Source organism: Papio anubis, chromosome 8, assembly GCF_008728515.1.
Source record: "Papio anubis isolate 15944 chromosome 8, Panubis1.0, whole genome shotgun sequence".
Lineage (NCBI taxonomy): Eukaryota > Metazoa > Chordata > Mammalia > Primates > Cercopithecidae > Papio > Papio anubis.
In genome coordinates, this window is record NC_044983.1 from 40,802,635 (window position 1) to 41,089,534 (window position 286,900).

A 286,900-nucleotide genomic window follows, 5' to 3' on the forward strand; every position below is an offset into this window, starting at 1 on the left:
TGGAGAATCACACGGCCAGGCAGAGAGTAATGCAGGTTCTGTCTGAACACACTTGGCATGCATTTGACAGCAAGATAAAGAAAGAGTGAAATCCTGTCTCGAGGGGCTCATCGTTTCATCGTTCTGTAATCATTATAGAATCAAGTACTCTAAAGCTCAGAAAGGAAAGACAGCCCTTAGTTTACAAGACCCAAGAGCCCTTATCTGGAAAATGTACTGAAAACACAAACATTCTGGAAAGCAGTTGGGCAAGAACTATTAACAATATTTATATCTGCTTACTTTTTGAAGCAGCCATTTCACCTCTAGGAACTTCTCTGAAACTCTTGACGTGTACAAGGATGTTTACTGCAGATACACGTAAAAGGATGTTTATTGCAGCACTTTTGCAGTAGCCAAAATTGGAAACAACCATAAACAGGGAAATGGTTAATTAAGAAGTGATACATCAATCCAATGGAATATGATCCTGCTGTTAAAAAGAATAACATCTGATGCAGAGATATTTTCTTTTATGCTTTCTTTATGTTTTGTTTTTTGTTTTGAGACAGGGTCTTGCTCTGTCACCCAGGCTAGAGTGCGGTGGCACAATCACAGCTCACTGCAGCATCAACCTCCCAGGCTCAGGCAATCCTCCCACCTCAACCTCCTGAGCAGCTGGGACTGCAGGGGCATGCCACCGCACCAGGCTAATTTTTGTAGAGACAGGGTCTCGATATGTTGTCCAGGGTGGTCTCAAATTTCTGAGCTCAAGCGATCCACCCCCCTTGGCCTCCCAAAGTGTTGGAATTACAGGTGTGAGTCACAGTGCTCAGCCCAGATATGGTTTCAAGATATAGTACTAAGTGAAAAAAATTTCAGAAGAGTTTATCTCTGTGAATGGCTTTGTCAGAGTTTCACTTTCTATAAAATGATTCTCTATTGCTCTGGTTCCCTTCTCCCCAAAATACATTGTCTCGCACTTTAAAAAGTATCAAAATGGGAAAGATATGTATAATAAAACTTCTATGTCAGGATCCGGTGAGATTTATCAGGCCCCTAGCACAGATCAGGCATCAAGCGATGCTCACTAAATCTTAGCTCTGCGATATCAGTAAACATCTATGTGCAATGATACCTTCTTGATCTTGTTGCATAAAACTGCAGAATCTCAGGGAGAAGGACCAGGAGAAAACAGCTTCTTAAGCAGCTTTTCCACCCTTTGACTATCCCTACATGGCAATTTCAAGTTTTCTGTCTAAGGAAATTGGGACTGGTTTCTTACAGCAGCAGTCCCTTAGCTTTTTGGCACCAGGGACCGGTTTCGTGGGAGACAATTTTTCCACGGACCTGGGGTTGGGGTGGGAGTGAGGGGGAACGGTTGTGGGATGAAATTATTCCACCTCAGATCATCAGGCATTAGTTAGATTCCCATAGGGAGCACACAACCTAGATCCCTCATATGTGCAGTTTACAATAGGGTTCCTGCTCCTAGGAGAATCTGAGGCCGCCACTGATCTGACAGGAGGCGGAGCTCAGGCAGCCTAGTGGAGCTATGAGAAGAGGCCACCATCCTTCAGACCCCAGAATGGTAGATTCACTGACAACTTGCACCATGCACCTGTAGAAGCCACAGACACGCCACAAACACTCAATGCCTGCTTGTGAAAGCAGCCGGCAGTCGGAGGGGGTGGGCTGTACCCTGCAAAGCCACAGGGGCAGAGCTGCCCAAGGCCATGCATCAGCACATTTTGGATGTGAGACATGGAGTCAAAGGATATTATTTTGGAGCTTTAAGATTTAATGACTGCCCTGCTGGATTTTGGACTTGCGTGAGACCCGTGGCCCCTTGGTTTTGGCCAATTTCTCCCATTTGGAATGGGAAAATTTGCCCAATGCCTGTACCTCTGTATCTAGGAAGTAACTAACTTGCTTTTGACTTTACAGGCTCATAGGCAGAAGGGACTTGCCTAATCTCAGATGAGACTTTGGACTGGAACTTTGGGTTAATACTGGAATGAATTAAGACTCTGAGGGACTGTTGGGAAGACATGATTGGTTTTGAAATGTGAAGGGGCCATGAGATTTGGGAGGGGGCAGGGGCAGAATGATATAGTTAGGTTTTGTGTACCCACCCAAATCTCTTCTTGAATTGTAATCCTCAGGTGTTGAGGGAGAGACCTGGTGGGAGGTGATTGGATCATGGGGGCAGTTTCCCCATACTGTTCCCATGATAGTGAGGGAGTTCTCATGAGATCTGATTGTTTTATAAGTGACAGTTTCCTCTGGGCTTTTCTCTATCTTTCCTGCTGCCTTGTGAAGAAAGTGCCTGCGCTGGGCGTGGTGGCTCATAGTGTAATCCCAGCACTTTGGGAGGCTGAGGCGAGTGGATCACAAGGTCAGGAGCTCGAGACCAGCCTGGCCAACATGGTGAAACTCTGTCTCTACTAAAAATACAAAAATTAGCTGGGCACAGTAATGGGCGCCTATAATTCCAGCTACTCAGGAGGCTGAGGCAGGAGAATTGCTTGAACCCAGGAGGCGGAGGCTGTAGTGAGCTGAGATCTCGCCACTGCACTCCAGCCTGGGTGACAGAGTGAGAGTCCGTCTCGAAAAAAAAAAAAAAAAAAAAACTGCCTCCACCAGTATGTTTCCTGAGGCCTCCCCAGCTATGTGGAACTGTGAATCAATTAAACCTCCTTCATTTATAAATTACTGTCTCAGGTACATCTTACACTTTATAGCAGTGTGAAAATGGACTAATACAGGTGGTAATGCTCACTTGCCCACCACTCACCTCCTGGTGTACAGCCTGGTTCCTAACAGGCCACAGACAGGGACATGTCTTCGGTCCAGGGTTTGGAGACCCCTGTCTTGGAGTATTGATACTACCATTCGTCGTTCTGGCCATTTTTGCCAAGCAGCTGTTCAGTGCATATCAATTGCTGGTGACGTAGAAAGATAGATGTTTTCCAGGAAGCACTGATCTTTACCTTAGAGTCCAACGTTACTGCTCTTTTTACAGAGAGCTTTGATTTTCACGAACATTTTCCATAATGCAATTTGACTTTAATTGGGTGGGTATGCCTCTTTTTAAGAGACCGAAATAACTGGGCGCAGTGGCTCATGCCTGTAATCCCAGCGCTTTGGGAGGCCAAGGTGGGTGGATCATGAAGTCAGGAGTTCAAGACCAGCCTGGCCAACATGGTGAAACCCTGTCTCTACTGAAAATACAAAAAGTGGCCAGGTGTGGTGGCATGCACCTGTAGTCCCAGCCATTCGGGAGGCTGAAGCAGGAGAATCACTTGAACCCAGGAGGCGGAGGTTATAGTGAGCTGAGATCATGCCACTGTACTCCAGTCTGGCAACAGAGACTCTGCCTAAAAAGCAAACAAACAAACAAACAAACAAACAAAAAAAAAGAGACCCAAATATCCCCTCCAAATTTGAATCACAAAACAGATAAGCAAAGGTGCAAATTTTACAATTGCAAAAGGACTCTAATTTACTGGAAGTTCTTTCAAGAATTCTTTTACACTGGTTCATTTGAAAAGGGATTCACTTTACAAAAATTTGACAATACAACTCTTATTCAACATTTCTTACATAGAACAGGATTTTTTTTTATTGGGCTGGGCATGGTAGCTCACACCTGTAATCCCAGCACTTTGGGAAACCAAGACAGGAGGATTACTTGAGCCCAGGAGTTTGAGACCAGCCTGAGCAACACAGGGAGACGCCATCTCTCCAAAAAAATTGAAAAATTGGCCAGGCATGATGGCCCATGCCTGTGGTCCCAGTTTCTTGGGAGGCCGAGATGGGAGGGTTGCATAAGCCTGGGAGGTCAAGGCTGCGGTTGGCTAGTGCCACTGAACTCCAGCCTGGGCGACAGAGCAGGCCCCTGTTTCAAAAAAAAAAAAAAAAAAAAGACAAAATATCCTTATAATTTATATATGTGTGTGTGTGTATATGTGTGTGTGTGTGTATATTATTTTTCTATTAACTGGGACTATCTAAGACTAACAAGACCAACAAATTATAAGACTTTTGATTGTACCACGGGAAACCTGACGGCCTTTCTGAGTCTTAGGATGACATGAGAAACCACAAAGCTCTACTAGAAGGCCATGCATTCAAAAAAGCCCTGGAGAGAAATGCAGAGGCTAGTGCAGATCTCAGGGTTGCACTTAACGTCCCTGTGGTCAGGGACAAGTTGCTTCACTGCTCTTCCATTTCCTCATTTGCAATCATGGAAGAAGGATTTTACTCATTGAATTATTTTGAGTATTAAAGAAAACATGTATTATTCTCCAGATGTTAAGACATTATGGGATGGGCACGGTGGCTCACACCTGTCATCCTGGCACTTTAGGAGGTGGAGGTAGGAGGATCACTTGAGCTCAGGAGTTCAAGACTAGCTTGAGCAACACAGTGAGACCTCATCTTCACTAAAAATAAATAAATAAAAAAAATACGCTGGGCGTGGTGGTGTAACTGCCCAATGAATTCTTCTTGCCCGCTGCCCAGATGGAGCCAATTTATCAAGGCAGGGGAATTGCAGTGGAGAAAGAGTTTAATTCACACAGAGCTGGCTGAATGAAAAACTGGAGTTTTTTTTTTTTTTTTTCCTCAAATCAGTCTCCTAGAGCATTTGGGGGCTAGGGTTTTTAAAAGGTAGTTTGAGGAAAGGGGTTGGGGTGACTAGGTAATAAGTGCTTGCTGCTGGTTGGTTGGGAATGCAATCACAGGGGTGTGGGAAATGGTCCTTCTGGGCACTGAGTCACTTCCGGGTGGGGCCACAGGAGCAGTTGGTGGATCCACGTGGAGCCATCCGTATTAGACATGCAAAAAAACCTGAAAAGACATCTCAAAAGGCCAATCATTGGTTCTACAGTAGTGATGTTATCTGCAGGAGTAATTGGGGGAAGTTGCATATTTTGTGACCTTCAGAATAATGGCTGGCAATCATTTACATCTATACCCTAGGAGAATTCAGGATCCTCTATCCTCCTAGCCTGGTGCTCTCTCATTAGTATTATAAAGGCAGTTGAGTTTGGGGAAGGGCTACTATCGTTTAAACTATAAACTAAATGTCTCCCAAAGTTATCTTGTCCTAAGCCCAGGAATAATTAAGGGCAGCCAGAAGGCCAAAGACAGGGTGGGGGATGGTGGTGAGGGGGCTTGGCAAGATCAGATCTTTCCCACTGCCATCATTTTCTCACTGATATGCTTTTTGTAATGGTGGTTTCAGTGGTGTGTGTCTGTAATTCCAGCTAGGAGGCTGAGGCAGGAGGATTGCTAGAACCTGGAAGATCAAGGCTGCAGGGAGCTATGATCACACCACTGTACTCCAGCCTGGGCTGGTTTGTCTCACAAACAAACAAACAAAAAACATATTATGAAGTTACAGTAATTAAAATAGTTCCTAGAGAAACAAATGAAGAGCTGTGTGCAGTGGCTCACGCCTGTTATCCCAGTACGTTGGGAGACCAAGGTGGGCGGATCACTTGAGGTCAGGAACTTAAGACCAGCCTGGCCAACATGGTGAAACCCCACCTCTACTGTTAGAAATACCAAAATTGTTAGAAATAGATAATCAGTGCCACGAAGAAAAGTCAGCACAGAGACAAAAGATATCTCAGCAAGGCCATCTTTACTTTCTGCAGAAAGGGTGCTCAATCGCAGATGGAAAAATGGTGAGAGCACCCTTGAACAAAGGAAAAGCAGACACATTTATTCCTTACGCATTTGGGTCATCCTTACTGCTGTATTCTGCATCCATTGGGTGGAGCAGGACATGACAATCTTAAACTGACACCCAATTTGCTAATACCCTAAAACTTTCCTAAATAGGTAAGTGCAGGGAAGAACAAAGAAGTTGCTTACGAAAGGTTTAAGGAAGCAATAACATTTCCAAATAAGGAAGGAGCATAGGCTGTGAGCTGGAACGTGCCTGTGAGCATGTCCAACAGTTACATAGGATAGGGCTTAACACACGGTTATTAGCACAAAGCCAGGAGGCTTGAAGAAAGTTAGTCTTTAAATGAAACTATTATTTCTAACACTTATGATTTATTCTTTAATAAGAAGGAAAACTTTGAAGAGGAAACTTTTTATTTTCTACATCTACTAAAAATACAAAAATTAGCCAGGCATGGTGGCAGATACCTCTAATCCCAGCTACTACAGAGGCTAAGACAGGAGAATCGCTTGAACCTGGGGCAGAGGTTGCAGTGAGCTGAGATTGAGCCACTGCACTCCAACCCGGGTAATAGAGCAAGACTCTGTCTCAAAAAAAAAAAAAAAAAAAAAAAGAAAAGAAAAGAAACAAATGGAGAGATTGTTAGCAGTGACAAATCCATACGGGTTTGCAGCAACCACATTTCTTGCCTCCTCAGAGGAAAGAACTCATCCAAGGGGCATAAGGCAGAGTGAGAGACTGAGGCAAGTTTTAGACCAGGAAGGAAAGGAAGTACACTTGAAGAGGGCCAAGTAGGTGACTTGAGAGATCCAAGTGCACCATTTGAGCTTTGACTTGGGGTCTTATACATGCACCGTGGCCTGCCAGCACTTAGGAGGGGCCACATGCGCAGTGTGTTTACTGCAGTTGTGTGCATGGTCATGTGGGGCATTCTTCCCTTACCAGTCGAACATTCCTAGAGGAAGGTCATATACCAGTTAAACTCCAGCATTTTGCCTCTTGGTGTGCATGCTTGAGCCCACTCGCCCAACTCCTGAGATCTTAATGTGAAGCTGCCGATCACCAGCTTCAGGTGTTTCTAGCCATTGGGAGACTGCCTTTTCCTGGCACCAGTTGTGACCAATGACTATTTCAGCAAGATGGTCACCTGATATTCCTGGAGTGGTTGTGGTGGGGCCGGGAGGTGGTTTGGGGGAGGTGCTCTCCTGCCCTGCTCATGTCTGCCAAATTACCTACTCTAACAAAATGAGTGCAGTTGCCTGTCAAGCTCACTGCAGCCTCGACCTCCCAGGCTCAAGGAAACCTCTCACCTCAGCCTCCTAATGACACAGGAGCTAGAAATAAATTATTTAGGCATTTAGTCAGAGTAAGAGAGTCCTTGGCAAGGTTTCCCTTTTAATAAAAAGCAGTCCCCAAATCATTTCTTTTCAAACAAAGAGCAGCCTGTAAAATAAAGCTGCAGACATAGATAAGCAAGTGAATGCTGGCTGCTGCGCCAATAGGAAAAGGCTGCCTGGAGGCCAGGCACGTTCAACATGGAGGCTCCATCTTCCCTTTTCTTTGTCCCTACATATGCAGTAAAAAAGCAGGCAACATGGCACTGGACAGGTAGAGACCCCATCTACATAATAAAAGATTAGGGTGGGATGGCCAGCTTCTTTGCACTGTGCAAACAGCACACCTGGTCCGACCAATCTCTTGTGCCGTATGTAAATCAGACACCACCTCCTCAAGCTCCTCAATAAATCCCCATGTGTTCCACCACAAAACAGGATGACCCACTCAGGAGTCCCTCTCTCTCTGCAGGAGAGACAGCTATTCTCTTTCTTTTGCCTATTAAACCTCTGCTCTTAAACTCATTCCTGCGTATGTCTGCATCCTCTATTTCCTTGGTGTAAGGCAATGAACCTCAGGTATTACCCCAGATAAGCAACACCACCTCACTAATAGCTGGGACTACAGCTGCGTGCCACCACACCCAGGTAATTTTTTAAAGTTTTGGTAAAGACCAAGTCTCACTACGTTGATGAGGCTGGTCTTGAACTCCTGCGCTCAAGCAATCCTCCTGCCTTGGCCTCCCAATGTGCTGGGATTACAGGCATGAGCCACCGCACCCAGCCAAGACAGATTTTTAAATAAATGTCTGGAATAATAAGCTAGTCTGCTGGGGAAAAGAAATAGTGCTGAATCCCTTCCTCATTCCTCATACAAAACGAAATTCCAAATGAATCATTACACCTTAAAAAGTACAAAGGGGTCATTCCTCTACAAACCATAAATTCTCATCCAATGGATTTTATTTAACCCTATATATTGTGACTTACTTTCCAATCTGACCCTGGTATAACGTGACAAAGAAGAAAGTTAAAATATTTTAACCCAAAACATGTATATTTGCCATGTTTTGAAATGGCCCTGCAAAGCTGTCCTTTATGGGGGAAAATTTGTATCTGTAAAGAATCTCTATTAACAAAGCTAGATCTTTTTCTTCCAGGCCCTCCCAATTCTGAAGAGATTAACTAAGAGTCTAGCACTTTTTAAACATCTGAATAGGAAACATTCATCATCTATTGTCTCTAAGGGCAGCCATTATAAGACTTCAAAAGAACCTTGGTCTCCACAATCTTTTATTTTAACCTGAACATTTCCTTTCTATCATCGCAGGTCTTTAGACAAATTCAACCAATTTTCAACCAGAAAATGTTTCAATTTACCTATAGCCTGAAAGCCCCTGCTTTCAGTTGTCTTGTCTTTCTGGACCAAACCAATGTATTTCTTAAATGTATTTGATTGATGATGAATACATTTGACATCAATCAAATGTTTGATTTGATCATCAATCAAAGAGTCTGACTCTTCATCGACACTCTGAAGTTAATATGAAGTCAAGCAGCTTCAGCTTTTGCAGCTTCATGAAAAGAGCAGCTTTTGTTCTTAGTGATTTCAAGTCAGAAGGGTTGGAAAAAAATTGGAATGTTAGTTTGGAGAGTCATAACCAGATATTGGAGGAAACTAGAATTGGGGATCCAGTCCAGTTTGCCGGTAAATAACAAAACTTCAAAGACAATGAACAGAACTAGAATCTAATCACGGGTGTGTTTGAAATGCCTGTTCCCTGGTGTCGTAAAGAAATAGTACTTGAACATAAATTTAATTTACTCAGCAAGGCCATTTTTATACTTTCTGCAAAAAGGGTACACTCGCCAGCAGTTTCGCCACAAGAATACACCAAACAAAGGAGACAGAGTCATTTACAACCTGCTGCATTCACCCTACTGCTGTGCCCGGTTTCCACTGGCTGCAACAGGACCTCACATTCTGTATTCTAGCAACTTACAACTTTTTAAAAGGGGCAAAGGCAGAGGAGAACAAAGGAAGGAGGAAGTAACATGTGGAATGCTGAGAAAGGTAAAAACACCTTCAAATAAGGAAGAGGAACAGGCTATGACCAATGCTTGCTTGGACCAGTATAACCATGCCAAGGCAAATATTTAGGCTAAATTGTGGGAGCTAAGAACATAAAGTACATTGATTTCTTTATTACAGTTAGCAGATATTTAAGAACGCTAGCACAGGTCTTTGAATAAATTTTGCTTCTGAGAGAAGTTACTATTTATTCCTAATTAGACGGGGAGGAAAGTCTTTGAAGAGGAACCTCTACTTTACTTTTTACAGATGCATGATAGTTTTTTTACTAAAACAATATTTCTCTCTTTCACCCCCATTTCTTCCAAAGATAGTCACAGTAAAGACTAATTTGCGGCCGGGCGCGGTGGCTCAAGCCTGTAATCCCAGCACTTTGGGAGGCCGAGACGGGCGGATCACGAGGTCAGGGAATCGAGACCATCCTGGCTAACACGGTGAAACCCCGTCTCTACTTAAAAAAGTACAAAAAGCTAGCCGGGCGAGGTGGCCGGCGCCTGTAGTCCCAGCTACTCGGGAGGCTGAGGCAGGAGAATGGCGTAAACCCGGGAGGCGGAGCTTGCAGTGAGCTGAGATCCGGCCACTGCACTCCAGCCTGGGCCCACAGATCGAGACTCCGTCTCAAAAAAAAAAAAAAAAAAGACTAATTTGCAAAATCAGTCTAGTCTCATTATACTTGCCCTGATTAAGTGCAACAGGAGTAGTGATTAATCATGTAGGCTCTTGGCCACCGCCCCGTCTGGGAAGTGAGGATCACCTCTGCCCGGCCACCTACCGTCTGGGAAGTGAGGATCACTTCTGCCCGGCCACCTACCGTCTGGGAAGTGAGGATCACCTCTGCCCGGCCGCCCACTGCCCACCGTCGGCAATGTGAGGAGCGCCTCTGCCTAGCTGCCAACCGTTCAGGATATGAGGAGCGCCTCTGCCCAGCTGCCAACCATCCGGGAAGTGAGGAGCGCCTCTGCCCAGCTGCCCACAGTCTGGGAAGTGAGGAGTGCCTTTGCCCAGCTGCCCACAGTCTGGGAAGTGAGGAGTGCCTCTGCCCAGCTGCCAACCATCTGGGAAGTGAGGAGGGCCTCTGCCCGGCCGCCGCCCCATCTGGGAAGTGAGGAGCGCCTCTGCCTGGCCACCACCCTGTCTGGGAAGTGAGGAGCGCTTCTGCCCAGCCACCCAACTGACTGGGAAGTTAGGAGCGCCTCTGCCTGGCCAACCCATCTGGGAAGTGATGAGGGCCTCTGCCCGGCCGCCGTCCCATTTGGGATGTCAGGAGCGCCACTGCCCAGCTGCCCACCATCTGGGAAGTGAGGAGCGCCACTGCCCAGCCGCCCAACTGTCTGGGAAATAAGGAGCGCCTCTGCCCGGCCACCCCGTCTGGGAAGTGAAGTGCCCCTCTGCCCGGCTGCCCACCGTCTGGGATATGAGGAGTACCCCTGCCCAGCCGCTGCCCCCTCTGGGATATGAGGAGTACCTCTGTCTAGCTGCTGCCCTGTCTGGCAAGTGAAGAGCGCCACTGCCCTGCCGCCACCACGTCTGGGAAGTGAGGAGTGCCTCTGTCTGGCTGCTGTGCAACCTTCCAAGTGTGAAGTGACAGTCTTGTGTGTGATCTTTTCTGTCTTCCCCAAGTTTGCATTTTTGACATTAAAGTTTACTTTTTAATTAAAAAAAAAAAAAGGCTCTTTTTAAGTCTGCTTTGCTGGAACTTTTAATAAGGAATCTCAGGTTAGACTTTCCTAGTCTCTCAAGAATACAAAGAGAACTTGTCTGGCTTGTTTCAACTTTGCCTGCAATATCTATAGACTTTGATGAATTATTCTTTTCTTGATGTCCCCAATATACCTGAGGTCTGCCAGGAAGTGACCTTTCTTATTCATCTGTAAGGCAACCACTTAAATAAACCACATAAGCAAAGCACGAGGTTGGCCTTTTGGCTCCATAAAGTCAACCTTAGTTCCTTAAAACTGTCTGATCATATCTGATTATATGTTCATTTTCATATTTGATATTCCAGTCAACGTCTTAGCAATATAATCAAGGTTTTCAATTGTGTCCCTGTTATAAGGAGACTAGATTCTTACTGAATTTATGAAAATAACTATATAGTGCCAAGCACGGTGGCTCACACCTGTAATCCCAGCACTCTGGGAGGCCGAGGCAGGTGGATCACGAGGTCAGGAGTTCAAGACTAGCCTGGCCAACATAGTGAAACCCCATCTCTACTAAAAATACAGGAAAATTAGCCGGGCATGGTGGCAGGCAACCTGTGTCTGTGCACTGGGAGGCTGAGGGCAGGAGAATCCGCTTGAACCCCAGAGGCGAAGTTGCAGTGAGCTGAGATTGCACCATTACACTCCAAGCATAAGTGTGAACTCCATCTCAAAAAAAAAAAAAAAAAAGAAAAGAAAAGAAAAAGAAAGTAACTATATAGTCATGAAAATAAGAATAGCTAGAAAGAGTTTCTGAATTCTACAGGGATCAGGTAGAGAAAAAGGGATAAATGTTTTAATTTGTTTTATGCATGCATAATTTACCCAATCATGTAAATTTCCATATTAGCTTGAAGAAAAAAGAGAAAAACCATTAAAGACCCAGAAATGTCCTAAAACAAGAAGTCCTAAGAATTATAACCATCAGTCGGGCACGGTGTCTCATGCCTGTAATCCCAGCACTTTGGGAGGCTGAGGCAGGTGGATCACCTGAGGGGAGGAGTTTGAGACCAGCCTGGCCAACATAGTGAAACCCCGTCTCTACCAAAAATACAAAAAATTAGTTGTGGGTAGTGGCAGGCACCTATAATCCCAGCTACTCAGGAGGCTGAGGCAGGAGAATCACTTGAACCCAAGAGGCGGAGGTGGCAGTGAGCCAAAATTGCGCCATTGCACTCCAGTCTGGGCAACAAGAGCAAAACTCCATCTCCAAAAAAAATTATAATAATTAAAAAGAATTTTAATCATCATCAGGTCATCTAGTCCAATGTAATTAATTCTTGTTCTGCTTGATCTTTGGTTAGCAATTTCATGAATGAGTCAGTTTTTCCATTAGTGTTCAGGAAGTTCAGCGGTATGATCTTAAAGTCATCAGGAATGTGTACTTGAGTTTTCTCCATGAATCTCCTTAAATACAAATGCACTTTCTTGAGGTTTCTGGGCCTACCAGGAAGTGATTTTTCTTACTCATTAGCACAGTAGCCATGCAAAGAAACCACATAAGCATGGTGGTTCATATTACAGTTGTTTGCAAAAGCTTTTAGGAATGCATCAAAATAAACCAATTAACTGTCTGTGGATGACAAAATACTTTAAATGGCCATGGTTAAAGGATGAGAATTCATTGTAATACAATTGAGAAAAAAATTCAGTTACTTCTGTCACATACATTTTAAGATAATAACTAGAATTATAACTGACACCATTATATCAGGACCCATCAGATCTCTATGAACTTCACGCAATTTCTGGAACACATTATAACATAAATACATACAAATATAACATAAAGAAGGTTTAGCATCACTTCTTTTTTAACAATGCTTCCCATGTAATTTAACATACCAAATTAATTTAACAAGTTTGTTTTTATAAGAAGAAAGACAAGGCTGGGTACGCTGGCTCACGCCTGTAATCTCAGCACTTTGGGAGGCTGAGGCAGGTGGATTACGAGGTCAACCAATTGAGACCATCTTGGCCAACATGGTGAAACCCCATCTCTACTAAAAATACAAAGATTAGCTGGTTGTGGTGGTGCATGCCTGTAGGCCCAGCTACTCGGGAGGCTGAGGCAGGAGAATCTCTTGAACCCGGAGGCAGAGGTTACAGTGAGCCAAGATTACGCCACTGCACTCCAGCCTGGCAACAGAGTGAGACTCCATCTCAAAAAAAATAAAAAAGAAGGAAGACAAGTCCTTTGTGACTTTTTAGGGGTCTTCAGGAAAATTCCAAAGTTAGTTCAAGGTCAAAGACTTCATGTAGAGTTTGATTTTGCAAAGTTGTCAAAAACGCCAAAAGATGGCTGGGCTCAGTGACTCATGCCTATAATCCCAGCACTTTGGGAAGCCAAGGCAGGAGGATCACCTGAGCCCAGGAGTTCGAGATCAGCCTGGGCAACATAGGAGGAGACCTCATCTCTAAACAAAGTTTTTAAAGGACAGATTTTTTTTAAAAAGGCAAAAGACTAAAGTTTTTGATTAAATAGGATCACAGGTCACTGTAAAACATTACTCAGTTATCCATTTAACCAAAGCACTGGAAAATTTCAGAGGTAATCACAGAAAGGTATATAGATTTTGTTTTTTTTAACTTAGCTCTTTTAATAGAGAAGACTGAGTCTTCTTAAGTAATCAAAGACCTGATAAAGACAATATGAAACACAGGAAATTATTCTGATAAGACGCATATTTTTTTCCACCTAAGCAAATTCTAGATTTCCTATACAGATTACATAGACGGTAAAGAAAACCCTTCCACAGTATTTTATCAAGAGAAGTCCAAATAAAACTTTGTAATTTTAAGAGAGAAGATGAAACTCTAGTTTTGGATTGTACTTTTGATATTAAAGCTCATCTTTGAGATCCTTATAATAAATTGATTCAATTTTAGCCAACTTAATCACACAAGAATCTCTCTCTCTCTTTCTAACTTTCTAAATCTATTCAGGGTTTTTTTGTTTATTTGTTTGTTTGTTTTGAGACAGTCTTGCTATGTTGCCTCAACTGGTCTCAAACTCCTGGGCTCAAGCAATACTCTTGCCTTGGCCTCTTGAGTAGCTACAACTACAGGCATGTGCCATCATGCCTGGCTCCATTCAGTTTTTGTCTTTCTTTTTTTTTTTTTTTTTTTTTTTGAGATGGAGTCTCGCTCTGTCGCCCAGGCTGGATGGAGTGCAGTGGCGTGATCTCCGCTCACTGCAAGCTCCACCTCCTGGGTTCACGCCATTCTCCTGCTTCAGCCTCCCGAGTAGCTAGGACTACAGGCACCCGCCACCACTCCCAGCTAATTTTTTGTATTTTTAGTAGAGACGGGGTTTCACCATGTTAGCCAGGATGGTCTCGATCTCCTGACCTCGTGATCTGCCCACCTTGGCCTCCCAAAGTGCTGGGATTATAGGTGTAAGCCACCATGCCTGGCCTCAATTTTTGTCTTTCATTCATTCTCCTTTTTCATTCTGAAACTGCCTTTATATAAACTCTAAACATGAACCAAATTACTCTCCTTTTTTCTCAACAGAGACACATATTAATGCTTCATGGTTTTTTGTTTTTTTTTTTTCTGAGATGGAATCTCTCTCTGTTACCCAGGCTAGAGTATAGTGGCACCATCTCGGCTCACTGCAAGCCTCCACCTTCCGGGTTCAAGTGAGTCTCCTGCCTCAGCCTCCTGAGTAGCTGGGACTACAGGCGCATGCCACCACACCCAGCTAATTTTTTATTTTCAGTAGAGACAGGGTTTTACCATATTGGCCAGGTTCGTCTTGAACTCCTGACCTCAGGTGATTTGCCTGCCTCGGCCTCCCAAAGTGCTGGGATTACAGGCTTGAGCCACCACACCCAACTGCTTCATACTTTATCTTACAGAAATCCCATATCCTATTTTCCTTGCATACAACTTTTGTTCTTTACACTTTCCAGTTTTCACTAGAAACTAAGCAATCATTAAGAAATTAAGCAATCATTAAGAAGTTTCTAGGCCGGGCGCGGTGGCTCAAGCCTGTAATCCCAGCACTTTGGGAGGCCGAGGCGGGTGGATCACGAGGTCAGGAGATCGAGACCATCCTGGCTAACATGGTGAAACCCCGTCTCTACTAAAAATACAAAAAACTAGCCAGGCGTGGTGGCGGGCGCCTGTGGTCCCAGCTACTCGGAGGCTGAGGCGGGAGAATGGCGTGAACCCGGGAGGTGGAGCTTGCAGTGAGCCGAGATCGCTGCCATTTTCGCACTGCAGCCTGGGCGAGGACAGACTCGTCTCAAAAAAGAAGTTTCTAGTGTTCACTAGAAATTAAGCAATCATGAACTGTCACACTAGCATTCTGTAGACAGGCAAATTTATGAATATACCGTTTTATAATTTTTAGAAACATATATTTTTTCATAGCAGTTTTTCTTTTTTTTTCTTTTTTTTTTTTTCGAGATGGAGTTTCACTCTCGTTGCCCAGGCTGGAGTGCAATGACGCACTCTCTCGTCTTCACTGCAACCTCTGCCTCTCAGGCCCTGGGTGATTCTCGTGCCTCAGCCTCCAGAGCAGCTGGGATTACAGACATGCGCCGTATCTGGCTAATCTTGTATTTTTAGTAGAGACAGAGTTTCTCCAGGTTGGTCAGGCTGGTCTCAAACTCCCGACCTAAGGTGATCTGCTCCCCTTGGCCTCCCAAAGTGCTGGGATTACAGGCATGAGCTACCGTGCCCAGCCTGTAGTGCCCAGCCTGTGTCCATAGTTTTTCAGTGTGGCATGGGACATGCTTACTAACACACTCAAACATCTGGAGTCTCTCATACTAAGAAGCCAAGAGTAGACAGACATATATTCAGCAACTAATGCTTCAATGTTTTATTATATTTGGAAAATATCCAGGTATGCAGTGAATATTTATCGTTTAATTTAACTTAACTTAGCAAAACCCTGAGTATAAGTTACCAAAGAGATTTGGGAAACTATTTTTAGTAGACATGTTATAAACCAAAATCATTGTTAAAAGCTCATTTATATACTTTTATCCTATTTTTATAACTGCCTGACAGGTTCTTCCTGCCTGCTGCACAAACGAAGAGAACGGCATTGCAGTAAAGTAAGAGTTTAATTGGCCGGGCTCAGTGGCTCACGCCTGTAATCCTAGTGCTTTGGGAGGCCAAGGTGGGTGGATTGCCTGAGCTCAGGAGCTCGAGACCACCTGAACAAAACGGCGTAACCCTGTCTCTTCGAAAATACAAAAAATTAGCCAGGCATGGTGGCAGGAGTCTGTAATCCCAGCTACTCGGGAGGCCGAGGCAGGAGAATTGCTTGAACCCCAGAGGTGGAGGTTGCAGTGAGCTGAGATTATGCCACTGCACTCCAGCCTGGGCAAGAGAGTAAGACTCCATCTCACAAAAAAAAAAAAAAAAAAAGAGAGAGAACTGGAGAGAAGATGAGAGAAGGGAAGAGAAACAGGAGCAACAGGAAGGAAGAGGTTCTCGGGGAGCCAGGGTCGGGAGATCTCAAGTTCTCCAAAGAAGCCAATAAAGTCCCGTATTTATTGGCTCAGCAAAACTGCACCAGCCATAGGTAGGTGACAGAGTTGGTTGAGCACATAGACAGCAGGGCTTCAGGAAGGGAGTTTCAGGCGATGGAGACATTCCCATGGGAGCTGCAGGATTAGCTCGACAGAACAGAGACGACTTAAAACAGTAACTCCTACTAGGGTCTGAATATTGGCTTCTAGTCAGGCCAACTTCTGACCATAGAGCTCCTTTAAAAAAAAAAAAAGGCTTTCAAGGCTGGGCGCAGTGGCTCATGCCTATAATCCCAGCACTTTGGGAGGCCGAGTTGGGAGGATCAGGAGGTCAGGAGTTTGAGACCAGCCTGACCAATATGGTGAAATCCCATTCTAAATCCTACTTAAAATACAAAAATTAGCCGGGCATGATAGCACATGTCTGTAATCCCAGCTACTCGGGAGGCTGAGGCAGGGGAATCACTTGAACCTGGGAGGCGGAGGTTGCAGTGAGCCGAGAGGCACCACTGCACTCCAGCCTGGGTGACAGAGTGAGACTCCGTCTCAAAACAAAAAAAACCAAAAAAATCCACACAAAACCTATTATCAAATTCTCCTGGGACAAACACTAAGTTTTCCTGGCAATATTGAACTCCTATTTGAATAGTTTTTCTCCTTTTTCTTTTACAGAAAATGTGTACTTAGCAAATGACTGAAGACCAAAGTCATAAGCCTCTTAGGACTTAAAACCAATGAGCCTTTTATGGCTTAACCACAGAAATGAGAGGCTTCTCCAAACAGGATGCAAAGATACAGCCCTTTCCATAGACTAGGGAGCCATTCCCATAGACAGTCAAGGGAGGAAAGTTTTAGATAACACCCCAAGAGCTGGCAATGGTTGGTAGGATATGAGAAAAAGAAAAATCATTTCATCTGGCTAGATGTTATGGCCTACACTGTAATCCCAGCACTTTGGGGGACCGGGGCAGGTGGATCATTTGAGCTCAAGGGTTTGAGACCAGCCTGGGCAACATGGTGAGACCCCGCCTCTGCAAAAAAATACAAATATTAGCTCCATGTGCTGATGTACACCTGTAGTCCCAGTTACTCAGGAGGCTGAGATGGGAGGATTGCTTAAACCTGGGGAGGTCGAGGCTGCCGTGAGCCATGATCACGCCACAGCACTCCAGCCTGGGTGACAGTGAGACCCTATTCACCTCCTCTTCCAAGAAATATATTTCATTTGAGGAATGCGAGCCCCTTTAAATTATGAGACCCAGAAAGGCATTTAAAATGTAATACCAGTCACGTCCCTCTCCCCCTTGAGTGAAATAATTACCTCTAGCAGCCACTTGCTATGGGGGCTCTAGACTAACTGTCACCAAGTAGCCATAAAATGCCATACACCCTGTAGTTCAACAATGCACAGCCAATCACCAATGTTATTTATAAAAATAACCAAAGTTATTTCTGTAAACCAATGAGAATTCCTGACAAACAACTTTTGTAAATCTCCCTTTCCTGATTTGTTATTTTTTTCCTTTAAAAACTTGAGTCTCTCTTTTGTTGTCTGGAGCAGTCCCCAAGGCAACTTGGAAGTGTGTCCTGGGCTGCAGTCCTCAACTTTGTGCTGATGACCTGTCTTTGAACTAGATTCTGACCATTCAATGATTTTAGGTTGACAGACACTGGTCACAGATGGGATGCAGCCCACGCTTCTCTTTCTGTCTGGTTATATTCCTGGGTGTCCCTGACCTGGTGGTTGGCTGGCCATATTCTGGGGTGTCCCTAGCCTGGCAGTTGGTAGCCAGGACAGGCAGCCTGGATAATCTGGGCGCCCCAGCAGTTGGATAGCCACGCTACGTTTTTAGGACACAAACAGGAAAGCAGTAACTGTCCCTGGGAGTGAAAGGATCAATAACCAATGGTTACCCCAAACCACATTTCACCAGAGTCACTGTCCAAAAAAATTAATTCTTACAAATGATTTCTCCTGCTAATGTGAATTTGAGATAGAAGGCACAAAAGAGAAACTTGTACCTTCCTCCCTTGACTGGTACCACACAGATCCAGAAGTGCTACCTACCATATTATTTTGCTTATCTATTTATGTATTTATTTAATTTTTAATTTTTTTTTTTGAGACAGTCTTGCTCTGTTGCCCAGGCTGGAGTACAGTGGTGCAATCTTGGCTCACTGCAAGCTCTGCCTCCTGGCTTCATGCCATTCTCCTGCCTCAGCCTCCTGAGTAACTGGGACTACAGGTGCCCACCACCACACACGGCTGATTTTTTTGAATTTTTAGTAGAGATGGGGTTTCACCTTGTTAGCCAGGATGGTCTCGATCTCCTGACCTTGTGATCTGCCTACCTTGGCCTCCCAAAGTGCTGGGATTACAGGCATGAGCCACCGCGCCCGGCCTACTTTTTATTTTTTTGAGACAGGGTCTCATGCTCATTGCTGAGGTTGGAGTGCAGTGGTGTAATCATGGCTCACTGCAGCCTCAATTTCCTGGGCTCAAGTGATCCTCCTGCCTCAGCTTCCCGAGTAGTTGGGACTACAAGTGCACACCACCATGCCCGGTTAATTTTTTGTATTTTTAGTAGAGACGGGGACTTGCCATGTTGACCAGGCTGATCTCAAACTCCTAGACTCAAGTGATCCACCAGCCTCGGCCTCCCAAAGTGCTGAGATTACAGGCAGGAGCCACTACGCCCGGCTAATTTTTTTGTATTTTTAGTAGCGACTGGGTCTTGCCATCTTGCCCAGGCTGGTCCCAAACTCCTGGGCTAAAGTGGTCCACCTGCCTTGGCCTCCCAAAATACTGGGATTACAGGTGTGAGCCACCACACCCGGCCGACACTACATTCTTACCCGTTGCCAGATTCTGTCACTTTTCCAGGGATCCCAATTGTAGAGCAGGTAGGGTGTACCAGAGATCCCATCTGGGTCACTAAAACTGTAGGGGCAGAACAATAATTTTCTCTATATCCTTTCTGTGTTCCCGGCTGAGACCTCCTGTAACAAAATGACAGATTAACAAGAGAAAAACAAACGGAAGTTTAACAACATGTATATTTCAAGTATTCATAGGAGATACCCAGAGAAATGAGTAAAATCTAGAAGGGTGACTTAGAATTCGGACTTAAATACCATCTCCAGGTGAAACAAAGCAAGAACGGTTTTGGGGTGGACAGTTATGGGGTGGTGTCCTGAAAAAGCTTGGTAAGCAAAGCTAAGGTTTGTAGTGCAGATTTATGTTGATGTCTTCTCTAATGATTAGAGTTTCTGGTGAATTAGAGCCACACTTCTCTTCCTGGTATAGGGACAGAGAAACCTTTACAAATGGAGATGCGTTTTTCTGTTTGTTTTTTGAGATGGAGTTTCACTTCTGTTGCCCGGGCTGGAATGCAATGGCATGATTTTGGCTCACTGCAAACTCTGCCTCCCGGGTTCAAGCGATTCTCCTGCCTCAGTCTCCCGAGGAACTGGGATTACAGGCGCCCGCCACTATGCCTGGCTAATTTTTTGTATTTTTAGTAGAGATGGGGTTTCACCATGTTGGCCAGGCTGGTTTCGAACTCCTGACCTAAGGTGATCCACCCGCCTTGGCCTCCCAAAGTCCTGGGATTATAGGTGTGAACCACCATGGCCAGCTGGGTTTTTCTGGTATTTAAGTATATACAGAGAATTATATTTTATTTTAAAATTAATTTTATTTTATTTTTTATAATTAATTATAAAATTTTATTTTTAATTATACATTTTTAAATTAATTAGAGATAAAGTCTTGCTGGTCTCAAATTCCTGATTTCAAGTGACCCTCCTACCTCAGCCTCTCCAGTAGCTGGGACTACAGGCATGACACCACACCCAACTAATATTTTGATTTTTTTGTAGAGATGGGGTCTCCCTATATTGCCCAGGCTAGTCTCAAACTCCTGGGCTCAAGTGATCCTCCTGCCTGGGCTTCCCAATGTGCTAGGATTATAGGCATGAGCCGCTATGCCTGGAAAGAGACGTTTTTTGTTGTTTCTGAGACTATCAGAAAACAGCAGAGAGATGGTTTCTATAGATGTAAATTTCCCTTACAAAAGGGTAGCTTTTACAATATTTAATTTAATTTAATTTTTGAGATGAGTCTCACTCTGTCACCCAGGCTGGAGTGCAGTAGCATGATCTCAGCTCACTGCAGCCTCTGCCTCCCTAGTTCAAGCCACTCTCCTGCCTCAGCCTCCCAAGTAGCTGGGATTACAGGCGACCACCACCATGCCTGGCTAATTTTTGTATTTTTAGTAGAGACAGGGTTTCACCATGTTGGTCAGGCTGGTCTTGAACTCCTGACATCAGGTGATCCACCTGTCTCAGCCTCCCAAAGTGCTGGGACTACAGGTGTGAGCCACCATGCCCGGCCTTAAACTTTTTTTTTTTTTTTTTTTGAGATGGAGTTTTACTCTTGTCACCCAAGCTGGAGTGCAATGGCGCCATCTCAGTTTACTGCAACCTCTGCCTCCCAGGTTCAAGTGATTCTCCTGCCTCAGCTTCCCGAGTAGCTGGGATTATAGGTGCCCGCCACAATGCCCAGGCAAAAGGGTCATTTTTACTCTGCTTTCAGAGCTGCTTCTTCAGTTGCTGTTTCTCAGAATAATCCGTATGCCAAAAACGCCTATCTTGGGTGGCATATTCCAGTCTCCTACAGTGATCTGGCCTCCCGGATAGTCACCAGCAGACTCCTGCAGAAAGGAAAAGTTGGGACAGGCAGGTAGGAGGGCCAGGCACTAATGACAAGGGGAAGTGCAGAGAGAGGCATGAGCCCAGGAGGGACTGGGGTCTGTAGCTGAGTTGCAACACAGCCCAGGGTTTGGTTAAAGTTCACATCTCCGCTGCCTAGTGACCCTTTCCACCATGCTCCCTTCAAACCAGCTTCTTTTTTTCTTCTGTTCTCTCTTCCTCATTCTTTTTTTTTTTTTTTTTTGAGACAGAGTCTTGCTCTGTCCCCCAGGCTGGAGTGCAGTGGTGTGATCCCTGCTCACTGCAAGCTCCGCTTCCCAGATTCACACCATTCTTCTGTCTCAGCCTCCCGAGCAGCTGGGACTACAGGCACCTGCCACCACGACCAGCTAATTTTTTGTATTTTTAGTAGAGACGTGGTTTCACCGTGTTAGCCAGGATGGTCTTGATCTCCTGACCTTGCAATCCGCCTGCCTTGGCCTCCCAAAGTGTTGGGATTACAGGCGTGAGCCACCACGCCTAGCCTCTCTTCCTCTTTCTTGGCACAGGCTCTGCAGTCTCAGTGATGAGCGGTCCTTTCGCACCATAGCCCAGCCAGCCTCGTGTTGTTCTGGGGTCACTAAGCCTGGATTTACCCAGTTGGGTCAGTCATTTGGTCACCTCTGGCCTCTGATTCCTCAGACAGGAGAAATCCAGCCCAACCCAGCAGTCTGCCCACACCTTAGAAATTCTCTAGAAAGGATATTAAGAAATTATTACATCAAAAACCTCAATAACTCTTGTACCAACCTAATAAATCAAAATTGGCCTTTATCCTGACCTGGCAGGGGAGAGGCCATGCTCACGAACGTGGTTCTCCCAGAGTGAGGCTTATCCATTGCACTCCAGATGTGCTGACCCCTGCCACTTCCCCAAATGTAGATCTTTTTATTTATTTATTTTTTTGAGACAGAGTCTTGCTCTGTCACCCAGGCTCAAGTGCAGTGGCACAATCTTGGCTCACTACAGCCTCTGTCTCCCAAGTTCAAGTGATTCTGCTGCCTGAGCCTCTTGAGTAGTTGTGATTACAGGCACCCGCCACCATGCCTGGCTAATTTTTGTATTTTTAGTAGAGACAAGGTTTTGCCATGTTGCCCAGGCTGGTCTCAAACTCCTGGCCTCAACTGATCCACTTGCCTTGGCCTCCCAAAGTGCTGGGATTACAGGTGTGAGCCACAGTACCCAGGCCAAATGTGGAATCTTGACCCTATATTTGGTGGTAGTGGAGAACAACCTTCACACTAAAAAGTAAACAAATGGAATTGAACCAAGCAGGGTGGCTCCCATCTGAAATTCCAGCACTTTGGGAGGCCAAGGCAGGAGGACTGCTTGAGCCCAGGAGTTCCAGATCAGCCTGGGCAACATAGTGAGACCCTATCTTTTAAAAAGTAGAGCAAATTAGCTGGGAGTGGTGGCACACACCTGTGGTCCCAGCTACTGGGGAGGCTGAGGTGGGAGCATCACTTGAACCCAGGACTTCAAGGCTGCATGAGCTATGATCATGCCACTGCACTCCAAGATGGATGACAGAGTAGGACCTAGACTCCAAAAAAAAAAAAAAAAAAAACAAAAACAAAAAACGCAAAGGCAGTTAAGAGTTTAGCAAAAGTAGAAGGTCAGGGGCAGAGGTGACTAAAAAACATCCAACTGCCTCAACCACCAGTGCACACTGCCACCTCTGACACCAAGGTCCCGGGGAGAGGGGAGAGGTGAAAGGATAGGGGCCTTGCATTGCAAGGGGAGTGGGGAAGATGTGGAGCTTGGAGCCCATTTCATTTTTTTTTAATTATTATTTTTTGAGACAGAGTTTCACTCTTGTTGCTCAGGCTGGAGTGCAATGGCTTGATCTTGGCTCACCGCAACCTCTGCCTCCTGAGTTCAAGTGAGTCTCCTTCCTCAGCCTCCTGAGTAGCTGGGATTACAGGCATGTGCCACTATGCCCGGCAAATTTTCTATTTTTAGTAGAGCCGGGGTTTCTTCATGTTGGTCAGGCTGGTCTCAAACTCCCGACCTCATGTGATCTGCCTGCCTTGGCCTCCCAAAGTGCTGGGATTACAGGCAGGAGCTACCACGCCCGGCCCTTTTTTTTCTTTTTTGAGATGGACTCTCGCTCTGTCGCCCAGGCTGGAATGCAGTGGCACAATCAGTACACTGCAACCTCCGCCTCCCGGGTTCAAGTAATTCTCCTGCCTCAGCCTCCCAAGTAGCTGGGATTACAGGTGCCCACCACCACGCCTGGCTAATTGTTTTGTATTTTTTAAAGTAGAGACGGGGTTTCACCATGTTGCCTAGGCTGGTCTTGAACTCCTGACCTCAGGTGATCCGCCAGTCTCGGCCTCCCAAAGTGCTGGGATTATAGGCGTGAGCCACTGCGCCCAGCCAGAGCCCATTTCACTTGAATCACAGAACAAGAGTATCAGCCAACTTCTGGGTTACCGCATTAAAAAAGTAACGCATTAATAACTAATATTCAAAGGGGGCTTCACAAGCATCAGGCTCTGCACTTTTATGTATATTATCTCCATGAGGAGTAGGTTTTATTCACCCCTACTTCATGGAAGAGAAAACTGAGGCTCCGTGAGGGTCAATAAACTGCCTGAGTTCACAAAGCCGAGAAAAGACAGAGCCAGGATTGGAACTCACATCTCTCAAGCTCCAAAGACAATGCATAGCCCAAGGCTAAAGAGTGTTGTTTCACTCTTAGTATTGGCCAGTCTTTGTATTGGCCATTTCTCTCATTCATTTGGTAAAATTTTTATTGAGTACCTATGATGTACCAGGTGCTGGGAATGGAGCAGTGAACAATATATTTGATCCCATGGGTCAAAAGTAGGCGCTCAGAACCAAGGTAAGCCGAAAAGCATACCTGTTGGTTTCTTAGACATCTACATCCAGCCCATATCCTTCGTCTCGGCCACCACGGCCTAAGGTGGCAGCTGCCCTTTCATGACTTCTTCCTCTTTGGTTTGAATTTACTGGAATAAACACATGTGTGTGTAAAAGCAAAGGGAGCTCAAAAAGTGATTTCCTCCTCCAAGCTCTCTTTTCTCCAGAGAGGGTGACTCAGAGCCCCAAATCGTTGCCTTTTCTTGTTTCTGCCTAAGTTTGAGGCACAACAGCCTGGCTGGCCCTGCTCCTCTCAGTTTCTTGATTGGCCCAAGTCCAGTCACAGAGACAGCAGCTGGCCAATTTCCTTCCCTTCCTCTTCTGCAGCCAGCTCTTCATGGAGCCCAAAGGGTCTGCGGTAAGGTTCATTCTCACCCTCGTCTCCACCAGCCCACCCTCATCTCCCACCAAGGTCCCCAGAACAAGGTCCCCAGAACAAAGAGGATGTGACTTCTTCATATCCTCCGACTAAACTAGTTTCTCCAACTTTTCTGGCAGAGGAGTTTTTGTTTGTTGAAGAAGCAAGTCCTGACCTGTAGAGTCCTTTCTCTGCAGGGCTGGGATAAAACAAAATCAGATGGGTCAAGAAAGAGTTGCTGAAATCGCTGAACCAGAGCCGACTGTGGGGGCTGGGGTGCTGGGGAAATCCTCCCCATCCTCTGTGGTCTGCCTTACGGCCTCTTATCTTTCAAGCTGTCTTCTTCTATGATTCAGCTCCAGGTTGTGCAGCAAACAATGATTTCTTCACTTGGAGGAGCTCAGTGTTGCTGCGCTTCATTGCCATCAGGTGAGAGAGCAGAGTCTGATCAGTGGATGACATAAAAGACTGAGTAAGAGGACAGTTATCTTTGACTTACTCTGGGAATAAGATTTCATTTTAAATTTAACAGTGCTCAGAAACCTTATCCTTATCACTAGTACTGTCAGAAGCATTTGAACCAGAGCAACTCCATCTTGAATAGGAGCTGGGTAAAATGAGGCTGAGACCTACTGGGCTGCATTCTCAGATGGTTAAGGCATTCTAAGTCACAGGATGAGATAGGAGGTCAGCATAAGATATAGGTCATAAAGACCCTGCAGATAAAACAGGTTTCAGTAAAGAAGCCGGCTCTAACCCACCAAAACCAAGATGGCCACGAGAGTGACCTCTGGTTGTCCTCACTGTTATACTCCCACCAGCGCCACGACAATTTACAAATGCCATGGTAACGTCAGGAAGTTACCCTATATGGTCTAAAAAAGGGAGGCATGAATAATCCACCCCTTGTTTAGCGTATCATCAAGAAATAAACATAAAAATGGGCAACCAGCAGCCCTCGGGGGCTGCTCTGTCTGCGGAGTAGCCGTTCTGTTATTCCTTTACTTTCTTAATAAACTTGCTTTCACTTTACTGACTCACCCTGAATTCTTTCTTGCACCAGATCCAAGAACCCTCTCTTGGGGTCTGGATCAGGACCCCTTTCCTATAACGGTACTGTACTGTGGTACTAATTACTGCAGACCAAATTCGTGTGTGATTTTATATTGCCTGGCCTTTGTCTGTCCTTACTTGATGGCTCTCTGTGGGTCTTAAAAACCCAGTAAGATTCTAAGTGCTTCTGATGAGATCTCATTCCATTGCTTGGATCCCCTGGGTCAGTAATGGCCTGGGCTGAGCTAGGCACTCTGGCTGGTCAGTATTTCTTGATTTCCCTATAGCACAGCTAAATAGCACAGTCAGCCTCAAAGCAGGAAGAAAAAGGGACCTTTTTCTGCTGAATCTGAAAATATCTTTTGTAAACAGTCTGCTCATGTCTCCAGAGGAGGACAGAAACCAGATGCAGGCAGAGATATCTAAACATGTCTTATCTGGATAGAAAATTGAGCTTAAGATAATAAATATCTTGGAATATGATAAAACCCAGAGGCCCCTTCCTGGGCCATGATTAACTGAAGAAAAAAAAGTCTAGTAATACGTGACCTTATCAGAGAGATTTATGTTCCGTTGAAAGCCAAGTTATTTTGAGCTGAGCAAAATGAGGATTCAAATTATAGGAGCGCAGAGTAAACTTTTGGCATATTAGCGGATGTCTCGGTAAGTTTCTCAGGGACAGTGTTTTTCAGAGATGACAGGATTAAAGAGAACTTTTTTATGACATGGTACTGGAAATAGACTCTCCACAGTGCCCAGCACATACAGATGCTGAATAATTTTTTTTCTTTTTTTTTTGAGACGGAGTTTCCCTCATCGCCCAGGCTAGAGTGCAATGGCACGATCTCAGCTCACAGTAACCTCTGCTTTCTGGGTTCAAGCGATTCTCCTACCTCAGCCTCCCAAGTAGCTTGGATTATAGGCACGCACCAGCATGCCCAGCTAATTTTTTTTTTTTTTTTTTTTGTATTTTTAGTAGAGATGGGGTTTCACCATGTCAGCCAGGAAGGTCTTGATCTCCTGACCTCATGATCCACCCACCTCGGCCTCCAAAGTGCTGGCATTACAGGTGTAAGCCACTGTGCCCGGCCTAATTTTTGTATTTTTAGTAGAGATGGGGTTTCACTATGTTGGCCAGGCTAGTCTTGAACTCATGACCTCAGGTGATCTGCCTGCCTCGGCCTCCCAAAATGCTGGGATTACAGGGGTAAGTCACTGCACCCGCCCTAATTTTTTTTTTTTTTTTTTCCGAGATGGAGTCTAGCTCTGTTGCCCATGCTATAGTGCACTGGTGCGATCTCCACTTACTGCAACCTCCAACTCCTGGGTTCGAGCAATTCTTCTGCCTCAGTCTCCCAAGTAGCTGGGATTACAGGCACTCGCCACCACGCCCAGCTAATTTTTGTATTTTTCATAGAGACAGGGTTTCACCATGTTGGCCAGGCTGGTCTCAAATTCCTGACTTCAAGTGATCTGCCTACCTCAGCCTCCCAAAGTGCTGGGATTACAGGCATGAGCCACCTCACCTGGCCAATACATATTTTATTTTAAAAATTTACTTATTAAGCAAACACTTATATTGCATTTAGACAATGCAGGCACTATTCTACTTGTGTTACAACTATTTACTCATGTTCCTGTTGCTTCCAGCCTTGAGGCTGAGCTTGCCATTTAGCTGGGAGTAATCAAGAAATGCCAGGTCAGGAGCAGTGGCTCACACCTGTAATCCCTGCACTTTGGGAGGCCAAGGTGGGAGGATTGCTTTGAGGCCAGGAGTTTGAGCCAACTCTGAGCAACATAGTGAGACCTCGTCTCAACAAAATAAAATTTAAAAATTAGCTGGTCATGGTGGCGTGTGCCTGTAATCCCAGATAGTGGGGAGGCTGAGGTAGGAGGACCCCTTGAACCCAGGAGGTCAAGGCTGCAGTGAGCATCCTGCCACTACACTCCAAAGTGGGCGATAGAGAGAGGCCCTGTCAAGAAAGAAAAAATAAAGAAAAGGAAAGGAAAGGAAGAAAGAAAGGAAAGAAAAGAAAGAAATCGAGCAGCCGGGAAGGGAAGGGGAGGGGAGGGGAAGGGAAGAGAGGGAAGGGGAGGGGAAGGGAGGAAAGGAAAGGAAAGAAGAAAGGAAGGAGAAAGAAAGAGAAAGAGAAAGAAAGAGAGAAAGGAAGGAAGGAAAGGGAAGGGAAGGAAAGAAAAGAAAGAAACTAAGTAGCCAGGACCGGAAGAGAAGGGAAGGGGAGGGGAGGGGAGGGGGGAGGAGGAAGGCAGGCAGGCAGGCATGCATGCAGGAAGGAAGGAAGGAAAAGAGAGAACGAGAAAGAGAAAGAAAAAGAGAAAGGAGAGGAGAGAAGAGGGGAGGGAAGGAAAGGGAAAGGAAAGAAAGGAAGGAAGAAAGGAGAAAGAAAGAGAGAGGGAGGGGGGAGAAAGAAGGGAAGGGAAGGGTAGGGAAGGGAAGGGGAAAGGGAAGGGGAAGGGGAAGGGAGAAAGAAACTAAGTAGCCTGGAAGGGAGGGGAGGGGATGGGAGGGAGGGGAGGGGGAAGGAAGGAAGGAAGGAAGGAAGGAAGGAAGGAAGGAAGGAAGGAAAAGGAAAGGAGAGAGAGAAAGAACAAGAAAGAAGAGGAGAGGAGAGGGGAGGGAAGGGGAGGGAAGGGGAGGGGAGGGGAGAGGAGGGGAGAGAAAAGAAACAGAGCAGCCAGCCTGCCTAGCACAGCCCTGGACACCACTGACCCCTATGTTTGGGTTGAGATCCGTCCCTGAGTTAACTTCAACCCCAGGGCTGTCAGGCACTGCTGCTATCAATACCTCATTTGTCCCTCACAACAACTCTAGGGTGGCCTCCTTTCTATGACTTTCTATGAGCCCGCCTGTCCCCCTGCTATTACAGTGAAGCAGATGAAACTGCTGATCTTTGTCACTGATGTTTTGGCTGTTTTCAATTTCCAAAAAATGACAATTAAATGCAATTCAACCTAATACTGCCTAAATTTTAAAAGAGGAAATAGATGCTCAGAGTGTTTAACAAACTAGCCCCAGTGCCTCAGAGGTAGTCAACAGCAGTATCTGAATTCAAAATCCAGTTTGCCTCCCTCTGAACTTAACATGCTACTTTTAACCACCCATTAAGAACCCGGGAACCAGTTGCTAGGGTTTGAGTATCAGTTCGGAACTATCTACCTAGCAGCCCTGTGCCTCGGAAATAATAATGCAGACCAGGTGCGGTGGCTCACACCTGTAATTCCAACACTTTGGGAGGTCCAGGCGGCTGGATCCCTTGAGCCCAGGAGTTCGAGACTAGCCTGGGCAACTCAGTGAGTGAGACCCCCGCCACCTGGTATGGCGGCCATGCACCTGTAGTCAGGAGAATCATTTGAGCACAAGAGTTGGAGGCTGCAGTGAGCTGTGATCACACCACTGCACTCCAGCCTGGGTGACAGAGCGAAATAATAATAATAATAATAATAATAATAATAATAATGATGCAGTATTGTCCAATTTACAGGGTTGCCCTGAGGATTGAGTAAGGAAATCTAAGTTCAGAGATTTAGAACAGAGCCCTGCACTGTGTAAGCACTCTATAGATGTGAGCTATTATTATCATCTTCAGGTTCCTTTGGTAGTTTTTTCCTGCTTGAATAAAATATAGCAACACACACACACACCTCCTTTGTCCACTAATGTAATGCCACAAAACGGAGGAACTCAGCAGGGAGGACATTCTGACTCCAAGCAGAAGGAGATGAACGATGAACCTTAGACTGTGCGCCTCGCAGTTTCCTCCTGTCACTGGGGGTGGGGCTGCAGTTTGGCTTCACACTTCTAGGTCTTTTCTTGTTTTTAAGGGGGCGGGGGCTGTCACCTCTGAGGAGTCAGCTGTGATTGATCCTTCTCCACACCCAGCCAAGCACCCCCCACAGACAGGGGAGCGCCCGCAGTAGGGCGGGCGGCAAGGGCAGTTCTAGCCAACAGTCCCTAAATCATCCCAGCAGGGGCGCGGGAAATTCCACCGAGGTGAAAGCCTAGGCGGCCGGGTGAGGAAATCCCCATGCCCGGGCCCAGAAACGGCTCCAGGTGGAAGTCACTTGTCTAAAGAGAACAGGGCGTAACGGGGGTCATTTCAGGGCTGTTCTTTTAAATCCGTCAGCACGGTCTGTCCACTTTCCCTCAGTTTATTCTAGAGGCCACACGCCACCCCCGCCCCCGGGAAGTCGCCCGGTTGCGGGTCCCGGGACAGGCCCACCTGGCCCGCGGCGCTCGCAGCATCCGGACCTGGTCAGCCTCGCGCCCCTCGCGGCCACTTTAAGAGCGGCCACGGCCCACGTGCTCAGTGATGTCAGAGCAGGAAGTGTTTGAGGAAGTCGCGCCGCGCTGCCCGCGTTAAGATTCCCGCATTTTAATGTTTTCAGAGGGGTATCAGAGCCCAGGGTTCGGCCGCCCCAGCCCCGCCTCCCCCGCCCCGGGGAGCCCTCCCCCTGCCCCGCGTCCCTGCCGACAGGTGAGTCCCCCTCGCGAGTGCGGCCCGGGTGCCACCTGCAGGCCCCGCCGCTCCGCTGCCTGCAAGGCCCAGAAGACCCCTCTGTGCTGCTGGAAAGTCGCAGCTTGCGGACTGGGGAGCGTTTCACTCGTGCGGATTGGAGTTCGGGAAGCCGGGAGAAACAGCCCTGGCTGGGATGGCTTCTTGGGGGTGGGTGGCTTTGAGGGAAACCTGCGATTTATGGGAACGTTGTAAAGAAACACGTGACCGAGGGGACGCTCAGAAGTAGGTTCTGTCCCTGCCACCTCGGGCAGAAGGCGGGCAGGCCCGGGCGCCCCTGGTGGAGTCAGCCGGGGATCCCCTCGCTGGGGCAAGGGCGTGGACATCGCCTCCCTCGGTGACTTTCTTCCCTGCCTGATGCCACAGCAACCGGATGGGGGAGGGTGAGAGGGACAAAAGTTTGCCACAAAATTTGGACAAACCAAACACATTGGTTTCTTTACAAAGTAAAAAACCAGTTGTATTTTTCTTCTCTCCCATTCAAGAGCAGTGGTATCTCTTGCCTTCTCCATCTCTTTGAGCTCCATTTTTTTTTCTTAATCCTAACCTTTTTCCCCCATCCCAAATTGCTTACAGAGTTAGCACGACATCAGTATGAGCTGGTCACCTTCCCTGACAACCCAGACATGTGGGGCCTGGGAAATGAAAGAGCGCCTTGGGACAGGGGGATTTGGAAATGTCATCCGATGGCACAATCAGGTAGGCCCTCTGTGCAGCTTGGGGAGGGGCGGGAAGCCAGGCTCCCTCCTCACTGCCTCCACTTTCTCTGATCCTACTGGGCCAAGGGCTCACCTTTGGCTTTGGTCATCTTGGGACAGTGAATAGGGGACTGGGAAGAGGGCTTCAGGACTTCTGAGCTGACTCCAGGTTTGTGGTCTCCAAGCTTTATTGACTATGTCACCTAAATAAACAGTAAAAGAAAAGATAAGCTCTTAGTCTGTATTTTATATATATATATATATATATGGTTACAGTAGAATATCATGTACTAATATATACTGATATATGTTACAAAACATACAGAAATAGGAAAATTTAAAGGATGAGGATAATTAAATAGTTTAAAATATTTTAATTCCTTGATGCCAGGAGTTCAAGAACAGCCTGGGCAACATAGCAAGACCTCGTCTCTGCAAAAAAGTTTTAAAAATTAGGCAGCCAGCTGGGCGTAGTGGCTTACACCTGTAATCTCAGCACTTTGGGAGGCTGAGGCAGGCGGATCACGTGGTCAGGAGATCGAGACCATCTTGGCTAACACCGTGAAACCCCATCTCTACTAAAAATACAAAGAATTAGCCAGGCTTGGTGGGACATGCCTGTAGTCCCAGCTACTTGGGAGGCTGAGGCAGGAGAATCGCTTGAACCCAGGAGGCGGAGGTTGCAGTGAGCGGAGATTGCGCTGCTGCACTCCAGCCTGGGCAACAGATTGAGACTCCATCTCAAAAAAAAAAAAAAATTAGGCAGCCATGGTGCATACCTGTAGTCCCACTACATTGGAGGCTGATGTGGGAGGATTTCTTGCCCAGGAGTTTGAGGCTGTAGTGAGCTATGATTGTGCCACTGCATTCTAGCCTGGGTGACAGAGGGAGACCTTGTTTCAAAACCATTTTTTTAGAAATTATTTAAAATGTCGGGTACATTGGCTCACGCCTGTAATCCCAGCACTTTGGGAGGCCTAGGAGGGAAGATCACTTGAGGTCAGGAGTTTGAGACCAGCCTGGCCAACATGGTGAAACCTCATCTCTACTAAAAATACAAAATTAGCTGCTGTGGTGGTACGTGCCTGTAACTTCAGCTACTCAGGAGGCTGAGGCAGGAGAATCGCTTGAACCCAGGAGGCGGAGGTTTCAGTGAGCTGAGACAGTGTCACTGCATTCCAGCCTGGGCTACAAAATGAGACCCTGTCTCAAAAAAAAAAAAGTATTTATAATATTTGCCAATTATGATGTCTTCCCAGTATTGCACGGTACAAAATAAGCAGATCCACATGAAAGTGAGAATTATTTTAATTTTGTAGAGATGGGGTCTTGCTATGTTGCCCAGGTTTGTCTCGAACTCGCGTCCTCAGGCAGTCTTCCCGCCTTTGCCTCCCAAAATGTTGGGATTACAGGCCTGAGCCATGGGACATGGCCTCAGCTGAGGTTTTTTTTTTTTATTTTTTGTAGTGATGGTGGTCTCTCAATGTCCAGGCTAGTCTGGAACTCCTGGCCTCAAGTGATCTTCCTGCCTTGGCCTCTCAAAGTGCTGGGATTACAGCCATGAGTCATTGAACCTGGCCTGTTTTTATTTTTAATTGACACATAATAATTGTACATATTTATGGGGGACAGTGTGATATTTTGATACATAATGTGTAATGATCAAATCAGGGTAATTGGCATATTCATCACTTGAAACACTTATCTTTTTTGTTGGAAACAGTCAAAATTCTTTCTTCTGGCTATTTTGAAATACACAATAATTTTTTTTTTTTTTTCCCGGAGATGGAGTCTAGCACTGTTGCCCAGGCTGGAGTGCAGTGGTACGATCTTGGCTCACTGCAACCTCCGCCTCTCGAGTTCAAGTGATTCTCCTGCCTCAGCCTCCTGAGTACCTGGAATTACAGGTGTGCACCACCATGCCCGGCTAATTATTGTATTTTTAGTAGAAATGGGGTTTCACCATGTTGGCTGGGCTGGTCTCGAACTCCTGACCTCAGGTGTTCCGCCCACCTCAGCTGCCCAAAGTGCTTGGAATACAAGCGTGAGCCACTGCGTCCGGCCTGAAATGTATGATAAAGTTTTATTCACTGTAGTCACCCTGTTGTTCTATAGAATACTATAACTTATTCTACCTAACTATAATTTTGTGCCCATTAACCAGTCCCTCCCTATTCCCCTCCACACCCCAGCCCCCACACCCTCACCCTTTCCTGCCTCTGGTGACCACTGTTCTACTTTCTACTTCTGTGAGATCAGTTTTTTGTTGTTGTTGTGTTTTTGAGATGGAGTTTTGCTCTTGTCATCCAGGCTGGAGTGCAATGGCGCTATCTTGGCTCACTGCAACCTCTGCCTCCCAGATTCAAGCAATTCTCCTGCCTCAGCCTCCCAAGTAGCTGTGATTACAGCCGTGCACCACCACACCTGGCTAATTTTTGTGTTTTTAGTAGAGATAGGGTTTCACCATGTTGGCCAGGCTGGTCTCGAACTCCTAACTTCAGGCGATCTGCCTGCCTCGGCCTCCCAAAATGCTAGGATTACAGGCATGAGCCACCATGCCTGGCCTTTTTTTTTTTTTTTTTTTAATTTTTAATTTCTTTGGAGATAGGGTCTCAATCTGTCATCCAGGCTGAGAGCAGTGGTGCCATCATGGGTCACTGCAGCCTTAACCTCCTGGGCTCAAATGATCCTTCTGCCTCAACCTCCTGAGTAGCTGGGACTGCAGGTATGTGTCACCATGCCCGGCTGATTTTTTGGTTTTTTTGTAGATAGGAGGTCTCTGTTGCCCAGGCCGGTCTCGAATTCCTGGACACAAGTGATCCTCCCACCTCAGCCTCTCAAAGTGCTGGTAATCCCAGGTGTCAGCCTACTGATTTTAACCAACTGAGATCTGTTTTTTATTAGCTCCCACAGATGAGTGAGAACATGTGGTATTTACCTCTCTGGGCCTGGCTTAATTCCCTTAATGTAATGCCCTCCAGGCTCATCCATGTTGCCACAGATGACAGGACTTCGTTCTTTTTTATGGCTGAATAAGAGAGTCCATTGTGTCTGTGTACCACATTTTCTTTATTCATTTGTTCATTGATGGACATTAGGTTGACATTTAGGTTGATTTCATATTTTGGCCATTGTGAATAGTGCTGCAGTAAACATGAGGGTGCCAATATCTCTTTGATAAACTGATTTCCTTTCCTTTGGATAGATACCCACTAGTGGGATTGCTGGATCATATGGTAATTCTATTTATAGTTTTTCTTTTTTTTTTGAGACGGAGGCTGGTCTCAGGCTCTGTCACCCAGGCTGGAGTGCAGTGACATGATCTCGGCTCACTGCAACCTCCGCCTTCTGGGTTCAAGCAGTTCTCCTGCTTCAGCCTCCAAGTAGCTGGGATTACAGGTGTGTGCCACCACACCCGGCTAATTTTTATGTTTTTAGTAGAGACAGGGTTTTGCCATTTTGGCCAGGCTGGTCTCGAACTCCTGACCTCAGGTGATCTGCCTGCCTCAGCCTCTCAACCTGTTGAAACTAAGGTGTGAGCCACTGCGCTAGCCTTATTTGTAGTTTTTCAAGGAACCGCCATACTATTTTCCATAATGGCTGTGCTAATTTACATTCCCACCAATAGTGTATAGAGTTTCCCTTTCTCCACATCCTTGCCTTCATTTGTTCTTTTTTGTCTTTCTGATAATAGCCATTTTAACTGTGGTGAGATGACATCTCATTGTGGTTTTGATTTGCATTTGTCTGATGATTAGTGATATTGAACATTTTATCATATACTTGTTGACCATCTGTAAGTCTTTGAGAAATTCCTCTTCAAATCATTTGCCCATTTTAAAAATTGGATGATTTATTATTTTGCTGTTGAGTTGTTTGAGTTCCTTGCATATTCTTGATATTAATCCCTTGTTGGATGGATAGTTTGCAAACAATTTCTCCTATTTCATAGGTTGTCTCCACAGGTTCCATAGGTTTACTCTGTTTTTTCTTTTGCTGTGCAGAAGCTTTTTAGTTTGATGTAATCTCATTTGTCTACTTTTGCCTCTGTTAACTGTGCTTATCCATAAAATCTTTTCCCAGACCCTGAAGCACTTCCCATGTTTTTTTTTTTTTTTTTTTGACAGTCTCACGCTCAGCTGAGACAGGTGTGATCTCAGGTCACTGCAGCCTCCATCTCCTGGGTTCAAGCGATTCTCCTGCCTCAGCCTCCTGAGTAGCTGGGATTACAGGCAGCGCCATCATGCCCAGCTAATTTTTTTTTTTTTTTTGAGACGGAGTCTTGCTTTATCACCCAGGCTGGAGTGTAGTAGCGTGATCTTGGCTCACTGCAAGCTCCGTCTCCTGGGATCATGCCATTCTCCTGCCTCAGCCTCCCGAGTAGCTGGGACTATAGGCACCTGCCACCATGCCTGGCTAATTTTTTATGTATTTTTGGTAGAGATGGGGTTTCACCGTGTTAGCTAGGATGGTCTTGATCTCGTGACCTTGCGATCTGCCCACCTCGGCTTCCCAAAGTGCTAGGATTACAGGCATAAGCCACCACACCTGGCTACACCCAGCTAATTTTTCTTTTTTGTGTGTGTGACGGAGTCACAAACTGTTGCCCAGGCTGGAGCGCGTTGGCGCGATGTCGGCTCACTGCAACCTCCGCCTCCCGGGTTCAAGCGATTTTCCTGCTTCAGCTTCCCAAGTAGTTGGGATTACAGGCACCTGCCACCACACCCGGCTAGTTTTTATATTTTTAGTAGACACGGGGTTTCACCATGCTGTCCAGGCTGGTCTTGAACTCCCAACCTCAGGCAATCCACCCGCCTCGGCCTCCCAAAGTGCTGGAATTACAGGCATGAGCCACTGTGCCCAGCCTAGTTTTTGTATTTTTAGTAGAGACAGGGTTTCACCATGTTGGCCATGCTGTTCTCAAACTCTTGACCTCAAGTGATCTGTCCATGTTGGCCTCCCAAAGTGTTGGGATTGCAGGCATGAGCCACTAACAGGCGCCTGGCCTGTTATGTACTTTTAAAAAGCCAAAAGCCAGCTTCCTCCTCCTGCCGGCTGAACCCCATGCAGTCTGTTTGCACCTGCCTCTCTGTCATTCCTCCCCTTGGCTGCCCCTGGTTTGGGTGCTGAGCCCTCTCGTCGAACAGGCCTCCCTCTCCTCCACGTTCCTCCAGAATGAACTCTAGGCTACCTCCTCCACAAACCTGTTTGGGATGACTTTGTTCCGTGGGAACTGGTTCTCCTGGTGAGTTTCTCCAGGCCGGCTCCTGTGCCGCCCTTCCTGTCTGACGAGAGTAAGTGTCGTCAGGACCCTGCATTCCTGGTCAGCCAGGGTTGGGTCTGGCCTTGGAGTTCCTTCAGTTCTCCCGTAGCAAGTGCCTGACGTTGTATATGTGCTAGGTGCCCCAAATCATCCACTCTGCCAGTCCACAAATATTTATCTAATGTCTATTATGTGTACAGTGGTGATTAAAGCGGACCTTTGGAGAAGGGAAAGAGCCATTAGTCAACTAATTATAAATGTAAGCTCCTAAGTATTATAAAGTGCAAGTTGGGAGAAGGACCCAGTGCACTGAGACCTTTCGTTCGGGTGGGATCAGTCAGTGTCAGAGGAGGTTCCCCAAGGAAGTGGCAGTTGAACTGAGGTCCTAGTAGAAGTCAGCTTGGCAGAGAAGGTGGGAGGAGAGTTCCAGGCCAAGGGAGAGGCTCCTGAGGGCCCCTGTGGAGGGCAGGTGTGGCAAGTGGGCAGGGCCGAAGGCCAGTGTGGCCCAAAGGGAGGATGGGGTACAAGTGCCTGGGTGGCTGAGGGTGGACTGTGTAAGTCAGACCCTGTGGCGTTTTTTGGGCAGTTTCAGCTGAAGAGGTTTTGTTTTTATGGAGGAGCTGTGGAACGATGTTAGAGGGAGGTGCTGTGCCCATGGGAACAGATTGGGAGGGCCCAAGCAGTGGGCGGCGTGCTAGGAAAAAATCAGCTCTGGGAAGAAATGCCCTGATCCATAGTGCGCAGCAGTTCTTGTGGGGTAGCTACTCCCACCAGGGCTGACTTCAAGCCACCAGCAGTTTAACAGCCTGCTCCAGCCAGATTCCTGAATAGTTAACAACTAGCTCTCAGTGGCTGCTACTACAGTGTCACTGGCACCGTCCCAATGATGCAGGCAGACCAGGTCTGAATGTTTTGGAGTCGTCCAGGTGAGAGATGGAGAGGGGTGGGCAGACTTAAACGATATTTAGACCTGGTGCGGTGGCTTACGCCTGTAATCCCAGCACTTTGGGAGCAGAGGCAGGCAGATCACCTGAGGTTGGGAGTTCGAGACCAGCCTGACCGACGTAGAGAAACCCTGTCTCTACTAAAAATACAAAATTAGCCAGGTGTGGTGGCGGATGCCTGTAATACCAGCTACTCAGGAGGCTGAGGCAGGAGAATTGCTTGAACCCAGGGGGCGGAGGTTGCAGTGAGCCGAGATCGTGCTACTGCACTCCAGCCTGGGCAACAAGAGCGAAACTCTGTCTAAGAAAAAAAAAAAAGAGAGAGAGAGAAGTATATTTAAGGGGTGGAATCAACAGGGCTTAGTGGTGGAGTAGAGGTGGAAGGGAGCAGGAGGAGTGGAGTGCCTGCAGGTCCTCAGTGGATGCCTACCCATGAGCGGCCCAGGCCAGGAAGCTCTCTACCTTCCTTCCCCATGGGTTCTCCCTAAGTTTGGGAAATCTCTAGGGCTGCTTTGGGTGCTAAGGAGAGGTCTTTGGTCATTGTCCAAGTTCAGAAGATGAGCGTTTGTGTTCTCTGTTGGGGACCCCTCTGTTCACAGCCTCTTAAAAGAAGCAGCTGGGCTATGGTAGTGTTGGTTCCTTAACTCTCATGGTTTTACTCCACATAACAAGTGTGCACTTTCCTGACACTCCATGCACTGTATCTTGTCTGCAGAAGAGGGAATGTTTTAGTTTTCACGATAGAAATTACATGAAAAAGCCCCTAAGCATGGGTATCCTCAGTCAGAGAAGTGGCCTGATAATCAGAAGTATCATTTACTGAGAACCTACTATGCGCCAGCATCAAACTACGTATTTATGTGCTTTCTCTCCAGCCCTCACATCTCTAAAAGGAAGTACTGTTGTCTTTGTTCCCATTTTGTAGTTGAGGAGACTGAAGCACAGTCTCTGTGACTCACCCACAGAGGCTGAGCTCGCAAGCAAAGAGGCTAGGATTGGAACCTGCGTCTGTTTGGAACCCAACCTCATGTTTTTCCATTGTGCCTGTGGCCTCTCCGTGGTGGGGACTCGGGGTGGGGCCTCGGTGTTCCTTAGGCTCTCCTTGTTCCCTACAGTCTGAACCTCTTTGAAGCAGGAAGGGGAAAACACTTCTTTACTGGTTTTTTGTTGTTTGTTTTTTGAGACAGGGTCTCCCTCTGTCACCCAGACTGGAGTGCAGTGGCTCGATCAGGGCTCACTGCAGCCTTGAACTCCTAGGGTCAAGGAGTCCTCCCACTTCGGCCTCCTGAGTAGCTGGGACTACAGGCATGAGACCCCATGCCTGGCAAATTTTTTTTTTTTTTTTTTTTTTGTAGAGATGAGGTCGTTCTATGTTGCCCAGGCTGGTCTTGAACTCCTGGGCTCAAGCAGTCCTCCTGCCTTGGCCTCCCAAAGTGCTGGGATTTCAGGCATGAGCCACTGCGCTTGGTTGAAAAACGCTTCTTTGGAGAACAAAACACTTATAAGTCTTCCTTGTTAGACAAAGAACCCCACATTGAGTGTTTCCCAGGGAGGGAGGGCAGTTAAGCGAGCCCCACCAACCTGCTTCCCCTGTTCTTGTGGTTCTCCTGCCATGCGTGGGCCTCACCATTCCACACTGTGTTGGAACTCGCTAAGACCTCCAGCTCAGGGTCAGCACAAACCGCTTCCCAGTACGGTTTAGACAGGCTGACATTTTCAGTGAGACCTCTGTGAAATACAAAGGAGGAGGAGGAGGAGGTAACCAAGTGCCCCCACGTGGCAACATGGTTTGGGAGTGGGGGTGGGAACACGAGACTCAGTCACACAGACCTGGGTTCAGATCCTGGCTCTGTCAGCATCTTGGCTGTGGGTCCCCACTTTTCGCATGGATGATGGGGATTCTCCAATATTGATCCCCTCACTGCTGGGTCCCCAATATGGCTGGGCAGGAGGTAGGTCAGCTGCCTTCTGGAAGCGACCCAGAGTACCTTGCGATATCGTCATGTTCTGTGTGCACTTGGCTGTGAGGAGGGCCAGGAAGTGCTGCCTGGAGCCCTGTGGAATGCTTGTTGGGGTAGAAGAGGCAGTGTGTGCACTGGATGTTAGAAGGCAGAGTGTTAACAATCCCTTCTACGAAGCAGCACGGACCTGAACTCGCCCCTTCAGGGGACAAGACAAAGCTCACCCCAGCTTATCTCTGTGCTTGGAAGCCTTAAAGCCTCTGCTCCATTCAGTCACTTCTCTAGGGATTTATAGAGCCTGGGCCCAAGCTCTGTCGGGGATACCAGGAAAAAAGGGGCCCTGCCCTTCGTGTGCTTACTCTCTGATCACAGTGATCCAGGGAGCATTCAGGAACGCAGTAAGTGAGTCTAAATCCAAGCACCGAACTGCATGGATAACAATGGCTGCTGTTTCTCCAGGGCATCATATGGCAGCCAAGCTGGGTTCACTGTCTGCATGATCTCTCCTGAATGCTGGGGAAGGGAGGCTTCTTGGGGTGAATGGAGCTTTAGCAGGATCTGGAAAGGAGGTAGACTTTCGAGGGCCTCGCAGGAAAACAGAGGTCGACTCAAGTGGGCAGAGCAGCATCTCCACGGGGCCAGAAAAGAAAGTGAGGCTGTGGTCGTTTATTCCCGGCTCCCTGTGTTCGGATGCTGTGTGTCATTTTAGCTGACATCCCTGGAGTGGATGGACCCATCCCCATCTTATGGATAAGGACCCAGGGCTTATACATGGGCTCCTAATGCACCTTTACCATGCGGTGGGGGAGGGAGTTACACCTGGACCTACTTGTCTCCGGAGCCCGAGCGCCTAGCTCCCATGGGTGAGGCGGGAGGCCACTGTGCCCAGTGGGGGTCTGCACTATAGGGAGTAGGGTGAAGAAGTTATGGCCCTCATAGCATAGAGCAGGCGATGCTGGGGCCCAGGGTGTGTTCAGTCGACTACCTGCTGAGTCAGGTGAAACTGCAGCTGGATCCTGGACCTGTTGGCTTCCAGCTCTGGGTCCTCCTGCCCAGTCTCTCTGCCCCCAGCCTTGTGCCTCCTTTCTGAAGCACTCATCTCAGGAGGTGGGGTCTGAGAAGGAGGAGGAGGTTGTTACTAATTGTCCCCGTGTCCACAGTGGCCTGGTTGGACGCTTGCCATGATAACGGGACACTGGGCTTTCTGTGCTAAGGGTCTAAACGTAGCTCTTTGCCTCTGTGAGTTTCCCCTGAGTCATTGAAAGAGGTGAACTTCAGGAAGCTGGGCCAGCCCCTTTTGTTTCTCCTGTGACTGGTCTTCAGCTCGCATCTGCCAGGCACCTTTTAGTCTGAGGATGTGCTTCCCCTCTGCCTTTTTTACACCTTATGACACACATGCTTATACACAAGTTTTATGTTTTCATGCATCAAAGGCAAGGAATTGCAAACTCTGAGGACCTTCATAATCACTACATTCAATCTGGACATACAGGGGAAACTTTCTCCCTTTTCTCAAAATATAGACCAGTTTTCTGTTGTTGTTTTGTGTGTGTTTATTTTTCAAGACAGCGTGTCACTCCAGTAGCCCAGGCTGGAGTGCAGCAGCGCGATCACAGCTCAATGCAGGTCTCACTGTATTGTCCAGACTTGACTTCCCAGGCTCAGGAGATTCTCCCACCTCGGCCTCCCAAGTAGCTGGAACTACAGGCATCTATGACTATGCCTGGCTAGTTTTTAAAAATATTTCTAGTAGAGACAGAGTCTTGCCATGTTGCCCAGGCTGGTCTCAAACCCCTGGGCTCTAGTGATCTACCTGCCTTGGTCTCCCAAAGTGCTGGGATTATAGGCATGAGCCACCACGCCCGGCCACAAAGCAGTTTTGAGTTTTGTCCTTCACGAGGAGTTCACGTACCAGAAGTTGGGTACTGACATGGCTCAGGCCTAGTCTGGGTTTCCACAGAACTAAGCTAAGACTCAGTAGATTCTAGGAAAAATAAAGTAAGCCAACCTTCTTACTTTACATCTGTTCGAATTCCACTGCTAGTGAAGAACAAACTCCCTGGGATTTCAGAACCGGTGTTCGTAGCCTGCTTCTGTGCTGTTTTAATTGAATTTCGCTTTCTAGAGCAGGCATGTTTTTAATAACAAAGTAATTCTGTTTGCATTTCTGTTTCAAATGAAACATTACTCATGGAAAAACTGGGAATATTTCAGAATACTTCCTAGAGGCAGATGAAGGCCACTGTGTTAGGAAAAGTTTAAGTGTGTCTGTATCTACAGCAGACCTTCCTAGGCCCAGGAAGTTAGGATTTCACCTCAACTCTAGGGCGAAGCTGAGCTGTCTGTGAGTAGAAAGTTAGTTTTGGTCTCTATGCCCAGATATTTAAAGACTTGTTCAGTGTTCACATTGCTGAGTTCAGTCTTTTTAGTTTGCATTTGGATATTTAAGACCAGTTTCAAGCCTTCAGTATCAAAATCTCCTCCTGATTCTGGGTTGGGCCAAGTGACAGCTGTGTATCAGGTCCAGTGTTTGTGTTGGGCAAAAGACTGCAATTATCCAATTTGTAGCTAGACAGATGACCTAAAATCACTTAATAAACTGAGTCATCTAATCTACTTTTTAAATCTGATTATCTGTCCTGTTTCATTTGTGGTAGGTAGAATAATTCCCCCCAACCCCACCAAGAAATCTGCATCCTAATCTCTGAACCTATGACTGGGTGGGGCAGCATGGCAAAAGGAAATTAAGGTTACAGATGAAATTAGGTTTCCTAATCAGCTGACCTGAGATGGGGAGATTGACCTGGCTTCCCTGGGGGTCCCAGTGTAATCTCAAGGGTTCTTAAACGTGGGAGAGGGAGGTAGCAGAGCCAGTGTCAGCTGATGCATGTGAGGAAAATGGCGGGCCATGGCTGACGCCAGGATAGGCTAAGGGGCCACGAGCTGAAGAAAGTGGCGCTTCTAGAAGATGCAGAGGGAAAAGCAGGGAAACAGACTCTCCCCTAGAGCCTCTAGATGGAGCACAGCCTCACCAACATCCTAGCTCTGGCAGACGCACGTCAGGCTTCAGCAGATAGAACTGCAAGGAAATAAGGTGTATTATTTTAAGCCACCAAGTTTGTGGTAATTTGTTACGGCAGCAATAGACAACAAGTGCACTCTTCTGTGTATTGAAGTTAAGTTGCTGCAGATTTTTTGGTATCTTGGTTTAGTCTCAGTCATTCTGAGGTAGCGAACCATGAGTTACAGTCTCTTTGGCTAAACCATTGCTTGGAATACTGTCCATGGAAATGTTGCAGGGTGGATGGAGGTGGATAGATGCTCTTGGCAACGGCACCTCACGCTGCAGCGGGGCCATCAGTCTCTGTTTGTGGAACCCTGTGTTCCCCACGTCTAAGCTCCTCTGCAAACTCCGCCTAACTGGAGGCAAGTGTCTGTAGCAGTGTCTCAGTGCTGCTATCACAGAGTAACTGAGAATGCGTAATTTATAACAATTTTATTTCTTATAGTCCTAGAGGCTAGGAAGTCCAAGATCAAGGCAGGGTGAAGGCGAAAGGGCAAGGTACAAAAAGGGCCAAACTTGTCCTTTTATAACCATCAGTCCCACCTGGGGTACAGAGCCATCAAGTTTGTATCTTCATAAACTGAGAAAACAGAAATTGGCCTAACAGGGCCTCTAGGACATCCTTCAAGTGAGCCACAGTAGAGTCTGGTACAGTTCTGAAATCTTCTCCTACTGTTGGGTACCCTGTGCCACACTGCAGGCGCGGCTCTTGCCCAGGTGTGTGTGTGGGTTGGGAGTTTTGTGCTGTAGGTACACAGGAGGTGCAGGATGTTGGTGCAGGTCAGCTTGTTTAGCGGTGGCAGGATCGGCTCTCAGGCTGGGGCTCTGGGAGCTGCTGCCTGGGGCAGCTGCTGCCCCGCAGTTGTCCTGGAGACCCCCCATGGCCAAAAGAGGTGACAGTGGTGCAGTGGTGACTCCCTTGTGGCAGCTGGAGTGCCTGAGGCCAGAGCCGCTCTCCCTGCTGCTTGTGCCACAGCCTCAGGGCCTGCCGGTCTCCGGCGTCCCCACTCATGCACCAGGGAGAAGAGGGGAGGCCGCCAGGAGCCAGTGGCTCAGTTCATGATTCGCCAGGTGCAGGAGCCACTGTTGAGGATGCTGCTGGTTACCTGGGTAGAAGTTAAAGCCCATGAAGATGGACAAGTCTATAATTTGACAAAGAGAAGAGAAAACAGCCCATTACTCTGCAGAAAGTAACTCTTTGGCATGTGCACTGAAGGAATTAGCTGTTATAGGAGTATAGTGGAGGGCGAGACCCTCTTGAGTTGGGCAGTGTAGAGGAGCAGGGCCAGGCGCCAGGGTGGGTGGTGCCATCTGGCTGCAGTGTCATGGGAGAGCGGCTGGAAATGCAGGTGGGAGCCAATCTCTGCAGGATTTTAAACAGGAGTACTCGGATGACCTGGGTTCCCTGCTCTGCGGGGTTACCAATACCTGCTAGAGGCTTGTTTTCAAGCCTTGAAATATGGGTGTCAGTATTCCCATTTTACAGAAGAAACTGAGTCAGACCAAGTGGTTTACCCAAAGTCACATAGCTAGTAAATGGCACAGTTAGAATTTGAACTAGCCAGTGTTTCATCTGCTATATTATGCTACATTATGCTTGTGTTCTGAAAGGACAAAACTCACATGAAACAATGAAGACACTTAACGTGGTGTTCACTATTAGGCTGAACCACGTGCAGGTGCTATTTTTGTAGGTCAATGTGGTCAATTAGCAGTGTCCCATGGGTCAGCCTAATACAGCAGCAGCCAGGGTTCGGACAGAGAAACCTCTCTGGGCAGGAATGGTCAGCAGAGGTTTCATGGCAGGGCTTGGAATGGAGCAGGGCCTTGAAGCCTCTGTAGTCTCTGGATGGATAGAAATGAGGTGGGAGAGGCTGGGTGTGGTGGCTCACGTCTGTAATCCCAGCACATTGAGAGGGCAAGGCAGGCAGATCACTTGAGGTCAGGAGTTCAAGACCAGCCTCACCAACATGATGAAACCCGTGTCTACTAAAAATACAAAAATTTGCCAGGCATGGTTGCGCATGCCTGTAATCCCAGCTACTCAGGAGGCTGAGGCACAAGAATTATTTGAACACGGGAGGTGGAGGTTGCAGTGAGCTGAGATTGTGCCAGTGCACTTCAGCCTGGGCGACAGAGCAAGGCTCTATCTCAAAAGAAAAAGAAATGAGGCTGGAGCGGTTGGGTGAGAGGTGGGGTGGTAAGGAGACAGCCCGAAGGGCAGGTGCTACGTGGCTGTCGATCGGTGTGTACATGTGACCTTGGAGCACCAGGAGGTGATTGCAGGTGACACCTGAGGGCTGGAGATCCCTCCCATGCAGCAGACAGGGTGGGATTTGGCCTGCAGCTCGCTCTGCTGGTCCCCACTGTGCTGTTTCTGTAGGAAACAGGTGAGCAGATTGCCATCAAGCAGTGCCGGCAGGAGCTCAGCCCCCGGAATCGAGAGCGGTGGTGCCTGGAGATCCAGATCATGAGAAGGTGAGGGCCTTGCGCACCCCAAGGGAAAGCTGGAGCAGCAGCCCCCGGTGTGTCTAGAAAGGAGAGTCTTGCTGGGCACGGTGGCTCACGCCTGTAATCCCAGCACTTTGGGAGGCTGAGGCAGGTGGATCACGAGGTAAGGAGATTGAGACCATCCTGGCTAACACAATGAAACCCCATCTCTACTAAAAATACCAAAAATTAGCCAGGCTTGGTAGTGGGCGCCTGTAGTCTCAGCTACTTGGGTGGCTGAGGCAGGAGAATGATGTGAACCCGGGAGGCGGAGCTTGCAGTGAGCCAGGATCGCGCCACTGCACTCCAGCCTGGGCGACAGAGCGAGACTCCGTCTAATTTAAAAAAAAAAAAAAAAAAAAAGAGGAGAGTCTTAAATCTCTGCCCCTCCATCAGGGCGCCAGCCCGACAATCTCCACGGTGACTCTGCTGCTTCTAAAGATGCCAGAGGAAGAGCAGCTAAAGTCCACACTGGGCCTTGTCGGGGACTTTTCATCAGTTTCATTATATTAAATAAGTTAACACAGTTACCACAGTGACTTTTCCTTTGTCAGCAAAAAAAAAGCCTTCTTTCCTCCTGTATTTCCAGTTCCAAGGTGGTACATGACCGTTCTCTGCTGTCATGCTGCCGCTGACATTTATTCCTCTAGTGTGGAGACTGGGCCGTCCATCTGCCCGGTGGCTGCTGACCCCCTAGCTAGTGAGGTGGGCTCCGAAAGAGCCAGCGAGGAGGATACCAAGCAGGGGCTCCTCTGCCAGCCTCTTAAAAAGAGGAAGTGCCATTTGGTTACATCATGGTTCTATCTGGTTACATGAGTTCCTTCTCAGATCCCTCTCTGTGTGTCCACCTTGGGGTGATGTGTGTGGGTGAATCAACCTGCCGAAAAATAAACAGAGAAAAGAAAAAAAATACGAGAACAAAAAGAGCAGGCACCACCTTGTTTGCCTGCTTGCATGTGTGACACATCCCCCCCATGTGGAGGGCATGAGATTGGAAGGTCTTCAAAGGAGCAGTTTGGCAGCACGATGAGGACTTGGGATGTAGCACGCACAGAAAATGGAAGTTACACGGAGTGTGCCCTCAGGGTCTGAGTTCTGGTGCTGCGGGTGGGGCTGGGTGCACGCCACTGACCGGGGCATTGCAGTTGGCCACCCATCCTGGGCCTGAGGAAGATCTTCCTCTGTTTCGAAGCCCTGGGTTATCCTGGGCCTTTGTTGCTGAGACCTGATGGGGGTGATAGGGATGGGTCTGGGCAGGAGTCTGGCTCTGCTCTCATTGGTTTTCCTCCTTCCTAGGCTGACACACCCCAATGTGGTGGCTGCCCGAGATGTCCCTGAGGGGATGCAGAACTTGGCACCCAATGACTTGCCCCTGCTGGCCATGGAGTATTGCCAAGGAGGAGATCTCCGGAAGGTGAGGCTCCCGCGGCTGCCAGGCATACAGCCTGTCTGGGCAGGTGGGACACCAGGAAGGGGGATGGGAAGACCTTTCACTTCTGTCATCATCAGGAAGCTTGGGGACCCCCAGCAACTCCAGCAGGGCTGCTTTGCCTCTCAGATCCTCTGTTCCCTGCCCACTTGGGGCTGGTGTGTGTGTAAGTCAGAGGCACTTCCGAGAACACCAGGGAGGGGGAAGGGCGTGCTGCACACTCTGCTGGGATTATTCCAATGACAAGGAAAACTCATCACAGGTTTGGGTGTGGGGAAGGACTGGGCAAGTTCCAAAACAAATGCTTCCTCCCTGGGCGTGTTAGGGCCACGTTAGGCCTTTGGTGCCAGCGCCACTGCTCTCCTTATTAGGAGGGATCTTATTCCAGAGATGGGACAGCACCACACATGGGGGCAGGGAGCATAGAAGACAGGGAGTGGGATTCATGATCAGAGAGCTGGGCCAGGACTGCAGACCTGCTCCAACCCATCCGACCCACCCAACCCACCTGACCCACCTGGACTCATCTGTGGGGCTCTGCTCTCCGCCTTCTCACCACACCACCTCCTCTTCCCTAGAGTGTTCACTTCTGGTGGGTGGATGGCAGCCCCTTCTGGTCTCAGGGGCAGTTGGGCGCCCTCTTCCCCGTTGTTCCCTGTGATAGTACCACATAGCCTGCTAGTACATGTTACCTCATTCGATTTCCAACAGCTCACACATGAGTGCACAGGTATGGTTCCCACATCACGGGTGGATATCACAGCCCAGAGAGGTTGGGCCTCACACAGCTGTAGCAACAGAGCCTGGGTCCCAGTCCACACAGACCTAGCCGCAGGCCACCTCTCCATCTCTAAGACTGAATAAGGCCATATAACATGATAACTGGAAGCTCTGAACAAAATTTTTTTTTTTTTTGAGACAGAGTCTCGCTCTATTGCCCAGGCTGGAGTGCAGTGGCGTGATCTCGACTCACTGCAGCCTCCGCCTCCTGGGTCCAAGCGATTCTCCTGCCTCAGCCTCCCAAGTAGCTGGGATTATAGGTGCCCGCCCCCATGCCCAGCTAACTTTTGTATTTTTGGTAGAGGCAGGGTTTCGCCATACCAGCCAGGTAGGTCTCGAACTCCTGACCTCAAATGATCACCCACCTCAGCCTCCCAAAGTGCTGGGATTACAGGTGTGAGCCACTGCGCCCAGCCAAAAAAGTTTTTATTTTAATTGAAAAGGAGGTCGGTTACTCTGTGAGTGCACCTCTTTACTTTGGAAGGGTCACAATAGTGAGGGTGGGAGCCCAGGCGTTTACTCCCTTTCAGTGGCTATTCCCAGACACACTTCAGGTGCTACTCTTACTGTTCCTCCAGGCCCTTGTGCCTCTTGAAAAAAAAAACAAAAGCTTTCCACTTTGGGAAGCTGAGACAGGAGGATAGCTTGAGGCCAGGAGTTTGAGACCAGCCTGGGCGACATACCAAGGCCCTATCTCCTCAAAAAATAAAAAATGAAAAATTAGCCAGGTGTGGTAGTGTGCGCTTGTAGTCCCCACTATTTTGGAGGCTGGACTGGGAGGATGGCTTGAGCCTGGGAGGTTGAGGCTACAGGGAGCTATGATTGCGCCACTGCATGCCAGCCTAGGCGACAGAGCAAGACTCAGTCTCAAGAAAAAAGATAATCCTGTCTCAGAAGAAATAGACAGATAAATAAAATAAGAGGAAACTTTCCGTGGGCTTGGCCTGCCAGAGTGGCTGTCCCTGGAGATAGGCATGTCCTGGGAGTGGCACTCACAGCAGGATATGAACACAGCCCTTGGCATGACCCACAGTGAGAGATGGGGGAACTTGACAGCACTTTGATTTTTTCCTTATTTTTCTAACCTTTGACAGTCACCCATTACTGACTGCAGCTGTGTAGAGATAAAGCCATGTTGCAGTCAAGTGGAGACTTCCCAGAGGGCAGCCTGGAAGTAGGTGGGATGTGGCCAGATTACAGAGGGCTCTGAAGTGAGGCAGAGGCTTTTAGACTTGGTCTTTTAGGTGGCAAAGAGCCAATGAGCCAGGGAAGAAGAGATGAAAAGTTTAACATGACTGACCTGGCGTGGGTTGCAGGATGATTGAGGGGGAAGCAGGAAGGACTCGCATCCTAAGGAACCCCTATCCTTGCTGTCACCCAGTGGGGTTAGGGGAGGACACTGTTGCCCACTGTCTTGTTGTCTGTTGTTTCCTTTGTTCCCTCTAAAAAGTTCAAATCTATAATACATCCGTGGGCAAGGAGAGGCAGGCTTGGCCAGCACATGGGGACATGTAAGAGTCGATGTTAAAAGTATACATGCTAGGTACGTGAACAGACTCTTGAGGGTTTATGAACATGATGTGAGTTCCTAACGGTGAGGCTCAGCTGGGAAGCTCCTCTCTCTGCCTTCTTCGGAGGCCAGCTCCCAGCAGCACACAGAGCCTCTTGACAGTCGAGGGGGCCAGGAAGGCAGGGGATTAAGGGCCTGGGCTTGAGTTTCAGATTGACCTGGCACCGCATTCCAGCACTGCCCTTTCACAGCTGTGCGAGCTAACAGGTATTCAACCGTGTAACCTCAGTTTCCTCCTCCAACATGGGGATTCCACCCCGTACTTACTCAGTGGTGGTGGTTAGTATTAAATGAGGTCACGCAGGGAAGGCTTTGCCAAGCTAATCCGTGCAGAGCTCTTCCAGCCCCTGGCACGTAGTCAGTGCTCAGTAACCGTTCCCTACTGTTACCGTCACCTACATGGCTAGGAGATGGCAGGATGGTGGTTGGAGGGTGGTTTCCAGTGATGCCCTCCCAGCCTGGCCTGTCTCTAGGACCCTCAGGCACAGATAATTCCTATTTCCTGTGCTTAGACTTCATCCTGCCTTGCTCAGAACTGCAGCAGCCAGTGAGAATCGAACTTTCCTCGCCCCAGGGGCCCCTTGCTGTGAGGATGTGAGAGCCCTGGGGTGGTCAGGACTGCTTCGTCCTTCTCTTCTTCCTCCTCCTCCTCCGGCCAATCCCTGCTAGTCCTGCTGCCCTAGCTTCCTCAAAAGCAGGTCCCCTAAAGACTAGGGCCCAGGGTCAGCACTTCCATCACATGGGCTGGTAAGAGACACGTGTGGGTTTCCGGTGGTTTGTGACCACCAGCTCTGATGCCGCTTCTCACTTTCTTGACAGTACCTGAACCAGTTTGAGAATTGCTGTGGTCTGCGGGAAGGTGCCATCCTCACCTTGCTGAGTGACATTGGTAAATCCCAGCCCTGGAAGTCTGGCCATGTCCTTCAGGGAGAGTGTGGTGCCCCATGAGTCCCTGCGGAGCACTGCAGGCAGACACTTCAATCCTTTGGTCTCTGTGGAGGGGTAATGGGAGCCAGGGGAGGGGGGACCGTGGTGGAGTAGGGAGGTCAAAAAGGAGTCAGCCAGACAGACGCTGAACTCAAATAGGTTTCCCTTCCTTCCTGATTAACTCATCAGGTGAATTATGATGTATAGGGAATAACAGATTTCCTTTCTCATTATGAAGCTCCCCTCCCTCCTTTCCTGGAATGGCTGGCACTGGAATAGGTTGTCATTCGAATGAGTTTTGTCCCTTGGCAGTGAATTTTTCCGCTCCCATGTTGGCAGTTCTTTGCCAATGAGAGGCGTAGGAAAAACTGTCCTTGTTTAATCCCTTGGGTACTGTTGGCATCCCCAAATGAGGGCATCTGCGGCACCCTCTGAGAAGGCCAAGCTGGCCATTCATTGAGAAGAGTGGCCTCAGCCTGCAGAGGCCAGTGGAGCCTCCTAGACCCTGGCGCCCACTCAGTAGGGGCCTGAGGGCTGGGTGCTAAAGGTCAGCACCGGGCCCCAGCCTGGGGAGACAGACGTCACAAGGGAGAGGGACTTGCTCAGGGTTTTTTTTTTTTTAAATAATCTCCAAGGTTGTTGGTGCAAGTTGATAGTTGGGGTCTAAGGTTTAGAGTTATTGATAATTTATCTTTGACTCTTTGCCCCCAGATTTGGAGAATGATGCCATTTTCATCCCTCCCCTACCTCAACCTTTCAAAGCTGTATATATTTTTTCTTTTTGTTTGCTCAAGTTTTTTTTTGAAAATTGTCAAAAATATAGAAAAGTTAAAAGAGTATTACAGCGAAACTCACATACCATTCCCCTCAGTTCACCAGATGTTAACATTCTCCCTCATTTGTAAAGCTGTGTTCTCTAAGCCAGGGCCTGGAAGGGTTGATGGTCCAACACTTTGTCTTGCTAGTGTGGATCTGGTCTCTTCCTGACTGCTGCTTTTGACAGAGGAGAAGCAAGAAGAAAAGGAAGGGGAAAAGTCAAGCAATGACATATTTAAGGTTAAGATCCAAATAGTCTGACATAGAAAATTCCCATCTTGCTCTGTGCTATGTCTTCGTCCCTTTGGGTGGATTTCACATGGAGGATAAGTTGACATTACACCAGTTTTATTTGACTCAAGTGAGCACCCAGTGCTGGCCCAAGGGACCCCCTGTGCATGGCCCGCATGAATCTTGTTTGTCTTCCTAGAGCATAATCCATCAGTTAGAAATTTCACTTGTTTTCTTGACTGCCTGACCCAAGGCTCACCCATCCATGTTTTGCTTGGAGGCTTACTCGATTGTGTTTTTTACATCAGTGGCCAGATTCTTCATTTGTTCTCTGTCGAACTGGGTTGAAGGCAGGTTAGCAGGTTGGAGAATATTCTCTTGCTTTTCATGGGTGACTTTTATTTTGTTTCTCTTTGGTTAGAGCTTTGTCAAGTTATTATTATTATTTTTTTTTTGATGTTTTTCTCTTAGATATTTTTCTTTCACTCCTTAGGCTATTGATGACTTCAGCAAGTAGTTATTACGAAAGTCCTTTTTTTTTTTTTTGAGACGGTGGGTCACTCTGTTGCCCAGGCTGGAGTGCAGTAGGCAACCTTGGCTCACTGCAACCTCTGCCTCCCAGATCCAAGTGATTCTCCTCCGCGAGCCTCCTGAGTAGCTGGGATTACAGGTGCGTGCCACCACACCTGGCTAACTGTTGTATTTTTAGTAGAGACGGGGTTTCACCATGTTGGCCAGGATGGTCTCGAACCCTTGACCTCAAGTGATCCACCCATCTCAGCCTCCCAAAGTGCTGGGATTACAGGCATGAGCCACCATGCCTGGCCAAAAGTCTTTAAATTATTGGCACAAGTGCAGGGCGCGGTGGCTCATGCCTGCAACACTTTGGGGGGGCTGAGGCGGGTGGATCACAAGGTCAGGAGTTCAAGACCAGTCTGACCAAGATGGTGAAACCCCATCTCTACTAAAAACACAAAAATTAGCTGGGCGTGGTGACGGGCGCTTGTAATTCCAGCTACTTGGGAGGCTGAGGCAGAGAATTGCTTGAACCCAGGAGGCGGAGAGGTTGCAGTAAGCCGAGATCGAGCCATTGTACTCCAGTCTGGTGACAGAGTGAGACTCCGTCTTGGAAAAAATATATATATATATTGGCACAAGTGCACATAACTCTCAGCTTCCTCACATGGTTGTTTATTCTGCAGGTGCTTTGCTGCTGATATTCACAGAACCTCTCTGGTTACGTATTCTTTTAGTCTGAGTCCAGTTTGAATTCAGTTACCATTGACTTGTGTGGTAGCTTTTATATTATTGTATTCAAATTGTGTGTGTCTATGTATTTAAGTTACACATAAATTAGAATAATGAAAACAGGTGGATTCTTAAGTGCTTGTGTGCTACAGGTCTCTTACAGATAGATAGGTAGGTGAATATTAAATTCTGTACATTGCTGATTCTCTGTCTTCTCTGTGACCCTGAGTTGGAAATAATTCGACTTTGAAGTACTAACTAGTACACTACAGTTAAACTTCTTAAGGGCACAAACTTCAGTCACTGCTATATCTCCAGCATCTAGAATAGCAGTATATCAGCTTCTCTATAAATACTTATCAAATGAGGGCTGGGTGCGGTGGCTCATGCCTGTAATCCCAGCACTTTGGGAGGTGGAAGCGGGCTGATCGCCTGAGGTCAGGAGTTTGAGACGAGCCTGACCAACATGGAGAAACCCCGTCTCTACTAAAAATACTAAATTAGGCTGGATGCGGTGGCTCACACCTGTAATCCCAGCACTTTGGGAGGCCGAGGTGGGCGGATCATGAGGTCAGGAGTTTGAGGCCAGCCTGGCCAACATGGTGAAACCCTGTCTCTACAAAAAGTACGAAAAACAAAAACAAAAACTAAATTAGCCAGGTGTGGTGGTGCATGCCTGTAATGCCAGCCACTTGTTGGGGGCTGAGGCAGGAGAATCACTTGAACCTGGGAGGCGGGGGTTGCAGTGAGCCAAGATGGCTCCATTGCACTCCAGCCTGGGCAATAAGAGTGAAGCTCCATCTCAAAAAAAAAAAAAAAAATTGTCAAATGAATGAAATAAATCCTAAAGGAAATTAAAATAAGTAAGGACCTAGTTTATTTTATTATTATTATTATTTAAATCAGATGTCCACACATCATGAACAGCTCCAGGTCCAATACTAGCTCCTCTGCGTATTAGCAGTGTGACTGTGGGCACGTTACTTACACCCTTTTATTAGTGGTAAAATGGGAGTGTTACTTACCTTGTTAGAATTGTTGTGGAATAAAATGAGGTGATATAAATAAAGCTTCTAGCACAGTGCTCTGTTTCTGCAGAATATGTAGTCAGCAAGTGTTAGTTCCTTGCTCATTTCCTTCCTGCTCTGGATTTTGATTTTTGGCCTCCCCATTTTGGAAACCCTCAGTGCCTTCTTTAGGGCATGATCTGAGGCTGGATCCAGAAAACCACATGGGTGGGTGCCTTCTGAGACTCCCATCCTGGAAGAGGCCGGCCTTCCTCAGACCCGTTCCCGTCTCCACCACATTTTGGGTGCAGTGCAGCCCTGGTTTTGTGGTTGAGGCTGCTGATGAGCTCGTATTTTACTTTTATCCCTGTTTCTGATTTGTGTACCAAATCCATTAAATTTCTTTTTGCAAGGATCTGGTGACTGAGCCAGAGTTCATCTAACATAGCTCTTTTGTATTTTGGAGCATTTCCTGAGCATATTTTGTTCCAGTTTGTTCCAAGTGCTGGCCCCACATTTCCTTTGTTGGAGTTGCCAGTGCTGTTCTCTGCCAGATTGACTTAAGATAAGTGGCAGAGCCACACCCTTGACCCCTGGGTCCGGATTCATTTCCTACTCTTCTGGATTAAACTGTTGGCCCCCACTCTCTTCTGTGCCGCTAACCTCCCAGAGACACCTGCTCAGAACAGTGTCAAGATAATAGACATGGATAGGATTTTTCCACTGAATTTCAAATTGCCCAAGAAGATGCTGCAGAGTGCCTGTGAGAAATGAGCAGATGGCAGGGTGGCTCATGCCTAGAATCCCAGTACTGTGGGAGGCCGAGGCAGGTGGATAACCTGAGGTCAAGAGTTTGAGACCAGCCTGGCCAACATGGTGAAACCCCATCTCTACTAAAAATACAAAAATTAGCTGGGTGTGGTGGTGTGTGCCTGTAGTTCTAGCTACTCAGGAGACTGAGGCAGGAGAATCACTTGAACTCGGGAGGCAGAGGTTGCAGTGAGCTGGGATCGCGCCATTATACTCCAGCCTGGACAGCAAGAGCGAGACTCTGTCTCCAAAAAAGGAACTGAGCAGCTGCCTGGTGGGCACAGAGGTGAGCCCCCTGCGTCCTGGCCAGGACTCTTCCGCCAGACCATCACTCCATGCTGATAGGAGACCCGGGACCTAGGTGGAGCAGCTGGAAATGATGTGGACTGCCACATAATGTGACCCTAAAATAGCTCAAGGAAGTTATATGTGCGTGGACTCTATTTAAACAGTCTTGCTCATTATCCTTTGGAAAACATTGGCGTGTGTTTTCTTTTGGTAACAGAGGCGCCAAATTCTGAGCACTCGAGATTATGGGGCAGGCTGCAGCACTCTCTCCTGCCTGGTGGGGTGTGACTCTGCTGGGCCCGCCTGGGCCTTACCAGATCTTAGATTGGAATCAGCCTTCCTGGATTCTGCAGGTGGCCAGTCTGCTGTGGTAACACCATCCTGTGCCCCAAGCCTTCAGGAACCCACCCCTCTGTTGCTGTCCCTGCTTCCTTCTCTGAGCCCCACCTCTGTTCCTGCCGGAGCTGCTCCTAGCAGGTGTCCAGGACTTCAGTGTTAAAGAGCAGAGGGTTTCAGAGAAAACACTTGGCTTTGGGGAAGACAACTCCATTCCAGGAACTGCACATCAGGTGCACTGTCTAGCACTGTGGATCTTCTGACTGGTTCTGTTGAACGCATCCGTCTGACTGAGGTGTGGATTATAACAAAAGATGATGACCTGACCACAGATCATTTGCACAGAAAGCTTTTTGGAAAGCATAAGTAACCAGGTTAATAAATACAGTAACAGTGAGAGAGAAGACAGCCAGCCCTCAGTCATGGCTCCTCCACTTTACAGCTCTAGAGCCTTGGGTGAGGCACGGAATGTCGTGGCCACAGCGTCCCCTGCTTTAGGATGAGGGGTTTGGACCTCTGAGTGCTCTCTACGGTCCCATCTCCCTCTAACAACTCCATTTCACTGTCCAGGAATCTGGCTTTCGGAATGGTGACCCCGGGACATCTCTGACATCTCCTAGCTGGTGGCCTAACTGCTTCCCACAGGCTCTGTGTCTCATCTCCACTGCCTGCCCCTGCGTTGGCCTGTCCATCCTTCCCTCCCTGCCCCTGCGCCAGCTGGCTGCTGCTCCTCGACTTTCTGTTTGCCTGGCTGTTCTTGTGGCCTGTTTCTCACCATATTGTTCCCAGAATCTGGAATTCAACCCTGAACTCATCCTAAAGTCATATCCACGTCCGCTGGGTCTTTCTTCCAAAGTCACTTCCAGTAGAAGCCCTGGTCGTCGTCTTCAGCCAGGTCCCTCCTGCCACCCTGTCTCTTGTGTCACGGTGCCATTTTCTGCCTGCTGCCCAGGACCGAGTGTCCATGTCGAACCTGGTCCCTCAGAGTCAGCCCCCGCTCCTGCTCATAGCCTTGCATTACGGAGGCTGCAGACCGCTGCTTCCACTGATTCAATATCAGAGCAAATCCCTGCAGCGACCTCCTCCCTGGCCTCCTTAACCCTGTGTGCTAACCTACCCTTCTGTCTTGGAAGGGCACTCCCAGCCCCTTCACTGTGCCTTTCTCCCACCCATGGCAGCCAGCCCTGGGCATGACCCACGGGACCCACCCGTCAACCTGTGTGTGACCCTTGGAACCCACCTGCCAGCCTCCGGGTGTGACCCTCGGAACCCACCTGCCAGCCTCCAAGTGTGACCCTCGGAACCCACCTGCCAACCTCTGTGTATGACCCGCGGAACCCACCTGCCAGCCTCTGTGTGTGACCCACAGAACCCACCCGCCAGCTTCTAGGCATGATCCTCGGAACCCACCTGCCAACCTCTGCACGTGACCCACAGAACCCACTCGCCAGCCTCTGTGTGTGATTCCAAACCCACCTGTCAGCCCCTTGCTGGCCTCGCACGCGTTGCCCCTTGTGGAAGCTGTTCTCGCACCTCACAGAGACCCTGAACCTGCCCGTCCTTTGCGCACAGCTGCAGACCTGCCCCTCTGTGGGGGCTGCCTGGCCTGGGGCCACGGGGATTCTCCTGTGGGTCCTTCTGCTGGTGTCACCTCATTTGCTCCTTTGACACTTGGCATTGCCATTACTGCTCTGTGATTTCTATCTGTGCCTTGGCAGTGAGGGCTGACCTCTGGGTTTGGGGACCCAGTTGTCCAGACTGTGCAGGAAGTTAGGAAAAGGCTTTGATTCAGTGACAACATTTCCCATTGTGTGCAGATTGTGGACACTCAATAGAGCCTTGTTGAATGAATTAGTGAAGTTGTCACACTTTCTCCTCGGCACCCAGCATTACTGCCTTGCTGCCTCACTGATTAATCAAAGGCTATTTTAGCCAAGTACCCTAATTAGCCAGACTCAGTCTCTCTCCCTGTGTCCACAGCTGGCCTCCCAGTCTGTTTTGTTTGGGAAGCCCAGTGACATTGAAGTGGCTGGCACAGTAGGACCCAGGCAGGGGTTTTACCGAGGGAACGGACATACTGTTGCCGTTCTTACTCAGTGGTGACTTGGATTACCAGCCAGTGACCCTTCTAACCTCTATCTCAGCCTTTTGGACCATTTATCTTTCCACCTGTTCTCTATAGAATGTAGCTCTAACAAAAATGTTCTGAAGGGAACTTAGTCATCCCTCTAAACTTGTGATAAATAGAGATTCATGGACCCACTCTTATAAAACTGCTTTTTCCTTGGAGGCCTAACTGCCCTTATCTGTTCCCCAGTTTGTGGTTTGTCATCTGAAAAAAGTACATAGGGCTGTTATTTGGAGCTGTGATTCATCAATAAGACCCACAGGATTGTCATGTTCTTCAGTTGTGTGTTTGTGCCTTCCTCATGAGCCAGGGAAAGGCTGGGGTGACCACTGGGGCACGGCTCCTGAAAGGGCGAGAGAGGGAGGCTGTTATCTTCCTATGGCAAGTCTGCCACGTGGACCCGCTCTGTGGAAATGCGCTGTGTCATTTATCTTACTTTTTGTGTTTTTCCTGCATACACTGTACTGTGTCGTTTATTTTAGTTTTTGGATTTTTCTAGAGGTAGGGTATTGCTCTGTTGTCCAGGCTGGAGGGCAGTGGCATGATCATGTTTCACTGCAGCCTTGAACTCCTGGGCTCCAGTGACTGACCCTCTCACCTCAGCCTCCCACGTAGCTGGGATGAAGGTGGGCACCACCATGCCTAGCTAATTAAAAAAATTTTTTGTAGAGACAGGGTCTTGCTATATTGTCCAGGCTGGTCTCAAACTCTTGGCCTCAAGGGATCCTCCTACCTCGACCTCCAAAAGTGCTGGGATTACAGGCGTGAGCCACCATGCCCGGCCTCACTATGTAGTTGTGAACAGCCGAACAGTTTGCAGTGTGGTGCTTCTCACAGCTCTTCTCTGTAACGGGAACATGAGAAATAGCCTGGTACACTTTTATGCTTTGTGGTGTGGCTTTCAGTTTTTATAAACATGCCTTATTGCTATTGCCAGGCATTTAGATTTTTAATAGACTTCCAGATACAACAGTGTTTTTCTTTATCTCAATATCTCATTTTCCATTGAATTTAAACAAAGTTAGATTCTCTGGGCTTGAGACAATTTTGATTCATTTCACTTCAGCTCTGAAGTACTGTTTTGTAAAATGTAGCACAGTGATACTGAACTAAGCGTTTTGAAAGTGTATTCTCTGCAGGGTACATTTAAGAGGACTTGCCTATCAGAATTTTTACATTTCAGTACCAGAAACTTTGTGTAGCAATACCTGTTGGACTCTTTAAATCTGGACTTTATTAAGTTGACAGAGGTATTTGAGAATAGATGACAACCCCGAAATGAGGAATAAAGTTTGTTTTGTACAGTTGTTTAAGCATAAACATAGACAGATATTAATAGTAGTCAGAGTATTCAGTTACCAACCTCCTGCCCCTCCTCACTGAAGATCTGGTGACAACTCTAATCCGTGTGGCATAGAGAGTGGTGCCTTCGGTCTGATCTGAATGCTTCTCCTTTACACTGGGGGGTCCTGGGGCCATCTCACCTGCTTCTGCCCTGGGTTTTGCCCTGAGATGTTATGCCTCCAGCTGCGGGGGCCTTGTCTTAGTCTGGGCTTGTGTACTTGCACAAATTACAATATCTTAACTTCCATACATTCTGCTTTGGAAAAAACAAACCTACACTTTTGTGTATTACATCCTGATACACTTCAGCAGCCTGACATATACCAACACAGGTCTTTTGTGAACCTATCAGTTAACAGACACTTTGAGTTATCGCATGGCTTTGCTCTTTGCCAGCCAGTAGTTCATATTCAACAGCAGTGCCATCCCCGTCTCAAGGCTGTGTTACTGCAGCTATTTTTTATACTTCATTTACTTCATTATGCTTTGCTTTGACTGTAAATAAAAACTAGTAAAACAAAAATAGAAGTGCTGATGAGAAGCATTGATCTTTAAACATTAACACAATTGAGAACAAGATGAAATAGAATTTTTTAGGCCCATGGAAAGCAGCGAGTCTTTCACCTCATCTGGACATTAATTGGACCTAAGCTAATCTACTCTGTCACTTAGGAAGGAAATGAAAAATAAGGAACAGTATGAAATGTTGGAACCACATGGTCGAAGGCTGGACTTAAAAGAGCAGATGTAAGAAGGGATCTGGCACCACAGATTGAGCATCCCTAATCCCAAAGTCCAAAATCTAAAGGGCTGTAAAATCTGAAGGTTTTTGAACACTGACATGATGCCAAAAGTGGAAAGTTCCACACTTAAGTACTTAACACAAACTTTGTTCCATGCACAAAATTATTAAAACTGTTGTATAAAAATTACCATCAGACTATAAAATCATTTATAAAAATTCAGTTGTGGCCGGGCGCGGTGGCTCAAGCCTGTAATCCCAGCACTTTGGGAGGCCGAGATGGGCGGATCACAAGGTCAGGAGATCGAGACCACCCTGGCTAACCCGGTGAAACCCCGTCTCTACTAAAAAATACAAAAAACTAGCGGGAGGCGGGGTGGTGACCTGTGGTCCCCAGCTACTCCGGAGGCTGAGGCGGGAGAACCGTGAACCGGTGGGACGCGGGACGGACGGACAGACGGGCAAAGTCCAGTTGTTTCATATAAGGTGCTGAAACAAATAATTTTAATGTTCACTGGAGTTCATTAGGAATACCAGTATTCATCGAACAAAAAAAAAAACAACGAAAAACCGAAAAATCCCAAGCATTTTGGATAAGAGATACTCACCATATATAGCTTGATGTTCTGTGGAACTCCGTTAATAAGGTGGAAGTCAGTTGTTCAGCTCTCAGTTTGACTCTTCAATATGTTTTCAGGAAATGTTCAGCTTAGAGCGTGTGCAGAGCGTGTTTGCTCATTCAGTTTCTGTGGAAGGCTTTTCCGCTGCCCTGCACAGAGGCCCACGCCCATGACAGCAGACAGGATCGCTGCCCGGGCCTCAGGGGTCTTCCCCTCCCCGGTTTGCCCTTAGAGACAGAGAGACAGAGAGAGGGAGAATGGTGGTGGCAGCGGCGGCATAGCGGCTCATCGTTAAACCTCTCAGTGTTAGTGGTTTTGACTTTTTAAGTTTTAAACAAGAAACAGATCATACCATTAACTATCCCTCTGAGTCAGAAAATACAAACCCAAGAGTTGCCTGTTCTAATGTGGCACTACCATAATTTGTTCTACCATTTCCTAATGACTTTCTGTTTGTTTCTAATTATTTCATTCAAGATATGCAGTAAGTATCCTTGGGCTACCAGTGAAGTGAAGCAACTTTTCATATAATTGTCACCATTTATATCTCTTTTTCTGTGCGTTCTCACCACTTGACGTTCTTTGCCCATTTTTCTTTCTTTTTTTTTTTAGATGGAGTCTTACTCTGTCACCCAGGCTGGAGTGCAGTGGCCATTATCTCGGCTCACTGCAACCTCTGCCTCCTGGGTTCAAGCAATTCTCTTGCCTCAGCCTCCCGAGTAGCTGGGATTACAGGGGCCCGCCACCCCACCAAGCTAATTTTTTTTGTATTTTTATCAGATACAGGGTCTCACCATGTTGGCCAAGCTAGTCTTGAACGCCTGACCTCAGGTGATTCGCTCGCCTTGGCCTCCCAAAGTGTTGGGATTACAGGCATGAGCCACCGCACCCAGCCCCATTTTTCTTCTGAGTTGCTCTCTTACTGATTTGTAAGTGCTTTTTATCTATTAGGTATCTTTACTCTTTGGCATATGCGTTGTGGATATTGTTTCTCCACCTCTCTTGTCTTTTGGCTTTGCTTATAATATCTTTTACATAAACTTTGAAAACCTTTTAATGTTATTTGCACTGTTCTATTTATACCATATGGCTTTCCTGCATACACTGCTCTTTTTGCTACATGTATCCCATGGTGTTTTAGAGTTTTTGTTGCTAATGTGAATGGGATATTTTTTCTTTTCCAGTGCAACTGGATATAGCTAACATAGAGAAAAGCTATTGACTTGTTGGTTTCCAGACAACTGGCTAAATTTTTTCTGGTGTTTAGTCTGTTGAGCTCTCTAGGCTACAGTCATAGCATCTCCAAATAAAAATAATTTTATCTCATTTCAATACTATTTATTTCATTTCTTTCTTTTATAGTGCAGTGAGCTAGGGTGTCTGTCAAAGTTATTCACCCTCTCTTGAGGGTAAAATCATGTCCTTCTTGCCGTCTGAGCTGCAGGCTGTTCCTTCCTTGTGTGACATCATCATGTTGCCTCCTCACGGCAGAAGCTCTTGGTATCAAATGCCTCCGTAGCCAGTGTTGTGCAGTCTGCTTTCTTCCAACTAGATTCTGAGCTCTTTAAAGTTGGGGATCACGCCCCTTATTTTATATCCTTCATAGAACCTCCCAGAGAACTGGGCACATAGTAAATCTGTGTTGGGCTGTCTGTATGTGTGGGAGGTGTCCCTGTTCTCTTCTGCCTCCCTGCTGTTCCTGGAAGCTGGTTCTGACCTCTTGGGACTGTCAATCATATGACCATAGGATCCTGTCCCCAAGGGCCCTTCCTCCTTGCCTACCCTATAGAATTTAGATTTTTGAACCCCTAGACCAAAGACGCTTCCCTTCTCAAAACTTTATTGGCGTCAGCATCACCTGGAGAGTTTGTTAACACAGATGGTGGGGTCATCCCCTGAGACTGGAATCCAGAGGTCTCAGGTGGGGCCCGAGAATTTCACATTTTGAACAAGCGTGTTTGCTGCTGGTCCAGGTAGTGTAGTTTGAGAAGCACTGCTCTAGGCTGCAGTTGGTGACCTCATGGATGCAAGGCAAAGAGTGCTTTGCTCAAGTAAGCCAGATTCCGATGTTAAGCCTCGTATAGCAGGGCCCCTGCCCTCCACCGTGAGGTGTTGCGCTACAAGTCAGAGTATGTTTCAGGGGCACGCAGCATTTATCTTTTGCAGGAGAGGCGATTCTGTCATGAAAAGCATTTTTTAGGCTTAAGAAAAACTCACTCCTCATCCCGCCTTCCTCAGCCTCTGCACTTAGATACCTTCATGAAAACAGAATCATCCATCGGGATCTAAAGCCAGAAAACATTGTCCTGCAGCAAGGAGAACAGAGGGTAAGTGACGCTCCTGGGACTTGGAAAGCCTCAGGTGGGCGCGCCGGGAAGTGGCCTGGGAGGAAAGGAGCACACTCTGCATATTTGTGTGTATTTGCATTTCCTTGCCTGTGCTTTGATTCTCTGGGAATGCTGTTTGATTTGAAACAAAATTCAGCAAAAAAGTTGTTGCAGATTGAGGCAGGTTTGAATGGATTACATTGTTAGTTGCTCAAGTTGCAGGAATCTGATAAGGAAAATAATGTTTGCCTTCCTACCTCCACCCCTAGCCTCTGGGACTAGCGCTTCTTGGAAATCAACTTCTTGTTTTCCATCTTCCTTAAGAGCCTCGCCTCTCAATGCTATATGGAAACCAGTGATCAGTTGGTTGTGTATGTGGCTGGGAAGAGGCACTGGGATTGGCATCTGCTGCCGAGCCTGGTCCAGCCTATAGTTTCCCCAGAGCTCTTTGTGGCCTCCTCAGTGGCTACCTGGCTCGGACATGGTGTTGACTGCCCCTCGAGCTTGACATTGCGGTTTTTACCCACTCTATGTGTTCAGCTGGGGTGGTGAGCACAGGCTCAGCTGAGTGGAATGCCGTGACTGAGTTCTTAGATCACCTAATCCCTTCCCATACAGCTGCCCTCAGCACCTAGGCCTGGTCTGTGACTACCACAGGGCTCGCCCTTGTTCCAGTTCACACTCACTCCTGTCAGTGGTGCTCAGATTTGGGAACTGAGGGTATTTACTGAGAAGAGGCTGGCGCGGTCCTTCCTGTTTCAAGTCTCAGTTTAGCCATCTTGAGGGCTGGTGCCTGTTCTGTTCATTCAGCTTCCCTCTGATGATGCGTGGCAGAGTGTGGGAGGACATGTGCCTAGCATTTTTACAATATGCCTCTTCTTTTGCCCTGAATCTACCATGTCGAGGACATTCTTTTGTGTATCTGGCAGCTCCTTGGGAGTTTGGGATCTAATAGTACCTGGGAATTCAGAAATACCTCTGCTCTAATACCAGGCAGTCAGATTCCTTGTAGAAGGACATTGTGTTCTTGTAACCCTCAGATTTCTCCTTCCTTTTGTTTTAGTTAATACACAAAATTATTGACTTAGGATATGCCAAGGAGCTGGATCAGGGCAGTCTTTGCACGTCATTCGTGGGGACCCTGCAGTACCTGGTAAGAAGTGGGCTTTGCCTGTTTGCCTGTCAGCTCCTCCCTGCTTCTGCATTTGTGGGGCTCCTCTCCCACCTTACTCCCAGCACCTGAGTCCCACCTGCTCTCTGAATATTTTGGAGATGCATAAGGTCACACCCATAACCTGGTCGAGTCAGCATTTTTTGCCACCAGATGCCCTGTAGAGGGATGTGGTCATCTTCTCTGATGTCCGGAGAGCTCTGCTCATGTACCTTGCACCATCTCCTAGCCTCTCTGTGCTTCAGCGTCTTCTCTGAAAGGAAAGGGTTTTAAACAGATCCATGCTGGTCTCGAGTGGTCCTCCCACCTCAGCCTCCTGAGCAGCTAAGACTACAGGCAGGAGTCACTAAGTCTGGCTGAGATCACAGTTTCTATGAGGTATCTCAGGGGCCACTGAGGAGGGATCAGAGCTCTGAGCTCCCCACTCTTTGTTTACGTTATTTGGTCTGAATATTAGGTTTCTGTTTGAGTCACTAATTCAAGAATATTGTGTCAGGCACTGTGCTCAGGGCTGGTGGTGCAATGGGGGAAAAAGAGAAGCCCTTTTCTGCCTTCAGACCTTAGAGTTTAGCAGGAAAGCAGGCATTACTGTGATGCTTACACAGATAACTAAGAAATTACAGTTGCGGTGAATGTTACAAAGCAAGAGTGCAGGGTGTTGCGAAATTATGTATTGGGTGGCCTCAGCCTGGTCTGGGACTTGAAGGGTGAGGAGGTGAAAAGGGCTGGAGGTGGGGGACAGGAGGGGGAATTCCATGCAAAGGGGTCACACACAGGAAGACCTGAAGGTGTGGCTGGAACCGAGCACAAAAGGAAAAGAGAGTCTTGAGTTGAAGCTGACAGCGAGGTAGGGCACAGATTATGAAGGGCCTTCAGGGCTGGGCTAAGTTCTAGACTTTATCTTAAAACCTCTGCAGAGATTGATAGGTTTTAAGTGGGAGAAAGAGCAACTCTTTGGAAAGCCCACTCCTGATACTGTGTAGAGAAGGAATCACACCAAACAGGAGTGAATAGCAGGCGAGGTAGGGGCAGTGAAGAGGCAGAAGGCAGTTAGATTCCAGGAGGGCTTAGCACAGCTCCCCAGCAAGACCTGTCTTAGGTTGCTTGCTGATGGCAGTAGCCTCCACAGTTGGGATTGACTTAAGGAGTCTGCAGCTTTCAGAGCAGGACTCGCAGGGGACAGTGATTCAGGTGCCTGTGTTCATAGGACGTGTGATTTGGTAGGTCCTTCTGGAGTCCTCCTCAGCTCAGCAGCAGTTGAGCAAGGGGGACCCCATGCTCTAACCAGGAGCTGAGTCAAGTCATATACTCACATGAGCTAAAACATCTGTCCTTAACCAGACATAGAGGTTGACCTACCCATCCCGGAATGTCTTCTCTTGGTTTGGTCTTCCAGGCCCTTCCTTAAGCTTCATATTTCCAACCAGACCATGCACCACCCTGTCTCTGTGCTTTTGCTTGCCCTGGTCCTTTCTGTCTCCACCCACCTGCTGAGCCCAGTCTGCACCCCCAGCACGCCTGTGCTGCGTTCCCTTCCTCGGTCACCCCAGCTCTCTCTGCCTCAGCAGCAGCCATGCATCACATTTTCCCTGCCTGTTTCTAAATATCCTGGCCTTTTCTGCAGCCACATGGTACCTGGTTCAGGGGTTCAGCCAGCACTTAATGTGTGTATTTGGTGTAGACAGCCTGGCATCATTTTCCTTTAACATTTGTAGCCTCTCTTCCCATGTCTACACAGCGCCCACGACTGCATCCTGCCTTAAGCTAATTTTCAATAAGCGCCTGAAATGCTGCAACTCTCTTTTTTTTTTTTCCTTTTTTCTTTCTTTCGTTCTTTTTTTTTTTTTTTTTTTTTTGAGATGGGGGCTCACTCTGTTGCCCAGGCTGGAGTGCAGTGGCATGGTCTCGGCTCACTGGAACCTCCACTTCCCAGGTTCAAGCAATTCTTGTGCCTCAGCCTCCTGAGTAGCTGGGTCTAAAGGTGCATGCCACCATGCCCAGCTAATTTTTGTATTTTTAGTAGAGATGGGATTTCACCATGTTGGCCAGGCTGATCTCAAACTCCTGACCTCAAGTAATCTGCCTGGCTCCACCTCCCAAAGTGCTGGAATTACAGGTGTGAGCCACTGCGCCTGGCCTGCAACTCTCATTTTTAAAGGGGAGAAGTTAAAGCCCAGTGAGGGGTGTGTGATGTACTCTGGCCCTGAATCTTTAGCCCCTCAATCAGGACTTACTGGAGTGAGTGGGGCATAGAAAGGTCTTAGAAATGGTAGCATGACATACCCGCTAAACATGCCTGGAGTGCCCTCCTCTCCCTGCAAGCATGTGCCAGTGCCCCCTGGGATGGAGCCAGGAAAGCCTGGGGTGAAAGCAGTTGGCTGGCCGCCCCCTCCTGCCATGGTCCCCCATGAAAGGAGCAGCTCAGGTGTGCCCCCTCGTGTCGCTGCAGGCCCCAGAGCTGCTGGAGCAGCAGAAGTACACAGTGACCGTCGACTACTGGAGCTTTGGCACCCTGGCCTTCGAGTGCATCACGGGCTTCCGGCCCTTCCTCCCCAACTGGCAGCCCGTGCAGTGGTGAGTGGGGCCGGGGCACCTGGACGGAGGAGGGAGCCCGTCTGCTCCTTTCTCTTCACGTACCCTATTTCCCTGGCGCCCCATCACCGGGCCTGGGAGATCTGTGTTGTGTCTCTTCCGAGAGGAAGGCCTGTCAGGATCTAGCACGAGTAGGGGGGCGGTCTGTGCTCCAAGGACCTGTTAATAGATACAGAGTAGCTGTTAAGTCTTCATGTGGATTCTGAGCCTTCACATCTTTAAATATAATGCTGTGTCAATGTCATCTGCTCTGGGTTCAGAAGTAAGACTATTGTGTGAATATGTGCACTTACACTGAGAATGCTGTGTGTTAGTAAACAGAAAGAAAACACATGTATGCATGACAAGTCAGGAGGAAATATGTGGAAAATTGTTGACAAATTTTACTACAACCTCAATATAAATTTTTGTTTTAAAAGTGTAAGAACATGACCGGGTACAGTAATCCCGGCACTTTGGGAGGCCGAAGCAGGTGGATCACTTGAGACCAGGAGTTCCAGACCAGCCTGGCCAACATGGTGAAACCTCATCTCTACTAAAAACCCTAGCCGGGTGTGGTGGCTGGCGCCTGTAATCCCAGCTGGGCTGAGGTGGGAGAATTGCTTAAACCCAGGAGGCAGAGGTCGCACCACTGCACTCCAGCCTGGCCAACAGAGTGAGACTCTGTCTCAAAATAAACAAAGATTAAAAAAAAAAACAAAAACTGAGCATAAAGCATAAGAATGTAGCTGAAATTGTGAACTTAATAAATTACACAAAAATTTTTCTAATAAATTAAAGGATACAATGAAGATTTGTAGAATTACTCTGTATTCTTTAGCTTTTGTTTTACTGATTAAAGAAATAATGCATTGTTCAGGATATGTTTATATAAAAGTTAATTATTACCACCAAAAATGGTATGTGAGGTAATGCATATGGTAATTAGCTCAATATAGTCATTCCACAATGTGTACATCATGTTGTACATGATAAATATAGACCGCTTTTATTTGTCAGTTTAAATAAAGAACTGGGGGGCAGAAAAGAAGGGAAAAAAGTTAATTATTACTGAAAGGCATAATTTAAAAATGAATATTCCCCCAAATCAGTTAGATTTCATTTAGGATTTTTCCTTGAGAGGCCACACACTAGTTTAAATGATGCTCCTGCTGCTCAAAATTTACTTATTTCAAGTTTTAATTTTTTTGGAACCATAGTAAGTTCACGTGGCTCAAATTTCCAGAATAAGGGAATATGCAGTGAAAAGTCATACCAGCCTCCCAGGCACTCATATCCCTCCCCACAGGCACCTGCTGTCTTCCAAAGACGTTTTCATATCTTCCAGGGTTTTTGTATCTTCCAGGGATGTTTGCTACGTGTTCCAGTAAATTGGCATATGTTTGTTTATTTGTACATTGATATTTCCCCTCTTTTTTACCCCAATGGTAGCATTATCTGAACACAGTCCTGCACATGCTTTCAAGCTTTTCACACCATGAGAATTTCTTTTTGAGTCAATTTATCTGCAACACAAAAAATTATTCTTTTGAACTTAAATAGTACTGCACAGTTTAATTACCCCTTAATTTTTGCCAGGTTAACTTTGCTTCATTTTTGTGTTTTGTAAAATATGGAAACAGTAAAAAAGCAGGAATCAACTGTCATCCCATAATTGGAAAACAATCACTATGAACAGTTTGTGTCTCCAGGCTCTTCAGTGTTATATTTTTGTACTTTTTAAACAAACAAAAATAGGTTACTATAATATCCTCATACAACCTGCCTTTCAAACTAGATGTCGAAAATGCTTTATGTTTTTCCGTATTATTTGTAATGTCTGTTATTTCATTGGATGGCTGTGCTGTGGTTCATTTAACTTATCCCCCGTGGTTGGAAGCACGTTGATAATTTTTATTTCTTAAAATAACACTAAGAATAACATCCTTGTAGGGAAATTCTTGCACACAGTTGTTTCCCTAGGATAATACCTAGAAAGGGAAATAACAGATTAAAGACTTTGCACATTGTAAAGGTTTTTGATACATGTTAGTTAGCAAATTGCTCACCAGGAAGGTCATATAAATACACGTCTCCACCTGGAGTGTGGACACTGCCCCTTTCACCACATCCTTGCCAATGCTGGCTATTGTCACCTTCTGGAAGTAATGAAAACAAAACATGAATGTTTTCAGAGGACAAGTGTGTACATCATGAGAATATTTATTTATAGGAATAAAGTGGGCCGGGCATGGTGGCTCACACCTGTAATCCCAGCAGTTTGGGAGGCTGAGGCAGGTGGATCACCTGAGGTCAGAAGTTTGAGACCAGCCTGGCCAACATGATGAAACCCCATCTCTACTAAAAATACAAAAATTAGCTGGGCGTGGTGGCACACGCCTATAATCCCAGCTACTTGGGAGGCTGAAACAGGAGAATTGCTAGAACCCAGGAGGCGGGGGTTGTGGTGAGCCAAGATCGCACTGCTGCACTCTAGTCTGGTCAACAGAGCAAGACTCCGTGGTCTTACCAAAAAAAAAAAAAAAAGAAAGAAAGAAAGAAAAAAAAGAATAAAGTGTATCCTTTGAAATCAATTCCAGAAAAGTGGTCTTAGGTGATGGCAGTCTGTTCAATTCCACGTTTACCTCCCAGTGAGGGAGGTCCCTGCCCTGAGTTTGGAGAAATGGCAAAGTTTGCCCCACTGTGGTGACTTATTTTAAAACAGGCATTGCTCCTTTAGCTACCTAGGTTCTGGAATATTGAGGAATTTGTTCATTAATTTATAGTCACACTTTACAGTGTACGCATTATAAAAATCGTTTTAAATTACATGTACATCTATAGTGTGTTTTTGTTTTTGTTTTTGAGACAAAATCTCACTCTGTTGCCCAGGCTGGAGTGTAGTGGCATGATCTGGGCTCACTGCACATCTATAGTGGTTTTAACTAAAGGAATTATTGCATTTCTTCTGATCACTTGTTGAGCATTTCTCTTATTTATGACAAGATGAGTTAAAATCCATTAGAACTAGAAGAGCAGGTGCTTTTTGAAAATACATTCCTAATGGCCCAGCATCCTCATAGGAAATCTGTTGTCTGCAGAGCCATCTTCCTAGAGCTTCCCTTATCAGTGCTGGAGGGCCAGGTAGCCAGTTTCAAGTAGATTTTTCTGAAACCCAATAAGGAGCTGTTTTGTGGACTAATCTAGTTTTTAATGCTTTGGGCAACTTTTAAAAAATTTCACTATCTTGTCTCAGATGGCAGGTAAATAGTGATTTCCAGACAAATGCAATTTGGGCTTTACAATTCTATTATAAAGCCACTTTGAAACACATTTTAGGACAAGCCCAAGCAATAAACATCTTATTTTGGGTCCTTTTTAAATATCCCATCAACAACTTAAGTTTTCTATGAGAGGCTTATTCCACACTTAGATAATTAGAAAGTCTTGGAGCCCCCGACTTACAGCTGTCAGTTTCAGCCCAAGCAATAAAGCACCAGCCTCTGCCATGCTCCGGCTCTTCTAGCTTTCCAGTGTGCTCCTGATAGGCTGGTTCACCACTTGCCAATGAAAATTGTTTGGAGCAAAGCATTTTTTATTTGAATTTCCCAGATGTTTTGAGAATAGTTGGACATTCAGACAGAATAGAAAGAACACCAGACATTGGGTTTGAGCCCCTGATTCTGCTACTCCGTTGCGTGACCTTGGACAAATCATTTGATCATCATTTCCTTTGGTCCAAATTGGGGGACTAAAAATAATGTCTGCCACATGGGCCTGTCATGGCCTTAAGTGAATAAATGATCTGTGTCAGAATACTTGGTTATCTATGAAGTATTATTCAAACTACTCTTCTTATTACCAAGATTTGAAGCCAGTTGCATGTAGATTATTTTTATTGGCCAGGCACTGTGGCTTACCCCTATAATCCTAACACTCTGGGAGGCCAAAGTGGGTGGATTGCTTGAGTCCAGGAGTTTCAGACTAGCCTAGGCAACATGGCGAAACCCCATCTCTACAAAAAATACAGAAATTAACTGGGTGTGGTGGTGCACACCTGTAGTCCCAGCTATTTAGGAGGCTGAGGAGGGATGATTGCTTGAGCCTACAAGGTTGAGGCTGCAGTAAGCTGTGATTGTGCCACTGCATTCCAGCCTGGGTGACAGAAAAAAAAATTATTTTTACCTTCAAATACTACTTCAGATACCCCAAGAAGTTCCCTAAGTTGGGAAATGTATAAGTTCATTTATCCTTAGAAACAGTATTTAGCTGTGTACATTTAGAGGGAAGTATCTATGTGTGTGCGTAGGTTTTGCATATTTTATGTAAATGTTGTATGCATACTGTAATCTAGGTTTGGAAGTCCCAGTTTTAACCTCTGTCAAAATACAAGAGTGTGTAGTAGATGAAACAGAAGATAGAGCAAATGAGAAGGAAAAACCAAGGATGAGATAAGGAGGTAGTAGTACTGTCTGCAGAACTCTGGGCACAAGATGGTCAGTGACTCTGCTAAAGGTTGCTTTTCAAAAACTCATTCAGGCAGTCCTGACCAGTCTTAAACTCTCAAAGAATCCGCCTGACTCAATGTGAATGAAAAGATTGGGGCTATAAATCTCCTGTATTGCTGTAAACTGATATTATAAATGTAAAGTGGCTCTTGAGTGCTAAGTGTCATAGGGATGTGTATAACTGTATATTTCATTGACATCCCAGTCAACAATTGACTGCATAGATGACAGTGGTCTCATGAGATTATAATACTGTATTTTTGCTGTACCTTTTCTGGGTTCAGATATGTTTAGATACACGAATATTTATCATTGTGTTACCCTGGCCTACAGTATTCAGTACCGGAGCATGCTGTACAGGTTTGTAGCCTAGGGCAATAGGATGTACTATATAGCCTAGATGTGTAGTAGGCTAAACCATCTAGGTTTGTGTTCGGTTCACACAAGGACTAAATCACCTAATGATGAATTTCTTAGAATGTGTCCCTGTCATAGCAACGTGTGACTGCACCTAACAAGATTCATATTTGCAGGCATTCGAAAGTCCGGCAGAAGAGTGAGGTGGATATTGTTGTCAGCGAAGACTTGAATGGAACAGTGAAGTTTTCAAGCTCTTTACCCTACCCCAATAATCTTAACAGGTAAGGCACAGCAGCATTACACGAATACATATTTTTCTTCCCTTTTTTAGAAATACAAGTCTGGACTGGGCGTGGTGGCTCACGCTTGTAATCCTAACACTTTGGGAGGCCGAGGTGGGTGGATCACCTGAGGTCAGGAGTTCAAAACCAGCCTGGCCAACGTGGTGAAACCCCATCTCTACTAAAAATGCGAAAATTAGGAGTGGTGGCACACGCCTGTAATCCCAGCCACTCAGGAGGCTGAGGCAGGAGAATCGCTTGAACCCGGGAGGCAAAGGTTGCAGTGAGCTGAGATTGCGCCATTGCACTCCAGCCTGGGTGACAGAGTGAGACTCCATCTCAAAAAAAAAAAAAAAGAAATTCAAGTCTGAAGTGACATCTGATAACTTTTAAACAGGTTATCAGAATATCGTCCTGTGAGTAAGAAATTGACATAGTCCTTCTTAATCTTAAATCTAGAATGGGTTTCCTTCCCTCATCTCCCTAGAAATCATCTCTTATTCTAAGTTCACATAACAATGTATCTGTGCCTCTTATTACCCTTAATAGCCTCTACCTTGTATCACATTTGGTTTTGCATAGGGTTTGTCTCTGATTCAACAGCAGTCCTTTTAAGGGCAGGGAATTATACCTTATTTCTCTTTCCACCCCTCATGTGGCCCAATTCTGTGTCACAGTCAACAAATAAATCTTTGTCATTTGAATGGCATTACAATCCAGTCTCAGAGCCAGAATCTAAACAATTAATAATATTGTGTAATTGTACAGAATTGAGTAACAGTGCAAAAGAAAGCTACGAGGCAGTCACACATAATTGAGTGGCATGGATAATGATTACCATATTTAAAGGGTGGAAGAGAAGATTGGATGGACTAGTGCTATAAGGAATGACGTGGGATAAGCTAGAACTTTTTGGAAGGGTCTAGACAGATGTGCAGGACGTGGACAGATGAAGAGGAAGGAGGAAGGAAATTCTAAGGGGAAAGATTAAAGTGAGCAAGGCACGTTTGGGAGGTGGTGGGTAGCTGTCTTGGCCTCAGGAAAGGGTTTGAGTGCTCACAGGAGGCAGGCTCTGCAGGGCCAGGGGAAGGAGCTTGGAGTTTGTCATGTGAACCACTACATCTGGCAGCGTGGGATCTAGATTCTGTAGGGGTCACCTGAGCTAGGATGTGCCTATAAAGTGTATTTTAAAAACCTCATGGGTCATTCTTCTTTCTTTTTTTTTTTTTGGAGACAGTCTCCCTCTGTCACCCAGGCTAGGGTGCAGTGTGGCACAATCTCGGCTCACTGCAACCTTTGCCTCCCAGGTTCAACTGATTCTCCTGCCTCAGCCTCCTGAGTAGCTGGGATTACAGGCGCGCACCACCATGCCCGGCTGATTTTTATATTTTTAGTCGAGATGGGGTTTCACCATGTTGGCCGGGCTGGTCTCAAACTCCTGACCTCAAGTGATCCACCTGCCTTGGCCTCCCAAAGTGCTGGGATTACAGGCATGAGCCACTGTGCCTGGCCTTCATGGGTCATTCTTATGCAGCCATTTGGAGGTCAGGAATCTCTGATTTCAGGGTATTTTAGAATTCAGGAGAGAGGTGTGAACACCTGAATAATTGATTGGAAATGTCTATACTGTTTCTGATAAACCCATTTTCATTTTCAATCACCATCTGTTGGCTGCCGTCTGTGCATATACTGGGAGACACACACTGTAGCCCAACATTGGCTGGAAGTGTCTCCTCACACACTCTGCTCCTCTCCACAGCGTCCTGGCTGAGCGACTGGAGAAGTGGCTGCAACTGATGCTGATGTGGCATCCCCGACAGAGGGGCACAGATCCCACGTATGGGCCCAATGGCTGCTTCAAGGCCCTGGATGACATCTTAAACTTAAAGGTGAGCATGGAGCCAAGTTAGCCCTGAGGCAAAAGCTGGGGTCCCCAGCGGAGCATGCACTTCTTAGGATAGAGCAGGGGATGGGGCCAGCTGACTTAGTGAGAAAGTTTAGGCTCCTGCATCAGTCTTTCTGCATAAGTAAAGAAAGGACAGTTGTGCTATTTGACATTGGCTATGAGGTCATAGCCACAGACAGGATTATGAAAGACGAAAATATGCGAAACATGGCACCTGACCTCCCTCCGTCAAGCCAGGCCGTTGCTTTGTGTGGTTGGGAAATGTTGGGAGTAGCAGAGAGAGGACCTAGGCAAATAGATGCGCATCTCCTTGAAGAAATTGGTTTTCCAGTAACATCTGGGTTGTGTTGCAGCTGGTTCATATCTTGAACATGGTCACAGGCACCATCCACACCTACCCTGTGACAGAGGACGAGAGTCTGCAGAGCTTGAAGGCCAGAATCCAGCAGGACACGGGCATCCCAGAGGACGACCAGGAGCTGCTGCAGGAAGCGGGCCTGGCATTGATCCCCGATAAACCTGCCACTCAGTGTATTTCAGATGGCAAGGTAAGCCCTGGCTTCGTACACACCACCCTGTTTCCCTTGGCTGTGCCTCTTGGGAAACTCAACACACCTTCAGATTTCAATTCTGCTTTGTCATGTAGTCTGTTTATCATACAGTGTGGATACCTGCCTGGTGTTTAAGTTGGAGTATGGTGTCCTCTGTGTGGCCTGATAGGAAACACAAATCTCCTTGCTGGACTTGTTACTTCCAGACCCTCCAAGACCGTTCTCTTGCCTTTATTGCAAAAAATGATGCGGTAGTACTTGAATCGCTCAAGTTGCAAGCTTGGCCCTCTTCCAAGTATACTTAAAAAAAAAAAAAAAAAGATGCTGCACTGTCTTGAGTCAACTGAAACTATTTATGATGGCCTCTGTGTACAGAACTGTGAAACTATTTATGATGGCCTCTGTGTTAGGCACCTGTGTTAACTATAGCTGTGTAAGACATGGCCTCTGCTCAAAAGAGCTTCTCACCTGACTTGTGGAGATAAAGTTATCATATGAGAAATAATCATTGCATAGGGAAGTATATAGTGAATTTCTGAACTTCACAGGGATGACAGTAAAATAGAATGTAATAAGTTTGTAAATAAGGAGTGTGTTCCAACAGTAAGTGTAGGCTGGAAACGTTGGGAGAAAGACTTCATGTATGCTTCGTACTTGCTGGCTGAAGATGATGCTCTTGCCAAACAAACAGTGGGGAAAGCTCTGGAACCTCTTCATTATTAGTTAGAAAAGAAAGGATTGGATCCACAAGATTCATTTTGTTCTTGTCCCTTTGCAGTTAAATGAGGGCCGCACATTGGACATGGATCTTGTTTTTCTCTTTGACAACAGTAAAATCACCTATGAGACTCAGATCTCCCCACGGCCCCAACCTGAAAGTGTCAGCTGTATCCGTAAGAATTTGTTTTGTTTTGTTTTTCTAAATAATCAGTTATAATATGTGGGACAAGGCAGGGGAGGGAGACTGGACTAAGGAAGGGGGAGCCACATGAAGGAAATTAGTATCGCCAGTCCTCAGGGCAGCCTTCCTTATTTAGGACATGCAAAGAGTAGCCAGGCAAGAGACAGTACAGGAAACCATTAGTGAATTTCAACCTCCTAGGCTGGGCATGGTGGCTCACGCCTGTAATCCCAGGACTTTGGGAGGCTGAGGCAGGAGGATCGCTTGAGCCCAGGAGTTCAAGACCAGCCTGGGTAATATAGTAAGATCTCATCTCTACAAAAAATTTAGAAATTAGCCAGATGTTGTGGTGCATGCCTGTAGTCCAGCTATTCAGGAGGCTGAGGCAGAAGGATCACTTGAGCCTGAGAATTCAAGGCTGCAGTGAGTCATGATCACTCCCACTGCATGCCAGCCTGGGTCACAAGAGGGAGACCTTGTCTCTTAAAAAAAAAAAAAAAAAAAAATTCTATTGAAAATATATGACCCTATATACATATGTGTCCAAATGGTTCATAAAGTGTTTCTTCAAATCAACAGCTACTTATTGACCACTGGTACATGCTGTTGGTACAAATACATGTATATGACAGTAACCAGGCATAACACCCTCCAAAGTTACATGATCCTATAGTAGGTATAAAACGTGAAAGTGCCAGCAGTGTTGAAGGCAGGATGTGGTTAATTGTAGGAGAGTTATTGTGGTTATTTTTTGACAATTGCCTCTGTCTTTGTCTCCAGTTCAAGAGCCCAAGAGGAACCTCGCCTTCTTCCAGCTGAGGAAGGTGTGGGGCCAGGTCTGGCACAGCATCCAGACCCTAAAGGAGGATTGCAACCGGCTGCAGCAGGGACAGCGAGCCGCCATGTAGTGTGCCAGGCTTTTTTTTTTGAACTTAATTTATTTAAAATTGCTTGGTGGCTTTGGCCACAGGGAGGTGGCTGAGGCAGGGACCCAGAAGCAACTGTTAATGAGCAACAAAAGGGAGACACTGGTTTGGACAGACGGGAAGCAGTTGGGTGGGCTGGACTGAGGCAGGCCCCTTTAGACCTGATGAGGTGAGTGTGGTCGGCCCAGGGCGAGGAGTATGGAACTGAGGCTGGGCTGGCCGCGCTGTGGACGGATTGAGAACCCAGAGGAGCTCACTGCCATGTGGATTAGCAAAACTCCCCTGACTGTGCTGCTGGGGACTTATGGACTCTTTCCCCAGCGTGACTCGTTTGCCAACATTATTGGCCTTTTGTGTCTTCCTTTGCCTGATGCCAAGTTTGGTGCAGAACCTCAGGCATTGCTGAAGGCGAGGAAATTGTCCTTGGGTTATAAGTGGCTGCTATAATAATAGTGATGATGATGATAATTATAGCAGGGACCTCCCTTGACATTTGAGGGGGTTTTGTTATTGTGCAGGAAATGGAATTTGGATCCCAGAGATGCTCCTAGACTCTGTTCCTTGTGGTCCCTGCAGGATGAATCTCCTCCGGAACAACAGCTGCCTCTCCAAGATGAAGAATTCCATGGCTTCCATGTCTCAGCAGCTCAAGGCCAAGTTGGATTTCTTCAAAACCAGCATCCAGATTGACCTGGAGAAGTACAGCGAGCAAACTGAGTTTGGGATCAGTGAGTGTGCACTTTGCAATGAGTTTAAAGACACCATTTTTTTTTCTTTTTCTAAGGTGTCTTTTGTCCTATTATAATTGAGTTGCTTATTTCTGTTTCAGTTTTGTGGTGTTTTTATTTTGTTTTGTTTTGTTTTTCCTTCTCAATTTTTTTTTCAGCATCAGATAAACTGCTGCTGGCCTGGAGGGAAATGGAGCAGGCCGTGGAGCTCTGTGGGCGGGTAGGAGACTCATTTGGGGTTTCTGAACTTACCGAGGGGGTGAGGTTTTGCTCCTACTTTTCACTTTCTCATCAAACACTGGGTCGATCTCTGTCAAAAATCAGGTGTTCCTCACCATGCTTTGAACTTGACTGGACCAGCTGGAAAGAGGCTAAGAGTAGCCAGTAAAGGGAGCCCCTCTGTGGCCAAATGCAAGAGTTGCGTGAATGGATGGCGATGGTCCAGATTTAAATAAGAAGCAAGTGTTAGGTTCCCTTGGGGAAAAGCCGAGACCATTTCCTGTTAGGAAGGGCATTGGATGGATGATCAACACGCCCTCTTGTTGAAGGTTTTTGACTAATTTTGTTGGGACGCTAAATCCATAGGAAATAAAAGGTCCAGGCAGAAAGTCTCAGGACAACGTGAATCAGATGTCACCAAAAAACGTTAATTATGAAGGCAAAGGAAATACGTGTGACTAAATGAACGTCACACGAACTGAAGATTGAAGTCAGGCTCTGGGGCTTTTTCCTGGACGAATCCTCTGTTTTCCCCTGTGTGCTTGGGCAAGGATCTTCCCCTGTGTCTCAGTATCGCTTTTTATCAATCAGTACTGATGGGGTGTATGTGTGTTTCATGGTGAATATTAACCATAGAAGGGGTGAGTGCTCCTCCCCATCTTGAGACTCATAATCTATGAAATAAAGCAGTCTGGGCCTCCCTGCCCAGTAGCATCGGCATAGACAGATGAAGAGAAGAGAAAGTAATGTGCCTTGGGCATCTTCTGTGTGCCAGGCACCATGCCAGAGGCTTTAAGTACTTCATCTTACTTCACTCCTCAAATAGCCCTGTTAGAAGCCTATTTTATGCAAAAGGAAACTGCAGCTGGGGGTAAGTAACTTGCCAAGGGGTCACATAGCTAGAAAGTGGTGGACCCTAGATGCAAGCGCAGCCATTCTGACCCCACAGTCCACATTCCTTTGAGCCAGTCCATTGAGAGTCCTCAGGCAATGTGGAGGGTCCCCGGGTCTCGCTCCTCCTCAGATCTTGCATCTCAGCATGCTCCTACCACATCAGTTGACATTAGCACAGCTTTTCCATTAGGAGAACGAAGTGAAACTCCTGGTAGAACGGATGATGGCTCTGCAGACGGACATCGTGGACTTACAGAGGAGCCCTATGGGCCGGAAGCAGGGGGGAACGTTGGACGACCTGTGAGTACTGACTGGGGGGCCCCTCTGTGCCTAGCACATACAGATAACCCTGGAGCTTCGGTGTGTGTGTCCAGGGCACCCTCGGTGGCTGTGTGGGACCATTCTCTAGAGCATGCTCCCCTGTGGGGTCACCTCCAGCAAATCATCACTGAGCCTCAGTTTCCAAATCTGTTCAGTGGCAAGAAAAGCAGTCTTACCTCACGAAGTTGTAAGGATGAATTCAGGTAACGCATTTGAGACGGAGGCCATAATCTGTAAAGGCTCTAAAATGCAAGCAGCCTCTACCCCTGTATCAGACTCCCCTGATTTGTCCCACCCACCCTGACCCAGGCATAGCTCAGAACAGAAAGTAAGATAGAGAAGGAAGAACCTGAGAAGGGGGAATTCGGACCTGGAAACCGTTCGTTTGAGTCTTTGTCAGGTATTTGGCATTGACTCCAGGAGGGGAGGAGGGGTCTAGGCAGATCACTCCTACCTGAAGGAGATCACATGTGCTCCTGGAGTGCAGATGGAGGGAACCGGGCAGGCCGGGTCAGCCTCTTGAGGGCTGTGTCACCGTGAGCTCAGCAGTGTTCCCTGATTCTCTCACTAGGATTCTTAGGACAGGAGCTCCAAATGTCAGAACGTTGATTCTGTCTTTTCTCTAATCAACCCTTTATTCTCCTCTAGTTCTTTTATTTGTATTTGTATTATTTAAGAGACAGGGTCTTGCCCTGTTGCCCAGGCAGGAGTGCAGTGGCACAATCATAGCTCACTGCAGCCTTGACCTCCCAGGCTCATGCAGTCCTCCCACCTCAGCCTCCCAGGTAACTGGGACTACAGGCGCATGCCACCGTGCTCAGCTAATTTAAAAATATATATATATTTTTGGCTGGGCACAGTGGCTCACACCTGTAATCTCAGCACTTTGGGAGGCCAAGGTAAGAAGATTGCTTGTGAGCCGAGAAGTTCGAGACCAGCCTGGGCAATGTGGTGAAACTCTATCTCTACCAAAAAAATATAAAAATTAGCCATATTTGACCTCAAATCTAGACAGAACTTCTTTGTATATTTTAGAGAGGAGCAAGCAAGGGAGCTGTACAGGAGACTAAGGGAAAAGCCTCGAGGTAAGTGGGGTTCTGTGTCTGCCTTGGGCTTCTCCTTATCTCATTTATGGGGCATCACTACTCTCTGCTGGCTTGCTTGAGGAACTATGCTACCCTCCCCTCTCCAGACCAGCGAACTGAGGGTGACAGTCAGGAAATGGTACGGCTGCTGCTTCAGGCAATTCAGAGCTTCGAGAAGAAAGTGCGAGTGATCTATACACAGCTCAGGTATGAGCCCCGACCTTCCTACTCTGGAGGAAGGACTGGGAGATGCAGGCTGGGTGTGAGGCCACCTTCCTCCCTCCTCTCTGATTCACTGGACCTGATGAAGAGACTTTCTGCAGCTGCTGACTGGATGCACAGCTGCCACGGGTTCCGTTTTCTCCAGCCCAAATGCCATTAGTTTGTCATGTTTATTCTTTGCAGTAAAACTGTGGTTTGCAAGCAGAAGGCGCTGGAACTGTTGCCCAAGGTGGAAGAGGTGGTGAGCTTAATGAATGAGGATGAGAAGACTGTTGTCCGGCTGCAGGAGAAGCGGCAGAAGGAGCTCTGGAATCTCCTGAAGATTGCTTGTGTGAGTGAGTGCTGTGGCCCCAGGCCCTTGGCCCATCAGCCTCCTGTGCCTTCCTGCCTCTGTGTACTGCCGCCATTCCACACGGGACGCCATAGAGCCACCAGCAGTCCACTCGGCTGCTGCTCAGGTTTCACTTCGCTGTTATTTGACTTGGTGTGAGCAGGGAGGTCAGAGGAAGGGCCTGTGCTAATCATTTTCATTCATCTGTGTATTACTTTCCTATGGCTACTATAAAGATTAGCACAAACTGAAGGGCTAAAACAGCAGAAATTTGGGCTAGGCACGGTGACTCATGCCTGTAACCCCAGCAATTTGGGGAGGCCAAAGTGGGAGGATTGCTTGAGCCCAGGAGTTCAAGGCTGCAGTGAGCTGTGATTATGCCACTGCCCTCCAACCTGGGCAACAGAGCTGTCTCTACTAAAAACAAAAACAAATGTGTTATCTGAGCTCTAGAGCCCAGAAGTCCCGTATGAGCAGGGTTGAGCTCCCTCTGAGGGCTCTTGGGGAGGGACCATCCTTGCTTCTTCCAGCTCCCGGTGGCTCCAGGTGTTCTTTGGTGTGTGACTCCAGTCTCTGTTTCTGTCTTCGTGTGACCCCTGTGTCCCTTATCTGGGTGACTCTTACAAGAACACTTGTCATTGGATTTGGGTCCCACCCAAATAGCCCAGAGTGATGTCATCTCAGGATCTCTAAGGACGTTTTCTCCAAGTACTATCACACTCACATGCTCCAGGAGTTGGGATGTGGGTATATCCTTCTTAGGGCCACCAATTCAGCCCACCATCATGCACAGCAGTGCACCTTGGTTGACCATCATCTGCGTCTGCGCTGCCCTCAGTGCCATAAGCCAGGCTTTCTGTGCACACCATCTTAACGTAGCTGTGAGTCCACGGAATGCCACACGGTGGGGAAATGGGAAACAAAACAGCCAAGAACTAAGACGGGCAGACCTGGTCGTGTCACGGGAGCCAGAGCTGCTGGGAGTGCAAGCCCCATTGTGAAAGGCTGCAGAGAAGGTGACATGAATGGAAGAGTGATTTAGGCATCAGTTGCCTTTAAGAGCAAAGGGAAGGAGACAGGGAGATCATTGCTCATAGTGGAAGCAGGAGGTGGTGCATTAGGAGATTCTCATTGTCAAAGGCAGAGGGGACAATCCACACACAGTGCAGAGAACAGAGGGGCTGGGGTCACGTGCCAGAGCACTGGGCATGCCTTGGGAGTGGGAGTGACACATCCTCCTGTAAGAAGAGAGGAAAGGGAGAAAGCAGGATGACAAGGTAGAGAGGATCTGAAGAGGAGAGGGAGGTGCAGGTGTGCACAGGTGATAGCCTGATGTGCCGTCTATATCCATTGAGCATTTATTGAGTGCTAACTGTATGCCCAGCAAGACACACAGGTGAGAAGGCATGGCACCTGTTCCAAGGAGGGCCTGATCCTTTGAGGGGCACAGATAGAGGCATGAGTAAGAGCTGTTCAGGGCAGGAAGGGCTAGGAAGCAGCTCCAGGAGGCATGAGCTGCAGTTTCCATGCACAGGGGGAGCTCTAGTTTGTCTTAGAGGAGAGGGAGCAACAAGAAGGTTCACAAGGAGCTGTTCCAGCTGAAGAGTGAGGATGTTCCAGGACAGAGACATTGCTTTATCAAAGGCAGAGAGCCTGGGGAGTCAGTGTGTTCCGAGTGGGGATAGGCTGGTGTGTGTGGGGAAGGCTACGATGGAGGATGAAGCTGCTGAGGTAGGCAAGGGTGAGCTTACGCGGGCCACACTTTGTTTTCTTTCTTTCTTTTTTTTTTTTTCAAGACAACATCTTGCTCTGTCTCCCATGCTGTAGTGCAGCTGTGCAATCTCAGTTCACTGCAACCTCCACCTCTCAGGTTCAAGTGATTCTCCTGCCTCAGCCTCCCGAGTAGCTGGGACTATAGGCTCATCCCACCACACCTGGCTAATTTTTGTATTTTTAGTAGAGATGGGGTTTCACCGTGTTGGCCAGGCTGGTCTCGAACTCCTGGCCTCAAGAGATCCACCTGCCTTGGCCTCCCAAAGTGCTGGGATTAATGGCATGAGCTACTGCGCCTGGCCCATGTCCATTTTCAAAGCACACAGGACACATCGCAGTATCTGTCTTTTCCCTTGATATTGAAGGAATTGAGTGTGGGGATATGATCACATCTGGGATTTGGGGAAGTCCCTCTCCAGGCAGCTGGAGAATCTGAGCCCTTGGCCAACCTCAGCACTGAGAAGGGCCCCTCAGCAGGGCTGGAATTGAGCCACCCCTTTACAGCACAGGACGGGGCGGGGCAGGAGCTGGGGCAGGGCCTGGCAGGGAGGGAGCCAGGCAGCACAGGAGCCATCCCCTGCCGCACTTTCGGTCAAGGGCAGAAGCACAGGAGGTCAATGCTGGGCCTCTCCCAGGCACGGTCAGCAGGGAAGGTGCAGCAGGAGGACCAGGAATGGAGGCTTGGGCGCTTGCATGGCTCCTTGACTTGTGGGCCTTGAGGTTTCGCTAGAGGGGAGGATGTGGAGCCAGGAGGGTTCCACGGCCTGAGGGACATGTGAGGGGATGAAGGACTGCAGGCCGCAGTGAGTGCCAGGAGCGGGGATTGGGGGACTACACAGGTGGGTTGGGGACCATGCAGGGCAGAGATCAGTGGAGGGGTGACCTGAAGGTTGGCTGGCGGTCGTGGGCTGTGAGCTGAGGAGGCTCAGGTAGCTGGAACAGGAGCCCCTGCTTGACCCTTTGGGCTGGGAGGAGCAGTGGCTGCAGCCCCTTCGGAGTCAGTGCATCCTGGTTTCTTCTCAGCCAGGTCATAGAGGATATGAGCCACAGGAACTCGCATAGCCTTTGTGTGTGTGTCTGTCTTCTACCTGGAAAAGAATAAAAATACTTTCCTGTTCTTTTCTTGTAAAAGTTCATTAAGGGGCCGGATGCAGTGGATCATGAATCCTAGAACTTTGGGAGGCTGAGGCAGATCACCTGAGGTCAGGAGTTCGAGACCAGCCTGGTCAATATGGTGAAACACTGTCTCTACTAAAAATACAAAAATTAGCTGGGTGTAGTGGCACATGCCTGTAGTCCCAGCTACTTGGGAGGCTGAGGCAGGAGAATTGCTTGAACCCAGGAGGTGGAGGTTACAGTGAGCCAAGATCGCTCATTGCACTCCACCTGGGTGATAGAGTGAGACTCTCAATCATTATCAATCAATCAAGCAATAAAGCCGATGAAAATAAAAAAACCTGCAATAAATGTAGGCACCCAGGTCTCCTTAAACTTAGAATCCTTTCCTCAAAAGTCCCTCTGTTGATACAGAAACACTTTTGAAGCCAGATGTGAAGCACCAGCTGCCCCCCAGGTAGGGGTGCCGACTGGTAGGCTGTAGGGTTAGCTCTGGCATCTGGCAGTCAGTTGTCTCCTGAGAAAATACTGTGGTGTGAATGCAAAATGTGATTCGTCACTTGGCTCCTAATTTCTTTTGATTTTGTCCCCTAGAGCAAGGTCCGTGGTCCTGTCAGTGGAAGCCCGGATAGCATGAATGCCTCTCGACTTAGCCAGCCTGGGCAGCTGATGTCTCAGCCCTCCACGGCCTCCAACAGCTTACCCGAACCAGCCAAGAAGAGGTAGGTCCCCGTTAGCAGCGCCAAGTGTGACCCTCGAGGGCACGTCAGGAGATTGGGGATGGAGGTGTTTGTCACTGGTAAATGTCTGTCCAATGATATCACTACCTCTCTGGATGTTTGTTGCATCTGCTAGGTCCTGTGGGGACAAAAGTGTTACATGTTTTGCTCTCCTAGTCCCTTGAAACTTACTAACTAGTTTCTTTGTCCAAGGCTTGGATGACTAACTGCTTAATGAGAACATTGGAAATGCTGGTCGGGCACATGCTGCTACTTTTATCCATAGGAAGCCACATTCCCTTCAGGGAGGCCCACTTCATCTCCCCTGAGCCATCTGCCCCCACTCACCCTACCACTCCCTTGAGTTACCGAGTCACCACCCTCCTTCTGGTGCCACTGACCTTCCCGTTCTTCCTGTCCTCTGCCTCCTCTTGCCTGAACCATGGCGGCAGGGCTTTCTGCCTCCTGCCTCCTGCCTTTCTGCTGCCAAGCCCTGTGTGGTTGAATTAATCTTCACAAAATACCACTCTGACCAAGGTATTCCTTGGTCAGTCATGAATAACAGCTTCCCCCTCCGTTATAGATGCTCAGGTCTGAGCTTTCTTCAGGTCTCATCTGCGCCAGTAGCACAGTATCAAATTCTCAGGTCCTGCCGGAGACCTCACTTGGGAGCTCAGGGTTGGGGCCCAGCAGTCTGTGTCTAGCAGCCCTCCGCCCATTCTCCAGCACACTGCAGGCCACCTCTGTTCCCACGGTCGTCTCTTCCTGTGGTTTGTTTTGTTTGACACTTTCTGTGTGCAGGGCTCTATGGGTTTCTGCAGGAACTAATCTCTAGGCATGGGAAACACTGATGATTGCCTGGGGCAGGGGAGGAGGATGGGAGTGACTGATAATGCAAGGTTTCTTCTGAGGATGAAGAAAACATTCTGAAACTAGACATGGTGATGGTTGCACAACTCTGTAAATATGCGAAAACCCTTGAATTGTACACTTTAAATGGGTGAGCTTTATGGTATGTAAATTATATCTCAATACAGTCTGCTTTGAAGAATCTTGTTCTTGTCCTTGGGGACTTTGTAGCCTATTTTGATATTTATGTGACCTTGGATACTTAATTTTCTCTCGGCCGTATGGCACATTCTTGTAATCCTAGCACTTTGGGAGGCCGAGGCAGGAGGTTTGCAGGAGTTTGAGGCAAGCCTGGGCAACATAGTGAGACTGCTTCTCTTTTTTTTTTTGAGACGGAGTTTCGCTCTTGTTGCCCAGGCTGGAGTGCAATGGCGCGATCTCAGCTCACCTCAAACTCAGCCTCCTGGGTTCACGCGATTCTCCTGCCTCAGCCTCCCGAGTAGCTGGGATTACAGGCATGAGCCACCAGGCCTTGCTAAATTTGTGTTTTTATTAGAGACAGGGTTTCTCCAGCCTGTTGGTCTGGCTGGTCTTAAACTCCAGACCTCAGGTGATCCGTCCGCCTCAGTCTCCCAAAGTGCTGGGATTACAGGCGTGAGCCACCGCATCCGGCCCTTTTTTTTTGTTAAATAAAAAGTACTTCCCCAACCTCTCATGAGCTCCTGGAGTATAGTAGCTAGGCCAGGAGCCTCTTCCATTCCCTTCTGGGGCAGGCACTGAGCCTTTAGCCTAGCTAGAGGCCCTGTAGCTGAGGTTTGGCAAAAATGTACTCTGAGCTCCTGCCATCAGATTGTCACATTTTGCAGAGTGAGAGGAGTTCCGGGGCGCCGTCTTCCCTTACGTGGCTTATTCCCTTCAATGATGTCCTCAAAGCTCTAGAAAGGTAGACCTGGGTATATAGGATGTCTCTTGTCTCCCCACAGCATAGAGCTGAGGTTAGAAAAAGATGTTTTATTACATGCTGCTCTTTCTCAATGTGGCCCAATCCTCAGAGGAAACATGGGTTTCTTATTATAGAAAAGAGAGAGATCAGATTAGATGAAACCAAATCCCAGAACTGCTTTTCAACAGATTCCAAGGAACTATGGAACCCTGATAAATTGGTTGGCCCTTTTTTTTTCTGTCTACTTCAGAAATTGGAAAACAGGTGATTTGGAGAATATCTTTAGATTTTGGCAGTTTGAGAATTAAATTCAGCTATCTAGTAAGTCAGAAAGCAGAAAGAGCTCTTTTTACTTCTGACTTTTTATGGAGATCTGTTTGCCTTTTTGGCAGTAATGTTCATGTGTGGAAAGTGCATAACAAGATGAAAGTATTAGTCAATGGGTTGGTGTTTTAAGACACTCAGGATCAAAATAATTGTTACTTCATTTAAAAAGTATTATCAAAACTCTTTAGCATATTTTAAAATAGCAGTGTTAGCTCTGATAACTAATAATGATCGCTTTCTAATAATTTGATCATTTTCTTTAGTGAAGAACTGGTGGCCGAAGCACATAACCTGTGCACCCTGCTAGAAAATGCCATACAGGACACCGTGAGGGAGCAAGACCAGAGTTTCACGGTAACAGCCTGTGTGAGCCCCCTGCAATTCCATGTCCTTTCATTCTATAGCAAAAGAGAAAAGAAAATGGAAACGCAATCTGGCATTATCCCCAACCTCAGTGTTTGTTTGTTTGTTTGTTTATGACAGGGTCTTTCCCTGTCACCCAGGCTGGAGTGCGGTGGCATGATCTTGGCTCACTGCAACCTCTGCTTCCCGGGTTCAAGTGATTCTCATGCCTCAGCCTCCTGAGTAGCTGGGACTATAGGCGTGCGTCACCACACCCAGCTGATTTTTTCAGTGCATATTTATAATTTTCCATTACAGATTTTTTATTATTCATAATAATAGTGATGACTAACAATTATTGAAGGCTTACAACTACATATATGCATTATCTTATTTAATCCTTGCAACACTTAATTCCTATGATGAGGAGGAAGGTAGCATTTTTCCCAGAAGCCTGTCCCCACCTGCACCGTTGGTACTACTGCTGAGGATTTGTGTGTTGAGTGCTGGGCTGGGAGCGGGAACCAGCCATGGCCATGTCCTCAGGGCCTTGGAGCTTAGCAGTAGGTAGTACTAGTTATGAGACCACTAGTCAAGATATAGGTACATTAAGACAAAGCTTCATTGTTGAGAGAATCCTGCATCATTTGCCTAGATCTTTACATGGTCTTTACCTGCTAATCACTTGCTAACCTCCCCTAACTTTAAGCTTTTCGGGAAAATTGCAGGGGCTACTACTGTGAATTGCAGCCTTTGCTGATGTAGTCGCATGTCCTCCTCCAGTCTGTGGGCATTCTGTATTTCTTGCTGCTCTCTTCCTCCTGGCACAATAATGTTTTGATCAGTTCATTGCTTACTTGCACGTCCGTGGGAGGAAGAGGAAGTCTCATCAGGCCGAGTCATGTGGTGAGGCTGGAAATCCATAGCTGAGATTAGCTACCCACAGTGAGCACGAGAGTGAGTGCTGTGAGCCACGGTGGTACTGACATTGCCTTTCTAATTCCCACAGTCACAGAATCTTAAGGACTCTGAGCCAATCCAAAGAAAAGATCCTGTACAGTTTGAATGTGTAACTTAGCTCAAGAGTGCCCTGCAGTCACAAAACTTATTAATAAAAGGGTTTGGCTTTTTAATTTGTATTTGTTTAATTAATTAATTTATTTTATGCAGCCTGGGTCTTGCTATGTTGCCCAGGCTGGTCTTGAACTCCTGGCCTCAAGCAATCCGCTCGCCTCTGGCTCCCAAAGTGCTGGGACCACAGGCATGAGCCACCATACCTAGCCAATAAAGGGGTTTCAATATATTTCTTTTTATTTTTGTTTGTTTTTTTTTTGAGATGGAGTCTTGCTCTTTCGCCCAGGCTGGAAAGCAATGGTATGATTTCAGCTCACTGCAACCCCTGCCTCCCAGGTTCAAGTGATTCTTCTGCCTCAGCCTCCTAAGTAGCTGGGACTATAGGAGCTTGCCACCACGCCAGGCTAATTTTTGTATTTTTAGTAGAAACAGGGTTTCACCATTTTGGCCAGGCTGGTCTCGAACTCCTGACGTCATGATCTGCCCACCTTGGCCTCCCAAAGTGTTGGGATTATAGGCGTGAGCCACTGCACCCGGCCGGGTTTCAGTATATTTCTAAATTGTCCTGATTGCCTCCTGAAGAGTAACAATAACCTGAAATGTGTTGGTGGCTGTTGTATTTTTAACATGTCTGTTGACTTTCAGGCCCTAGACTGGAGCTGGTTACAGACGGAAGAAGAAGAGCACAGCTGCCTGGAGCAGGCCTCCTGATGTGGGGGAACTTGACCCCCTGACATGGGGCTGTCCATAGCAGACCTTGTGCGGTGGGGGGACTCGACCCCCTGACATGTGGCTGCCTGGAGCAGGCCTCCTGACGTGGGGCTGCCTGGCTGCAGCTCTCACATGGCGGTTCCTGCTGCACTGATGGCCCAGCAGTCTCTGGTATCCAGATGGAGCTCTCACATCAGCAGCTGTGACTTTCACCCAGGACCCAGGACGCAGCCTTCCGCAGGCACTGCCGGCACCTTGTCTGCACACTGGAGGTCCTCCATTACAGAGGCCCAGCGCACGATGCCGGCCCCACGAGCGTTCAGGGCTACAGCCACAGCAGCTCCTTCCTCTGCCTTGAGAAAAGTGCTTGGAGTACGGTTTGCCACACACGTGACTGGACAGTGTCCAATTCAAATCTTTCAGGGCAGAGTTGGAGCAGCACTTGGTGCCAGCCTGTCCTCTCCTGCTCTCCAGTGGCCCCGCTCCCTGTCCTCTCTCACTTTACAGCTTGTGTTTCTTCTGGATTCAGCTTCTCTTAAACAGACAGTTTAATTATAGTTGTGGCCTGGCCCCATCCTCACTTCCTCTTATTATTTCACTGCTGCTAAAATTGTATTTTTACCTACTGCTCTGGTGGTTGTCCTCTTTTCGGCAAAGTTGGAGTGAGTGCCAAGCTCTCCATCTGTGGTCCTTTCAGCCACAGAGAGACTCACCGTAGTAAGGGTGGGAGAGCAGCTGCCTTATTCTGAGTCCCAAAGATTACTTGGGGGTGATTGTCACAGAGGAGGGACAGAAAGGATATCTGCTGACCGCTGGCCTGCCCACACCATGCCCACGTCTCCGTTCCTGCTCAAGAATGTGTGCGTGTGGCAGTGCTGGGCTGGGGAGTCCCTGTCTCTCACAGCATCTAGCAGTATTAAATGGATTCATTTTAAAAATAGCTTCTATATTTTGTAACATGTCTCAAACACTCATACTGGGTTCCACAATCCACTGTTAGAATACCGATGGTTAGGGTTTCTGAACTAAATAATGTATAGTGCCTGGATCATTACTAGTGCCATAACCCTGCTTCTTCAACATTTCACAGAACTTCTCTTTTATATAAAGGCAAGAGCATAAAATGAGTTCAGATGATCACAAACAGGTGAGTGTTTTTGGAGAAGAAAGTTGGAGTAGGAGACTTTCACAAGTATGGAGATAGAATGAAGCGTTCTTTGGTCAAGTAAGTTTAGGGAATGATTAATGTTTCACTTGTTTTATGGAGATTCACACTATGTACTGGGAAAGTATCTGAAAAGACTTAAAATAAAGAAACCTGCTTAACTTTGTGTAAAAACACTGTTTACCAATGTCATTTGGCTATAGAAACATTTTCTCCTGCTGATTGTGTGTGTGAAATATGTATTAACATTCCAATGAAGTAGCATTTAATAAAGCACGATTTTGGAAACCTGGTAAATGACAGTGGGAAATAACACCCAAAAGGCAAGGATGGGGTCAGATTGGGGAGGGAAAGGATGTTGGGCTAAAGCTGTAAGCTTATGTTACAGGCCACTGAAGAATTTTGACCAGGAAAATGCCAACCAAAGCAGTCATTTTAAAAGTTTATGGCTGTTCAGTTACAGGACAAGTTGTGAAAAGAAAGAAAAATGGAAAAAAAAAAAAAAGTTTATGGCTGGAACAGTATAATTGAGTAAAAAGTGAAAAGCCAGGCCAGGCGCGGTGGCTCACGCCTGTATTTCCAACACTTTGGGAGGCTGAGGCAGGCAGATCACCTGAGGTTGGGAGTTCGAGACCAGCCTGACCAACATGGAGAAACCCTGTCTCTACTAAAAATACAAAATTAGCCAGGTGTGGTGGGGCACACCTGTAATCCTAGCTACTCGGGAGGCTGAGGCAGGAGAATTGCTTGAACCTGGGAGGCAGAGGTTGCGGTGAGCCGAGATCGCACCATTGCACTCCAGCCTGGGCAACAAGAGCGAAATTTTGTCTCAAAAAAAAAAAAAAAAAAAAAAAAAGAAAATCCAGGAGTTAGAATGTCTGCTTCCAAAAAGATGAGATAGATACACTTTTTCCTCTCAGTAAGTACAGCTAAACTCCTTGGTCATGTAAACAAACACAAGACTCTGAAAGGTAGATATAAGATGGAAGACTATCCCTGGACCTTGGGATCTGAGGAACGACTCTGGTAGTTATTCCGTGGCTTTTCTTTTTGTCTCAAGATTGAGTACTGGCTTTAGGAGACCAAGGCGGGTGGATCAGGAGGTCAGGAGTTTGAGACCAGCCTGACCAACGTGGTGAAACCCCATCTCTACTAAAAATACAAAAATTAGCTGGGTGTGGTGGCATGAAGCTGTAATCCCAGCTACTCAGGAGGCTGAGGCAGGAGAATCGCTTGAACCCAGGAGGTGGAGGTTGCAGTGAGCCAAGATCATGCCACTGCACTCCAGCCTAGGTGACACAGCGAGACTATGTCTCAAAACAACAACAACAAAAAGATTGAGTGCTGGAGAAGCCGACCAATGGGCACAGACAAGAAAGCCTCAAGAAAGCCTGCTCTCTCTACCTGCGTTAGTTTCCTAGACCTGCTGTAGTCAGTTACCACAACTTTGGTGGCTTAAAGACAGAAACTTATTCTCTCCCAGTTCTGGAGGCCAGAAGTCTGAAATAAAGATGTGAACAGGACCACACCTCTTCTGAAGGCTCTAGGGGGGTTCTGTCCCTGGTGGCGTCCAGCTTCTGGTGGCTTCAGGCAATCCTTGACTTGTGACTGCATCTCTCCCTGTAGGTCATATTGCTGCCGCTTTCTCTGTCACATCTCTGCTATGTATCTCTTACAATAATACTTGCCATTGGATTTAGAGCCAATTTGAAAAACCCAGGATAAGCACTTTCTCTCAAGATGTTTCATGTAATCACAGTTTGCCATATGAGGTAATACAGGCTCTGGGGATTATGATATGGACATCTTCTTGGGGGCCACCATTCAGCCCACTACAATCCACTCTCTGGCACCCCAAAATCCGTATTTGTCCTGCATGAAAAATACATTTATTCTGCGCAACATCTCCCAAAGTGTCAACTCATACAGCATGAACTAAGACCAATTTGCATCTACATATTAGCTCAGAAGTCCTGCATCTCATCATCTAATCAGATGTGGGTGAGACCCCATGCATGATTCATTTTAGGATTAAATTTCTCTGGCTGTGGACCTGTGATACTACAGGTTATCAGCTTCTAAATAACTTTGGAATTTGGATAAATACATTTATTTAAGACTGATGTAATAGGCATGTGATAGATGTTCTCATTCTGAAAGGGAAAATTTGAAGGGATAAAGAAGTCACCATTCCCAACCAATTTCGATCCAGCAGAGAAAATTCTATTAGGATTCAAGGCCTGAAAATAATTCCCTAGCTTGAAGTGCCACCCACTGGGCCCACAGCAGTTCTGCAGACCTTTGTGTCTGCTCACAGCAGAACCATGGGCCTCTCTGTACCCATGGTGGCTCCATAGGCCTCTGAGTCTGTGCTCACAGTGACATCATAGGCCTGTGTCTCTGTGTCCATCACTTCTGTCTGCTTCTCTAGCCTCTGTCTCTGTGCCCCTGGATCCGCCCTTGGAGTCATTCTTGCTTTTTCTTGAAGGATGGCATGTTTGCAGCCCAGTAGCTCTATCAATCCATTTCCTGCCTGTAGCAGTTTGGAATTCAACAGGCTTTTCTCATTTCACACTCTCTCTGTCACTTCCAGGCTAAGCTGTTTCTGCTGATGTAACATTCTCAAAAACCTTGTGGGTCCCCTGTGTATGTCATGGAGTTCAATGCCATTAGACAAGAGGGTCCTCCACAAATTTTCTGGGATAATCCCATCTCTATTCCTGGCATCTATTGAGATGGTTGAGTGAGTCCAAGAGTCCCATGCTTCATCTCTTCATGCCACCATACCCGGTACATTTTTCTTATTTTTGTAAAAGAGATGAGGTCTCGCCATGTTGCCCAGTCTGGTCTTGAACTCCTGGACTTGATCCTCCTGCCTCCGCCCCCCGGAGTGCTGGGATTACAGGTGGCCATGTTTGACACTTCAGCAAAACTGCAATTTAAGATACTAATATTTATCGAGTACTTATGTGGAAACAAAAATTAAGTCCCTTCTCCCATGGAGCTGGCATTGCACATTGGTGGGAGTGAGCAGGAGTGCATAATGTGCAAGCCATATGTGAAAGTTTCCGGTCCTTCTTAGTGCTGTGAAGGAAACACACACACGGTAAAAACCTGGGCCTGGGCCTGGGCCTGGTCCAGGAACGTGACAAGGGTGTGACTGCCAGTCTGGGACCTGAGTGATGAGAAGAAGGCAGCCAGGGAAAGACCCATACAATGAAGGGACAACACTGAGCAGGCACATGTATGCATGAAATAGGGACATGTGTGTGTCCTAAACAACGAGAAAAGTGGGAAGAAATGCAGTAGGAGAGCAGGCAGGAGATGGATCACATAAGGCCTTGGGGGCCATGAAAAGGAGCTTGGATTTTTTTTTTTTTTTTTTTTTTTAAGACTCTCTTGTTGCCCAGACTGGAGGGCAGTAGCGTGATCTCGGCTCACTGCAGCCTCCGCCTCCAGGGTTCAAACTATTCTCCTGCCTCAGCCTCCCAAGTAGCTGGGATTACAGGCGCCCACCACCATGCCTGGCTACTTTTTGTATTTTTAGTAGAAATGGGGTTTCACCATGTTGACTAGGCTGATCTGGAACTCCTGACCTCAGGTGATCCACCTGCCTCAGCCTCCCAAAGTGCTGGAATTACAGGCGCGAGCCACTGCGCCCCGCCAGGAGCTTGGATTTTATCCTAAGTGCAGTGGGAGGGTGTATAAATAAATAGGGACATATTTTGATACTACATCCTGAAAAGATCACCCATCCTGTTTGGGGAATGTTCTGTAAGAGGACAAGAGCAGAAGCAGGAAGCCCACTGAGGAGGCTTTGGCAACAGTTCAGGAGGTCATGGAAGTTTGAGCTAGGGCAGTGGCAGCTGAAGGGTTGAGTGGTCATCCAGTTCAGCACATATTCCTGAGAGAACAGATAAGGTCTGCTGGCAGACGGGATGTGGGGTGTGAGAAGAGCAATTAAGAATGACTCCTATGGGTTTGGCCTGATAGCAGGGTGGATTAAAATGATATTAACTGAGATGGGGGAAAGTTAAGGAGAAGCTGGTGGGGCAAGAGTCAGGAGTTCTTTAGGACACTTTATCTTTGAGATGCCTATAATGGACTAGGGCTATCCAGTCGGCAGCCTGATGTATGAGACTGGAACTCAAGGGACAGGTCAGGACTTGAACTATGAGTTTAGGAGACTTCAAGCTAGACATGCCATTTAAACAGGTAAAACTGGACAAGGTGGAAAAGCTGGTTTGAAGATTGAAGTGTGAAGCCATTTCCCATAAAGGCTGGAGAGTGGAGGAGGAGCTGGGAACCATTGCTGACGTGCACACGCGTGTGCACGCACACACACACACCCTGCTGAGGAGCAGCCAGTGAGGAAAAAGGAAACCCAGAGCATGTGGAATCTTAGAAGCCAATTGAAGCAAGTTATTTCAAGAAGAAAGTTGTGAAGCAGATCAAATGTAGGTTATTCTAAGATGACAAGGACAGATAATGGATTATTTTCCTTGGTTTCTCTGGCACGTAATCCTAGCCCTTTAGGAGGCCAAGGCGGGCGGATCACTTGAGGTCAGGAGTTTGAGACCAGCCTGGCCAACATGGTGAAACCCCATCTCTACTAAAAATACAAAAATTAGCTGGGCATGGTGGCGGGATCCTGTAATCCCAGCTACTAGGGAGGCTGAGGCAGGAGAATCACTTGAACCGGGGAGGCAGAGGTTGCAGTGAGCCGAGATCATGCCATTGAACTCTGGCCTGCGGGACAAGAGCGAAACTCTGTCTCAAAAAAACCAAAGAAAATTGTAAAAATGATCCCACAGTTCCCTACATTTGTAACTTTTAAAATTCAGAGGTAAATACATTTTTATTTAAGGAGGAATAACTCTTCAGAGCAAAATAATCTGAATATCACCTGGAATAGAGATTGGACAGAAAAAAATGTGAACGGGAAAAACTAGGACAAGTCATAAGTAAATGACAGTGAGAATAAAGAGAATAAATGAGAGTGATCATGGCTCACTGCAGCTTAACTAATCAGATAGTTAAGAAGTTGCAGGCATAAAGTTAAAAAGCAAGTACTAAATTGAGGAAAACACAAATATTTACAAAATTTTTACAAAAGCTATCCATAAAAGGGCAAATAGTAATATATAGAAAGATCTACCAGATTAGTAACAAACTACCCCCATTAGAAAAATGAGTAAATGATATGAATAGCAAATTCAAAAAAAGAAGAATTACAGATTTCCAATAAGCATAACTTAAGATATACACTGATACTGTAAGGAAACATAATCACCACAGCCTTGCTAATCAAAGAAACTAATATTTATTGGAAAATATTGGAAAATAATGGGAATTTTTAACAGACTGGGTTAGAAGACTAGAAGTGTATGTCCCAAAATATTAATAATAGTTCAGCTGTAGGGTGAGATCACTGATTTTAATTTTCTCCTTTTATACATTTTCCAGATTTCTCTACAGCAACTACATATCATTTTGTAATAAGATTTTAATTTGTCGATGCACAAAGCAATTGCCTGGAATTGCAGTTCGATATGAACCCAGGAGTTACGCTTGTAAAATAAACTATTGCTGATGTCACATTTCCATTTCTCTAGCAGATTGTAAATTTCTCAGATGTAGGTCATCATGTTATAATGAGGGTTCCATTGCTCATGATCTAGATAAAACACTTCTCCGTTTCTTGCAGTCTCTTCATTAATTTGGTCCCCACCGCAAAGGCAGGGGGATTAAAAATAAAATATCTTTTGACACTGGTTGGCTGGCAGGTGTACTAACACGTTGTGTGCGGGAGGACTCCTCGGCATGGTTCACGACAGGCTCCGGCAGCGCCCTAGTACTAAGGGGCTGCACTGGAGTGTGGACTGCCCGGTATCGTTAGAGAAAGTTTTGACAGTGTGACGCCAGAGTCGCCTCTGACCTCGAACAAAACGCGCCATGCATTGGGTCGCTATTACAATGCACATTTATGTGCAGGAAGCCAACCCACCAGCGCCAAGTATTTCAGAATCAAGATTGCACTCCTGTTTTCCCTTCTAAGGAAAGGATGCCAGATAAATACTGGGAAAACGGATTTAATCTCTTAAGTCAGAACTCCAGGTCTTCCCAAAGGAAGGCCCCTGGACTGTCATTCTGAGGTGCCTATTTCCTCCGCGCCGAGTCCGCGTCCACGAGTCCACAAACCCTCGGGTTCCCTCTACTCACCGGCCGCGGGCGCGCCCCTCTAGCCCCGCCCCGCTTTGTCCCGCCCTGCCCAGGACGCGTGACGTCACAACAAGCGCCGTGCGCCGCGCCCCCTGTCAGGGACAGCCATTGTTCCGCCGGTCGCGCCGGTCGCGCCGGACCTGGGTTGCTCCTGCACCCCTGTCTAAGTCCTGGTACCTCCTTCAAGCTGGGAGAGGGCCCTGGTTCTGAACACTCTGGGGTTCTCGGGTGCAGGCCGCCATGAGCAAACGGAAGGCGCCGCAGGAGACTCTCAACGGGGGAATCACCGACATGCTCACGGGTTAGCACCGGGCCGGGCCCCGCTGGCTTTCTTCTTTCTTTCCAGCCCCTTCGCCTGCCTTTCTTCTCTCCCACCCCGACTGCCCAGTGGGTGGGGTTGGCTCCTTGCAGCGGGTCGTCTTCCGTGGGGATCTCCCTCCGGCGCCCCTGGCTGGTCGTCAGTCCTGCCGGCGACACCTGGGCCATCGCTTGGGCTGCTTTTGGTCTGGCCCTTGAAGGAAATGGGTGGTCACTGTATCTTAGAGGCTGCCACACGCCCTTCCAGAAAACAGTTCTCATTTGTTTACTCGTGGTTCTTGTTCACTCGAGCCTTCTGTTGCCTTTCAGAACTCGCAAACTTTGAGAAGAACGTGAGCCAAGCTATCCACAAGTACAATGCTTACAGGTGGGACAGTGCAGCATTCTCGGGTAGCATACGTTCTGGGATACCCTGTTTGGTGTGGCAGTTAACAGGACTGAGGGCCCAGTGGATATTTGGTCCATCTGCAAGAGCGGGAAAAAAAGCAAGAATCGAGGCTGGTACTTTACTCAGTATTTCTTGAAGAATGTGGGCAGCGCTTTATAGGATCAGTTCAGATAAGTTCCCAATTCTGATTGCAGATAGCTGTAGCCTGATATGTATTTTTCTCATCATCAAACACGAATTACTAGAAATGCGGTGTAATTTTAACAATAATGAAAGACAGCGGATGAAGTCCATACTGTGAAATACGTGTGGTTCAAGGAATCACGTTTTTTCTTCTGGTTGGTCTGAAGCTGATCCTGTGGGATCCTGATCTCACCTTCATGGGATCCTGTCCTTGTTCATCTCACCAGGGACCTTATCCTATTCATTCTTTCCACATCCACCTACTTCTACTCCTTAGCCTATATTTATGTATGTATGTATGTTTGTATGTATGTATGTATGTTTGAGACAGGGTCTCGCTGTGGCATGATCACGGCTCACTGCAGCTTCAATCTTCCAGCCTCAAGCGATCTTCCCATCTTAGCCTCCTGAGTGGCTGGGACTACAGGCGCATGCCACCACACCCACCTTATTTCTTTTTTTTTTTTTTTTTCCTTCTTTCTTTCTTTTTTTTTCGGTTTTTTGTAGAGACTGGGTTTTGCTATGTTGCCCAGGCTGGTCTCCCAACTCCTGAGCTCAAATGGTCCACCCACCTCGGCCTCCCAGAGTGCTGAGATTCCAGGCATCAGCCTCGGTGCCAGCCCTCCTTAGCCTATAAATATGTACAAGTCCCTCAGCTCTTAAAAGCAAAACCAAAACAATCTTAACTTCCCTCTAGCTAGTACCTTATCTCTTTTCTCACTTTACAGTGAATCTTCTTGAAAAATCTTCATTCCTTGCCTGGACTTCTTAATACCTAATCATTTACTCATTAAGAAGTTCAGTCCTTGCCTGGACCTACCACTGCTCTGAAAATCCTCTCACCTACATCTCATCTTATTGGACTCTCAGTGGCATTCCTCCATAGCTCATGCTGTGAAAGTCTCGTGACTTCTGTAGTGACACTCTTTCTGGTCTTTCATCTCTTCTTCTGTCTTACCTTTTAATGTTTGTATAGGTTGAGCATCCCTAATCTGAAAATTTGAAATGCTCTAAAATCTGAATGATTGCCGACATGATGACACAAGTGGAAAATTCCACATCCAATCTCATGTGGTAGGTGGCAGTCAAAATGGTCAACACTGTGTTTCATGCAAAAAATTATTAAAATGATTGTATAAGAGTACCTTCAGGGTATGTGTGTAAGGTGTATGAGAAATATAAATGAATTTTGTGTTTAGACTTGGACCTCACATATCCCTAAGATATCTTATTATGCATATGCAAATATTCTAAACCCTGAAACAAATTCAAAATCTGAAACAATGCTGGTCCCAGGCATTTCAGATAAGGGATAATTAACCTGTGGTTCCAGGAAGTCTGCCTGCCCTTAGCCCTCTTTTCTTACTTCTGTAGTTTCCCTGGCAATCTTGCCATTCTTGACTTTGAAATGCCACTTATATTGGTGACTCCAAATCTGTATCACTGGACTGTTTTCCACATTTTTAGCCCTAGTCAGCTGTCTTTATCCCAAGTCAGCTCCCTTCTTTCATTTCCACTCCACACAGTTCAGAGCTGATTGTGCTCCCTCCTTTCCTTACTTCTGTGACTTCCTATGTAAAGTAAAATAATTGTATTATCATCTATGCATTTGATCATTCAAAATCGTAGAGATATTCAACTTTGTATTCTATTTGGATCGCAGCAGGCCTCAGAAAGGAGGTGTTTAGTTTGAAGAAGCTCATCAGGGGATAAGTGAGAGGGCCAGCAGTCTAGACAAATGAAATGTGCCAAAGCATTGAGACATGAAGAGTATAACGTTTTCTAGGAGTCAGAAATTCAGTTTGCTTAAGGGGTATGGTGTGAGTGGGAAATAAGTCTGGAAAAGCAGGTGATTCCCTACCACTCCTGCGTGCTTCTCTCTTTCCCAGTAGGCATTTCTCTTGATTGTGGCCAAAATATTCTTTTGAAAATAGTTATCTGATCTTGTCATTCAAATAATTAAATAATATTTTCTCTTTACCTTGATAAAACCCAAATACATCATAGCATACAAAAGGCCTTTCATCTGATTCTTCTTCCCTCTTAGACTTTGCCTCACAGTGCCAATGACCTGGAACTACTTGCCTTTCCTGAAATGATCCCCTCCATAAACTGTTGTTGCCTGCTTCTTTACTTATAAATATGTCTTTTCAGATTCATCATCAGTCATGTGCTTAGAAAGAAGTTCAGATCCAAATCTAAAGGGTTATTTGTGCTATAACAGAATGAAAATCCAAGGTTCCAAAGACTATCCAGTATTTCTGCTTTTGACTTAGTTGTACTGTCACTTCTCATCAGCATCAACTCTGAATTACATTTTGCATTGAAATTATGGACAGAATACCATCGGCGAGCTCCCAGGATGTATCTAATCTGTCAGCAGATTAACAAGCTGGATATGTGTGCAGGTGGACAAGAATTACAGGTCACTGATTTATGCTGAACTGCAATGGGAACAGTTTTTTTTTTTTTTTTTTTCTGTCCATAAGTTTATTGTCTTTATCTGAAAAATCCTCATAGAAAATTGTTTGGTTTAGTTCTCAGCAGCCCGCTCCTGAGCCCTGAGGAAGCTTACCTTCTTTTGAGCTATGTGATCTTTCTTCTGAGCAAGGAACATTTTGGGACGGTTCCACCTCTTCTTTTTAACTTCTTTCTTGGGCTTCTTTTCATAGACTGGATTCTCTCCTGTAGCAGCATGAGCTTTCTTATACATCTCCTCCATCATGTCTGAAGTTATGCTATTCTTTATGTATTGAGAGAACTGTTTCTTGTAAGCATCTTTATCTTCTTCCATTAAGTAGCGCATGTAATCTGCAACATTCTGGCCTATGATGTGCTTCTGGTGTACTTCTGCATTGAATTCCTTGCTTTCAGAATCATAACCAGGGAATCATTTGGTACTGTGAGGGATAGACAAACCTCCATCCAGGTCACCAAAAACTTTATTGCCAGTGGTAATTCTCGCAAGGCCTGCATCCAAATAGCAGGTAAAGGCACTTGGTGGACCATCAGTGCTTTCCACATTGTATTCATTGCCAGTCACCTCCACTTGGCCTTCATAGATCTTGTCCAATGCCAAACCTATTGAGAAGCCTGTGGGCCAGCAGCACGCCAGTACAATACGCTGCAGCATAATTTGTCAGGCCAACCTTCACACCATATTTTGGCAGTTCATGTGCATATGCTGCGCAGGCTATCATATCCCCCTCTATACGGGCATAAGCAATCTGACAAATCATATCTCTGTTTGTGACATGAACTATCATCCTGTATTGGGGTATGTTGTATTTATTTTTATCCTGTATTACCAAGCATTTCTGAGCATAGTAGTCAGTTTTACCATCTTGTCATCTTTAAATTTCATTTGGTATCTCTTAAAGTAGGCCTTATTCTTAACAACTTTAACAAACTCCATGCTGTGGAACAGAGATCTGCAGGCCCAGCAGCACTAGGGGGTGGAAAGGTGGAAACAATTTTTAAAAACTGATATAGGGGCCAGGCACGGTGGCTCATGTCTATAATCCCAACACTTTGGGAGGCCAAGGCGGCTGGGTGGCTTGAGCCCAGGAGTTCAAGACCAACCTGGGCAACATAGGAACAGCCCATCTCCATTAAAAAAATAAATAAATTGATGTGGGGACATAAGGGAATACAATTTGAAACTATGAATTTTAAAATAGCTATCCAAGGGCTGGATGCTGTGGCTCATGCCTGTAATCCCAGCACTTTGGAAGACCGAAGCAGGTGGATCATTTGAGGTCAGGAGTTGGAAACCAGCCTGGCCAACATGGTGAAAACCTGTCTCTACTAAAAATACAAAATTGGCTGGGCACAGTGGCTCATGCCTGTAATCCCAGCACTTTGGGAGGCCAAGGCAGGCAGATCACAAGGTGATCTTAGCAGGTGAGGTTAGCAGATCGCCTGGCTAACATGGCGAAACCCCGTCTCTACTAAAAATACAAAAAATTAGGGCGCGTGGTGGCAGGCGCCTGTAGTCCCAGCTGCTCGGGAGGCTGAGGCAGGAGAATGGCGTGAACCTGGGAGGCGGAGCTTGCAGTGAGCCGAGATCGTGCCACTGCACTCCAGCCTGGGCAACAGAGCGAGACTCCGTCTCAAAAAAAAGTACAAAATTAGCCAGGTGTGGAAGCACACACCTGTAGTCCAGCTACTCAGGAGGCTAAGGCAGGAGAATCACTTGAACCTGGGAGGCAGAGGCTGCAGTGAGTTGAGATGGCACCACTGCACTCCAGCCTGGGCGACTCCATCTCAAAAAAAAAAAAATAGGTATCCATAAGCAGATCTGGTGTCTAATAATTCAAATGTGGCACATTTTTATGAGGGAGTTATGAACAATTTCTAAAAACTTGCTATTTTAAAAAAGGGGGCCCAGTGATGATTTCTACTCCCAAAGAAAGAAAGACAGCTGGTCTCCCCATCCCTTGAGTATTATGTATACAGTTTAAATCACTTTGTTAGTCAGCACAAATCAAAACAAGTCACTTGGTTACTCAGTACAAATCATACTCTGACGTATAGGGTTTAAATTCAGTTATTCTCAAATGTGGAGCTTTTCAAGATACTTTAAAAGTTAGACATAGGTCAGGCGCGGTGGCTCATACCTGTAATCCCAGCACTTTTGGAGGCCATGGTGGACAGATCACAAGGTAAGGAGTTCGAGATGAGCCTGGCCAACATGGTGAAACCCTGTCTCTACTAAAAATACAAAAAAATTAGCCAGGCGTAGTGGCTCATGCCTGTAATCCCAGCTACTCGGGAGGCTGAGGGAGGAGAATTGCTTGAACACAGGAAGCGGAGGTTGCAGTGAGCGGAGATCACGCCACTGCACTCCAGCCTGGGCGACAGAGCGAGACTCCGTCTCAAAAAAAAAAAGTGGCCGGGAGCAGTGATTCACGCCTGTAATCCTAGCACTTTGGGAGGCTAAGGCAGGTGGATCACCTGAGGTTGGAGTTCGAGACCAGCCTGGCCAACATGGAGAAACCCCGTCTCTACTAAAAATACAAAAAATTACCCAGGTGTGGTGGCAGGCGCCTATAATCCCAGCAACTCGGGAAGCTGAGGCAGGAGAATCGCTTGAACCCAGGAGGCAGAGGTTGTGGTGAGCCGAGATTGCGCCATTGCACTCCAGCCTGGGCAACAAGCAAAACTCCGTCTCAAAAAAAAAAAAAAAAAGCTAGACGTATAGTAGGTGGTCTGTCAGCTCATGTGAGTTTTAAGTTTCATATGGAGATAGAAAATTAGGCTAGGCACAGTGGCTCGCTCCTGTAATCCTGGCACTTTGGGAGGCCAAGGCGGGTGGATCACGAGGTCAGGAGATCGACACCATCCTGGCCAACATGGTGAAACACCATCTCCACTAAAATACAGAAAACTCCGGGTGTGATGATGTACGCCTGTAGTCCCAGCTGCTCGAGAGGCTGAGGCAAGTTAATCACTTGAACCCGGGAGGCGGAGGTTCCAGTGAGCTGAGATCACACCACTGCACTCTAGCCTGGTGACAGAGGGAGACTCCATCTCAAAAAAAACCAAAAAACAAAAAAAAAGAAAATTAGTTATCTTGGTGAAACCATAAGCATAGATATTTGCTTGTATATATATTCCAGTTTAAGAAAAATGAAGGCCCTGCTGGATTTCTAATTGGTTTTCCTTTTTCTCTTTCCTTATAGAAAAGCAGCATCTGTTATAGCAAAATACCCATACAAAATAAAGAGTGGAGCTGAAGCTAAGAAATTGGTAAGTTTAGTTAGCATGTTGATCGAAGAGTTCACACGTGTATAAATTTGGTGGGTTTCCACCAAACCAAACTTGCCTATCTGAAGCGGCCTTGACCCACACAGGCTGATTTCACTACTCCTGATTTCTTAGAATGACATTCATGCTGTTTCATACACACTTTTTCAAGCTCAAAGTGTTTTCATTTGGGGGAAGATGGGTTAAAATTTTTTAAAATATTTGTAATTACAGTTTTCTTCCTCTCTGTTACAATATATACATGTACTCACATTGAATTTCAACCTGAGTGTTGGTTTTTAAGAAGGGCGACCAAGTGGCACTAGCGTATCTGGTCCCTACCTATTTTTCTCTGATCCCCAGGTGTAGGAACCTATGTGAGTTAGTGAGAGTGCGTGTTCCCCAGAGAGATCTTACTAATAAGCACATGATTAAGCCCCTTTTATTTTATGGCATTTAGCCCTATTCTCTGTAATTTCCATGAAGCCTTGTGTACTGTATCACAGTTTCTAGAGGGTCACATCCCTTGTTAATTTGTAATATAATACCCCTTATCTGAAATGCTTGGGAACAGAAGTATTTTGGATTTTGGATTTTTTTTTCTTTTTGGAATATTTGTATATGGTTGAATATTCCTAACCGGAAAATCCAAAATACTCCAATGAGCATTTCCTTGGAGTGTCATGTCAGCACTCAAAATGCTTCAGATTTTGGACATTCTGGAATGTGGATTTTGTATTAGGGATACTCAACCTGTAATATCACTAAGAATTTCCACCAAACCAAACTTGAGTTGGTCTATCTATTGATGGTCTATCTATTGATAGTCAGATTGTTGTCTCATCTAAATCTTACTAAATGATTCAAAGTTCCTCAAATTTAAGGACCATATCTTATTCATCTTTTGTGAAAGATGTCAAATTAATATGACTTGTTTGTTTTGAGACAGAGTCTCACCCTGTTGCTCAGGCTGGAGTGCAGTGGCACGATCTTGGCTCACTGTAGCCTCCGCCTCTGGGGTTCAAGTGATTCTCCTGCCTCAGCCTCCCGAATCGCTGGGACTACAGGCATGCGCCACCACACCCAGCTAATTTTTGTATTTTTGGTAGAGACCGGGTTTCACTATGTTGGCCAGGCTGGTCTCAAACTCCTGACCTCAGGTGATCCACTGCCTTGAGCCTCCCAAAGTGCTGGGATTACAGTTGTGAGCCACTGTGCCCAGCCTGAGATGACTTTTGATTAGTCCAGGTCCTGATAGTTATCACCTCCTTTTGTTCTTTACCTATTAATGTTTCACAAACGTTCTCTGGAATTTGAGTATTAATATTTGATTATCTTTAACCTTCTCAGGAGATGAGCCATAATTGCCCCCTTTTTTTTTTTTTTTTGAGACAGGATCTTGCTCTGTCACTCAGGCTGGAGTGCAGTGGTGGCATGATCACAGCTTACTGCTGCAGCCCTGATCTCCAGCCAAGCGATCCTCCCATCTTAGCCTCCTGAGTAGCTGGGACTACAGGCATGCACCACCATACTCGGATATCTCTCTCTCTATATATATATGTATATACTTTTTAAAATCTCTTTTGTAGAGATTGGATCTTGTTATGTTGCCAGGCTAGTCTTGAACTCTTGGGCTCAAGTGATCCTCCTGCCTCAGCCTCCCAAAGTGCTGGGATTTCAAGTGTGAGCCACCATGCCTGGCCCATAATTGCCATTATATTTTTGCCCTTCAGAGTCATAACATTATCATAATCTTGGACATCTTGTAATTTAGTGACAAATTGTCCACATTCAACATGTGCCACATCTTAACCTTGACTTTGTTACTCAGTACAAATCATGCTCTGATATATAGGCTTTAAATCCTTGTGGCATAGACAGTTCTCAGCATCAGTATATCCTCCTTAAATAGACTAGCCAAGTAAGTTATAAATACATTAGACTTTAATTCTGAGTTTCTGTCTTGGTGAACTGACCCATTGATAGTCTCAGGAACCACTCCTGCTTCCTTTCACTTCCTCTTTTATCCCTGCAGTACTTCCTTTTTTATGTTTATTGCAAATAGCCTGCTCATTTCTTAGAGAAAAACTTCTGAAAAGCTCTGATACACTTCATCTGAAATCTGCGCTTATGGTATATTCCTAAAAAGAATACAAAGGTATCCAAAATTCCTTTTGCACAAGACTGGATGTAAAAATCTCATCATTGTGCCTTTTCACAATCATTTAAGAATCACAGAGCTACTATCTAGCCCATTTCTAGAATTACTTCTCAGTAATTCTAGAAATTATTCTAGATTATCTAATCTATTACTTCTCAGTAATTCTAGAAATCTGAAATTTCCAGAGTGAGTAGTTTGCCTTTTATTCCTTAATGTTAGGTATAGAAAGTAGCTTGGGTCTAAATTGCTTGAGGTCAGTATGTTATTGAGTAAAATTATTGTAGCGCTATCTGTAAAGGGAAAAATAATTACCTTTTAAAAAATCTTCTGATACAGGAAATGAGCCTGAGCAGTTTCCTTTTTCTGATCTATTCTGCTTTCTAAATCTTTTGTTCATTTCTATCTGGTAATTGCTATTTTCCAAGCTTGAATATGCTTTCAGTAATTTGGGGACATTTATTAAACATTAAATAAATCAAGAATATTGATGAGTGAACTTAGGCCTAAGAGGCAGTCAGAAATAACTGGCACACCTGTTATTAAGCATGCTGAATGTCTAACTAAAAAGGACCAATACACATGAAAAAAAGTTCAATTTTACTGATACCAAAGTTGCAAATTAAGCAAAACACTATATAGTGCCCATCAAATACATGCAGTGTGGAGAAAGATGTGAAAAAAAGGACACTCATTTACTGCCCATGAAAGTGTTGGTTGTTACAGCCTTTCCGAAGGCTGCTTTGTCAGAATGTATATATCCTTTGACCTAGCAATTCCACTTTGACATATTTTTCCTAAGGAAACTAATAGAGATGTGTAACTACTAGGATTCATTAATTCATAATTTTTGATCACCTGTATGCCAGTCACTAGGGATAAAACAATGAAAAGACAGGATCTCTGCTCTCCTAAAACTTAGATTCTAGAGAAGTGCTGCCCAATACAGCAACCACGAGCCACATTTGGCCGTTGAGTTCTTGAAATGTGGATGTTGTGACTAAAGAATAGAATTTTAAATTGTAATTAATCTAAACTTAAATTGTCATATGTGGCTAATGTACCACATTGGAATGTGCAGTTCCAGAGCAGTGCTTCTTAGAACGAGTTGTCTAGGCCAGCAGCATCAGCGTCCCCTGAGAACTTAGGCATATTCTTGGCCCTACCCCAGACATGGTGAATGAGAAACTCTAGGGTGGAACTCAGCATTCTGTGTTTTAACAAGTGCCCCCATGTGATGCTGATGTATGCAGAAGCTTGACAACCTCTGTTCCAAAGGAATTTTATGAATATTATTATACTGTCAAATAATTGGAAACAATATACATGTTTACCTGGAGGGTATTTGCTAATTAAATTATTATGCATTTATACAATGATATACTGTGCAGCCATTAAAGATACTGTTGGATTTATTTATTGGTATGGAAATTTGCTCATGATGTATTAAGAACAGAGTGTGTACGTCACCCAACTAATTCTGCCTATATTTGTAAGCAGAAAAGATGTCAAATAATATATACCAAATGTTGGGGAATGAGTTTACAGATGATTTTACTTTTCAGGGTAATGAAACTGGTAAGTGAATGCTCTTCTTTATGCAACTCTGTATTTTCTAATTTTTCTATAACAAAAGTTAATTTTAAATAAGATATATTTATAATTATTTTGTCAGGGTTTCCCTCTTGTCATTCATATAAGCATTCTGTCTTTGGGAGAATTTATTTTCACTGGGGTTCAATTTTCTGTATCCTTTATTTCAAAACCTTATCACATGGTATTCATTTGTTTTTCATTTTCTGCTTTTTACTTTATCTTTTAATGGTTTGGTAAGCATTATATTCATATGACTTTTATATTTCTAATTTTCCATGTAGCCTGGAGTAGGAACAAAAATTGCTGAAAAGATTGATGAGTTTTTAGCAACTGGAAAATTACGTAAACTGGAAAAGGTAAAATTTTAACTTGTTTACTTCATTAATTATAGTATCTGCCTTTATGGCCACTATGTAGCGTCATTGCAGGGTGACTGATGCCATTCACTCTAGTGAAACTCACAGGAAATGAGGTGAGTGGAGTTGATGGCTTTAACTATTGTATCTTTAAAATTTTGAATATTGTTTCTATAAAATGTTCACTTGTTTTATGTGGCATTTAAGCGACTGTTAATACCTATAGTAGAGTTGGCTCATCATTTTCAGTACTATTCAGAAAAGAGATTATAAACTTTTGACTAAAAGATCGTTATCTTTTAAAATTTATTTATTTATTTTTTTGAGACGGAATCTTGCTCTGTCACCCAGGCTGAGGTGCAGTGGTGCGATCTCGGCTCACTGCAAGCTCCGCCTTCCGGGTTCACGCCGTTCTCCTGCCTCAGCCTCCTGAGTAGCTGGGACTACAGGTGCCTGCCACCATGCCTGGCTAATTTTTTGTATTTTAGTAGAGATGGGGTTTCACCGTGTCAGCCAGGATGGTCTTGAACTCCTGACCTCGTGATCCACCTGCCTTGGCCTCCCAAAGTGCTGGGATTACAGGCGTGAGCCACTGCGCCCGGCCATCTTTTAGAATTTCTGTGTTTAAACTCTCCCAAGCATTTTTATGGTTTTATTTCAGCCCTATGATAGTAATTATATCACTTCTGATCTGTTATGAATAGACCTTTTAAAAGTATTGGATAACTTAGAGATAAGACATCTTCAGTTACTCTGTTATTCACCTGTTACTCCCTAGGTTACCTGTGAATAATTTTGTGTGGGTCATCCAGGCAATTGTAAATAGCTCTTCATGTCTTTTAGCAGACTGGTATGTTTCCAATAAGATCATTTAAGTCCTCAAAGCATTCTTAAATTATTGTTAGACTTTTTTCTTTTCTTAAAGATTCGGCAGGATGATACGAGTTCATCCATCAATTTCCTGACTCGAGTTAGTGGCATTGGGTAAGAACTATTTTTTAAGCAGACACAGTCGTCAATTGGCTTATTTTTCTTGTTAGCCAAAGTAAATTACTTGCTGTTTCTCAAAACCTGTACTTCACCACCTCTCTACCTTAGCCATACAGTTCACCCTTCCATAGCTTATGATCTGAGGCTGATTCTTCAGATAATACCTCTACTGTAAAGGCCCCATCCAAGGCAAATGTTACCTCCTTCATGAAACCAGTTTGGTTCCCCAGCCAGAAAGAACCTCTCCTTCCTCTGAACTCCACTACCACTTGTTCCGTGTGCATCTATTTCCTGCTCCAGCTTGGCGTCTTTTGTTTCTATTTATATTTATCATGATATTTATCATAGCACCTCATGAATGGAACAAGCCCTCAATTTTTTTTTAAATTATTTTTTATTGAGACAGGGTCGCTATATTGCCCATGCAGCCCTTAAACTCCTGAGCTCAAGTGATTCTTCTTCCTCAGCCTCCCAAGTAAGGCTTGGATTATAGGTGCACACCCCCTTGCCCAGCTTCAGGCATTTTTAAATGAAGGGATTATTATCTTAAAATTTGAGCTAGTACCAAGGGGGGCTTTTTTGACACTGGCTGAAGTAAAGATTAACATTGAAATATTAAGACTTTAGTGCTCTCATCTTTATGGCATGGGGCTTTCCTTTAAATACAATGATTTGTTCTTTAAATGGCAGCATTTTCAGTGAAAGTTATTCTAAAACATATTAAATTCTTAAACCTAGTATATTGAAAATGAGCATGACTCCTTGGGGGACTCAAGGCCATTTTAAAATTTTCATTAGAGGAATTACAATTTTTTTTTTTTTTTTTTTTTTTTTTAGAGATAGGGTCTTACTCTGCCATCCAGGCTGGAGTGCAGTGGTGCTATTATAGCTCACTGTAACCTTGAACTCTTGGGGTAAAGTGACTCTCCTGCCTTAGTACTCCTTTTGAGTAGCTGAGACGACAGGGTTGTGCTACCATGTGTGGCCAATTTTTGTTATTTTTTGTAGAGAAGATGTCTCCCTATGTTGCCTAGGCTGGTCTTGAATGCCTGGCCTCAAGCAATCCTCCCACTTCAGCCTCCCAGAATGCTGGGATTATAGGTGTGAACCACAAGGTGTTTTAGAGAGCATCTATTATCCCTTTTTTCCAGGCAAGAGAACTGAAAGTTGAATATAGAACATGAGTAACCATGGCAGAGCCAGATTTGAACCCATATCTTCTGACTCCGAGTTCAGTTCTGTTTCTTCTATGCTACATTGCCTTCCTAACTAACATCAGTATCAGTTTCTATATCACAGTATAATGTGATGATATTTGCACAGCTTATTGAATGATATAGGTTTATTTGTCCCAAAACACTGTGGCCTCAGACTGTTGTGCTTGCATGTTTATATTTGTGTGTATCCTTTTCTTTCTGTTCCCCGCTCCTGCTTTATTATGTTACAAACTGGTATGGTGAGAAGAGAGTCAGGAAATCTGAGTGATGGTCCCAATGCTAGCACCAGCTAGATTTGTGACCTTAGCAAATCGCTTCATCTTTCTAGTTTTCAGTGTTCTTCCTTATGAAATAAGAGAGAAGTTGGGTTAGTCAGTAAGGTTCCTTCTGCCCCCATCCTATAAGAGCATCTTTAGTCATTTCTGACGTTCTGATTTATTTATATGAATAAAGTGATATTTTAGAAACCTAAATCAGATTTTGTCATTGCTTTGTGTGGTGTCTTCTAATAGCTTTCCATTGCACTCAGAATAAAATCCAAACCTATCACCATGACTCTAAAAGCACAGCAGAGTGTAACACCTGTGTACTGCTCCATAGCACCTCATACCATCACTTACATCACTCTATGCATCCTAATTTTTCTCTTCTCTTGAACAGGCCAAGCTCATGCCAGCCTTAGGGCCCTGGCACTAATTGTTTCCTTTTCCCGAAATGTTTTTCTCTTTGATCCCCTAGATAGCTGGTTCTTTAGTCATTCAAACTTCAGCTTAGGTATCATCTCAAAGGCCTTATACCACTCAGTCTAAAGTAGGACCCAGCCATTCTGTCATATCATTCTATTTTAATTTATCCACTGATATTTTTCTTGTTTATGTAACTATCTATTGTCTCTATCTACCCACTTACATTCTTATTCCTGCTACGTTTTCACCACCCAGAAGAGTATCTGACACATAATGGCTCTTAGTAAATCTTAGTTCAATGAATGAACAGTTTTCAAGTGCCATCTGTACATGCGCAGTATGACAGCAGCTGCTTAGACATCTTTTTAATGTCTGAGTTCATAGTTGTCTTCCTAATGATTGACACTTCAATGATTCATACTTTGGATAAAGTTGAACATTACCAAAGTAGCCATGCAACATTTTAGCAGGTCTTGTTTAGCTTAATAGCAACTCTTCTTACTATTAAGACATGGTTGTTACAAGGATCCCAAGTTTCACCCATTATTGAAGTAATGCTTTTCTTTTTGTAGTCCATCTGCTGCAAGGAAGTTTGTAGATGAAGGAATTAAAACACTAGAAGGTGAGTATGACTGTAGGTCACTAATTCCAGGTTAAATATGGTCCTGAAGTACCATTAGTGCTCTAACAAACTTCAAATTGAAAAATCCATTCTCAATCAGATACAAATGATAAGATTTTCTTTTTAACTCTGTAGTAGAGTAGGTATAGGGTATAGTTTATATTACCATCATAAACATTTTTAGGTTTGTAACTAACTCAGAGAAAACTAAGAAGACCAAGAACTAGGGCCGGGCATGGTGGCTTATACCTGTAATCCCAGCACTTTGGGAGGCAGGCGAATCACTTGAGGTCAGGAGTTCAAGACCAGTATAGCCAACGTGGTGAAACCCTATCTCTACTAAAAATACAAAATTAGCCAGGCGTGGTGGCAGGCACCTGTAATCCCTGCTACTCAGGAGGCTGAGGCAGGAGAATTGCTTGAACCCAGGAGGCAGAGGTTGCAGTGAGCCGAGGTGGTGCCACTGCACTCCAGCCTGGATTACAGAGTGAGACTCCCCCTCTAAAAAAAAAAAAAAAAAAAAAAAGACCAAGAACCAATCTCTTGACCTAAAAGCAATGAAATAGTTATCATTTGCAGATTTTTCAAATACCTAAATTGCCTTTATTTCTTTTTCTTTTTTTGAGATCGAGTTTTGCTCTGTCGCCGAAGCTGGAGTGTAGTGGCGTGATCTAGGCTCACTGCAAGCTCTGCCTTCTGGGTTCATGCTATTCTACCTCAGCCTCCCAAGTAGCTGGGACTACAGGCACCCACCACCACACCCAGCTAATTTTTTTTTTTTTTTTTTGTATTTTTAGTAGAGACGGGGTTTCACCGTGTTAGCCAGGTTGGTCTCGATCTGACATCGTGATCTGCCCACCTTGGCCTCCCAAAGTGCTGGGATTACAGGCGTGAGCCACTGCGCCCAGCCCCCTTTATTTCTTTAATAAAATTTTAAGCAATAAAATCTTGTATCAGATTAAAAGCTAAGTTATATATTATTGAGAAAGATTCTGTAAGAGATTTGTAATGGTTATTAAAGAAATTTTTGCTTTGGAAAAAAAAGATAAAAATAGAGCCTAACAAGTAATTATAAAACGTTTTCCTTAAATATAGTAATCCTTTACATGTAATGTATCTCTTTATACTTTTCATGGGTGTATGTACACATATGGATTCATTACAGTGTATCCTTGGCATTTGGGATTTAGTATTTGTGAGTTCAGCTGTTTGCAAGCAGTCCAGTGGTTAGGCAGGTTTTGGAGACTGACCTGGCTTTGAATCCCACCTCCACTACTTTTTTAAGAATGGATGACCTTATTGCTTCAGTTTTCACACCTACAAAATGGGTATTTGTGCTTCATACGATTAAATGCAATAATGTATGTAAAGCCCTTAGCAGAGTGCTTGGTACATAGTAAGTACTACTTAAAAATGGTAACCAACTCTTATGAGGCATGATTAGTAATATTACTAAGTTAAGAATTTGTGTGAGCCATATTGCTAGAGAATGAACTCTACATGTGTATCTCATAGGGGGTTTATGCTTTGCTGCTTGTGGTATAGACAGCTTATATGAGAGAAATGATTGGCTAAAGGGGTCAAGAATCTGTGGGTTTCTTGGAGGTATTGAGTTGCATCTCTTGGGAGTGTCAAGGATCTACTGTTCTGGTTTTTATATTATTTTACAATTCACAGATAAGTAATACAACTATTGATATCTATAACTATATATATCTATATAACACACTCAATATTTCCACTTCAGTTTTAGTCATATACCTTAGTGTATTCTGTGTGCACACAACCATAGGAAATATTAAGTGCTCTATGTTTCATAAAGATGCTTATTTTTCTCCATTTTATATCTCCAGAGTGAATGTGTGTATTTGTGACTATAAGGGTGCTTGTAGGAATTGCTTTTTAAGCATGTTTATCTTGCTGTTTCTTTAACAAGGCTCACAGCTGGACTCATGCCCAATAAAGGGACACCTGAATGGAACTAAGTCACTTTTAGACTTAATATGGGATGTTACGACAATTTTTAAGTTAAAAAATGCAGGTACAGTAATAGTTTTCCTTTCAAAAGGATTTTTTTTTTTTTTTTTGGAGACAGAGTCTTGCTCTGTCTGCCTAGAAGTGCAGTGGTGCGATCTCAGCTCACTGCAACCTCTGCCACTTGGGTTCAAGTGATTCTCCTGCCCCAGCCTCCTGAGTAGCTGGGATTACAGGTGCGCACCACCATGCCTGGCTAATTTTTGAAGTTTTAGTAGAGATGGGGTTTCACCGTGTTGGTCAGGCTAGGCTCGAACTCCTGACATGATCCTCCCGCCTCGGCCTCCCAAAGTGCTGGGATTACAGGCATGAGCCACTGCGCCCGGCTTCACAGGATTTTTAGCACAATGACTGCACAAATCTACTACTCAGTACTAATGGAATGAAAGAGTGAAAGAAAAATGAATAATATGAATAAACCTAGTTAATCAGAAAACATTTAGAAGTTGTTGTTACTACTGCTACTCTTAGAATAAATTAAACCATATTGGTTCTTATAAGGTTGTTTTTTGCTGTAGTCAGTAAAATTTGGTGTCTTTCTGGTTTTTTGTTTGTTTGTTTGTTTGTTTTTCCTGAAATAGGGTCTCACTCTGTTGCCCAGGCTGGATTGCAGTGGTGCAATCTCGGCTCACTGCAGCTTCCACCTCCCGGGTTCAAGTGATTCTCTTGCCTCAGCCTCCCAAGTAGCTGGGATTACAGGGGCACACCACCATGCCCAATTTTTTGCATTTTCAGTAGAGATGGGGTTTCACCATGTTGGCCAGGCTGGTCTCGAACTCCTGACCTCGTGATCCGCCCACCTTGGCCTCCCAAAGTGCTGGGATTACAGGTGTGAGCCACCGTGCCCAGCCCTAAGAGTCACTTTTATCTAGCTCTTCATATCTGAAATTTTTTTCTCATTGTGTTTTCAGTCATTTCAGTGTATTTGTTCCCCAGGTGGTTCTTTATAAAAAGTCATTGAGTTTAGCATTTTTCCCCTGAAAAGCATTTAAATTAACATGTCAATTTATTTATCTTTATTTATCTTCTGTACAGATCTCAGAAAAAATGAAGATAAATTGAACCATCATCAGCGAATTGGGCTGAAGTAAGATGGCAAATTTTCTTTTGACACTTGAGATGTAAAAGTAAAATTTTTATAGACATTCTTTTATATACCACAAGGACTCTTCAAACTTAGCTAAACCACAACCATTTTCCTATTCAGAAGTGCTAAGATTTGTGGACTTCTATAGAGTATCTACCTGTGTTCACACAATGCTTTCACTTTTGCTTTCTAGTTTACTTGTTTTGAGGATTTCCCTTATTCTTTCGACTTTAGCAGGGAACTTCCTCTTAAAATACCTAGGACTGAGTGTATCAGGCAGTCAGTGGGTTTTTATTTCATGCTCACATTGTACAAAGCACTACACTAGGTTTGAGGGTAAAGATATAGAGAGGTTGAGTATAACTTTTAAGGAGTTTATAGTCTACCCAAGAAGATAGGACATGAATATGAAAAACTAAATTTAAAAAAAGGACAAACCTCATACCTAAATAACCATATAGGAATAACTCCTAGGCATATTTCTATATCAGCATCAATAATTATTTTGTACAGTTATAGTGCATAAGCACTATATATATCTCTTCTGGCATTATATAGTGTTGTGGGTGATTCAGTTCTAATAACCTTTTGAATTTTCCTATTGATGCTTTACCATAATATTTTAAACTTACACTACCATTCCAAAATCTTGAGCCAGTAAGAGACCTAGATGGTATGATTCTTGCTTTCCTGGCATTTCTGTAGTAAATGGAGGTCTTCTGAAGAACTGGTTTGGTGAGAATTGGCTGTGAACAGGCGCTTCATCATGCTGAAGCATATGCTTAGATGTTGTTTCACACTGAGTTTCCTAACAGCCTTATTGAGATGTAATTCATATGTCCTGTAATTCATCCATTTAAAATATACAATTCAGTGACTTTTAGTATATTCACAGAGTTGTGCAACCATCACTACAGTCAGTTTTAGGACATTTTGTTATCTCAGAAAGAACCCTGTACCTATTACTAGTCATTCCCCCATTGCCTCCCCTTACACCCTCTTTAGACCTAGGCAGCTGCTCATCTACTTTCTATCTCTACGGATTTGCCTATTCTGGACACTTAATGTAAATGAAGTCATACAGTATGTGGTCTTTTGTGACTGACTTCTTTCACTTAGCATATTGTTGTCTGAGTTCATCCATGTTACAGGATAGTATTTGAAAATATAATTTTGCAGGTTGTAAGAGCCATAAACCGTAACCCCTTGCCTTGTCAGTAGAGAGCAGTCTACTTTGAAATTATGCCCTAACTTAAATGTATTTATTTACTCTTGTTACATGAATAGGTAGCTTATTTACAAATAAGTTTAGATGGAGTCTTTGAAATATTACAAAGGATGGCACTTAAGGATTTTGATCCAATTTAGGAATAAACCTTCCCCCATTCACCCCACCCCCAATTTTGCTGTTGTCTTCTCGATGAATTCATTCTAGCCTTGATTTGTGAGAATGATCTGCTGGTATGGCCTGGACAATTGTTATAAAAGACAATTTAATTTTTAAGGAGATTTAAATTTTGCAAAAATCTTTTGTCTACTTATTCTGTCTTTATAGATACTTTGGGGACTTTGAAAAAAGAATTCCTCGTGAAGAGATGTTACAAATGCAAGTAAGATGTGTCAAATTATATTCTTTGATTAGAATTGAGAGTGTCACTTGTGAAAAGCCATTTTGGGAATACTGACTTAATTTTTCTTCTATTAGGATATTGTACTAAATGAAGTTAAAAAAGTGGATTCTGAATACATTGCTACAGTCTGTGGCAGTTTCAGAAGAGGTAACATACTTCCTAATGTTGGGTTATTTTTGCCCTGATACTAAAATTGCCTAATGTATGTGAAGAACTTGGATTAAAAAGATGTAATTTGTGGTACTTCATAGACTCACTAAGACCTAGTAGTATTAGTTAAGGGTATTTGTTTATAGATGGGAATATGTAACAAGGGGAAATTCATCCTGATTTTATTATAGGATGATATTTTAATGACTAGTTTTAATGACACTTATTAAATGACTTTAAGTATATTGAAATGCTAGTAATGGTAGTCTTTGGCTCTTTGGCTAGACGATAGTGAAATTGTGGGTAGTTTTGTTAATTTACCTTTCTTTTTCTTTCTTTTTTTTTTTTTTTGAGACAGAGTCTCACTTTCTCACCAGGCTGGAGTGCAGTGGTGCCATCTTGGCTCACTGCAACCTCTGCCTCCCAGGTTCAAGTGATTCTCCTGCCTCAGCCTCCTGCGTAGCTGGGACTACAGGCGCGTGCCACCATGCTCAGCTAATTTTTGTATTTTTAGTAGAAACGGGGTTTCACCATGTTGGCCAGGATGGTCTCAATCTCTTGGCCTCGTGATCCGCCCACCTCGGCCTCCTAAAGTGCTGGGATTACAGGTGTGAGCCACCATGCCCGACTGCGCAAGTTTTCTATAATAGAGCTAAGAATAATGTTTTAGAAGTACCAGTTCAAAACCAATTCTTACAACAAGTGGATTCATCAGAAGAGTTCTGCTTACTATGTGAATGTGAGCAAAGAAAGAACCACACAATCCTGGTGTCTTACTGATTTAAAATTTTGAAAAACTCATACATGCTTAAAAATATTAACTTTTGGCCAGGCACAGTGGCTCACGCCTGTAATCCCAACACTATGGGAGGCTGAGGCGGGCGGATCATGAGGTCAGGAGATCGAGACCATCCTGGCTAACACGGTGAAACCCTGTCTCTACTAAAAATACAAAAAATTAGCCGAGCGTGGTGGCGGGCACCTGTAGTCCCAGCTACTTGGGAGGCTGAGGCAGGAGAATGGCATGAACCTGGGAGGTGGAGCTTGCAGTGAGCCGAAATCGCGCCACTGCACTCCAGCCTGGGCAACAGAGCGAGACTACGTCTCAAAAAAAAGTTAACTTTTAAAATTGGAGTAGAAAAACCTTATTTAAAACATTTTAGAGTATGTTGGAGTAGATAGAATAGATACCTGAACTGAATCTCTGGTCACCTATGGAATTTTGTCTAGGAAGTAGGTGATGGCCTGTCCAGGAATACTCTGGGTAGCTGCTGTAAGAATCTAGAGTTGGGGAGAGAAAACTAAATCCGTACTCACTGATTAGTAGAAAGAACGTTGGACCGGGGTCAAAAGACCTGGGGTCTGAGGCCAAATCTACCACTGTTATGTCTCTCCTGATCTTAGATTCCATACTTGCAAAATGAGAGAACTGAAATTAACCAGTTGTTCAAGTATGTCTGCATCAGAAATACCTAGGACTTAAAAAAAAAAATACATGTTGTTGTACCCTCCTACAAATCTGCTAAATAGGAACCTCCTTAGGTGGGAATTGGGATTCTGTCTTTTCAAAATGTAGATTTGGAGGCACAGCAAGCCACATGCTTGCTATCATGGCTATGACAACCTTCCTGGATTTATTTATTTCTATTTTATTTTTACTTTTTTGGGGTATGTTGTATGGTTATATGCTTTCACATAAAAAGGTATACACTAAGATGTCTCACTTCCACAGTCCCTGTGCACTCCTTCCTACTCCTTCCTACTAAGTCCCATTAAGAACCACTTCCCTATGGATTCTTGTAATGTTTCTTCCTGAAAATACAACTACATGTTAGTATACCACCTTTATTTCTTTCTTCTCCCTTTTTTTCATAAAGTAACATAATATGTATACAATACTATACCTTGCTTTTTTCACTTACAAATATATCCTGGAGATTTTTCCATATCAATATGTAGAAAACTTCCTTCTTTATTTATTTTTTGAGATGGAGTCTCTCTCTGTCACCCAGGCTGTAGTGTAGTGGCGTAATCTCGGCTCACTGCAACCTCCGCCTCCTGTGCTGAAGTGATCCTCCCACTTCAACCTCTAGAGTAGCTGGGACCACAGGCATGTGCCAACACACCCGGCTAATTTTTTATTTTTTTTTTCGGTAGAGACCTGGTTTTACTATGTTGCCTGGGCTGGTCTCAACTCTTGGCTCAAGTGATCCACCCACCTCAGCCTCCCAAAGTGCTGATATTACAGGCATGAACCACCGTACCTGGCCCCTTATTCTTTTTTGTAGCTGCATAACACTCAGTTGTATGCATGTATCATACTTCATTTATTTATCCAGTCCCCTATTAATGGACCCTTGGGTTGTTTCTGTTTTTTTGCTCATACAGTTTTTTTGTTTTTGTTTTTTTAGATAAAGTGAAATGTTGTTGGTAGGCAGAGGGTGAAAGACATCCAGCTTTTAGGAGAAGGAAATGAGAAGAAGAGAAGGCGTAGAATTTCCTTTACTAAAATAGCTTCCATGGATGTCCAGTACACAGTCTAGTCTTCTTTTTCTTTTTGAGGTGGAGTCTCGCTGTGTCGCCCAGACTGGAGTGCAGTGGTGTGATCTCAGCTCATTGCAACCTCTGCTTCCCAGGTTCAAGCAATTCTCCTGCCTCAACCTCCTGAGTAGCTGAGATTACAAGCACACACCACCATGCCTGGCAAATTTTTTTTTTTTTTTTTTTTTTTAATTATACTTTAAGTTCTAGGGTACATGTGGATAACGTGCAGGTTTGTTACATATGTATACTTGTGCCATGTTGGGCGTGCTGCACCCATCAACTCGTCAGCACCCATCAACTCGTCATTTACATCAGGTATAACTCCCAATGCAATCCCTCCCCCCTCCCCCCTCCCCGTGATAGGCCCCGGTGTGTGATGTTCCCCTTCCCGAGTCCAAGTGATCTCATTGTTCAGTTCCCACCTATGAGTGAGAACATGCGGTGTTTGGTTTTCTGTTCTTGCGATAGTTTGCTGAGAATGATGGTTTCCAGCTGCATCCATGTCCCTACAAAGGACACAAAGTCATCCTTTTTTATGGCTGCATAGTATTCCATGGTGTATATGTGCCACATTTTCTTAATCCAGTCTGTCACTGATGGACATTTGGGTTGATTCCAAGTCTTTGCTATTGTGAATAGTGCCACAATAAACATATGTGTGCATGTGTCTTTATAGCAGCATGATTTATAATCCTTTGGGTATATACCCAGTAATGGGATGGCTGGGTCATATGGTACATCTAGTTCTAGATCCTTGAGGAATCGCCATACTGTTTTCCATAATGGTTGAACTAGTTTACAATCCCACCAACAGTGTAAAAGTGTTCCTATTTCTCCACATCCTCTCCAGCACCTGTTGTTTCCTGACTTTTGAATGATTGCCATTCTAACTGGTGTGAGATGGTATCTCATTGTGGTTTTGATTTGCATTTCTCTGATGGCCAGTGATGATGAGCATTTTTTCATGTGTTTGTTGGCTGTATGAATGTCTTCTTTTGAGAAATGTCTATTCATATCCTTTGCCCACTTTTTGATGGGGTTGTTTGTTTTTTTCTTGTAAATTTGTTTGAGTTCTTTGTAGGTTCTGGATATTAGCCCTTTGTCAGATGAGTAGATTGCAAAAATTTTCTCCCATTCTGTAGGTTGCCTGTTCACTCTGATGGTAGTTTCTTTTGCTGTGCAGAAGCTCTTTAGTTTAATGAGATCCCATTTGTCAATTTTGGCTTTTGCTGCCGTTGCTTTTGGTGTTTTAGACATGAAGTCTTTGCCCATGCCTATGTCCTGAATGGTACTACCTAGGTTTTCCTCTAGGGTTTTTATGGTATTAGGTCTAACATTTAAGTCTCTAATCCATCTTGAATTAATTTTCATATAAGGAGTAAGGAAAGGATCCAGTTTCAGCTTTCTACTTATGGCTAGCCAATTTTCCCAGCACCATTTATTAAATAGGGAATCCTTTCCCCATTTCTTGTTTCTCTCAGGTTTGTCAAAGATTAGATGGCTGTACATGTGTGGTATTATTTCTGAGGACTCTGTTCTGTTCCATTGGTCTATATCTCTGTTTTGGTACCAGTACCTTGCTGTTTTGGTTGCTGTAGCCTTGTAGTATAGTTTGAAGTCAGGTAGCGTGATGCCTCCAGCTTTGTTCTTTTGACTTAGGATTGTCTTGGAGATGTGGGCTCTTTTGTGGTTCCATATGAACTTTAAAGCAGTTTTTTCCAATTCTGTGAAGAAACTCATTGGTAGCTTGATGGGGATGGCATTGAATCTATGAATTACCTTGGACAGTATGGCCATTTTCACGATATTGATTCTTCCTATCCATGAGCATGGTATGTTCTTCCATTTGTTTGTGTCCTCTTTTATTTCACTGAGCAGTGGCTTGTAGTTCTCCTTGAAGAGGTCCTTTACATCCTTAGTAAGTTGGATTCCTAGGTATTTCATTCTCTTTGAAGCAATTGTGAATGGAAGTTCATTCCTGATTTGGCTCTCTGTTTGTCTATTACTGGTGTATAAGAATGCTTGTGATTTTTGCACATTAATTTTGTATCCTGAGACTTTGCTGAAGTTTCTTATCAGCTTAAGGAGATTTTGGGCCGAGACAATGGGGTTTTCTAAATATACAATCATGTCATCTGCAAACAGGGACAACTTGACTTCTTCTTTTCCTAACTGAATACCCTTGATTTCTTTCTCTTGCCTGATTGCCCTAGCCAGAACTTCCAACACTGTGTTGAATAGGAGTGGTGAGAGAGGGCATCCCTGTCTTGTGCCAGTTTTCAAAGGGAATTTTTCCAGTTTTTGCCCATTCAGTATGATATTGGCTGTGGGTTTGTCATAAATAGCTCTTATTATTTTGAGATGCGTTCTATCAGTACCGAATTTATTGAGCGTTTTTAGCATGAAGGCCTGTTGAATTTTGTCAAAGGCCTTTTCTGCATCTATTGAGATAATCATGTGGTTTTTGTCTTTGGTTCTGTTTATATGCTGGATTACGTTGGTTGACTTCCATATGTTGAACCAGCCTTACATCCCAGGGATGAAGCCCACTTGATCATGGTGGATAAGCTTTTGGATGTTCTGCTGGATCTGGTTTGCCAGTATTTTATTGAGGATTTTTGCATCGATGTTCATCAGGGATATTGGTCTAAAATTCTCTTTTTTTGTTGTGTCTCTGCCAGGCTTTGGTATCAGGATGATGTTGGCCTCATAAAATGAGTTAGGGAGGATTCCCTCTTTTTCTATTGATTGGAATAGTTTCAGAAGGAATGGTACCAGCTCCTCCTTGTACCTCTGGTATAATTTAGCTGTGAATCCATCTGGTCCTGGACTTTTTTTCGTTAGTAGGCTATTAATTCTTGCCTCAATTTCAGAGCCTGCTATTGGTCTATTCAGGAATTCAGCTTCTTCCTGGTTTAGTCTTGGGAAAGTGTAAGTGTCCAGGAAATTATCCATTTCTTCTAGATTTTCTAGTTTATTTGCATAGAGGTGTTTATAGTATTCTCTGATGGTAGTTTGTATTTCTGTGGGGTCGGTGGTGCTGACCCCTTTATCATTTTTTATTGCATCTATTTGATTCTTCTCTCTTTTCTTCTTTATTAGTCTTGCTAGTGGTCTGTCAATTTTGTTGATCTTTTCAAAAAACCAACTCCTGGATTCATTGATTTTTTGGAGGGTTTTTTGTGTCTCTGTCTCCTTCAGTTCTGCTCTGATCTTAGTTATTTCTTGCCTTCTGCTAGCTTTTGAATGTGTTTGCTCTTGCTTCTCTAGTTCTTTTAATTGTGATGTTAGAGTGTCAATTTTAGATCTTTCCAGCTTTCTCTTGTGGGCATTTAGTGCTATAAATTTCCCTCTACACACTGCTTTAAATGTGTCCCAGAGATTCTGGTATGTTGTATCTTTATTCTCATTGGTTTCAAAGAACATCTTTATTTCTGTCTTCATTTCGTTATGTACCCAGTAGTCATTCAGGAGCAGGTTGTTCAGTTTCCATGTAGTTGAGCGGTTTTGATTGAGTTTCTTAGTCCTGAGTTCTAGTTTGATTGCACTGTGGTCTGAGAGACAGTTTGTTATAATTTCTGTTCTTGTACATTTGCTGAGGAGTGCTTTACTTCCAATTATGTGGTCAATTTTGGAATAAGTGTGATGTGGTGCTGAGTAGAATGTATATTCTGTTGATTTGGGGTGGAGAGTTCTGTAGATGTCTATTAGGTCTGCTTGCTGCAGAGATGAGTTCAATTCCTGGATATCCTTGTTAACTTTCTGTCTCGTTGATCTGTCTAATGTTGACAGTGGGGTGTTGAAGTCTCCCATTATTATTGTATGGGAGTCTAAGTCTCTTTGTAAGTCTTTAAGGACTTGCTTTATGAATCTGGGTGCTCCTGTATTGGGTGCATATATATTTAGGATAGTTAGCTCTTCCTGTTGAATTGATGCCTTTACCATTATGTAATGGCCTTCTTTGTCTCTTTTGATCTTTGATGGTTTAAAGTCTGTTTTGTCAGAGACTAGTATTGCAACCCCTGCTTTTTTTTGTTCTCCAATTGCTAGGTAGACCTTCCTCCGTCCCTTTATTTTGAGTCTATGTATGTCTCTGCATGTGAGATGGGTCTCCTGAATACAGCAAACTGATGGGTCTTCACTGTATCCAGTTTGCCAGTCTGTGTGTTTTAATTGGAGCATTTAGTCCATTTACATTTAAGGTTAATATTGTTACGTTTGAACTTGATCCTGCCATTATGATATTAACTGGTTATTTTGCTCGTTACTTGATACAGTTTATTCCTAGCCTCGGTGGTCTTTACATTTTGGCATGTTCCTTTCCATGTTTAGTGCTTCCTTCAGGGTCTCTTGTAAGGCAGGCCTGGTGGTGACAGAATCTCTAAGCATTTGCTTATCTGTAAAGGATTTTATTTCTCCTTCACTTATGAAACTTAGTTTGGCTGGATATGAAATTCTGGGTTTAAAATTCTTTTCTTTAAGAATGTTGAATATTGGCCCTCATTCTCTTCTGGCTTGGAGAGTTTCTGCTGAGAGATCTGCTGTTAGTCTGATGGGCTTCCCTTTGTGGGTAACCCAACCTTTCTCTCTGGCTGCCCTTAAGATTTTTTCCTTCATTTCAACTTTGGTGAATCTGGCAATTATGTGTCTTGGAGTTGCTCTTCTCGAGGAGTATCTTTGTGGCGTTCTCTGTATTTCCTGGATTTGAATGTTGGCCTGCCCTACTAGGTTGGGGAAGTTCTCCTGGATGATATCCTGAAGAGTGTTTTCCAACTTGGTTCCATTTTCCCCGACTTTCAGGCACCCCAATCAGACGTAGATTTGGTCTTTTTACATAATCCCATACTTCTTGCAGGCTTTGTTCATTTCTTTTTCTTCTTTTTTCTTTAGGTTTCTCTTCTCGCTTCATTTCATTCATTTGATCCTCAATCGCTGATACTCTTTCTTCCAGTTGATCGAGTCGGTTACTGAAGCTTGTGCATTTGTCACGTATTTCTCGTGTCATGGTTTTCATCTCTGTCCATTCGTTTATGGCCTTCTCTGCATTAATTATTCTAGTTATCAATTCTTCCACCTTTTTTTCAAGATTTTTAGTTTCTTTGCGCTGGGTACGTAATTCCTCCTTTAGCTCTGAGAAGTTTGATGGACTGGAGCCTTCTTCTCTCATCTTGTCAAAGTCATTCTCCGTCCAGCTTTGATCCGTTGCTGGCGATGAGCTGCGTTCCTTTGCAGGGGGCGATGTGCTCTTATTTTTTGAATTTCCAGCTTTTCTGCCCTGCTTTTTCCCCATCTTTGTGGTTTTATCTGCCTCTGGTCTTTGATGATGGTGATGTACTGATGGGGTTTTGGTGTGGGTGTCCTTCCTGTTTGTTAGTTTTCCTTCTAACAGTCAGGACCCTCAGCTGTAGGTCTGTTGGAGATTGCTTGAGTTCCACTCCAGACCCTGTTTGCCTGGGTATCAGCAGCAGAGGCTGCAGAAGATAGAATACTGCTGAACAGCAAGTGTACCTGTCTGATTCTTGCTATGGAAGCTTCCTCCCAGGGGTGTACTCCACCGTGTGAGGTGTGGGGTGTCGGTCTGCCCCTAGTGGGGGATGTCTCCCAGTTAGGCTACTCAGGGGTCAGGGACCCACTTGAGCAGGTAGTCTGTCGGTTCTCAGATCTCAACCTCCGTGTTGGGAGATCCACTGCTCACTTCAAAGCTGTCAGACAGAGTTGTTTGCGTCTGCAGAGGTTTCAGCAGCTTGTTGTTGTTGTTGTTGTTGTTTAGCTGTGCCCTGTCCCCAGAGGTGGAGTCTACAGAGACAGGCAGGACTCCTTGAGCTGCTGTGAACTCCACCCAGTTCGAGCTTCCCAGCTGCTTTGTTTATCTACTTAAGCCTCAGCAAAGGCGGGCGCCCCTCCCCCAGCCTCGCTGCTGCCTTGCCGGTAGATCACAGACTGCTGTGCTAGCAATGAGGGAGGCTCTGTGGGCGTGGGACCCTCCCGGCCAGGTGTGGGATATAGTCTCCTGGTGTGCCCATTTGCTAAGATCCTTGGTAGAGCGCAGTATTGGGGTGGAAGTTACCCGATTTTCCAGGTGTTGTGTGTCTCAGTTCCCCTGGCTAGGAAAAGGGATTCCCTTTCCCCTTGCGCTTCCCAGGTGAGGCGATGCCTCGCCCTGCTTCAGCTCTTGCTGGTCAGGCTGCAGCAGCTGACCAGCACTGATTGTCAGGCACTCCCTAGTGAGATAAACCCAGTACCTCAGTTGAAAATGCAGAAATCACCTGTCTTCTGTGTCGCTCGCGCTGGGAGTTGGAGACTGGAGCTGTTCCTATTCGGCCATCTTGCTCCGCCCCAATTTTTTTTTTTTTTTAGTAGAAATAAGGTTTCACCATGTTGGCCAGACTGGTCTTGAACTCCTGACCTCAAGTGATCTGCGCACCTTGGCCTCCCAAAGTTCTGGGATTATACATGTGAGCTGCCGTACCCGGCCTAGCCTTCTTTATATTTAAATATTTGGTTAAGGCGCTGTGGCTCATGCTTGTAATCCCAGCACTTTGGGAGACTGAAGTGAGAGGATCTCAAAGACACTGCAAGATCTTTAGTCACCAAAAGTATGTTTGGCCTCTATTGTACTTATCAAAATGCAAGGCAGGAGATAGATTGGATTCTTTTATGCTGTATACCAGGCACTGTAGTGGATGCTTTTACATATGTTTTTATTTACACAATAGCAGATGAAGTAGTTTTTAGTAGTTTACATATAAGAAAACTGAGGTCTAGAGGAATGAAGAGTCCTCATTTGCAACACTGAAAAAAAGTAAAATGAACAAATTCCGTCTAAGTGGAGACAGAATTTCATAGAATATAGGAACAGAAAGGTTTAAATAGCTGCATGTAACTTGCCTGAAGCTATGTGGTTGTAGAGTATAGATCGATTAATTGAGTTCAATCATAGGAATTGAAGTGAGTTTTCTTTTTTTTAAAAAAAAAAAAAAAGAGAGAGCCTGAGTCTCTCTATGTTGACTGGGTTGGTCTCAAACTGCTGGGCTCAGCGATCCTCTGGCCTCAGCCTCTCAAAGCGCTGGGATTACAGGCATGAGCCACTGTGCCCGGCCGAAATGAGTTTTCTGATTGACTTTTATAGAGTTACAGTATATTGTTTAATTTGAGATTTTTACATATAGAGTTGTTCATAGGTGTATTTTAAAGCTATTTTAAAATATTGTTTTTATTCATTATTGAGTAGTTACTTAGGTGCATTTTTAACACATTAAATTAACTTATTGTATGCAATGTGTATCTAATGCCGATTACTGTTGTCATCACAGATTCTGCTGTCTACATCAATACACCTGAATAGTTGGACAGAAAATTGAAATCTTTTAACTAATTCTGACTATGAAGCACAGTGAAATAGAAAGTTAGGCTGTAAGAAGTAAGGCTCTTCTGTGTGTGTCATCAGCTTGGTTCCATTTGCCCAACTGATACATTTATGTGGACAATCTCATATGTGTCTTCTGTCATCACAGGTGCAGAGTCCAGTGGTGACATGGATGTTCTCCTGACCCATCCCAGCTTCACTTCGGAATCAACCAAACAGGTGCCTCAGCGTTTATAATCAATGTGATCAGTCTTATACAACAGTGAATTTCACTTTTTAAATGATAGTTGATATTTTCAGAATAAGTTTTGTTTTTGCCTTCCTGAAAAGTCTACTGAAGAGCTCTGTACTGATTGAATTCTGCGAAAGGCAAATTTCTCAAAAGGGATACCTATTGTTCTTCCATGAGGAGCTGGGAGGACAGTCTAACATTTGAAAGAGATGACATCTAATACAATAGTTTTAGAATGACTTACTATCTGTGATAAATACGTTAGAAATACTATAATCAGGTTTTCATTAAAGGAATATTTTCTCTTCAAAAATGAAATATTGAGAAACCTTACTTCTATTAGAAAACCTGTGAAGGCAAAACATTTTTTATTTTACAACATATGCCTTTAAAAGATGAAACAGCTGACTCTTTGGTTTTTTTTCCCATGAGCCATTTCAAGAACAGTAAAACTCTTTGATTTAAGGAAACAGATAAATACAACTGATCATTGTTTTAACAATCATAATACCTTAAACAGTGGTTTCTAAAAATATGTTTCAAAGGTGAATTTTCTATTGGAAAAAGTACTTGCTCAGAACATTAAAAAACATAGAGATGGCCGGGCACGGTGGCTCACGCATGTAATCCCAACACTTTGGGAGGCCAAGATAGGCAGATCACGAGGTCAAGAGATCGAGACCATCCTGCCCAACATCGTGAAACCCCGTCTCCACTAAAAATATAAAAATTAACTGGGCGCGGTGGTGCATGCCTGTAGTCGCAGCTACTCGGGATGCTGAGGCAGGAGAATCACTTGAACCTGGGAGACAAAGGTTGCAGTGAGCTGAGATCATACCACTGCACTCCAGCCTGGCAACAGAGCGAGACTCTGTCTTAAAAAAAAAAAAGAGAGATTTCTCCATAAATAATTAGAAAACTCATGTTAAAAATGTTTTCTTTCCGGGCTCAATTCGCTGCCAAAAAAAACGGTTTCTTAGCCAGGCATGATGTTGTTCCTGGTACTCTGGATGCTGAGGTAGGAGGATCACTTGAGTCCAGGAGTTCAAGGCTATAGTTTGCCATGATTGTACCTGTGAAGAGCACAATCTCTAGTCTGTGCAATATAGCAAGACTCTGTCTCTAAAGATATTGTTAAATATTTTCTTACCATTACAAAGTAATTACTCTTTTTCTTATTCCCTAATTATGATTCTGCAGCCAAAACTGTTACATCAGGTTGTGGAGCAGTTACAGAAGGTTCGTTTTATCACAGATACCCTGTCGAAGGGTGAGACAAAGTTCATGGTAAGTACTTGTTAAGAGTTAGCACATCTAAAAAAAAAACTTGGAGACTGTTTAGTAACCATTCTGAGTGTGTGACTTCATGGTAGCTTTGAATTACTGTCAACAAATAGAGTATCCATGAGACTTTAAAGAAAAATAATCAGCAGGATGCCTGATTCTCATAACTACTCTCAGAATATTTTAGGAAAGAATTTTCTTTTAATTCTCCACTTGTAAATAACAGGTGTCATCAGAATAGTTAATTAGGCCCGGGCATGGCAGGATAATCCCAGCTCTTTGGGAGGCCGAGGTGGGCAGATCGTGAGGTCAGGTGATCAAGACCATCCTGGCTAACATGGTGAAACCCCGTCTCTACTAAAAATACTAAAAATTAGCCAGGCATGGTGGCGCATGCCTGTAGTCCCAGCTACTTGGGAGGCTGAGGCAGGAGAATCACTTGAACCCGGGAGGCAGAGGTTGCAATGAGCCGAGATCATACCACTGCACTCCAGCCTGGGTGACAGAGCGAGACTCTGTCTCAAAAATAAAAAGAATAGTTAATGAGGCATAATCTGCTTTTTGAAAATATCAGTAATGACTTTGACACACATTAAGTTTTTCCCTAAAATAGCAAATGGTTCTCATCTTCTCTGACTCAGAATTCTTCAATAAGTGAAGTTAGAATTGATTGAAAAATATTAATCTATTTCAACACCAAAGAAAGAAAAGTCATCACGGTCTGTGATAGAACGCTCAGGGGAAGAAACATGTTACATGGAATGGCAACGAGGGAAGTTGATTGGGGGGGAATTAAGACTTAATAATTCAAGATGAATGGCTAGTGGATTAAAAGCAGATTAATAAGTGATTCTGTATACCAACAGGAAGGCAGATAGAAATCTAGAATTGAGATTCTTTTTTTTTTTTTTTTTTGAGATGGAGTTTCACTCTTATCACCCAGGCTGGAGTGCAGTGGGGTAATCTCGGCTCACTGTAACCTCCGCCTCCCGGGTTCAAGCGATTCTCCTGCCTCACCCTGCCGAGTAGCTGGGATTTCAGGCGCCTGCCACCATGCCCAACTAATTTTTATATTTTTAGTAGAGACTGGGTTTCACCATGTTGTCTGAGCTGGTCTCGAACTCCTGACCTCAGGTGATCTGCCTGCCTCGGCCTCCCAAAGTGCTGGGATTACAGGCATGAGCCACCGTGCCCAGCCTAGAATTAAGACTCTTCCTCTTTTTTGAGACAGGGTCTTGGTCTGTCACCTAGGCTGTAGTGCAGTGGCGAAACATGGCTCACTGCAGCCTCAATCTCTGGGGTTCAAGCAGTCCTCCCACCTCAACCTCCTGAGTAGCTGGGACTACAGGTACACATCACCATGCCCGGCTAATTTTTGTATTTTTTGTAGAGATGGGGTTTCACCATGTTGCTCAGACTGGTCTCGAACTCCTCATCTCAAGTGATCCACCCTCCTTGCCCTCCCAGAGTACTGGGATTACATACATGAGCCACTGTGCCCGGGCCTCTTACTTCTTTCTTAAGGTGACGTTTAGTGTTCTGTCACTTATATACATCATTTGAGTCAATTTTCTGCACACCCCACTTTTCCCGGGTTATATGACTGAAAGGAAAGAGACTGTGCTTTTAGAGAGTTGACATGCTAAAATTAGTAAGCGTCTCAGTGCATAGATTTGACAAGAGTTTTAGCCAAAACTAGAAGATAGTTGAGAAAGATAATTAAATTGTCATGTCATTCAGAAAGTAGAGTGGTGTTTGCCAGGGCCTGGAAGGAGGGGGTAATAGGGAGTTCCTGTTTAAATGGCACAGAGTTTCAGTTGTGGAAGATGAAAACATTCTGGACATGGATGGTGGCGATGGTTGCACAACAATGTGAATGTACTTAATGCCACAGAATGGTACACTTAAAAATGGTTAAAATAGTAGTCAGGCACAGTGGCTCATGTCCATAATCCCAGTGACTTGGGAGGCTAAGGTCGGAGAATGGCTTGAGCCCAGGAGTTTGAGGGTATAGTGAGCCATGATCGCATTACTGCACTCTGGCCTGGGTGACAGAGCAAGACCCCATCTCAAAAAAGAAAAGAAAAGAAAAAAAAGAGATGGCAAATAGATAGTAAATTGTATGTCGTGTATATTTAACCCACACACATATAAAAAATCATGTTATTAAGTTCAGCATGGTGATATTAGTGGGCTGTGAAAGTGTATTTTCTAAGCTGGTCACACTTCAACAACGCTTCCAAACGAACTTTGGAAAGATAAAAGTAAAGGTTCTAGTCAGTCTTTGGAAATTAAATCTCTGATTTGTTCTCTTGACTCTGTGAGGTTTTGAAGTCTTACTCTGTTCCCAAAAGTATATACAAACATGAGATGGTATTAAAAATAGGGCTTGTGTATGCCCCATGAACAGCCTTTTCAAATTTAGGTGAATTTTAATTCACTCAAAATGAATGTTCATGAATCTTACATTTAAGAATATTCAGTCAGATAAAATCCTGAAAACAATATCTGCTAGACAAGCTGGATGTTTTGCACAGTAGAAAAGTGTCTTGCTACATCTGGGCATATTCTGGGGACCTCTCTGGCCTAAATCTCTTCCTCAAGTATCATCCCTGGGAAAGTCACTAGAAATCCTTACTGGGAAGTGTGCCAACTATTTTCAGAGTTAATGACTAGGAAGGTATTTCCACACTACCATGGCAGAAGCCATTTTTTATAATCTTAATGGTGTTCTGCTGTATGCGAAGAGAAATCCAGAGGAAAAACCAACAGAAGCTATAGGAATCCAGCCAGCAAGAATACAAGGTAAAAGGGCCTAGCATGGTGACTCACACCTATAATCTCAGCACTTTGGGAGGCTGAGGCAGGTGAATCACCTGAGGTCAGGAGTTTGAGACCAGCCTGGCCAACATGGCGAAACCCCGTCTCTACTAAAAATACAAAAATTAGCTGGGCGTGGTGGTGGGCGCCTGTAATCCCAGCTACTGAGGAGGTTGAGATGGAAGGATCGCTTGAACCTGGCAGGCAGTGGTTGCAGTGAGCTGAGATTGCGCCATTGCATTCCAGCCTGGGCGACAGAGCAAGGCTCCCTCACCCTCCCAAAAAAAGGAAAAAGTATCATCTAGTGGGCTGGATGTAACCTGAAAAGGAAAGGTGGGTAGCCAGGTCTTTGTGATCTTGTTGATAGTGGTGGACTTGGGTTGTCCCAGTAGTTGCTCAATCCAAGAAAGAAAACCCTTTGCCTAGGAAGTGCAAGGGCAGCCAAATCCCAGTTATTGCTAGAGATGAGGCTAGTTTAGACCTCACTGTGCATGTGCCACGGGAATGAAGACTAAGGCCACTCACCCATCCTAGGATAGACCTGGGATTGTAGGAACCATGCCCTATCTTGACTTCCCAGTCTTTAAATCATACATCTGGCAGCACATCTAGCGGTATTGACAGGAAAGCATCCCCCAGACATATTTCCAGAAGAAAACAGGCTAAAACACAAGAAGACTGGGTCTGTTTATTTGTTTTTAAGTGTAGAAGATTCAGATGACAATAAGAACAAGAAACTAAGATCTTTAGGTTGCGACGTAGGAATCCATCTCGGTGGTTTTTGACAAAATTTGGATGTTATACCTGTGGTTCATAGTCCCTGGAACTTAAAAAAATACCATAGTTGAGCGTGCTGTTTTGACATTTGTAATCATTGTTAGGAAGAGAAGCACTCGAGGTCAACTTTCAAATCAATTTTAGAGACAGTTAAGAGGTAGTTTGTATCTTTCATTATAGAAGAATAGATTTGGATATAGAAGATAGAGGGTCTTATTCTGGCTCCATTACTAATACTCTGTGTGGCATTGGGAAGGTGGATTTACTTCTAAAAGGCCTGAGTTTTATCTTTAAAATTGATATTTGCCCTACGTCAGAAGACCGTTATGCAGATCAAAATTAAATAATATATGTGGAAACTTTGAAGAGTTTGTACAATTATTTGATGTACAAATAAGAATTTGCACAACTTCAGAGATACTGGATCTTCCAAGAGTTGTACAAAGAGAGCTGCACAAATATAAGATGTCATCTGTGTGGAAATGGATCAGGAGAGGAAGGTGACCTGGTAAGGATTAGATTGGGGAACAAAGGAAGGGATAGAGAGAGGATGGTGCCATGAAAGAAGAACAGAATGAGGAGAGTGAGCACCCCCAGGGCAGAAGTTGTATTCAGTCAATTCAGCAAATACATACAAGCATTCCAGGCACTGTTCTGGAAGCTTGGGATGTATCCATGAATTTAAGTAAAACTCACATTTGAGGATTGTGGGAAGGGACTGATAGTTAACAATGAACATAATAAATATGTGAATTATATAATAGGTTAGAGTAGTAAGTGGTTTTTGTTTTTTGTTTTTTTTTTTTTAATTTTTTTTGAGACGGAGTCTCACTCTGTCGCCCTGGCTGGAGTGCAGTGGCGCAATCTCGGCTCACTGCAAGCTCCGCCTCCCGGGTTCACGCCATTCTCCTGCCTCAGCCTCCCGAGTAGCTGGGACTACAGGCGCCGGCCACCTTGCCCGGCTAATTTTCTTATATTTTTAGTAGAGACGGGGTTTCACCGTGTTAGCCAGGATGGTCTTGATCTCCTGACCTCGTGATCCACCTGCCTCGGCCTCCCAAAGTGCTGGGATTACAGGCCTGAGCCACCGCGCCCGGCCGTTAAGTGCTATTTTTTAAAAAGGAAGAACAGGGTGTAGGAGAGAGGAGAGTGCAGGAGGCAGTATTCAATAGTGTGGTTGGAGGCAGCCTCATTGAGAACATGAGACTTAGGGAAAGACATAGGGAGTTAGCTAAGCAGATATCTGAGGGAAGAGATAACCAGGCAGGAGTCCAAGCAGCAAGCCTATGGGAATGAGCGTGAGCAAGATATCTGAAGAAGCTAAGAGCTCTAGGCTTCTAAAAGGAAACTGGCTGCAAAATGATTTCAACTTAGGTAGTGAAATAAACCATTCTCATTCCATATTTTTGCAAAACCTCTTCTTGCTATCACCACTTACTAGTCTTAAAGATATGCCTCTCCATGTGTTTTGCAAGTTATCTTCAAGATACAAATTCCTTTAAGCTAATAGTAAACAAACAGTAGGAAAGCCATGGTTATTCCAGATCATCTTGTACAATCATAGTCTTTAGATAATTGAGCTATTCTTCCTGTGAATATAGTAGCACTCAGAAGAAAAAAACAGTTTCCTCTGCATTTAACTATTGGTTTTATGTAAGGTGAGTGTCATTCAAATTTCAGTATTTTGTGCAAGTTTGGCCTTGGGTGATTTTCTGTGAAATATCTGCAGTAAGAATTCAAGGGACAATAGGAGATACCATGGCTACTGTGAGGAAATGAAAGAGGCTTTATTTCAGACACTCAGTATGAAGCTCCCCAAATGAAATGCCAAACAAAGCTAATCCACTCAATCTAATACAGAATTTACAGTAAAACAGAGAAATTCTTTAACATTAGCACTTCAGAAAAAGTGCAGGAAATAAAATTAGCCTCGAGGAAAGGAACAAAGCCATGAGATAAAATCCTATTACTGATGTGACAAACAGCAACATCATTCCCTGTGGCATCTAGACATCCGCATCCGCAAGGTAATACCTCCTGGTAATTCCAGGTGGAAATGACTTCTGATCCACTTGAAGGTGGAAGTTGAGTTGGAACTTGTTAGTTCCTAAGAAGGTGGGTATTTTGAAGGTAAACATGTTTCATTAATCTTTCTTCCATAGGAACAGCTCAAGAATTAGTTTAGATTTTAATTTTTCTATTTTGCTGAGTGAAAAAGTATGGCTTTTAGTGGCATGTGTTAACTTGACCACTCTTGGGGACCAGAAGCTTGTCACTTGTGTATTTTTCTTAGAATATAGCATTTGATACTTTTAATTGGAAATTTGGTGGTGCTAATAGCTTGTTTTACATATGTATGGATTACTGACCAGTCCAGATTTTTTGTCCATTTTTCTGGAAAGGGAAAAGATAAAACAGACTTGAATAACTTTTGTTTGGAAACTGTAGAAGTATAATGAAAACTTAACCTGTGGAGAAGGAAGAAAGTGATCCTCTCATTTTCTGATCTCATATTTTTCTTATTTTCCGTGTCTTTCTCCCTTCTAGTATCTGAGAGATTTCTTCAATTTCAAACTCTTTTACTTCTGCTACCTATCATTTTAAATTTTGATTTAAACCTTTCCCTGAGGGTTTTCTGTAGTATTCTGTCCTTGCTTCATGGTTAGACTATCTTCCGTTATCTGAGACTATTACTGGTAGCTTTTTTGTTTATTTTCTTCTTCCCGCATAATCGTTTATTCCACCTTGCTCTCTTCTGTTTATTTTGATGTCTGTGTTTTGTGTTCAGTGTTTTCTTTGATTAGTTTCTTGTTTAGAATCATGCAAAGGCCAAATCCTCATAATGAGAATCCTCATTTGCGGTTTCGTGTAGTTCTCTAATTATCATGAAGTGTAATAGAAAGGTGGGATAGTGTATCACTCACAGAAGCTGCTAAAAGTACTCAGAATTCTAGAGCTGCTAATATTAAAAACAAAAATGACCTTGTGTTTTGCTTGATTAAAATTAAGCCTTAAGTTTAGAACATCTTTAAACTTGGTTTAAAATATTCATTTTAGGGTGTTTGCCAGCTTCCCAGTAAAAATGATGAAAAAGAATATCCACACAGAAGAATTGATATCAGGTATTGTTCAGACTTTGTTGCTGACCTGTTAACTTTTCCAAACTTGTCTCGTTTTCTCCCTCCCTTTTTGTATCTTGGAGTTCACATTCATATCTAGAGCCTCTTTTTACTCCCGAGAGCCATATGTTCTTGCCAAATGCAATGTTTAGCTCCAAAGTATATGAAGAGTAATGACTGTCTACAGACTCTGATTTATTTTCTCCAGATTTGCACCTCACCGTGATGCCTTCCACAGCTCAAAAGTCGTTTCCTGCCTGGGCTAAGTTAGTTGTATTAAGTGATAATGCGATTTCATTTCTCCACACCTCTTTCAGAACAAAGTTCACAGAAACGTAAACAAATTACAAGGTTGGGGTGATTTGAGCAGTCTACCTCATGATAGTCTTCTCTTCAATTTATTAGACCACTTAGGCTTATCTTAGGTATTTTGTTCCTTATTGATTTTAGGAGTCCTGTATTTGCTAAACTTGAAATGCATGGTAAAAAAAATGTATCTACTGTCCATTTTTTTTAGGTTGATACCCAAAGATCAGTATTACTGTGGTGTTCTCTATTTCACTGGGAGTGATATTTTCAATAAGAATATGAGGGCTCATGCCCTAGAAAAGGGTTTCACAATCAATGAGTACACCATCCGTCCCTTGGGAGTCACTGGTGAGTGTCCATGTGTGTATTAGAGATCATCTCTCATCTCGAGAGAAGGTAATTTTCAAAGATACTTTGGTTTAGCAAACCTTCTAATAACTATGCCAGTTAGTGTAGTTTCTTTGTATTTTTAGTCCTTCAGGCAACAAGAAAGGATGTAATGCATAACATGCTCCTAGGCCCTCAGTTGAAAGCCATCAAGGCAAGCGTTATTTCTAGCTTTGTTAAAATGGATTAAATCCTTGCATGCTCAGTAAAACATCTTACTCATCTAAAAGGGTTTTTGTTTTTTGCTGTTGTTTAATGTACCTCCAAGACCCCTGAAAAACTCAAGTATCATTGTTTTCATTGCCACACACTTTGCTTTTAGTGCCACAGTATCTTTGGCCCCATGCTTTTAAAGTTTAAAGAATAAGGATTGCTGAATCTATGCTTAATGGGTCCTGTTAACATTTCACAGTATACTATGTGGTTTACCGTTCTCTACTAGGAGAATGAATTTTTGTCATTTTGTCCTCAAAGTATAAAATAAGGCTTTCATCCCTGGTAGACTAGGGCAGTACTTCTCACAGTTCAGTATGCATACCAGCAACATGGGGGCCTCACTAAATTCAGATTCTAACTCCTTGGGCTTGCAGTGGGGCTCAGGATTCTGCATTTCTAGTAAGCTTCTAGATCAGAGGTTTCCAATCTTATAGCTTCCCTAGGCCACACTGGAAGAAGAATAATTGTCTTGGGCCACACATAAAATACACCAATACTCATGATAGCTGATGAACTTTAAAGAAAAAAATCACGAAAACATCTCATTGTGTTTTAAGAAAGTTTACAAATTTGTGTTGGGCCACATTCAAAGCTGTGCTGGGCCGCATGCGGCCCACAGGCCATAGGTTGGATAAGCTTGTTCTAGATGCCAGTGCTGCTAGTCCAAGAACCGAGTTGCAAAGGGACTCACTAGAGTATTTGATATAATACATACTGGCTCCAGCAGAGAGGACAATCAAGAGTGAGGATGACTTGAGTGACTCTAGCTGGGATCCCCAGGTTCCCTTTGTGGCACTGGTGACTCACAAGACGAAGCTCCAGCACAGGCTCCTGGGAGACAATAGAGGTGGTCAGTGTCTTTTTTTTTTTTTTGAAACGGAGTTTCGCTCTTGTTGCCCAGGCTGGAGTGCAATGGCACATTCTCGGCTCACTGCAACCTCTGCCTCCTGGGTTCAAGCGATTCTCCTGCCTCAGCCTCCCTAGTAGCTGGGATTACAGGCATGCGCCACCACACCCGGCTAATTTTGTATTTTTAGTAGAGATGGGGTTTCTCCATGTTGGTCAGGCTGGTCTTAAACTCCTGACCTCAGGTGATCCGCCCGCCTCGACCTCCCAAAGTGCTGGGATTACAGGCGTGAGCTACCACGTCTGCCAGTGTCTTTCTTTTTTAGTGACTTGGTTACCATTTTCCTTTTTCTTCTGAAAGCAAATCCCACACAGCTTTTAATTTATAACTAAACTATAAAACTGGTTCTTACAATAAGTTTTTTCTCTCTGTACTTGTAGGAGTTGCTGGAGAACCCCTGCCAGTGGATAGTGAGAAAGACATCTTTGATTACATCCAGTGGAAATACCGAGAACCCAAGGACCGGAGTGAATGAGGCCTGTATCCTCCCTGGCAGACACAGCACAATAGGAGTCTTAATTTATTTCTTAACCTTTGCTATGTAAGGGTCTTTAGTGTTTTTAAATGATTGTTTCTTCTTCATGCTTTCGCTTGCAATGTAGTCAATAAAACCTTGGGTACTGTTATTGGATAATGATGTTCTTATTTTCTTAGCAAATATGTTTAGTTTAAATTTTCATATTATGTTCATGATCATACTTTACTATGGGTTTGGTAGAGAGAAATATGAGATGATAGCAGATCTTTAATGGGAGTTTTTATTTTCTCATATTCTGCTCTAGGCTATAAACCACATTACCCCTACTTACTGATCACAAATTAGTTAATTAAGGTACACCCAGATAATAGCCTCTGGAAGATTGTTCAATATTTTCTAGAAACTAGGGGGGCCGGGCACGGTGGTTCATGCCTGTAATTCCAGTACTTCGGGAGGCTGGGGCAGGTGGATGGCCTGAGGTCAGCAGTTGGAGACTAGCCTGGCCAACATGGTGAAACCCTGTCTCTACCAAAAATACAAAAATTAGCTGGGGGTGATGGCAGGTGCCTGTAATCCCAGCTACTTAGGAGGCTGAGGTGGGAAAATTGCTTGAACCTGGGAGGCGGAGGTTGCAGTGAGCCAAGATCATACCACTATACTCTAGTCTGGGCAACAGAGTGAGACTCCATCTCAAAAAAATAAACTAGAGACCTTCATAAATTTAATTTTTTGTTTTGCCCATATTTGATTGTATCCGTCCATTCTTACATTGCTCTAAAAGAATACTGGAGACTGGGTAGTTTATGAAGGAAAAAGGTTTAATTGGCTCATGGTTCTGCAGACTGTATAGGAAGCATGGCACTGGTATCTGCTAAGCTTGTTGGGAGGCCTCAGGAAAGTTTTACTCCTGGTGGGAGATGAAGCGGCAGCAAGCACTTCACATGGCGAAAGCAGGAGCGAGAGAGAGAGAGACGAGGTGCCACACTCTTAAACAACCCGATCTTGTGTCAACTAACAGAACTCACTTATCACCAAGGGGATGGTGCTGAGCCATTCATGAGGAGTCCGCCCTCATTGTCCAGTCACCAGGCCCCACCTCCAGTACTGGAGGTCACATTTCAGCCAGGAGATACGGAAGGGACAAATGTCCAAACCATATCATTGAATCTTGCAATATATACTTATAACCTGAATAGAAAAACAGGTGTATGGTTTATCTCTTAAATGAAATCTGTAGCACTTGCTTGAAATCCACTAGAAAGAGCTCCCCTAAGCACAACCACTTCTACTATGCACAAAATACAGCCTTTTAAACTCCAAACAAAAATTTCACTTTTTTGCCCGAGTCTTCCTCTGGGCTTTTAAGTGCAAGTGGTCAAAATGTATAAATAAAAACACTCCTTGAAAGCCCTGCCTTTCAAATATTAAAATTATATAAATATAAAATAGACAAAGTTATCAAATGGTAAGTAAAGCTACTGAAAACATGTGAAAATGCTTTATAACTTGCAAAGGACTATACAAATATAAGATATCTTTTGAAACTTCTTTATTAACCAAATTATTTTATAGTGAAATGCCATTTCCCTTCTAAGAAATGAATGGAAATAAACAATAGAGTTTTTAAGGAAAAATATAGTATTTGCTGTGATAATTTTCCCTGGTAAGATGTAAGAATTAACTTACTTTTAACTTTAGATGCTATCATTTTTACCCCCTAGGATACTGTCAGGCACCAGCCCTTTACCAGAAATTGCTTAAAGATGTATTTGGAGAGAGAGATGTGACTCGGTTATAGTATATATATTTCAAAACATCATGCTGTACACTGTAAATATATACAATTTCAATTCTTTGTTGTTGTTGTTGTTTTGAGACGGAGTCTCGCACTGTTGCCTGGGCTGGAGTGCAATGGTGTGATCTCGGCTCATTGCAACCTCCGCCTCCTGGGTTCAAGCAATTCTCCTGCCTCAACTTCCCAAGTAGCTGGGATTACAGGCGCCTGCCACCATGCCCAGCTAATTTTTTGTATTTTTTAGCAGAGACAAGGTTTTACTGTGTTGGCCAGTCTGGTCTCGAACTCCTGACCTCGTGATCCACCCGCCTCAGCCTCCCAAAGTGCTGGGATTACAGGCGTGAGCCACTGCGCTGGGCCTCAATTCTTGAAGATTTGAATTAATTGAGTCCCTAGATTAGAAATAAATTTTTTTTGTTACAGAGTCCCATCAGTTTTCTGGAAAACCGGACAAAAAGCTAAAGCTAGTTTCATTCATCACAAGGTCGCCAACTCTTAGTTCTCTAGTTTCAGGCTATTTCACTTGCTACAAGATTTGATTTTAAGAGAGATCTGTATGGAAGCATTTTAAAGTTAATGTCCAAGATTGAGCTCAAATGCAATGTAGATTCTTCTTTATTTTGAAATATTTATAGCTTTTCTATTTTTTGGCATACTCGTAACCGTGCATGCTGCCGATTGCTGGTCAGTTGGCTTCGACACAGTAGTCCAGGGCCACAGTCGCAACGCTGGAAGATTTCTGGAGCTTGAGCAGTGTCTTTATGCCCTCTCCTGGAGCAGACCTGTCCCTCCAAAAGGACTGGCTTACAAATTTTCGTCCAAAAATGACGAGCACAGCAAAGTCCAGGGCCACAGTCAAAAGTTCTCAGACAACTTTCTCCCTCTTGTCCTGTAACAAGGTTAATGTGGGCTTTAGTGATAAATAAGGAAAGTGGCCTGCCGGGGGTTTGCTACTGGGATAAGGGAATGGGACCTACGACTGACAGACACAAAGTAAAAATAGACACAGCACGCGGGTCTCACAGAGCTAGGTCTTACGCTAAAAGCGGTAATGCAATGGCGACTCCACCCCTACCCATCGGAATTGTTGTTACTGGCTGCAGACTACCTTAGGGTACTCTGTACGTGACCCCCACAGCTTCTTATAGAAAGAGATTACAAACAGCACGTGCTCCCTAAGTGTTTCTGGGATGGAGAAGAATAAAATCAATCTCACCCTATCCTTAAGAGGCTGGGAGGAGAAAATGCATTTCTGAAATAAAATGTGCTCAGAATGCTGTTCTTACCCTTCCTGCCTTGTGATTTCTTAATACTTGGCTTCCTCTTGGGTTGGTTTTCCTGGACTGGGTGCCCAGTTGTTACTTCTGCATGTGTGCCATCTTGCTCATCAAGCTGCCTTTCCAATTTTGGGGTTGCGTCTTCCATCGTAGTACAAACATCTGAGGGACAACCAGGTGTAACTAGAATTACTAACTTCAAGGGGGAGAACCACAGACACACTAATTATCCTACTGTTGCATAGTTTAGTAGCACCTCTGCCTTCAGTTTATATATAACTTTCTAGATTTCTGGGACATGCACTAAATATTTACATGCTCACATATGGCAGAGAAAGTAGTTAAGTGGAAGTTGGATTCCATTAAAGGTAGTTAATGGTATCCAAGTGGAAATGGAAGTATTTGAATGATTCCAACTTGAGTCTTTCCTTTAAAATCATTATCTCCAAGTCATTGGCAAGAGCTGTTGCCAGGAAATACATTATTTTGTTTCATGAAGAAAAGGCAGGCCAGGCCTGGTGGCTTATGCCTGTAATCCCAGCACTTTGGGAGGCCGAGGTAGGTGGATCGCCTGAGGTCAGGAGGTCGAGACTAGCCTGACCAACATGGTGAAACCCTGTCTCTACTAAAACTACAAAAATTAGCCGGGTGTGGTAGTGCACGCCTGTAATCCCAGTTACTCCAGAGACTGAGGCAAGAGAACCGCCTGAACCCGGGAGGCCAAGGCTGCAGTGAGCTGAGATCATGCCATTGCACTCCAGCCTGGAAACTCCATCTCTGAAAAAAAAAAAAGGAAAAGAAAAGGCAGCTGCATACTTACTTCAAGCATGAATCTAGGAAGCGCCATTAGAGAGTATCTACCCTGGAATGTGCTAGTCTATGGGACTTAGACACTACCTTTGGTTTAAAAACCACTGTTGCTGTTATGGTCGCTCACCATTCATGCAGAGTGTCCCAGGGCAGCACATGGCATCTCGCTGGCACCTCCTCCGCAACCCACGACATGTAGCACAGAATGGCTTCTCATCGTGGGACTGGAGGCAGAACTTTCTGGTATTGCAGTCCGTGTCAGACAGGCACTGTGAGCCCTGTGGAGGGAATCTGTTGTCACAAGGCTAGGAAACCCAACACGATGGAAGGCAGGAGGTGGAGGGAGCCAAAGGACAGTGGCGCTGTGACAAACCCCAGGCAGCATCTTATTTTCCAGTGGAAATGGTTTTCTCCCACAAAGGGAAGCTCAGGTCACCTGGGGAGAGACCCAGGCCCTGCAAAGGCTATTTGAGTTTGAAAAATTGTCTTAACTCAGAATTTAGTTTTCCTGTGCTCTTTGTGAAAATGGAAAAAAATGGTTTCCTATGTGTGTCTTAACAGGTGATTATGAGATTTTCAATATATCTTAACTCTAGAAGCTGGCTGCAGTTTAATTAAATATACTATTGATGTTTTTGGCATTCTTGTTTGATTTTTCACTCTAGTGAATCACATTTAGCTTGCAGACTCTCCCTAAGTGAATTGTCCTTTGATTTTCAATGATGCCTCATTGACATAGAGAAAGAGATAGCGAAGATCAATTGTTCTCATCCACAGTTGATACTTTTAATGTTGGTATAGTATATATGATATATGTAATAATAGATAGGATATATAATAACATATACACATATATAAAGCGATCCCTAAAACAACTCTGTCTGTGAAGTTAGACGGTGACAAGGCAATGCATCATGGTCCTCTGTTTAAATTCTCATTCCCATGTTTGCCGGCTTTGTGAGCTTGGGTAAGCTCTTCAAAATCTCTGAGTCTTATTTCCTCATCTGGAATTAGGGGGTGTTTCATCTATCTCAAATTGTGAGGAAGGAGTACATGAGGTATCACATGTAAAAGAGCTGGCACATGGTAGAGCTTCCAAAGTGTTCGTTTATTCCCTGATTTATAGACAAACTTATGGCCAAATGATGTGAAAAGCCACTGTGTTTATTTCATACATTCATGCTAAGGCCACTGATCCTACCAGGGTGCCCTCCCAAATCCAAAACCAATTCAATTTACCTGCTAGATAAGACATTTCACACATGAATCAAAACGACTTACTAAAGCCCAAACAGAACACCCCGACTGTCAGCAGCCCCGTACCTCAACCCCTCCCTAGCAGCCTTACCTTCCGGGCCCCAAGCAGGTCGGCAGAGCTCCTGATGTTGTTGAAGTCCAGGACCAGAGCTCCCAGGGGAGAGCAGAGCCAGCTCAGTCCCAGCAGGACGGCCGCCGCCATCCTTCAATCCCTGGGCTCCTGGAGGGTCTCAGCACTGTGCGTCACCGAAGCGAGGCTGCTCTCCACCCAGAGCAGAGCTTCCACTAAGCTGGCAACTCAGTATGTCGTCTGTTTGTCACTGCTTTTTCTGAAAGAGAAGCAAACCTTAGTCTGAGTAAGGTGCGTGAAATCGGCTGAGCAAAGTCTGACCAGCAGGTTCCTCCTGAAACTATTTATAACCAGATGTGCCCCCTCCCCGTTCTGTTCCTTCCTCCTGCCCCACACAAGCTTCAACAAATCCCTTCAAATCTGTTTGATCAATCGTTCAAAACAAGGACTCAATAGAAGGAGAGAAGAGGCAGGGCCATGCGGCTTCTCCTCCAGGGGTTGAATCCCTCTTAATTATTGCATATCAAAGATAGTTCAAAGGGCCACGGCAGAGCAGGATGTCTGTATCAAAGGCAAACTGATAATCACCTGCATTTCCTACCTTCAGTAATCCTTTGGGGGTAGGGAGGGAGTCTGTCCTAAGATCTGTTTTCACAGCTAATTGTGCTCAAAGAAAGGATGAATCATACTGGCCAATATGCTATAGAGGATGCCAAAAACTAATGAGGTACAAAATACACTGAGAAGCTGTAAACTGGGCTTCAGATAGTGAAGACAGATAGTGAAGATAGAAAAAGAGAAAACGCCCCCTGATTAGCTCTGGCATCCAGATGTAACAGCACCTGTTCTGACTAAATGCCATTTGGGAAATTACTTTCCTTTAAATGAAAATTGAACTGTTTGAAGTTAAGGTTCTTAGGAAAATAATGTAATTTATGAAAGTCCCAGTTTTCAGTGTTGGGGACAATGATAGAAAGCCCATTTTACACAATTCAGTAGGAAGCTTTGGGTCCATTTTATCAGCAATATATTTAATTTGCATTGTATTATGTATCGCTTCTCGGCCTTTTGGCTAAGATCAGGTGCACTGCATTATGTAAAACTCACTTAAGCAAAATGAGGATCCAAGTCTCTGGCTGATTTCAGATGAAATTTCATGTATTTCCAATTTTCCTAATACAAATTTTTTAAAACTTCTGCTTCATCCCTTTCCTGTCTGATTTTTTTTTTTTTTCCATTTGGACTATTAGAGAAGTCAGGTAATTTAGACATGTGCTTATCACTGTCGTAAATACTTTAAGAGTAGAACAATCTAGATCTGTGTCAAAAAATCATTTTTTTCTTCATTGTTTCATTGCTCTTAGCATAGAGTCATCTGAAAGTGCATTTTTTTCTATGCCATAAATGATAATCTTATTATTTACTACGTTTTCCTGCAGAACAACCGAACATCAGTTCATTAACATGAATCTCGGCATTCTGTGCATGAGAACATTCTCAATTTTGAGTAATGCAGCACCGTTCTGAAGGTGATGCAGGTGATTCAAGCCTTCCCACTACTTGGCTCTCGTCCTTGGGTTGGTGTTGCTTGTCTACCTCTCATATGGAAGTTACTTATTTTAATCCCTTAAACTGACAACATCAAACACCCTTTGATAGCGTGATAACCCTGGTGACTAGGGGTGCTACAGAATTTATTTTGAAGTTGGACAATTATGACCAAGGATAAAGGAGAGAGCCCCAGGGTTCTGTCTCTGCTGGGTTTCTTTGCTTCCTGCTGCCTCACTGTAAGGGAATTTCAGGTTACCAAAAGCCCCTGGCAATATACACAGGTGAAAAGAACCAATGGGAACTCCTGTAACACGGCACAAACAGCCACTGAGCACTTAGCAGGAGCAGAGCCTCAGATTAGATGTCGGGAATAAAATTTGAAACTCCAATGGCCTGGCACAGTGGCTCACACCTGTAATCTCAGCACTTTGGGAGGCCAAGGTGGGAAGATCTCCTGAACTGGGGAGTTCAAGACCAGCCTCGGCAACGTATTGAGATTCTGTCTCCACAAAAAAAAATAATAATAAATAGGTCAGGCGCGGTGGCTGACGCCTGTAATCCCCAGCACTTTGGGAGGCCGAGGTGGGTGGATCACCTGAGGTCAGGAGTTCGAGACCAGCCTGGCCAATACAGTGAAACCCCATCTCTACCAAAAATATAAAAACTAGCCGGGCGTGGTGGTGGGTGCCTGTAATCCCAGCTACTCGGGAGGCTGAGGCAGGAGAATTGTTTGAACCCAGGAGACAGAGGTTGCGGTGAGCCAACACGGTGCCACTGCACTCCAGCCTCGGCGACAGAGTGAGACTCCATCCCCCCACCAAAAAATTAGCCAGGCATAGTGGTGTTCACCTGTAGTTTCAGCGACTCAGGAAGCTGAGGTGGGAGGATCATTTAAGCCCAGGAGATTGAGGCTGCAGTGAGGTGCAGTGAGCTATAATTGCACCACTACACTCCACCCTCTCTCTATATATATATATATATTCTGCACCCCACCCTCTCTCTATATATATATTTTCTCTCTCTCTAAAGAGAGAGAGAGAGATCCAGAGAGAGAAAGATTCAGACAGAAAACTTGTATGTATGGATGACTGGGCCTGGGTGAGAGAGACAGCAAGTGTGAGGTCCAGACAGAAGACATGTATGTATGGATGATTTCAATATATTATAATTGATTTCAATATATTATGTCAAGCACTAAAATAAAGGTATAATGTAAGGGTGGAGGACTTCTAAAGATATAAATACAGAGGAAGGCATGATTGAGACTTTCTAGAGAAACAAAGGAATGTGTTTACAGATGAGGTAATATTTGAGCTGAATTTTGTGGTTGCATAGGAGCTTCCTAGGTTGGGAAGTTGGAGATGTCCTCACCTGGGCTCAGAGGGTGAGGTGTGTGTGAGGGCGAGGAGGTGCACTCAGGTGCTAGTGAGAGATTCTGTGGCTGCGGCAGATGATGGAAGGACGAGATGAAGCAAGATGCAGACCCTGATATGCTGTGCTAAGAAAATCAGATTCTATTCTCTGCACGATGTAAAGTCATTGGAGATATTTCAGACTGAGAATGGCATGGTCAGCTGGGTGCAGTGGCTCATGCTTGTACCCAGCACTTCGTGAGGAGGATAAGGCAAGAGGACCACTTGAGGCCAGGGTGCAGGGAGCACTTGAGGCAGGGAGCCCGAACAACAAAGCAAGACCCTGTCTCTACAAAAAATAAAAAACATCAGCTGGGCATGCCAGCATGTGCCCGGAGTCTCTGTTACTTGGGAGGCTGAGGGGGGAGGATCACTTGAAGCCAGGAGTTCAAGACCAGCCTGGGCAACATAACAAGACTCCATCTCTACGAAAAATACAAAAATTACCCTGGTGTGGTGGCACGTGTCTGTAGTCCTAGCTATTCAGGAGGCTGAGGTAAGAGGATTGCTTGAGCCTAGGAGTTCAAGGCTGCATGATCATATCACTGCACTCAAGCCTGGGTGACAAAGCGAGACCCTGTCCTCCCACCAAAAAGAAGGAAGGAAGGAAGGAAGGAGAAGAGAAGAGAGAGGAGAAAGAAGGAAGAAAGGAAAGAAAGAAAGAAAGAAAGAAAGAAAGAAAGAAAGAAAGAAAGAAAGAAAGAAAGAAAGAAAGAAAAGGAAGGAAGGAGAGAGAGGAAAGAAGGAAGGAAGGAGAGAGAGGAAAGAAGGAAGGAAGGGTGAAAGGAAGGAAAGAAGGAAAAAAATGAAAGGAAGAAAAATGAAAGGAAAGAAGAGAGAGAACGGAAGGAGAAAGAGAGAAAGAAAGAAGAAAGAAAGTGAGAGAAAGGAAGGAAGGAAGGAAAAAAGAAAGAAAGAAAGGGAGGAAGGAAGGAAAAAAGAAAGAAAGAAAGGGAGGAAGGAAGGAAAAAATAAAGGAAGAATAAAGAAAGGAAGGAAGGAGAGAGAAAGGAAGGAGAAAGAAAGGGAAAAAGAGAAACAAAGTGAGAGAAAGAAAGGAAGAAAGAAAGAGAGAAGGAAAGAAGGAGAAAGAGAAAGAGAGAAAGAAAGAAAGAGAAAGAGAGAAAGAAAGAAAAAAGAAAGAAAGACACTGGTGTTATCTAATTTGCTTTCAGGGCACAATGCTGGTGGCAGTGTGGTGCTTAGGTTGCACTGGGAGAGAGGGGAGGCTGGGGGCCACTTAGGACTCAGTTATCATTGCCCCGATGACAATGAAGGGTCCAATTTGAGGCAGTGCACAGTGACAATGGGAACCAAGCAAAGGATGGGAGTCTGAAGTTCAAGCTGCATCACTGAATGTGGGAGTGGGGAGTTGGGATGATCCTGCCCTCTCCGATTTGGTGCACTGGGTGGGTAGAGGTGGGCCTAGAGACAGAGAATTCAGGATGAAAATCAGGTTGAGGGAGCAGGATAACAGGGTGCCTTGAGAAAAGCTGTCCGCACAATCAACCGTTTGCAGGATATCTACTGTGGAGATATAAGAGTAGCCACTGTGTCTTTCAGGAACCATGCTCTCCATTTTGCCTGTGAGAGACAGAGGAGAGGAGCGGGTGCAGGCACCAGATGCCAGAGGGTCACCAACAGGGGCTGAACAACGCTGAAAAGCGACCCCCTGTCTGTCTATGTCTGTCTGTCTCTGTCTCTGTCTCAGCACTGAGAGAATGTGGGCTTTGGGGCCGAGTCTGACTCCATCACTAGCTGGGCCTCCCCTCCGCTGTCTGCCCTGCTCTGTGCATACACCAGTTCGTCACAGTGCTTCTAAAACCCCACTGTAATCACCTACTTCTATGTCTCTGCAACTAGACCATAAACTCGAGCGGGGCGCAGTGGCTCATGCCTGTAATCCCAGCACTTTGGGAGGCTGAGGAGGGTGGATCACTTGAGGTCAGGAGTTCGAGTCCAGCCTGGCCAACATGGTTGAAACTGTATCCCTACTAAAATACAAAAATTAGCTGGGCGTGGTGGCACACACCTGTAATCCCAGCTACTCGGGAGGCTGAGGCAGAAGAATTGCTTGAACCCAGGAGGAAGAGTCTGCAATGAGCCAAGACTGGACTACTGCACTCCGGCCTGGGCGATAGAGCAAGACTCCATCTTAAAACAAACAAACAAACAAACAAAAAACACAACAAAAAACCCTCTAAACAAATGCCTCTCATCCATTTTCCAGGCCAGAACTTTCCATCTTCCATAGACTTTAGTGCCTAGCATCTACCATGGCCCTACCTTGGCAGGCTGTCAATGGATATGTGTTCGATACAACTCATCAAAGAAAAATCTCTGTTAATCTGAGGCCTCATTTTGCAATAAGACTGGGATTTCGGTCTCTAAAAAGCCAGAGCAATTTTGGAGGAAAGTAGGTATGTGAAGTAGTTTCTGGAAAATGACTTTCGGTATATTTTCAGATTTCCCAAGGCTGCTTGCCTGCTACTAATCAGCACACTGTCCCTCAGCAAGAATGCTAACAACTGAAGTGAGATGCCCCTGTGGCAGCGTCTACTGCCAGGAGCCTGCATCTCCATTATTTGGGGATTAGAGGTGATGGGGCAGTGGGGAGAGGATGGCAGGGAGAAGTAAGTGGGGAGAGGAAAACTTTAAAAATGTTTCTGTTTAAAGGGCGTCCTCTCTGCTTTTAGGCCAGGCCACAAGCTTCATGGCACAGGCCACAGCAGCGACGACCTCGCAGAACCCACTCCACAAGCCTTCCTGAGTGGCCCCTGGAGCCATGGCTGTCTTTTGAAAAGCTGCACTGCAAGACACTTCTTTAGCCACAGAACAAAGGAAGCTGTCGTGCAAAGTTCTGGCCAAGGCGCTGCCATATTGATGCCCCCTGGCAAGGATTATGGGTTAACTGAAAATCTCAGGCTGATGCTTCAAGTTTTGCAGTGAGCACCTGGCCCATGGGGACACTAAAATCGAGTAATACTGACTAAGCTTAGAGCAAATGAAATTTCTCAGAAAGAAATTTCCAGAGGTTCCAGTTTCCACACTAATTCCACTCTTTGGATAAAAATTGCAGACTTGTGTTTGAGATCTGCCACCTGTGTCCTCCTGCACGACAGCTGCTGTGGTTCACGTCAAAGGCTGGGTGTCCGATTGTTTATACTCACCCAGGAACGGAAAGTTTTATTTGTTATGCCTCCTGTGTCAAAACCAGTTTGATTTCCATAAATTTTGCTTTCCTTAAAATAAAATCAAAGTAACGGAAGCAAGCAGGTCTTTGGCAGAATCTCACAGGAAATGTTCCATAAAATAAAAGATGAGAAGGGGCATGTTGATGGGGCAGGCAGACAACCACAGGATGTGATCACAGAGATGACAGAAACGTTGCCATTTGGTTCCCTGAGGTCAGAAGGTAAGGCCAGCCCTCCACAAGGCTGGGGAGTGAAGGGCAGCACCCAGGGACAGCACAGGGGGGATGCCAGGGTGACTGGTGCCAGCCACTTTTGCAGACTGTGTGGCCTGTGGCAGGTCATGTCATGCTCAGCCTCAGTTCCTTCTGGTCTTGAGGGCCTTTTACACACCAGTGTTCTGGGAGATTAGGCTGGCATCTGCCATGGCCCCCAAGTTGCTCAGCTCCAGGAGGCACCTTTGGACCGTGTTCCATGCACATGGCCCATGCCTTTGGAGCTGTGCAATGTGCTGGTGCAGGGAACCTCCCTTTCCACAGCAACAGCCTTGGAGTTGTCCTGACTCCACATCAGGCATCTGGCTGGGAGTAGCACCAGGCTCCCTGGACGCTCCTTCCTCAAAGATAGGCTCTGCCATTGTTTTGTTTTAAAATAAAATCAGGTTGGCCGGGCAAGGTGGCTCACACCTGTAATCCAACACTTTGCGAGTCCGAGGCGGGCAGATCACTTGAGGTCAGGAGTTCGAGACCAGACTGGCCAACATGGCGAAACCCCGTCTCTACTAAAAATACAAAAATTAGCCAGGCATGGTGGTGCGCACCTGTAATCCCCGCTACTCAGGAGGCTGAGGCAGAAGAATCACTTGAACCTGGGAGGAGGAGGTTGCAGTGAACCAAGATCACGCCACTGCCCTCCAGCCTGGGGAACAAAGCAAGACTCTGTCTCAAAAAAGAAAAAAGAAAAATCATTAAGTTGTGTCCATTTGTGCCTTCCTAGGTCCTAAGTGCCTCACCCTCCCTGCCCTGTTCCTGGGCACTATCCTGCTTTCCTTCCTCTGTGCCACGCTGTGGCTGACATGTTCATGGGACACAAAACATGGGTGGGGGGTCTGCCATCTTTGGATCTGGGCCCTAAGATGCAGACCAAACTGGGTATCACTCTTCAATTCTTTATTTTTAGGGACAGGGTCTCATTTTGCCACCCGGGCTGGAGTGCAGTGGTGCAAGCACAGCTCACTGGTAGCCTCAAACTCCTGGGCTCAGCTCCCCGAGTAGCTGGGACTACAGGCGCATGCCACCACAACAGCTAATTTTTGTATTTTTTATAGAGATGGGGGTCTTGCTATGTTGCCCAGGCTGGTCTTGAACTCTTGGGCTCAAGCAATCCTCTCACCTTGGCCTCCCAAAGTGTTGGGATTACAGGCATGAGCCACAGTGCACAGCTACGTGCACTTAGATGTAAGTTGTGAATTCTGTTGCATTAGGAAACACAGTCTTTCTAGGTGTTGAGGTGTATCTGGCTCAACGGGTGTGATCTTGGCCCCTCTGTCCCAGGCTCCTACCTTGAGTGTTGTCCAGGCCTTCCCAGGACTTTGGCCAAAGAAAGCTGCCTGCAGTTTAAGCCTCCCTCTAGGGGGGGCCTTACCCAGCCAGGAGTTTCCCTTTGGGCATCTCCATGTTAAAAATGAAGACACCGAGACTGGGAGGGATCAGTAACCTGCCACAGGTCCACAACCAGGGGGCTGCAGACCCGGGATCTAAACATAAGAATTCTTGTTTCAAAGCTCATTCTTTCCTCTGTGTCCACTACACTCACTAACTGACGTCTATTTCCAAACACCAAGTTGATGGAAACAACATAAAATCACAAGGAACACTGCCTGGGCTATTTTCCAATTACGACTCTGGGTGTATGTCACCTCCTTCTTAGTCAAACTGTCTCTGATTAAATGGGAGGCTAGAGCTTCACTAGGAAGTGACTGAGACTAAATGACTTGTAGGTGGTGTCATCAGGGCTGTAACGTAGTTGTGTGTGGTACAGTGACAACATTAGTTTCTCCATAAAACGACTTAGTAATTACTTGCTGCCCTTCTGACATTCAAATTAGACTTGCGGCCAGGCACTCTAATTCCGGCATTTTAGGAGGACAAGGCAGGAGGACTGCTTGAGCTCAGTAGTTTAAGACCAGTCTGGGTAACATATTGAGACCCCATTTCTATAAAAAATAGAAAAATTAGCCTGGCGTGGTGGTTCACACCTATAGTCCCAGCTACTCGGGTGAGGCAGGAAGATCGCTTGATTCTGGGAGGTTGAAGCTGCAGTGAGCCAAGATGGCACTGCTGCACTCCAGCCTAGGCAACAGAGTGACACTCCATCTCAAAAAAAGAGAAAAAGATCTAAAAACAAAACAAATTAGATTCTTTGGTAGAAAGTCCTCAGACACAGCTTTGATCCTAATTCATAGCTGTGTTCATAACCTCATGAAGATCTTGGGTGAGGCTCTGGGGACCCAGGGGGAGTGGGAGGGGTGGTTGTCACCTTGGCGCCTCCACACACAACCCCCGCCCCTCCCCCGACCCCCGCCACCCCACCCGCCCCTCCCCCGCCCCCACAGATCTGGCTTCTCTTTTACCTTGTCTCCTTGCTCCCCCTTGTGGCAAAGAGTGAGGTGCACATTCAGAAGGCCCAGCACAAAGTCCAGGCTCGTGATTCCAGGAGCATTTCCCAATTTCTGGTGGAAATTCCCCATGGGATAGCACTGTCCTTCTCATACATCTAGGTACTTCCCCATCTTATGCAAGTGAGCCTCACTTTTTCAATTATAAAAGAAATGCATCCCCAAATCTTAGAAATGTTGGAAAATACAGAAAAGTATGAAGAAGAAAATTAAAATCAGATATCTAGAAATTTTGGTAAAAATTTCCCAATTTTTTTCTATGCAGTCATGTATACATATGTACATGCAGCATTTATTTATTTAATATACAATATAATTAATCTACCGTCAGCTCCAAAACTAGCCATTACTAATGCCTACATCTGCTCATGTGTGCCTCTTCTTCCCAATCCCTCTGTCTGCCTCCCCATTGGAGGTATACACTGAGATTGTTGTTTTTAGAGACGAGGTCTCACTATGTTGCCTGGGCTGGAGTGCAGTGGCCATTCACAGGCAGGATCAGAGTGCACTACAGCCTGGAACTTCTGGGCTCAAGTGATCCTCCCGCCTCAGCCTCCTAAGTAGCTGGGGATACAGGTGTGTACCACTGTACCCAACTTGATTTATGTTTATTGCTCCCTTGTTTCTTAAAGTAAAATTACAACACGCACACACACACACACACACACACAATTGGGATTACACTGTACATACACTTTTGTTCCCTCCTTTTTCTTTTTTCACTGAGCCTTTCTTCAAGATCATCAAGTATTATCAGAACCCTTGGCTATACCACAACCCAGAATATGGATGTATTATAGTTCATTTAATGTCCTGTAGATGTTGGCCATTTGGGTTGTCTTTTGATTTTGTTTTGTTTTGTTTTTGTTTTGAGATAGTGTCTCACTGTGTCACCCAGGCTGGAGTGCAGTGGCACCATCTCAGCTCACCGTAGCCTCAACCTCCCGGTCTCAAGCAATCCTCCCAGCACCTCCTGAGTAGCTGGGAACACAGGCGTGTGCCACCATGCTCAGCTAATTTTTTATTTTTTATAAAGATGGGGGTCTTGCTATGTTTTTCAAGCAGATCTTCAACTCCTGGCCTCAAGTGATCTTCCTGCCTCAACTTCCTAAGGTGCTGGGATTACAGGCATGAGCCACTATGCCAGACCAGCCCTTTTTCTTTAAAGAAATGGCTGGCTTTAGAATCTTATCATATCCTACACTCATGGTAACTGAGCTATGAAATCTTTACAGAAGAGCTTCTGTTCCCAGCTGGTTTTTCAATCTCTGAGAGTAAAACTATACTAACCTTCCAAGATTTTTATCTGAACAAGGCCACAGGGGAAGACCAGAAGGTTACCTTGGCTCAGTGGGTGACCTGTGCTGGGAGCCTGCTCCCTTGGGGACGGCATCTCCTTGGGACTCTGCACTCGGACGCTGTGGGTGTCTCCCTGGATGGCAGCTCTGAGCACTGTCATCATGCCCTGGACACGAAAGGCGCTTAGCAAACATTCCTTAAAGGAAGGCATTGACAGTCCCTTCCTAGCTCTAAAATTCTGATTCTATTGATTTGACAGGAGAATGCCATGGTATTTGTATCAGGATTTGGACCGAGAAAGCCCTTTCCACACTTCCCAAGAGTTTAGATCGCAGTGTGAGTGGGGAATGAGAATGTGAGAACCAGTGCATTATTTGACTGTAGTTCTGAGGTGGTGAAGGCCAGTCTTTTTTTTTTCTCTCTCTTTTTTTTTTTGAGACAGAGTTTCATTCTTGTTTCCCAGACTGGAGTGCAATGGTGCAATGGCACGATCTCTGCTCAGGGCAATTGCCACCTCCTGGGTTCAAGCGATTCTCCTGACTCAACTTCCTGAGTAGCTGGGATTACAGATGCTTGCCACCATGCCAGCTAATTTTTTTTTTTTTTTTTTGTATTTTTAGTAGAGACAGGGTTTCACTATGTTGGCCAGGCTGGTCTCAAACTCCTGAGCTCAGGTGATCCACCCGCCTCAGCCTCCCAAAGTGTGATTACAGGCGTGAGCCACTGCGCCTGGCCAATGAAGGCCAGTCTTGATAAGGACATTAAGTGTGAATCTAGACCCAGCTAACTGGACAGGACTAGAGGGACAGGAAGCAAAGGACGGATCCTTCCTGCAGCAGCTGACTTCCTTCACGGTCTTCTCATCACCTTCTTGTTTCAGGTCTTTCTTGATTACCTGGGACTGGTGGTGTTGGGTCCTTTCAGAAGAAAACCTTCAGATAACAGAATGTTGTGAAATTTCCATTAAAAACTTTTTTCTTAACAGATAAGGGTCTTGGTCTGTCACTCAGGCTGGGGTACAGTGTATGATCATAGTTCACTCTAGCCTTAGCCTCCCAGGCTCAAGCCATCCATCCTCCCACCTCTGCCTGCTCAGTAGTCAGGACTACAGAAGGCCACCATAACCCTCAGTTAATTAAAAATGATGTTTTTAGAGATGGGGTCTCACTATGTTGCTCAGCCTACACTTCTACTCCTGGCCTTACAGCATAGGCTGAAGTTGTGGCTCTAATATTCATATGTATATGAAAAATGTTAGTTTTGCCTGTATAGCTTTTAAACTCCTTTCTTTTCTTTCTTCTTTTTGTTTTGTTCTGTTTTGTTTGAGAGGGAGTTTCGCTCTGTAGCCCAGGCTAGAGTGAAGTGGGGCAATCTCAGCTCACTGCAACCTCCACCTCCCAGGTTCAAGCAATTCTCCTGCCTCAGTCTCCTGAGTAGCTGGGACTACAGGCATGTGCCCCCACACCTAGCTAATTTTTGTATTTTTAGTAGAGATGGGTTTTCACCATATTGGCCAGGCTGGTCTCGAACTTATCTCAGGTGATCCACCCGCCTGAGCCTCCTAAAGCACTAGGATTATAGGTGTGAACCACCGCATGTGGTCTACACTCCTTTCTTTTCTTTTCTTTTTTTATTTAATTAATTAATTAATTTTTGAGATGGAGTCTCACTCTGTTGTCAGGCTGCAGTGCACTGACATGATCTTGGCTCAGTGCAACCACTGTCTCCCGGGTTCAAGCGATTCTCCTGCCTCAGCCTCCCGCGCAGCTGGGACTACAGGTGCCTGCCACCACGCCCAGCTAATTTTTGTATTTTTAGTAGAGATGGGGTTTCACCGTGTTGACCAGAATGGTCTCGACCTCTTGGCCTCGTGTTCTGCCCACCTTGGCCTCCCAAAGTGCTGGGATTACAGGCGTGAGCCACTGCGCCCAACCAACTCCTTTATTTTCACATGTTATTTACTGATGAGCATTTTCCATATGCCAGGTAAATTATGTGCTGTGGATACATTATTTATTTTTGGAGATGGTGCCTCCCTCTGTCGGCCAGTGGTGCAATCACAGCTCACAGCAGCCTTGACCTCCCTGGGCTCAAGTGATCATCACAGCTCAGCCTCCCAAGTAGCTGGGACTACAGGCACAGGCCACCCGTGCCCGGTTAATTTTTGTATTTTTTGTAGAGATGGGGTTCAACATATTGCCTAGGCTTGTCTCAAACTCCTGGGCTCAAGCGATCCACTGCCTCGGTCTTCCAAACTGCTAGGATTACAGGAGTGAGCCGTGGCACCCGGCCTGGATACATTATTTAATATCCACTACAATCCTCTGAGTAGATATTAAGTTAGTTCTATTTCACAGATGTGGAAACTGAGGCAGAGAGAGGTTAATGCTTGCCTAAGACCACAGAGTTGGCAGAGCTGAGACACAAATTCAGCTCTTTGGACTCCTAAGCTCACTTTATTTCCGCTTCTAGGTTATACTACTTTGCTTATGACATTGACCACATTTGGCCTCATTCAGCAGATATTTGTCCAAGTCTTACATTATGAGTCTCTTGGGGACATGTGTCTTATCTCTTATCAACTTCAAATACCTTTCACACAGAGGGCAAATCTGATATTTGATTCAAGCAGCAACTTGGTATTGTGTACTGTGGAGCATCACAGAGTTTGTGCGGGCCTATTTCTTTTATTTCAAAAATACTTAAAACTCAGTGGAAATTTTCAAGAATAGTGCAATGAACACACATACGTTCCACCTCGATTGTTAACATTTTTTCATATTTGTTTTTTCTATTTTCTGGACCATTTGAGGGTTAGTTGCAGATACATGTTATTTCACTTCTAAATACTTCAGCATGCGTCTCCTAAAATCAAGGCCATTTCTGCATAACCAAGGTACACTAACTTTAGGATTTTTTTATTTTTTAGAAGGAGTCTCACCCTGTCACTCAGGTTGGAGTGCAATGGCACAATCTTGGGTCACTGCAACGTCCACCTCCTGGGTTCAAGTGATTCTCCTGCTTCAGCCTCCCCAGTAGCTGGGATGACAGGCACCCACCACCATGCCCAGCTAATTTTCTGTATTTTTACTAGAGATGGAGTTTCACCATATTGGCTAGGCTGGTCTGGAACTCCTGACCTCAAGTGATCCACCCCCCTCGACCTCCCAGAATGCTAGGATTACAGGCGTGAGCCACTGCACCCAGGGCCCCCTCAGAAAATTTTACATTGTTGCAATGATAATCTACTCTCTATTCAAATTTCCCCGATTGTCCCAATAACTACTCAGTAGCTGGTTTTGTTTGTTTGGTTTTTATTCAGGGTCTAATTTAGGATCACACATTGCTTTTAGTGTCACGTGTTTGGCTTCCTTTAATCTAGAGCAGTTCACTAGCCTTTTTCTTAATCTTTCAAGAAACTGACATTTTTGAAGACTGGCAGTTGTCTTTCAGGTCTCTCAGTTTGGATTTGCCTGATTGTTTCGTCGTGAAGAGAGGCAAATTACACACTTTTACAAGAATATTATCTCTGTGTCCCTCTCTGTGCCTCACACCGGGGGCATATGTCAGTCCCTACTATCCCCCGTTTGATCAATCTCTCTGATGTGAAGGTAGCCTTTTCTCTTTAGTGAGTAATCTATGGGGGTGATACTTTGAAACCATATGAACATCCTCAACGGTCCATTGATCATTTCAGCCTAATCAATTATTATTATGGTGGTTCCAAGATGATGATTTTCTGTATCTATCATCTATTCTACCTTTATTAGTTGGTCTTCTCCTCTACGGAAGAGTTTTTCTCCTCCACATCCTCTCCCCTTGGAATTATCATCTCTCTAGGGGTTCAACATATTGCCTAGGCTTGTCTCAAACTCCATAATAATAATTGAACCACCATAATAATAATTGATTCAGGCTGAAATGATCAATGGACCGTTGAGGATGTTCATATGGTTTCAAAGTATCACTCCCATAGATTACTCACTAAAGAGAAAAGGCTACCTTCACATCAGAGAGATTGATCACTACTTGTGGGATCTTGAATCAATCACTTACTCCCTTGGGACCTATGTATTCTCATCCTTAAGAGATGACCTAAGAGTGACACTCTTGAAGCCTGGTCAGTCTGAAATGAAATTCCCATAAGGGGCTGGGGTGGGCTCAGGCCTGTGATCCCCGCACTCTGCGAGGCGCAGGAGGGCGGATCACTTATGCCGTGGACTTCGAGACCAGCCTGAGAAACAGGGAGATTCCCGTCTTTACAAAAAAAAAAAAAAAAAAAAAAAGTAAACTAGCCGGAAGTAGTGGCGCTCGCCTGTGGACCCTCCTACTCAGGAGGCTGAGGCAGGAGAATGGCTTGAGCCCGGGAGGTCGAGGCGCCAGTGAGCCAAGATCGTGCCACTACACTCCGGCCTGCGTCATGCCTCAACCGGGGATCCGGCACACCGCCGCCTTTTCGCGGCCGCGCCCATGGCAACAGTAACTAGCAACCTCGCGCATTCTCGCGAGAATGAGTCCCCTCGCGGGCACAGGTGCGGTCCCCGGCCTCTTGCGCCTCCCGTTAACCCCACTGTGCACACCGGACCCTCCTGCGCATGCGCGCCGCGGAGCCGGACAGTTGGTGGTGCTGGCTCTGCCCGGCTGTTCGTCTCCGCGCCTTGCTCCGTAGCGCGCGACCGTGGCTCAACACGCCGGCGCACTGGCGCGCTGGTGGAGGCGCGGCGCGCAGGCGCAGCTGGGGGTGCGAGGCCGCGCAGGCGCGGACGGCGTTGATTTGAAGACCTTCAGCGTTGCCCGGGCAGAGCGGAGACAGGCCCTCGGGGTGGAGGTGAGGAGAACCGAGGCCGCGTGGGCTCCAGGCCCGGAGAGCGGTGGGCCACGGCCGAGCAGAGTGCCAGGCGGGAGGCGGCCCTAAAGGAGGCTCTGTGGGCAGGGAGCAGGCTACTGGGGCGCGGGCCGGGCGGGGCGCGGCGGACCGGGGCCGCTGGCTCCCGCCGGGACCCACCCCGGGCCACCTCAGGCGATGAAGCCGCAGCACGGCGGGGCAAGTGGCCTCCGGGCGCGGGCCGCGACCTCCCCCGCCGGCGTGTGGACCGCACTGTCCTCCCAGGGGTCAGCTAGAAAGGAGATCGGTTCTAGGGAAGTTGAATCCTCGAACCCCACACCCGTCCCCCTCCCGCCCCTGCCTTCCGGAATTGCTATGGAGCATCAGGCCAGTCCTCCTCTCCTTACGGCCGACGGAGGGTGCCCTGCGTGCAATTCAAAACGGAGAAGCGAGGAACGAAACGGGCTCTGTACTGGCTGTCAAGTTAGTGGCTTTGTAAACCAGTAGCACCCGGCTAACGCCTCTCCCCGTCTGCGTCTCCTGCAGCCTCTGTGCAGTGTGCACATCTATGGGCAGGTGCATTCTGTAGAGCTGGTGGAGACGTGTGGTTGTAGCTTTACTCTCGAGGAACATGAAGTTTCTGTTCTCGATTTTTGCTTGATCATACTAGCAGTGCATTTCCCATCAGAGTCATAGGCCGGAAAAAGTCAGCTTGAACTAGGCAGAATTGAGGTCAGTTAGTAAACTAAACCAGCTACGTGACTTTTGCATAGTATCTGGTACTAGACGTATATATGGTGCTTCTAAACACTTAAGTGTATCTTTTCTCGGCAGTATGAAAAACCAGACTGTAAAGCTTTAACATTTCTATTTCAATATATACTGCCTGCATTTCTATACTTACCTCCCAAATTACAGACTTCTGGCAAAATTTCAACAAATATCAACATCCGTTGTAATCATAAAGAGTAATATCAAATTGCAATTGGGATAATATAAAAAGGCTAGAATTGATCACTTTAGTACAAAGGATTGAATTGTAAAATAATCGTTCCGTAAGTGAATTATGAAACCTTGTAGCTTAGAGCAAAGTTTTACTATGGAATGAGTCAGTATATTTATAGTACCCTTTGCTCTTTAATTTTTTTTCCTTTTTAGTTTTTTATACTAGTCTCTTTATATCATAGTGTCTGTCATATTTGATAGGTTTATGTTAAGGAACAAAATTTAAATGCATTCCCATTTAAGTGCATCATATCTATATGTTTGGTATGATGGGGTAGGCAGAAGCTTAGCAAGAGTCTAGATTAAGAGCTGGGCTATATATAAATAAATACGAGCTTAAATATGTAGATCATTCAGGCATAGCAATTGCAAGGGCTAGCTGATACTCTGGATTTTTCTGACTATGGGCTAATGGCACTGCTAGAGGTGGCTCTGTTACTGCTTAGACATAGCTTTTGAGTCTGCTAGAGGAATACAGAAGAACCTGCTGCAGGAAGATTTCCCGTGATACAAAGAGGGCAAAGGAATGAGATATTCAGCAGTGTTGATAGCTCTCAGAATTTGATGTGAGGGTCATGTTACCAGTAGCAAAGCTGGGCAAATTTTTAGTAGGCAAGATGAAAACCCAAGGCACCTGAGATTTTTGAAGGCTTTAACTTCAGAGTTTACTACACTTTTGGTAAGCAGGTTGCTGCAGGTAGAATCTATCATATTTCTGGTTAATGGGTAAAATTATGGCACTTTTAAGAGCTTTGAGAGAAAATATATTCTAGATGAATACACTTCAATTCATATGGTAAATTCTTATTTTAAGAACTGAATTTCAGAGGAGAAAAATGTTAACCCTGAGGATTTTGATTGCATCTTTTAACAGTTTCTTCAAAAATTTCCATTGTTGTCTTATACAGGTCTTTGGTTTCATAAGAGCCTGAGAGAGATTTTTCTAAGGTAAATTTTGCATATATTTTTAAAAGAAGTCCAGTTTAACATAGCATCTTTTTCATCCTGTAAGAACTTACTTTTCTTTGAAATGCAATCAGAAAGATGACCTCTGAATCTCACGGGAAAACTGTTTTATTCTCAGTATTCTGGAAAGCTCTATTTTTTAAGGAGCAGATTGCCATCTCATACCTTTGATTGCGTTAAAGCATCAATGATACAAAGGAAGAGAACACTGTATACTTCTTCTCATAGGATGAAACAGCAGAACTGTGGGTGAATAAATACTAAATGGTTATTTTTATTCCTTTGCCCTGTTTTTCTTTATAAGATATGTGTAACACACCAACTTACTGTGACCTAGGAAAGGCTGCTAAGGATGTCTTCAACAAAGGATATGGTAAGTATGCTATTGTAACTTTACAATTTGGGGTAAAAGTTAGTGTTGAATGCCTACTGTGTGTAAATACTGTGCTAGTAAAATAAGGGTAAGTCAGCATTAATGCACTTCACAAGATTTAAGGGGATAACTATTAACAGGCTATTAGACCTCATTCTTTAGAGGTAGAACCCCTTTCAAGCATTAAAAGCAATTATATACATATACAGATGCATATATATGTCCATATTTAATGTTACGTGTAATGTAGAATAATATATATAACATTTATGTCTTCTTTGTCTAGCCCTGGGGACAATTAAAGTAGGGGTAATACTTTTCCTTCCTCCGAACAATGGCATTGTTTTTATGAAAGTGACAACATAACTTTTGACTTATTTGAAGTAATGTGTATTGTGATCCTAAATATTATTTTTTAGGTTTTAAAATTTAACCTAAATTTTTGTGCTGTACATATTTGATTTTTTCTTATTAACTAGTAATGTTAGCTGTATATTTTGAGCAATATATACAGCAGCACACTATTTTCAGCAATTTTGAGTCTTGGAATAGTGCATATTCCTTTCATTTATTTTTTTCTTTAACTTACATTTTAAAAGTATATCTTTATTCATTTTAAGGGCTTGAAAATTATACTGAATTTATTTGTTTATAATTCAGTTTCTTGAGGAACTCTCACCTAATGAAATTTTTCATATGAATGCATTTTTCATATGAAAGGTACTATAGGCTATTTCATAATTTCTGAGTTGCAAAAACTGTAGTGAATGTCACATTTTGTACATTACTGTGTTTTTGTGTGTGCGTGTATAGGCTTTGGCATGGTCAAGATAGACCTGAAAACCAAGTCTTGTAGTGGAGTGGTGAGTATCTAATATATTTTTAATGGATGTAACATAATTAACTTAAAGGAATCTGTGTAAAATCATGACAGTCTAGTTACTTGAACCAGCACCATGCTGTCTTACCCACAGCTTTGTCCTCTCAGATTCCAAACAGCATTCTTAGCCAATTAAAATAAACAACCAAGTTGAATTCTTGAAGAGACCTTTTGTGTTTCTCAGAGTATACTACAGCTTTCACTCAGAAAATGTAGAATATATATTTTTTGACATGGGTCAAGAAATGTCAAAAAATATATACTTTCATGAATATGTATATGGGCACCAAAAACCTTACTTCTATGATAATGGATTCATGGAAATTTTATTAAGCTTTTACAAAAACAAATTAACTTCACTTTGCCCCTTTATGATTAGTAGAAACAAAATATATAAAATGTATTTCTGCATGTATGCATGTACATTATTCTACAGTTTTTAACTGATGTTTATAAAGTATTTTTTTATTGGAAGTAAAGACTATAGTAAAGGCTATGTTGGCATATTTTCAAAGTATCATTAACAATAGCTTTTGACTGGGCGTGGTGGCTCACACCTGTAATCCCAGCACTTTGGGAGGCCAAGGTGGGCGGGTCACGAGATTAGGAGTTCGAGACCAGCCTGGCCAACATAGCAAAACCCCGTCTCTACTAAAAATACAAAAATTAGCTGGGTGTGGTGGCATGTGCATAGTCCCAGCTACTCGGGAGGCTGAGGCGGGAGAATCGTTTGAACCTAGGAGGCGGAGGTTGCAGTGAGCCGAGACCAAGCCATTGCACTCCAGCCTGGGTGACAGAGTGAGACTTCGTCTTAAAAAAAAAAAAAAAAAAAGGGGCCGGGCATGGTGGGCGAATCACGAGGTCAGGAGATCGAGACCATCCTGCCTAACATGGTGAAATGCTGTCTCTACTAAAAATACAAAAAATTAGCCAGATGTAGTGGTGGGCACCTATAGTCCCGACTACTTGGGAGGCTGAGGCAGGAGAATGGCGTGAACCCGGGAGATGGAGCTTGCAGTGAGCAGAGATCGCGCCACTGCACTCTAGCCTGGGCGACAACGCGAGACTCCGTCTCCAAAACAAACAAACAAACAAAATTGGTTTTATTCAGTAAATTTCAGCTAGTAGGTTAAGTTTTGATTCATCTTACTCTGATTTCTTCTCATTGGCTGCATTGTTTTTGGTATTTATCCATTCAAACCCATGCAGATTTTATTTCTGGATGTATAATTAGAAGGACAAAGGCATGTGGAATTCTAATGATACTGCATATAATTATGGTTCGTGACCATCATTCTTTCCCTGGGGTTCTCTAGAGTAAATAAATATATATGCACCTACCTTACTAAGATGGGCACGCTGTGTATATAGTTCTGTTAAAATAGAAGAATCATACTCACTTTGTGTAGGTTCCAGAATTTGCTCGTTAGGTTTGTGTTGCAAAAATTATCAACTAAAATTTTATCTCCCTTTCATGCTGCTGTTGTGTGGTAATATTCATTCAGATGGTAAGAAAAAAAAGCTTATTTGTATGCTTGTTTTTATGGCTGCTTTTGGTTTCTGGTATTGATTTAGGATAAATTTCAATCATTGTTCCAAATTTCTTAGATTGTGTCTTGATATTTTTCTCATATGCCATCTACTTCACAGTAACATTTTTGTTTTGTTGCTTACTAAGCATTTAATGTAGAGCTATATGCATGTTATATGCATGTTACAAATGTGTTTTGCACTTGTTTGAACAAATTATGAAATTGGCCACAAACTGAATTGTGAATCATGAGCCTGGAACTCAACTTAGAACAATTCTAGCCTTTGTTTTTGAGATTTGTACCTGTGGCATTTTAGATTTGTGACAGACCTTCAAACTAAGAATTGATGCTGACAAGGGAGAAATGTAGACTACCCCTCTACCTTAATTTTGTCCATAAGGTTTTTCTAACACCAAAATTAAGATTTGCATTTGTTATACTTGTCAAGTTTGTGAAAAGTAAATGTAAAAAATAAAACACTAGATAGTTGGATCTACTAAAAGAAAAATGATTGTCACATTAAAATAATTATGTGAACAGGTAAACATGATTAACACGTTATCATTTTCTTACTAAGGCCTTCCCCTAAATGTGCAGCATGATACTGTCTTTGAAACCATTCTGTGTGGTGTTGATAAACAGATCATAGCTTCCCAGTTGTCTCATCTGCCTGTAGAGCTAGAGGTAGGGGGCAGGGTATTTGTTAAGGAGAGGATTCATGTTGCAGGCAGTGAAAAAGACTGGTCAGGGTTGGCAGCATCTCATTACTGTTGGCAGGATTTCAGAAATGCTCCCTAAAACAGGACCAATCAGAATGTTTTTTCTTGACAGTTCATAGATTGTCAGTGACAGGTGCTGACTGCTTTCTGCAGAAGGAGGTCTATTTCTAATTGCTTATTGTCATATGACTTAAAGGACACTGAACTAGGGCAAAGGATGTATTTTAAATCATTCATAGTAACTGTTTGATAGAAAGCACTCTTAAAGGTAGACAGGATAGAAAGGGGGAAAGAAGGATAAATTATAGCATTCCACTTTATTTTGAAAAATGGGTAGTACTTTCAAATATTGAAATTGTCTAAGCAGAAGTTTTGCGGTTTTGCACACAAAAGCGTTAAAGTTTTCACAGCAGTGTGACTGTACTTAATGCCACTTCACTGTACGCTTAAAACATTATTAAAATGGTAAAATTTATGTTAAATGTATTTACCACAATAAAATAATACATATTTTTTTAAAGGAAGTAGTAAAGTGTTGACCCTATTAAAAAGGAAGAGGGCAGTATTTTGGAATTTTTAAGGACCTTGAAATTAACTGATAGTTTGAAACATATAGCAGAGAACCGATAATCTTTTTTTAGGTCATGAAAGTAAAATGTTTAAGATGCAATATTTTTGGTCTTTTTAGTAAAGGCATTTGTTTTCAGTAAAGATACCTCTGTTTTAAAGGAGAGAATTTAGGATTTCCATTTAGTAAGAGAGTATATGGAAAAAGAAATATCAGTAAGAGAAGTAGAATAATGGAAAGATCTGAAACTGGTATTGAGACAGGTCTCACTCTGTTTCCCAGGCTAGGGTGAAGTGGCATGATCTCGGCTCACTGCAACCTCTGCCTCCTGGACTCAGGCTGGGACTATAGTCATGTGCCATCATGCCTGGCTAATTTTTTGTATCTTTTGTAGAGATGGGGTTTCGCCATGTTGCACAGGCTGATCTCGAGCTCCTGGACTCAAGGGATCCACTTGCCTTGGCCTCCTAACATGCTGGGATTACAGGCGTGAGCCACTGCGCCTGGCGGAACTGGTTAAAGTATTTAGGGACTGGAAAAGCAAGGGGAAAGGAGGAAAGAAGTTGCTCTAGAGTAGGGCTGTGGCAAACAGTAAATGGTATTGTTTCTGATGCATTGAACACTGCCTTCCAAAGTGAGTATTTTCTATTTGATGAGCTAATTTTAAAGTAATTATTTTTTCTTGCTTACCAGGAATTTTCTACTTCTGGTCATGCTTACACTGATACAGGGAAAGCATCAGGCAACCTAGAAACCAAATATAAGGTCTGTAACTATGGACTTACCTTCACCCAAAAATGGAACACGGACAATACTCTAGGGACAGAAATCTCTTGGGAGAATAAGGTAAGAGAAAGCATTAGAAGTTATTCATAGGTTCAATTTATCTTGTAGACTGAATGATGAACATAGCTCAAATATAATCAAAAGAGATCTTGCAACCTATCTAGTAGCCATATTTTTTCTCTGCATGTGGCCTTTTTTGATGTCTTATGTTTCTAGAAAATAAGGCTTTGTTTGTGACTACTCTGATTATTACATTACATCTTTGTTCTGACTGGTTCTGTGTTACACAGCTGAGCTTCTCCTGGGTAGAACAAACTATTTGCGGAAATTTGGTTTAGTTTTGTAATTGTTGTAAAATTGGCTTGACAGAAAAATTCTTCTAAAATGTTCTCATGTTTTCAAGGAGAAAATCTATTAGATATTTGTCAAGTGCCTACTCTGTACAGGGCACTGTTTTTGATATAGATGCCATGTATAGATAATGTACATGCAAAACTGAGCAAAATGACTTAGCTTGCTTGTTAAATGTCAGGTTATCTCATTGCCACTCTTTCAAGAAGGTATCAAGATGATTTTGTTGTATGAGAATTCTGTTTGGTTTTGAACTGTATTTTATGTAACTTGTTAAAATAGGATTTGCCCCATTTTTTGGTGAGAGAACCATGATGAAGGCTGGGGTGAGGGGACAGGAGGATGGAGAGCTCACTTATTACATAATTTAATATTTTGCTTTCTTGAATGACTTCTTTTTTTTGTTAAAGAACTTAGAGGAGACTTTAGAATTGGTTTCTTCAGTTGGATAAATGATTGAAAATTACTAATTATTTATTTTAAATCTTTGTTTTTCAGTTGGCTGAAGGGTTGAAACTGACTCTTGATACCATATTTGTACCGAACACAGGGTAATTGTTCAAATCCTATTTCCTGAAATGTTTTTGGAGGCTGAAGGGGTAGAGAACTTTAGAATAAGAAGATACAGTGCAAAGTTCAGAGGCAGGAAGAACTTAGAAGGTTGCTATAAGGAATATTGGAGACCTTGTATATGTAGTACAGATAAAGGAAGATCCCTCCCCGCCAAGGCAGGATGAACAATTTGAAAACTGAATAGATGAACAAAAATGTATAAATCTATTTCAGAGAGACACATAGTAGAAAAAATTTAGGAGCTAGGAGAGTCTTGAGACCATAGATGAATCTTAAGCAATTCTGAAGTTTGATGGACGTGGTATTCTGCTGAAAAAGTTAATTCCTTTTGGCTGGGCGTGGTGGCTCACGCCTGTAATCCCAGCACTTTGGGAGGCCAAGACGGGAGGATCACGAGGTCAAGAGATCGAGACCATCCTGGCTATCAAGGTGAAACTAAATATCTACTAAAAAATACAAAAGCTTAGCCAGGAGTGGTGGTGGGCATCTGTAGTCCCAGCTACTCAGGAGGCTGAGGCAGGAGAATGGTGTGAACCCGAGAGGCGGAGCTTGCAGTGAGCTGAGATCGCGCCACTATACTCCAGCCTGGGTGACAGAGCAAGACTCCATCTCAAAAAAAAAAAAAAAAAAAAAAAGTTAATTCCTTTTTTTTTTTCCTCACTCTATCTTATGGTGCTGAAAAGTTAATTTCTTAAGAGGGTGATCTCCTGGCTCTCAAATGCTATAATGATTAGTTCTGCTGCCTACTTGATTTCTTAGCCTCTGTAAATCCCCCAACGTCTTGGCCTCAATTTCCTCATGTGAAAAAAGGGGGATTGTGTCATTTCCTATCTGCCTAATGTGGGTCTATGCTATCTGAAGGATGGAGGTGCTAGGTGAATGCAAAGTGACATTTGTCTCAGCCGTAACAACAGGTGTGTTCTTTCTGTCACACACCTCAGTTATCTTTCGGACAAATATTATTTTCTTTTTTCTCTTTTTTTGAGATGGAGTCTTGCTGTGTCGCCCCAGCTGGAGTGCAGTGGCGCTGTCTCAGCTCACTGCAACCTCTGCCTCCTGGGTTCAAGCAATTCTCCTGCCTCAGCCTCCCAAGTAGCTGGGACTACAGGCACGCACCACCACACCCAGCTAATTTTTGTATTTTTAGTAGAGACGGAGTTTTACCATGTTGGCCAGGATGGTCTCGATCTCTTGACCTTGTGATCCACCCATCTCAGCCTCCCAAAGTGCTGGGAATACAGGTGTGAGCCACCGTGCCCGGCCTAATTTCATTTTTTTGATATCATCCTTCATAAAAGCACACTTCTGTCCATGATACGTTAATAATGTGTATTGGGGGTTAACTCTTTGTGGCATTTGGCATTTGGAAACATTTACAGAGATTTGGCTTCTCATACGTCTGTATATGTACATCTTCAGATTATTAATTTGGCAGTGAAGTGTCTCATTCGTTCTTTTTTTTTTTTTTTTTTTTTTTTTTTTGAGATGGAGTGTTGCTCTGTCACCAGGCTGGAGTACAGTGGCATGATCCTGGCTCACTGCAACCTCTGCCTTCCAGGTTCAAGCGGTTCTCCTGCCTCCCTCAGCCTCCTGAGTAACTGGCACTACAGGCGTGTGCCACCACACCCAGCTAATTTTTGTATTTTTAGTAGAGACGGGGTTTCACCATGTTGGCCAGAATGGTCTCAATCTGACCTCGTCATCTGCCCACCTCGACCTCCCAAAGTGCTGGGATTACAGATGGGAGCCACTGCGCCCAGCCTCTTACTCATTCTTGTACCTTTGTTCATGCCTTTACGAAATAAGTCATGAAGTATCCTGTCATTTGAACTTATAATGAGTAATAGGTCTAATCCTAACAAAATTATATTTGTAGAACTAGGTCATTTGAAATGTTTTTAATATATATGTGGCATGTAGCAAAATAATATTTACATTGGAAGATGAGAGAGAGGATCTTACTCCAAAAATTCTTAGACAATAGTAAAATCTCATGTTGTTTTCATCATTTTTGTTTGTTGGTTTGTTGCAGAAAGAAGAGTGGGAAATTGAAGGCTTCCTATAAACGGGATTGTTTTAGTGTTGGCAGTAATGTTGATATAGATTTTTCTGGACCAACCATCTATGGCTGGGCTGTGTTGGCCTTCGAAGGGTGGCTTGCTGGCTATCAGATGAGTTTTGACACAGCCAAATCCAAACTGTCACAGAATAATTTCGCCCTGGGTTACAAGGCTGCGGACTTCCAGCTGCACACACATGTGTGAGTGTTTATAATTTATTCCTTAGTGTCACTGCAGTTGCCCAAAAGATTGTTGCCATTAGCATACTGAGAGGTGATGGTGCTTAGATTTAGCATGTCTTGGTGAATATCCATCCTTGCGGTGCTATCCTCATAGCAAAACCTTGCCAGGAGGCTGGTGCAGGTGGTGTGCAGGCTGTGCTGCTGGTGGTCACTGGCCCCTCAGCCTGCACCCCAAACTTCAGGAAGCTCTAGCCTCTGTAGAAGAACCACTGGGATAGAGGGAGCCCAGAGCATGGCTTACCTCATGGTAAGATGACCCTTTGGAGATGTTACTGCTTCCTCTGCTCCCCTCTTATCTTGACAGTATGTGGAAGCAGGTCTGTTTGGGTCACCAACAACAACCACCAAATTGATTTGAGCATCCTGGGACATCCCAGTAATTCTGTGGAGGTTTCAGGTATTCTTGGTTGGAACCCAGGTACCGCTAATGCATTCAGAAGTAACAGGTGCTCTGAAAGAGTCCTGGGATTCAGCTATGCAGGCCGAACCATGTTGGCGGGATGAATCGGAACTTTTACATAGTATTTTATGTTGGGCCTACTGGACACTGCTCCTGTACCAGGAAGAAGAAGCAAAGGGCAAACTGTGTTTTTAAACTGTCGCAGATTCCTCTCTGCTAGATGCTCTAATTCACTTAATGATGGCTAAAACAAAGGCAAGCAGTGGCACAGACAGACAGTTACTGAAATTGATGAAACAGTATTACCAGGAAAACCGTGAAAACCCAAGGACTCATCTCTGGCATGCTTGGAAGCAATAACTAAGGTGGTTTGCTGGAGCAGTGCACCCTAGGTATTGTAGGAGGGTGCTTTGTAACTGTAGGATTGTGTTTCAAAGGAAATCCAGAATTGGTTTTATTCCTGTACCTCTACCTTTTTATTTTTTTTGCAGAATCTTTATTGAACTCTACTTTGAAGTTTCTAAGTTCTATGAACTTCTCAGAGACCTATAGATTATACTTACCTGAGGTGTCTGCCTTTGTGCTTAATTGAATTGTCTTAAGAAACTCACATCATGTGGAGGAGCCAAGTAAATGGATCAAGTGTTACATTTTAATTAAGCAGTCATTACTGGCATAGCTGGATTTAGTTCTGTGTTTTGTTTAGTAGTCATTTATGCTAGAAATTTGCTGAAATCTATAGTTACAAAATGGGATCCTTGTTTAGATAGTCTTAGAATTTGTTTTCATACCATAATAACAATGGTACAAACTAGATATTTATGACGTTTTCTTATCTATGAAAACAGGAACGATGGCACTGAGTTTGGAGGTTCTATCTACCAGAAGGTTAATGAGAAGATTGAAACATCCATAAACCTTGCTTGGACGGCTGGGAGTAACAACACCCGTTTTGGCATTGCTGCTAAGTACAAGCTGGATTGTAGAACTTCTCTCTCTGTAAGAATGTGCTGCCAGATTGGATCTGCTCTTATGTTTGTGTCTAACTTTTCAGTGAATGTTGTGATATGAGTGTAGCTTGCTTGTTCTTTATTAATGTTAATAAGCCAGCTCATTGTGTAGTGAAAAGAATATAATATGGCCAGGCACAGTGGCGCACGCCTGTAATTCTAGCACTTTGGGAGGCCGAGGTGTGTGGATCACCTAAGCTCAGGAGTTCGAGACCAGCCTGGCCAACATGGTGAAACCCTATCTTTACTAAAAATACAAAAATTAGGTGGGCGTGGTAGGGGACACCTGTAGTCCCAGCTACTAGGGAGGCTGAGGCAGGAGAATTGCTTGAACCCGGCAGTTGCAAAGATTGCAGTGAGCCAAGATCACACCATTGCTCTCCAGCCTGGGTGACAGAGTGAGAGTCTATCTCAAAAAAAAAAAAAAAAAAAATTATGCTTGAAGTCAGGACATAGGGGTTCTTCTGTGCCTAGCTCTTCCTGTATATTTGTTGTCTGACCTTCTCAAGTCATTTTATCACTTTGGCCTTAGAATTTTCTTATTTGGAAATTCATGAGATTAGATGACTATTTCTGTTGCTATAGTAACTCTTATTAAAAATAACACTGAGCTCTTAAATTTCATGTACTGTGCTAAAGGCTTTACGTATATTATGTCATTTAACCCTCACAACCACTCCATGTGGCGAGTAGTGTTATCCTCATCCCTATTATACCGATGAGAAAACTGAGCCTTAGAAAGGTCAGCTAACTTGCCCAAGGTCACGTAGTAACTGGCAGTGCCACAGTTTGAACCTAGATCTGTTTTTCTGTCACCCGAGTTCATGCTGTAACCACTGTGAGAGATTGTCAGCTGGTATCTCAGGGAATTCAGGGTGTTTGGTTGTGTAGTGTTTAAAAATTTTGCTGGAGGCCTTGAAGCATGCATTCTTAAGGTACGTCCCACCCATACAAGTCCTGCTGACTTAAAAGATCAGTAATTCTGGCCGTGCGCGATGGCTCACGCCTGTAATCCCAGCACTTTGGGAGGCTGAGGCGGGGGATCACCTGAGGTCAGGAGTTTGAGACCAACCTGGCCAATATGGTGAAACCCCATCTCTACTAAAAATACAAAATTAGCTGGGCATGGGGATGCATGCCCGTAATCCCAGCTACTTGGGAGGCTGAGGCAGGAGAATGGCTTGGACCCGGGAGGCGGAGGTTGCAGTGAGCTGAGATCGTGCCATTGCACTCCAGCCTGGGTAACGAGAACGAAACTTCATCTCAAAAAAAAAAAAAAAAAAAAAAAAAATCAGTAATTCCAGATTGGCCCTAGGGTGCTTTTAGCGTTGGAAACCTGATGCACAAAGTGATAGTTGTATTGGACTGATCTGTAATTCACTGTTTTATGTTACTATTCTATCTCTTAATCTTAGGCTAAAGTAAATAATGCCAGCCTGATTGGACTGGGTTATACTCAGACCCTTCGACCAGGTAAGTAAAGGAATTAGTAACAGAGGGTCTGGGGTGGAAAGTGATAGAGAAAAAAATGAAAATATCCTGCAGAACAACCTATAGTCACTGTAAGTTGATTCGGACCATTTTGTAACATTTGGTTGTTCAGACAGAAAACAAAACAGATCAAATACTTTTTCATTAAAAAAGTATGTATTTCTGACTATAATGTGGTCACTCTGGCCTTTTGAGTGTGGTTGATCACTCATTGCCCTTAACCCTGAACTTCAGAGAAAGTTTGCCATGATCATGCGTTCCTCATTACACATCAGATGGTTATAAATAACCGATTGAGTAATAGCTGTTTGCTTATAGCTCTTATACCCAGCTACAATCCACACCATTGATTCCATCTGTTGTTTCTAGAAAGTTCAGATCTAATTGTTACTTGTTACAAGTGATTGTGGTGTTTTCTTCTTCCTAGGAGTCAAATTGACTTTATCAGCTTTAATCGATGGGAAGAACTTCAGTGCAGGAGGTCACAAGGTTGGCTTGGGATTTGAACTGGAAGCTTAATGTGGTTTGAGGAAAGCATCAGATTTGTCCCTGGAAGTGAAGAGAAATGAACCCACTGTGTTTTGGCCTTAAAATTCTTCTGTGAAATTTCAAAAGTGTGAACTTTTTATTCTTCCAAAGAATTGTAATCCTCCCCACACTGAAGTCTAGGGGTTGCGAATCCCTCCTGAGGGAGGCGCTTGAAGGCATGCCTGGAAGTTGTCATGTTTGTGCCATGTTTCAGTTCAGTTCTGCAGTGTTATTAAATGTGTTCCTCAGCGACAGTGTAGTGTCATGTTAGAGGAGACGATCTGACCCTCCAGTTTGTACATCACGTCCTGCATGTCCCACACCATTTTTTCATGACCTTGTAATATATTGGTCTCTGTGCTATAGTGGAATCTTTGGTTTTGCATCAGAGTAAAATAAAATAAACCCATCACATTTGGAACATAACTGCTCATCTGACTTGCTGGTGGTGGTTTTCTTACCTTTGATGTGATTTGTTTTAAGAAGCACTTTCACAGGCGAGATTTGTGTCTAAAGTGTCGGGGCTGCCGCCAGTCCCTTTCACTTCACTGAGCCCTGCTCTGTCTGCTCTTGCTCTCACAGGGCAGGCTGAGGAAGGAAGCAGTGAACATGGTTGTGCTGGGGAGCGGCACATCTGTTGTGCTTGTGGTGTGATAGGGTCGCATCACCCCAGGAGGTGTGTGCAGCTGCTGAGAAAGTGTGGGTGTGAGTGGGTGAAAAGATGGTTGAGGGAAGAGTGCATTTGGGGAAGCATGGGGAGGAGAGATGGGAGGAGGCCAGAGCTGGGTGGACACTTCTGGGGCTCCTCCTGGGCTTCAGAAACACGATTTTTTATTACTAGTATAGAAAAATGATAACCAAGGAATGAAGTACCAATTTAGAGAAGAAATGAGCAGACTATAATATCCTCAGGGATCACTGGTAAATCATCTTCCTAAAAGTAGAAGTCCTTTGAAAATCTTTTTTTTTTTTGAGTTTAAGAGCAGAGGTTTAATAGTTGAGAGAAAAGAGAAAAGCTCTTTTGCAGAGAGAGGGGTTCCTGAGTGGGTCTTCCGGTTTCGTGATGAAATGCATAGGGTTTTATAGGCTAGCTTGAGGAGGTGGTGTCTGATTTACATCGGGTCTGAGAGATTGATAGGACCAGGTGTGCTGTTTGCATGAAGAAGCTGGCCATCCCACCCTAATCTTTTATTATGCTGATGGGGTCTCTACCTGGCTAGTGCCATGTTGCCTGCCTTTTTACTGCACATGTGACAAAAGGGAAGAGGAGCCTCCATGTTGAACATGCCTGGCCCGCCGATAGCCTTTTCCTACTGGCACAGCTGCTGGCATGTACCCATGCAAGCTTCCAGCTTGCTTATCTATGCTTGCAGCTTGATTTTTTTCAGGGTGCTTCTTTGTTAGAAATGATTTGGGGGTTGCTTTTTATTAAAAGGAAACCTTACCAATGAGTCTCTTACCCTCACTATCTGCCTAAATAATTTCTTTCTAGCTCTGGTATCATTTCCCCTATAAGGAGTAGTAACTCACTGCTGTTAAGAGGGTATTGGATGATGACTCTGGCTACTTCCTGCTGAAGAGGGGTGTCATCAGGGGAACAGCAGTTAAGGCTTCTCCTGGGGTTGATTTAAGGGTCCTCGGAAGAAAGGTGTGTCCATGCGTGGCTCCATCTGTAGCACCATTTGGATGTTGCATCTTCAGCAACATTCTTTCCGATGAATGCACTTTCCAATCCTGGACAGGGCCCCAAAATGAAGCGGCGTTGTTGTCTGGGGTAAATACCCGAGGTTTGTTGTCTCATGCCAAGGAAATCGAGGACATGGACACACAAGAAGTGAGTTTAAGAGTGGAGGTTTAATAGGCAAGAGAAAAGAGGAAAGAAAAGCTCTCTCCTGCAGAGAGGGGCTCCTGAGTGGGTCTTCCCTGCATATCTCTTTTTTTAAAAAAGTACAGCAATGCAGTTTGCTGTTTGAATTTGTTTCTAAACAAGTTCAATTTAGAAGTAAATAAAAGTGAAAATTCTCATTCTTCTCTCTTAATTCCTTTTCTTCTGCCACTGACAGTTTGATATGTCCTTGAAGATATGTTTCAGTATCTTTAGAGATTATGTAAATATCTATTTATATATACAAAACGTTAACACAGATACCTTGGCCGGGCGCGGTGGCTCATGCCTGTAATTCCAGCACTTTGGGAGGCCAAGGCAGGTGGATCACCTGAGGTCAGAAGTTTAAGACAAGCCTGGCCACATGGTGAAAAATACTAAAAATACAAAAATTAGCTGGGCGTGGTGGCAGGCGCCTGTAATCCCAGCTACTCAGGAGGCTGAGGCAGGAGAATCGCTTGAAGCAGGAGGCGGAGGTGGCAGGGAGCTGAGATGGCGCCATTGCACTCCAGCCTGGGTGACAAGAGTGAGACTCCATCTAAAAAAAAAAATTGGATATCTTGTTTTGCAGTATACTATTTGCTCATGTCTGCTTCATATTTTTGTTTTTTGCATGCTGTAGTATAAATGTGACATTACTTAACTATTCCCCTTTTTTGCTTATATTCAGTTTTTTGCTTTATAAACAATGCTGCATTGAATGTCCTTGTCTTTTTTTTTTTTTTTCTCTTTTTTGAGATTGAGTCTTGCTCTGTCTCCCAGGCTAGAGTACAGTGGCGCAATCTTGGCTCTCTGCAACCTCTGCCTCCTGGGTTCAGGCAATTATCCTGCCTCAGTCTCCTGAGTAGCTGGGACTATAGGCGTCTGCCATGATGCCTGGCTAATTTTTTTTCAGTAGAGATGGGGTTTCACCATGTTGGCCAGGCTGGTCTTGAACCCCTGACCTCAAGGAATCTGCCTGCCTTGGCCTCCCAAAGTGCTGGGATTACAGGTGTGTGCCACCGCGCCCGGCCCCTTGTCTATTTCTGTGACTGTTCCTGTGCCAGCACTGCCCAGCAGAGCTTTCTGGGTGATGAAGGTGATCTGTCTCTGCACTATCCTGTGTGGCAGGCACTAGCCACATAGGACTATGGATCACCTGAAATGCAACTAGGGGAACTGAAGAACTAAAATTTTAATTCAAATTAAATTAATTTTTTGAGACAGTCTTGCTGTGTTGCCTGGGCTGGAATGCAGTGGTGTGATCATGGCTCACTGCAGCCTCAACCTCCCCAGGCTCAGGTGATCCTCCCATCTCAGCTTCCTGAGTAGCTGGGATGACAGGCTCATGCCAGCACACCTGGCTAATTTTTGTATTTTTTTGTAGAGGTTGGGTTTCACCATGTTGCCCAGGCTTAATTTAATTTTAATTAAATTTAAATAACATGTGGCCAGTGGCTACTATATTGGATATTGGACAGTGTAGTTCTGTAGAATAGATTTCTAGAATTGAAATTGCTGAGCCATAGGGCATATGCATTTGCTAAGTAGTACAGACTTGCCCTCCAAAAATTTTGTACCAATTTCTATATCGATGGTGTTTGAGTGTCCGTTTCCCCACATCCTATTTTTTTTAATTTTAATTTTTATTTATTTTTTGAGATGGAGTCTTGCAAATTGCTACTCCAGTTGCCCAGGCTGCAGTGCAATGGGGTGATCTTGGTTCACTGCAACCTCCGCTTCCCAGGTTCAAGCAATTCTGCTTCAGCCTCTTGAGTAGCTGGGATTATAGATGTGTGCCACCACGCTGGGCTAATCTTTGTATTTTTAGTAGAGACGGGGTTTCACCATGTTGGCCAGCCTGGTCTCGAACTCCTGACCTCATGATCCTCCCACCTTGGTCTCACAAAGTGCTGGGATTATAGGTGTGAGCCACAGCGCCCGGCCCATCTTCAGCAATATTTTGACTGTTACCTAAGTTTGAAGTTTTTACATTTTATGGGTGAGAATGATAGCTTGTTTTTTTTTGCTTTCCCTCCATTGCCAGTGAGATGGAACTGTGTTGACTGGTTATTTACAGTTCTCCTTTGCCCCTTCAGATTCCTTGCTGCATTTCCACATGAGTTGTCTTACAAACAACTAGACACATTTGCTTTTTGGAAATGTCAGTGCAAGGTATCCTCCCTCAAAGATGATCTTAACTAGACAATATCCTTTACCCAAATTAGGGGTAACTGGGTAGGAACTAGATGGCATGTATGTCAGAAAACATCTATGATACCAACCACATGACAGTTCTATTTCTCTGATGTTATATTTGTGGGTTGAACCACCATTACCAGAGATAAAGTAAAACAAATGGAAAAGGGGTGAGAAGGGGTGAACTGTAACTTAGTATAATTCACCTTGTGTCTTTTACTGGAAGGCCCTTCCCTGCAGCGCGAGTGTGGAGGGGGCCCCGTGGGCCAACAGTGGCTGCCGGCGTCCCTCTGGGGTATGGGGGATGAATGAGCTGCCCGGGACCCTGGCTCTGTGTCAGAGGCAGGACTATTCCACCTGCAGGTAAGGGACAGAGAGGAAGGGGCAGCAGGGGAACCCTGAGGCCTCTGTTTCTTGGGTGGAAGTTATTTGTATTGATGGCTTGAAGTGGATGAAAGGAATATGCCTCTAGGTTTATATTAATATTTTATTTTTAAAAATGTGATTGCAAATATAGAAAATGCTCCAAAATGTTAATATTCATTATCTCAGGAAGGTGGAATTATAAATATCCTTATTTACTGTATACTTTTCCAGTTTTCTAAAGCAAGTTTCGCATTATTTCTGTAATCAGGAAAAAGCTCTTAGGACTCTTACAGTTTGGAGGAGGCGGAGGCCCAGCGGCTGCACTGGCTGACGGGCGTCCCACGTGGAGCACGGTTCCGGCCTAGGGGAGACGCCCTGGTTTCCGCTCGCTGCCCTTAGCAAGGCTCCCCCGATGGAGGGTGACGCAGGAGGACGAGTGTTTCTTGTGGTAAGAGACTAACAAGCATGGGGTTTTTCTTTTCTTTTCTTTTTGTTTTTTTGAGGCGGAGTCTCACTGTGTCGCCCAGGCTGCACGATTTCGGTCCCTGCAACCTCCGCCTCCTGGGTTCAAGCGATTTTCCTGCCTCAGCCTCCCGAGTAGCTGGGATTACAGGTGCCAGCCACCACGCCCAGCTACTTTTTTGTGTTTTTAGTAGAGGGCGGGGTTTCACCATGCTGGCCAGGCTCATCTGGAACTCCTGACCTCAGGTGATCCACCCGCCTCGGCCTCCCAAAGTGCTGGGATTACAGGCGTGAGCCAAATGTTAAGTGAACGCATCCTATTTTACATACAAATTTTCCCGCAAGTGACCGGGACGATGTCGCGGTGCATCGCTGACCGTCGTCCTATGCCGAGGGTCTGCTTAAGGGACAGGGGAGGACAGTGCTGTCCTACGGTTTCGTCTGGTTTCCTGTGCCTGTTCTCGGAGGCTCGCTGTTACCTTTCTGAGCCTCAGCTTCTAGCGCGGGGACTCGGAAGGGAGCTCAGAAGGGGCCGGAGCCGCGCGGCCCTCTGAGCGTTCTCTGTAAACGCTTGGGGTCCCCACGCCAAGCCCGGCCTTCCGCATGCCGCTTCCTAGGCTGCCCTTGAGAAGCAAAGCCCCCTTTTCCCTTGCCCACCACACCAGTGCTGGCGCTCAGGTGCTGCCTCCCCTGTAACCCACACCCCGGTTCTGGGTGAAGACGTTTGTGTTAGCACGAGGGGCATTTTCAGATCCCGCGTGCCCTTAATCGTGGGCCGCACTGCGCCCCAGCGGCCTCTCAGGGAAGGGTGGTGGGATACTAGCGCCGCCGGCCTTGCCCAGCTTTGAACAAATCATGGCCGCGCGGCGGTGGTTCACGCCGGGAATCCTAAAACTTTCGGAGGCCGAGGCTGGAGTAGCTCTTAAGCCTAGGAATTCGAGACCAGCCTGGGCAACATAAAGAGAGCCCCGTCTCTTAAAAAAACAGCGAATTGTAAATTAGGACAGGGTGCTATTGGATAGACCTCCATGAATGTCGCTTTTCCCACCGAGAAAGGCCTGGTGAGGCTGTGGCTTAGCGTTAGTCACCGGCAATGTCGGGCCGGGCAGGCCTCCCCTCCTGCAGAGGTTGGATGGCCCGGAGGAGACCGGAGCGCCTGTGTTCTGAGGTCAGCCTCCCTCCCAAGGGGGGCTGACTCCAACACGCCCAGTTCCTTCTTCCCCAATAGTTACCAAATACACTCCTTTCCTCTGGCGGAGTGGATTAAAGGGGGTGGGAAGAAAAAGTGGATTCCAAATGGGGTCCAGTCACGTGGAAGGAAGGTTAAGGACGGGGCACAGCATTCCTGTGCAGCGTAGGCACAGTTGGCCCCGGCCCTCCCCGGGATCTGGCTGCCCACCTGTGGAGGGCGTCCAAGCCTGGGGCTAGGGGAGTGGAGCTTGTGCTTGCCGCCTTCCGGGGCTCATAACCCGCCCTGCTCGGTAAACTGCCACTCCCACCTGCCTCCTGGACAGCTGCCTCCTGAAGCTCTTTCCCGAAGCATTTCTCCATAGCAGAACTCCCTCTTTCCAAACTTTTATTTCGAGCTGCCTGGCAGATGTCTCTCCTCGGAAATTCTGCAGGCATCCAAAAGTCACCGTTCCCCAGGCGGAACCTGTGCGTTGGGTGCCCTTCTCACATGGAGTCTCGGCCGCATTGCCGCCTCTGTTCTGATAACTCCCGACCTCTCCCAGCTCCGGTGAACACAGCCTGGGCGGCAAGCGCTGTGCTGCAGCTGTGTGCCTGTCTCTCCTCTGCCCACGAGCACTGGAGGCCTCTCTGTCTTCCTTCCTGCAGCTGCCAGGCCGTCGCGTGCCAGGTGATAGGCACTGGTGGATGATGTTTGCTGAACAGGAGCCCTCAGGCAGGCGAACCTTGGTCAGGCCTCCCAGGCAAGGGGATTTCTGTTTAGGGACCGAGGTTCTCCTTCGGCAGGCGATCACAGTTCCCTGTGACCACCAAAGAAACACAGGCCATTCCTGGCACTTCTGAGCATTTCTTGCAACTCTGAATTATGGTATAATTAACACTCAGTGAGGTGACTTCACTGCTGCAATCGAAAGGGACAGATAGTTATAGTTGCAATTAAACTCGACCCCACCAGGTGCCGCTGTTGTTGCTGCCAAACAGAGATGCCCACAGCTTCCTCGTCCGTGCTTTCTGCCTGGAGCCCTTTAAGACCCTCTTACTTTTGACCTCCTTGCCCCACTCCCTACCACTCATTGCAGTCTCTAATCAGGGTCTGGTTTAACCTCTAAATGGCAAGTCTCGGGAAAAGCAAGGAAATTCTCCATCTTACTCTGGCCCAAATCCCTTTTGCTGTGTAAGTAGATTTTGTTCTAGCCACACGGAGAGCAGATGCTCATCCTCACCGAGTCTGAAACCCTTCACTTAAGATCATATTGATTTCTCGTGTTTCGTTTATAGAAACAGGCGGAATGAGCCCTCACCCTCTCTTCCTAGGCTTCCTTTCCAAGCTCCTAGCCACCTCTCGCAGTGCTCCTTCCTGGAACTTCCTCCTGGGCCTACCCACAGTCCCCTTTTATGGAGACCACAGCTGTGGACGGGCCTGGCTGTTGCTGAACCAGAAGACTCCAGATAAGGCCAGGAAGCCTGGGGCCTGCCCTGGCCCCAGACGAGTTGGCCCCGAAACTTTTTCTCATTCGGGGCTTTTGTGCCTGCAGTGGCCGGCCAGCTACAGGTGTTTCAAAGATCCAGTAAAATAAGGGAAATGAAAATGTTTCAGAAGAGTGCTGGCAGGATGATGGGATATAAGTGACTTTTTTTTTTTCATAATATGAGTCATGCTTTTTTTTTTTTTTGAGATACAGTTTCGCTCTCCAGTTGCCCAGGTTGGAGTGCAATGGCATGATCTCAGCTCACTGCAACCTCTGCCTCCTGGGTTCAAGCAGTTCTGCCTCAGCCTCCCAAGTAGCTGGGATTATAGGTGTGTGCCACCACACCCGGCTAATTTTTTTTTGTATTTTTAGTAGAGGGTTTCACCATTTTGTCCAGGCTGGTCTTGAACTTCTGATCTCAAGTGATCCACCCGCCTCAGTCTCCCAAAGTGCTGGGGTTACAGTTGTGAGCCACTGCGGTTGGCCTATTGTTTTTTCAATATAATAAAACATAAAAATATTTAAGAGGGTAACAGTTAATCCAAGAGCAGAGCTCCACTGCCCACTTATGTAACCACATTCTACAGGTCTCCCCAGTCCCCCATCATGCAGGAAACCGATTCGCTAGCGTTCTTGTCTCTAGTGGTTTTGTTTTAACTGTGGTCTCTTTTCTATTCCTTTTCTTGATCATCCCATTAATGCTGTCCTGAGAGTCGTCCTCCTGAGGGGAATCACCCATAAAAATAAAGGATTCACTCACGAGAGGGACAAATGCTTACCCAGGGAGCCCCTGCTTGGTGCCAGGCCCTGGGGTGATCCCTTTTTCATGCCGATGCCCTGATTCCTCACACTCCTGGGAAAGGGTCCCTTGGCCCATTTTGTACACAAGAAAACTGGCTCTAATAGGAGCAATGGAAGTGGCCCAGGGTTAGTGAAGCAGGAGCTGACCTCTGAGCCCGGTTCTGCCAGACTCCAGGACCCTTCAAGGCACTGGCAAGTGTGGTCTGCCCTGGACAAGCACAGTTCAGCAACAGCCTCGTCCTGGGATGCCTCAAAACGCACTGTGCCAGCTACACGGAGGGCCTTTTCGTCACCTCACTTTGTCATCAAATAAACCCAGAGGCCAGAGATCTTTACATGTCATCCTGAACGATGCTGATTTTAAATGTTTATTCTGCAGCTTGAGATCTCTACTGATTAAGGATTCAGCTTCTTTAAAGAAGGTGAGGTGGAGAGGGCTTATTTAAAAAAATTATCTTGTTGAAAATGAATCTGTTGTGTCTAGATATTCGCTCTAAAGTTCATTCCTGGCCGGGAGTGGTCACTCACACCTGTAATCCCAAATATCTTTGGGAGGCTGAGGCGGGTGGATCATGAGGTCAGGAGTTCAAGACCAGCCTGACCAAGATGGTGAAACCCCGTCTCTACTAAAAATACAAAAAAAAAAAAAAATAGCCAGGTGCGGTGGCAGGCACCTGTAGTCCCAGCTACTCAGGAGGCTGAGGCAGGAGAATTGCTTGAACCCTGGTGGCAGAGGTTGCAGTGAGCTGAGATTGTGCCATTGCACTCCAGCCTGGGCGACAGAGTGAGACTCCATCTCAACAAAGAGACAGAAAAAAAAAAAAAAAAGCCGGGTGTGGTGGTGGGTGCCTGTAGTCCCAGCTACTCGGGAGGCTGAGGCACAAGAATCACTTGAGCATGGGAGATAGAGGTTGCAGTGAGCTGAGATCGCGCCATTGTACTCCAGCTTGGGTTACAGAGACTGTCTAAAAAAAAAAAGTTCATTCCCTTTGGAAAAGCAGTAATGAAGTTAAAAAAGACCATTGTCTTCGGAACTCAAGCTCCTCTGACAGCATCCAGACTTTGCCCCCTCAGAGAAGCCCAGACAGCAGGAAAGAGAGTCTCTAGGCCTCCCCACGGTTCTCTCAGGTGGAGTAAAGGGATCCCATGAAAAGAATCGCAGTGAGCAGCAGGCCGGGGTTCCATCTGTCTGAGGACTCTGCATTATCAGAGGAAGAGGCCGGTGAACTCAGGAAAGATTCTCTGGGTAGAACTGTGGGCTGGTGGCCCAAGACAGGGAGCCTCTGCCAGCGTCCCCTCCGGCTTGGAGATGGTCCATGCTTGGCCTCAGCTGACCAAACTCTCCCACCACCTCGCTTGGCTCCCTGGGCACTCTGCTTTCCCGCCCTTGGCTTGCAGCACCCCCAGCCACCCACAGGAGCCACCTTGCAGGAGGGGTCCCAGGTGGAGTGACTTCTCTCACTTGTCGGGGATTGGCTGGCCAGGCGGCCCTGTGTGTCAGATCACAGCGAGGCTGGGCAGGGGTGTGGGTAGGCGAGGCTTCTCCCAGAACTGCCACTGAGGCGCCTGTGCTCAGTCACAAGAATGCTCAACGTGGTGAGTGTGGCCTGTTCCCCTCTCATCCCAAGATGCTGCCTCTGCCATCCTGCCTGTCCTGCCTGCCGGGCTGGGCTGGGGCTCCCAGGTGGCAGCCCTCCTCCCTGGACAGGGGTGGCTAACGTGTCTCTGCCTGAATCCTGCACTGTTTGGGCTGCACAAGGTTCACCTGCATTGTGTTGTGCTATTACTTACATAGATTTGGGAGGAAAATCGATCTTTTCTTGAAGTGGGGAAATGAAGGGCTTAAGGTGCCATTTTAAACACCAGAAAGGGCAGGGCTCTTAGTGGAGATGCATTTTTTTTTTTTTTTTTGAGATGGAGTCTTTGTCACCAGGCTAGAGTGCAGTGGCACAATCTCGGCTCACTGCAACCTCTGCCTCCGGGGTTCAAGCAAATTCCCCTGCCTCAGCCTTCCAAGTAGCTGGGACTACAGGTGCACGCTACCATGCCGTCTAATTTTTTTGTATTTTAGTAGAAATGGGGTTTTCACCATGTTGGTCAGGAAGGTCGCCATCTCCTGACCTCATGATCCACCAGCCTCAGCCTCACAAAGTGCTGGGATTACAGGCGTGAGCCACCACGCCCAGTCACAAGATGCATTTTTTATACCTGCCACTTTGCTTCATCTGTCGCCTTCACAGCTCCTAAGGGAGTTGGAGCTTGTGCCGCCACCGCTGCAGAGGATTAAGGGGTTTCCCTCTGGGGGCTCCAGAAGCTGCAAGCCAGGGTGTTTTTGGCTGCTTGAGCAAAGGATAAGACCTGCACTTCCCTGCTTGGTCCTCAGCCCTGAACGTGGCAACCGACTGCTCCATGAGCTGCTGACTGTGGGTTTCTGAGTGCGGGGCGGGGATGCCATGCCTCCCTTTCCTGCTCACCTGTGTTTTCTGTACAAACCTGTACAGTAGTCAAATAAGGGAAATGAACAAAGGGTATGTGAAAAAATACAAGGACCAAATTTTATAGCTTTGGTTTTTGTGGAAACTCTGAAAGAAAAATTGTCAATATTGAGGAAAAGGCTTCAGAGGCAAACTTCCGAGGGGCATTTTTTATTATAAATTTAATATGGTTGATTAATGAAAAATCACAATGAAGTACCAAGAAAATGTTTGTCAATATAAAAATTTTAGCAGCATTTCCATAGTTTCAGGCTCCAACATTAGTCGTACTTCCTCCCTCCCGCTATCAAGAGACTCCAATGGGATAGAGTAGAGCCTGGGGATGTCCAGCTTTGTGTGGGCCTCAGAGAAATACTCCATCCAGCGTCCAGGATTTCCCCTCCCTCCCATCCCTGAACTGCTAGAATGTCAAAGCACAGAAAAAGCCTCCTTTGTGCTGACATTTGAGACAAGGATCCATTCTTCGGGCTGCCGGGAGAACTGGGATGAAAACTGACCCTGGACTTGACATGTAGTGCTCAGCCGCACGCCCTCACCAACACCTGTGCATTCTCTACTCTGATGACAAGGAAAGGCCACTGCAGGGCGGGCGGGATCTGGGGTGTGGTGGCGGCGGTGGCACTGCTGGTGGGAGCCACGGCGTGGCGCATGCTGGGTGACGGTGTCACCGCCACACACTGCTCCGGGGCAGGCATGATCAGTGAGGGTGGGAGACAGACAATGTGAAAATGTAACACTGGCCAACGATTCCCCTGCTTCTTTGGTACTTTCCAAAATTCTCTGATCAAAAAAGTATAAGGGAAGCACACCATTAAAAAATTACAGTTTTACGTATTTACAAAAGCAATGATGATATATTACACAAGAATCAATACACAATATATGAACAAATCTTCAGTGAAAGCACTTGTGAGCTCCCATCCCGCTGGCATCCCATGGCACGCGGCCTCTGCAGGGTCGTGTCGCCTGTCCTGAAGCTCATCACCTTATAGTATATTAGAAGGGAAAAACATCATTTGGAAAAAAATCATTTTCCAATCTACTCTTTCCTTTTAAAAGGCTTAACATTTGCCATCGAAATAGTTATGTACAAGATTTACTGAATATTGACTTCTAGGCAATGATTTCCACTTCCAACTTGAATATGTTTGAAATAACGCTGCCTATTCTATGGATACAATAGATATTTAATATATAAGTAACTGCACCACATTATATCACCAGGATACCAGTTTAATACATATTATTATGTACAGTAGTTAAGTTAGCTCGAGAAGGTGAGTCTCCGCAGCCCGGGTGAACGGTGTGGGATGGAGCCTCCTGGAAGGGAGGCAGAGAGCTGGTCATGAGAACCGTGCAAGGCCAGGATGTGTATGTGTGGCACGAGGGCACGTGTTTCCCACACGCCCACACCAGACCATCCCTTTAGCTGTTTGCAGCTGGAAGAAGACAAATCACACATATGGAAGGATCCCATACATGAGAAGAGCCATGACAGCAGCGCTGAACAGCCCAGCCACAGGGACGGTCACGAACCAGGCCACGAAGATGTTTCGAAAAAGGCGCCAGTCCACAGCCTTGCGGGAGCGGATCCAGCCCACGGCCACCACCGAGCCCACCTGTGGGAGTACAGACATTGCAAAGTAAAAACAGGTGAGCCACAAAGGCTATACTCAACCAAGGTACGTGGGCTAATCTCAGAAACAAGCTCTACTACAACATTACCCAGTCCCCTACATTTGTTAAAGCTTGTAAAATAGCTTAGATTTTAGGTAGAATTGTTTGGGTATTCTTCTCTTCAGCATATAGCTCTTTATATAGTTTTTATATAGTTGTTTTGAGACAGAGTCTCATTCTGTCTCCCAGGCTGGAGTGCAGTGGCGTGATCTCAGCTTACTGCAACCTCCATCTTCCAGGTTCAAGCAATTCTCCTGCCTTAGCCTCCTGAGCAGCTGGGATTACAGGTGTGTGCCACCACCCTTGGCTAATTTTCATATTTTTAGTAGAGACGGAGTTTCACCATGTTGGCCAGGCTGATCTCAAACTCCTCACCTCAAGTGACCCTCCCTCCTCGGCCTCCTAAAGTGCTGAAGTGCAGTGGTGCAATCTCAGCTCACTGCAACCTCCGTCTCCCAGGTGCAAGTGATTCTCCTGTCTCAGCCTCCTGAGTAGCTGGGATTACAGGCAAGCGCCACCACATCCAGCTAATTTTCATATTTTTTAGTAGAGATGGGGTTTTGTCATGTTGGTCAGGCTGGTCTCAAACTCCTGGCCTCAAGTGATCAGCCTGCCTCGACCTCCCAAAGTGCTGGGATTACAGGTGTGAGCCACTGTGCCCAGGCTGGATTTTGGCTTTAAAAATAATATTCCCGGCCGGGCGCAGTGGCTCACGCCTGTAATCCCAGCACTTTGGGAGGCTGAGGTGGGCGAATCATGAGGTCAGGAGATCGAGACCATCCTGGCTAATACGGTGAAAACCTGTGTCTACTAAAAATACAAAAAATTAGCCAGGCGTGGTGGCGGGCGCCTGTAGTCCCAGCTACTCAGGAGGCTGAGGCAAGAGAATGGCGTGAACCCGGGAGGCGGAGCTTGCAGTGAGCCAAGATCACGCCACTGCACTCCAGCCTGGGCGACAGAGCAAGACTCTGTCTCAAAAAAAAGAAAATTTCCCTGAAATCGACTGTAGTTAACAGGGAACATTTAAAATGTATCTTGAAATAATTTGAAACTTAGAGAAAAGCTGCAAGAACTCCTGTTTTCTCTTTACCCAAATTCACTAATTTTTGACATTTGCCACAATCTGTGAAGAGGCATTTTAATATGATTAAAATATCCTGCATCTTATCAAACTTCACTTTCCCCTTCTGCTAAAGATTTCACAATCCAATGTTTATGATGATGGCTATAAAATGGTGATTTACCAGGCTGGGCGTGGTGGCTCATGCCTGTAATTCCAGCACTTCAGGAGGCCGAGGTGTGTGGATCACTTGAGGTCAGGAGTTCGAGACCAGCCTGACCAACATGGTGAAACCCCATCTCTACTAAAAATACAAAAATTAGCCGGGTGTGGTGGTGCACACCTGGAATCCCAGCTACTTGCAGTGAGCCAAGATCGCGATACTGCACTCCAGCCTGGGCAACAGAATGAGACTCAGTCTCAAAAAAATAAAATAAAAAGAAATAAAATAAAATAAAATGGTGATTTACCAAACTCCATTCCAATTTCTCACATGGAGTTCTACTTCAAGGAAGAGCTCTTTCCTCTCCCAACATGTTTTAGGATCTTAATACCTAATGACAAATAGTTTTATAAACAGCTGTAAATGTAGTGTCATCCATAATCTGTGAATATCAGCGCATGATAAATATCATGTAAGTTGTTCTTTTTTTGGCTAATTAACCGGCAAAAAGATGCACTGTTGCTGCTTTAATTTGCGTATCTTTAATAACAATTAAGGCTGAACTTTAAAAAATATATTTACTGAATTTCACTCTCTCTAGCTTTGACATATCCAAATTGTCGGCCAGGCGCAGTGGCTCACACCTGTAATCCCAGCACTTTGGGAGGCCAAGGCGGGCGGATACGAGGTCAGAAGATCGAGACCATCCTGGCTAACATGGTGAAACCCTGTCTCTACCAAAAATACAAAAAATTAGCTGGGCATGGTGGCACACACCTGTAGTCCCAGCTACTCAGAAGGCCGAGGCAGGAGAATCGCTTGAACTGGGGAGGCGGAGGTTGCAGTGAGCCGAGATTGTGCCACTGCACTCCAGCCTGGGCGACAGAGTGAGGCTTCGTCTCAAAAAAAAAAAAAAAAAAAAAAAAAATGTCTCTTCATGTATTTTGTCCATTTACATAAAATCTAATGTGTTCCTTATTTATGTGTAGTCTTCACTGAATAATGATATTAACTCTGTGATATTGAATACACATATTTTCTCTAGGTAGTATTTTGCTTTGTTTCACTTTCAAGTTTCTAACTTCATGCAGTAAAATATGCTATAATTTTCTTCTGTGATTTATCTTTGGCTTGAATATTTGACAAATATTTAATTCCATTTTATTTTTCTAAAATAAAGTTCCATTTTACTCTAAATTTAAGAATATTTAAAAAATATTATTTAAGCCGTCAGATTTACATTCATGTATTTTGAGAGTGGTCTAATTTTGTTTTTCTAGACTGACAGCTATCCAACCTTTCAAACACTTACTGGTTAAATTTTCCCTTTTTCAAAATATATGCTCATATGGAACAGGTTCCATCCATTGCTATCTACTCTGTTCTTATCCAGGTATCTACTTTTAAAAATTGTTGTGGTAAAATATACATAACATAAAACTTACAGTTTTAGTAATTTTTCAGCATACCATTTAGAGGCATTAAGTACCATCACATTGTTTTGCAGACCATCTCCACAATCCGTCTCCAGAACCTTTTCCATCATCCCACATGGAAACTGCCCCATAAAACACTAATGCCCAGTTCCCAACCCCTCCTCCCAGGACCTACTCTTGACTTTTGTTTCCTTATATGACATTACATGTCAGGTAAGGCTAGTTTCTCCTTTCAGTTTTCTTATTAGATCATTTCTTGTTAGATCAGTTTTCTTGTTAGATCATTATATTGCTGATAATTTATTTCACCAAAATGTATTCTTTAGTCTCATTTTGTAAAGTTCCAAGTAAAATCCTGTTCAGGATGTATTTAGGGAGAAGTGACTTCATTACAACATCTGGTTTTCCCATCCAATAGCATGTTACGTCTCATATTCAGATTATCTTTTTATACCTCTGAGCAGTTTTATGCCTCTTCCATATATATCACTCACATTTCTTCTTTAAAAAATTATTTATTTATTTATTTAGAAATGGGGTCTTACTATGTTGCCTAGACTGGTCTTGAACTCCTGGGTTCGGGCTGTCCTCGTGCTCTCAGCCTCCTGAGTAGCTGGGACTACAGGAACACACCACTGTACCTGGTGCCACTCACAGTGCTTATTAGGATAATTCTGAGATACCTTTTATTTTTGCTGCAATTATGATGGCAGTTTTTCCCTTCCGTTACATTTTCTAATTGGCTATTGTTGATGAATAAGTGCTGGATTTTTCTATTTTTATCTTGGACTTGGTCACTCTGCCAAGACTCTAGTAGTGTTTAAATACTGAATGGCCGGCCTTGGTGGCTCCATATATAATCCCAGCACTTTGGGAGGCGGTGGAGCAGACCACCTGCCTGAGGTGGGAGTTCAAGAGACCAGCCTGACCAGCATGGAAACCCTGTCTCTACTAAAAATACAAAATTAGCGGGTGTGGTGCGCACCTGTAATCCCAACTTGGGAGGCTGAGGAGGAGGTAGCAGACCGGGAGGCAGAGGTTGTGGTGAGCCAAGATGTGCATTTGCCAGCCTAGGCAAAGTGAAATGTAGAAAGAAAAAAAAAAGAAAAAATTGAGTATCATAAAATGTCTTTTGGCTTATATCTCAACAGACATCTTTTTTTTTTTGCACTAAGTGGATTGCTAAGGCATATTATACTGAAGCTGCCCATATACCCATCACCAGGCCTGCAGGGTTTCAAGCCCTGCACAAGCTGGTGAGGTGGAGTGATGCAAGCCCCTGCCCTGTATCCTGAAGGGCCCACTTTCTGGTAATCTTGATCAATTTGGTCCTGCTGAAAGGTTCTTGTATAGTATTTGTTTGTTTGGGGTGAGTCTTGCTCTATGTAGGCTGAAGATCGGTCAGGATCAAATCAGATCAATCAATCAGATTCTGCCATGTGTTGGCCAGGCTGGTCTTGAACTCCTGACCTCATGTGATATGCCCACCTCAACCTCCAAAAGTGCTGGAATTACAGGCGTGAGCACCACGCCCAGCCAAATATTGTTGATGTCATTTATCAGCATCTTGCTTAAAGTTTTACGTGTGGCTATTCATTTTAGAGATATCATTGTTCGTGATATTTTAAATTAGGTTTGGTATTAGGGTTATTCGGTGTACGCCAGAGCACAAATGGGAGAGGTTTTCTAGTTTTGTTTTTCCTCCTACATGGTGGGAAAGTTTAGATCATGTGAGAGCTGCTTTTTTTGTTTAAGTGGAAAAGATTCTAATTAATTCATCTAGTCAGCAGTATCCTCACCCACCCCACCCCTAGCAACTTTTTGCCTTTTTAGGTGAGAACAGTTATTTTTGGAGAACTCCCTTAATTTCATCCTATTGTTCTGGGTCAGATTTTCCACTTTTTTCTACTTCTTAGGCCAATATTTCTTTGTCATGTATATTGTTGCAGAAAATAATTCACAGGGGTTTTCAAATTCTTAGCATATAGCTGTGTGGTTTATTTAATAATGGAAACAATGGTCTTCTCTATCTGTCATCACAATGTCTTCCTCCTTCCCCCACTTCATTCCCTCCCTCTTTTCCTTGATGTGATCTGATATTTTATTAGTAGCCACTTTCCTCTCCCCTTATTTTGTTTTTACTTAATTTTGCTTCTATATTTCTTACAACCTGTTTCCTCAATTTTTATTGTCCTGGACTTTTTATAAAATCCTAATTTTAATACTTGGTTATTTTATTTTCCCTTTGATCAATTAAACCATTTAAAGATATGAATTTTCATCTTAGCATAACTTGGTTGCCACAGGTTTTGCTATTTGTATCCACCCACAGACACACACATTATTATAGCTTTTATTATTTTCTGAGAAAGCTATCATTGTATTTTTCTAAACTCCTTAATTCAATTGCTACCTTAAAAACCCATTAAAAAGTCTCCGTTGGGATACATTCTTATTTCAATATATAATTAATTTCTAGTTTAATTTTATTGTAATTAGAGATCACGGTTAGCAAAATGTATGTTTAAAAATTGTTTTTTAATTTAAATTTTAATTTTTATAAAATAGAGACAGAGCCTCATTATGTTGCCCAGACTGGTTTCAAACTTCTGGGCTCAAGTGATCCTCCTACCTCAGCCTCCCAAAGTGCTGGGATTACAGGTGTGAGCCACGATGCCAGGCCTGTTTTTAAAATTTTATAGAGATTTTTATCATGGTTTTCTGATTTTAGGATTTTTATAAATGTTTCATGATGCTTGACAGGAAGGCATATGATCATCAGGGTAAAAGTTTGTACGTATTTATTAACTATGCTGCTCTAAATAAACGTTCAAATTCTTCATATTCCCACATACTTTTTCTATACTTCATTTATCATAGGCTAAGACAGTAATTTCTGAGTTCTTAACAATTTTATGTATTTAGTTATATGTTATTTGATTCATAAAAGATCCAGAGTACTATGTCTTTGTTACTGATCATGTCTTCTGTGGATGTAAAATGGTATTTTTTGCTGTGTTCTAACTTCCCTTTTAATAAATCGAGTGTGTTTCCTAAAAGTTGAAGGCCATCATCAGGTAGTTATAGCAAAAAAATTGTTGAGAAGAATGGGGACCAGAGAGCAAGAATTATAAATTAAATTAGAAATTATAATCCTACATCTGAAATAAGTAGTGTTCCCTATATGCTGTTCCAAATTGAAATGGTGGTTGAATCATCATCTATGTCATCAGTGAAGATTGACAATGTGGGTGATCCACAAACAGGAATAATCTCAATCCACCCAATATGGAATTAAAACATTCTGCAGAACATGACTTCCAAATTCCTATTAAAGAGCACACACAAGAGCGACTGTGCTCAGTAGCGGCACTGTGTGTTATCTGCTAGGGCTAAAGACCAAAGGTGATTAAGGGTCACAGAATGGAAGAACGATGAACGAGTTGCTGAAACATAACGTCTGAGGATTCTTTTATCAAGACCAGTTTCTATGTCTTCAATTAAGGCTTCTGTTTTTTTTTTTTTTTGGGGGGGCGGGCAGGGGGTAGTTTTGCTTTTGTTGCCCAGGCTGGAGTGCAATGGTTCGATCTCCACTCACCATAACCTCCGCCTCCCAGGTTCAAGCGATTCTCCGGCCTCAGCCTCCCGAGTAGCTGGGATTACAGGCATGGGCCACTGTGCCTGGCCAATTAAGGCTTTTGACCCTACTCAAAGGAATTATTCCAGGAAAGTGTCTGATAAACTGAGTCCTCTGATATGAAATACAAAATGTATGAAACTGGAACACATACAGGGTGAAACTCATCAAACAGACTGTCTTATATATGCCTTCTGGAATAAAATGTGATAACGGGACTTTTCTAATTGTTTTTTCCCAAGTTATACATTCAGCACACATATCACATAATATAGTATGGTTTCATAAATGTTTTGAAATAGGCTACAACAAAATTTAAACTATGCACTTAGGCCAGGCGCAGTGGCTCATGCCTGTAATTCCAGCACTTTGGGAGGCCGAGGCAGGCGGACCACTTGAGGTCAGGAGTTCAAGACCAGCCTGGCTAACATGGAGAAACCCCATTTCTACTAAAAATACAAAAATTAGCCAAGTGTGGTGGTGCATGCCTGTAATCTCAGCTACTCAGGAGGCTGAGGCAGGAGAACTGCTTGAACCCAGGAGGCAGAGGTTGCAGTGAGCCAAGATCAAGCCTCTGCACTCCAGCCTGGGCGTCAAAGCGAGACTCTGTCTCAAACAAAACAAAACAAAATAAAACAAATCTATGCACTTAGCCATGTATACTTAGAAGGAAGCATAAATCAATAACATGTACCTAGATACATTCAAAAACTCATTTTAAACAATAGTTTCCATCTTATTTCCTGTCAAGTCCCCAACTTTTCCCTACCTTCTATTAGATGGCTCTAAGCAAGAAACTTAAAAATCAAACACAGGATAATTATCCTGAAAACTGATGCAATTCAACTATGACTCTATGTGGACATCAATACCCTTTGAATGTTTCCAGATTCACAGCCTCACTCACAGAGGGCCCCATTCTTCACGCCATCCCACGGCTCTCATAGTTCATCCCACATTTGCCATTTGGGGACTGTTGTGTGCAGGGGAAATATGTGACATGAGAGAATAAGTGTTGTGGAGTAATGACAACTGTGAACTCTTCTCAGCACTTCTATTATTTGGACTCTGATGAGAGCCATCTGCTCTCCAACTACACTGCAAGTTCCTGAGAGCTGAGGCTGTGTCCTTAGTGCTCACAGGGAATAGCTCTGGGCCTTGTCCAGAAGTCCATGATCAATGATATCGGACAAACTGACTCAAACCCAAGTTGTGACCTGTCTTGTCTATTTTACAGATGGCACCCCACTGCAGTCCCATTCAGGGAGACCTGCTTTAAGTGCCAACAAGCTATCCTAATACTACTCATCACCAGCTCAAAGGAAACAAAACTGGCCGGGCATGGTGGCTCATGTCTATAATCCCAGCACTTTGGGAGGCCAAGGCGGGTGGATCACGAGGTCAGGAGATCGAGACCATCCTGGCTAATACAGTGAAAACCCATCTCTACTAAAAATATAAAAAGTTAGCCGGGCGTGGTGGCAGGCGCCTGGAGTCCCAGCTACTCGGGAGGCTGAGGCAGGAGAATGGCATGAACTCAGGAGGCAGAGCTTGCAGTCAGCCAAGATCATGCCACTGCACTCCAGCCTGGGTGACAGAGTGAGACTCCATCTCAAAAAAAAAAAAAAAAACTATTTCAACTGGTGTGGAAGAGTTAGCCTTCAGCAGTCTTGCTTAAGTGTAGGTTAATCATTAGAAAGATGGCATTACATGTGTTTAAAAGCATTCCAAAAGACAACTGATGCCTATAGAAAAGTCACAAGCCCGTGTCCTTGGAAAAAGAATGTATTTAGCTACATGCGTCTCTTCCACGCTCACACACCACAGTGAATGGAAGTAACGTGGAGTCCGGGGAAGATGTTACTTTTCATTCCTTATAGTGTTGTATTGTTTGAAATATTTCAGTGAATATGTGCTTCTCTGGTAAGTTTTAAATAACCCACATTAGGAAATCACAATGAATGGGCGGCGGGCGCACCCGCACCTCTTCCTGCCTTCCTCCCCCATGCTTGCCAGGCAGAGCGGGGGAGGACGACGCTGGCTATGCTGTCCACGTGGGTGCCTCAGCTGGGCTGCTCCCTGGCTGTGTAATCTCGGGCACGTTACTTAACTTTCCTCTGCCTCAGTTTCCTCATCTGTGAAGCTGGGGAAGGTTCTTGGGGAGACTGAGGGAGCTCATGTTCATGGCACCAGTGGAGTGCTTGCCCCAGGCACCTTGGCCATGGTTGGGCACCACAATCGTGCTGATGGGGACCTGAACGAGAAGGTGTGTGGCCTGAGGCGAAGATCTGAATCCTGGATCTACCACATGTGGCTGTGTGCACATAGCAAGCGGCCCAGCTCTGAGGGAACCCAGTCTCCTCACCTGTGGACTGGGAGTGACAGTTCCGCCCCCACAGGCTTGCTGTGGAGAGGGGGCGGCGCACCACGTGTGTGGTGTGGAGCACAGTACCAGCACTCTCCTGATAATCAGTGAGTAGGGGGATTTCTATACAGAAACTTTGTGGAAATTGAAATATTTCTGTATATGGTAGCAAAAAAGGAAAACACAAAACAAACTCTTTCCACTGAGGCTGATTCCGCATGCGCAGAGCCCCAGCTTGGAAACATGCTGCTGGGCCACTCCAGATACTCTTGTGAGGGCCACCTGACCTGGGTGTTTGAAGCATGAAGCCACTTGCCTTTGCTTGGAGTTTTCTTTTAAACATATTGGCTGGAATCTTAAAATTGTGAGTAAATATAAACATGGGTGGCTGTGTCTGTTATGAGGGCTCATATATTCCTTCTGGTGCCGAGAACTCTGCCCCCATGCAGCAAACGCCAATTAGTTTTTCTTGAATGATACAAATGAATGAACCTAGGAAAAATCCGGAAGTGACTTTCACTTTGTTGAGACTGGTGAGTGTGTCTGTATAAAGAGGCTCACCGGAGCTATTTTAGAAGTATCTGCAGATACTGGGCAGAGTGGGGTGATGAGACCCGGGCTCTGGTCCTCCCAACCCAGGTTCTGGTCCTCCCCACCCTGGCCACCTATGGATCACTCCCTGAAACTCCCAGAGCCCATTTCCTCTTCACTGGTCCAACTTTCCACACCACGACCAGGAGCCCTCTCTTGTCCAGCTGTAGGTTTCAGAGCACTCCTCAGTGGTCGGTATCAGTCATTACCCCTCATGGGGAATTTATGGCAATACAGTCACTTTGAACATCATAGAAGGAACAAAACCAGAAACAACCGTGCCCTACAATTCCACAGAGATGATTTTTGTTAATTGCTATTTCCACTGTCAACCCCCAGTCCCCTCAATGGCGGGACCAAGTGGCAGGCTCCCAAGTGAGCCCATAGGTATGCTCAGCGCACACAGGATGCCAATCAAACTTCACCGTGGAAGCAGTGGGAGGGCAGCAGGACAGTCCCAGGCAGACCAGCCCTAGCATTCATTCTGCCTTGGAAAAGCCAGGTCTGAACAAGGGATGGTGTTGTCCTACCGAGAGGATGGTGGAGGGGGCAGATGGAGGAAAACAAGGTCCCAGAGACCCAGAGAACCTGGAGATGCGTTTTGCACAACCATCTACAGAGCCCTACAGCTTCCCTCGCATGTGTTCCGGTGGCCCTGACCCATCCCAGTGGCCTGGAGAAGGGCTCCCGGCTAGCAGGGGCCTACCTTGCAGTGCGTAGTGCTGACTGGAAGCCCAATGTTGGAGGCGATCACCACCGTGAAGGCTGAGGCCAGCTCGATCGTGAAGCCGCTGCGGGGGGAGCATGAGACACGTCACGGGCGTCCTCTGTATCGCCTCCCTGACACCCCGCGGGTGACAAAGGCTTGCCAGAACATTCTCTGGGGTGACTGCCGACTGCTGACTGGGCAAGATCAACTTTAACAGAACAAGAGGCCGCTGCTCAATGACAGCGATTCCCACCAAGGCTGCGTTTTCCTGTGCACGGCCCCCAGAAGCCTGGCTTTCTGATACGTTTCAAAGACCACACACTGGGCCAGACATTCCTGCTGTGCAGTAAGATAGTAAATCAGTCATTTCTAAAACGCAAATGAAAAACTATGCTCTCATTTAAAAAATGTGCACTTATTGCAAAAGTGTATTTTTCTCAGATTACGAATTTTTCTTCAAATCAATCTTCTAAAATATCTTTTATTGAAATTATTTTCAAGTGAGAACTTAAAATTGGAAATTTATATAGGAGGCTCAGTGGAGCTATTTTAGGTTTCTCTGCAGATGCAGGGCAGAGCTGCGTGATGAAACCTGGGTTCCGGTCCTCCCCACCCTGGGTGCCTTTGGATCACTTCCTGAAACTCCCAGAGCCTGTAGGAAAAGGAAACCTCCCGTATGTTTTAAAAAGACAGAGATTTCCTACCACAGGTGGCTCCAAATTTTGGTCATGTTCTGAAAGTTCTGGAAGTTCCTTTAAGCCCTGATGCAGCTAAAGGCTATGCAGTTGAGAGACCACATTTAAAGCCTCCAGAGCTCACCCATGATGACAGGGGGCGCCTCGCTGTCTGGCAGAGCAAGAGGAAAGTAACCCCAGCAGGGAGGTTGCTGAGAGCTGGGGTGGCCAGAGAACTTTCAGGAAAGGCCAGCCTGGGGGCCTGCTTAAGTCTGTGCCCTCCCTGCCCACCTGCCTCTGGCCCCCGTGCTGGCTAAGGGTGAGCTGCTTCTCTCCTCCCTGCCTGCTCTGCTCTGCTACCCCTGCTTGTCTGCCCTTCCCGCTCCTCATCTCAGGGACCCTGTGGCTGGGGGCCGGGACACAGTGAGGGAGGGCAAGGATAGGTGGCATGGTAAGTAGGGCCATTCTTGCCCACTGTCCCCTCCTCCCTGTGACTCGCTGCCGACTGCCGGTGCTGAGCAGGCTGTTCAGACACAGCCAGGCAGCTCTAGCCAGGCCTCGGACGACAAGACCTGCCCTTCCCGTCCACCAGCCCAGGCTTACCTGGACGGCGTGATGGGAGTGAGGTCTTTCCCCATGGTCTGGATCACTCTTCTCCCCCAGACCCAGAGGCCTGTGCAGATTCCAACTCCTCCATAAAACAGCAGCCAGACGGGTGTAGCTGCTTCTTGCATTACCCCGCCTTGTTTGTAAATCAGCCACAAAGCTACCAGGGGACCAATGGCATTACTGGGAAAAATAAAAAGAGAAAAGATTAACGATATATGCAAGCGGCACTGTACATGATACAGGTGACTTTGTTTTATTGTGCTTCATTTTATTCACTTTATCACACTCCACAGATATGATGTTTTTTCTTTTTTTTCTTTTTTTTTTTTTTCTGAGACGGAGTCTTACTCTGTTGCCCAGGTTGGAGTGCAGTGGTATGATCTTGGCTCACTGCAACCTCCGCCTCCCAGGTTCAAGCGATTCTCCTGCCTCAGCCTCCCGAGTAATTGAGACTACAGCTGTGGGCCACCACACCCGACTAATTTTTGTATTTTTAGTAGAGATGGGGTTTCACCATGTTGGCCAGGCTGGTCTCGAACCCCTGACCTTGTGATCTGCCCACTTTGGCCTCCCAAAGTGTTGGGATTACAGGCATGAGCCACTGCACCTGGCCTTCAGATACGACATTTTTTTACGAATTTGAGGTTTGTGGCACCCCTGCATCGAGCAAGTCCACTGACGCGATTTTCCAGCGGTATGTGCTCACGTCATGTCTCTGTGTCACATTCTGGTAATTCTCATAGTATTCCTGACCTTTTCATTATTATCATGTCTGTTATGGTGATCTGTGATCAGTGATCTTTTATGTTACTATTATAATTGTTTTGGGGTGCCATGAACTATTCCCATATGAGACGGTAAGCTTCACTGATAAATGCTATGTGTGTTCTCCCTGCTCCACTGATCGCTCACTCCCCTGTCTCTCTCCCTCTCCTCCTGCCTATTTCCTGAGATATTGCTATATTGAAATTAAGCCAATAAATTACCCTACAGTGGCCTCTAAGTGTTCAACTGAAAGGAAGAGTTGCATGTCTCTCAGTTTAAATCAAAAACTAGAAATGATTAAGCTTAGTGAGGAAGGCATATCAAAATCAGAGATAGGCCAAAAGCTAGGCCTCTTGGGCCAGTAAGCCAAGTTGTGAATGCAAAGGGAAAGCTTCTTGAAGGAAATTTAAAGTGCTACTCCAATGAACACATGAATAATAAGAAAGCAAAACAGCCCTAGTGCTGACATGGAGACAGTCTAAGTGGTCTGGATAGAAGATCTAACCAGCCACAACATTCCCTTAAGTCAAAGCCTAATCCAGAGCAAGGCCCTAGTTCTCTTCAATTCTGTGAAGGCTGAGAGAAGTCAGGAAGCTAAAGAAAAGCTGGAAGCTAGCAGACATTGCTTCAGGAGGTTTAAGGAAAGAAGCCATCTTTATAGCATAAAAGTGGAAGGTGAAGCAGCAAGTGCTGATGGAGAAGCTGCAGCGAGTTCTCCAGAAGATCCAGCTAAGATCATTGATGAAGGTGGTTACAGTAACAATAAATTTTCAATGTAGAAGAAACAGTCTTCTATTGGAAGAAGATGCCAGCTAGGACTTCCATAGCCAGAGAGAAGGCAATGCCTGCCTTCAAAGGACAGGCTGACTCTCTTCTCAGAGGCTAATGCAGCTGGTAACTTTAGTTGAAGCCAATGTTCACTTACCATTCCAAAAATCCTATTGCTCTTAGGAATGATGCTAAATCTACTCTGCCTGTGTTCTAGAAATGGAACAACAAAGCACATCTGTTTACAGCATGGTTTACTGAATATTTTAAGCCCACTGTTGAGACCTACTGCTCAGAAAAAAAATTAATATTTCAAAATATTACTGCTCATTGACAATGCACTTGGTCACCAGAGAGCTCTGATGGAGATATGCAAGGAGATGAATGTTGTTCTCCTGTCTGCAAATACAGCATCTGTTCTGCAGCCCATGGATCAAGGAGCAATTTGACTTTCAAGTCTTATTTTACTTAAGATATACACTTTGTAGGGCTAGAGTCCATTGAAACCTTCTGGAAGAATTCCCCATTCTAGATGCCAATAGAACATTTGCAATTCATGGGAGGAAGTGAAAATACCAACATTAACAGGAGTTTGGAAGAAGGTGATTCCGACTCTCACATATGACTTTGAGAGATTCAAAACTTTAATGAAGGAAGCCACTGTAGATGTGGTGGTAGCAAGAGAACTAGAAGTGGAGTCTGGCGATGTGACTGAACTGCTGCAATCTCAAGACAAAACTTGAACAGATGAGGAGGTGCTTGGTATGGATGAGCAAAGAAAGCTTTTTGAGATGGAATCTACTCCTGGTGAAGATGTTGTGAACATTGTTGAGATGACAACAAAGGATTTAGAATATTCCACAAACCCAGTTGTCAGAGCAGAGGCTGGGTGTGAGGGAACTGACTCCAATTTTGAAAGAAATTCTACAGTGGGTAAAATGCTATCAAATTGCATTGCATGCTACAAAGAAATCTTTTGTGAAAGGAAGAGTTAATTGATGCAGCAAATTTCATGGCTGTCTTAATTTAAGAAATGGCCACAGCCACCCCAACCTTTAATCACCACCACCCTGATGAGACAGCAGACATCAACATCAAGGCCCAGACCCTCCATCAGCAAAATTATGATTTGCTGAATGTTCACAGGGTTGCTAGCATTATTTTTTAGCAATAAAGTATTTTCAAATTAAGGTATATACATTGTTTTTTAGACACATTTAATAGACTATGGTACACCATTACAGAAACATAACTTTTCTATGTGCTGGGACACCAAAAACTTCATGGGTATTGTGAAACTTGTTTTATTGCAGTGGTCTGGAACGGAACCCACAGTGTCTCCCAGGTATTCCCGTACATGGTGACTTTTGTCTTCAGCATAGCTCATCTTGGTGTATTTGAGGTTCATCTATATCATCTATTCATGGTCAAAATGATTTTTTAAAAAATTTTGGTAAAAAGCATAACATAATATTTACAATTGTAATCAATCTTATTTATAGTTCAGCAGTGTTAAGTATATTTACATTGTTGTGAAACAGATCTCCAGAGCTTGTTCATCTTGCAAATGTGAAACTCTGTACTCTTCAAACAAATTCCCACTGCCCCTCCCTGCAGCTAATGGCAACCACCATTCTACTTTCTAGTTCCAGGAATTTGACTGCTGTAGACAGCTCACAGAAGTGAAATCATATTTATCTTTTTTTTGAGACGGAGTCTTGCTCGGTCGCCCAGGCTGGAGTGCAGCGACGTGATTTTGGCTCACTGCAACATCCACCTCCCGCGTTCAAGCAAGTCTCCTGCCTCAGCCTCCTGAGTAGCTGGGACTACAGGCACGTGCCACCACGTCTGGCTAATTTTTTGTATTTTTAGTACAGACGGGGTTTCACCATGTTAGCCAGGATGGTCTTGATCTCCTGACCTCATGATCCGCCCCTCAGCCTCCCAAAGTGCTGGGATTACAGGCATGAGTAGTATTTATCTTTTTGTGATGGTTTATTTCACTTAGCCTAATGTCCTCCAGGTTCATCCATGTTACAGCAGGTGACAGGACTTCCTTCTTTTTTAAGGCTAAATAATATTCCACTGTATGCACGGACACATTTTGTTTCCATTCAGCTGTCAGTGGACATCTGGGTTGCTCTCCCCTCTTGCCTACGACAAACGGCAGTGCTTTGAACATGGGGTACAAATATCTCTTTGAGACTCTGCTTTCAATTCTTCTGTATGTATACCCAGAAGCAGGAATGCTGGATCATAGGGGAGGTCTGTTTAATTTTTTGAGGAGCCTCCATCCTGTTTTCCATAGTGGTTACACCATTTTACACCCCTACTAACAGTGCACAGGGTTACAATTTCTCTACATCCTTCACAACACTTGTTACTTTTTTTTTTTTTTAAGTGGTAGCCATCCTAATAGGTGTGTAATTTATTATTATTTTTGAGACAGAGTCTCCCTCTGTTGCCCAGGCTGGAGTGCAGTGGCGCAATCTCAGCTCACCGCAACCTCTGCCTCCTGGGTTCAAGTGATTCTCGTGCCTCAGCCTCCCGAGTAGCTGGGACCACAAGTGCCCAGCACCAGGCCTAGCTAATTTTTGTATTTTTAGTAGAGGTGGGGTTTCACCATGTTGTCTAGGCTGGTCTTGAACACCCAACCTCAGGTGATCTGCCCACCTCGGCCTCCGAAAGTGTTGAGATTATAGGTGTGAGCCATCGCGCCCGGTCTATTAAATTAATTGATTTTTTTTTTTTTGAGACCGAGTCTCACTCTGTCTCCCAGGCTGGAGTACAGTGGTGCGATCTTGGCTTACTGCAACCTCCACCTCCTGGGTTCAATTGATTCTCCTGCCTCAGCTTCCCGAGTAGTTAGGACAACAGGCACGTACCACCACACCCAGCTAATTTTTGTATTTTGAGTAGAGATGGGGTTTCACTTACCATGTTGGCCTGGCTGGTTTCGAACTCCTGACCTCAAGTGATCCACCCACCTCGGCCTCCCAAAGTGCTAGGATTACAGGCATGAGCCACCACGCCTGGCCAAAATTAATTTTTTAAACAACCAAGTTCACAACACAACAGCCAAGTTATTTTTTTCTTCCTTTTTTCCTCAAATTTCTATTTTCTTTGCCACCCCCTGCTGCTGGTACTAACATTAGCTGCCAGTTTGGGACAGATTGTCAGGCCCCATACTATGGGTGGCAACATTTTGCCAAGCATCCATTCCCATAGCTGCCCTGCACAGCGGGCACTGTTGCTCCCGTCTTACTGACAAGGAAACCGAGGCCAGGATCCCACCTCTGAGGTGGCAGAGTGGGCACGGCCCAGGCTGCTTCAGGCCCTCCTGCATGGGCTCCAGTCCCTTCACTGCTTATGTCTGTCAGGCCCCTGGAGCCCATGCAGGCCCTGAGGTGCTCTTAACAGCTTCCCTGGCTCTTGTCTCCTCCCCCAGCCAGCTGTGTAGACTGGGTGTCACTGAGTCACTGGAACTGGCTTCCAAGTTGGCTTTGGTCTCGCTGCGTGACCCTGAGCATCAGATCCCATCTCTGAGAGATGCCCACCCCGGCTCAGAGGGGTGTTAGAGACGGGGTGGGATAGGCCATGGCAGCTCAGTGATGAGGCCTCGGAGCTCAACCTCATGCCGAATGCATGGACGCCTCTTCTCAGATGACTTCTAGAATGGTGCTTTCACTAGACACCCTCCCTGCTCCAAAGCCCCAGAATAGTCCCCACACTGCAAGCAACTGCTCGGAATTCTACAGTTACCCGAGCAGCCACTGCCTAGACGCTTCCTTTGAAATGAAACATGGTGTGTGTGAATGTGCATGAGTCCATGTGTGAGTGTGCGTGTGTGAGTGCATGTGTGAGGGTGCGTGTGTGAGTGTGCATGTGTGTGTGTGTGTGACTGCATGTGTGAGTGTGCGTGTGTGAGTGCATGTGTGAGGGTGCGTGTGTGTGTGCATGTGTGAGTGTGTGTGTGTGAGTGCATGTGTGAGTGTGCGTGTGTGAGTGCATGTGTGAGTGTGTGTGTGAGTGCATGTGTCAATGTGCATGTGTGAGTGTCTGTGCGTGTGTGTGTGCAGCTGAGTGTGTGAGTGGGAGAGAGTATGTTGTGATTTTTCCATGAATATGTTTTTCTCATCTCCCTAACTGGCGTTTAAACTTCTAATGGATGGGGGCCCAGTTTCTAGTGCTCTGCCAGTGCCAGGCCTTCCATCAAGAATGCTTGATGAGGAGGAGGCAGGACGGTGTGGGGCAGACAAAAAGTTACTAACGTAGGACAGAGCATGCTGTCTCCAAGAAAATACCAAATAAAATACCACAGAAACGCCCACGTGATGCTGAGCAGAACATAAGATGCCCAGGTTCGTCTGCAGCAAAGAGCAGAGACGCAGCTGCATGTGGGGAGGCATTGTGCGCAGCCCATGGGGCGTCACTGACTGCAACAGAAGACGACAACGGCACAGTCCCCTGAACCGTCAGTGGCTGACCATGACAGTGACAGCACAAGCAGAAACGGACGGAAACCGAGTGAGTGGGGAGCACCATCCTGAGCATGTTACACAGGGGAAGCCTGGGAGGTTGGGACTCATTTTCCTGTATTTTACAGATTGGGAAACAGAGACTTCGGAATAGCAAGTGCCTTGTCTAGGGGTTACACAGCTGGAAGATGACAGCAGAGACCCAAACTTGGGGCTCTGGGGCCCCAGGAGGCCGCCCTGCTTCTTGCACACCAGGCCTGGGTGTGGGGTGGGGTCAAGTTTGGAGGGTCATATCCACCTGTCACTACACACTCATTTGCAGGATGCCTGTGACATTACCATGTGGGGTGACCTGCAGGCTCAGGTGGCAGCTCCAGCGGCTGCACCATGCAGTGGGGAGAACTAAAGCCCACGAGAGGGGTGGAGCCTTCTCACTGGGTTAAAGATGTCACTGAAGGATGGCTGGGTGCGGTGGCTCACACCTGTAATCCCAGCACTTTGGAAGGCTGAGGTGGGCGGATCACCTAAAGTCAGGAGATTTTTGTTGTTGTTGTTGTTTGAGATGGACTCTAACTTTGTCGCCCAGGCTGGAGTGCAGTGGCCGGATCTCAGCTCACTGCAACCTCCGCCTCCTGGGTTCACACCATTCTCCTGCCTCAGCCTCCTGAGTAGCTGGGACTACAGGGGCCTGCCACCATGCTCGGCTAATTTTTTTGTATTTTTAGTAGAGACGGGGTTTCACTGTGTTAGCCAGGATGGTCTCCATCTCCTGACCTCGTGATCCGCCTGCCTCGGCCTCCCAAAGTGCTGGGATTACAGGCGTGAGCCACCGCGCCTGGCCGAGGTCAGGAGTTTGAGACCAGCCTGGTCAACGTGGGAAACCCCGTCTCTACTAGAAATAGAAAAATTAGCTGGGCCGGGTGGTGAGCGTCTGCAATCCCAGTTGCTTGGGAAGGCTGAGACAGGAGAATCACTTGAACTTGGGAGGAGGAGGTTGAAGTGAGCCGAGATCAGGCCACTGCATTCCAGCCTGGGGAACAGAGTGAGATTCTGTCTTAAAAAAAAAAATTAAAATTAAATAACTTCCTAGATGTTCTAGCATCCTGGTTCGGCACACCTTCTTGCTGTTTCCTCCGTCTGTGCACTCCGCCTCCCGCCTGCCTGCCTCGCTGCCCCAGCGCTTCTCACCCAGGTAACCCATGTTACCTGCTCGGCACCCAGCCTGGCCTGTCCTGAACTCAGGTGTACACGGCCGCTGTCTGCTCAGCCTGAACAGCAGCATCGCTCCCTGGCTGCATCCAGGGCCTCGGTCATCCCTAACAGACAGCAGCTCCACTCTTGCCTTTGCCAAGGCGACGGCTCCAGTCTTGGCAGCTGCCTCTTTCCTTCTTCTCTCACATCCGTGTCCAGGCCTTTGTCCAAAGCCAGTGCCCCTGTCAAACGTGCCCTGTGTGGCCCCTGATCACATCTCCACTGCTCCCCTCTCCAGGTGAGACCTTCCTTCCTATGTCCATGGGCCACGCGCTCTGCATCCACAACCCGCAGACCGGCGACCTCCTAGCTCATCCTGGAGGCAGGCATCTTGTGCTCGCCTCAAGACTGCACCTGCCGTTTTCCTTCCTGCTAACGCCATGTGGCCGCCCCTGCACCTCCGTCACCGGCCAACCGTTCCCTGGGCAGCCCAGGTCGCACTGCCATCCCGGAAGCTCCTGCCCCGAGTCTACCTACCTTACTTTCCTGTTAACACTTCTCGCTGTCCTGCACGCAATGCTGACTTATGGATCTTTCCACCACCGCCTGTGCACCCCTACCCCGGGCAGGGGCTTCCATCGGTGCCGTTCACTGCTGGATCCCGGCACCCGCACAGCGCTGGCCCCTGGCGGAGCCTCAAGGACCGTTGTTGAATGAATGAACACACCCACCTCACGTCATTGCCGCCGTGAGCAAACGACCCGAAACAGGCGGTGAGGACCTGCAGGAAATGGAACAGGAGATGCACCTCGGGCGCGTCCTTCTCCTCCTTCTCCTCCTCCGCAGGGTCCTCTCGTGGCTGGTCAGGATCGGCCAGCTCTGACGCCAGTTTCATCTCCACGCCGCCCTCCTCCGCCTCGATCTCCGCCTCTGCCACCGCGTTGCAGTAGCTCGAGTAGCTGTCGTAGCGCAGTCTCTTCTTGGAGTAGGACACGGTGTCGCCCACCAGCTTCTCGCTGTCCTCTGGGGCCGATGAGTCCGCAGCTCGGAAGGTGTGGTGCACTGGCAGCCCGCAGATGGCTGCGGTGTAGCAGGTGTAACTGTTGTTACGGCGCAGCAGCCTGTAGTTGCTTTCCTGGGCCGGCTTCTCCTCGGGGCCCCTGTCGATGTGGATTTTGTGCAGCAGGTCTTTGTAGAGCCCCGAGTCTTTGTGCACGGTGTGGTACACATGACCGTCGCTCCTGGTATGGCCGTCGAAGCCGAAGGTGCCGTTGGAGACAGGCGATTTCACAGAGCCATGGGTCATGGACAGCGCCCTTCCTGAAAAGGGTTAGAGAAGGTCTCATTTTCCAGTCTTTTTTTTTTTTTTTTTTTTTTTTTGAGGCGGAGCCTCGCTCTGTCCTCAGGCTGGAGTACAATGGCGCCATCTCGGCTCACTGCAACCTTTGCCTCCAGGGTTCAAGCGATTCTCCTCCCTCGGCCTCCTGAGTAGCGGGGACAAGCGCGACACCATGCCCAGCTAACTTTTTTTTGTATTTTTAGTAGAGACGGGGTTTCACCATGTTAGCCAGAATGGTCTCAAGTTCCTAACCTTGTGATCCGCCCGCCTTGGCCTCCCAAAGTGCTGGGATTACAGGTGTGAGACAACGTGCCCCGCCCCAGCCTTTCAAATATAAGCAAAGGAAACACTCCCTACTATTTCATGGCACTTATCTCCGGCTGGCTGGGGATGACTTATTAACATATACTTTCTTTTCTATGTTGGCCATAAAGGACATGTAATATGGTTACCACTAAAAATAACAATAATAATAATAATAATAATAATAATAATAAAGGTGGAAACATACAATAAAAGGGTAAAACTAATAATGTGGTATTTTCAAAACATCTTAAGTTCTGCTAAAAAGTGTCTTCCACTCCGTCTCAAAAAAAAAAAAAAAAAAAAAAAAACACACACACACAAAAAAACAACAAAAAGTGTCTTCCAGAAATTACTATGGCACTTGGCACTTGTTTTCTGTTTCTAGAAACCAACACAAGGAGAATGTTAAGAAATTCATCTTAGAAAAACTTCATACTTGAGACAAAACCCACTTCATGTAAGGTTGATATTCCAGGTACTTCTGTTTTGGTTTTGTTTTTAGAGACAGGGTCTCAGCTCTGTCACCCAGGCTGGAGTGCAGTGGTGCAATCATAGTTGCACACCAACTCCTGGACTCAAGTGATTCTCCCGCCTCAGCCTCCCAAGCATCTGGGACTACAAGGTGTGCACCATCATCCCGGCTAATTTTTTAGGTGCATCTTAAAAGGTCAGTCATGACTGTCAAAGGCAGTATCTGAGATGAGTCAGGCAAAATGAATTCGCCTTCTCTGGGCCACATCTGAGACTGCACCTATGGCAGGCAGGTGCCAGAACCCACCGGGGCTGGCTTTGGTGAAGCTGTGCTCCCCTGGTACTGCCACAAACATTGAGAGTCTAAAGGACACAGAATGGTCTGGATGTTTTCTTTTCTTTTCTTTTTTTTTTTTGAGATGGAGTCTCACTCTGTTGCCCAGGCTGGAGTGCAATGGCGCAATCTCGGCTCACTGCAACCTCCGCCTCCCAGGTTCAAGCGATTCTCCTGCCTCAGCCTCCCGAGTAGCAGGGATTACAGGCGCCCACCACCATGCCCAGCTACTTTTTGTATTTTTAGTAGAGATGGAGTTTTACAATGTTGGTCAGGCTGGTCTTGAACTCCTGACCTCAGGTGATCCACCCACCTCGGCCTCCCAGTGTTGGGATTACAGGCATGAGCCACCACCCAGCCAGTCTGGACATTTTCTAAGGTTTCTGTGATTTGATGGTGGGACCACCTCCTTGGTTACAAATTTAGCTTTCTCTTTGCATCTTCCATAGTAAGCTGGGTTAACCGATGTTCAGCAATTTGGTAACTCCTGGGGCATGGAGATCTGCATAAGTAGCTGAGTGGGTGCAGCACAGACATACAGTGTATGGCCCCAGCGCCTCCGGTGAGACTATAAACAGCTCTTGGAAGAAATCACAGGACAAGAGTGAGCCTGCTCTGCTGACTGGAATGGTTTCCTGAGGCCTCCCTAGCTTCTGGGTTTTCTCAAATTATAAAACCGAGGGATCCTTTTGTGCATTAAAACCAGATTGCCCATAGCCAGGCCCAGCTGGTCCTCCCCAGGGAACTTCTCTGTGCTGCCACGGAACCAAAGCTCTCCAGGCACATCTTACCGTATGCAGCCCGAGGGTGGCTGCCTGCAGAGGTGCCTTCTGAGGTCCCCGACGTCTCCCCTGCTGCTCCTGTGAGCGGGATGGTGCTGTCATCATTAGCCTTGGCACCTGGTAGCTCTTTAAATACTGGGGACTCTGCTTCCTGAACTTTACTGAGGCTTTCGTCAGATACTCGTGATAAAGCACCTTCTTTTTGTAATTTGCCTAAAAAAACAAAGTCATACCGAACATTCTGGAAGAGAATTCTTATTATTGAAACATGAATATTAAAAAGTGAATCTGTATCTTTATGCTTTAGCACTGATTTTGGAAAAAAACAAAAAAAGTTATAGCTAGATAGAAAAAATGAAGTCGAAACCAGGTATGGTGGCTCATAACTGTAATCCCAGCACTTTGGGAGGCCGAAGCAGGTGGATCACCAGGTCAGGAGTTTGAGACCAGCCTGGACAATATGGTCAAATCCTGTCTCCACTAAAAATATAAAAATTAGCCAGGCATGGTGGCGGGCGCCTGTAATTCCAGCTACTTGGGAGGCTGAGGCAGGAGAATCTCTTAAACCCAGGTGGCAGAGTTTGCAGTGAGCCAGGATTGTGCCACTGCACTCCAGCCTGGGTGACAGAGCAAGACTCTGTCAAAAAAAAAAAAAAAGAAAAGAAATAGAAAAAGAAAGTCAAAAGTTCAATTAGTTACCTGGAAAACTCTAGCTAGAAAATTCAGCAATTGAGGAAAAGATGGAAATTTAGGGCCTGAGTTATCATATCCAAAAACAACAACAAAAAGGGTTAGCTCCGAATACCACAGTTCCCTCCAGTGCTAATGTTCTGTAAATCTATAGCCACGTAGACTGGCCTTCTGTTTCTTAAACCTCAGAATAAGAAACTTCAATTTCTGAAAAACTACCTTTTTCAGAAAGTCACATAAATAAATAATAAAATATGTGATTTTTTAGACTGGCTTTTTCTACTCAGCAAAATGCCTTTGAAATCCATCCATGTTGTTACATGGATCAATAATGTGTTCCTTTTAATTGCTGAGTAGTATTCAAATGTTCAAAGGCACCACAATTTATTTATTCTGTGAATAATGTGGGTTTTTGGAGATTGCATATAAAGGTGCTATAAACATTCATGTGCAGATTTCTGTGTGAATTTAAGTTTTCATTTTTCTAGGGAAGTATCTAGGAGTGGTTAAGAGTATATTTATGGCAAGTATTAGCCATATAAGAAGTTGACAAACAGTTTCCCTGTACCATTTGACATTCTCACCAGCAATGTACAAGGTTACAGTTGCTCTTCATTCTTGTAAATACTGACAGCATTTAATACTGTCAGTTTCTTTCTCTCTCTTTCTTTCTCTTTCTCTCTCTCTCTTTTTCTTTCTCTCTTTCTCTCTCTCTCTCTTTCTCTCTTTCTCGGAATCTTGATCTCGGCTCACTGCAAGCTCCATCCCCCGGGTTCACGCCATTCTCCTGCCTCAGCCTCCCCAGTAGCTGGGACTACAGGCGCCCGCCACCACGCCCGACTAATTTTTTTGTATTTTTAGTAGAGACAGGGTTTCACCACGTTAGCCAGGATGGTCTCGATTTCCTGACCTTGTGATCTGCCTGCCTCGGCCTCCCAAAGTGCTGGGATTATAGGTGTGAGCCACCGCACCCGGCCTTTACTGTCAGTATTTTTAAAAAGCCGTTCAAGTAGGTGGTAGTAGTACCTCGCTGTGATGTGAATTTGTACTTCCCGATGACTAGTGATGTTGAGCACCTTTTCATGGACTCATCTGCTATCCATCTATCTTTTTTTTTTGAGACGGAGTCTCGCTCTGTCACCAGGCTGGAGTGTAGTGGCGCAATCTTGGCTCACTGTAACCTCTGCCTCCCGGGTTCAAGCGATTCTCCTGCCTCAGCCTCCCGAGTAGCTGGGACTATAGGCGCCCGCCACCACACCCAGCTAATTTTTGTATTTTTAGTAGAGACGGGGTTTCACCATGTTGGCCAGGATGGTCTTGATCTCTTGACCTCCTGAACTGCCCGCCTCAGCCTCCCAAAGTGCTGGGATTACATGTGTGAGCCACCGTGTCTGGTCCCATCTATCTTCTTTGGTAAAGTGTCTATTCAAATATTTTGCTTTTTTTTTTTTTTTTTGAGATGGAGTTTCACTCTTTTTGCCCAGGCTGGAGTGCACTGGAGTGCACTGGCATGATCTCGGCTCACTGCAACCTCCACCTCCCAGGTTCAAGTGATTCCCCTGCCTCAGCCTCCTGAGTAGCTAGGATTAGAGGCGCCCGCCACCATATCCAATTAATTTTGTATATTTAGTAGAGATGGAGTTTCACCATGTTGGCCAGGCTTGTCTCAAAATCCTGACCTTGTGATCTGCCTGCTTCGGCCTCCCAAAGTGCTGGGATTACAGGCATGAGACATCAAGCCCGGCCTATTTTGCTTTTTTTTTTTGAGACAGAGTCTTGCTCTGTCACCAGGCTGGAGTGCTGTGGCGCGATCTGGGATCACTGCAACCTCTGATTCCCTGGTTCAAGCGATTCTCCTGGCTCAGTCTCCTGAATAGCTGGGATTACAGGCATGCACCACCACGCCCAGCTAATTTTTGTATTTTTAGTAGAGACGGGGTTTCACCATGTTGGCCAAGATGGTCTCGATCTCCTGACCTTGTGATCCACCTGCCTCAGCCTCCCAAAGTGCTGGGATTACAGGTGTGTGCCACTGTGCCGGGCCTATTTTGCTCATTTTTTAATTGAGTTATTTGTTTTCTAAAATTTCTTTTTTTTTTTTTTTGAGACGGAGTCTCGCTCTGTCACCCAGGCTGGAGTGCAGTGGCCGGATCTCAGCTCACTGCAAGCTCCGCCTCCCGGGTTCACGCCATTCTCCAGCCTCAGCCTCCCGAGTAGCTGGGACTACAGGCGCCCGCCACCTCGCCCGGCTAGTTTTTTGTATTTCTTAATAGAGACAGGGTTTCACCGTGTTAGCCAGGATAGTCTCGATCTCCTGACCTCGTGATCCGCCCGTCTCGGCCTCCCAAAGTGCTGGGATTACAGGTGTGTGCCACTGTGCCGGGCCTATTTTGCTCATTTTTTAATTGAGTTATTTGTTTTCTAAAATTTCTTTTTATTTTTTTAATGCAAGTCCTTTGTAGGTATGGGATTTGCAAACATTTTCTCCCATTCTATTCACAGTGCTTCTCACAGACCAATAATTTCAAATTTTGATGATGTACAATTTATCAATTTGTCCTTTTTTCCCTTTTTTTTTTTGAGACGGAGTTTCGCTCTTGTTGCCCAGGGTGGAATGCAATGGCATGATCTCGCCTCACTGTAACCTCCGCCTCCCGGGTTCAAGCAATTCTCCTGCCTCAGCCTCCCGAGTAACTGGGATTACAGGCATGAGCCACCACACTCAGCTAATTTTGTATTTTTAATAGAGACAGGGTTTCTCCATGTTGGCCAGGCTGGTCTTGAACTCCTGACCTCAGGTGATCTGCCCGCCTTGGCCTCCCAAAGTTCTGGGATTACAGGCGTGAGCCACCGTGCCTGGCCCAACTTGTTCTTTTATAGAACATGTTTTTGGTGTCATATCTAAAATCTCTTTTCTTAACCCAAGGTCACAAAGTTTTCCCTTATTTTTTTTTCCCCTAAAAGTCTTGTTTTTTTTTTAAATTTTGTATTTAGATCTATGATGCACTTTAAGCTAATTTTTAAAATAAGGTTTACGTTAAGGTTCTTATTTTGGCATATGGATGTCAAGTGCTCCAAAACCATTTGTTGAAAAGATTGTCCTTTCTCCAGTGAACTGTTTCTGTACCCTTGTCTAAAACCCACTGGCCACATTAGTGTGGGTCTATTTCTAGACTCTATTCTTGTTCCATTCATCTATGTGTTTCTCTCTTCCCGAATTCCACACTGCTTTGTGGCTTCATAACAAGTATTGAAGTCAGGTTAATATGAATCCTCCAACTTTTTTCTTTTCTAAAATTGTTCCAGCTCATCTAGTTTCTTTGACTTACTACATGAACTTTAAAAGTGGCTTGTCTAAATCTACAAAATATCCTGCTGGGATTTCTATTTAAATCGTCTAAAGTCTAGAGATGAATCTGAGAAGAACTGGCATCTCTACTATACTGTCTTCCAATTCAAGAGCATGCTTTGTCTCATGTATTTTGGTCTTCTTCGAAATGTGAATCTCCAAATGCAGATATATCCATACTGAAATGTGACCCTATGGTACATGCTGAGACCAAATGTAAATACTTGTTTTTTGAGAGCTCTGTAAAAAGCATGTGGCTTCAAGGCTTGAAATTCAAATATGGGGAATTGGGAATAGGAAAACAGCCCTGACTGACTTCCTAAGCCATATTCTTCCACTTCTTAAAAACTTTCTTTCCTTTTAATAACATGTGTTTTATTTTTATTGTTTCGTTTTATTATATATATGTTATAATTACTATAACTATAATAATACAATTATTATAGTACTATACAGTAGAGTACTATATTGTATATTATACTATAGTTATTATATAGTATAATGATTATATTATTCCACAGTATAATTATTACAGTACTACAATAATACAATTATTGTTATAGGTTTTATATATAAATATAATACAATGCATATATATATTATTTTGAGATGGAGTCGCGCTGTGTCGCCCAGGCTGGAGTGCAGTGGCTCACTGCAACCTCCGCCTCCTGGTTCAAGCAATTCTCCTGTTTCAGCCTCCTGCGTAGCTGGGACTACAGGCACCTGCCACCAGGGCCTGGCTAATTTTTGTATTTTCAGTAGAGACAGGGATTTATTTATCTTGTTGGTCAGGCTGGTCTCGAACTCCTGACCTCAGGTGATCCACCCAACTTGGCCTCCCAAAGTGCTGGGATTATAGGTGTAAGCCACTATGCCCAGTCAAAATTGCATACAGTTTAAGCACCCAGGTGATGACCTGCTGCAAGTGGGCACACCCTAAAGCCCCTTCCCCGATGAAAACAAAGACATTTTATGTCCCTGATAAGTTCCCGAGCTGCCTTTTCCAACCCCCACCCATCCCAGGCGATCAGTGCTTTCTGTTGCTACAGGAAAATTTTCCCTATTCTTAAATTTAATGGAAAGATCCATAAAACTTTTAAATGAAAATTTATGGAAATGCTATGAAAAATGCCAGCATGCAGAATAGCTACTCTTCTGGATCATGGGCTTCTGCTCGGTATCACGGCTGTGGGATGCCTTCCGCTGTAGGGTCCCCAGCAGTTCATTCTCTCTATTGCTGCGTGGTCGTCCATCCCATGAATTTACTCAATTTGGTTACCCATTTGCCTGCTGACCAACACATGGGTTGTTTCCACTTTGGGCTTTTATGACGAAAAGATTTGTGTACAAGTTTTTTTATGAACACATGTTTTCATTTCTTTGGATAAATAGCTAGGAGTGAAATTACTGGCCCACATGGTAAGTGTAAGGTTAACTTTATAAAGAAACTGCAAACCTAACTTCCAAAGTGGTTGCACCATTTTACATTTCAGCATAAACCTGGGAGAGTTCCAATTATTTCACTTCTTCACCTACATACGGAATGGCGAGAACTTTTTACCCTTAGCCATTCATGTGGGTGGGAAACAAAATCTCCTTGTGGTGTTAATTTGCATTTCTATGAAGGCTAACGTTTTTCCACAGGCTGGCAGAACTGGACTGCACGGTTAACTTTCAGTTACTCATGGCAACTGGGACCTTACTGCCCACCTGGGTTACAACTTATCAAGAAAATGTCTGAGCCAGAAAGCACTCAGGAACCGAGTGACAGAGGATGGGGTATGTTCTGGAGTCACCCACACTTCCTCTTCCTCCGTTAGTAAGGATCATGGCGTATTACATGTGAGGTTTTGGAAATCAGGAGAATTTCTGTAAATCAGAAGAATCAAAAAGCCCATACCTGTTATTTTCCTCCGCATCCATGGACATACGAAGAGCCACACAAAGAAAGCGAACAGGAGGGCGACACCAAAGGAAATGAGGGCTATGGCCCACATGGGGAGAACCAGGCCGAGCACTGGGAAGGAAAATGAGAAGCAGTGTCATTACGGGAAACTTCTACAAGGTTAGGCCTCAGGGCAGTGGACTTCCCACTCCCCAAATCGAGAATGAATCGCCTGGATTTTGTAGTAAATAAAACTCTCAACCAAAAAAACATGCTGTACTTTTTGGAGTAGAAAGCTGCATGTTCAAGACATCCTATATCTTGCGAATATGTGCTTAAACTAGTTAGTAAGCTAATTATTAAAATTTTACCAACTGGGGGCTGGGTGCTGTAATCCCAGCACTTTGGGAGGCCAAAGTGGGAGGATCACCTGAGGTCAGGAGTTCGAGATCAGCCTGGCCAATATAGTAAAACCATGTCTCTACAAAAATTCAAAAATTAGCTGGGCACGATGGCGCATGCCTGTAATCCCAGCTACTCGGGAGGCTGAAGCAGAAGAATCGTTTGAACCCAGGAGGGGGAGGTTGCTGTGAGCCAAGATTGCACCACTGCACTCTAGCCTGGGCAACGGAGTGAGACTGCATCTCAAAACAAATAAATAAATAAAATAAAAATAAATAAATAAATAAAATTTTAACAACTGGGCACAAACAGCATATTTAAGTTGGGATGAAATCCATTTACATATTATTTCGATATCTAAATGGCTGCACGCACAAATGCGGCTGAGAGGGGAGTCAGCTGAGGTCGGGCATGATGGCTCACACCTGTAATCCCAGCACTCTGGAAGGCTGTGGTAGGGGGATCACCTGAGGTCAGGAGTTCGAGACCAGCCTGACCAACACGGTGAAACCCCATCTCTACTAAAAATATGAAAAATTAGCCGGGTGCAGTGGCAGGCGCCTGTAATCACAGCTACTCAGGAGGCTGAGGCAGGAAAATCGCTTGAACCTGTGAGGCGGAGGTTGCAGTGAACCGAGATCGTGCCATTGCACTCTAGTCTGGGCAACAAGAGTAAAACTCTGTCTCAAAAAAAAGAAAGAAGAAAAAAGAAAGGAGTCAGCTGTCTTCCATCCTGATGCCCACCCCAGCCCAGCCCACCTGCGGCAGGAAGCTGCTGTGTGGACACTGCCTGGCTCCCACAACTGAGGCCTCTCCTAGTTCCTCAGCAGCCAGCAGCCCTACTTTAAATAGACATGTGCCCTAGCCACATACACAGAACTTCTTTGAAATCAGTTGAGAAATAAAAGGATTTTTGTTGTTGTTTATTTATCTTTATTTTTAAGAGACAAGGTCTTGCGATGTTGCCCAGGCTGGTCTCAAACTCCTAGCCTCATGGGATGTTCCTGCTTTGGCCTCCCAAAGAGCTGGGATTACAGGCGTGAGCCACCTGGCCCAAGGAATAAGAGTTTTTTAAAAGGACATTAACCTCAAATTTAACTCTTCTTTGAAGCATCAACTTAGGGAATTACAGTGCAGAAAAACTTCACTCAAATCCCATAATGCACACTTAGCAATAATAACATTAGTCAATCCAAGGGTGGACGTGCACATGGTATGAAAACGTCATCTTTTCATAGCACTGTCATATCCCCAGCACTCATCACCCTGAATTTTGTCCATCTGCTGTCAATGGTGACAATAGGCACATTCACATACATATATGCACAACTTAAACACTCATGCTCGTACATAAACTCACTGGAAGATGTGCAAGAATACTCTCCACAGCATTATTTGTAATAGCAAGAATTTGCAGAACAACTAATATATGCACCATTATGAAAATGTGAAATAATTATTGTAGACAGTCTTAAGAATTCGCTAAGTCTGTATGTACTGATAAGGAAAGAGGCCCAAGATCCAATGAGTGATGCAGGCTAGTTGTATGATATACACATAGCATCATGCAATTTATGTTTGAAAAATAAAACATCCACCTTTCCACATTCCTGCCATATCTGTGAATTTACAGAAAAAGTTCTGGGAAGATACAGTGGTTTCCAATTTCTTTATGGAGAGATGGGAGACTGCAGTGGAAATTTCACTTTTTATTACATATACTTTTATAGTGGTAACTTAAAAAATATATACAACAAGATAAGGATCTGCGAGAATTTACTAAAAAAAAGTAAAAAACAAAATATAAAAAAGAAAAAGAAATAAAAATATATATACAATAAGAATGTCACTTTTGTAAATTGTTAAAAAATTTAATTCAAAGGGGTTAACTATTTAACACTTTGCTCTTAAATAAATTTGCAGTCTTTGTTATATTGTTAACCATTTTATACACACAAAGCAGCACAAAGTTACTCAACTGAAGTACTATTAGGCTGGGCAGGGTGCCTCATGCCTGTAATCCCAGCACTTTGGGAGGCTGAGGTGAGAGGATCACTTGAAGCCAGGAGTTCAAGACCATCCTGAGCAACATAGTGACACCCTGTCTCTACAAAATAAAAATAAAAAGATTAGCTGGGAGTAGTGGTGCATGCCTGTAGTCCCAACTACTTGGGAGGCTGAGGTGGGAGGATTTATTGAGCCCTGGAGTTTGAGGCTGCAGTGAGCTATGATAGCGCCATTGAACTCCAGCCTGGGCAACAGAGTGAGATCCTGCCTCAACAAAACAAAACAAAACAAAAGAAACACACACACACACCCAGAAAAACATACTATTAAACATTTGGGCTGGGCGCGGTGGGTCACACCTGTAATCCCAGCACTTTGGGAGGCCGAGGTGGGTGGATCGTGAAGTCAGGAGATCAAGACCATCCTGGCTAACACGGTGAAACCCCATCTCTACTAAAAATACAAAAAAATTAACTGGGCATGGTGGCAGGCACCTGTCGTCCCAGCTACTCAGGAGGCTGAGGCAGGAGAATGGCGTGAACCCAGGGGGCGGAGTTGCAGTGAGCCGAGAGCACGCCACTGCACTCCAGCCTGGGCAACAGAGCAAGATACTGTCTCAGAAGAAAAAAAAAATTTTTTTTTTTTATAATTGTAAGAGGTTGTATTAATAGAATAGGTAGTTAATACTATATATAGTCAGAATTAATGTATATAAGTATTAAAAACAAAAATCCAGAATCACCTAGCTCAGTGATAGCGAAGGTCACTGGGGGAGGACAGACACTTAACTGCTCGGCTCCCACCCCCCTGACTACATTGGAGGGCTATGGACTTGGCCCTGCCACGCGGCTGCACTGACACCCAGCAGGCCCCATCCAACGCAGGCTCTGCGCCTGCACCCAAAGCTGAGAGCCGCTTGTGTGACCCCTCGGTTGGTTGCACTGGGCTGTGTCTGGGGCCAAGGCTTCCCAGCATCTGCTGTCCAGCTTCACGTAGGGGTTCATACACGCGGCAAAGGATTGCACCAAAGCTGGTTCCTGCCAACTCGAATGGTACCTGCTCTTTACCAACCTCAAACTAACAACTGACACCAACACCAATCCCCCACACGGCTTCAAAGCATGGTTCCTGAAGAGGTTTTCCTGCTGCTTCTCTGGTTTTGCTGATGATAAAATTGCTAATTGTGCTACTTTGGCTTAGTGCTACCGTGCCAAACTGATCTACGAGAGGCAAACCCTTCAGACCACAGGGAGAGAGAAGCAATCTGAAATACATATTTCAAAAATGAGTGAACACTTTTGCCATCAGGTCCTATTTTTACCATTCATGCTGAGCCGGGCCCGGAACAGAAGTCAAGAAGGGCTACTTGATGGGCTCCTTCTAGGACCACACCAGGCTCCCAGCAGGGACACATGGGGTCCCAGATAGTGTCAGGACCAACACCAAAAGGGTGAACCTGAGGTCGGGGGCAAGACTTCTCACCCTGTGCTTAGACTTAAGATAATATCACCTGCCCTTTGCACCTTTGCCGTCTCACCTGCCTCTACCACGGATGTGGCCTGGGAAATAGCCAGAAAACTCGAAAATCACCTCCCAGTCATGAGAAACTGGCAGAGGAAGCAGGAGAGAAACACATCACCCAGGGGGAGTGGTGGGGAAACAGAGTAACACGTCATGGAGGAGGAAGAAGAGAGAAGGAACTTGGGAAAACAGGGGAAGCTGTTCACAGTAGTGAGAAGGGGAGCAGAATGGGGACAGGATCTTACTGAAGTATTCCAGCAGTTTGGTGATTTAGCAGAGAATCAGATGAGCACAAGGATTTACTTTTAAGGCCTGCATGTGAAAAACGTAAACTGACAATTACCTGTGTTACACAGCTCCCAATTGTACTAAGTATATAAAATCCAGTTTTGTGGATAAAAAACAATTCAATACAAAGATTCAGCACAGGACAGCACCTGAATCAATGCACACCCAAGGCAAACGGTTTTTCTCCTAAAAAGTCAAGACTGGCTTCTACACAACAACATTTTTGACTAAAATACTTTCTATTAAATTGTCTTTCTGGTACGGATCTCAAATTGTTTCCAAACAATCATGCCTTCAGCAGGCAGTAAGACACGGCTGTCATTTCTCCCTGCGGATGGACATAGTGGGGCACAGCCTCAGTGGCTCATGTTCACTCAGCCAAAAGTGGCTGCCAGGAACCAGCACTGGGAGCTCTGGGTCTCCATTCTTGGCTCTAGCCACTAAATGGCCTTTCATGTCAAGCGCCTTTCATTTGCAGAGCAGCAAAGATACGATGAATAGTGATTTAGCTCTAACCTCAAGCATCTTTACAATTCTATTCCACATTCCCAAAAGATGAGATGAATATTCAAGCCATTTAGGGAGAAGTACATAGAACTTTTTATACAAGCTCAGTCTCCATTGTTATTGCCTTGTACTTCTTGTTTTTCACATCTAACACTCATGACTAAGGATCTATAAACAAATAAAACTTATATGGGACCGATAAGGCTTTAGTCCATATCAGTTTCCTTATACCATGACCCATCATCTCCTCCCTACAACCTTCCTTCTCAGTGACTCAATGCACAGATTCTCTGTCTTCATTATATAAATAATCTATGCTTAGCGTAAAAATATCAGCAGTACCTACAGAAGTGTATGATGGACAAATATGAACCTTCCTCATCATCCTCCCCTCTTCAACTTATTTCCCAGGGAGACAGTAAGAACTATTTGGTGTGTATCTTTCCAGGCATTTTCTAGGTAGGCACGGACACCGTGTCGAATATTTATTTTTCTCTTTTCCTTTTATTAAACAGAAGCAGAATCCCACTATAAACTATTCTATGCTTTTGTCATATAACAATATACTATGAATATCTTCTCACAGTAAACATTCACACAGAGATTATCTCCTTTGCAGAACTGCTCTAATATCTTGCCTTATAAACTGAGCTTTGTCTTTTGCTCTAGATAGATCAAGATGTTCAAAGCATTAGAGGGGCTACCTATGTAACAGGAATCCTGAAACAACTTAGTTGAGAAAATAAAATTTTAAAAATGTGATTTCCTAATTTGCTCTATAAGAAAAAAAAAATATATATGTGTGTATATATATATATATAGAGAGAGAGAGAGAGACAGAGAGATAGCAGATGGTATCAAGTTTCTTTTTTTGTTTTGTTTTTGAGACAGAGTCTTACTCTATTGCCCAGGCTGGAGTACAGTGGTGCCATCTCGGCTCACTGCAACCTCCACCTCCCAGGTTCAAGTGATTCTCTTGCCTCAGCCTCCCAAGTAGCTGGGATTACAGGCACATGCCACTATGCCAAGTTAATTTTTGTATTTTTAGTAGAGATGGGGTTTCGCCATGTTGGCCAACCTGGTCTCGAACTCCTGACCTCAGATGATCCACCCACCTCAGCCTCCCAAAAGTGCTGGGATTACAGGTGTGAGCCCCGCGCCCGGCCTCTTTTTTTTTTTTTTTTTGAGATGGAGTCTTATTCTGTTGCCCAGGCTGGAATGCAGTGGCTCAATCTCCATTCACTGCAGCCTCCATCTCCCGGGTTCAAGCAATTCTCCTGCCTCAGCCTCCCAAGTAGCTGGGATTACAGGAACTCACCACCACACCCAGCTAATTTTGTATTTTTAGTAGAGACGGGGTTTCTCCATATTGGCTAAGCTGGTCTCTAACTCCTGACTTCAGGTGATCCGCCTGCCTCTGCCTCCCACAAATGCTGGGATTACAGGTGTGAGCCACTGAGCCTGGCTGGTACCAACTTTTTCAAACCAGGGTACATTTGCAATAATTTTGAAAATGAGGTGAATTTAAATGACCTTGTTTTGAATCCAGCTCTTGGTAATAACTGGAGACTCTTCTCACCCCAGGGCTTCCCCAATCCAAGACTAGGAATCACTGTAATGACAATTTCTGGCTTCTCCACAACCTGCACTTCACAATCACAGCATGGAAGAAAGAGGCCCTCTGAGTGCAGGGCTCCTTCTCACAAAGCCAACTGGGGGCCTGAGAGGTTTCTGATGTCCTGGTTTCCTAGAAACTGGATCAGAAGCAGCTGCAACTGGAGGAGAAACAGGGGGAGGAGGAAGAGATGGAAGAAGAGGAGGAGGAGGAAGATGAGAAGGAAGAGGAGAAACCAGAGGAGGGGGATGAGGAGAAGAAAGAGGGGGCAAAGAGGGAGGAGAAACAGGAAGAAGAGGAGGAGGACAGGGAAGAGAAGAGATGGAGGAGAAGGAAGAAATAAGGAGGAGGAGGAAGAGATGGAGAAGGAGGAAGAGATGGAAGAGGAGGAAGAGATGGAAGAGGACAAGATGAAGAGGAGAAGGAGGAAGAGATAGAGGAGGAGGAAGAGGAAGAGATGAAAAAGGAGGAAGATGGAGGAGGAAGAGGAAGAGATGAAGAGGAGGAGTAAGAGATGGAGGAGGAGGAGGAAGAGATAAAGAGGAGGAGGAGGAGGAAGAGATGAAGAGAAGGAGGAAGAGATAGAGGAGGAGGAAGAAGTGATAAAGAGGAAGAGGAGGAGGAAGAGATGAAGAGGAGGAGAAGGAAGAGATGGAGGAGGAAGAAGAGATGAAGAGGAGGAGGAGAGGGAAGAGATAAAGAGGAGGAGACAGAGATGGAAGAGCAGAAGGAGGAAAAGATGGAGGAGGGGGAGGAAGAGATGAAGAGAAAGAAGAGATGAAGAAGAGGAGGGGGAGGAGGAGGAGGGGAAGGAGGAGGGAGAAGAGGAGGGGAAGGAGGAGGAGGGGGAGGAGCTGGGGGAGGAAGAGGATGGGGAGGAAGCCGCAGAGGCAGGGGCAGGCATGTCTCAGGTACAGACATGCTCTGGGGAAGTCAGGAACCAGGTCTGGTTAAGTTGGGAATTCCTTTGCTGGTGGAAAAGAGTGAGCAAAGGTTGGGTTAGGGTTAGAACTTTTGGGAGTACCCATTACATTAGAACGGTAATGAGGAAGTCATGTTTCTGCTAAGAGACGTGCCTAGAGCAGCGGTTCTCAAACTGTAACGTGCTTCCAAATCATTGAGGCTCCCCTATGAAACCACAGGGCACTGGGCTGCATTCAGTGGGTTCAGGGCTGGGCCTCAGAATCTGCATTTTGACAAGTTCCTGCATGCTGTTGCTGGCTAGGGACCACACATTGCCTTAGAAGGTGCTTTACCAGAGGCTTAACTGGGTGACCTGCTTTGACTGTTCAAAAGGGCGTGCCATGAACTTTAGCATTCACTGTTTAAACACTGAACAAAACCAGGCCCCACACAACTGAAGACTTTTTCATTAAAAATGAAGCTTAGGCTTGTATCCAACCCAAGTAAGCATTTTCTTTCCTAAAGTTATTTTTTAGTCCTTGCAAGTCATTTTTTAAGAACAAAAAGGCAAAGACAATTTTTTAAAAGTGCGAACTTAGTCTCTGAAGTGTAAGAATGACTTTTGAGAAAAGTCATGTCAAATGTAACACAAATCAAACTAAGTAACCCTAAGAAATAATCAACTTCACAATAACTAAGAGTAGAGAAGCAGAGGAAATCAAAACAAAACACCAAAAACACGAACCAGGACACCACGGCTATTGATGACACAGCTGGACTCGCAGAGATACCCCACATGAGGAAACAGTATGTCATGAAAGTCTACATTGAAGGGCAAAAGACCTTCAAGGCTTACATAAAAATAAGATTTTGACTCACTCACTGGACATTCTAGAAACATTTCTAGAAACATTCCCCAGGAATCAAAATATTAGCAAAGTCCTTTTTTGACTCATTGGAGGAACAAAATGGTGGGACCTTCAGAGCCATGACCTTCTTCTCCTCTAGGCAAGCCCCTTGAAAAACTTCCAGTAAGAATTTTTCCATACAAAGATGTGTGGAAAAACAGAAAGACAGGATGACTCAGGAATTTCTGGCAAGTTAAGGCCAAAAGACTGGGTTAGGTTAATTATGACTGAGGGTAACAAAATAGCCTCCAACAGGCACGGTTGGCCTTCTCCGTCCGTGGTTCAGCAGATACTGCCGGCCAACTTAAGGGACTTGAATATACATGGATTTTAGTATCTTTATTTATTTTTTTTGAGACGGAGTCTCCCAGGCTGGAGTGCAGTGGTGTGATCTCAGCTCACTGCAAGCTCCGCCTCCTGGGTTCACGCCATTCTCCTGCCTCAGCCTCCCAAGGAGCTGGGACTACAGGCGCCTGCCACCATGCCTGGCTAATTTTTTGTATTTTTAGTAGAGACGGGGTTTCACCATGTTAGCAAGGATGGTCTCGATCTCCTGACCTCGTGATCCACCCGCCTTGGCCTCCCAAAGTGCTGGGATTACAGGCGTGAGCCACCATGCCCAGCTGGTTTTTGGTATCTGTGGAGGTCCTAGGGCCAATCTCCAAGGAGAGGGAGGGACAATGACTGTATGAAGCACTGATGATGTGCTGGGCCCTGTGCCAGGTACCCCGCCTCCATTATCTCAGGGGTATAGTGTCCCTTGATTGGAGGTGCCACTCCTGGCCTTACTTTATAATCAGGAATAAGACTTAGGGAGGGGAGGGATGTCACATTCCTGACAGAACAGTCACCCAACTACAGAACCTAACGCTAACTTTAGGACTGGGAATACTGCTTGTGCTTCGAGGGAATAATGAACTTCAAGATCCTTATAAAGACTTTTTTTTTTTTTTTGAGACAGGGCCTCGCTCTGTTTTCTGGCTTGAGTGCAGGACCACAATCATAGTTCATGACAGCCTTTACTCCCTTATATAGATTTTACAATTTTTATTATTATTCTTGTTATTTTTGTAGAGATGGGGTCTTGCTATGTTGCCAAGGCTGGTCTTGAACACCTGGCCTTCTTAAGTGCTGGAATTACAGGTGTTAACCACCATGACCAGCCCAGATTTTTAATATTCCTAATTAAGAAGGTGGCTGCTTCTTCACACTAACTAGTATATTAAATATATACAAAAATAGCTGGGCATGGTGACTCACGCCTATAATCCCAGCACTTTGGGAGGCCGAGATGGGCGGATCACCTGAGGTTAGGGGTTTGAGACTAGCTTGGCCAACATGGTGAAACCCCGTCTCTACTAAAAATACAAAAATTAGCCAGGTGTGGTGGCGTGCATCTATAGTCCCAGCTACTTGGGAGGCTGAGGCAGGAGAAACCCTGAACCCAGGAGACAGGGCTTGCAGTGAGCTGAGATCGCACCACTGCACTCCAGCCTGGGAGACAGAGCAAGACTCTGTCTAAAAAAAATAATAATTATTATATATATATATATATATATATAGAGAGAGAGAGAGAGAGAGAGAGAGAGACAGAGAGAGAGAGAGCGAGAGTGAGCGAGAGACAGCGCGTGCCAGGTTCCCAAATATACCAGAAGACATTTTAAAGAGAGTTAAGAGAAGAGAAAGAATTTGTTAAGGTCGGGCGCGGTGGCTCACAGCTCTAATCCCAGTACTTTGGGAGGCCGAGGCGGGCGGATCACGAGGTCAGGAGTTCGAGACCATCCTGGCTAACACGGTGAAACCCCATCTCTACTAAAAATACAAAAAATTAGCCGGGCGTACTGGCGGACGCCTGTAGTCCCAGCTACTCGGGAGGCTGAGGCAGGAGAATGGCATGAACCCAGGAGGCGGAGCTTGCAGTGAGCCAAGATTGCACCACTGCACTCCAGCCTGGGTGACAGAGCGACACTCTGTCCCCCCCCCCCAAAAAAAAGAATTTGTTAAGGTTGATGCAATTTTTATGGTCATTAACTGCAACATTACATACCAGGTATTATACGTGGTGTTTTAAACTACCTCCTGTATCTGTATAATGTCACACCTAAGACCCCAGGGCTCAGGACTGGAGGTGTGGTTCAAATTCTGGTTCTGCATCCTACTAGTTACAGGACCTTGGGTACTCAGCATTGCCCTGCCTCAGTTTCCCACCTGTAAAATGAGGTTATTTGTATTGCCAATCACCAAGAGTAGTTGGGAGGACTAAAAGGATTAATCCACATAAAGCTCAGTTCAATACACTTACATTATTTATTTCTCACAACAACCCTATGAAGTATTTATATTAGTATTTATATTATTTTTAGAGTCTCATTCATCACAGTTTAATTTTCCCTAAGATAATTTACTCTCCCAGTAAGATGATATTTTTAGCGAATGTGCCAACTGCAGCCAAAAGATGGGGAAAAGAAGAGATGAAAAAAAAGGCCATGTATAGAAAAAGTCAGACTTTTATTAAAAATCATAATTGTCTTCTTCTGACAGTTGGAAGAAACAGGAAGCAAGAAGAATAGAGGGTGGAAAAAATAAAACACAGAAATGAAAAAAACCCATCCATATCAATGCCAATTCCCATGTTCAGGACTTGGCACCACAGAAGGTGTCCTCAGCTTTCACTGGCTCAGTCTCTTAAGTCAACAACCTGGGAGGTGTCTGGTGATTGCAGGAGGCTTTGCTTTCTGTTCAGCTAATTTGAGCTCTAAGAGCCCATATAAAATAAGAACAAGGGGCCAGGTGCGGTGGCTCACGTCTGTAATCCCACTTTGAGGGGCCGAGGCAGGCGGATCACGAGGTCAGGAGTTCGAGACCAGCCTGGCCAACGTAGTAAAATCCCATCTCTACTAAAAATGCAAAAAATTAGCCAGGTGTGGTGGCAGGTGCCTGTAATCCCAGCTACTCGGGAGGATGAAGCAAGAGAATCGCTTGAACCCGGGAGGCAGAGGTTGCAGTGAGCTGAGATTGCGCCATTGCACTTCAGCCTGGGCGACAGTGCAAGAGTTCATCTCAAAAAAAAAAAAAACAAAACAAGGACTAAGATATCTCCCCCTATAGAGTTCACTTCCAACCCAGCGCTCCAGGCCTTCCAAGTGCCTGGCACTGAGATGTCTGAGGGATTCACACGCTAGGTGGTGCACTTAACTCCGGCTCCATGGTTTAGAACGGGGCTTTTCTCTGTCACTCACTAAAAAGAAATTGTTTTGTTTTGTTTTGTTTTTGAGATGGAGTCTTGCTTTGTCGACGAGGCTGGAGTGCAGTGGCGGGATCTCAGCTCACTGCAATCTCCACCTCCCAGGTTCAAGTGATTCTCCTGCCTCAGCCTCCCAGGTAGCCGGGACTCCAGGCGCCCGCCACCATGCCCAGCTAATTTTTGTATTTTTACTAGAGACAGGGTTTCACCATGTTGGCCACATTGCTTTAGAAATCTTGACCTCGTTCAAGTGGTCCATCTTTCTCAGCCTCCCAAACAGCAGGGATTATAGGCACAAGTCACTATGCCCGGCCTCCTCACTTACAAGTTGATGGGTGCAGCACACCAACATGGCACAAGTATACATATGTAACAAACCTGCACGTTGTGCACATGTACCCTAGAACTTAAAGTACAATAAAAAAAAATTAAAAAAAAATTTATCCTGGGGCCCACGCTTCAAAAAGCTGTGACACACTTCCCAGTCCATGAATTATCAAACCTAAAGGGGCAGCAGGTTGCTGTTACCTGTGACTGGGATTTCACCTTCCTCCTGCTCTCCTCATCCCTCCAACCTTTGCTTCCTGCTTTCCTAGAACCTAAAGCAGCTCTGGCGCTCCCCCTTCCCTCATCCTCAAATCACCCAAAGTCTGGAAGCCCCACAGAGAGTATTTAAACTCTTTTTTTTTGAGACAGAGTCTCGCTCTGTCACCCAGGCTGGAGTGCAGTGGTGCAATCTTGGCTCACTGCAACCTCTGCCTCCCGGGTTCAAGCAATTCTCCTGCCTCAGCCTCTCAAGTAGCTGGGACTACAGGTGCGCACCATCACGCCCAGCTAGTTTTTGTATTTTTAGTAGGGATGGGGTTTCACCATGTTGGCCAGGATGGTCTTGATCTCTTGACCTTGTGATCCACACACCTCGGCCTCCCAAAGTGTTGAGATTACAGGTGTGAGCCACTATGCCCAGTTGAGTATTTAAGCCTTTACAATCAATGTTCTGAATGCTGCACAGATGCCACAGTAAAAGGTTATATAATGTTAGAATCATTTAGAAATAATTTATTTGCAGTACTGAAATATACAAAATATAATTAGATATGTGTAATAAAATCTGAGGAACATTACATTGAGAAGTCCTAGTTTGAGAAAGTAATAAGGATTTCCACTATTTTGGAAGAGGCCACTTTTCAATTACGATAAGACATGTCAGTTAGCAGAAATTTCATCTTTAAAACACAGAGAGGGAGGCTTTTCTGTCAAACATGGCCAATAACCGAATCTTCATCCATAAAGGACATTAACAAGATGAAAACTAGCACAAATTAACCCATCTATTGTCACCACAGATCCCACAATCTGGCTGTAGGAGGCGCATCTCACAAATAGAAGAGGAATATTCTCTAGCAAACACGTACAGAAATACTTAACAGAATGCTAGCAGCTCATCAGTGCTGAAATGGGTGCAAATAAGAATACCATACATAAGTTTATTCCTTTTCCTATTCAAGCTCTAAAAGAAAAGAACTAGGCCAGGTGCAGTATGGCTCACACCTGTAATCCCAGCACTTTGGGAAGCTGAGGCAGGAGGATTACTTGAGGCCAGGAGTTTGATGCCAGCCTGGGCAATATAGAGTCCCCATCTCTACAAAAAATACAAAATTAGCTGGGCGTGGTGGTGCACACCTGTGGTCCCGGCTACTCAGGGAGCTGAGGTGGGAGGATTGCCTCAGCCCATGAGGTCGAAGCTGCCGTGGGCTATGATTGCACCACTGCACTCCAGCCTGAACAATACAGAAAAAAAAAAAAAAAATCCGGGCACAGTGGCTCATGTCTGAAATCCCAGCACTTTGGGAGGCCAAGGTGGGTGGATCACGAGGTCAGGAGATCGAGACCATCCTGGCTAACATGGTGAAATCCCGTCTCTACTAAAAATACAAAAAATTAGCCGGCGTGGTGGCGGGCACCTGTAGTCCCAGCTGCTTGGGAGGCTGAGGCAGGAGAATGGTGTGAACCTGGGAGGTGAAGGTTGCAGTGAGCCGAGATTGTGCCACTGTACTCCAGCCTGGGTGACAGAGCGAGACTCCATCTCAAAATAAATAAATAAATAAAAATAAATAAATAATTTTTAACCCCCTCCACAAAAACCCTCTGAACCTTTATACAAAAAACAAAAGCGGCTGGGCACAGTGGCTCACGCCTGTAATCCCAGCACTTTGGGAGGTCAAGGCGGGCAGATCACAAGGTCAGGAGTTTGAGACCAGCCTGGCCAACATCGTGAAACCCTGTCTCTACTAAAAATACAAAAATTAGCCGGGTGTGGTGGTGGGTGCCTGTAATCCCAGCTACTCAGGAGGCTGAGGCAGGAGAATTGCTTGAACCTGGGAGGCGGAGGTTGCAGTTTGCCGAGATCGCGCCATTGTACTCCAGCCTGGGTGACAGAGCGATACTCCATCTCGAAAAAACAACAACAACAACAACAACAACAACAACAACAAAACCCATGAGAATGACAAGAAAAGGAGTAATTCAGCAAAGAAAAGCATCATTGGCTTTGGTATCTAAAAAAAACAAAGCATGGCTTCTAGTCTCTGGATTAACTGGTCTGATATTTCCAGGGGGTTGTACCCTGTGCTGTGGATGGCTTTAGAGCTCCGCTGGGCATTGCTGTTGTATGGACTGTCCCACTCACTGGGTGCCAGGCGTGGCCCCAGGTGCTCCACACCCTCTCCTGACCCCGGCGCAACCCTGCAGGCATGTGGGATTAGATCAGGTTCTGAGGCTCAGAGGGGCTGAGTAAGCTGTGGGGGCAACACAGCTGCATAAACGGCAGAGTGGGGATTTAATTTTTTTTTCTAACTTGAAAATCTGCTGCCTTTGTACTCTACATATCTCTTGGGTATTTAACTAAGACAAGTAAATGCATTTACCACTCTTTTTACTATTCTATAATGACCATGAGTAATGTATTTTACTATCAGCCAACACCTCCAGCACCTATTCCATAATGACCATGAGTAATGCTTTTTACTGTCAGCCAACAATGCCAGCACCAAATAAACTGATACTGTTAGAATACAATGCCCTTTGCCTCTGGAGTGTGCTTCCAACGATCCTTACCTGGTGCTCCCGTGTACATGATGGAAAAGACATTGATTGCTATGGTAGCAGCATAGAATACTGGGAGTGCCCGGAGACCGTTGGGAACAGGGTCTTCCTGTGGGACAAGGAGATAGAGTGGGAGGTCAGGATCCCAGCAGCATTTGGAGCCAACACAGACAAAATGATACAAAACACCGTTACAAGAAACTCTTCCCAAACCCGTGTGGCCAAAAGGATGGGCGTTGTTACTGCCTATGATCTGCTCCACTTCTACAGAAATGGCATTGGCTGGGGCCATCTCTCCCACACAAATGCAATGTCAAAGAGCCCACTGTTGTGGCCAGTAGACACATTAAAGCACTGGAATCACATGAGCTGATGTCACACTTGGAAACAGAAAAGAACGGTTAAGCCGGTTCTGGAGGACCAAAGCCCAGAGCTCAGCATCTCCTTCCTCAAAACCCGTTGTGCTCACTACAGCCAAATCCAGGTTTGGCCCTAACTGGCTACATTCAACAAATAATTTGAGATTCCAACCTCCAAGCATCCTCTAAGAGAGTCAGATTACTTCATGAGATTTTACAACACTCTATTACACAACGCATCTTAGCTATGTTACCATGTGCTATGAATTTCCGAATCTTTTCACAAGGTATAGTATTTAACCTTCAACTATTAGAAGTTAAAAAGAACTGCGGTTCCTTGTCAAATAACTTATTTGCCATTTGCCATTTATTTACTACTTTAGGCTTCTGCTACAACATTCCCTAAATGTAGTAAGTTCCACAAGAATGGTACTATGCATGTTTTCAGTTAAATAACATTTAAGAGAATGTGAGACATTTAGAGTTTTTAGCAGATCTACAGAGAATTTTGAAGTAAAAATATGGGCCAGGAACTCCCATCAATGTAGCACTGGCACACAGATGTGGCTCAAATAATTCAAAAAGTGACTAACTTCTAAAAACTATGAAGGCCACATTTACATGAACATGCTACCTGCCATGATAAAAGAAAAATTAGGTCTAAAAATTGATGAGAGCTGCGGAAGTATGGATAAGCATCTCAAAGACTGCTACTGCCAAATGCAAACATACCTGGAAGTCAAGTATGTTTGCAGAACAGCACAGCCCATCAAGGAGCTGTTCTGGAATGTCTCAAGGAGCCAAGAGCACTTGTCAAGAGGCTCAAGTTGAATGCAGTGAGGCATGATGCAGCAAGAGCAGGGCAGAATGAGACTCAAGTGTGGGAGTGTCACACCAGACCAGGCAGGGGAGGCAGCCATGTGGCAAACACCGAGATTAATGTGCTGGAGCCTGGCATGAGTGACACAGCCAGTTATGATCATCTGTGACATATCACGTGAAAAGAACCCAGGAGGAACTGAAAACAAAATGCTGGGAGGCTCAATTCCTGTAGCCTCTGGTTTCCACAGCATTGTTTTCTTAGAGACAACAGTTGCTAAAGACAGATTCCCAACCAATAACTTCTGCAGGTGGACAACCCTGAGTCTGTGTTTTCAATTAAATCACCGTATGTTTTCTCAAATATCTTTTTTTTTTTTTTCTCTTGAGACAGAGTCTCACTCTGTCACCCAGACTGGAGTGCAGTGGTGCGATCTTGGCTCACTGCAACCTCTGCCTCCAGCATTCAAGCGATTCTCGTGTCTCTGCCTCCCAAGTAGCTGGGACTACAGGCATGAGCCACCATGCCGGGCTAACTTTTTGTATTTTTTAGTAGAGATGGGGTTTCGCGATGTCTGCCAGGCTGGTCTCGAACTCCTGACCTCAAGTGATCCACCGCGCCTGGCCTAAAATAACTTATTCTCGAAACTCATTGACAGACTTCTTGTTTGACCTGTCTTCTTTCTTCCCCCTACTTCCTTTCTCTCTCTCCCTCTCTCCTTTCCACCTATCCATCCCTCCATCATCTGCCACTCATCCAAGCATCTGTTATTCCCTCCTCCTAAATATTTACCAAGTGTCTTGTAAGTGCTAAGCACAGTGCTGGGCCCTGGAATACAGAAGTGGCCAGGGCGGTCACCGTTTCTGCTCTCAGAGATCTTACAGTCAAATAGTGAACAGGCAACTAAGCAAGAAACGCAGGTGGACTGTGGCCAGAGCTCAAAAGAAAGGGGACCAAGCAAATCTGGGGGAAGGGAGGAGAGGAGCAGCTTCCTGGGAAGTGACACCTAAGGGCTGAGTGGGGCTTGCCAGGTGAGCACGGATTCCAGAGACAGGAGGGGAGGGGTGAAGGCTGGCAGGCTACAGAGGGGTGTGCCTTTAAGATGTGAATATGAGTGTGCCTGGTCCCAGGAGAAGCAAGCGTGAGAAACAGTGAGGGCAAGTTCATGCTCTCTGAGAGAATGGACCCTTCAATAGACGGCCAAGCAAGGCTGCGAGAAAAGGGCTGCGCTAGCTTCCAAGCAAGGTACAGCCTGGAGGGTACGTCCCTGCCTGCAGAGAAAGAGCGCACTCGATGGTTATCAAACACTGCAGCAACCTCGTGACCGCCAAACAAAAAAAGATAGCCACATTTGTGTCTAGAACACTGATCTCAGTAAGCACTAATTTTTTTTTAGACAAGATGTACCTAATAGGTGTATTTCCTTCTTTTTATCCTTTCCTCAAATTGAGTCAGTGTTTCAGTCTTGCTCTATCCATTAAAAACAAAAAAAAAACAAAAAAAAAGGAAAACACCTTCACATTTGGGTAAGGAAATTCTCCAGCTGTTTTTTAATGACAGTTTCAAAATCTTAACACTATCTCATTCTATTCTGCTTAACATTCAGGAAATAATTACCTTTCCTTTTTGAGGTCTCAGCACAATTTCTGGGAGTGTTGATTAATGAATTAAAGTACAGAGCCAAGAAACACTATTTACAGTGCTTGTTTCTGGGGGAATCTCTGGGTAATTTACCTTGGCTCTTTCTGGCTATTTATAATAACATCTGACGCTAACTGCAGGGTGCTGTTCCTTAACAATGTATGAATACAATTATTCCTCTCACTCCTCTCATTATTAATTTCTACTGAGCAGAGCCAAAATTAGTTCCTAGGATTTAATTAAACGTAGCAGCCCCACTTACCTTTTTTAAGATGAAAATTCTGATGAGTACAAACAGCAGGCCAGACATGAAACCAGACAACAGTGGAGATATAAACCAAGAAGCAACTGAATAATTAAAAAAAAAAATCTAATGAATGTTCAAATTCATCCATAATCATGATCCTATTCATAGAACACAATGATAAACAAAATGTATTACATACAATCATAAATATTTCCAGAATTATTTACCTTTAATTCAGAACCTAACGAGCCTTGTGACTTGGCAGAGCTGACCTTCACGCATTTATGGCCACACTCAGACACCAATACACAGTCACACACCACTGACCACACTACCAGTGCAGGGTCAAGAAACCCCTGCCCCGAGTTCAGGCCTCAGAAGACAGCATCCTGAGTCCTGCCTCCCGTGGAGTCTTTCTGCCTGCCCTTCTTATCAGCACATACGGAGACTCGGTCGCTGTTCCAACAGTAAGGGTTATTTAAAAGCTGGGTCAACTTCCATTTCCTGTGCCAAGGGCAGCCGGGTACTTTCATTCCTGCCATCTAACTGCTAGAACTCTGAAACTTGTAGCCTCTAGCCAAGTAGTTCCCGCCTCTGGCTGCACAGTGGAACCATCTGTGGCATTTTCAAAAACTAGTTTGGCTCTGGCTGGACCCCCAGAATTCTGATTTAAAAGGCTGGGAATGGGGTATGGGCATTAGCATTTTTAAATCGCTTCCTAGGTCATTCTAAAGTGTAGCCAGAGTTGAGAACCACTGTTCTAGAAGCCTGGGATGGAAGGTGGGTTTCCTTGTGGTCTGTGTCCCTGCCTGGCAGCTCAGGGATCCCATTTGACCCAGGACTCCTAAGGCCATCATGATTCTTCTAAAAAACTGAGTAAGCCAGAATATGGAAATGGAGTGAAAGAGCACCATTCACGATGGGTGGGTTGGTATTTGTGGAGTTGAATGGATTTACCTCTTGCTAAAAGCCGAGCCAGGCACTAACTTGTTAGACACCTGAGAATGGGTGCAGGTTTATGTCTTGGTCCCTGCCGGGCAGGCTTACAAGGTAGAGAGGACACTTGGCAGAGTGTTTCTTCCCAAAGGGCAGGCTGGATGACCTCTTTTTTTTTTTCTTTTTTTGAGACAGGGTCTTGCTCTGTCACCCAGGGGCTGGAGTGCAGTGGCATAATCATGGCTCACTGCAGCCTCAACCTCCAAGGCACAAGTGATCCTCCCACCTCAGCCTCCTGAGTAGCTGGGCTACAAGTGTGCACCATCACACCAGGCTAATTTTCCTTTTTTATTTTTATTTTTTTGTAAAGATGGGGTCTTGCTATGTTGCTCAGGCTGGTCTTGAACTCCTCGGTTAAAGCAATCCTCCTGCCTTGGTCTCCCAAAGTGTTGGAATTATAGGCCTGAGCCACTGCGCCTGGCCTGGATGATCTGTTGAATGCAGGGACATATCATGGGGCTCACTTTGAGGCTTCCCCAAGACTATGAACTCCTGGATTCCAGGCATCTCCCTCACCTGTGCCCAGTCTTTCTCTGACCTACAGATTGACTTAAGTCTAATACATTTCTTACCTGCCTGGGAAGAACAGAGGGTGATTTCCAAAGCTGGATGACAAGGTAACATTTCAAAAGAGTACAGTTAAACAACTCTCTAGCACATAATAGTTCACTATCTCTATTAACAGGAATTTTGGCCAGGCACGGTGGCTCACGCCTGTAATCCCAGCACTTTTGGAGGCCGAGGCAGGTGGATTGCCTGAGCTCAGGAGTTCAAGACCAGCCTGGGCAACATGATGAAACCCGTCTGTACTAAAATGCAAAAGAAATTAGCTAGGCGTGGCAGCATGTGCCTGTAATCCTAGCTACTCAGGAGGCTGAGGCAGGAGAATTGCTTGAACTCAGGAGGCGGAGGTTGCAGTGAGCCGAGATTGCGCCACTGCACTCTAGTACTCCAGCCTGGGTGACAGAGCAAGACTCCATCTCTACAAAACAAAACAAAACAAAACAAAACAAAAAAACAGGAATTTTAAGGGAAAATGCATTACCCATACCATCTACGTCTTTTTTTTTTTTTTTTTTTTTTTTGAGACGGAGTCTTGCTCTGTTGCCCAGGCTAGAGTGCAGTGACTCGATCTCGGCTCACTGCAAACTCTGCCTCCCAGGTTAAAGTGATTCTCCTGCCTCAGCCTCCCGAGTAGGCACCTGCCATTATGCCCAGCTAAGTTTTGTATTTTTGTAGAGATGGGGTTAAACCATGTTGGCCAGGCTGGTCTTGAATTCCTGACCTCAGGTGATCTGCCCACCTTGGCCTCCCAAAGTGCTGGGATTATAGGCGCGAGTCACCGCGTCTGGCCCATCGAGGTCTTTTAAACTTTAACATTTGAAGAAAAATATATAAAATTAACTTGTGGCTGGTGCGATGGCTCATGCCTGTAATCCCAGAGCTTTGGGAGGCTGAGGCAGGCGGATCATGAGGTCAAGAGATCAAGACCATCCTGGCCAACATGGTGAAACACCGTCTCTACTAAAAATACAAAAATTAGCAGGTGTGGTGGCACACGCCTGTAGTCCCAGGTACTCGGGAGGCTGAGGCAGGAGAATGGCTTGAACCCGGGAAGTAGAGATTGCAGTGAGCCGAAATTGCACCACTGCACTCTAGCCTGGCAACAGAGTGAGACTCTGGGTCAAAAAAAAAAAAAAGTAACTTGTAATAAAACATAAAACTTACTCTAGAAAATGTAAACTTTCCTTCTTAAAGGTAAAATAAAATGCTAATTACCAATCTTGACAAGCTCCATCCACTGCACACCTTTGGTACCGATTGCGACCAGCGAGAATCCTATAGTAGAACCCACAATGCAGTGCGTTCCTGAGATTGGAAGCCTCAGGAAGGAAGCGATCAGCTGCCACACAGCGGAACCTACAGATTGAAGGACAAAAACCCATCAGATACAGAGTACAAGGGTGCAGACACCAAGGGAAGAAATCGAAATGTTCTCAATAACAACATCTTTCAGAGTTTAATTTTCTGTGAATTGTTTCTTTACAAAGTGCTACAGCCTGGACAAAAATCAATCAATTAACCTCAGTTAAAGGAATGCTTCTCCCTTCCTCAACACAGAGGGGACAGGGATGTTGGTTATTTATTTATTTACTTATTTTTTGAAGCCAGTCCTGCTCTGTTGCCCAGGCTAGAGTGCAGTGGCCTGATCTCAGCTCACTGCAACCTCTGTCTCCTGGGTTCAAGCAAGCCCATCTAGCTAATTTTTGTATTTTTAGTAAAGATGGGGTTTCACTATGTTAGCCAGACTGGTCTCGAACTCCTAACTTCAAGTAATCTACCCGCCTTGGCCTCCCAAAGTGCTGGGATTACAGGCGTGAGGCACCATGTCCGGCCAGATTATGCATTTAAAGGCACGTCTCCTGGTGCTACACACTGGCTGCCCTTGTCACTTTTCAGTGAGGGTGCTGTGGATGAACTAGTTCTGGGGTGAAGTTTGGCCAAAACCAAGCAAGAGATTAAAGTCTTGAATGAACACAGAAAGACAAGAAAGGCAATATATCGGGAAAATATTTTGTTGTAGTTATGCCTTACAGTCACATAATGAAAAGGACTAGATATTGGCTAGGTTATATTATCTATATAAGAGAGTATAATACCATGTTGCTTTTTTCTTTTCTTTTTTTCTTTTGTAGAGACAGGGTCTCACTCTTGCCCAGGCTGGAGTACAGTGGCACAATCATGGCTCACTGCAGCCTTAAACTCCTGGACTCAAATGATCCTACTGTCTCAACCTCCCAAGTAGCTGAGATTACAAGTGTGCACCACCACACCTCGTTAATTTTTAAATTTTTTTGCAGAGACAGGATCTTGCTATGTTACCCAGGCTTGTTTTGAACTCTTGGCCTTAAGCAATCCTCCTGCTTCAGCCTCCCAAAGCCCTGGGATTACAGGCATGAGCTGCCACACTCAGCTAATTTTTAAAATTGTTTGCAGAGACAGGGGTCTTGCTATGTTGCCCTGGCTGGTCTTGAACTCCCGGGCTCAAGCCATTCTCCCGCCATGGCCTCCCAAAGTGCTGGGATGACAGGCTCACTGGATGCAGTGAGCCACTGCACCTAGCCCACACTGCTTTTTGATGGTGCCTCTCCTATGAGAAGTAACTATGATATTTAACCCAAATTTGGGCATCTGCTCTCAGATCCTGCCCAGAATGTTGGACCTTTTATTTGTATGTCTGATTCCTCATTGTTAAGAGGTTCTCATTAGTGTTGGCTTTGTGTCCTTTTACCTCAATTTCACCAACTCTTTTCTAGGTTTAATGTTTTTCTAGGCTACAGTTCACTTCAGATATTTTCATAAGCAGATCAGATTTTGTAGTGAGTATTAAAAGCATCAACTGGGAGAGATCACTTTCAGAAGCAGTTGTTGAAAAGCTCCCATGGAACTGTAGGGGAACAAAGGGCCTGGCTGATAAGCTGGGCACGTTATTAATCCCGAATGTTAATTCTGGAAACCTGGTTGCCTGGCAGCAGCAGCACTTTTCAGGGAACCCCTGGTATTTCCTTCAAAGGCATCTGAGTTGCAGAAGGATCATTTATGGCTGTGCAGGACCAAGTTTATGAAGCAACACACACAGCTGCTCCCATGAGTGCTAGGCGTGCTGACCTTTGAGCTGAGGCTGGCTGTGACCCTGTGTCAATCCCTAAGGCGTGCTTTGGGAGGAGAAGGGGCCAGCCTGGTGCTGCCAAACCCATATTAGGCTCCATGGCAGCGCCAGGCCTACCCGCGGACACGTCCTTAAGCCTCCACATCTGAGCCCTGGGCTCCTCGGGGACTAGTGGTTTTAAAAAGAGAGCCAGGGTTTGGAGCATGTTTCATAGCACAGATTCATAGCTTAGAAAATACATGATACGGTTTATATTCTTTTTTTTTTTTTTCTTTGATTCGGAGTCCCACTCTGTCACCCAGGCTGGAGTGCAGTGGTGCAATCTTGGCTCACTGCAAGCTCTGCCTCCTGGGTTCACGCCATTCTCCTGCCTCAGCCTCCCGAGTAGCTGGGACTACAGGCACCCGCCACCATGCCCAGCTAGTAGAGATGGGGTTTCACCGTGTTAGCCAAGATGGTCTGGATCTCCTGACCTCGTGATCCACCCACCTTGGCCTCCCAAAGTGCTGGGATTACAGGTGTAAGCCACCGCGCCTGGCCTATATTCTTACAATTGAAATAATCTCATGATGTGAAACAATGATATCAACCTACCCAGTTGAATTCAGACCATAAGATTTGTCCTTCCTGAAAGCTGTTCTATTTTCTGTGGCTGACTTTACAAAATATATCCTGGAGCAGGAGAGTTTGTAAAGAAAGGTAGGGAGTAATGGGACCACCTGTGAGGCTAGCAGGGAGGGGAGGAGAGAGGGGGCAGCTGAGGGAGGGCCTGGCGGGGCCAGGAAATACCTGCAAGAGGGCCTGGGAGTAGGTGATAGCACTTTAGCCTCAGGGATGTCTGAAGATAAATGGGATCATGTTAGTGTCAGGAAGAACAGAGGGAAAAAGATACTTTAATGTAAGATAATGGCATCTGACAGAAGAAAGAGATGAAGCATGGGATAAGAGTGCAAGACACAACCTAGGGAAAGTGGGGAGATGGGCATCTCAGAGGCCACCATTCCCGTGCAGAGGAAAGAAACGGCAGAGCAAAGGCTCAGGCTCCAGGGAGGTTGCCGGGCAGGTGTGAGGTGGCAGAGTGTGGCTGGGCAGAGGGAGCTGGAAGAGGGCTGTGTGCTTCTTAAGGGGTTCGAGGAGCTGGCTCGTTTGTGCTAGTGTGGGTCTTTCCACAAAAAGATGCAGAGTTTTGAATTCTCAGACTTTTGGAACCATTGCTGGTTTCCTACAAAATGGACAGACTACTGCTTTAGGGCTGAGCTAGTCCCACATGATGACTTGTTCAGGACGTTTTGCTGGCAGCAATAATTTCTACCCAACCACCTTAACTCTAACACAACTCTGTCAGGAAGCACAGATGCTCAGGGGCTTGGGGAGAAGTGACTAAAAGAGAAAACAAAAGAATCAAACAGAATAGAATTAAGGACAGGGGGAGAGAGGGAGAAGAAAAAAGGACTGTTGGATTTAGAAGCAGAAGACTGGAGAATTCAGACATCTGGACAGAATCAGCTGTGGTTTTGGCCAATGGCAATTACACCACCACCTTAAATTTATAGCTCCCAGGGCAAAGACCCCAATTTTACAAATCTAGGTAACTCACACAAATTCCCAACAAAATAAGCTTTGAGATTCATTTAACCACATAACAAAAAAAAAAAAAAGTTTAAAAACCAAAGCAAACAAAATCAAGTTATTCAAGCAAAACCCCAAATTGCTTTGGTAAACCCAAATTCTAGTTGAGGTAAGTATCCTTCATTCTTTCAGTAAAGAGCCAAACGGCAGGGGTGGGGAACGGAGAAGTGAAAAAAGTTATCCTGTCCGCAGGAAGAGTCAGCAGATGAGGCCCTGTTCATGAACCCTCCAGTCACACAGAGGTCTTCAGCGTGGCCTCCCTAACAAATTTCTTTAATAAGCAGCACCATGCCTCTAAGGTTTATCCATCAAAAGGAAAAAAACTTAGTTAAGATTTAACTTTGTGGCCAGGCATGGTGGCTCACGCCTGTAATCCCAGCACCTTGGGAGGCTGAGGTGGGAAGATCACGAGATTAGGAGTTCGAGACCAGCCTGACCAACATGGTGAAACCCCGTCTCTACCAAAAATATAAAAATTAGCTGGTTGTGATGGTGGGTGCCTGTAATCCCAGCTACTCAGGAGGCTGAGGCAGGAGAATCGCTTGAACCAGGGAGGCGGAGGTTGCAGGTGAGCCGAGATCACGCCATTGCATTCTAGCCTGGGCAACACAGTGAGATTCCATCTCAAAAAAAAAAAAAAAAAAAAAGAAAGAAAAAGATTTAATTTTGTCAGTGTTTTTCTTGATTTGTCCCATACTTTCAACACATCTAGTCAGATTTTCCTGACTAGAAAAATCTTAATTTCCGCTTGATGGAATTAAATCTTAGATATCTATCACAACTAAAAAGGTGAATTTTACAAATAACGGTTATTTTTCTAAGGTAAATTTCCATTATATCTGACTATGCTGAGATATACATACGTTCCGTGAAGGTAAGTAAAATTCAATAATGACTATAGTTGCTGGAATAAAGGTGATCTTGAACCTGATTTTTTTTTTTTCCTTTTGAGACAGGCTCTGACTGTGTCGCCCACGCTGGAGTGTAGTGGCACAATCACAGCTCACTGCAGCCTCAATCTCCGGGCTCAAGCAATCCTCCCACCTCAGCCTCCCAAGCAGCTAGGACTATAGGCATGTGCCATCACGCCCCGCTAATTTTTTAATTTTTTTTGTAGAGACAGGGTCTCCCTATGTTGCCCAGGCTGGTCTCAAACTCCTGGGATCAAGAGGCCCCCGTCTTGGGGGGCCTCCCAAAGTTGAACCTGACATCTTTACAACACAAAGCGTCAAGCTGAGAAGTAGGAGCTCCTTGGCATGTGTTACCGGCCTACAGTGCTTGGGAAATATGGAATTTCTTAGTACACCAGGCTGCTTCTGATCAAACGCCTTCGGAACAAAATGAGATTGGGCCATTGTAAACTTGGTCAATAATCTCTAAATTCTGGGTGTTTAAGAAATGCAAGTGACAGGCCAGGCGTGGTGGCTCATGCCTATAATCCTAGCACTTTGGGAGGCGAAGGTGGGTAGATTGCTTGAGTTCAGGAGTTCAACGCTAGCTAGCCTGGCCAACATGGTGAAACCCTGTCTCTACTAAAAATACAAAAATTAGCCAGGTGTGGTGGCACATGCCTGTAGTCTCAGCTACTCCGGAGGCTGAGGTGAAAAAATAGCTTGAACCCGGGAGGCAGAGGTTGTAGTGAGCGGAGATCATGCCATTGCACTCTAGCCTAGGCCACAGAGCAAGACTCTGTCTCAAAAAAAAAGAAAAAGAAAAAGAAAAAAAAAGATAAAATGTAAGTGACAAAATAAAGAACTCGGGAATCGTGGAATGTGGCTGTATTCTCAGTATACCAGCATCTTACCTCCTGCTGCAGGACTCTTCCTACAAGAGGATATGTCCTGTTGAAAGCAGAAGGTGGTAGAATTCCTCTCTAACCCTCTTCTCCCTAACCAAATTACCCGTATACATCAGCTGTCTGTTGTGCCGTCATCTCTACCTAGAGGCAAGCAGAGAAAGAATCCTGTCAGCTGCACTTAACACACGCCTGCCCGGAAGGTTCTTTTCTGTCGTAGCGAGGGCGGTGATGGGAGGACCCACAGGGCTGGGATCTGTGTCTGCCTAGGCCATGGGGAAATCACTCTGTCCAACCAGCCACTCTGCTTATTCACACAGTTCACACACCTCCACACTTCATCTAGACAACTTGAAACTGCAATAAAAGGTCATGCTATCACCAGGCAACACGTACATTATTTTTTGGCCAGAAAACAAAACAAACATAGCAAATGGAGCTCCCAGAGGTAGAATCAGAAAATCAAAACAAAAGTCGACAAAAGGATGACAAATAATGTAAGAGACCAGAATCTCTTGAAACACACGCACTTAAGATTTATTTGGTAACTTCTTTAGAACTTAAACTGTGAATATAAAAGTTAGACTAATAAATATTATTTTTGACATCCAAGTTTTCAAAACATTGCCTCCTAATTGATGAAAAACCTTAAGAAAAAAATCTAAATCAACCTTCCTGGAAACTTAGACAACTTTCAAAGAACTCTAAAATAATAAAGCGCTGTTCTACAAAGATCTTTTTCTGTACTTTCTGAAAATTATTCACTTAGCTGAAATCTATTTTAGCAACCAAATTTGCTCAAAAGTTGAGAAAATAAATGGTTGCCTGATATTTAAACACTTTAAAAATCACAAATTAATATGCAGAAAGCAAAAATAAGAAAGTAAATATGAAACATCCAACCAGTTTTTGAAAAGCCAAAGCAAAAATCACATTTATGGATATGGGCAAAGTACTGTAGGGAAGCGGGTCAGTGGGCGGATGTCCCATCGGCGTAGAGAAGAGGCTACTCACCAACCATGGCACTAACTTCCCCAGCCATGAGCGTCTCCACCGTCTCGTTGTACAGGTTCACGTCAATGATACCTTTGCGAATGGTTTCTCCTACTTTGGCTCCTAGTAATACGGAGCCGGTGGTTTCAAATATTGAAGCTAAAATGCACGCCTGCCTCAAGGTCACCACACCAGAGCCCACGGCCGTACCAAAGGAGTTGGCAACATCGTTTGCACCAACAGAAAAGGCCAAGATGAAAGCTATGATGAAACCCAAAATGACCATCCACAAATACTCATCCATGGCCATTTTGGAAAGTGGGTGCCAGGTACTTTTCTTTTGCAGGAATATTTTAAATAAACAAAGCTTGAGGTTATAAACTTCGTAAGGCCAAGAGTTCTTGTAAACGATGAGTTTGCTCTGGAAAGTGCTGGACAATGTTAAGAGGCTGGACAAACTGCTAGCTGCTGGTTTGCAAACTACTGTCAGGACAGTTCATTTGGTTGTGTTCAGTCAGCGGTAAAACACATTCCATATTTTTCCTCCCGATCTGGGAAAGCTGTGATGTCTCCTCCTGTAGCAGAAAGGAAACAAAAGAAATCAATTATACTCAGCAACCTGTAACAGTTTGTTCTTTCAGAAATAAATGTTTTAAGCCTGCTAATGGGATCTAACTTTGGCATGTGACGGACCTAACCATAAAGCAATTCAAGGAAGATTATAATTAGGATAACCACCCCCAACCAAAAACAACAAAAAAACCTGGTTTCTAGAACTGTCAGGAGTTGAAGCATGCTTAATAACTACAGACTAATAGTAATCCTTACTAGGCTACATTGTTTTATGCAATTGGAAAAACATATTTGATCATTATTTTCAGCAAGGAACGATTGCCTCAAATGAGCAAAAGATTAAGAAATGAGAAATGTAGTTGCATGGTTTTTCAAATATGTGGAATGTGCCCAGTTTCCTGGAACAGCAATAACCAAATCTGAGTCTGTGATACCACTGGGTGTGGCCAACGACCCACCTCCACATTTATGCATACGCAGTGAACACAGTATGTTATCATGCATGTGTCTGGTAGAGTTTACAGGCCTGGCGAGAGGTCACTTATCTGGAGGGTGACCAAGGCAGGAAATGATGGGCCCCAGAGAGGAACACAGAAGCCGGGAGAATGAGGCAATCCTATCACGATGCCACTATCCCATCTCACTAGGAGGAAAAGTTAGAGGCCCCACCAGGGTCAGGAAGACCCTCCAGGCCTCCTTGCAGCTCACTGGCCTCAGCTCCTCTCCCCTCCCTCATGATGCCCTGGTGTCACGGTCCCCTTGCAATCCCTTGGAAAGACCAGGCACATTCTCACCTCAGGGCTTTTGTACCTGAGGATCCCTCTGCAGGAAGAATCTTCCCCCACAGCTGCACGGCTCCCTCCTCCCTGCATTCAGGTGCCTGCTCAAATGTCAAATGTAAGAGAGGCCTCCCCTGACCCCAGAAGGAGCAGCCTTTCCCCCACGCCACTGTTCCTGCTTCTGAGAGGGAAAGGAGATGCCACAAGATACATCCATGAAGTAAAAATGTCACTGCAAGCTTCGTAATTATGGTATTCTATTATTGGAGAGCCAAGGCACTGTATATTTTCTTTGAATGGTATCAAGCATATAAACGCTTGAGTTGAACTGAATAAATACCACAACATATACAATATAATAATCTGACCCATCAATAACGTTATTTAAAGGGAAAAATCAGGACACGCAATTTTATGTACACTGTGATTATGGCAATGTTGAAAATGCATATAAAAGGCTGGGTGCAACGGCTCACGCCTGTAATCTCAGAACTTTGGGAGGCCGAGGTGGTTGAATCACTTGAGGTCAGGAGTTCGAGACCAGCCTGGCCAACACGTGAAACCCCATCTTTACTAAAACTACAAAAATTAGCTGGGCCTGGTGGCAGATGCTTGTAATCCCAGCCACTCGGGAGGCTGAGGCAGGAGAATTGCTTGAACTTGGGAGGCAGGGGTTGCAGTGAGCCAAGATCATGCCACTGCACTCCAGCCTGGGTGACAAAGCGAGACTCCATCTCAAAAATAAAAAATAAAAATAAAAAATAATAATGCATATAAAAATACCAAAGAATATATACTAAAATTATAACAGAGGTTGAACAGCAAGGTTATAGACAATTTTTTCCCTTTCCTCCCCAAACTATATACTGTGGTTACATGTTTTTCAAATGAAAATAATAAACAAATATACAAATATATTGAGCATCATCAATGTGCAATGCTATAAGCACACAATGAAACAGAAAATATACACTGATAGTTGTTATCATTTCTAAGATTTTTCAGCCTATGCAATTTTGGAGATTCAGATCCCAAGTGAGACAAATGAAAAGACCACTCTAAGGGCAAAAGACAACATTCCACTGAAAGAGTATTTTATTAATATGACAGGCACACTAAATCTATACATGAAAATCAAAACTTTAAAAATTGGAGGCCAGTATGATCTATCTCAAGATATAAACAAATTCTTGATAAAATCTTGTTTGCCGGGCTACCTTGCCAATAGGGCAAACATGAACAATATTCAATTACTGACTGTGAAATATGGCAATGAACAAAAATGGATGTGGTCCTGGCACATCTGGGAAGTCCAGTGAAGGAAACAGACACTAATCATATCAACACATAAATGTCTATAAACTGGTGACAAGAACTATGCAGGTAGGAGATGGTGCCACACAGTGTTGTGAGAGCACAGCCGGTGGGACGTGGTGTAGCAGGCAGCAAAGGCTCACCTGAGACCTCAGATGGCCAGAGTCATGCTGGGCCTGGTGTGGGAGGTGTGGGGGAAACACTCATTCCAGATGGTTCTCATGGTGGGAAGGAGGGGCCTGGAGGCAGGCCAGGGTGAGAGGAACCAGGATGAAGGTCGGGTGGGTCTGGTTAAAGACTGGCCACCATGTGGACAGTGGGGTGCCACTGAAGGGTTTTAATCAGAGAGGGGTACTGGCGTGACCAGACTTGGCTTTTCTTTTTTTTGCTCTGTCACCCAGGCTGGAATGCAGTGGCACAAGCATGGCTCACTGCAGCCTTAACCTCCCAGGCTCAAGCGATCCTCCTGCCTCAGCCTTCTCAGTAGTTGGGACTACAGGCATGCGCCACCATACCCTGCTAATTTTTAAATCTTTTGTAGAGATGGGGGTTGCCCTATGCTGCCACGGCTGGTCTCAAACTCCTATCCTCAAGTGATCCTCCTACCTTGGCCTCCCAAAGTGCTGGGATCACAGGTGTGAGACACCATGCCCGGCCCAGACTTAGGAATTTTTCTGTTGTTTTTGAGACAAAACAAAGTCTCACTCTGTCGCCCAGGCTGGAGTGCAGTGGCGCAATCTTGGCTCACTACAACTTCTGCCTCCCGGGTTCAAGAGATTCTCCTGCCTCAGCCTCCCGAGTAGCTGGGATTACAGGCACCCGCCATCACGCCTGGCTAATTTTTTTGTATTTTTGTAGAGATGGCGTTTCACCACGTTGGCCAGGCTGGTCTTGAACTCCTGACCTCAGGTGATCCACCCCACTTGGCCTCCCAAAGTGCTGGGATTACAGGCGTGAGCCACCACACCAGGGCCCAGAAGATCCTTCTGGCTGCAGTGTGGTGACCACATTGGATAGAAGGCAAGCAAAAACATGGAGGATGAGTCAGGAGCCCGTTGCATGGCTTAGGCATGAGACGAAGCATCTGGGACCAGGGTATGGATGGTGGTGGGTGGGAGGGAATACCATGATTTAAGAGAACTGCAGCGGCAAAATCCAACAGGACCAGATGGTGGATTAAACATGGGGGTGGAGAGAGGATAGATGGTTTATGGAACTGAACTGAAAAATACCAAGTAGATTTTTCTTCTCTTTCGCATTGTTTTCATTTTTGCTTTTTGGGGCTAGGATAGGGTCTGACCACAGGTGGGCTTTTCAATGGGTGAACCAGGCGGGTTTACTGTGTGTGTGTGTGTTTTTTTTTTTTTTTTTGAGATGAAGTTTTACTCTGTCGCCCACGCTGGAGTGCAGTGGCGTGATCTCTGCTCACTGCAAGCTCCGCCTCCCGGGTTCACACCATTCTCCTGACTCAGCCTCCCAAGTAGCTGGGACTATAGGTGCCCGCCACCATGCCTGGCTAATTTTTTTGTTTTTTCAGTAGAGACGGGGGTTTCACCATGTTAGCCAGGATAGTCTTGATCTCCTGACCTCATGATTCGCCCGCCTCAGCCTCCCAAAGTGCTGGGATTATAGGCTTGAGCCACCGTGCCCGGCCGGTTTACTGTGTCTTAATGGACGATTCCCTTGCTGTGCACCTTGAATATGGCAGTGGCTGTACTACTGTACATGTTGTCAAAACTCGTGAAACTCACACAGGTGAACCACAGGAGCGCCGTGGGTGGGAAGAGTGGCGGGCACAAGCCCCCGAGCAGCTTCGCCCTGGCCTGGTTTTGCTTGGGGAGGTTGTTAATCACTTTGATGTTCCCCTTGGCACTGTGTCAGCCTGGAGATCCCCTCTCCTACTTAAACAGTCTTAGACAACTCATTTCCACAATTGTGCCTATGCTCTTTAACGCGGCTTTTCTCCTTCACACTCACACCCTCAGCCCACCAGCTTAAGTCCAGCAAGCACCTGCCTAAGGAGAAAGGCTTGCCACCTTCTTTCCTCTCTGTGGTTACAAAAGGAACATTTGTTTCTCCTGTGTGGAGAAGGGCAATGAGCACAGGACCTGCAATCAGGGACTCTAGGTCCATTCCCGTCTGGCCAGCTCCTGGCTATGCAACCCTGGGTAAGTCACCTCAATGACTCACCTGAACCGTGGAGACTGTGGCAGATGCCTCGCCACCGGTTACATGCAAAGAAGGCCCAAGCTCAATTCCAGCAATCAATACGTGGTGACTATTACCATTCTTAGCAGATAAAGCCCTGGGGCGAAGGTCAGGAAGCATAAGGTCCTGTCACAGTTCTGTTCCTCTCTAGTGGCTGACCCTGGGTACCTTACACACACTTTTTGAATTGCGGCATCTATAAAATGGGGATAGTGACAGCGCATGCACTTTACAGAATTATTGTGAGGATCAAACTTAATTGCGCAGAAGTGTTTCGCCTCAAGCAACTTGAAGTTACTGGCATCACTGTTGTCACAGGAAGAATAACAAACAAGAGGTTCCCATATCCTTCTGAAAGGATCTTTCTCAGGCAGCCCTGTGCCCCACTCTCTTCCCAGTCCTGTGGGTTTCTCCAGCCTCCTCCCTTAGACCTGCTCTTCTTCCTCAACATGCAGACTCTGACCTTGTTTTTGGTTAAAGACTGACACACGTTGTGAGGGATAGGGACTTTCTTTTTTTTTGAGATGGAGTCTTGCTCTGTGGCCCAGGCTGGAGTGCAGTGGCGCAATCTCGGCTCACTGCAACCTCCATCTCCCGGGTTCAAACAATTCTCCTGTCTCAGCTTCCCAAGTAGCTGGGATTACAGGCGCCCGCCACCTCACCCGGCTAGTTTTTTGTATTTTTAGTAGAGACAAGGCTTCACCATATGGGTTGGTCAGGTTGGTCTTGAACTCCTGACCTTGTGAACTGCCTGCCTCGGTCAGCCTCCCAAACTGCTGGGATTACAGGCACGAGCCACTGCACCCAGCCTGGACAGGGACTTTTTAAGGGAAGAAGGGAGACAAAGAGAAACACTAAAAGGGTGCTAAGAAAAAAACCACTCAACATGGTAAAGACACTTTGGAAAACTATTGGCAATTTGTTTTTCTTTTTTTTCTTTTTTTCTTTTTGAGATGGAGCCTTGCCCTGTCACAGGCTAAAGTACAGTGGCATGATCTCGGCTCCCTGCAATCTCCACCTCCTGGGTTCAAGCAATTCTCCTGCCTCAGCCTCCCGAGTAGCTGGGACTATAGGTGTGCACCACCACGCCCAGCTAATTTTTGTATTTTTAGTAGAGACGGGGTTTCACCATGTTGGCCAGGATGGTCTCGATCTCTTGACCTTGTGATCCACCCGCCTTGGCCCCCCAAAGGGCTGAGATTACAGGTATGAGCCACCGTCCCCAGCCAATTGGCAATTTCTTTTCTTTCTTTTTTTTGAGATGTAGTCTCACTCTGTTGCCCAGGCTGGAGTGCAATGGTGCGATCTCTGCTCACTACAACCTTTGCCTCCCAGGTTCAAGTGATTCTCCTGTCTCAGCCTCCCCAGTAGCCAGGCCTGCACTACCTCCTCTGGCTAATTTTTGTACTTTTAGTAGAGACAGGGTTTCACCATGTTGGCCAGGCTGGTCTTGAACTCCTGACCTCAAGTGATCCACCCACCTTGGCCTCCCAGAGTGCTGGGATTACAGGCGTGAGCCACTGCGCCTGGCCAACTATTGGCAATTTCTTAAAAGTGCAGTGTACACTCACCACATGACCCAGCAGCCCCAATCTGGTGTGTAGTTACCCAAGAGAAACAACAACCCATGTCTACACAGGGAGTGCTCTGCTGTGCACCTTGAGTATGGTGGTAGCTGTGTTACTGCACGTGTTGTCAAAACTCACGAAACTGTTCACTCACAACTGCTGAGCTTTATTTATGGAGGTATATACAGTCTACCTCAAAAAAAGTGATCAGAAAAAATACTGGTCATAAAAGGTAATGTTCACTTTTGATATTTTCCCTTATCTATATTGCAAGCATTGCCCCCCACCTCCACCAAGTCCCCTAGGATGGTATGTAGATTACACAGTGAAAAAAAGAAAGAAAAAAACGGTTCTCTTTTCAATGAGAAAAGGAATCTTCCATTGAGACACAGAAAACCCAGCCAGTTCACTCAGTCAAGTAAGGACTCAGGGAGGGGTGATGTACGTCACAGCACATTTGAAACAATGGCAGCGGGGAGACCGATCGAGGGGGCGCTGACTTAGCGCTGCAGACATGAAGCCCACAGAGAGGGGCTCGGGACGTGATTCTTCCGGGGCCAGGGAAGAGAGGAAAGGCCTGCTCCAGAGCCAGCCTACAGACCTCTCTTCAAATCCACAAGGAAAAGAAAAGCCGGCTTTCCACAGACAAGCCTTCCAGATGGCTTCTAGAGGATCTCACGGTAGAAACCCATTTGTTAGTATTAAGTTTATGCAAATATAAACATTTCAGCTGAAAATCATTCCCATGGGGAACCACAGACTGAAGATCCTTTAAATCTGAAGTTCTGGGCACTTCATAGACCAAGACCTGCAAGGACGTCACTCAGAGAAAGTCTGAGTGTGGGCAAGCTACAATCACAGGGTCACTCTGAATCTGTGACCCCAAAGTCAACTCTGAAATCAGTTCTGCAAGGGTAACTGTCATGAATCTGTGATGAAAGGTTCTGTAATGGTATCTACCTAAGTACAGTTAGAAATGGTTTATACAGTTCTTTAAAATAATAATAATTTAAAAAGTAGCTATCTTCCTACTGAAATGGCTCTTAGCTGGGTGCAGTGGCTCATGCCTGTAATCTCAACACTTTGGGAGGCCCGAGGCGGGCCCATCACTTGAGGTCAGGAGTTTAAGACCAGCCTGGCCAACACAGCAAAACCCCGCCTCTACTAAAAATACAAAAATTAGCCGGCATGGCAGTGTGCATCTGTAATCCCAGCCACTCGGGAGGCTGAGGCAGGAGCATCACTTGAACCCGGGAGGCAGAGGTTGCAGCGACCTGAGATTGAATCACTGTATTCCAGCCTGGGTGACAGAGTGAGACCTTGTCTGGAAAAAAAAGAAAAGAAAAGAAAAGAAAAGAAAATGGTTCTTGTCCACTGACCAGGTCAGATGTACGGCAACTCCAGGGCCCTACTGTGAATGAGGAGCACTCAGGAGGGTATGGGTGCTCTTCATGACATCAGCCTCAACTGCTCAAGAAAATAGGCAAAGACTTTGAAATGTGGGCAAATAATGCAGACGTGGAATATAGTGTCATTTATTATGATCATAAAAAAGAAGAAACATCTAAATGTTCCCAGTCAGGGGTGTGGCTAAGGCAACTTCTTCTAAAAGATAAAATATTAGGTAGCCACTGCAATGATGTAACTTGAGAGATTTTCATGACACTGGAACACGGTGATCCTAGGGGAAACATGGGAACACACAATGACATTAGCCACATGGCCTCCGCTGTGTTTAAGAGAGTGTGGGCTAAGAGTTTCAGGAAATAAGCCCACAGGTTAATTGCACTTCTCTCTAGGTCTCTTTTTATTTTTTTGACGTTATCCAAAATTTTCTACGATGTGCAATGACCACTTTATCACTGGAAGACCCTTCAAAACACTACATTTTTTAAAAAAAAGTTAGGAACATCACGCCTGTAATCCCAGCACTTTGGGAGGCCGAGGCGGGTGGATCACGAGGTCAGGAAATCAAGACCATCCTGGCTAACACGGTGAAACCCCGTCTCTACTAAAAATACAAAAAATTAGCCGGGCGTGGTGGCAGGCACCTGTAGTCCCAGGTACTCGGGAGGCTGAGGCAGGAGAATGGCTTGAACCCAGGAGGCGGAGCTTGCAGTGAGCCGAGATCGCGCCACTGCACTCCAGCCTGGGTGACAGAGCGAGACTCTGTCTCAAAAAAAAAAAAAAAAAAGTTAGGAACATATCACAAAAATAGGCTTAGTTTTCTTAAATAAACAAAATGAATTCACCATTAATCTATTTATGTTTTCAGCCGGGGCCTCAATTTTTCTCCAGGCTTACTACCTACGATGTAAAACATAAAACACATTTTGTATTCTCTTTATTTATCTTTTTCACCATCAAGAATATCCTTTTGTCTAGTATTGGAGCGCTTAGTAAAAAGGTCTCTGCATGGTGTGGAGTCTTCTACTATATTCCAATTATTTATTTATTCCTTTGTTTTTATTTTTGAGGCAGAGTCTCAGTCTATTGTCTAGGCTGGAGTGCAGTGGCACGATCATGGCTCACTGCAGCCTTAAGCTCTTGGGCTCAAGTAATCCTCCTGTCTCAGTCTCCTGAGTAGCTGGGACTAGAGGCAAGCGCTACCACACCCAGTAATTTTTATTTTATTTTTTTACAGGTTGGAGGGTTCTCCCTATGTTGCCCAGGCTGGTCTCAAACTCCTGGGTTCAAGCAATCCTTCTACCTCAGCCTCTCTAGTAGCTGGGACTATGGGCACACGCCATCATGCTTGGATAATTTTGTTTTCTTTTTGGTAGAGACAAGGTCTCACTATGTTGCCCAGGCTGGTCTCAAACTCCTGGGCTCAACTGATTCTCCCGCCTCAGCCTCCCAAAGTGCTGGGATTACAGACGTGAGCCACTGTGCCCAGCCCTGTATTCAATTTATATTCCAAAGGGCCCACGATCAGTCACAAAGAGTCTTTCTCAGTTCTTCCCTCATCTTCCTTATGCTTCTTTTGAGGTTTGGCCCTCAGGACTGAACTGAATAGAAAATATCTCGATGATGCCAAGGACTCTGCTGGCCTCTTTTCTCCTGAAACTGTTTGAAGCTAATGCTTACAAGAAGCAACCTATAATTACGCTTTTATTCCTGTTTTGGTTTACAGAGTTAGAAGATCATAGAACGTTAGGGTATGAAGGGACTTTAGCAGTAATCGAGTCCAATTTTGGTCATTTTAAAGATGTGGCTGCATCACTGAAAGTAGATTTAAACAATGAGTCCCTAAATGCACTATCTCCTTCCCATGAGTCCACACCACACCACACCACAGTAGGAGGCACTGAAATGAAAGCAATGCTGAGAAACTAGGAAGTGATGCTCCTGGCTGACACTTGCCAGGCCCTGATGATATGAGGTTCAACTCTGGGTGCTGAGGCTCCCTGGGTTCCTGGCCTAAGCTAGGGGTGGGCAGGGAGAGACATGGGAAGGAGGGAGGCTAATAAAGAGAATGGACTCACAAGAATGCTGCCGGGCCCTCACCCTTCAAAATTGTCAATATCAGATGACATCTTCTGGTCCTGTCCAAGTCTATTATTCTACATCAACCAGAGACCACAGGGCCAGGAAGAGGCCGTTTAGCCTGAAACTGTGAGCCACAGGATTGTCCTGTGGGGAGGGGTGGAAAATTCTGACCCTGTCTTGAGCAGTGCAGTCAACGGCCTTCGTGGACTTATGGAACATGAACAGACTTACTTTGCCATTTGGTTCTCTAGCTAAGATTCCTGCTTCGGACCCTGAGGGTTCAGCCTTCCCTGCCCTTTTTCCTTCCAGGTCTCATTCCTGCTCCATCCACGCTCCCTCTGCATTCTTCTCATTCCTACAGGGAAGTTTCTTCCCAGCCCTCCAGCTTCTGTGATATTTAGATGTTTTCCACACAGCCTCTTACTCTCTGGGAAGGCATTGCATAAATCTACAATAAATAAATCTAAGTGCATATATTTTTAAAGGAAAAGGAAATAAACAGCAAAAAATAATTAAAATGAGATAAAGTCAGAGGAGTTAGGATGATTTGGCCTGAAGAGGAAAAGATTTCCAAGGTCCGACATGACTTACATGGAAAATATTTTCTTTTTTAGTGGAAAGGCTGCCTCAGGATATCTAAGTGCCATCCTTGGTGACGTTCAAATGGAATCTGAATGACCGTAGGACAGGTAATTATAAGATTTTATTTGTCATTTTCCTTTTACAGTTATAATTCAATGAGTCAACGAAAAAGTTATTATTAGGAAATATATCAGCCTCTCTTTATCTAATTTGAGGACACAGCACAAGGAAACAGTCTTTCATGTAAGAAAAAAGACTATTATTTAGGCTGGGCGAGGTGGTTCATGCCTGCAATCCCAGTAGTTTGGGAGGTCAAGGTGGGCGGATCACTTGAGCCCAGGAGTTTGAAACCAGCCTGGACATCATGGCGAAACCCCATCCCTACTAAAAATACAAAAATTACCTACCTACCCAGGAGGCTGAGATGGGAAGATCACCTGAGCCTGGGAGGTCGAGGTTACAGTGAGACTGGAGTGTTGTCACTGCACTCAGCCTGGACGACAGAGTAGGACCCTGTCTTAAAAAAAAAAAAACTGTATTTGGCTGGGCACAGTGGCTCATGCCTGTAATCCCAGCACTTTGGGAGGCCAAAGCAAGTGGATCACCTGAGGCCAGGGGTTCGAGACCAGCCTGGCCAACACAGTGAAAATCTCTCTACATGGTGAAAATTCATCTCTACTGAAAATACAAAAAATTAGCCAGGCGTGGTGGTGGGCCCCTGTAATCCCAGCTACTCAGGGACTGAGGCAGGAGAATCACTTGAACCTGGGAGGCAGAAGTTGCAGTGAGCTGAGATTGTGCCATTGCACTCCAGCCTGGGCAACAAGAGTGAAACTCAGTCTCTTAAAAAAAAAAAAAAAAAAAAATTGGGTCAGGCGCGGTGGCTCACGCCTATAATCCCAGCACTTTGGGAGGCCAAGGTGGGTGGATCACTTCAGGTCAGGAGTTTGAGACCACCCTGGCCAACATGGTGAGACTCCGTCTCTACTAAAAATACAAAAATTAGCCGGGCAGGGTGGCGGGTGCCTATAATCTCAGCTACCAGGGAGGCTGAGGTGGAGGAATTGGTTGAACCCAAGAGGCAGAGGTTGCAGTGAGGCGAGATCATGCCACTGCACTCCAGCCTGGGTGACAAGAGCAAAACTCCATCTTAAAAACAAACAAACAAACTGTATTTGGATAGGAGAAACACATTTATAACAGAATAGGTTGCAGCCCACCGAAGTGAGCTCCCACTGGAAATGTGGACTCCCCAGCAGTAGAGACTTTTAAAGTAGATCATCGCCTTGCTGGAGAGTCTGAGGCACGCTACTGTCTGGAAGCAAGGGACAAGAACAGCCAAGCTTTATGAATTTATTCCCACTCTCTAACATAGAAAAGACTCTTCAACATTTTCTCCTTTCTTCCTTTCCATATGTACCATAGATGGATTCCTCGCCCTCCCAGATATTCTAGATATTTTCTTCACTCATAACCAAAAATAAGGAGATATTCGTGAGCAAATTGCTTAACATATGAAACTTCTATCAAATGACAAACCTAGGATCACTGGTTCCAATTCTGTGCCCTGAAATGTTGGACTGTTTGGCTAAGCTCCAAGAGCTATATTAGGGAAATACTTTCCCTTCAGCGACAGTTTAAAATGGAACCATGTATGAAAATAGATATGGCTCTTACATGTTTATTTGCTAACTTTGTTTTGATTCTATTAGAGGTTCAATAAAAATATGGATGGTACTTATAAAACTTTTTGTTCCTGGTAAGACCGCATATTCTTTCCATTAATGCAACATTAATATAAACAGAGGAGCTGACAAATGAAATTATTTTAACTCCTTTCCATGCTCAACTTACAGCCCCATATTTCTTGTTATCATTCCAGAGATTCCTAAGCAATTGTTCTTAGCCAGCAGAAAAAGCAACAGAGGACAAATGATTATTAAGTTGATCTAGGCAGCCTCTTCCTCTTTGCCATTCTCCCAACAGATTTGGAAGAATCTGTTCAAGTCTCTGAAGTGCTTCATCAGAAATCTGAAAACCTGATTCCACTCCACTAATAACTTGCTAAATTGGTGTATAAACAGGCTAAACAAGGCAATATAGTCCCAAGAACGTTCATTTGATTGGTAAGTCAGGTAGAAATTTAGCAGTTCCTCTCATCTTCTGTGGAGACTACTAAGAGTGAAATCTTTTTACTAAATTAAGAAACCATGAGCACTGGTTTGATATTATTAATACCTTCACAAAACCGTGGCATGACAGTTAAAAAACACAATACAGAAAAGACATTTTATAAGATTTCTTTGAAAACTATTTCCTCACTCTGAGAATGCTCATGGCTCTTAATTCCTTATGCACGATAAAGATCATCTCTCTTGCACTCTGTGCTTTCCAAGCTATCTTCGAGCTTTGCAGGAGAGGCCATGGGGGCAGAATGGGGTGTAGTCCCACGGTGTCCCCTGACAGATACAGTGTGCAGTCTGATGAAGTGTGGGTGGGTGTGGTCTATGGCTGGCAGCCACCATGATCCAAGAGAGCCTGACTTGGGAGGGCAGCCAGGCAGCTAAAGGCTGCTCCCAGATCATGCAGGAGCGCTTGGGTCTGGCCTTCCAGACCCCCAGGGCATTCAGCCAGCCTGGTGCTCTGCTTGCTGGTCTACATGCAGCCACTAAGCATCTCGGCCACACAGCTGGCCCTGAGACAGCAGCAGTACAAAAATGCCTCCAGGCCAAGAGTGAAATAGGGCACAGGAATAAGCACAAGGCCTGCATTTGGACCAAAGGGCACCCTGGCAAACGTAGGCCCGGAGTGAGCCCTCGAAACTGTGGGCAGGAGGTGCTAACAGCCCAGCCTCCAGCCTACCTTTCCTCCTTCCCCAGAGGTCAGGACAATCACAGCCCTTCCCTTCTCCCACCCACTGTGCCTGTAAAGGGGGGCTGAGATGACCAGGCATCAGAGTCACTCATTTATTTCCTCACCGCTTCTCTCACTGCATGGAATGTTCAGGGAGGTCAGCTGATTTCCCTAGGTACACTCATGGGGTGATGGACCCAATGCATACAAATAAAAGACCCAGAAAGCACCCCCCTCCAAAAAAGGGGAGCTTGTCAAGCTCCCTGTGCCTGCATTTTTCCTTCAGAAAACTTGGGGCTAGGCCGAACGCAGTGGCTCACGCCTGTAATTCCAGCACTTTGGGAAGTCAAGGCGGGTGAATCGCCTGAGGTCAGGAGTTCGAGACCAGCCTGGCCAACATGGTGAAACCTCATCTTTACTAAAAATACAAAAATTAACCAGGTGTAGTGGCAGGCACCTGTAATCCCAGCTACTCAGGAGGTTGAGGCAGGAGAATCGCTTGAACCTGGGAGGCAGAGGTTGCAGTGAGCCGAGACTGTGTCATTGCATTCCAGCCTGGGCGACAAGAACAAAACTCATCTCAAAAAAAAAAAAAAAAAAAAGGCCAGATGCGGTGGCTCACACCTGTAATCCTAGCACTTTGGGAGGTCAAGGCGGGCAGATCACAAGGTCAAGATATTGAGACCATCCTGCCCAACATGGTAAAACCTCATCTCCACTAAAAATAGAAAAATTGGCTGGGCATGGTGGCGTGGCGCATGCCTGTAATCCCAGTCACTCGAGAGGCTGAGGCAGGAGAATCACTTGAACCTGGGAGGCAGAGGTTGCAGTGAGCCGAGATCATGCTGCTGCACTCCAGCCTGGCGACAGCAAGACTCAGTCTCAAAAAAAAAAAAAAGAAAAGAAAAGAAAACTTGGGTCTAGAGAGATTGTTTCAAGAACAGCATACAACTTTCTTACAGACTGGAGGGCAACCAGACAGAAGGTGCTCTTTCATGATATTTTAAATTAGTTAAGAAAGAAAAAGGAATATGTAATTATATTGTCTTTTATCATTAACTACTTATCTTTAGCAGAGCTGTGTGTGTGTGTATGTGTGGACTCAAATCACTGTCTAGTGTCACTTCCTTTCAGCCTAAAGAACCTCCTTTAGTATTTTTATTTACTTTTTTCTTTTTTGACACCCAGGTTGGAGTGCAGTGGCACGATCATGATGATCATGGCTCACTGCAGCCTTGATCCTCCTGCCTCAGCCTCCCAACTAGGTGGGACTACAGGTGTGTGCCAATGTGCCTCGCTAGTTTTTTTGGTAGAGATGGGGTTTCACTATGTTGTCCAGGCTGGCCTAGAGCTCCTGGGCTCAAGCGATCCTCTGGCCTTGGCCTTCCACAATACTGGGATTCCAGGCATGAGCTGCCGTGTCTGCCTTCCTCTAGTGAGGTAGGTCTGCTAGTTATTTATGTGGCAGTGTTTTTATTTTGTCTTACTTTTGAAAGACAGTTTTCTGCCTTCCTCTAGTGAGGTAGGTCTGCTAGTTATTTATGTGGCAGTGTTTTTATTTTGTCTTACTTTTGAAAGACAGTTTTGCTGGATGTAGGATTCTTTCGGCACTTTAATATGTCATCCACTGCCTCCCAGTCTCACTGCCTCTGATGGAAGTCAGCTGTCCATCTTACTTGAGTTACACCGGACTTGACAGTCACTTCTCTCTTGCGGGTTCCAAGAGTTTTTCTTTGTCTCTTAAATTTCTGACTGCAGTATGTCTGTGTCTACCCTAACTGAATTTGGCTAAGCTGTCTGGATGTGTACATTAGTGTTCTTCATCAAATTTGGGAAGTTAAATTACTACAGAACATTTTTATTTTTTATCTTTTTGAGACAAGAGTCTTGCTCTGTCGCCCAGGCTGGAGTGCAATGGTGTGATCTCAGCCCACTACAACCTCCACCTCCTGGGTTCAAGCGATTCTCCTGCCTCAGCCTCCTGGGCAGCTGGGATTACAGACATGTGCCACGACATCGGGCTAATTTTTGTATTTTTGTAGAAACAGGGTTTCACTATGTTAGCCAGGCTGGTCTGGAACTCCTGACCTCAAGTGATCCACCCACCTTGGCCTCCAAAAGTGTTGGGATTATAGGCATGAGCCACCGCGCCTGGCCATGATTATTTTTAAGTGTTGAAATATTGTTTTCTGCACCTTCTCTGTTGGTTCTCCCGCTGATGCACTGAATGGTGGCCCACATTTCTCTGGCTCTGTTCATTTTTCTTCATTCCTTACAGCAACATCTCTATTGCTTCATTCCTTACAGCAACATCTCTTTCTTCTGACAACTCTAATTTACTGCAGAACTTCTCTAGCGAATTTTTCATCTTGGTTATCATACTTTTCAACTGCAGAGTTTCTTTTAAAAAATGTTTTTAAATTGTGGTAAAATATACATTGCATAACATTTACCATCTTAACCATTTGAAAGTGTATGGTTCAGTGGCATTAGGTATATTCACATTGCTGTGCAACCACTGCCACCATCCAGCCACAGAACTCCTTTCATTTTCAAAACTGAAACTCTGTACCCATTAAACAATAAGTTGCCATTCTCGCCTTTCCCCAACCCCTAGCCACCAACGTTCCAACCTCAGCCTCTATGAATCTCACTGCCTAAGGACCTCAGATGAGTGGAACGACACAGCATTTGTCCTTTTGTGACTAGTTTATTTCACTTAGGGTTCATCCACGTTGCAGTATGTATGAGGATTTCCTTCCTTTTTGAGACCGAGCAATATTTCCTTGTAGATGTAAACCACACTGTGTTTATCTATTCATCCATCAGCGGGCATTTGTGCTGTGACTTTTGGCGACCGTGAATAACACTGCTTTTTTTTTTTTTTTCCAGACAGAGTCTCCCTCTGTCGCCCAGGCTGGAGTACAGTGGGTTGATCTTGGCTCACTGCAACCTCCGCCTCCTGGGTTCAAGCAATTCTGAGCAGCTAGGAGTACAGGCGCACGCCACCACGCCCGGCCATTTTTTTTTTTTTTTTTTTTTTTGTATTTTTAGTAGAGACGGGGTGTCAGCACGTTGGTCAGGCTGGTCTCGAACTCCTGACCTTGTGATCCGCCTGTCTCAGCCTCCCAAAGTGCTGGGATTACAGACGAACACTGCTATTAAAATGGGTATACAAATATCTCTCCGAGACCAGACTTTCAGTCCTTTTGGATACATACCCAGAAGTGGAATTGCTGGATGTGGTAATTCTAATTTTAAGTTTTTGAGGAACTGTCATACTGTTTTTGACAGCAGCCTCACCATTTAGTATTCTCACCAATAGTGCACAAGGGTTCCAATTTCTCATTACCCTCATCAACACCTGTTATCTTCTGTAGGTTTTATCTTTTTATATGATAGCCATCCTAATGGGTGGAGGTGGTATCTCACTGCGGTTTGATTTTCATTTCCCAAATAATTTGTGATATTGGGCATCTTTTCACATGCTTATTGGCCGTCTGTATTGTCTTCTTTGGGGAAATGTCTATTAAAGTCCTGTGCCCATTTAAAAAATCAGGTCATTTGCTTTTTGTTTTTGACTTATAGAGTTCTTTTTTTTTTTTTTTTTTTTTTTTTGAGACGGAGTCTTGCTCTGTCTCCCAGGTTGGAATGCAATGGCGTAATCTCGGCTCACAACAACCTCCGCCTCCTAGGTTCAAGGGATTCTCCTGCCTCAGCCTCCCAAGTAGGTGGGATTACAGGCATCTGCTACCACAGCCAGCTAATTTTGCATTTTTAGTAGAGACAGAGTTTTGCCATGTTGGCCAAGCTGGTCTCAAACTCCTGACTTCAGGTGATACACCCACTTCGGCCTCCCAAAGTGCTGGGACTACAAGCGTGAGCCACCACGCCTGGCTGAGTTGTAGGAGTTCTTTATGTATTCTGGGTCCTTATTAGGTATAAATTTGTAAATATTTTCTCCCATTTGAAAGGTTGCCTTTTCACTCTGTGGTATCGTTTGATATACATAAGCTTTTAATTTTGATATAGTCCAATAGTCCTACTTTTGTTGCCTTGTGCTTTTGGCGTCTCCAAATGGTTTTTGTTGTTGTTGTGTTTTGAGACAGAGTCTCGCTTTGTTTCCCAGGCTGGAGTGCAGTGGTGTGATCTCAGCTCACTGCAACCTCCACCTCCCGAGTTCAAGTGATTCTCCTGCCTCAGCCTCTCAAGTAGCTGGGATTAAGGTGCGTGCCACCACACCTGGCTCATTTTTGTCTTTTCAGTAGAGACAGGGTTCCACCATGTTGGTCAGGCTGGTCTCGAACTCCTGACCTCAGGATCCGCCTGCCTCGGCCTCCCAAAGTGCTGGGATTACAGGCGTGAGCCACCGCGCCCGGCCAGGTTCTTTTTTTATTTTATAATTTCTATCTCTTCATGAATATTCTCTATTTGATGAGTCTGCCAGCATACCTTCTTTTCATTATTTAAACATGGTTTCCTTTAGTCTGTGAACGTGTGTGTAATGGCTGCTCTGAAGACTGTCTGTTAAGTTCAGTATCTGAGCCCCCTCAAAAGCCGTCTCCACTGCCTGCTCCCCACCCCGCCCTGTGTGTGTTTCACACGAGCTAGTTTCTTTACATGTCTTATAATTTTTCATTGAAAACTGGATCTTTTAAATAATAAACTATAACAATTCTGCTCACTCATACTCCCACTTCCCAGAGGCCTGCAGCTGTCACTTAATTGTGTGGGTACTTGGTTGAACTATTAATGATTCTCTGAAGTCTATTCCCCTACAGTGTGCAGCTGCCAGCCCCGCTCAGATTTTCCCCTTGTTTTTATATTTTAGTGCAACTTGCTAGGGATTACTTGTGGGACAGCACAAGCCACTTAGTGGACAGAGGTTGCGCTTAAGCCCCTGTAACCTGCAAAGTTTCACCCTTGACCACGGCTGTGTGTGGCTCGAAGACTCCTTCCACAGTTCAGGGAGTAAGGGTTGAAGGCAGGGTCTGAATAAAGGGGCAGCTCAAGAGGGGTCTTCAGGGAGCTGAAGTTATTGTGTATCCTGTTTGTGGTGGTGGTCACAAAAATCTGTGCATGTGTACAAACTCACAAAAATTTATACCAGAAAAAGCAAATTCTACCATGTGCAAATAAAAAAAAAACAGGATTTGCTGTTAGAAAAATATACTTTTATATCTGTATTGGTCTTACAAAGCTGGATTCAATTTGATTGCTTGAGTTCTTAGAAGTTCACTGCTTACTAGTTAGTGGGGACATAGAAAACAGAAGCTTTCTTATACCACTGCTCGCTGAGGATAACTTCTTCTCAGAATACAATACAAATATAAACTTAAACAAATTATCATTATAATAGTTAATAGTATGATACTGTCAGGCTTTTATATCTGACCAGGAGACATTTCTTCTGGATGAGGCTTTTGAGTCTTTTCTCTTCAAGTAAAAACTCTGGATTTTGGCTGGGTGTGGTGGCTCATGTCTGCAATCCCAACACTTTGAGAGGCCAGGTGGGTGGGTCACTTGAGGTCAGGAGTTCAAGACCAGCCCGGCCAAAATGGTGAAACCCTGTCTGTACTGAAAATACAAAAATTAGCCGGGCATGGTGGCATCCACCTGTAATCTCAGCTTCTCAGGAGGCTGAGGCGGGAGAATTGTTTGAACCCGGGAGGCGGAGGTTGCAGTGAGCCAAGATCCTGCCACTGTACTCCAGCCTGAGAGACAGAGTGAGACTCCGTTTCAAAAACAAAAACAAAAAACCCCAAAACTCTGGATTTACTTAATTGTTGCTGACATGCCTCACAGGCCTGAAGACACTATGCTTAAAGATTAGGGGGAAACCAAACAAATGTAAACAAAAGCAGAGATGGCAAAAATCAGGCCCAAGAGAAGGAGGTGCGTTGCCAGGTGCTCTGCCCTCTAAGTCCCTAGGGACACTTAACCACACAGCAGCCAAGGCAGAAAGTGACAGAACATCCCAGTGATTCCCTCTTCCTCTGACAGCTGCCACTTTAATTTCAAGTCAGGTCTCAGGCAATCACTCTTTTAAAAACCTTTATAACAGATGAGCTCTTTCATAACTTCTAACACCTATGTTAACTACATTCATCTCTCTTACTTTTGCTTTTAGTCTTCAGAGTAAAGATAAAAACAAATAAGCAAAAAACAAGTAAACAAAAAAAAGATAAAAAAGAGGGAAATAAATGCAATTCAAGTTTTTAAGTTGAGATCCACTCTCTTCTTCCTCTTATAAAAGTCACCCTCTTTCAGGCTAGTGTGGTGGCTCACGCCTATAATCCCAGCACTTTGGGAGGCCAAGGCGGGCAGATCACCTGAAGTCAGGGGTTAGAGATCAGCCTGGCCAACATGGCGAAACCCCGTCTCTATCAAAAATACAAAAATTGGCCGGGCACGGTGACCCACGCCTGTAATCCCAGAACTTTGGGAGGCTGAGGCGGGCGACTCACGAGGTTAGGAGTTCAAGACCAGCCTGGCCAACAGTGAAACCCCGTCTCTACTAAAATAAAATTAGCCAGGCATGGTGGCACATGCCTGTAGTCTCAGCTACTCAGGAGGCTAAGGTGGGAGAATCGCTTAAACCAGGGAGGTGTAGGCTGCAGTGAGCCGAGATCACACCACTGCACTGCAGCTTGGGCAACAGAGTGAGACTTCGTCTCAAAAAAAAAAAAAAAAAAAAAAAATTAGCTGGGCATGGTGGCAGGCACCTGTAATCCCACCTACTTGGGAGGCTGAGGCAGGAGAATCGCTTGAACGTGGAAGGCAGAGGTCGCAGTGAGCCGAGATCGTGCCACTGCACTCCAGCCTGGGTGACAGAGTGAGACTCCATCTCAAAAAAAAAAAAAAAAAGTCACTCTTTCTCTTGATGACCACCAGTTTTCCTGCCCTGTCCAACATAGTCTACAGTCTCAGAAAATCCTTTTTATCTGGCTCTATCCCTTCTAAGGAAGTAAGAAGACTCCTTCTTCTTTTAAGGCATTCAACTTGCCAAGTAACCAAATTTTAACACCTACTATTCCAACGTGATGTGGCGTTGTGCACGTCTACACTCACATGGTATGCAGGAGAGCTTTGGGACTCAACTCAGTTGGAACTACTTGGCAGCCAGGACATGCTGATGTCCTGGGAACTGTCCCCCAACAATCTCACTGGGAACAGTACTCGATTCATTGAATATCTGACTGATGAGTGAAGGTGTTCACCCACACCTCTTTCTTCCCCCCAGAGAAAATGAAGATGCGCCTGGCCGGGTGCAGTGGCTCAGGACTATAATCCCAGCACATGGGAGGCCGAGGCAGGCGGATCACGAGGTCAGGAGTTCAAGACCAGCCTAGCCAGCATGGTGAGACCCTGTCTCTTCTAAAGATACAAAAAATTAGCTGGGCGTGGTAGTGGGCGCCTGTAATCCCAGCTACTCAGGAGGCTGAGGCAAGAGAACTGCTTGAACCCAGGAGGCAAAGGTTGCAGTGAGCTGAGATCGTGCCATTGCACTCCAGCCTGGGTGACAGAGCAGGACTCTGTCTCAGAAGAAAAAAAAAAAAAAAGAAAAAAGAAAATGAAGATGCGCCCATGCAAGGCGTGTCTTCGCTTCCTAAGGAAGTAATACGGCAGAGAGGAATGTCATGACTACTCCTCTCGTATACTTGCAGTAGAAAGACACAGGACGATGAAGAAAGGAAGGTGAGCATAAAAAGAAGAGCATTCCTTATATGGATGACAAATGTAAAGATGAAACTTGAAAAACCAGCTTTCTCAGTTCCGAGCATTCCAGGAAACACTCTTCTATGAGTAACAAAGGCTCTAAACTAAAGGCTAGGCCAAAACATGGTAGCACATGATTCCAGATTCCTTTTAGTTTATCAAGGCACTTGGTTTTCTTTTTTTTTTTTTTTTTCCGAGACGGAATCTCGCTCTGTCGCCCAGACTGGTGCGCAGTGGTGTCATCTCAGCTCACTGCAAGCTCCGTCTCCCAGGTTCACGCCGTTCTCCTGCCTCAGCCTCCCAAGTAGCGGGACTACAGGCGCCTGCCACCATGCGCCCTGCTAATTTTTTGTATTTTTAGTAGAGACGGGATTTCACCGTGTTAGCCAGGATGGTCTCGATCTCCTGACCTCATGATCTGCCCGCCTCGGCCTCCCAAAATGCTGGGATTACAGGCGTGAGCCACCGTGCCCGGCCTTGGTTTTCAATTAAGTTTAAGGTCTTAGTCCTGTTGAAAGCAGATTCAATTCAGTCTGAATTTCAGCCTCAATGCCCAAAGGAAACCTAGTGACAAATGCCATTTTGCTCCAGGCCCAGGCTTAGGAGAGCCTCTCTCAATGACCATCAAAAGTACTTACTCTCATGCGGCACTGTGTAAAGCAGGTGGAAAGGGGGCCTGCTTTGGTGGGAAGCCCCACTTTGTTCAAGATTTTCTACAATCTTTGTTCCAGATTTTCTTAAATCAAGTGCCACAAGCACCAAAACGGTTACCCAAAATAACCTTCTGATTAAGGCCATGAGGACATCCTGGCAGCGTCTGGCAGAAGTGACTGAGGGAGCCAGGACTTTCTTAAAGTGTTCTCACATGTAGTGAACACTGGTGAGATACACCGCGATACTACACAGATAAGTGCCCTGGAAACACTGGCTAGGGGATGCGTTCTTTCCATCATCCCTCATCACTGTCACTCAAAATTTTATTACCTGAGGCCTACTGCACATGGTTCCACCGTTCACTGCTTTGAATTTAACATTCTGAACTCTGGGCCCGTCTGAAATTTTAATGGATAATCATAACACCAGAGGTGTTATTTTAATTGACTTAAAAATATCCTAAAGTCCCCAGCTTGCTGCCATTGATCTCCAAATAATACTGAGTCTGAGATCCTAGCCAATTTGAGATCAGATTATAGAGTTTGTTAAGATCCAGTGTGGTAATGAAAACAGACACTTGCTGGATACCTCTAACACTCCAGAATTAACAGAATTTAACCTTTTTCAGTGACCACTACACATCAGTTTATGTGGGTGTCTTTCCAAAAGCCATGATCCCAAGTCTCTGCCTTAGAAATGAATCAGATTTTTCCAGTGTAAAAATAATATTGGCTGGGCATGGTGGCTCACCTCTGTAACCACAGCACTTTGGGAGAGTAAGGCAGGAGGATTGTTTCAGTTCAGGAGTTCAAGACCAGTCTGGGCAACATAGTGAGACCCCATCTCTATAAAATATTAAAAAAATTAGCCAGGTGTGGTGGTGTGTGCCGGTAGTCCCAGTTACTTGGCAGGCTGAGGTGGGAGGATCACTCGAGTTGGGGAAGTCAAGGCTGCCGTGAGCCCTGATGGCACCTCTCACTCCAGCCTGGATGACAGAATGAGACCCTGTCTCAAAACTAATAATAATAATAATATGTGCTCACAAAAAATTTGATAAATATAGAAAATGGGAAAGTAAAACAAGGAAAAATGCTACTGGCCCATTACTGCAAAATAACCACAATTAATGTATTGGTGTACTAGCTTTATCGGCTGGACTAGGCACTACTTATATGAGCCAACTGAGAGGCCACTGCCGAATTAAATAAAATATAAAAGTCAAAATAAAAATGAATTAAAATAGTTCTTTTTTAAAAAGAAAGTTTTCTATTATTACATAAGTAATCTATGCTCACTGAAGAAAAAAATTAACATACAGGTAACCAAAAAGAAGGGGTGAAAATCACATATAAGCTCACCTCCTAGAGATAGTTATTGCTCATAATAAATGCAACATTCTTTTCTCAGGTACATACATACATGTGCCTTGCTTTTATAAAAATGGGGTCATAAACACATAATGTTTTGTAACCTGCTGGTTTTTACTTGATATACATCTAACGCCATCATTTCGAATGGCTGCATAGTGTTCTATGCTATGGAAATACCATAAATTATTTAATCAGTAACTTACTAGGTTGTTTCTGGGGATATTGTATTCAATTATTAGGTCCATAAATCTTGTACAGTCTAATAATAAGTAAAATATATTTTTTTACCTTTTTCAAGTTTAATTTTTTTTGACTGTACAGCTATAATGAGACAAAGTTTATCCCAAACCACTTAACCACTCTTATTTATTTATTTTTTTTGAGATGGAGTCTCGCTCTGTCACCCAGGCTGGAGTGCAATGGTGCAATCTCGGCTCCCTGCAACCTCTGTTTCACGGGTTCAAGCGATTCTCCTGCCCTAGCCTCCCGACTAGCTGGGACTACAGGCACGTGCCACCACACTTGGCTAATTTTTTTTTTTTTTTTAGTAGAGATGGGGTTTCACTGTGTTAACCAGAATGATCTCGATCTCCTGACTCGTGATCCGCCCACCTTGGCCTCCCAAAGTGCTGGGATTACAGCTGTGAGCCACCGCACCCGGCCACCTCTCTTATTTTTAATGACACATTTGTGAACTAGCTACAGATTGATTTTAGAAACGTGATTTTTCCAAGGAAGAAATACCAAGAAAAGAATGCCTATTTGTAATTCCTCTTTGTACAGAAATGAAAATAGCTTTTTGGCTGCCATTATTAAGAACCAAATTAAACAGACACATGGAATGTTACCTACTGGCTATATAGTTATTGGAAGTTCATGGGTTTCACAGACTCTACTTATATTGAAAGGCTCATTCAGGGTTAAGATCAGCTCCCTGTGCTCTCTGGAGTGAGGAGACACGTCGATCTTATCTCTGTACAGCCACCATGTTCACTGGGCCTCATATGTTCTGAAAACAGACACAGATGTAGAAAATAACAGTGCATGCAGCCTCATGTCTGAGAGGTCAGTTGTTTGAAACATAATGAGGTTGAAAGACTGAAAGACTGAATAGTAACATCAATATCTTATGACCAGGCAAACTAGAGTTTGGCTCAAACTGTCCTCACCAGTCTTTTCTCACCTGAGGCAATTTTCAATACTCTGCAAACATGTAATTAACTATGCTATAAAAGCCAAGGATTCTACAGATCCCTCCGTTTTTTTTTTTTTTTTTTTTTTTTTCCCAGACAGAGTCTTGTTCTGTTGCCCAGGCTGGCGTGTAGTGACGCGATCTTGGCTCACTGCAACCTTCACCTCCCAGGTTCAAGCTATTCTCCTGCCTCAGCCTCCCGAGTAGCTGGGATTACAGGTGTGCACCACCACGCCTGGCTAATTTTTGTATTTTTGGTAGAGAGGGGGTTTCACCACGTTGGTCTGGCTGGTGTCGAACTCCTGACCCCAGGTAATCCGCCTGCCGTGGCTTCCCAAAGTGCTGGGAATACAGGCGTGAGCCTCCGCACCTGGTCAGATCCCATTTTCAAGTGCTGAAATATTAGGGCCAAAATTCCCTGGCTAAGGTAAGGCGGGTCTTTTTCAGACATGGCAGTGCGTTACTTGTGTGACAGTTTTTATTTTTATCTTTATTATTTTTAAAAACCTAGCTCCTGCAGGAAGTGTAACACTTTTTAAACAGCACTGGCAAAACGTCCTCAGAGAGCCCTTTCTTCATTATGATCACAAAAAGGTTTTATTGTCCTAAATGCTATACAAAGTATAACGAATAGACACTCTCAGCGGCCTGTGTTTTCAACCGGAGACACTTCTGTCAAGCGAAGGCACAAAGGAAAATAAATATACAAAAGGGCACAGGCGTAACTAAATTCAGGTGCATTTCTATTATGTGCAAATAAAGGTGGGTGGAAGAGAGAGCAGAGAGATGAATAGGGGACTCCTAGGAGTAACAGTTTTGATCGGGAAAGGTGAGAATGGCCACCTTCCTGACTCTAGAGACTGATTACAGATGAGAAGGCAGAGCACTTACTTGTGGCCTTAGCCATTCCAATGGAATTAGAATTTATTTGTATTAAGTCCATCCTATGTGTGCCACTGGGCTATTTGTTGTAGATACAAAATGTTGAGATAAAATGTGTCCCTCTCCTCTATCTCTAGTGGAGAGCTGACACACAGATAATACATTCCACTGTGCTTGGATTTGTTAGGGCCTTCTATGTTGCTTCCTGCTCCTAGGGTGTAGTGGGTAGGGTCCAACTTTCCCTGCAGCTCCCCCTCTTCTGAAATGGGCTCTGTGAAGACAGGGACCAACGTGGCCGCAGTCTGTGATATAAAGTGCTCATGAGCCAACATTAAGCTCCCCACGCCTCATATGGGCTACTCACTAACACTGCCCAGATCCCCTTCAGGTGGCTGTGAGGTCAGATGGGGAGGAGAGAGTCTATCTGGTAACACTGATGATAAAATACAGTAGATCCATATGCTAACACAATATTATTCTCACATTATCTCAGGTGAGCCTCATTTGAGAGGAACACTGTCTTAGCTCAGAAAAGTAATTGCAAAATTTTCCTGGTTAATTATTAATCTTCTCTAAGTGACAAAAGGAAATCCAGAGCAAAGTCAGGGCTGGAAGGGACTCTGAGAGGTCATTTATCTCCTGGCTTTAGAGAGTACATTGAAAATACTGCAAACAAATATAATACCATGTTTAGATGACTTCAGGAAAAAGGGTTACATTTTTTGGCATCCAGATTCCCCATTTTATAATACCCTCCATCTTTGCATCTCATCCAGCAGAATCACTTGGGAGACTTTTTTAACACAGGCTGCCGGCCCCACCCCGTGGTTTCTGATTCAGCAGGGCCTGGGTGGGGCCTGAGATTCTGCATTTCTCACATGTTTCCAGGCTGTGCTGATGCTGAAGGAACAGGGTCCCCACTGTCAGCACCTCTGTTCCAGCCTAACCTTTGCTGGACCTGACCCTTTCATTCTCGATGGAAATAGATACCAGTGGGTCACCATTCTTTGGCACTGAGACACACATATACTTGAAGAACAATTTAAGAGTCTCCCGGTCATTCATTTCCTCTTCCAGGCTACATAACACTAAATAACAGAAGTTCCCTACCCTCTTATCATAGGTATCATTTTCCAACCCTCAATTAGTTTTTGGTTTTGTGTTGTTTTGTTTTGTTTTTTGGGGGGTTCTTTGTGGAGCCCTCTCCCAGTCTCTTTTCATTGTGGAGCCATGAACTAGACCCAGAACCTTAGAGATTGGCTGAGGTTGGGCACGGGGAGGGGAGGGACTCACAGACTCACAGACTCACAGAACCACGCAGGCCGCTCACGTTATTACTCTCCAGTACCCAAGTCTGCCTATCAGCCCTTCTTCTGACTCATGTGCTTCTAACTCCTTTACGAGCTGCAGTAATGCTCAGTAGACCTTCATAATGCCTTTCTTCTGAGAAGCTGAAGGCATTTCCCTAGCTAATATTACAGTTGACTCAATATCCTAAACCAGTGCAGGGTTAAGTAACTTGTTGAAGTGCAAACCAGTTCAGGAAGGGAGAATCCGGAACTCCAGATTTCCACCTAAATATCATTTTATGGAGAAAGATGCTTTGATATTTATTGGACTTTATAACAAGTCTATCCCCTCCACATAATAACAATAGTTTCAGGTGCAAGTGAAACTGTGAAGCTTCTCCTCTTTGCAGGAGGACTGCAACAGAGGACTGAGAGTGGGGGGCAAGGCTTCTGCGGTCAGTCTTGTCACTTGTCCCCATCACTTCCCAGCTATGGAAGAGAAAGGGAAGGCACAGCCCAGGTGGCACAGCTGGCACAGCCCAGGTGGCAAAAGCTCAGAGGAGCTGAATGCTGAAGTACCCTCAACCCACCCCACTCATTTTGTTTCCCTTTTCTTCATTTTCACATTTTTTTCTGCCAGTGTAGTTACTGAATGTCAGCGGCCCAGTTTCTGTGTCCTGCCTTGTTGTAGCATGTGGGTTGGAACTATGCTTTCCTTGTGCACTGCGTGTGCTGTGGGCTGCTTAATACATGCTAAATTATGACAGCAGTCCTCTGTATGCCCGAGAAGTCAGTCTTCCTCCCGAGGGCCACATCCCATTATGTTACACTTGTGTTTAAGACGGTCGGAAGCTGAAGGCATCCCTCCTGCTCCTTCCACTTTAGGAGCAGGTGCTCCTTCCACTTTAGATGAACAGCTGGAACTCACATAACATAGCCTCTTCTGACAAGATTTCTTTTAGAGAAAGAACATTCTAGGGATGTGATCACTGAGCATCCCAGCTCCAAGCCAAAAGGCAACCTGTTACATAGCGCAGTTCCCATTTAGCCATGCAGGCAAGGGACCCATTAAAACCTCATGTGAGTCAAGGGGTCCCAGAGAAAACGTTCCTCTCTGCGTTCCTGAGAAACCCCTCAAAGATTCCGAGCAGAAGGCTATCCCTCTAGGCAGAAAGTAACAGTGAAATAAATCTCCTGCAACCGGCAGCGGTTCTGTCAGAGCCTCTGGGTCTGTAACTATTTTAAGACGTGGAGGAGTAGGATAAGAGCACGGGCAGCTGGAGAGAGTGGCTCCAACAGGGCTGCAGGGGAGACGTGTGGTCACCTGCCGCGTGGGGACAGCAGGGCAAGGGCAGGCGGGCTCGGCTCCTGGACTCCTCCTGAGGCCACAAGGCTGACCTGTTTCTCGGCACCTGGGACCCCGTGTGTGACTCTGCATAGAGCTCATCATGATTTGTCGCCCAAGGTCATAACCAGTCACGGCCAGCATCATTTCACCAGGCACACGGGGTAGAAGCAGCAAAGAGAATCGCAGCACCGGCAAACACTTACATAATGAAAACTATCTCTGCTCTCACTCACCGCTGCCACTCTCAGCACGTAAATCATTAAAACAAACACTCCGCAAGTGTTTATGTGCATTTTAGCAACTCGTCATAAAGCACACGCTTCCTAGTAGGAGAAAAACCTACAGAAATGTCTGTGAAATTAAACAATGGATAAATTCGAATCAGCTTTTCTCTTTTTGCAGGACTAAAAACTACAATAAGTCAAGTGAATACTGGCTTGAAAACTAATACCCAACTACAGTGTACCTTTAAAAATGCTCCACTGAGATTCTGATGGTGCCTTATTAACAATTAAAACTAAGAAGTAACAGCAATAAGTCAGAATTTTTTGGATAAACGTATTCTTTATGAAGGATTACTGGAACGAAACCCTTTTTACTGCTGAAGATGACATTAGAGGCTTCTGTTATCATTATAATTCATCTGGACAGCAAATTTCTCTTCAGCTCAGTAAAAACTAAGTATAAAGTAAATTTCTTTCTAAAAATAGCCCAAGAACTCAGTACTGCTTTTCTTTCTTTCGTTCCTTTTCCTATTAAATGGAACACTGAAATATTTCCTTTCATTGTTGACACTTTATGTCATTTGCATTTAAAATCAGACAATACATAGTAACAAAGAAGTCTTTAACTACATCTTTTCAAAATAGGAAAACGGCATTCACAATACTAACCGAGGACCTGCCTCCTTCCTTGCTCTAGAGTTGACAGGCACAGATAGCTGGTAAGCACCTATCCTACTGCCTAGGAGAATTGTTTCATTAACATCTATATTCCTAAAGCTGATACATGTACTTGCTAATTGATGAAGAAATTCCTGCCTGGTTCCCTGCTGTAAGCAGACTGTTTGGCATGAAGTCAGTCCACACTGCAAACACACTTCTAAATAAGCAAGGTGATTCAAATGTAGTTTAAAATATTCAGTATCAAAATTTTTTTGTGTTCTTCAGTACAAATTTAAGTTGGCAATAACGTGTTAGATGAACTGCAGTTAAGGTTTCAGAATCCCATGGTCTTTGGTTACTTTTGATAACTAACTCAGTCTAAAAGAGGATGCTTTAAATTATTCTCTAAAACCTTCCTCCTAAATTAATTTTTAAAAGTGCTTCTCTTTAGGCGTATATGGGTTTATTTTGTAGCACAAAATTCCCCTTAAAAAGATAAAAAATTGTCCATCTGCACATTAAAGAAAATTACATTTGACACTCCATTATTTCTACAAAATAAACTTGTAGCACAGAGTATGACAGGAATGAACTTTTAACATTTTTTTTCTCAAGAGTTAGGTTACCATAGTAGAAAATAAGCTCAATGACACAATACAATGTTTCTGTATTTACAGAAACCATATCCATTAGTCAAATATTTTAACATTAAATAATAATCTACAGATTGCTTTTGCAAAAATAAGAAAGAATCGAAAACTTTTCCTTGGGAAAATTGAATGAGGCAGATTTATTGCACTAGGAGATATTTAAAGAAAAACCTTTTGCCACCTTTCTTAGCTTTCTCTAACGTACCAACCTCAAAGCTTCCAGTTTTCCCAAGAGATAAACATTACTATGACGGTAACATTAGGAAGATTTAAGGAGAAAAGAACAAAGAGAAGTCTTTAAATTCCACCCAGTACTTACAAGTAGTTTCCAAGAAAACTGAGCCACAATTCTTCAGAAGACTGCTCTCCTGATCATAAACACAATCTGAAGTCTAAAATAGATATCCTATCACATTAGGCCGAGAAGTCACATTTCAGCTTGCTAACTTCTACTTTTACAACTCGTAGAACTAACCCCGGCTAAAATTAACCGCAGCCAAGCGGCAGGCAGGAACACGCTGATTTGCATCATGTGTGCCGGGATTTATTCACTAGGACAACATCGGTGTCCTCTTAATGGGAAATGCGGCCAAGGGGCGTGCCCTGGTGAACAATACATAGCATCATGATTATGCTAATTACTGAATTCAGTCCAATAATGCTAACTTCTTTTAAGTTGTTTTTGCAAGTACTGACAAAGAGAAGGAGTAAGCTTTTTCCTAACAGGCATTCACTTGATTTTTAAGCACATTCAAATCAGACCAAACTTTGGCAACAAGGTGGCAGTGCTGTGTGCTCTTTACAAGCAAAAGCAAAGCAAAAGGACATTCTATTCGATTAAACAGCGTGATTAGATGCAGCACTACATGAAATTAAATAGACACAGAACATACATATCGGAAAGTCTATCCACCAGAACCCTGAAATAACAGCTTTTTCTTTCTCTATAATGAACTGATTGCAGGGACTTGCTTTCTGGCTCTGCCTCCTTCTGCACCTCCCAAGGAGTAGCTATGAAGACACAGATTCAGTAATAAATCACAACTGAGAATAAACATCTCAAATATTTGCAAAGGCATTGTCCTTGGCAAGAAGCATTTTAAGGTGGATTTACTGCTTGGCTAGAAAAATTGTCCTCTGTAGGTGACTGACCATCTACAGAGCATGTTGGAACTCAAGCTAACAGGTAAAGACACCAAGCATACAGCTGATACTTAAAAGAAAATCAGAACATGAAAAACTTTCTCTCAAAAATATAAGTACAACTTATAACGAAGACATTAACTGCTTAGTATCAACTCAAGATGGTTTAGAATAGTTTGCTTTAGACTAAGTTCTGATGACATATTTTGCTCTTATTGGACACTCTATGAAAGATATCAAAGCACTTTACAAACGTCAATCAAATCTCCAAGCATCTTTGGGAGATGTCGTTTTCCTCTTTTTTTTCACAGATGGGTAAAAGACAGGGTAATTCAATTTCAATGACTTCAACCAACCCTGGATCACCCCATCACCTCCTGAGCCCTTTATAACATCTTCCATATTAACCACTTATCTATAATCCTATAGACCTTTTCAGAGCTGTTTGTTTTCCTCATTTTAAAATGTCATGTTAGTTTGGACTTCAGGAGGTTCACTCTACTTGACACCCAGATGCCAGGCCTGAACTCCAGGGGCTTAAAAAGCATTCCTAGACTCTCTCTTGCAGGCAGGCATCCTACAACATGGATCCCTAAAACATGGCGATGCCCTCAGGAGGCACTGTCTATCTGCAGCCTGCTGCCCAAAGTGCAAACGGTTGATCTTCATTGGTGTGAGTTGGACATCACCAGCACAATCTCCCTCCTGTTGTTTACAAACACTGCCGGCTGCTGGCCTGAGACTGCATCCCCTCGGCCTAACCTGAGGCTCTATGCCAGCACCTGCCCCACCTCTGCAAGAGGGTGGCTGGTATGCATTCCCCTTCACTCCAACCCAGAGTCATGGGAGGCAGCCATTTCCCACTCTGTGCTGAAAGGAGAGAAGTCAGCACTCATCAAAGATGGCTAGCTGCTAATGAACAGAATTGTTCTCAATAATCTACCACAAACTCACTCCAGAAGTCTTAATGCCAAAAAGGACCTTGTAAGGCTATTTTTGACACAATATTCTTATCCTATTATGTCATAGTTCAGGAGAAAAGTCTCTAAGCCAAAATATTACTTCTGCCCTAAACCACAAAGTAAGAAAAAGCAACTACACCAAGTGCTTTTCTGCATCAGAGTTTGTATTGGAGAGGAGCAATCTGATGTATGATGGATCCTACATCCATTCATCGGAAGGCAGGGGACCCTGAGCAATGCTCCGGTTCCTCACACATCAGATATGCCTAGTATGACTCTGCTGTTTCAACTGCAGCCACACTTGTTCCACAGTGGAAGAACCAAAGCATTCCAAATAAAACAGTGCCTCCTCCAATTTACATTAGTCATTCTGCTGCTTCCTTTTCATTAGTGAAACTACTTGAGTCAACAGTGCTTTTGTTCTAGGTATACTTATGACAGTAGAGAAAAATCTGTATCAGAGTACCTTTAAAAGCAGCGTAAATTCTTCCCGTTTGTTCTCATTAATTTTTGGTGGTAGAGGAGGGACAGGGAAGGCGGTGACCTATGGGATCTTTAGTTCAACGAATCCATGAAATTAAAGAAAATTACTGTGTTTATGAATCTACACTAATGAATTAACCCGGATACCAACCTTCTATGAGCAACTACATGTATAATTTAAAATTTTCTAGTAGCTGCTTTTAGAAAAGTAACAATAAAGAGGTAAAATTAATTTAATAATATATTTTATTTAACTCAATATATCCAAGATATGATTATTTCAATGTGTAATAATCATAAAAACTATTAATGAGATATCTTCATTCTTTTGTTTGTACTGCCCCAAGCCTGTGCAATCCAGTGCATATTTTACAATTAGTACATTCCAATCTGGACAATCCACATTTCCAATGCTCAGTACCCACATGTGCCTGGTGACTATAATAGTGGAAAGCCTGAGTGTACAAATATCTTCTGACAACAGCTTTTCTACAACATATACTAATATTTACGTGTTTGTGGGCAAGTGCACACTTACATACACTCGATAAACATCAACTAAGATACTAGGCATATAGGATGAAAAAAACCTAGTTTTTGTCCTCAAGGAGCTCAAAGTTTAGACACTTGGCATTCTTTGTTTTTTAGAGCTAGGGTCTCATTGTGTCACCCAGGCTGGAGTGCAGTGGCACAGTCACGGCTTACTGGGGCCTCAACCTCCTGAGCTCAAGCAATCCACCCACCTCAGCCTCCTGAGTAGCTGGGACTACAGGCATATGCCAGCACACCTGGCTAATTTTTAAATTTTTTTGTAGAGACGAGGTCTCACCATGTTGCCCAGGCCAGCCTCGAACTCCTGGGCTCAAGTGATTCTTCCACCCCAGCCTCCCAAAGTGCTGGGATCACAGGCATGAACTACTGCCCCTGGCTTCTTGGCATTCTTTACCTTTGAAATAATAGCAAGATATTCTGTGTTCTCTGTGTGTCTTCTTCTGGAGAGAGAAATTTCTTCATCACTTCATTAAAAGAGTCTGTGTCTCAAAAAGGTTAAGAGCCAGGAGACTAGACTAGCAGCAGATGCTGGGAGAAATGGAGAGCTATGGAAAACGAAGGAACTGAGATAGATAGAAGGGGAAAGATCTGAGGAGAAAGAAAGGACTAAAAGGAAGATAAATAAACAAAGAAGACAGAAGAATTTCACTGCTAGACATGAAATTTTAGTTATAAAATCATACAATAAAAATTGGCGGCGAGGCATGGTGGCTCACGCCTGTAATCCCAGCACTCTGGGAGGCCGAGGTGGGTGGATCATGAGGTCAGGAGTTCGCGACCAGCCTGACCAACATGGCGAAACCCCGTCTCTATTAAAAATACAAAAAAAATTAGCCAGGCATGGTGTTGCACGCCTGTAGTTCCAGCTACTCAGGAGACTGAGGCAGGAGAATCCTCTTGAACCTGGCAGGCAGAGGCTGCAGTGAGCCAAGATCGCGCCACTGCCAAGATCACACCAGCCTAGGCAACAAAGTGAGACTCCGTCTCAAAAAAAAAAAAAAAAAAAAAAATTGGCATGTTCCAGTTACTATGACAGGTGCTGGGGACAGATATAGAGATGAAGACAAGGTCTCTATGTCCAAGGAGTTCACCTTTTAGCGACAGGAACAGACTCACCCAGGCAGATACAATACTTGGGTCAAGTATAAGACGCAGTTTATGTGTGATGTGCTATGGCTGCAGCAGGGAGAGGCGGGAGGGTGCCACACAAGAGGGACACAGTATCCTTTCTTTTCTTCTTTTTTTTAATTGAGAAGATGTCTCACTCTGTTGTCCAGGCAGGAGTGCGGTGGCACAATCTTGGCTCACTGCAACCTCCACCTCCCAGGCTCAAGCGATCCTCCCACCTTAGCCTCCCAAGTAGCCGGAACTACAGGTGTACATCACCACACCTGGCTAATTTTTATATTTTTTGTAGAGATGGAGGAGTTTTGCTATGTTGCCCCGGCTGGTCTCAAGCCTATGATAGGACAGTAAATAAATAGGCTGGGCTTGGGTGATCCACCTAACTTGGCCTCCCAAAGTGCTGGGATTACAGGCGTTAGCCACCATGCCTGGCCCCTCATTTCTTAAATGAAGGTTATTTTCTGATTAAATTTTAAATTTATGTTCTGGAATGACTCAAGATTCTGCATTTTACTTTGGAACCTTAGAAAAGCATGGATAGGTCATGGAGAAATCAGGTATTCTAAAATATTTTAAAATGACATTTGGAAATAGCAGTGAAGTTTCTGTTCTGAGCTATTTATCATCAAATTGAACCTGGTTATTTGATCCAACTATTTAAGGTTGAGGCAGGAGGATCACTTGAGGTCAAGAGTTCGAGACCAGCCTGGCTAATGTAGCGAAACCCCATCTCTACAAAAAACTTAGCCGGGCATGGTGGCACGCACCTGTAGTCCCAGCTACTTGGGAGGCTGAGGCATGAGAATCAATTGAACCTGGGAGGCAGGGGTTGCAGTGAGCCGAGATCACGCCACCACTCCAGCCTGGATGACAGAGTGAGACTCTATCTCAAAGGGAAAAAAAGCCACCAAAAAATGAACATTGAAGAAAAAACTCAACTTGTTAGGAATTCTCTGTATTTATTTATTTTGAGACACAGTCTCGCTCTGCCACAGTAGTGCAATCTTGGCTCACTGCAACCTCCGCCTCCTGTGTTCAAGGATTCTCCTGCCTCAGCCTCCTGAGTAGCTGAGATTATAGGTGTGTGCCACCATGACCGGCTGATTTTTGTATTTTTAGTAGAGACGGGGTTTCGCCATGTTGGCCAGGCTGGTCTCAAACTTCTGACTTCAAGCAATCCACCCACCTCGGCCTCCCAAAGTGCTGGGATAACAGGCGTGAACCAAATGTGCCTGGCGTACGTTAGGAATTCTTTGGATTGTAGCTGTGGACTCACAAAGACCTGGGTTCATAATGTACCCCACCACCTACTAGCTGTTTGACCTTGAGTAACTGAGCTCACCTCCGTGACTCGGCTTCCTCGCCTGTAAAATGGGGATAATTATGCTGACATCAAGGGTCGGTGTTGGGAGGAAGTGAGATGTATATAGCACAGGCACACAGAGTCTCAATAAACGGCCGGAGCCATTATGCTCACAGCAGGTCTAGCAGCAGTGTGGTACTTGCTGAAGGGCAATTTGGGATATTGACTGAGTGTGGATTAAAGGCTCCCTGTTTTTATAGCATGAAGCTTCTTCAAAAAATAAAATGTTGAAAGGAACTTCAAATGGTTGTTAAGTATTTCAGGAAAACCAAGGTCTGTTAACTCCTTTGGAAAACTCTGTAGCTGTGCCAGCCTGTTTCATTTTCTCCATGATACGGCCTCATGTCCCCAACCAGAGGTTAGCACAGGATTCAGGGACACTGACTGAAGAACACAGGCGAATCACGTGTCTGGGCAGACAGCTGCTGTAAAGTCCCCCTATTCCTTCCTTACCCTAGGGAGTCCCTTCCCGCACTGACTCTGGGCTTGGCCAGTAGGACAAGAGCAAACATAACGCTGGGCCCTGGAAAGTGCTGGCGCGTGGGGGCTCACCCTCTCTTGCGACTCCAAAATGCCCTGCCCTGGCTTCCCTACTGCATATGAGAAGGCCACATGGAGTGGGGACACGCCATCACTGCTAAGTCCCTGCTGCCGGTCAGCCCACTGAGTGCTGATGGGTGGGTCAGGCCATCCTAAACCACACAGCCAACCAGCTGCCAGAATCACTCCGGTGCCGTACAGAACTGTGAGGTACAGAAATAAATGTTTGGTTTTTTGAGCCACTAGTAGCAGGTGGTTTGTTATGCAGCAAAAGCTGACTCATACATACTCTCCAAAAAGGCTGCATGCTCAGGAGGGCTACACCAGTGTGATCCACAGCGATGCAGTCTTCACACTTCAGAAATGGACTCTATTCACATACATACGAACAGAGAGCTCTAACTCTACACAGAAGAAATTGTTATCTTCTTCAGCCAAAATAAAAAAAGACGTAAACTCTTCAAGACAGTGCTTTTAAAAACCCTGATAAATAGCTAATTCAGCATAATTTTATGACAGTTTTGATCAGGATTGTGAAAGTAAAGGCAGCATTATGACTGCTGTTGTTTGAATACTCATTTTAACATAGTTGATTTTAAAAATTATATTAGAATTCTCTTGGGGTTTTCATACTGCTCTACATTCAGAACAGCCATCGATTTAACAAACATTTGTTAAAGCACCATCAGGAAACTCCCAAGCATTTGCAAGATTTGTATAAGTGGCAGGATGCCCATGACCACAACAGAAAGTTGTGTCAACGACAGTTCTGCCTTTAAGAGGCTCATAATATGATAAGAGTCATGACACTGGCCATAAACTTATCATATAAGGGAGTAATTAGTAAGCATCCCAAAAGTTAAAAGTTCATTCCAATAGGAACATAAGTAACGAAGAGGCTTCCAGTTGTGTTAATCAAGAAAGGTTGGCCGGGCGCAGTGGCTAATGCCTGTCATCCCAGCACTTTGGGAGGCCGAGGCGGGTGGATCACCTGAGGTCAGGAGTTCGAGACCAGCCTGGCCAACATGGTGAAACCCCCGCCTCTACTAAAAATACAAAAAAAAGTAGCCAGGCATGGTGGCACACACCTGTAGTCCCAAGCTATTCAGGAGACCGAGGCAGGAGAATCCGCTTGAACCCAGGAGGCAGAGGCTGCAGTGAGCCAAGATCATGCCACTGCACTCCACCCTGGGCAACAGAGCAAGACTCTGTCTCAAAAAAAGAAAAAGAAAAAAAAGAAAGGCATCTTCAGCCAGGTGCAGTGGCTCACACCTGTAATGTAATCCCAACACTTTGGGAGGCTGAGGTAGGAGGATCGCCTGAGGCCAGGAGTCCCAGACCAGCCTCAGCACCATATCGAGAGCCCATCTCCATTTTCAAAAAAGGGATCTTGGAGGGAGTGGTATTTGTTTTTGTTTGTTTTGAGATGGAGTCTTGCTCTGTAACTCCAGGCTGGAGTGCAGTGGCATGACCTCAGCTCACTGCAGCCTCCACTTCCCAGGTTCAAGTGATTCTCCTGCCTCAGCCTCCCAAGTAGCTGGGATTACAGGCATCTGCTACCACGCCTGGCTAATTTTTTGTATTTTAGTAGAGATGGGGTTTCACCAAGTTAGCCAGGCTGGTCTTGAACTCCTGACCTCAGGGGATCCATCTGCCTTGGCCTCCCAAAGTGCTGGGATTACAGCCCACCACACCCAACCTGGGAGTGGCATTTGAAGCGAACCTTCTCCTAAGCTCTCAACAGTGGCAGGAGTAGAAAGAACACTATACAGAAGCAACACACAAGCAAAGATGGAGAAAAAGGAAAGCTATGTTTGTCTAGGGGACAGCTTGTACTGAGATTCAAGCTCCATCAAGTAATAGCTGCTTTGATGACTAAATTACTTAATTTTTCCAAATCTAGGCTATAAAGTATCCAATGAAAGTGGAATCTGCAGCAAGGTTGCCTGGTTCAAATGTCAGCTTCATCACTTTGTAGTTGTCTTGGGAAATTACTTTCTCACTGTGCCTTCATCACTTTTAAAATGGGAATAATAATTATACACGCCTCATGGGGTTATTATGAAGACTAAATGAGTTTTCTATTTGTAAAGTATGTAGAATAGTGCCTGGTATAAACGTTTTGTTAAATAAACTTATATGTTTATGCACATACAGCAAACAGATAGATATATATAGAAAGGCATGCATAAGTGTAGATATATAGATACAGCTTTATCACCAAGAACAGTACCTGGTATGTAGAAAATGCTAAACATATTTAAATGTTTCCCTTCCTCCTCCTTTGTCTGGAGTCCATAGAGATCTAGAGCACCAAGTCAGACACATTTCATGCACCCCAACATCATCCTCCACTCAGTTAAAAGAACACAGGCTGTCCTTCCTCTACTTTCACACTGGAAGCTTTTTCCTTTCTCTTGCGGGCAATAATTCTGCACTTGCTGATACAAGATGCTAGGCTTAGCCAGGCACAATGTCATGCCTATAATCCCAGCACTTTGGGAGGCCAAGGGCATAGGATTGCTTGAACCCAGGAATTTGAAAACAGTCTGGGCAACATAGTGAGATTTTTTGTCTCTAAAAATAAAAAAAATTAAAAAATTAAAAAAAATTAGCAGGTGCAGTGGTACCTGCCTGCAGTCCCAGGTACTTGGGAGGCTGAGGTGGTAGGATCTCTTGAGTCCAGGAGTTTGAGGCTGCAGTGATCTATGATTGTGCCAATGCATTCCAGCCTGGGCAACAGAGCGAGAACTTGTCTCAACAAAACAAAATAAAACAAAACAAAAAGATGCTAGGCTTGAAACCACTAGAGACAGATACAACACAGCCACTAGCTTCAAAACAAAAGAGCACTAATACCTTATGTGATAAATGCACCTCAAATGGAAAAACAAGCACAGGCTTATTAAGTGCAACTTTCACTTCTATAATTTATTACTATGCAAGCTAATCTAAAACAAGAAACCCTGAATGCAGTAAGATTTTGGAGAAAAAGTAAAACATTAGATTTACAGCCACAGCAATTTGAAAGTTAGGTTAACAAAAACCTTACTAATCCCAGACTAATTTGGCTTGAACTAGATATACATCTAAACTGAAAATACTTCTAAATGCAGTTTTATTACTTGAATCAACACAATGTTAAACTGAGTTTCCTCTGTTTTTAAAAGGAAAGTACTAAGGATAGTTACTGGATTATACCAAAAACAAAACCAAAAAAAAAAAAACCCACCAAAAGTGCTTGAAAATATTCTACTATGTTGAAATAAGTAACATTTTCCTGCAATTTTATAGTATTTACTTCTTTAGAAACCACTTTTTCATAGGTGTCACCAAGGTAAACTTTACCCATCACAAACAAAACCTTATTGCCAATTTTGTATTGGGTGGAATGTGAAATAATGAGTTGTGCTAAACTGCTAATCATAAACATCCACTTCTCAGTTTATTCCCTCCGATAACAGGAAAACTATTAAGTATCAGGCAACAAGCTACTGATTGCCTAAATCTTTTGATACATGGTATAAAATAAGAATTTTTGTGATTTAAACCTATACTGTTTCACAATCATTCAAGTCTGTTTCAAGAGCACTTAGAGTCTTTAGGTAAGGATTACCCTACTTTTAACTCGAAATTTAAGACTTTCTGAGGAACAGAGGGCTGTAGGAGTCTTTTAATAGAGCCATATTCCTGGGTTCAGTCAAACTGAACCAACCGCTAGCTTTGAGACAGTAGGCAAATTATTTAACAGAGTTCTCCCTGCCCATCTGTAAAATGAGGATAAGGATTCATCCACCTTCTAGGACTGTTGCAAAAATGACTTAATGCACATAAAGCACTTACATCAGAGCTTGGCATGGATTTTTGAAAAAATATATATATTTTATACATGGATTTTTTTTAAAAAAGAAAATATACATATAATATATATATTTTATATGTAAGCTATAAAATACATGTATTTTATATGTAAGCCCTATTTCAGGTAGACAGGGAACTTGCAGGGTATGCCTGAAAGGACCCTCATAATGACAGCCAAGAGCCTCCAGCTTCACTGTGAATAATTTCAAGTCTATTCTCAAGGCTCCTGCTCAAGTCTCTGAGCATCTGTGAGAGGCGCTTGAAGGGCAGATACCCACGTGTGTGGTGGAAGACAACACTTGATACCAATTTTCCAAGAGACATGGAAATCAAGAATTTGTTTTCTAATTTGTAATAGTTTTGCTGTAAATGGGTATGATCTGTTTTCAAACAGATAAACTAAGAAGTGGTCACTTTTGGCCAGGTGCAGTGGCTCACACCTGTAATCCCAGCACTTGGGAGGCCAAGGCAGGTGGATCACAAGGTCAGAAGTTCAAGACCAGCTTGGCCAACATAGTGAAATCCCATCTCTACTAAAAATACAAAAATTAGCTGGGCATGATAGTGGGCACCTGTAATCCCCGCTACTCGGGAGGCTGAGGCAGGAGAATCGCTTGAACCTGGGAGGCAAAGCCTGCAGTGAGCCGAGATAGCGCCACTGCACTCCAGCCTAGGTGACAGAGCAAGACTCCATCTCAAAAAAAAAAAAAAAAAAAAAAAAGTGGTCACTTTTAGGGTAAGCAGTTCAAAGTCAAGCTCAAATTAAGAAACAAAATATTCATAAGAGGATCTAGTTGCACTTGGCTATAAGAACACAGCAGGTGGCTACTTCCACAGGTCTCCTGATAAACGTACGTGATTGTATCCTTAGGTACTAAGTCTGTCATTTAAAAAGTACTAAAAACATGAGTGTTCGTTTTCAAAGTAGCTGAGATAAGCAAAAAACAAAGAAAAAAAAACCACCAAAAAACCATAAAACCAAACCCAGAAGGATCAACAACTCGGCTCTCAGAAGTATAATAGCCCAATAATTATAATAATTCAAGAGACCATTCTGAGAAATGCCAGAGACCAGTTCCTTTATCATACAGGGGGATGGTTCACAAAAGAGGAGTGGACAAACAGTACTGGGATAGTCATGGTTGATTGTAGACCGCAAAATAAAAGCCAATTATCCATTTTAGACATTAATGCTTTCATTTTAAGAGTTGGTTTCTTCTTTTTGACATTATATTCTTGCCTCTCCAATTGCCAGGACAGGATGCATTTCCCACTTCTTTGACTCAGATCTGTTTTTTAAAAATGCTCTTTAAAAACAACTGAAAATTCTCCTTTTTTGTTTCCCAAACTAAGAACCTTTTATATAAACCATAAGGAACAGCTCTGGATAGATCCAGATTTCTTTACAATTAAAAAAAAAAAAAAAAAAACCTCAAAAAACTCTTTTTCTTTTCTTTTCTTTTTTTTTGGAGATGGAGTCTCACTGCTATGCTCAGGCTGGAGTGCAGTGGCACGATCTCAACTTACTGTAACCTCCGCTTCCCGGGTTCAAGCGATTCTCCTGTCTCAGCCTCTCGACTAGGTGGGACTACAGGTGTGCACTACCACACCCAGCTAATATTTGCATTTTTAGTACAGATGGCGTTTCACCATATTGGCCAGGCTGGTCTCGAACTCCTGATCTCAAGTAATCTGCCCACCTCGGCCTCCCAAAGTGCTGGGAATACAGGCCTGAGCCACCACACCCAGCCCAAAAATATTTTTCAATAAGATGGATAGAAATGTGAAAGTGCAGCACATTTATAAGGTCCAACCAACATTGTGGCTTTGAAAAAGAAAACTCTTGCCCTTCTTATTTAAAATTATTAAAGTAATAAGCAGCTAGTTAGACAAAGAGCATTCAGGTTGCTCATACACAGCAGATCAGAACTATGCATGCCCAAATCACAACATCAGATTAGTAGTCACTGTTCTTTGTATCAGCTTTAAATACACCATCTCTTCTCATAAGAGTGTTGTGGTAGTCAGTGCTCAGGAAAAATAATTAGGATAAGGAACGAATAACACAAAACACCCCTCAAACAATATCCAACAGAGTATCTCTGAGATCATTTACTAAAGTAATCTCTCTCAAAACCACTTTTATGCTTAAACTAATCCTAGGCACTGAAAAAACAGGAAGAATAAATTACATTTAACTTGCCATTCTTTAGAATGCTGGACAATTCTGAGATGCATGGAGGAAAAAAAGTATTAAAAATAGCCAAGAGAAGGATTAGACAGCAGCTAAAACACAAAGGCCAGGGGTGAGATCAAAATTAGAAACATATAATGTCTGGAGAACTGTCCATATAAGGGCATCTTCATATCAGTAACTCAGTTGGAATAATCCACCGGGCAGAATTAACAGCTGCCACTATCACAGTGGCTGCCTCTCCACCTCTCATTCAGAAACCGCTGGAGTCTTGGGAGACACATATGACATGACTTTATGCTGTTATATTCAGACAGTCAATGTTTGGGGGTATTTTAAAAGCTGGTCTGAACTTTCCTCATCCTAGATGATAAACTTCATATATTTAGATCTTTCCTTTTCACACAAGTATGAAAAAGCAATAGAAGAGGATAAAACTTTGCTGAGCACTTTTAACCACTCCTATACCACATTGACTTGCATTCCCTAACCCCATAGATTTCCTGACTCCCCTGAGTAGGCGGCTGGTTGTACATTCTCATGTGTTCATTTATCCATCAGGCTCTCAGGGAGCTTCCCAACCTGGTGACAAGTGCTTGAGAAAAGAAATGAATAGGATCTTATCTTCCAGGAGTTCAGTGTACCCTGGAAGACAAGTACATAAATAATAATGCAGGTAAATCCTGTAACAGAAGTAAGGGATGCAATTCTCTCTGGGGCTTGGGGAGATTGTGCGATGGAAATACCCAGGCAGAAAAACAGTGAAAGGCATTCTAGGAAGAGCAATCAGTACAGGCAAAGGCTCAGGGGTAGGAAACAATGTAGCAGGTTCTGGGAATAGCAAGAAGTATGTGTTTTGAATACAAGTGATGGGATATGAATGGGAGAAGAGGTAGAAGATTAGGTTGCAAAAATAGATTGGTGCTAGATTGCTGGGGCCTATAAGCACCATGCTAAGGAGTGGGTCCATTATCCTGTAGCTCTGAGGCTCTCAACTCTGGATACAAATTAAAATCTCCTGAGAAGCTTTAGAACAAAATGCTGATGGCCTGTTATTTGTTAGCAATAATAATTGGGTCCAGGCATCAGCAGTTTTTAAAAACTCCCATGTAGCAATTCTAACCTGTGGGCAAGAACCACTCCGGTGGGCAACAGGGAGTCAACACCACTGCATCAGCTTAGGATAGCAATAGAAAAAGGTAACAGTGTGAAGAGCAGATTAGAAACAGAGATTAGGGGAGAAATGTCCGTTAGTTTATACGCTACTGGAAACAGGCAAGAGATAAGAGTAATTATTAGCCTTTTTTGGGTTACTGACTTGCATGAATGCCAACAATAAAAGTTAAAAAGCCCTTCCCCGGCTGGGCGCCGTGGCTCATGCCTGTAATCCCAGCACTTGGGGAGGCCGAGGCAGGTGGATCATTTGAGGTCAGGAGTTAGAGACCAGCCTGGCTAACATGGTGAAACCCCATCTCTACTAAAAATACAAAAATTACCTGGGCATGGTGGTACGCGCCTGTAGTCCCAGCTACTTGGGAGGCTGAGGCAGAAGCATTGCTTGAACTCAGGAGGTAGAGGTTGCAGTGAGCTGAGATCACACCACTGCACTCCAGCCTGGGCAATGGAGTAATACTCTGTTAAAAAAAAAAAAAGAAAGGCCCTTTTTCTAAGAAACATGCACATATGTCAAAAAACATACATGTAATTTCTGGGGCTGATAAAGCTCTGTGAGTGATGGATTCAGCTTAGGGAAGCCTGGTGTAAAGGCAGTGATGGAAAAAGAGAGACTGGAGGTAGAATCATAGCATTGATGACTTCAGTCATCAGGGAAAAGAGGAGGAATTCAGGATGACACTATCACTTCTAGTGTGAGAATTATAAATAATAAACATGTACTGTGCACCTAAGTGCCAAGAACTGTACGAAGCACTTAACGTGTATTGATCTCACTGATTTTTCCCAATTCTTTAAGACAGACTGATATCACATCTGTTTCATAGCTGAAGAATCTGAGATTTACAGACGTTAAATTGGCTTGTCCAAGGTCACATGGAGATAAGTAGTGGGGCAGAATTGAATCCCAGACAGTTTTGACTCCAGAGCTTGTGGTATTAACCTCTCCCCATGCTACCTCTGATGAATGGTACCTGTGTATTAAACAGGGGTGACAGGAGAGTATGGCAGGAGTAGGTTTAGGATGAGCAAGGTGGAGTAGGGATATAAAAAATCAGTTTTAGACATGCTGTGTTCAAGATAATACAAGATATACAGATGACAGTATCTGTTAAATCAGAAAAAATCGGAAAGAGATCAAGAGGTGAGAGAAGAAAGTATGGTAACAGAATATAGTATTTCTGAGTTCTCTCCGGTGCCAGCGCTGTGCTGAGTGCTTACTCACAATGGCAAAAGTCTATCACTATCTTTCTTCTGCAAGTGAGAGAACAGACCTGGGAAACCAGGGTCACATAGCCACTAAGTGCTGAAGCCAGATTTGAATCCACGAGGCTACCTTCCTAACCTCTAACCCACCCCCTGGCACTCTAAAAAGTAGAAATCCTGGTGTCATAAGTGGCTGTAGCCTCCCAACTATTCTAAGACTGCTAGTGTGTCTTAGAACAGAGGTCTAAGATACAGGGTTTTTTAAAAAAAGTTTTACATAAAAATGTTTGACAATATTTATGTATTTCCACAACCTCAAGGATTTTTATATTGTTTCAATTATCAAAGGGTCATAAGGGATAGCTTAGTCTCAACCAACTTCAACAAATATTGGCGGTGTACTTCCACAGGTCGGTATGCAAGCTTGGGTGCAAACCCATGGGCATGACACAGCATGACACCAGTTTTATATAAAACACAGAGCTGCTACGCAAGTCAGGAGCCAGGACAACTGGTCTAGTGGAGACTGTGCTTCCTGAAGCCATAGCAAGGGCAGGAAGTGATGAAATTTCCTTTTTTAGTCATTTTTGTAATTTGGAAAATTGTGATTCTTCTCCTCTCTAAAGTAACCAAAATGAAATCTTAAACACTATCCTACAAGTCCAGACTAGTTACTTCAGGTAGAACAGCGGAGTAACTTATGCACTGCAGTTTCAGATAAAAATCGGTTATATTTCAATTCTCAGCACCTCTGAAAAACCTGTACTGACAATCACGTAGCCTTTGAGTCAAAAACACTCCTTCCATAAAAGTACTTTTAAAGGGAACACAATATTATCCTAGAATCTTTTCCTGTTTTAGAATTAAAGTACCTAAGAGAAGAAATGTAAAACTCCAGTTAAGAACTTCTGAAGTCCTGTTGTACAACCCTTCACTTAGAGCAGGAATCTGGTCTGGAGCTTGGACTAGTCCATGGCTGGGCTTGAAGGGTTCCCCGACCTGGGAGGTCATTGCTGTCCAGGGCAGCACATCCCATTGCTGGAGAGCTCTTACCACCGCAAGAATCTGTCTTAGACCAAGTCAAAATCCTTTGCCTTATAATCTTCACTCATTCATTCAGTTACTGAGCACAGAAGAGCTACATACCACCCTCTGGTCTTCCTATTCCCTAGTCTATAAGGGCTGCTACAACTCTCCTTTTATACCATCCTTCATATCCAACTACCAAACTCCTTTAGCAGCAGTTCCTGATATGACTTCCTTTCTCCATCCACCACTAGTCCTGCCTCCCTCGTTTGCCAATGTCTCATCTAAACTGTGGTTCAGAGACTAAAACACAACTCATCAAGGGTGCTCTAACTAGCCCACAAAACAGGACAACAGACTCGATGTAATCTAGGCACGCATCAGTGCAACCTGAGCTTGCTGTTTTTAGCAGCCACATCACAGAGATGCCTCACATAAGTCTGTGCCCCAATAAACTCTGAGCTATTTTTCATCTCGTGCACTTGAGACAGTCCACCACCCCCAAGCATTTCTCAACTCCTGGAGATGATTTATCCTTAGTATCTCATGTTGCTGATTTTAGAACATTATTACAACCTATTCAGATTATTCTGAAACTAGAATCTGCTATCTATAGTATTAGTCATCTCTCCTAATTTTATGTGACCTGGAAATTAGATAAACTTATTTTGATCCAGGTCTTTACAGAAAGAGGATACTGTGATTCAAAATGTGTTACTGAGGCTGGGCGAGGTGGCTCACGCCTGTAATCCCAGCACTTTGGGAGGGCGAGGTGGGAGGATCACCTGAACCTGGGAAGTTGAGGCTGCAGTGGGCCGTGTTCATGCCACTGCACTCCAGCCTGGGCAACTGCAGTGAGAGCCTGTCTCAAAAAATAATAATAATAAAATAAATAAATAAATAATAAAATAAAAATGTGCTATTGATGGGAACTTAAGAGTACCTTACAGGTTTTTTAGGCTTAGTAATATTCTTTAATTGACAATATAAATATATTATCAATTTTAACCATATCTGCGGCAAAAGCCCCTTTGAAAATCTAATGAAAGCCACAAAATGTCCAAGTGCACACCATTTTGCAATCAATACCATGTGGCTGACAGACCTCCACGAAGACCACCATGGGCCTTCTGTTAAGGAGCCCCATCCTAGGGATTGTAGGGCCTCTGGAGAACATCTTGGTTGCCAGGATTCATCAGTATCCAAATATTCCTAACATAGTTGATTTTCCTATTAAAGCCCAACTTAATACCCAGAAAGAGTCAATTAACTGGAAATCAACTGACACTAATTCATTTATTCTAATAGAGAAGACATCCAGAAACTAAGAAATCTGACCAAAACAAAATCATGGATTGTAAGAATACTTTAGAAAAAAAAGCACAAGTCCCTAAGGTTGTATGTACAAAAACATTGTTTGTAGTGGCAAATTTTTTTAAAGAATTATTTATTTATTTATTTTTGAGACGGAGTCTCGTTCTGTCGCCCGGCTGGAGTGCAGTGGTGCAATCTCGGCTCACTGCAACCTCCGCATCCCAGGTTCAAGGGATTCTCCTGCCTCAGCCTCCACAGTAGCTGGGACTATAGATGCGTGCCACCACGCCCAGCTAATTTTTGGTATTTTTAGTAGAGATGGGATTTCGCCGTGTTAGCCAGGATGGTCTCGATCTCTTGACCTCATGATCCACCCACCTCGGCCTCCCAAAGTGCTGGGATTACAGGCGTGAGCCACTGCAACCGGCCAACCTTTTTTTTTTTTTTTAAGAAAGGAAACATCCTAAATGTCCATTCAATGTCCATTCACAGGGAAATGGTTGACTATATTATTTTACATAAAGTCATACCAAATGGCTATTCATATTTTATTCATAATGGCTATCAAATTTTATTCACATTTTTTAAACAAGAGTTAAATCTGTTTCTATTGACCTGGAGGCATATCTATGATATACTGAGGAGGAAAATCCGGCTTCAGAATCATGTTCAGAGTTTGAGCCTATTTGAAAAACAAAAATCTCACAAACCCTATGTCATTATACACACTTTTGAGTACAGAAACAAATGGGGAGGAATTCCCATCAGGCTATGAACATGGGTGGGACGTTAACTCTTGTATTTTATTCATCTGTGTATACTTTCTCTTGTTACAAGTAAATATTGTTTTACAAAGTAAAAAATTGAGCTAGAAAAAGAGAAGAATGTGGCCCACAATAGGCTCTGTCAGTACTCAGATGGCTCAATCCCACACTCCACACAGGTTTTCTAAATGCTCTATTTCCCAAAAAGTTTCCCACCCATAGTGTATCCTAGATGAAGCCCACTCTCCTTTTTGACTACTCAATGATTCTGAATTGCTCACTGTTTTGGGTATTTGATTCCACTTCATAAGCACTATTCTGCTGTACATATTAAAGCTGTGATCTGAAGTTTAAATGTGTCCACCATTCACAAATGTGATTTTCCCCACCCTCAGGAAAATACTAATCTCAGCAGAGCCATAAATAAAAGCTATGTGGAACGCACAGTAGTCCAATGTGCAGAGGACAGATGCAGGCAGTGTACTCAAACTGTAAGGCACTGAAATTTGAGCATAGATGCTGTTCCTGTTAGTTCAATGGTTCTCGATCTTGGCTCAACAGAAGTATCACCTTGGAAGCATTTTTAAAAAATACTGGCCAGGCGCAGTAGCTCACGCCTGTAATCCCAGCACTTTGGGAGGCCGAGGCAGGTGGATCACAAGGTCAAGGGATCTAGGCCATCCTGGCCAACATGGTGAAAGCCCGTCTCTACTAAAAATACAAAAATTAGCTGGCCATGGTGGCGTGCACCTGTAGTCCCAGCTACTCGAGAAGCTGAGGCAGGAGAATCGCTTGAACCCGGGAGGCGGAGGTTGCAGTAAGCCGAGATTGCACCACTGCACTCCAGACTGGCAACAGAGCGAGACTCCAACTTAAAAAACAAAACAAAACAAAAACAAAACAAAAAAACCAACACCTGGGCGCCACTTTCAGAGATTTTAATTGAACTGGCCCAGCATAGACACTTGCTTTGTTTTTAAAGCTACATTCTGAATATTTTGAATATGCAGTTGGGGTCAAGAACTACTGCTTTTTATATTTCACTCTTTTCCTTCTCTTTTTCTAACTTCTTACAAAGAGCACTTCCTTTATCAGTTATGTAAAGGCTAGTCAGATACATCTGGGAAAGCCAAAACCTATGGACCAGCCCCTGCCTGTCTCCCATCCATAACCTGGACTGTCCTTACGTTGGCTTTTGATGCTCAACTTAAAGTGACTTAAATTTATGGCTGTCATAGTTAGGAGCCCCTCGCATTGAAAAGAATATTTGTAGCCTCACTCTAATAATTTATCATGTATTAGCCTGGGACACAATGATTTTATAAAACATATTAGGACCCCAAACATTTTAGAAAACAAAAGTGCCAGTGCTACTCTACCAGTAAGTTGAAATGCTGTTGGACATTAGTCAATTAACGAGCTTCCCAATTTCCCACCTCTTTATGCTAATCTTTTTTTTTTTAAGACAGAGCCTCACTCTGTTGCCCAGGCTGGAGTGCAGTGACATGATCTTGGCTCACTACAACCTCCATCTCCTGGGTTCAAGCAATTCTCCTGCCTCAGCCTCCCAAGCAGCTGGGATTACAGGCACCCACCAGCACACTTGGCTAATTTTTATAATTTTAGTAGAAAAGGGGTTTCACCATGTTGGCCAGGCTGGTTTCAAACTCCTGACTTCAAGTGATCTGCCCGCCTCAGCCTCCCAAAGTGCTGGGATTACAGGCATGAGCCATCGCGCCCAGCCTCTTTATGCTAATCGTCGTAAGTATTTTAAAAATTCTTCACGTCCACCCAGGAACACCAAAAATAAATAAATAAATAAAAATTAACCTCTACCACATTACAAGTAATTGATTTTTTAAAAACTCATGACTTGAAATATTTTTCCCATCCAAATGTACTATCTGAGAATGGTTATTATTCCCCACAAGAAAAAGCTCAATAAAACATTAAAAGGGATTCATTAACAAAAGGAAATGATATTTGAGTACGTGTTGTCTTACAGTATACATAAGACAGGATTCTATATTTTGGACTCAGCTGCAAATTATACAGAAAGATATTTTAAAACAAGGGGCAATGTATATTATTTATAATGGCTGCCATTAAGAAATGACTGTTTATACGTGCTGACTGCACTAGCATGTATATTCAAAAAAGCCTAATGTTCCATTTTTTAAAAATTTGATCTAGCAATCACACTCTTCAGCATTTCTCCCACAGAAATGAAAACTCAGGTCCACAGAAAAACCTGTACACAAATGTTCATAGCAACACTATTTGTAAAAACTGAAAATAACCCAAATGTCCTTCAATGGACAAATGGCTAGGCTGTGGTATATCTGCATCATGGAATACTACTCAGCAATAAAAAGTAACAAACTGTTGATACTCAGGAGTCAATGCGTACTCAATACTCAATGGATCTCAAGTGTATTATGCTGAGTCAAAAAAGCCAATCTCAAAAGGTTGCATTTTGCATGATTCCAGTTATATAGTATTCTAAAAATGATAAAATTACAGAGATAAGAACAGATTAGTGGTTACCAGAGGTTAGGGGCTTGCTATGAAGGGGTAGCAAAGGGAAAGCCTTAGGGTGATGAATCGATTCTGTATTTTTCTTCTTGAGACAGGGTCTCCCTCTGTTGCCCAGGCTAGAGTACAATGGCATCGTCATTGCTCACTGCAGCCTCAACCTCCTGGGTTCAAGTGATGCTCCCACCTCAGCCTCCTGAGTAGCTGGGACTACAGGTGCACCACCACCACACCTGGCTAATTTTTGTACTTTTTGTAGAGATGAGGTTTTGCCATGTTGCCCAGGCTGGTCTCAAACTCCTGGGCTCAAGCGATCCTCCTGCGTCAGCCTCCCAAAGGGCTGGGGTTACAAGTATGAACCACTGTGTCCAACCAATTCTGTATCTTGATCGTGGTAGTGGTGACACAAATCTACACATGATCAAACTGTACAAAACTATGCAAACACTTCACCAATGAGTGCATGTAAAACAGGGAAATCTGAATAACCTCTGTGGGTTATCCAGATTTATGGCAATTTTCTGGGTTTTTGGGGAAAACTGAGTAGAAGGTAAACAGGACCTCTCCGTACTACTTTTGTAACTTCCTGTGAGTGTGTAATCATTTAAAAACAAAAGTTTTTAAAAGTTTGTGAAGAGTGTCACCTATTTAGGAGACATAAACCATTTTCCCTAACCTCAGTGAAGGTACAAACGTGTAAGGGGGGAAAGATACAAATGGATGGCTAGAGAAGAAAAGACTGCCAGAATAATAGTGAGCAAGCAGCTGTCATGTGCCAGGTACTAGAGCCTATCTCATTTAACTCAACAGGCAATCCAATGAGGTGGTGGCTGATAAATATCCTTACTTTTCAGAGGAGGACACTGAAGGATGGAGAAGACAAGAAAGTCATTCAACCTCTGCTGGCAAGTAGCCAAGGTGTCAAAGTTAAGAAAGTAATACAATTTCAAAGCAAAAAGGATTAAGACAAAGCACTACTGGCTGGGCATGGTGGCTCACGCCTGTAATCCCACCACTTTGGGAGACCAAGGTGGGCGGATTACCTTAGGTCAGCAGTTCGAGACCAGCCTGGCCAACACGGTGAAACCCTGTCTCCACTAAAAATACAAAAACCAGCCGGGTGTGGTGGCAGGTGCCTGTAATCCCAGCTACTTGGGAGGCTGAGACAGGAGAATCACTTGAACCTGGGAGGCGGAGGTTGCAGTGAGCCGAGATTGTGTCACTGCACTCCAGCCTGGGCGACAGAGTGGGACTCCATCTCAAAAAAAACAAAGGTATTATTGTAGCAAAAAGGGTTCTTCTCTTTTTTTCTCTTTAGAGACTTGTTCTGTCACCCAGGCTGGAGTGTGGTGGTGCGAGCATAGCTCACTACACCTTTGAATTCCTGGGCCCAGGCGAGCCTCCTGCCTCAACCTCCTAAGTAGCTATGACTGTAGGTATGCACCACCTGGCTAATAAAAAAAAAAAAATTTGTAGGGATAGGAGTCTCGCTATGTTGCCGAGGTTAGTCTTGAACTCCTGGCCTCAAGCAATTCTCCCACTTTGGCCTCTGAAAGTGCTGGGACTGTGGGCATGCACCACTGCACCCAGCAAAAAGGGGGTTTAAAAGTAGCTTATAGGCTAGGCGCAGTGGCTAATGCCTGTAATCCCAGCACTTTGAGAGGCCAAGGCCGGCGGATCATGAGGTCAGGAGTTCGAGACCAGTCTGGCCAATATGGTGAAACCCAGTTTCTACTAAAAATACAAAAATTAGCTGGGCGTGGTGGCGCATGCCTGTAGTCCCAGCTGTGCATAGGCTGAAACAGGAGAATCGCTTGAACCCGGGAGGCAGAGGTTGCATTGAGCCGAGATCGCGCCACTGCACTCCAGCCTGGCCCACAGAGCAAGACTCTGTCTCAAAAAAAAAAAAAAGTAGCTTAGAATAGATAGAGTAGGTAAAAATGCTATAGAACTGAATCTTAAATATGCCCATAATTCACATACAGCATGCAGGCTGAACACTGTCTCCCAAGAACCTCAAATCCATATTATACTTCAGCCTATAATAACTGAATACACTTGACCAGGGATATATTTGAAACTGTGGCTATTTTTATTAATCTTTCAAATTTTACTCAGAAACAAAAAGAAAACTAGCATTGATTTCTCCTTTTCAAAAGGTATCCACTGAATGGAAATAAATAGATAAAAGCTAAAATTCATAAATAATACAAAGAGGGTGCTCAAAATGGGAGGGAAAAAGCTAATCAAGTATAACAAAGCCTGTTCAAGAAAGAAAACAGGGAAAAGGAAAGTCAGCAATGTTGTCAAAAGCAAAAGGTTTTGACATTCGAAAGGTTGGACTTTTCCAACCTTAGGTTAGAGTAAAACACAAATCTGTGTATAATGAACAATACTGGCTAGCAAATGAATATTTCCAATAAAAGTTTTAAATAAAATCATGCAGTTAAGATTGTTTTCATCTTTCTTAGAAAAAGCAAGAGGAAAATTTCTGCCTTTTTCACCTAATCTCCAATTTAGACATTTAAGTTGCATATTTTAACAGTATGTGAACAGACAGAGGCAATTATAGCATACATTCAATGCAAGTAAATGGGTATTTAAAAGGAAATTTGCTGTTCTGGTTGTAAAGCTTTTGAGACAGGACTAGTAGCTCACTTAATTTTAAAGATCAAGTGAAACCCCAGGAAAAGACAATATTTAAAACATCGAGAGTAGTAATCATCCTTTTAAGTCATAAACAGTCAAGTAATCCAATTAATGTGCTGATTGAAGAAAACAGAATAATCACTGTCCATTCTGCCTTTAGGTTCATCTCTCATATCAAGGGTATTCTTTCCTCTGAAGTCATCTTCTTAAAAACAAATGCAAAATCAACATGTTGGTTTTCTTAGAAGATCTGTAAAGTCCCAATGCAGGAAATTACACGTAAGAATCTTACTTGACCTTCAGAAATCCCTCACAGAAGATCAGAGTGGAACAGCTCCACTGCCACATTCCCATCCGTGGCTTCGGCTAGTGGCGAAATCTGAAAAATAATTCTTCTTGTGATATGTCCTTGGAATTTCTCCCTCACGGACAAAGCTTAAGAGTTAATTAAGGTAAAAAAGCAACAATATATAGTCAGGAGAGATGGGCCATACAGTCATTATCAATCTTTCGGCCTCGGAAGAACTCAAATAGGAGATTAATTTATTTATTCCAACTAAGACCCTCAGACAGCAGATTTTGATAAAAGCTGTAACCCAGGCCATTCTGCTGGTGGACAGAATCTCTCCCTAATTGTTGGGAGGGTATACCAAGGAACTGTATTTTCACTAAAGCCACATTTTAATTCATGATAAACACAACTTCTGGAAATTTTTACAACTAAATATTCTTAAGTAGAAATGCTTTTAAGGTATGAAAATGGTATTATGGTTATGCTTTGAAAAAAGTTTTTTCCTTTTGAATATACTGAAATATTTATAGTGATTTAATATGTGGGATTTACTTCAAAGTAACATGGTAATGGGGGGAGTAGGTAGAAGTTTTAACATGATTGGCCACAAATTGATAAAGCTGGGGGGTGGGGACATGATTAATTACACTATTTTGTCTTCTTTATGTTTAAAAATTTCCAACATAAAAAATTGTGTATATCCTTGCATGAGATATAAAATATATCCATGCAGGCTGGGCGCTGTGGCTCACTCCTGTAATCCCAGCACTTTGGGAGGCCAAGGCGGGCAGAAAACAAGGTCAGGAGTTTGAGACCAGCCTGGCCAACATGGTGAAACCCTGTCTCTACTAAAAATACAAAAATGAGCCAGCTGTGGTGGCGAGCGCCTATAATCCCAGCCACTTGGGAGGCTGAGGCAGGAGAATCACCTGAACCCGGGAGGTTGCAGTGTGCCGAGATTGCACCATTGCACTCCAGCCTGGGCAACAAGAGCAAAACTCCATCTCAAATAAATAAATAAATAAATAAAAATAAAATAAAATAAAATATACCCATGTAACAAGAAATTCTGAGACTTAGGCAGAAATCCAGATTCTTAAATGTTTTTGCTAATGCATAATTCCAGGCAAACCATCTCACCTAATAAAAAGTTTCCTGTTTCTAAAACCCATGGTTGAGGCATGATTTCTAAGGTTGCTTCCAGGTCTAATATTTTTAC

General features: G+C 44.8%; 5 protein-coding genes and 3 pseudogenes across 24 annotated transcripts in view; 5 read left to right on the forward strand and 3 right to left on the reverse strand.

Moving 5' to 3' along the window:
- Positions 1–21,823: 21,823 nt before the first annotated feature.
- LOC116268784 lies at positions 21,824–21,976 on the forward strand (annotated as a pseudogene).
- A 7,699-nt stretch (positions 21,977–29,675) lies between these two features.
- On the forward strand, positions 29,676–87,192 carry IKBKB (inhibitor of nuclear factor kappa B kinase subunit beta). Of its 7 annotated transcripts, none has more exons than XM_003902689.4 (22): positions 29,676–29,843; positions 30,459–30,581; positions 44,196–44,290; positions 45,599–45,716; positions 48,901–48,970; positions 60,817–60,905; positions 61,969–62,058; positions 64,526–64,650; positions 69,689–69,796; positions 71,556–71,685; positions 72,056–72,250; positions 73,032–73,146; positions 73,935–74,058; positions 74,657–74,808; positions 74,967–75,028; positions 76,112–76,221; positions 77,278–77,327; positions 77,435–77,534; positions 77,733–77,880; positions 81,364–81,491; positions 83,871–83,961; positions 85,669–87,192. In XM_003902689.4, exons 2-22 carry the CDS (start codon positions 30,477–30,479, stop codon positions 85,732–85,734), a joined length of 2,271 nt encoding a protein of 756 aa, XP_003902738.2. In that variant the 5' UTR covers positions 29,676–29,843; positions 30,459–30,476; the 3' UTR covers positions 85,735–87,192. The 7 variants fall into 7 exon arrangements, with proteins under 7 accessions (XP_003902738.2, XP_003902739.2, XP_021797970.1 ...); XM_021942278.1 differs by having other exon boundaries at positions 29,681–29,843; positions 74,967–75,067; positions 83,871–83,973; XM_009212969.3 differs by having other exon boundaries at positions 29,681–29,843; positions 74,967–75,067.
- Positions 87,193–93,189: 5,997 nt separating this feature from the next.
- POLB (DNA polymerase beta) lies at positions 93,190–132,877 on the forward strand. 3 transcript variants are annotated; one of them, XM_017961980.3, is made up of 15 exons: positions 93,205–93,422; positions 93,749–93,806; positions 99,695–99,761; positions 103,794–103,868; positions 104,794–104,852; positions 107,334–107,383; positions 109,320–109,424; positions 110,453–110,504; positions 112,060–112,114; positions 112,210–112,282; positions 122,344–122,414; positions 123,628–123,714; positions 130,366–130,430; positions 130,945–131,084; positions 132,627–132,877. In XM_017961980.3, the coding sequence occupies exons 1-15, from the start codon at positions 93,362–93,364 to the stop codon at positions 132,719–132,721; spliced, it is 1,113 nt and encodes a 370-aa protein (XP_017817469.1). In that variant the 5' UTR covers positions 93,205–93,361; the 3' UTR covers positions 132,722–132,877. The 3 variants fall into 3 exon arrangements, with proteins under 3 accessions (XP_009211237.2, XP_021797971.1, XP_017817469.1); XM_009212973.2 differs by lacking the exon at positions 109,320–109,424 and having other exon boundaries at positions 93,190–93,422; XM_021942279.2 differs by lacking the exon at positions 130,945–131,084 and having other exon boundaries at positions 93,202–93,422.
- On the reverse strand, positions 96,544–97,437 carry LOC103886765 (annotated as a pseudogene).
- Positions 132,878–135,116: 2,239 nt separating the features above from the next.
- On the reverse strand, positions 135,117–138,254 carry DKK4 (dickkopf WNT signaling pathway inhibitor 4). The gene is made up of 4 exons (XM_017961981.3): positions 137,955–138,254; positions 136,734–136,884; positions 135,806–135,958; positions 135,117–135,408 (listed from the first exon to the last, which is right to left on the reverse strand). Exons 1-4 carry the CDS (start codon positions 138,063–138,065, stop codon positions 135,149–135,151), a joined length of 675 nt encoding a protein of 224 aa, XP_017817470.1. The 5' UTR covers positions 138,066–138,254; the 3' UTR covers positions 135,117–135,148.
- A 731-nt stretch (positions 138,255–138,985) lies between these two features.
- On the forward strand, positions 138,986–139,134 carry LOC116268791 (annotated as a pseudogene).
- Positions 139,135–152,374: 13,240 nt separating this feature from the next.
- On the forward strand, positions 152,375–166,803 carry VDAC3 (voltage dependent anion channel 3). 6 transcript variants are annotated; one of them, XM_003902699.4, is made up of 11 exons: positions 152,729–152,891; positions 154,802–154,841; positions 155,164–155,232; positions 156,046–156,095; positions 157,618–157,620; positions 159,625–159,777; positions 160,567–160,619; positions 162,674–162,901; positions 164,192–164,342; positions 165,769–165,826; positions 166,272–166,803. In XM_003902699.4, exons 3-11 carry the CDS (start codon positions 155,166–155,168, stop codon positions 166,361–166,363), a joined length of 855 nt encoding a protein of 284 aa, XP_003902748.1. In that variant the 5' UTR covers positions 152,729–152,891; positions 154,802–154,841; positions 155,164–155,165; the 3' UTR covers positions 166,364–166,803. The 6 variants fall into 6 exon arrangements, with proteins under 6 accessions (XP_017817471.1, XP_003902748.1, XP_003902747.1 ...); XM_003902698.4 differs by lacking the exon at positions 157,618–157,620; XM_009212975.4 differs by lacking the exon at positions 154,802–154,841 and having other exon boundaries at positions 152,780–152,891.
- A 10,547-nt stretch (positions 166,804–177,350) lies between these two features.
- Positions 177,351–286,900, reverse strand: part of SLC20A2 (solute carrier family 20 member 2) — a 126,380-nt gene continuing 16,830 nt past the window's right edge. For 3 of the 7 annotated variants that reach the window (XM_009212982.4, XM_009212980.4, XM_009212981.4), the window contains exons 2-11: positions 233,167–233,720; positions 226,838–226,978; positions 224,078–224,163; positions 221,008–221,104; positions 206,511–206,627; positions 200,581–200,784; positions 198,071–198,659; positions 190,132–190,317; positions 188,852–188,936; positions 177,351–178,835 (exon numbers count right to left, since the gene is read on the reverse strand). In XM_009212982.4, coding sequence (XP_009211246.1) covers positions 178,671–178,835; positions 188,852–188,936; positions 190,132–190,317; positions 198,071–198,659; positions 200,581–200,784; positions 206,511–206,627; positions 221,008–221,104; positions 224,078–224,163; positions 226,838–226,978; positions 233,167–233,455 — 1,959 coding nt within the window. In that variant the 5' untranslated portion in view covers positions 233,456–233,720 and the 3' untranslated portion in view covers positions 177,351–178,670. Of the gene's footprint in view, positions 178,836–188,851; positions 188,937–190,131; positions 190,318–198,070; positions 198,660–200,580; positions 200,785–206,510; positions 206,628–221,007; positions 221,105–224,077; positions 224,164–226,837; positions 226,979–232,161; positions 232,297–233,166; positions 233,721–243,667; positions 243,975–257,106; positions 257,536–262,818; positions 266,392–286,900 lie in introns of those variants that run through there. The other 4 variants (XM_009212985.4, XM_003902700.5, XM_009212984.4 and 1 more) reach the window with 4 other exon arrangements.

What these genes read in the sequence shown, in the direction of transcription:
- VDAC3 (XM_003902699.4), top strand. Translation starts at nt 155,166, where the DNA reads ATGTGTAACACACCAACTTACTGTGACCTAGGAAAGGCTGCTAAGGAT. An exon ending in AAATCTCTTGGGAGAATAAG is followed by an intron (nt 159,778 to 160,566) that starts GTAAGAGAAAGC and finishes TTTGTTTTTCAG; the next exon opens with TTGGCTGAAGGGTTGAAACT. An exon ending in TACTCAGACCCTTCGACCAG is followed by an intron (nt 165,827 to 166,271) that starts GTAAGTAAAGGA and finishes TCTTCTTCCTAG; the next exon opens with GAGTCAAATTGACTTTATCA.
- DKK4 (XM_017961981.3), bottom strand. Translation starts at nt 138,065, where the DNA reads ATGGCGGCGGCCGTCCTGCTGGGACTGAGCTGGCTCTGCTCTCCCCTG. An exon ending in ACCTGCTTGGGGCCCGGAAG is followed by an intron (nt 136,885 to 137,954) that starts GTAAGGCTGCTA and finishes TTCCCTCCACAG; the next exon opens with GGCTCACAGTGCCTGTCTGA. An exon ending in TGGGACACTCTGCATGAATG is followed by an intron (nt 135,959 to 136,733) that starts GTGAGCGACCAT and finishes GTTGTCCCTCAG; the next exon opens with ATGTTTGTACTACGATGGAA.
- IKBKB (XM_009212967.2), top strand. Translation starts at nt 30,477, where the DNA reads ATGAGCTGGTCACCTTCCCTGACAACCCAGACATGTGGGGCCTGGGAA. An exon ending in TCATCCGATGGCACAATCAG is followed by an intron (nt 30,582 to 44,195) that starts GTAGGCCCTCTG and finishes CTGTTTCTGTAG; the next exon opens with GAAACAGGTGAGCAGATTGC. An exon ending in TTTCTGAACTTACCGAGGGG is followed by an intron (nt 75,068 to 76,111) that starts GTGAGGTTTTGC and finishes CTTTTCCATTAG; the next exon opens with GAGAACGAAGTGAAACTCCT.
- POLB (XM_017961980.3), top strand. Translation starts at nt 93,362, where the DNA reads ATGAGCAAACGGAAGGCGCCGCAGGAGACTCTCAACGGGGGAATCACC. An exon ending in CTTCGGAATCAACCAAACAG is followed by an intron (nt 122,415 to 123,627) that starts GTGCCTCAGCGT and finishes ATGATTCTGCAG; the next exon opens with CCAAAACTGTTACATCAGGT. An exon ending in AGGGTGAGACAAAGTTCATG is followed by an intron (nt 123,715 to 130,365) that starts GTAAGTACTTGT and finishes TATTCATTTTAG; the next exon opens with GGTGTTTGCCAGCTTCCCAG.